The sequence below is a fragment of the Meleagris gallopavo genome, chromosome 26 (assembly GCF_905368555.1).
Source record: "Meleagris gallopavo chromosome 26, MGAL_WU_HG_1.1, whole genome shotgun sequence".
Taxonomy (NCBI): Eukaryota; Metazoa; Chordata; class Aves; order Galliformes; family Phasianidae; genus Meleagris; species Meleagris gallopavo.
In genome coordinates, this window is record NC_139429.1 from 4,720,341 (window position 1) to 4,997,325 (window position 276,985).

The 276,985-nt window shown below is 46.2% G+C and overlaps 1 protein-coding gene and 1 long non-coding RNA gene across 7 annotated transcripts; one reads left to right on the forward strand and one right to left on the reverse strand.

Annotated features, from left to right (window-relative positions):
• Nucleotides 1-999: 999 nt before the first annotated feature.
• On the reverse strand, nucleotides 1,000-159,014 carry CADM1 (cell adhesion molecule 1). 6 transcript variants are annotated; one of them, XM_085209095.1, is made up of 13 exons: nucleotides 158,804-159,014; nucleotides 52,890-53,036; nucleotides 51,427-51,579; nucleotides 48,484-48,621; nucleotides 46,549-46,704; nucleotides 35,325-35,424; nucleotides 31,907-32,079; nucleotides 28,377-28,448; nucleotides 18,515-18,547; nucleotides 12,799-12,852; nucleotides 10,848-10,928; nucleotides 4,015-4,146; nucleotides 1,000-3,450 (listed from the first exon to the last, which is right to left on the reverse strand). In XM_085209095.1, the coding sequence occupies exons 1-13, from the start codon at nucleotides 158,910-158,912 to the stop codon at nucleotides 3,332-3,334; spliced, it is 1,467 nt and encodes a 488-aa protein (XP_085065221.1). In that variant the 5' UTR covers nucleotides 158,913-159,014; the 3' UTR covers nucleotides 1,000-3,331. The 6 variants fall into 6 exon arrangements, with proteins under 6 accessions (XP_085065221.1, XP_085065222.1, XP_085065223.1 ...); XM_085209096.1 differs by lacking the exon at nucleotides 12,799-12,852 and having other exon boundaries at nucleotides 158,804-159,012; XM_085209097.1 differs by lacking the exon at nucleotides 10,848-10,928 and having other exon boundaries at nucleotides 158,804-159,010.
• Nucleotides 159,015-212,853: 53,839 nt separating this feature from the next.
• LOC104914360 (uncharacterized) lies at nucleotides 212,854-218,458 on the forward strand. The gene is made up of 3 exons (XR_795984.3): nucleotides 212,854-212,979; nucleotides 215,545-215,761; nucleotides 217,058-218,458. It is a non-coding gene; the product is annotated as an uncharacterized LOC104914360 (long non-coding RNA).
• The last annotated feature ends 58,527 nt before the right edge of the window (nucleotides 218,459-276,985 follow it).

Genomic DNA, 276,985 nt, shown 5'->3' on the forward strand with positions numbered 1-276,985 from the left:
CCCAAGACCCATCTCAACACCGTATCATGGAACGCTCCTCTAGGCTTTCAGGAATAAAACTTTGAGAACAGCTAGAAATCTCCCAAGGCAACAAAACCTTTTGTGTTTGCATTGGCTGTCCCAACAGACGTTGCCATGTCCCTCCCACCACTGAAATGCTCTGCAATGCCAGCGGGTGCTGCACTGCTGAGCACAGGTGTGTGCACAACGTGCCAAGTGCTTCTCACCAGGGACCGTCCTCCCCCACCCAGGAGCTGAACAAAGCAAAGCAACCTTATTACAGTGCTCGCCAACCAGCACATTATGCTGAAACTCTAATTAAATACTCAAGATAGCCATCTTTCTTTAAAAACAAAACAAAGCTAAACAAAGCAATGCAACAAACCAACCAACGATCTTTTAAATATCAGATATCAGCTTCATACAGCAACTGGAAGTGCTCAGTCCAAGCACTTCCAGCAGCTTTTTCCTCCTTCTCGTTTGGCCCTTTAGGAAGTACTGCTCAAACTCTACTATGGACTAACGTGTGCCAATGTTCCCTTGCAGAATTGGGTGAGTTTGTGACAAAATGGTGCTGGGAGAAGGCAAAGCACTGCACTGACCTCTATGGCTCTCCAGCCAGGAATGTTGGTCCCCTCCCAGAGGGGAGCTGAGCTGCAGCACTGCTCTTGTGGATTCAGCAGCCTGAGAAAATGCATCAGAGATTTCCCAACGGAGCCAACCTAGAGAACAAGGCTCCCTTCTCAGACTGGCAGGAGATACTGGAAGGCAGCATCAACAAAGGCACGCAGGAGCCCCAAATCCTAAAAACAGGTGATACAGAATCATAGACTATCCCAACCAGGAAGGGACACATAAGGTTCAGAGAGTCCTGGCTCTGTGCAAGACCACCCAAAAATCAGACCTAATTTACCAGCACCAACCTTCCCTTCCCACTGCAATGCAGAGCTCTGTCTGCTACCTGCTGAGCAGCAAAGAGTGCAGGATGAGAGGCAAAGGTAGTTTTGTAACATTAATTTTTTTTTTATTAAGAAGACAGATATTTTATAGTACTTTTTTTTCTTTGTAAAAATGGTATACATGAACCGATACAAAATGTGAATGGGAACAGATGGATATGTATTTTTCTTACATTGTAACATCTTCCATGGACACCTTAAAACAGAACTGGCCTAAGGGGAAAAAATAAAAAGGCTGGGTGAATAAAGAACAAGGCTGTTTAGCATCAGTCACGCTTCCTTCATTTGTAATTCTCCTTTAAACGTGTTTGTTCTTTCTTCACACTTAAAAATCCTAATGACCTAAAGCTGTACAAAGTAATACTCAACAATACATTTCAAACAGTGCACTGTATACTGAAGAAAAAATACATAAACCAATATACAACTAAAATTCGTAATTTCCTGTTTTTTTATTATTATTATTATTATCATTCTGTTTTTTCTTTTTCCAATGTGTGGGGCCGAAATTGTTGCAATCTACCTGAGACGGAAAACACCAATCAAAACACATGAACCTGAGACATGTCAACATTTTAAGTCAAAGTTACATCGGTAACACTGCACTACTGTACACTTCCAAAACAAAGATGGGCTGTCCAAAAACAGGATGCCAATTCTGTGACCGACGAGTAAAAAAGCCCCCCCCCCCGAACTCTACATGCTGAATGCTTCTCACCATGGTGTGGTTTGGCAATGGTGCTGAAGGCTCAGAAAAGAGCTGCGCTCGACAAAGTTTGCTCAGGAGGAAAAAAAAAAAAAAAAGCTATTCCTGTGAGTTTCTTCTTCTTGTATTAAGGGAAAAGACCGACTACTACGGAACGGACTTGTTTGTTTTCATGCCATCCCATTCCCAACAGATCCTGCGTTACAATGGTTCTGCCAAAAACAATTAAAAACAAACAAACAAACAACAACAAAAAAAACACACAGAAAGATGACCCCCCCCGGCCCCCTAAAAAAAAAAACACCTGATGCTAAGATTAATGTTACCCTTAAATAAATCAGCATACACGTTCCACATAAACACAGTAAAAAAAAAAAAAGTACCTCTCTACATCCAAGGTAATTCACCAAATTCAGGTAGGATTCCCATAGCGCCTTCTCGTTGCGATTTGCTATCTGTCACCAATCTATAATCTACCTAAATTCTCCTTTTTACCTATGGCTTTAATAAGTCAGTTAGCACTGTAATTTTTTTCACGCAAATTTCCACTTTTTATCCATCAGAATCAAAATAAAATAAAATAAAAGGCAGTTGTACCTGTCCAGCCGCCCCGGGGCTCGGACCTGACATGGTGTGGGACGCAGTGATGGCTTTGGGGTTAGAGACACATGGGCCATCCTAGTGGGATGAGCATCCAACCCCACACCCACCCTGATGCCTTCCAAGCACCACACCAATGGAGGGGGACAGAACCACAGAGCTGCACACTCGCAGCCTTTGGCACTCTGGGAGGGCTTTTCCTGTGCTAGCAAATCGGGGAGAAGTCAGGACAGAGAGCAGTTTGCAACATTATCCGAGCAGAAATCCTGCCCTAAACCCTTTGTGGGGCAGATCCTGCACTCCAGAGCCGCTGGGGGCTGCAGGGCACCTGGCTGGGAGCAGAGCCTGGGTGCGGATGGATGCACCGCGGACGGGCAGCACCTTTTCTGAGTTGCGGGCTATTTTCTAGTCTCCATCAATCTAAAGCATTTGGAACACGGGCAGCCACAAACAGGTTCTCGTTTGTTTGTTTATCCAAGCCTTTACGACAATAGAGAAAATGGAATATGGGTACAGCGAATTGCAAACTATGAAATCTAAAATGTGCTGGTTCTCCTCCGATGAAACCGAGTTTCCAACAGAAAACAGTGAAGATAAAAAGAAGGAAAAAACACCTTGAAAGAAACCAACCTATTCCAAGGGGTCCCAGCAGGCAACTCCAGAAACAGAGGACCAAAGGGGAAACAAAGAGCCACAGAAACCCGAAGGGAACTAACGCACAGAAGCCCCTCTTCTTCCCAGCCTCCTCCCAAACCCAAACAAACAGAAATAAAACAAGGCACAGAATCTTCTGCAAATGACTTCACTAAACTAAACCCAAGCCGGACTTGGCCAAAAAAACAAAACCCAAACGAACTGAGGTGTCGAACAGCAGAGTGTACTTTACGAAGAATATTTTTACACAGCAAATCCCAGACCCTCCCAGTCTCACAGCTCTCCACCCATTTGCGTTTCTCTTTAAAAAAGACACAAGCTGGTTGCAACTTCCAATATCACTGTCTCTTTAGCGTTTAAATAGGGCCAGTAACCGTCCACGGTTGGACACCTCATTGAAACCAAGGCTGTTCTAGATGAAGTACTCTTTCTTTTCTTCGGAGTTGTTTTGTCCTCCTTCTGCATTGATGATAGCTGTGTCTGCGTCGGCTGCATCGTCAGCTCCTTTGGCTTCATGAGTGAAATATGTACCTGCAAAGGAAGCGGTACGCTGTGTGACACGGCAAGAGTTAGCAACAAAGCCACGAGCAGGATGGGCAATCAACACCACCAGAAAGGAAGAGCCCGAGAGCAAGTCCCAGAGCACCAGTAACCCCAGCACACGGAGCAGAGGTTTCCACAGTCCTGCCTGAGACACCCCAGTGCGCAACTTCTTTTTGCTTCCAACACTTGGAAGCTTTTCCAAATGCTCTCAGTGAAGCTGGTAAACATAAATCGTTCGGTGCGAACACAGGGGCTGGAGTGGTCACAGCACCGCACGTGGGCTCGGCCTCACAGACCCATCACATTACAAAAAAACCACCTGGCACATAGGCACCACCTCAGGTCAATGAGGTTTTGTAGCCAGACCTCCAAATTTCAGCTCTAACTTGTGTACCGAGCACACTCAGCACAGCACACTGGTCGCCTGCCACAACTTTCCTCGTTTAAAAGAGAAGAGATGCTCTTCTAAAGCACCCAGAGAGCCAAAACACCACGCGGGAGCTGAAGCACGTGCCAAGTCCGTTCATTTTCCAGTTGCAGTCTTTGTCTTACCTTTATGTCTTGCAAAATATCGCCCTAAAATGATGAGCAGGCAAAGCATGGCAAATACAACCACGGCCACGACACCACCGACGACTGCATGGTCCACGCTCCTTATTGCCCCTTCCTCACCTGCACGAGAATCTGTTGAGATTAGAAGAGCAGTAAGAATTGGGGACTTACTACGACACAACGTGAAGGTTTTGGTTGCAGCCGCCCTCCGGTTTGGAAAAGCCACCTTTCTGCTTTCCAAAGGAGAAGGGATAAAGCGTGGAGCTATCCAGACAGATGAGTTCAGGGTGAACTGATCTGGCCGATACCTCGCCAGGTGCCTCCCGCTACAAGCAGCAGCACTACCACTACTGGTGGACAGCTGGGACAGGGAAAGGAAGAGAAGAGATGTGGAATCATTGGTGGGCACGAGTTTTTGGAGGTTCCCCTAGGATACTCCCCAAATTCCAATCTTCCTTAGGGGCAGAGGGCACAGCAAGTAGCAGTACAATATGGCAGTATGAATCGTTAGCTCTGGAAAGACATCATTAACAAGTGCCCCGGTGAAAACACTTAAACATCAGCCCAAAAAGAAACAATCAACCGAGCTCTGTAAATGCATCTACAGCCATCATCTCCCCCAACAAGAACTCAAAATTACATAATTAAGCATGACCTTTTCTGTTCATTACAGCTCATGACGTCCGGAGACACAAAACTCTTAATCCCGACTATAAAAACCTCTTCAAAAGCAGATAGTGAGCAATAATTGTGCATCGCCTCCAACTGCTTTATTTTATTTATTTAACTCCTCACCATGCAATTAGTTTTCTTTTATAAGCATCTCTCCCTTAGGATGCCATCACCGGGAGAGGAATGACTTATTTGGCGGAGGAACAACTCCAAAATGAACCCGGAATGAGCTATGGCCGTGTAAAATGAATGTATAGCAGTGTAAACAATTTTAATTTAAGAACGCGGCTACATCAACCCTCGCTGCAATTCTAATGGCAACTGAGATTTATAACGTAGTAAAAAACAATTATTCTCCCGTTGATTAATACATTAACATTTTGGAATAGAAGCTAAACCATTGTCTCTCTTTTTTTTTTTTATTGAGTCAAGCGCGACACCTCCATTAAAATGATTTACTGGCCATACCTTACAATTTAAGCACAGCAGCAACAGAAACGGTAAAAATCTTTTAACTTTACATGATTTGTGAAGTCATATGTGAAGGATTTACCATTTAGATCTTTCACTACAAGAAGCACATGGCCTATAAATCTGCCCTGCGTGCAGCTGCCCAGGCACCTAAGAGAAATGCATTTTACCAGGAAGACTGAGAGTGCAAATTCAAGTCAATTTTTAAGAAAGATTTATCCCGGTCTCTCTCCAAAGAACAGAGCAAATCTCTGAAGCCTCCACCTCTAATAATATTTGAAGTTTATCGATCAAGCGTACAGATCCGTGACAGCTAAAGGTAATGGTGCTCTTTTGAGCTGAAACCTGATACAATGCTCTCAAGCAGGAGCCCAGGATTTACGCTTTCTATCGATATTTCCAATTCTGTTCTAAGATGAAGCACTAAGGGATGCAAGTAAATAACTCGTGACTGGGAGCGCTGTATAGCACGCTTTAATTAAAACAATTTAAGAAAAAACCCTGGAGTATTTCTTCAACTTTTCGAAGCAGCAGCTTTGGCACACGCAATGGTTTGATGCTGCCAAGCTCTGGTGCCCGTTGGGGGATAAAACAAAGAACGGCCCACGAGCATCACAAAGGGAGAACCCCTTCCAGTGACTCGCCTAATGAGCTCAACTCAACGGGACAAAAAAGACACCGCTGTAAACCATAAGGCTTTTGCTTCCACATAACCCAAACCGGGTCACTGAGCAGTGGGAGGAGCAAGCCAGGATGCATGTTAAAGCCTGGGGTTCAGCAAAGGGAACATGTACCACGGGCAAGTTATTGCACAGGCATTCGCCATCAGAATAAAAATGAGACCCAAAGAACCCAAACACAAAAATTCTCTCTTACACTGTAACACCAAAGTGCACTCAAAGGATAAAACTTAATTGTGAAACAACCCAGAATAGACTTTTTTTGGTGGAAAAGCCCTGTGCACAGCTCTGTGAGAATTAACACATCTTGAACTGTCAGCAGCTCCGTGTCCAAGGGGAAGTGCTGCCTTTGAGGTCAATGTTTCCCAGCTTTCTGGTGAAGACAAATAACAATAAGCATTTAAAAACATGGTGCACATCCTGGAGCCACGATGGAAGGATTTCTACTTGCTGTGGCAAGCTGCCAGAACAAACTGCCTCTAAAAAAGGACATTTTTTCTTCCTTTTAAAAAAAAAAAAAAAAAAAAAATCATCTTCAGTAGGAACAAACTGTGTCGTGAACACTTCCCAGCATTTGCTGCTTTGGCAAGAAGCAGGCTATCCCTGCTCGCTGATGGGAATGATGCCTGGGGTGGTGCAGCACCATGGCAAGCAGACCACCCCACTTGGGCAGGGATGCTGCTGCAACAGCAACCAGGGAAAACCAGAGCCTGGGGTGTTCTGGGGCCACTGCAGCTTCAGACAAGAATCATTCTGTTAGGTACATGGCTAAATACCTTCTTCATCAAGCTTAGGTCTGAAGGATGTACCCAACCCCACAGTGGCTGCAAACCATGTGATACCCAACCGTGCAGCCGCTGATGGTGCACTTCTGACTTTAAAGATATATTTATATTTTCATATTAATTACCCAAGGAATAGCTCTTCTAATTGCGAATGTGCTGGACAAAACAGGCAGGAGCTCTGTTTAAAAATAAACACTCCGCATTTAGAAGCACTACAACCCCTGCACTTACTGGAATTAACTCCTCTTCCTGTCCTTCCTACGATGCATCGATTTGCTCTCTGAAGGAACCACTTGCAAATTAAAATAGCACAAAAATCAGATTTTTCAAAGCGGAAGCCCTCTCGCCAAATTGTTTCTCCTTTTTAAACAGGAAAGAAGGAACAAGGCAGTAGAAATTCATCAGTCTGCATCCTCTGGGGCTCACAGGGGTTCCCACTGCCTTTACTTCGGGGTGCTGCCCAGCAGAAATAATCCCAGGTTGCGGATTATTTCATATTGAATGAGCATCGCTGATGGATGCCACTCATTATTTCCTTGGTAATAAAGTGTTGAGACTTCGGAGCGGGGAATCATTCCCCAAATTTGTGCCAAGAAAGACAAACTTGACCTTAAAAACCGGAATCTGCTTTAAAATGCTGTCTCCAATTCACAAAAGCTATTCCTGCTTCATATCTATGATTAAAAAAAGAAATCACAACTTTATTACTGAAGAGGGAACAGACGAGATGGCAGGAACTGACAAAATGCCACATTATTTGCTAATCCTAATATGTTATTCTTCCTTAAGATTTGCTTTTCTCAGCACCAATTCAATTATAGATGCTACAAATCCTTCTGACATTTAATTCCCTCTTGTCAGAGAGTAGTAAATGTATACATGCAGAGCTTTCCCATTAAGATGTTAATATATATTGGAGCACGCTGGCCTTTAAATCCAATAGTCAGAACGTTTCTACGATGGCTTGTTTTCTGTTTTGCTTGTGTTTTCTTAGGGTGGAAGGGGGGAGGGATGCAGGGAGGGATGGAAGGAGCCAGCACAGAGACACTGCTGCATGTTGGGGACAACATGCACAACTATTCTGCTACTCCACAGCTACGTTGCACCTCAGCTGGACCCCATTTCAGAGGGTGGTGCTTTGATGTGATCCTAATAGGGCGAATAATATCAAAGCACCTTAAAGGAAAACTGCAGTGATAATGGCACCGTCTGCTTACAGTAAGTCAATATATGCAGGAAAAAAAATCAATTTTTTTTTGTTTTAAACTACTGTGTTGAGAAGAGGACGACTGTCCCCTGCATTAAGGGTATGACATATTTTTACCTAACGCAGCACTGAACTTCTCAGCATGAGATGCAGCACAGCATACAGCAGCAGAGAGCACTGTAGTCCTATTTAAAATTGCGGCCGATAAACTTTGGGAGCTTTTAAATGAGATTCTGTTCATTATTTTAACCAAGTTAATTGACAACAATAAATGACAGTGCTCCCAACGAGCATCCTGAAGTTTTCCTTTAAACAGAAAGTGTAAATTGTTCAAACACTACACAAAGAAAGACGTTTTGTGACCGGTTCCTACTCCACTCCATACTAACTCCCTTAGCATTAAATATACAGAGCCTAAGCAAGCATCCAGCACTTGGCAGCACACCCAAGGTGCTCTGCTCACTTTCCTCCTGGCCTGAGGACAAACCCATGCAGGTGGCAAAACTGACACTCGTCAGCCCCAATATCTGAGCATGGAAAGTGACTCAGGGAAGTGGTAACGAGGAACCCATAGGAGACGTTGACGTTGATTATTTCTCACATGAATATTCTCAGCTGAGATCCCTATTTTAAGCCTGACGAATCTTCGTTCTGTGACTTACGGTTGGTGGGTTTTTTTTTTTATTATTTTTTTTAAATAAGTGTTAATAATAATCTCAAATTCTCTTAACGTTTTTGCATAGTAATTGTTTAAAAATAGATCACTTACTGCAGCCTCGGGAGCATGGAAAAAAAAAAAAAGCTGGCAGATTTTAATAGTAATATCCTCATAATGTGGGTCAAGCTCTTACAGCAAGGTTTAGCTTATGGAAAGCTTTTCTCCTCCCAGCTACTCAATAAATAGGCTGCAATCAATTCTGGTTTTAATGAGGCTTTGAGATATACATATTTATATATACACACATATACGCATATATGTATGTACACACCAGCTCTTCTTTTTAAGTGATAGCATCTCAAGATTAAAAGAAAGGACCAGATTGGACCTGACTGACTTTACTAGCTGTTTTTTAATTACATATCAATCACATCTGAGTTAAAAGCTTCAGAGCTATTAGGAACAAATCATTTTATTTAGCTGAAAAACTCCAGAGCGACTTAAGGCCAGTCCTCACTTTCTGGTATTGCTGTTACCCTGAGCAGCATAGCTCACTGTTTTACCCACATGCTCCAGCACTGCTTCTGATTAAGCCTCCATTTCTTTAAATACCAAGCATGAAATAACCAAAGCTTTAGGAGATATAACCCATCATGGAATCACAAAGGCTGGAAAAGACTTCTAAGGTCATCCGGTCCAACCATCCACCGCTGCCCACTACACCATGTCCCCCAGTACTGCACCTACCCCTTCCTTAAACACCTCCAGGGACAGACACTCCATCACTTCCTTATCCCGTTCTGGCTGAGTTCTGATCTACAGATTCACTTTGTGACATGTGAACAGCTCTGAACTTTTTTCTGCAGCCATTTGTGCTATTAAAGCAGAAAACGGATGGAGCTCTTTTCACAAGCACGTAGCACAGATAGGAATTCTGGCATACTTAGGCTTACTCCTGCACTCACACAAAAATTTCTCTTTCATTTCTTGGTGAAAATTAATTTCAAGGACACTAGAGAACATGGGTTTAATTTGTGTGCACACAAGTATGCATACACACAGCAGCTCCACTGACAGCTACCCTGCTTCCCAGATGCAACAAATGCATCATGATAGGGAAGAGAAAACCTAAATCCACTTCTTTCAAGAGTTCCCAACTCATCAATCTTTTTTTCCTCTCGTTAAAGTTTTGCCTATTATGCAGTTAGAACACCAAAATGATGCAAGTTTCCACACTTCCCTCATGGTCACGAGTGTGAGGTGCAATGACCTTACATTGCTGGATGAACCAACTATTCCCCTTTCCTAAGAGGTAAGAAGCCAGGTTGGTGCTGACATTTTCCCACTGGCTGCTCTTTTGACAAATGGCTGGTGAATCCTTTCAGAGAACCACGTTTTTGGCATCAAGGAACATCACTAAAACGTGGGGCAGCGTTGGTGGGCAGAGCAGGGAGAACAGGGTGTCTTCAGTTCAGAACCACTGGAAAATAATCATCAGTGCTCATCTACCAGCTGAGAGACAGTAATCACTGCCTGCACAGCAGGATGAGCAATAATATTATTCATTGCTATAGTCCAGCATTAAGTGTGCTGCTCCTACCCCTACTCTAATTTATTGATGGACTGTTAAAGAGTAGTGTCAACCTGTTCGTCGTATCGTAATTGAATTTGGTCTAATTTAAGCTGGAGAAATTCAAGGAGTTCATCCTTCTTCAATCAATAAGCTCCTCTTCAGTGACCCATTTTAAGCTCGCTTCATAAAAAAGAATGCATTTTGTTTTAATAAATTTAATCACTATGACAGCTGCTCAATGTTTATTGGTTGTTTCTTCAGACTTCCCTCCGCTAGAAAATGGAGCGACACTTACAATCAATAGTAATTGATTAATCAGCAACCCCTTGAACAAAGGTGCTAATCAGGTTTTGATTAGTTAATCAAACCAGATGTAAAGGCTACACGGGTCTTTCTTGATTGTTCAGTGTTTTACAAGACGTGTATCAACACTGCTGAGACAAACAAGAAGACCATAATGCACCTGAGGGGCTCGAAAATACAGATGTACGGAATTAGATTAACTGGATTATTGCAATTATCACACGCAGCAGCATATATATTTATGTGCGTGCGTATGTATATACACACACCAACACAAAGCAGTTTGGACTCGTCACTCACAGCACTGCAGGAATTGTCTCTGTAACACTACGGGGCTGGAAAAACGCTGCAGTAGAATCAGAAGTCAATCTGTGCTGCGGAAGTGTGAGACAAAAGCCTCTGTCCCGTACATCCTACGTTAGGAGCACAGCTCTGAGAGGCACAGACACACACAGAAGTGAACGCGGCACTGGGAACTAGCTACCTGGATGCAAGGCAATAGATGCATTACTTATTTGTACAGTTGGCAGAGCCTCCGTTGAAGCATTTAGCAGGACGCCAGTACCTGAAACGAACAGCACACTGAGCAAACACCGCAGCGGGAGCAGCACATTCAGTTTATACCACATTTCAACAGCCCGGCGGGCTGAGCACGCACCTCTGCGGGATGGGCTTCGGCTCAGCACTCACCTGTGCTGCCCTCTGAGCTGCAGCCACCAATCCAAAACAGGATCCTATGTCAGTTTCTTGGGAATCTGGGCATGAGTTATGTGATGGAGGGCAGAGGCTTGGTCAGAGCAGCAAGCAGTGCAGGGCTGCTGCTCTGTTTTCCAGAAATATTGGTATGTTTGACTTGGGAGAGCCATCCTTTGGTTGTACACAGATAACTTAAGATTGCAACAAGCGAAAAAAACCCAAAATTCTTGGGGGAAAAAACCATCAGCAGTCAAAACTGATGCTCCAAAATGGGTGTCTGTTAGCGCACAAAGGTGCTCGCTCACCTGCTTTGCTGCTCGCGCTGCGTTGTGGGAAGCCCGTGGGAAATATGGACTTAAATTTCAAATTGACAAAAAGAACAAAAATATGAAGTGTATCAGCAGTCAACACATCCACAGCTCTCTGAGAAAAGTGGATGTGTCACTCAAAGCGAGCGCACGAGTGAATGAGGGCACAGTGAGGGTACGGCGGAGCCAGGCAGCGCGGACCCAACTTGTGCTGCTGCCAAGGGGAGGCAGTGCTCCTAGCAGACACCCATTCTGAGCAATTCCTTTGTGGAATTAATTCCCATCCTTCTGTTCGTTCACCAAAATACGTGTTTTCTTTAAAGAAAAAAAAAAAAGAAGAAAAAAAAAAAGAAAAAAAAAAGGAGTATCAGAGCAAAACAGTTATTTTCCACCCACACAGTGATATTTAACAGACACCTAGTGCTTCTTACCTATGAGATCTGGCCCAGGCCTGCAATAATAATTATTAGTATTGCTCAGGTGTTAGAATACATATCGAGTTAATCAATCATTTCTAACCTCTTGGCCAAAGCATCCTTATAGTGGCTTACAGGAAGAGAAGCTGTTAGTTTCATTCAAGAAAAGCATTTTATGGAAAAAGACTGAGGTCTCAGGGTTTTGGTACCCAGCGTTAGGTTTTTAAACTGCAGAACAACACAGTGGTGGACCAAAGCCCACCGGTGCACCTCATGGTAGAGACCTGCTGGGATGGGGACCAGGCACCGGTGCTTTCCGTGCTCCACTGCTTCCCAGAGGAGAGCCTGCCAAACCGTGGAGATCAGAGGTTCAGACTGTGCTATGGTGCTCATTTTGTATACACCCACTGCCCCAGGTCACCCACTGAGAATGCTTTTGCTTATTCGTTAAGAATTTGCAAGGATCAACTATAAAGATGCATCCACGCAGCTTTCAGTTGCCTGTGGGTTAAAAAGAAAAGGTTTGAATTGTTGGCTTCGTCTTTGCCGATAAAATGAGGACCTCCTTTTGATTCCCAAGCTGACACTCCCCTTCCAAGAAATGAGCGGGCAGCCTCCATTTAGCGCAGGCTGCACTTTGCAAAGACAGCTTCACACATTACGGCAGAGTTGAGTGTTTTCCAAACATTAAATTCCAACTCAACAGGCCTCCAAATTAGCATTCAAAAAGCTCCTGCATGCCACAGAGGGCAGCGCGCCTGGCAGCCAGCCCGAAAGGTGACCCCGTGTTCCTCCCATCCCCTTTTCACTCCTTGCACAAAATGGTGCCAATGCCAAAAAACAGGGAGGGAAAACCCAACAGGCAACAGCGTGCTTCTGATCTGTGGGACTCCGTGTGCCATTAATTGCTACACCACAGCGACTATACAATGCAAAATGGCCAAGACGCAGAAATCAACGTGGAACCGGTATCTAGCGTAGAACAGCAGTGCTTTACCTAGGTGCTAGCCCTTACCTGAGAGATCCCCATAGTCCAGCTCCTCTGCGGAATTTGGCAACTGAGTAAAGCCTTACAAGCAAAAACAAACTCATTTTTCTTTGTATTCCTCAAGTGACAATAAACAACACACTTAAGAACTGAGGGTGAATTTCTTGGGGGGGGGAAACAAATGAGTCAATCACTTGCCATCTTCTGCTGGTCTGAGCAGAGTAAGTAACTTGTATTTCGGGATTCCAATAATTTACTTTATTACTGACAGACTGGCAGAAACATTCCTCAGTCTACACTGTTAACACATGGAACATGGAGGTGAACCAAAGTCACTCATTCATAACAGCATGCAGAAACCCCCAGACTCAGCCTTTGACTCATCAAATAGGGGCAGTTTCCCAATTAATTCTGGTTTGATTTGAGTTACGTAAACGTTTTGATGTCAATTTTTCTTCCAATTTTCCACTGAAATTCAGTGGGTTTGGGCAATGTTGACAAGCACGGAAATTTATAAATTCAAGAATATCGTGGAGCACATTTCAATACTGAAAGGCATCGTAGATGCAGACTGCAGGCTGTACCTTCTGTTAAAAAAAAAAAAAAAAAAAAAGGACAAAAATATTTTAGTCTCCCAGTTTTAATGCATTTCTGGGGGGAAAAAAAGCATCTATCCCCAAAGCTGATCAAGACAAACTCTTGTGACCACAAACTATCAGCACCGGAACAATTCCAGCATGAGCTTGAAGGCTGACCAAACCCTGATGTGTTTGGTGAGACTGAACACAGCAGAAGGTGGGTGAGCTCTCAACAACCACTGGGTGCCTTGACATGTGCTCCGTGCTCATCCATGTTCTGCAAAATGGGTCCAGTGAACGCTAATGGGTGCTGCTTTGAGTTCTGGTTTTATTTGTGGTATGGGGTAAACCTTGTTCAAGAGCAAGGCAAACACCTCGTGGAGCCTTAATATACTCCTGGAAAATGCTGGAGGTGTTTCCAAGGGCTTTGGAGCCTGGAGGAACAGCAATCCCCCATCCCCATCTCTTTCTTACACGTGGGGGAGGAGAGAGCAACAGTGGCTCAAGATGGATTTTTGCAGGGCAAAGGCTTCTTTGTAAAATAACAAAGGTGTTGATATTGTACACTCAATGTGCACGCTTGTGCCCTGTAGGAAAGCTACAAGCAATACGTATAGTTCATTAAAAAAGACATCCTTCTTTAGCAATAGAGTTTAAAGTATGTCATCTTGAAGCTATAGGCTGAATGATCTTCTAAAGAGGGAAGCCGCTCAGATTAATGGCAAGAAACTCGGTTTTGCAACGCTGCTGAATTCCAGGGAGCCACCTGCTTTTACTGTAATCTATAAAAATAATCAGAGTGGAGCACAGCAGCACTGGACACGCAAACCTGTGTTCTGAGCAAGAGCCATTTGGCTCTCCTCCCTTCAGAACTGCTCCTGTATTCTTCCCTCTCGCTTACAGGGAACTACGTTTCCTCTGTAATGAAAAAACAAGGGCAATGTTCCATTTTTAATGAAGCAAAAGAAGACGTAAACATTTGGCAGTTCGGTTTCTACCTGCACCTGAAACTGCCACCAAACGGCATTAAAATGCTCCATGAGGGATTTCAGACCTGTGGTAAATCACTTCTTGATTTTCCTCCTTAAAACTTTCACATCCACGATTAAAGTCCTTTATTTCCTCTTCTGATCAGGACGCACTTGGCATCCGCTGCAGCTTCTTTTAGACAGACTTTCCTGATGAAGAACACGTCTGAAAAAGGTGCAACCTGAGAGCTGGGCTGTACCTCCTGCAGCCTGGTGCAGGCGTCAGGCCAATTAAATGGACATTTTTTGGCAGGCTTATTGAGAACGCAATGCTTTGTCCTTCTTCACAGGGTACCTCTGATTTTTAAGCAAAATCTAAGTTCTCCTTTGTATCAAACTGTAAATAACCAATTCCAGATTCTGTTTCATGTGGAGAATTCTACGAGACTGAAGAGGAATCTTAACATGCGCGTGGATCTTTGTGATGTTTTATTCAATTGCCCCAAGGATTAGGTCTGTATTTAGAAACCTATTTACTCTCAGTTGCACTTTTAAGTAGGGCATTTTTAAAAAGGAAGGCAAAAAAAGGGGGTTGGACAGCCAGAGCTGCTCGATAACGCTCACGCAGAAAGCACTGGGGCCTTATTTTTTCCTTGTACGCTGTTTAATTTGGCAAGATGTGCAAACTGAGGAGAGCTCTGGCATGGCTGAGCTTTTGGCTGCAGCTTCAGACAAGCCAAACTCATTTCAGAGACTGAGCATAAGTGGAAAAAGCAACAGGAGCTTAACACAGCATTGTTAAATATTCCTATTCAAAATCTTGCTAAAACCAAAAATTCATACGGGCCTTCAGGGAAGTATTTTCATCTCAGAAAATAACTTATCTGCTCTATTTTGGACAATGTGTTTTCTTGCCACACCTCACTCACATCTGGGATCTTTCCACAATGCTACTCTACACTCCAGACTTCGTGCTCTGCCTGCTTCAGGAGAGACTTTTTTTCACCCTATCTCCTCATTAATTAGTTTCTGCAGACGTTCAGCGTGTGCTCTGGGTGCAGCACACACAGGTGCCCCAGTACCTGCCATGCACACAGGGAGCACAGCACTGCAATGGGCACTGGCTGCATTCTTCAAAAATCACAAAGAAGTTCATTAAAGCTCTTTGCCTATAATAGGACGGGGTCAAAACTCGAGGGGAAAAAATGCAACGTGTGTTACTTTTGCTGTAGCAAAAGAACATGGTGTACGAGGTCATGGCTGTTTGTAGGCACTCTACTGGTACAGGAGGCAAAAAGAGAGCTGGGGAATCTCGCACAAAAGAGGGCAGCAACCTCAGAGGGCTGAGCTCCACAGCCTGCAAAGGAGGAATCACATCTGGGAAGCAGCAAATTTGCATTAGGACCTTTGGAGGGGAGCGGGACAGGAAGGAAGAAAGGGAACGTGAAAAAAAAAAAACCAAACAAGCAAGAACTGATTTTCCAAATTCAGGGCTGGCAGACTTCCAGAGCTACTGCCACACCAATGCCTGCCCTCGATTTGCCTGCATGTAGGCTGGGAGCTGCGAATTCGTGGTGCGCCGGTGCGTCAGCCCACTGGCACCCTGACACGTGAAGTGCAAAAGAGAAGGGAAGGAGGGTTTACGCTCAGTAACCCCGTGTAGTGCAGTGCAGCAGAAGCACAAGCCTTCCTGCCGGCCATGACCATGCTGTTATTGGAGTTCTGGCAATGAACAGTGCAGAGAAAGGAGAAAGTGCATCAGAAAATTTACAGTTAAGCTCTCATTTTCAAACAGAAAAAGAGTTAACAATGTTCGTGCTTTTAAGTCACTCATGCATTGCTGCTGTTAACTCCATTCCATCAGAGAACAGGAATGGCAGGGGTTTTGCTACCGCTTTCACATGCATACACATACAGGACTCCTTTTCCCCCCAGTCCTCTAGGATACACTCCAAAAAATGAAACGACTCAAAATTCCTTTCCCAGATTGAAGTATTGTGCTGGTTCCATACTAGCCTTACGTTTCATTTTCTTTGCTATCAATCTTTCTGGGTTTGGTTGTTGGACTTTTTGTTGTTGTTGCTGATTATTTTTTTCTTCCCCCAATTCATTTGAAATAGTTTTTGGAGAAAATCCATTTGGCTTTAGTTCATGCCCATGCATTTCTAGTCATTCACATACATGCTCACTCCGATTGGACATTGGTAAGAACAAATGGCCAACGTACATAAACACCTGGTATACCCATACACACTCCAGCAACACAAGCTTGGAAAGAAATCCCAGAGTCTTCGCAGGAAAAGAACCCAAGAGGGCAAAGGCAGTGAAGTTTAGTACAAAACAGGTTAGATTTTTAAGGCAGAAAAGTTTGCCAGAGCTAACTTGCTTCGGGTTGCTTGTCATTTCAGTTGTCAGTCTTATACAGAAGCAGTCCTCCCTCGTAGAGGTTGTAACACTCAGAGCCCTTCCTCGAACAAAAAGCATTATTTGTATGGCTATGACAAATAAGAGATGAAAGCCACCAGGATTTGTGCTTAAGAACCAGGTGGTCACTCTGGTGGGGAGCACCCTGCTCTGACAGCCCCTGCCCCACGCTGGGTCTGTGCTCACTGCATAGTGATGGCCAAAAGCTGATGGCAAAACCCACTGCACAGCCCCAAGGGCAGAAGAGTCAATGAAGTAACATTTATTGAGTGCTTACGTACATCAGCCACCATTAATTTCTATTGTTGTGGAAAAGAGTCCCACCTACATGAAAAGTGGCAAATGGTTAATCTGTGTTTTCCTGCAATTTTATTCGTATTTTATCATCAATTACCAAGAACTACCAAGTTCTTTTTTTAAGCTGTTACTTAATTAAACCATATTCATTGTCTTTTTCAATGCCTCCAAAAGCCTTGAAGGCTTTTCCCCAAGGGTAATGATGGGGTGATTAACGTTTTGCCTTCATCTGACTTTCATGGGCCTTAGGGTAGCACGTGATGAGATGTCACTTGGGACTCCTATTACCTTGCTATGACTTCCACGGCTGTAGCTACAAACTCATGATGTTGAATCCCAACATTAAACACAACTGGGAGATCAGCAACGTACAGAAAACAGAAGTAAGCCTGAATGCTTTTGATTTTTATATAAGGTGGAAAAATGCATCCATGTAGGCAAGCTATTTGGAACAAAAACTGCTTTTCCCTCAATTTGATATGGAGCATCACTACGATCACTACTTAAACTCAGCTCTACTCAATCCTCCATCCACACAACAGTGCCCAAGATGTGCCTTGTTGGGAGGAGGCAAGAAGATAAAGTTGTTCAGCACCACAGACTTTTGGCTTCCACCATTTCACGTCAGCAACAGGAACAGTCGATTTACGAACGTTAAGAAAACAGCAAACACAAATATGGTTCAGTCAATTAAAATCGTCAGAGGTTTTGATTCTTCAGCTGAAAAGCGAGTTTGTGCCAAAAAACTGTATGCTCAACTTTCAGTCTGAAGTGACTGTTTAGGCTTACTTTGAAAATGTAGGAAGCTAAGGAAGCTGTCAAGCTGTTAGCTAGACTTCCCTGAGCAGATGAGAAGGGTTAGTTTGCTAGACTGCTATGCTGATAAGAAAGTGTTGCTATTTGTTTGTAAAATCTCCTTCTGCAGTGTAATAACGAAAACTTCCCTCCTGATCTCTGAGGTGAGGGGCTCAGCTGCCGAGCACCCGCAGAACACCAAGCACGGTGCTCGGCTTGGGTGCAGCTCCTGGAGGCCGTTTCTTATGGACTTGAAATAGAAGAAAAACGCTGAAAATTTCACGCGTGGCTTAAAAAAATAATTTCAGTTCCTATTTTCTCAAGCCAGGTTTCATTTTAAAGTTCAAAACGATGACCTCAGTAATCAAGAGTACTGAAAAAAGGTCACTTGCTCCCTCTGTGCTCCTCTTCCACGTGTGTCATTTCTACTGCGTTTGGGAGCCAGTGCTGGCCCGGAACCGGGACAACTGGTTATGAAACTCACAACTGAAATGACAAGACTAGACAGACTTTCAAGCCTTAAAAACGATGTGATATTTATGAGATCAGTTCACTCGAAATGTGGTTTTCCCTTGAAGACTGCATTTTCCTTTTCTTTTTTTTTTTTTCCTTCCCCTTCCCAGGCTTGTCTTGCCACTCAGCAGTGCTGAGAAATAAGATAAACAGGAATGTGATACCAACCGTGAACTGCTGGTTCTGTCGTCGCCGTTGTGTCTACACACGGGAACAGAGGATTGGAGGAAGGGAAGAAACAGGAGGAACAGCATGCAAAAAAAGGGAAAATGGAAAAAATGGAACAGATAATATATGAGCAAGCTTTCAAAGAACATTGCGTGACAAGCAATAATAAAATGAAAGGCAAAAAGCATTTGAAGTGAGTTGCACTGTTTAGAAGACATGCCTCGAGTTCAAAAGCTATGAGCCTGAGGAAAACAGTAAATTTGTCTTATTTTTTTTTTTCCAGGACCTTGCCAGAACAATTACTGGTGGTTGCAAAGTCAGGGGAACATGAGATGGGGAGAACACCAACACCAACTCTTCTGTTGGTAAGTACCAAAACAGAAGCTCAGGAGCAGCACACAGAGTTAAAACTTGGAATGCAGATTATATGCATTCAAACGTTGCCTGCCCCAAAATCCCCCCTCCAGCCTCCAAGTCTGGGCACCCACCACCTGGTCGGGGCAGGGAATGTTTCAGTTTCTTCTCCTCCTCCACCCGATGCAGGGCACTTCCAAGCATCCTAAAACCCCTGAGTCCAGGCCATATTTACAGCTGGCAAACAAAAAGAATCTCATAGCACACTACACGGGTACATGGCCTTTTTGCATTGGCTACACTGATCAGATGCAGCATCCTTTCAGTGCAAAGCATGCTGTCCCGGAATGGGCGAGTGCAGGTAGATAGCATCCACTCCTGCACTGTGAAACACATCCTGATGTCTGGAGTTGACTTTTACTGGGTCACAACCTGCAATGATCATTTTTACTGTGGTTAACAGATTATTATGCTATAATATATTTAAGCTTTTTGGTGTCTGTTAGTCTGAAGCTTACTTTACTCCACTGACACTGCAAGTCATGGGAAATGTCTTGGAAGTGCTACCTTGCCAACTGGGTTTCATCCCTTCATAGGTGTTTGAAATGTGCAATTTTAGAGACTGACCCAAATTCAGAGGTTTTTCTAGAGAACTCCATCCTGACAGTGCCCTTATTTCAGATACCACTGGGTCTAAATCACATTTCAGTCACGTTATCTGGAGTCCTGGCTTACTTAGTTACCTTGTAGCTCAATTTTCATCTAGTCCTACAAATTCTCCTCTTCTTTGATGGAACGTACACAGACAGACCTGATGGCTGCTTGCTTTAAAGGGATGATTCTTCAGAACTTTGCAAATACCTACCAAGCCAACAGTAAAACCCAGATGTGGTCATCCACAGCAAAGATGGGGCTTCACAGGACTCCACTTGGTTTGATGCAGGCAACGTTTAAATGAATAAAATCACGTAGAGAAGCACTCTACCACTTGTGTTTCTGTGAACTAGCCTGGAAGTTCAGTTTTGCACCAACAGTGGACAATTCACATCGGCATTTCCCCTAATTAACATGCTGTCTGGAGAACCCTGGGAAGGGCAGCCTTCCTGCACATTCAGAAGCAGCAGTGGAAAAATGAGGACTCATTCCTTTTTTAATTTAGCTGAGGACAGCCCTAGTCTGGTTTTCTGAAGCACCAATGAGGACAAGAATCATACAAGGTATACACAATGCTCATAGATACAAGGTCTACATGCTTTAATTATCAAAGCAAAACAAATAAACCCTGCACAATTTAACAAACTACACCAAGATTTGCATAACAGATTATCAAGCTGTCATTAGCCTGTTTCCACTGCCAACATAGACTGTTCTCATCTTGGCAATCAAATCTAACACACACTTAAATATGCTAGCACTTGTTCTCCTGCTGGGAACTCTGGTGGAGGCTGCAAGGGAAGCCTTCCAAAGCACAGATGAGAACAAGAGTGGGATTCTTCCTTGTTTTCGAGTTGCAATCCCCAAATAATGCCTCATTTTAACCAAGCAAATGGTGAAGGGGAAAATGGTGGTGAAGGTGAAGGGGGAAGTTGCGTTTAGAAAGGATTATAAAACTGAGTATTAATTCCTGAGATAGCATCTTGGCATCTATAAATAGTCTCAATTTACTGTCTTCCTGAAACAAAAAGGTTACGTCAGTTTTTACACTTAATAGAAAATCTGCTGAAAGCAAACTTGTGTTCACGTGCTGGAAGAGATATTAGTCAAGAAAGAGTGCAAGGTGGACAGTGCATCTCGCTTCCCCATCTGGGGACAGAGACCAACAGGTTACAAAAAATAAAGTTCTCAAGCAGTTGTAAGTGCGAACAAATATCCAAGTCAAACAAGATGTTGGCTGCAGCTGGAATGACAAAGTTATGATTAGCAAATGGTTTGGATGATTGCAATAGGGAACACAGACCAGATAAAGTTTAGCATGAGTTGTCTGAAGTCCATTTCAATCCCAGAGTCTTCTTTAAGAAGGACTGCACATACACAGTGCTCCAAAGGAATAATCTCACGTTAAAACAAAGCAAATACCCCCCAACACACACACACCACTACAGGGGTTGCATTGCAAAGGAGAGAAAAATTGTCATTGTTGCTTTGGTATGAAATTAATGAATACACACAAATCTGTGCGTGCGCCAAGCTCCACCGCTGCTCTGCCTTATGTGAGAAGGAACATTCCAGACCCTGCAGTGCTGCTTCTAAGACAGCCCTGAATTTTAAGACAGATAGGCTAACCTGAGACCAACTTTGTCAAATTCAAGTTATGTGCCATTTGCTGTTACTCCATTTTCAAGAATAGCCATCTTTATGTGCCAGACCAGACATACAGACCTCTGCAGATCAGACTTCTGCCCCACACCGTGGATAAAAAACCATCTCCCCTCTCCTCCTCCGACATGGAGTGACAACAACGGATGCGGTGCGATTCTGACTTTGCTGAGGTTTAGCAAAGCCAGCCCCGAGTGACAGGTGTGAACTGCACAAAGGTGATGCTTATCATTTCAAATGAGCTGGTGCTGCACGAGGGCTGCTTTAGAAGACGTGGCAAAGCAAAGCGGAGAGGATGAAGAAAAGCAGAGAGACAAAGAGGCTCCATCCATTTAGGCACTTTTCACCTTAAGGTAAAGATGGACAAGGCTTCCTTTCCTGATTTCTACCAGGAAGACTCAACAAAATTTGCTATATGAGGAGTAAAAACATCGGAACGGTCCTTTAAAGTCTGCCTGTACAGAAATTCATTAGAGGACTGATTCATAATTAGACAGGGAACCCAAGAAAGGAACTGTGGGCCTCCGCAAAGCTCTGCGTTTCTCTTCTTAACGACCTCTTTTTAGTATTGGCACTAAGAACAGATTCCACCACGACCAGACCCTGAGTGAATGAAGACAGTAACATACATTGTGCTGTGATACGGATGGCGTCATCTGCCAAATAAGAACACTCAAGCATAGCCCAACTTTTAGGCACTCACCACTTTGTTAAGGGCTGTGCAGCCGCACACACACACATAGAGATGCACACGTTCATAAAATCACTGCATGAAGGCATCTGGGCAACATTTAGTTGAGTTATGAGCTCCACTGTTATGCCTTCTCATTTTTTCAAATGGATTCTCTCCAACTTACAACTGTTCACTGAGTGTGACAGACTGGGCCCTTTCAACCAGCCCATAATTAGTCCACAGCCTCCAACACAATGAGGGAAATTAAAATCCTGGTAGCAAAATTGAATTCACAATACTTGAAGGCTTATTTGCTTTCTTCTGTGCAAACCATAGTGCTACAGCCTCACACTGGAGCTTAAAAGCACGCTGCTATTGCAAAGAGCATCCCAGCAGCACCTACCCAAAATAATGGCAGAATGCATCTTTCATACAGAACTCTCATTAAAAAACTTCAAGAGGCATTAATAATTACAGGGACCCACTCAGTGCAGTGCTTTTTAAATTGATTCCTTAACCAAATGCAGTCTGAGCACCCACTTGCAGAGCGCTCATCCTCTATGCTGTTTCACACTGAGTGTCCAGGACAAGCACGGATTTTTCCACGTTCCCGTTTTCACAGCAGTATCACAAGATTCCTGCTTCGTTTCAGAGCTTTAAGGCAAGTAAAAACAAACCAACCTATGCAAACCTTCTGAATGATATCCAACCCCTGTTAAATGCTAACAGCCACACTGTAGTTCAGTTACACGGTGGGATGGTGAGGGGCAAAAGGAGCCCCAGATCATCCCCCATGTGCAAACCCACTGCGATCCTTCCCATCTCCAGCACTCCTCTGAAGGATGGATGAAAACCTACTTTGTGTTACGATCCTATATGAAGAGTCTCTGTAAAGCAATTTCAGCTCGTGCTGAAAGCATTTGTGCACGGGCATGTTGCAATGCACCCCAGAGACAGTTTGATTTGCAGACCAGATGTTTCACAAAAATAATCACAATCTGTATGGAAGCTGTGTGTGACAAGAACAAAAATACTCCTAAATTAGTGCTGCAGCTCAGACTACGCCTTTGCACGCCTTCCACCAAGACCTACAAGGGTTTGGTTCTTATTTCCATCCCTCAATGCAGCGTAAGGGAAAACCACACCCAGACACCACTGTGGGGGAAGGCCAGCACCGGTTCTTTGGGAACTGCAAGTGCCTGTGTGCAGATTGCTGCTGCAGCCACACAGAGGCTGTGCAAACACCTCCACCAAGAACCAAGACAAGCAACCATACCTGATGAGGTACCAAGCCTGAGAAGTGCGTGGGTACTTCGGGAATCCCCACGTTGCCTCTTCACCTTCCCCCACTGCAAGGTAATTGGTGCAAAGAGTGACTTCTTGCATCCTTCCCACCCACCCTCTTTTCGGATTGCTGTTGGAATAAATCCTACCCAGCAGCAGTTTTTCCACGCAGCCAACGATAACCAGAAAGAACAAAAAAAACAACTTCTGCTGAGGATTAAATCGGCCTGTTCCACATTTTAGGGAGGTTTTGTGCATGTGACCGCATGGTGTGAAAACGCATCGTGTCGTTTCCCTCTTAATATTTTGAGATATCTACATATTATTATTTCTTAGGTCACTGAAATGGGACAAAACCACCTGTTTTGCATGGACCATACAGAGCTGGCATCTCCGCAGTTCTTGCCCAGCAGGGACAAAGCAACCTCTGCCCCCATTCACAGCCATGGGGCAATGCACGGCCCCTCAGGGAGAAGGGGGAACTCAGCCAGCACCTTCCTGTTCATTCTAAGGGATTTTGCTTTAACACAGTGTTTTACACTGCACTATGGACAGGTAATAATTGTGAAACCTGCCAGCTTGGCACTGTTGCAAGGTGGACAGCCGGGGTTTTGCAGCATCAGCAGCACCCAGTGCAAGGCTTGAAACAGCGGTGCCGTGCGTGTGTTGCACCCCCAGGTCTCCAGTGAAACAGTTGCCAAGACACCTGCAAGATCTACGTGCAGACAAAGTGTGGTAAAAGCAAATTTGTATGTACAGGTAATTCTGTAGATCCTGGGCTATGGAGGTGCGTGTGCTAAGCAAGTCCAGAAGGCAGCAAAACAATGCTGGAAATAGCAAGCTGAAGCATCCATTCTACGTACTGCCCAAAGATGAGGGCTTTGCTATTATTAAGAACCTTTATCTCCCAGGAAACAACAGCTGTCCAATACCAGCATTTCAAGTAACGATGTAGGGGTAATTCAAATTATGCAGTTTGCTCTGCAGTATCATATTGTACATCTTAATGAACAAAGCCACAAGGACAATTTGAACTGATAAAAAAAAAGGGCCTGCCAGCGATAACAGCTGAAACACCAAAGGATGGTCAGAATATCAATGCAGTTGGAGGATATACTAAAAAGATCAAACTGTCACACAAGAAATCTTTTCAAGCACCTACACTGAAGCAAAGCAACAGTGGCAGAGGAAAAGCTTTAAAGGTCGTGCTGTTTTGGAAACTTCACCACTGTTCTGCTTTCCTTTCTCCTGGAAAAAAGAAGTATGTTAGCTTTGCAAAGTTTAGCTGTGATCTTCCCCCCAAACCTCCATGCTGTAAAACCACTTTATCAGCTCAGCATGCCTTTGCAGGTCAAGTCTACAGCAGTGCTGAGATGGGATTTTGATTTGTCCAGCAGGAGCAGCTGCTAAATGGACCCCGTGCTCTACACAGGGACCTCAGGGGGCTGGGGAGGGATTCTGGGCACAGCAGGGAGCTGAACTGAACCCCAGGGCTGGGGAATAACGACCACATTACACCACATACCTACACTCTGCAATACCTGTCCTCTCCTGTTTGCTGTATCTGCTGCTCCGGCTCGTATTTGCTGAGCAGTGTCTATCATCACTCAAAGATAAACTCTTTGAGGCAGAATTGCATTTCCCTGTCATGTCTGAACACAGCTCGACTAGAAATACTGTATGTAAGCAAGTACAAAAGATGCCTGTCGTTGGAAGCTGCTCAAAATGAGTAACTTACCATGCATGCGGAGTAGCAAATGCAGCCCTTTGAGATTGTTCTGTTAGATAGCTTCAGCAGGGAAAAATGAACCCAGAACAGGTTATCTCCAATAACTCAAAAAGAATAACTCCATGAAAACGTTCTATGGGCAGCTCGCCTACAAACACGAGCTTTGGATGCAGAAAGGCCTCTCTTCTTCCACCCCCTGCCTCCCTCTTTTCTGTTTTGATTAGACCAAAAAACTCTTTGTACTCTGTGGTTTCAGGGGACACAGGCTAGGCCAGAAATATACCAGAAATAAGGGGAAAATGGTGAAAAAGAACAGATTGGAAATCTTCCTCGCCCTAAGGAAATGCTTGCAGCTTGGCTGGAAGACTGCTTGCACCTACTGCCTGCAGGTGGAAACCAGACACACTCCTTCCTGCTAACAAAGCCACTGTGCCACAGCAGACGAATCTTTCGACATTTTGGTGACGATGGGAATTAAGTTATCAGTTGTCTCTTGAGGCTTTAAAAAGTGTTTCAACACTGCTATGCTATGTAATTCTAAAGATTATGTTAATTTGACCTGATTTATTATTATTTTTTTTCCCCCCCAAAATCACTGTTCAAGTGCAAAAAGTTCATTTCCATGGTTTCCTACTACCTGGTTCTGGACTCATGAAGAGGCAGAAGTCTATCCAGGATCACCTACTTTCCTGGGGTGCACACATAGACATGCCACTTGGTTAACACACATACAGAAAACATACATATGCACGTTTATGCACAAAGAAGTGAGGCCAAACCTTAGCTCTTCTTTGTGAGAAAAGCAACCCACGTGGGCAGAACACGTGAAGATCCACGTCAGGAAGGTTCTATGTCAGAAATAATATAGAAATCTCATCAGTTTCTTCAAGAAACGTGTAGATGTGGTACTAAGGGATATGGCTTGTGGGAAATACTGGTGGTAGGTGGATGGTTGGGCTGGATGCTCTTGGGGGTCCTTTCCAAGTTTGGTGATTCTATGATTCTTGTTAGGAAGAACTGTTGGTATCAGTGAGCTATATTGCACTTTCATTACATTTCTAGCATTCTCAGCATAGAATCGTAGAATCTTTTGAGTTGGAAGGGACTTAAAAGGTCATCTACTCCAACTCTGCTGCAAAGGACAGGGACATGGACAGTATGTACAGTCACTAGTACAGAAATGCATCAAAGAGGCAATGGAAACCTGTCTGGCTTTTGTAAGTGGGAGGACAGCAAACTCTTACATTCTCTACCATTGAAAATAAGGATGTGAGCAAAGCATAGGGCAGTCGTGTTCCTGACACCACAGCATTTCCACAATTCTGCTTGTGAAGGAAACAAAGCACTGGCAGCCAATGAGCCCTAGCACACACCGCAGCACTGCTCCATTGAGTCACACTTCCTTACAGCAGAACAACCTCATAAGGGGTAGTGCTGAGTGGGTTTGGGGAAATTGTTCTGATGGAAAGTTACTCAGGAGGAACAGCTGGGAAATGTCATATCCGAAGGCCCTCCCTTCCTGAAAGACCATGGTTAACATGGAGCCAATTCTTTTTGGGAACCAGAACCCACGCTGCTAAGCTCGACAGGGTCAGAGAGGCTTCAGCCTCCACGGAGGCACGTGTCCAGGTTGTCTGATGGCTGGGAGATGTGAGGCGGTGACAACTCACCCCATAGCACAGGGAGCATCGTGCTGGCAGCTCCTCAAGGGCTGAGAAAATCCCGCGATCCTCACATGTCTGAAGAAGGACCGCGAGCTCAGTTTATGTTAGGAGGGCTAAGGTTTGAATGCTGGATGAGAAACATTAGATGGGGAAGGAGGCTAGAGAAGAAAGAGGGAGAATTATTCAAAGAGAAAATGGAATTTCCTCACATTTTAAGGCAGTGATTACAGCAGAAGAGCGAGCAGCAACACTGCTGTTTATTATTAACAACCACTGCTACAGAGTTTGAAATTGCAGGTGAGGTTGGCATGCACTGTTACAGTCCTCAGGTGATCCCTGAAATGACAGGCTGATTGTAATTCAGTTCCAGGGAAAAGGACAATGGTTAATGTTAGCAGGCACTGACATAAACATAATGGGGTCAATCAAGCATCAGGACAGATTCTTCCTTTTAGCCTTCTATAATTCACAAATTACTGCAAAACAAAAGAAAACTGAACGCGTGTTGGTTTGCACTGAGACACACTGGACCAAGTTTTCTCTGCAAAGGGCTTTTAGGGAGACTTTGAAATAGTAAAGTTTGAAGCCTATTCTGAAACGAAAATCGGTTAAGAGATTAAAAACAGAGAACTGAAATAAAGTGACTACAACATAAAATGGGAAAGCGTCCTCAAGCATCCGAACCTTGGGTGCTGGAGTTTGGGATTATTAATAACCACCTGGAAAGAGGAAGACAGAAAATGGCAAAGTCCAGACAACACAATGATATATGAAAGACAGCGCACAGAAAGTGCGTATTAAGGCACATTGGAAGACTTGCTTGTCCATGCTAGTGGAGCCTGATTTGGTTGTAAAAACCTCAGGAAGGAAAAAAAAAAAAAGCCACAAGATGCCCTGAACAGCACTGTTAGAGTCAAAGTCATCAAAGCAGATAAATGCAAAGGTATTTACAAAGGGGAGGGTTTACAGCAACAATTAAAGTTATGCCATTCGCTACTCAACGGCCCATTCTCACCTTCTGCTTGTCACTTCTACCTCAAGAAACAAATAAATAAAAAAGCAAAAGCAAAAGCAGCAGTTGAAATAGAAAGCATCAGGGAAAACAAAAATGGAGATGCAAATCAATACAGCAAAATAAGAAAGGGCTTTGGTTATGGGTGGAGAGAGTCAGGTTTAGTGAGGAAGTATGACAGATGTGTGTAAAATAGAGGGGTTTGGTGATCAGCTGGTTGGTTTTGTTCATCTTTTCTTACCAGACAGGCAAAAAAGTCAACGTTCTTAAAGCCAGCTCCTCAAAAAGGCTCCGACAGAGACTTTTTGACTCAATAAAAAATGCCTGGTGGGATTCATTTTTGGGGGGAGAGCGAGGAACGCAGCTTAATACAGAAATAGACGAAACACCGATGCATGACAGAAAGCATCTCCAGTCACATTAGGTGAATTAAATCACTCAAGACCATACTTTACGCTTCCACGTAATTAAGTGCTCAGAAATTGGTACTGATGGGGTTGAGGGTAAAACGATTCCAAGTACAAACCTAGTTCTAAGGCTGTTTACATCCTGCATTTGGAAGTACCCAGTATGAGCCACCAGTAACTGAATCAAAAGCTCTTTCTGACATGGCGATTTCCATGCTTCAGAAACTCCTGCAGTAGAGATGCCCCAACTTCTTGAACTGCCAGATTAGGACTCACACAGTGGGTGCATTTGAGAAAAAAAATAAAATAAAATGAAAATCAAGTGATTGGTTTGTTGTTTTTCCCCAGGCTTCAAGCTCTGCTTACATACATAAAAGACAATAAACATTCAGGACATTTCCAATGGTTATGAAGGTACCATACCTGTGATGGTGGTAGGGATGGTGGTGGTAGTGGTGGTGGTTGTTGTGGGAGGAGGGATAGTTGTGGGGGGATCTGGATAAAATATAAAAAGGAAAATAATAAAAAAGCAAATTAAGAAAAAACAAGCAGAACACAACAGCGATCAATAATGATCAGAGAAAAAACAAGGACGCTAAGAAGCAGCGTGGCTCTTGGGTGCCCTTCCTCCTCTAAAACCAGGTGGGGAACTTCCAACTGGCTTTAAAGACCAAGGGCCAGGTCCTCAGCAGCTGGACGTCACCCCTAGCTCGATCCCCATCGAGGGAGCTACGTGTGGACAGTCCAGATGGAGAACCTGGCCCAGAAACTCTCCCCCTCTTCGCCTCTTACAACGCTCAACAAAATAAAAGGAAACAAATAAAACCCAGCATAAATTAGTCAATGAGAGAGAGAGAAAAATGGAATGGGAAAGCTGTAAGAAAAATAAACTGCACACTTTCCACAACAAAAAAGAACAGTTTACATGTACAAAGAAAGACACAGTGGTGCTTTGTTGTTTGTCTACATATACATCTGAAATCCAGGTGGGAGGTTTGTGTGAGGGGCCCTGCTGTGCTTAACAGACTAAATATCAACAGCACACGAATATATCTCACTTTTTTTTCCAGGGCTGTTAACTTCACTATTCTTCCTCTATGAATACACGTCAGCAGGATGTTAAAAACTACTTCAAAGATAGTAATAAATACAAAGAAATGAAAACATCATTACTGAATATCCATTTCACCGAGATCTTTTCATAAAAATGTCAGTATTTCTCTGACAATTTTATTTTAACACTCTTGTTTTGGCTCGTAGCGCACTGTTAATGAGAAACACAGATACGGAGATGCTTCTCTTTGTAACTAATAACCACTTCTCACAGACACTTGACCTGCTCAGAATCAAATGCTGCCGCTCTTCCCAGTATTTATCTTACGTACGTGGGCACATCCTCATCAAAACTATTGGGCAGGAGGAGGAAGATATGAGAAGATGTGAAAGAAAAAAATATGTATCAATGCCCAGATGATCAAACTGAATGTGCTAAGTAGTTGGGAAGACTTTGAACTACGGATTCATTCTGCAATAATAGAGCATGAAACATTTCATAGGCTTTTGATTTTAGGTTTTCTCTATAGCACGTCAGCTTTCCATCACTAACACATCTGCTACTCTTTTATCTCCAAGAAAGCTCTCAGATTCCCTAATTAATACATCTGAACTTTAATTATGTGCTGCACCTTTATTGTATTCTGCACAACTTCCTGAAAGTTAAGAGACATTACCTTGGAGTTCGCTCCACTGTGGAGACAGCTAAAAGAAATTGGTCATATATGCTGAGAACCATTTTGTCCTGCTCCTGTATTCCAAGTAACCCAGTCCCTCTGCTTATGGAGAACCTTCTCACTCTTCTGCCCAAGGCCCAAGATGCTCTCATGTCTCCATAGGATTGAGGGAAGAATGACCCTGCCCTTCCAGCAAGCCAGCAGCGGTGGGTGAACCCAGCTCATCTCCCAACCTGCACTGGGGACGATGCTGTGCAGCAGGCTCTCCCTCAATAACTGCAAAAAATGACTGTGTGCTAATTGTGCCAGAAGCTTCTAGAAAATGCAGCTACCCATAGGGAGGAAAAGCGTGAAAGGAATGTGTGTCCATGCAATTAAGATATCCTTACACCACGTGTGCAACAGAGGAAGGTGTGCAAAGCAGGGATCAGCAGCAGCTCTTTTGCAAGCCCTGGCTGCTGGCAATCATTTGCACTTAATACCATTGAAATGTAGGTGTGTTCGTTTGGTGTGGAGACTAAATCAGCCCTACCTGTCCTGGAGTGCATCCCTCACAAAGGGGATGGGAGCTGGGGGCTGAGTCCCAGGGGGCAAGCAGTGAGCACATCTTCCTGCTGGCTTTCACACTGCTCCTACAGAGGCATACAGACTCCATAGCCTATATATTATTCACTGTCTTCCAGGGGTGCCACATGCAGCAAAGTCTGGAGAAATGCATGCTTTCCACTGACACGTGGAGGGAGACCAGCAGCTCCTCTCCAGGCTCACCACAGCAATACTGGATTCCTTCAGGTTTCCTTAAGGTTCTGTTCTAGGGGGATTCAGATGATGATCACAGCCCAATCACTTCCATTTACAACAGCAGCTCTGGATTTCTCCCATCTAAACTCAGGGCTGAAGGAGTTCTTTATGTTATCCGGAGTGCTGAGTCGTAGCGGGGCACAGCCAAACATGCAGCAGCAGGATGTGGTGGGATGAGAAACAATTACTTGGCTGTGAGTTCCTGACAAACCATGAGAAGCCTTCCTACGTGCTACAGCATCTGATGGATAGCTGAACTCTGCAGTCCACAAGTTAATGCCCCCTGGGAATGGCACCATCTTTACTGTTATTGGGAACTTAACTCTCAGAGAGGGGAAGCACTGCACACTGGAGTCTTTCAGAGCTACAGACACCAGAAAACTACCTGCATGCTGGAGTACAGGAGTTCAATTTCAGCACAGACCTATTAGGTTTGACAGAGGCTTCATTCTCTGGGCAAGTTTCTAAAACTGGGCCTAAAACTGGTCCCATGCCAGTGGTGATGTTGGGTTCCCCACTAACTATTGGCATCAGAGAGAATACAAGAGAATTTGGGCTGCAGAGCTTCCAGAAGCTGTTGCACAGAATGAACTTCAAACCAAAGCATATTACTGCCCCATCCGAGTATCAGGCAATACCCACCACAAGCTCAGCTCCATCATTCAGTAAGCACTCTAAGCTAAGGTTCACATATGCAGCCCGGGGGAATTCTTTGTAATTAAAGTAGGGGATCACTCTTCAAGTGCCTTCTGAATCTCCATTATATGCAACACCTCGTGACAGGAGTACAACAAGGTTTAGAGCAATGGCAAAATAACGTAGAGGAACTGAGGAATTAAAGTAGGTACTTAATAGCACTTTAAAGAGAGGCTGAGACATGTTTTAGTGTCTGCTCAGCAGCCACGGATAGGCTTAGGACATCTCATTCCTCCCGTTTATTTACTGGTTTGCAATTACTGGGGGATGCTGGCTGACTCTTCAGTCATTTAACTCGCTAATAAAAGACTGGGGGAAAAAACCAACCCTGAAGACACTGAAAAAAGGTATTACAAAAAGGAAAAAGGAATCATCAGAGAAGTCCTGCCAGGCTAGAGGACTTCCCAGTTCTCCCCGTGCCTCTGTTCCAGCTTTGTTTCAGGCTTCATCTGACAGCACGTGCCTTGGTGAGCCCCCAACAACAGCTCCAGGGAAAGGAAGCGAATGGCTCTGCACCTGATGCACAACACCGAGAGTCACAGAAGCAAAAGAAAGGCTTTTCCAGCCCCTAGCCCACCCCGGTATCTGGTAGGTGTGTTTGGGAGCTATCTGTAAAATCCTTCCAGGAAGCAAAAAAAAAGTTAACTTCTTTCAAAGCTTTCCGAGAGCAGCATGTTGCAATTACGTGTAAATGAGTCTAGAAGAACGGTGGTTGTTCTCACGTACCGTATACAAACAGCATGTAATCCGCATGTGATTTCCCCACCGCGTTTGAAGCCTCACAGCGGTATGTACCATTATCTGTTTTGTTTAGGTTACTAATGAGAAGGTTTGAACCAGACACTACAACGTGTTGAGGCATCTCATCATCTACTCTTAACCACCTCATGTCCGTAGGCCTACAGAGGAGGGAGAAAAAGAAATAAGCACATTACTATTTTCCTATGGTAAAGATGGCATCTTCAATAGTTCATCCACAGACAGAAAGCCCAAAACCAAGAAAAACTGTAAAGAAATAACACATGCTTTTTTGCACTACTCAAGCCCAGATGCTGCCGGGCTTCCTCAATTTAAATTTATATTAACCCCACAGGAAACTGTATCCAGACCTTAAATTTTCTGAAGACACTAATGCAAGCAGGAAGAAAGTTCATTAGTGGTTAATCATTCGCTTAATCAGTACATCTGAAATCTTTGAGGCCTATGGACTACATGTGCATCCATAGGGTGCTGAGTGCAGATCTGGACATGTGACAGAACAAGTACATTTGCATCAAGTTTGAACCATTTCACAAAGAGACGTGATAGACTTATTTGCTTCAATTTTGGCTCTGCTGCTCAGTGATAGCATTTTAGCTGCTAGCAAACAGGAGCACCTTTCTTCTCTCCCCAGTTCTGCTTCTCCCATTGGCAGCCTGCTTCCTGCATCCTTTTACTTAATGAAACCAAAATGAGCATCACGTTTGGATAATTTAGGGAATGAAATTAGCATGTTTTGTTAGAGCTGGTAAAGCCAGTAAGGAAAACAAATGCTGCAGGGCTTGGGGAGTTGTTATTATTATTATTATTACTATGAAAATCTTTGAACAGCATAAGGACAGATCAGCTACTCCTCTGAGACAGCCCATACCAGCAAGAAAAATATAGAGAAGCTTTCAGAATGACTAAACACTGAGCTCTGAATAAGGGGAGGTTTAAACAATAACACATTCTTCAGATTGCCTATTTCCAAATGCAAAGTCTGCAGGCTGTATTTTGCTGGGAGCTAGTGCTGTTGAAGGTACCAAAAGAGCTCGAGCTTATGGCAGACTGCTGCAGCGAAGTCAAAGCTCCTCAACTCCCAGCATCCCAGCCACTCGACTGGAATGGCTGCAAAATTCAATAAAAGCCTTCAGTTCTCAGTTGCCTCATACAAAATTGACATCTGATTTCAGACAAAGGCTTGGCGAGCTCTTCCTTGCTTTGCTCCATCCCTGGAGGCACTCAAGGCCAGGGTGGATGGGGCTCTGGGCAGCCTGATTCAGTGGGTAGCAAGCCTGCCCATGGCTGGGACTTAGAACAAAAATGATCTTTAAGTTCCCCTCCAACCTAAGCCCTTCTATGCTTCTACAATTCCCACACATGGCAGGATGGGCACTTACTGCAGAGCACACCACTGATACTCCCATAACCGTGCAACAGCAGCTCTCATGAGAGCTGTAGCTGCAGTTCTACCTCAGCGTTAGGGGAAGGGTTTCTGATGCTCCTAGCTACTGTTTTCCAAGAGCTATTAGCAATTTTGGAGCCCCAAGGCCTCACATGCTGTATGTGCTACACAGCAGCCTGTTTCTCTAAGAACTGAATATCCTGAAAGTGACAGTTTCACCATCTTCCTACTTTTGTTATTGAGTTTTCTTGTGTTTTTTCCTTCTGACTGTCTAATCTTGGGCAATAACAAAAGAGAAATTTCTACTTTCTGGCTTTGTTTTTCCCTGAGCTTCCCCCCTAGCCTAATGTTCATGATGCAAAATATTGCAGAGAAATGCTTTTGTTTAACTGAAGAAACATCTCTGTTCATCCTAAACTGCTGCAAAGAGCTAAACACAGTATTTTTTTACTGTATATTTTCTTATGCTTTGAGAGACACGGGTGAAATGACTACATAAGTAAATTCCTAGCACATTACTAGCATCACCATAACATTAAGTGGCATAGCGCCTGGGAGAGGTGTCTGTCTTAGTTAATGTGTGTATGCCTTATTCATAGCCTGGAAAAAAAAAAAAAAGTAAGGAAGCCTATTCATCAAATTCCCAGATGATAGCAAATGGGAGGAACTGCTGTTACCCGTGAGAGGAGAAATGCAAAGGGGCTCTGACAGATTCTGAACGGGGAGTAGGGGATGTGCCAGCCTCTAATGTACAGGGAAGGAGGAATAAACAAAATCACCTAGGTGAGGTAGGAGACTACCGTGGAGGATGACAGTATCACAAGCCTTCTTGCTTCTGAGCTGCATAGACCCTTCCTGTCCCTGCCCACAGAAGCAGAACTGTCAAACTGGATGACTTCAAGTTAGACTACACCTGCAGTACTCTTCAGTTCTGGGCACGCTACCAAGGAGACGCTGACAGATTTCAGGGATGTTTGCAGAAATCTCATGGACATGATGAAAATAAAAAAGGATAGTAAATACTTGACAGCCATAAATCCAAGTGGAAGAGGAAGTCTTAAAAACAACAACCAAAAAAAGTCAACGAAATTGAAATTAGAACAACAATGGAAGTGTGGAAAAAAATGTACCCTCCCTCGTCAGGAATTTCCTGATGCATAAATCTCTTAAACAATATAAGAAAGCCTCAAGGGCATGGCAGAAGGAGAAAGGATAAAACTTGCATTTCATAGAAACAACACAGGTCACCAAAAATCGAGAATTATCATACAGTCAATACAAACAGAAAGACAGATTGCCTTACCTTACAGATCCATTCCACTTTTACAAGTGCTCAATTCTTTGGGCCATTCATACTTCTGCATACTTGCACCTTATTAGGATTCAACACACAGGCCACTGACCTTGCTTTTGCAGATTAATTGCAACCAATTGCCACCTACGCCATTCCCTGGGGAAGAGATGTACGGCTGCACAGTACCTGTGCTACTGCCTGTCCTTTCTGCACCAGAGGGCTTGCTCCTCTCCTGGGAGCTCTAACAGCAAGAATTCCTCAGTCTCCTTTTTTTTATATATATATATATATATACATAGGAATAAATGCAAATCAAAATAGATGTCTTAATTTAAATTAATTTAGATCTGTGGGAGAAGTTGTCCAGAGAGGCGGTGGTGCCCCGTCCCTGCAGACAGCCCAGGTCAGGCTGTTGGGGCTGTGAGCACTGCTGGAGCTGTGGGTGTCCCTGTGCACTGCAGGGAGCGGCACCAGGCGGCCTTTCAGCTCCCTTCCAGCCCAAACCATTCTGGTTTTATGACTGGGCAGCACGAACTCTGGTGCAGAAAGGATCTCTCCACTCTTCCATCCTATCGTATCGTCTTCGCAGCAGAGAATGGCGCATTCAGTTTCTGCAATAGCAAAGGAGGCTGAAAGCGCCCAGCACGTTTCTGGGGCACAGCTCCATTACGGCCTGGTCCATCCTTGGGCAGTTCCCAACTTACTGTGGTTTTCCAAAAGCTGCGCACGTCAGTTCGAGCGGCTCCCCTTCTCTCGTGAGGCCTTGCACTGGGTAATTCTGAGAAACCCGCACTTGAGGCTTATCTGCATGACAAAAACATCATTTCATAAATTTCCTTGTCAGACAGAATCCCATTTCTACGCACCCAACACCAAAAGACAGCCATCACCACCGCTCCTTTTGGCCCCCTCTAAGCCATTCATCTAATCAGCACGTGAGCTTGCTATTTGCTTCAAGACGGAGTGATTAGCGATGGGAAACGTGAGCAGATAGGAGATCTGCACTGACTTGAGCACCACTGTTCCCCAGGAAAGGCATTCTGCTGCACTAGAGTTTATCTCTGGACTCACTCAAGCTAAAAGGAACTCATTTGCCTTCATGCTAAGGTGAAACTGGTGATATCTGCGGTGCTCGGAATTGATATGTTTTATCGTGTATCATATATTACTGTATGACAACACCTTGTGTCCACGCATATTAATACGTCGGGGCTTTACAAGAGATGCTTGTTAGAAACACAAAAAGGCATCGCAGCCACCGCTGCTTTTGTTTGAACAACCCAAGATTTTCGTTAGTCGAAATGAAGCTCTTCTAAATCCTAAAATAAACACAGAGAATTAAAGCATTCATAGTGAGGCAGCCGGCTCAAACACGCTGTAGCAAAACCCTGCAGGAAAAATAAAACCCACAAAAACAGCCACAACACACTGGAGTCCGTGATTAAAAAATTCATTGCCTCCTATAACTGAAAAGCAGATTAAGAACGCAATCTGAGCTGTAGCTAAACTGCTATCAATGTTATCAATGCTACGGATGCCATTAGGCTGTGTGTATCTTTCAGGAATTTACTCAACTGTAAGAAATGAAGAAAAGCAAAAAAATAAATCAGTATGCATAAAGGTTGAAACAATTCAAATATTTCTCTTTCCTTTGAGAGTTCACTGCTACCAAAAATATCAGCTTGCTGCACTTTATTAATTGTGTTTAACTCATTAACGTGCTTCCTATGGAATAATAGAGATTAGGAAAAAAAAATGCATGTCAGGATTTGACCAATTTAAACTCTTCTAATTTTCAGTAATGGAATAAGCTACACCAGTAAATCCTCTCCTGAGACGATGTACCACAAACATTTTATGAACGAATCCCATTCCAGATGCTTTCTGTGGCCATGAAACCAAGCAGTATCTGCACAGGGGTTATGGTGTCATGGATGTGTGTTCCACGTGAGCTGCAAAGTCCCACCTCCAGTGGAAACACGACACTGAAGGATGCCTTAAACACAAGCTGACCCCCAAGGGGTGATGCTAAGGTAACTAAGGGCTAATGCCAGAACAAGCCTGGTTGGATGAGATGGTCTTAGTGGTCTTTCCCAACCATCATGATCCTATGAAAGAGGAGAAAAGCTTCTGAGCCCTGTTTACAGGGGAAAATGGAGGCCTTCTTGCATGGCCTCTTCTGCTGCTCCAATGAGACAAATTTCCCTATTTCTAATGAGATGCTTAACAGCTGTCAATTACTTATGGCAATCAAGAGGAATACACTGAAGGCTTGTTGTACAGAGAATGAACTGCAAACTAAGTAGGCTCTCCCAAAACTACAAGATCCGAGCCCTTCCATTCCAGCCTCTAGCCCCACAGTCTCCATTACTCAAACGAAAGAAGCAAAGTGAATCTATACCACTTGGATTTGCACACTGCAGGGATGGGGAGGAGAGAACTAGACTGGAGATGAGGCAGAAGGTTTGGCACTGAGGGCGGTGAGGCACTGGCACCGGTTGCCCAGAGAGGTGATGGATGCCTCATCTCTGCAGACAGCCCAGGTCAGGCTGTTGGGGCTGTGAGCACTGCTGGAGCTGTGGGTGTCCCTGTGCACTGCACGGAGTGGCACCTTTGAGCTCCCTTCCAACCCAAACCATCCTGTGATTCTATCTCACACACAATATAAATCCGGACTTCGTTAACACACAGTTGCACTTGTGAAGACAACAACATTCCCAATGGAGTTATCACAGTGAATGTCTTTTCTAAGCAGGACTCGTCAACAAGCAAGTAATTACAGAAGGCACTTATGGAAATGGGAAGTGCTTCAAAATGCTGAAAGGTGGCCGGTCACTCCAGAGAACTGACATTTTAATTAGGCATGTAGTATACAGGGAAAATTCCACCTGCTTTGACCAAGAATGTGGGGCAGACTGTGTGTCTTTTTTTTTTTTTTTTTTTTTAAGGACATAAATAATCTTTAATTTTGTTGCAGTTGAAGTCGGTACCTTTTCTCTTCAGATTATGGACTCTTAAGTAAAGCTGTGCAAAATGCCAGGTCCTGAGCTCAGATCCTACCTGGAACTGTGGCATTCAGCAACCAACACCAGTCTGATGTTTTTCAAGGTCTGTACCAATGGTTTGCCACCTATTAACCACTTCATTAAAAAGGCCACGTTCCAGTAGTGACACCTGTGGTAGAACAATGTGGGGCAATGACCATCTCAGATGGCAGTCCAGGGCATAAGCAACAGCAGAAGAACTTTTACTACCAAGTGCATTCCAACTGCCTGAAATCCTCAACTTGGAACTTCATAATATCACGTTGCCTGATTACTGCATAAAAATAAATGCTTGCATCTATGCTTCTGAGCCTCAATACACTCCAGTGGCACCCAATTAGATGAAACAACCTCAAGCTATTTCCTAGTATGCCTATTTCTAGTGGCTTAAAAAAAAAAAAAAGAAACCCTAGTAATTTAATAAGGCACCTTTATTAAGCTAAATTCATTCAAAACCTACGAGTGATATACAAGGTTAAATACCAGTAGTCTAAAGGTTACACTGTAGCAGCAACCAATTTGAAAAACTTATTACAAAACCATTCTGCATTTGATGAGATTTCTTTTACAACACACGCATTGTGTGCCTCAAAGACAACTGAAAAGCAGCCTTCAGAGAGGCGACAGCAAGCCCTGCTCCTTGCCTGGCCTGTCAATTATGGCATGCATGAGGCCAAACCTCTCAGCCTCCCACACTCCTGAAGGCAACCAGGAAAGGAAAAATAATACAATCATAGAATCATTAAGGATGGAAAAGACCTCTAAGGTCATCAAATCTACCCATCCACCAATACTGCCCATTAAATCATGTCCCTGTGTACTACATCTGCCCTTTCCTTGATTCCACCACCTCCCCGCACAGCCTGTGCCAGTGCTCAACTGCTGTTTGAGAGAAGAAGTTCTTCCTAATATGCAACCTGTACTCAGCACTCTTCCCCCATAGCTATTGTGCTATCAGTCCCTCAGGGTAGAGTTGGACTAAGGCTGCGTGCGCAGTATTGTCCATGGCTGTCAAGTTCCTCCACAATTGATCCAAACTTCCAGCAGGATTTCTATAAAGTCTACACATGAAGATGTGTGCAAGACTCCAGGACTGGACTCATTAGCACAGTAGAGAAAAACCATCACCTCAGCTCCAGCTCCTTGCCTCACGCACACAGGGAAGCGCTGGTTTCTCTACTGAAAGCTTCTGCTGCAGCATTCCAACCATTCCATTTCCCAAGATGTAGTTCCACTTCTGTGAGGAAGGGATACAGGCTGCACCCACTTTACAGAGTTTTAAAATGCTGAGATTCAGAAATTATCCAAACACTCAAGTCATTCTGCATATGCCTTGACTCTTCTTCTTATTAACTGTTAGGCAGTTTTGTGCCATCAGCAAAGATTATTAACAGTGATTTTTTTGATTATTATTTTTTTTTAAAGAACTTCTAAATGAGTCATGGGAGCACTGAAGAGCATCAGGCTAAGCACCCAGGCCAGTGCATTTACTCTAAAAATACCATCACTTGCTGATTACTCCCTAATGACTATTCTTTGAGATCTGCCAGTTAGTGATTTCTTAATCCATTTAAATGTGCGCTCCATCGATTATGCTTAGATCTCATTAATCAGTCAGGATATCATGTTATACAGAGTTCAGTGTCTTACAAAAACCTAAGCCCATTATTTCTACCCATTTACTTTCATCAGGCAGACCTATGATCTCAAAGACAGGCGAGCTCGTCGTCTCAGGAAGTGACACCGGACTGATTGGGACAGCTTGATCCCAGCACAGCCCAATGCTAGCTCTGCTGTGTGGCTCTGGGACATCAGGGCTGGCCACAGCCTTTGTGCCATCCCCTCAGGGCTCCTCTGGTCAGCAGGTACCTCCATTTCAAGAAACATGGAGATACAGCACTGAGAGACATGGTTAGTGGGTAAGATTGGTGGTAGGTGGAAGGTGAGCTGATCTTAGAGGTCCTTTCCAACCTCAATGACTCTTTGATTCTATTACCGCCTTCAGCGTAACGTACCAACTGGAGGAAGGCAGCCAAGTTTTGCTGAGAACATTTATCTCATTTGTAAGAGGACTAAACCCAACGGCAGCACGACAGGAGGCAGCACATCTCTCTGCAGGCAGGAAGTGCTGCATGGTCACAGCATGGGTTTCTCCAACTGCCAAGCCCGTGGTTGAATTCCCACACACTGCAGCCCACAAGGATGCTAATGCATATTAGATGTGACTCCTACATGGAAATATGACCTGAAATAAAAGGATGGTTTACTTGGGAAATGCAAGGAGGCAGGTGAATGATAGTTATGCTCTTGCCCTCATGTTCTCCCCCATGAAACACATTCAGAATACTCTTAACGAGGAAAACGTGCGCAGTAAATTTAAGTGTGTGGCTGCACCCAGTAATTCCACTGCTACAAGCTGCAAAACATAAACGACATCACACTTGAGGTGGATGTTCTTTGGGGCCGTGCCAGTCATCTCCGAGTTGAATCATCACACTCCAGCAGCTCCTGGTCCTCCAGCAATCTCAGAGTGATACGGCTCCTACGACGCAGCAATCTGTCCACTCTAAGCACAAAAAACTGCACTGGAACAGTCATTAATACCACAGTTAAAACATTCTGGAAAGCATTTCTTCAGCAGGAGAGATGTTTCTCTGAACTCAGCCGACTCCTAATGCTCATCAACCACCAAGAGTGACAAAGCAGCCAACCCTCCCTGGCCCACACCATCACCAAATTGCAGCTGAACACGTACATCATTAAGAAATGATGTGACAGTACATGGTCAGCTCCTCCGTGGCAGACAAGGATGGGTTTCGTACCACCAGACTGTTTGCCAACTGAGAAAATTACAAAATGGATTCTTTCAATGATTCAGCTGAAAATTCTCTTGCCTGCACTGTAAAATTAGGCAGCGAATCCAAGTTTTAAAATCCATTTGGTGATTACTGAATTAATTCTCCAAGTGTGCCTCTTTGCAGAAATGATGACAGATGGTGTTCTCAAGAGATGGATCCTGCAGGTCAAGCAGAGTTTTTGCCCACTTTAGGTAATTCTGGCTTCAAAATCACCCAGAATACACTCTAGTGCCCATCTGAAGAAAGATGGTTATTTTTCAGAGATCCTCAGCTCTGCTTTGTTCTGTGTCTCAAACCAACAAGCTGCACTGTCTATAGAAATAGCAGAATAAACCATTCTCAAAATCTGTCTCCTGGCAGTTTCTGTATCTCACAGCGCTCACACGCGAGGGGAAGTTCAGCAGGAATACATCTTTCAATATTAAAACAAGTCAGAGATGCTGACATCCATACACAGGTAGAGATGAACTGTCGCCTTAATCCCAACATCAAGCAGATTTGCTTATCAAGAATGAAGTTAGAGAGAGCACGGACCTGACAAACCAGGGCTTTCACCTCACTTTGGTAGGGGCAGAGTCACCTCTAGCATCAATGGCCAGGACTTGGCTCTTAGGGACTGCACCCCAACTGAATTCCATGCTCAGGAATACCCAGGGGAAGAGGAGGGTGTGTTGTACCTAACACATCCCTATTCTCAATATTTAGCTGCACGCTCCTGCTGAATACTTCCAAAGCACAACGTCCAGGCTGTGCTGCGTGCTTTTCATTCCCAACAACACTCCTCTGAGAAAACCTTATTAATGAGCTTGCAAACGAGCACCCAACTGGGAAATGTCACAAACAAGAGTGGCTAATGCCCCAGAAAATCAAATAACTGAACACTTGGCTGATTGTGGTGCTTTTCATATTTATAAAAAGGAGAGGAAAAAAAAAAAAAATAGAAAGCTTTAAATCAAAGTTTCTGAAGAGGTCAACACCTCACTGAACAAAACAACTCATTTATTCATTTTAAGAAACCTCCAGATGATAAATTACATTGATGTTAATCACTTCACTGCATACTATGCAATTAATATTTGCACTCGATAGAAATATAAGGATTACTGAAGATGTGACAGCATACATATATGGTTGATTTTTAACATAATTGGGTGCAAAGCATTCTCCCATCGTAACAGCAGAGGCCGTAACAGATTCCTTTGGTGCGTATTTTAGATGTACACTTATAGCTACTAAAAAAAAAGCGGAATACACAATTCATTATAACTTCAGAAAGAGAGGAAGAGAAGAGAAGAGAAGAGAAGAGAAGAGAAGAGAAGAGAAGAGAAGAGAAGAGAAGAGAAGAGAAGAGAAGAGAAGAGAAGAGAAGAGAAGAGAAGAGAAGAGAAGAGAAGAGAAGAGAAGAGAAGAGAAGAGAAGAGAAGAGAAGAGAAGAGAAGAGAAGAGGAGTCAAATCAGGACTTCCACACTTTCACTTCCAGTATCACATAATGACTTTTCTTTGAAAAGTACCACAAAAGCTGAACCTAAATGTTTCAGAGTATCTGGTTCCATTTAATTCCTTAATGATATTTTAATGCATTTTGGTGCTTCATTTCCTTTCTAAAATTATGCTCAACACCCTGGTCTTCCACCCCTCATTGAATGATCTGAATCAAAAAAGGAAAGCAACTTGAGCCCAACTCAACATACATTTCCAAGCCAGCACCACACAACATATTGCAGCCATCCACTGCACAGGGCTGTGTGCTCACTGGCTATTAATCAAGCATGAAAGTGTTGTTGTTACTGTGAGTACACGGCGCTATCTGTCAAACTCTGTTTGCTTTTAAAAAGCATTACCAGGAGATTTTCATAAATATTACAGAATGCTTGTTTGCAGAGATTTCTTTTTAATAACACACTCTGCGTTCATAGGGAAGCATTTATCTCAAAGCTTCACAAAGGGCCAGGCTGTGCCACATTACATATGCAATAAATAGCTTACTCCCTGAGTAGGACAAGTTAATACTCAGCATGAATACATCTTAGTCATCACTCTGCTGACTACAGCAAAACATCCCTCCCCACACCCCACTACATGCACTGCCCGGATTCGGGTGAAGCTGCTATTCATTTTTTTCAACTTTAGCTTATGGTACAGTAATGAATTACCAGAATGTACTATGGACCCTTATCAGATCATGCAACAGTTCAATTATTTTGCCAGAGGAGGAGCAAAACAGCCATTCCCATCTCTCAGGTTACAAAGAAAACAACTGTGCCCATCCTTAAAGGTTCTACATGCTCAGCACCGGAGGAGACACTTAGAAATAACCAAGCAGAGAAGAGGACAACAAGAAGACAAATCACCGTGGATAGAGAACAACTGCCTTGTTAAATGATGGCTACGGTGACACCAGGTTTAGTGCTGCACATGCACAGGGTGCTCCGAGGTGCAACGTTATCACAAACCCCACACATTAACTCTGCAGAGTCTGAAATCAACGTGCCTGTCTCCCTTCGTGGGCACTACCTGCTTCTCTGTGGCTCAGGACAACTGGAGCAACTGCAGCCCGGTGCCAAGGCCAAGGGCCAGCCTGAAATACGCTCCTGAAGTTGGCAATTTCCTTTGAACTACAATGCAGGCGAAAATGTTGAAATGAATTGCTTTTAGAACACAGTGAAGGAGGTCACTTCACAGACTTCCATTTTTGCACCTGTTCTGGATTTTTTTTCCCCCTTTCTTCGCCAAGAAGAGCATTTCAATTAAACAGATGCTTATTTCAGGCAACGCCTCCAAATGCACCAAAACAAGAACGAACATCCCCGATTTTCAGTGACACCTCAAGGTCCCTGAACCATATTTGGCATGCTTCTCCTTAAGAAAACTACTTGAGAAAGAGAAAATGTAATGTTTTGGATGTAGAATAAAAACACTGGTGGGAGAAAGGACTGCAACCTTCCCACTGGGCTGCAAAGGAGCCGGACCCGCACCCAGCTCCCATCTCTGCTCTACTTCCTCCATCTGGGAGCATCACAAAGGCACTGCTTCCACAAGGAGCACATGAGGAACAGCAGAAATAACCTCCTCTTGCAAAATGGCTGAGCTGTGTGGGAGTGTGACCTCTGAAAATACCTTTTTTTTTTTCTCTCATTTCAACATTATACAACCAGCACCGAGTTCACTGCCTGTTCCCTTTTGCAGGATGCGCTCTGAGGAGTTTCCATGAGGACAAACACCCCCCACCACAAAACGTGTTATTTCTGTTGCTTTCAGTGGTTTGGTTTTGTTTTTAAACTTTTGAATCATCTCTTCAAGAAAAATCTCTCCGTGCTTTGAAATTGAGTCAGACAACAATACCTCGTTATCCAAGAAGGCTCCATCCATCATCCTCCTATCCTTCCCCAACGTGCTCAGGTTGGAAACATTAAGTGCAGAGAAATACAACATCTGCTGAGAAAATACTTTACTACGTTCTGCTGGTGTGCCAAAAAGGGGGATCCGTTGTGCCCTTGGTATGGACAGGCAAGACTTAGAGGAGAGAAAGGAACAGCAGACACTCAACCAACGCCACGCAGCTGACTGATCTGGAGTTATGCCTCTGTGGCTGCAAGAGAAGCAGCAAAAACCAAATGCATTGGCCCGATGGGTGACTGCTAATCACTGCTTCTTAGGAGGTATGGCATTTCGTGTGCCTGAAAAGTAAAAATGGTCAGTAGAAGTGCCTCAACAGTCATCGGAAGGGATCCGGTGCGCTGATTGCAAGTCCTATATCTAAAAAGCAATTGAGAAAGTATCAATTAGGCCTGATTGTCAAAGTTCCCCAAGAGGCTGAGTTCGTGCCAACAGAAGCACTGATTGAGATGCTGGTCGGTGAAGACAAGATTTTCCTCCTGCTCACTGTCTCCCTCAGAACTGAGCTGCAGTCATCAGATTAAAGCAAGAAAAGCTGAGAGGTAAAGGTGTGCTCTCTGAACTCCTTTTCTACCCTAGGTTCAGGTCCAGCAGGAAGAACCAATTGCTCATGCCTGGATGTCCTCCAGCACATGAAGTCCCGGAGCCACTAATTGCTGGGAGCTGCAAGGTTATGACGTTATGTGTTTTTTTCTTCTGGTTCTCTTCTCTCAAGCCATCTGCTCCTGCCCACTAAAAAACTAACTAGACTAACACGGGTCAATTCCCCGTAAATATACCCATAGCTTCTGTTAGCAAGCTCTGAGTTTAATTCCGACCAGAGCACTCAAAAGACCTTTTCATACCCACCCCCTCACCTCACAAGGAGGTGCTGTGTTAGTTCTACTCCAACAAGCACATGTTCAGCTCCAGGAACAACCATAGGGAACACTAAAATCAGTGATAAGGGTAAAATCTTTGCAGCAGAAGCCTCCAACACATTATCAGAAGATCACATGCGTCCCAAAGGACATCCAAGTAACTGTATTTTACATGTGCTTTGCCTTCAGTGTATGTGCAACCCTGTAAAGACTGCAAATGAAAGCACTCCAAATGGGATTCACTTGATAGAGAGGAAAAACAGAACAGATTTTGCTGCTTTTTTTTCCTCCCCACAAACACTGGTCCTCTCCCATCCATCAAAGCATCAGGGATTTCAGTGGAATTTCTAAAAGGAAGCCTAAAGGAAATCTGATGCCCTTTCAAACAAGGGGAAGAAACTCTGGAAGATTTCAATATCAACATAATAGGGGAGATAGGATTTTTTTTTTTTTTCCCTGTTAAGTATTTGATCAAGCCTCACAAAGGTGCCGATGTATTATTAAAGCTAATGGAGCTCCACAAGAAATGTTAATGGACATTAAGTTTGCATAAATGAATTACACATTAGCGCAGTCACAAGAAATCTAGTATCTGCCAATTTAGGAAGTATCTGATCGTTTCTGTTTTCCTCATTACAGGAACATAACTTCACGCTAGTTTCAGAGATATGAGAATTGTAACCAAGACGTTCATAATGAAACTACATGACGAAGCAAATGAAACAAAATTAATACAACCTCCTCTTTCCCTTTCAGCGTAATGTTGCAGTCGATGTCAACCTGCAAAAATAAGCACTGGGAATCATCTGCGCAGCCCTGATTTTCTGAGGCACCAAAGCTGTGCGTGAGGACAGTCTCACTTGGGTTCTGGAGCTCTTTCTGAGCAGCAGCACATGCATAGAGCAGCTGGACGTCAGGCACGTCTGCATTTGGGACCCCAGGTATTTCCAGATAACTGCTCAGAGACCTTGTTAACGTCACATACAGTAGAACAGCTCCTAAACAAAGTGCAATGCATTATTAACACCCAACATGATGGGGACAGAAGAATGAAAGAGGCCAGGCCTTTGTCAGGGATGCTTCTAGAGATTCCATGCACTTCATCCTGCCCTAATTTAGAAAAACAGCTGCAGCTGTACGTTCACAATGCACAAAACCAGTGCTTCTTTTGCACAGTGGCAATTTTTTTTTTCTTTTTCTTTTTTTTTTTTTTTCCAGCAAACTCACAATGGTGGCCAGTTACTTTTATGTGGCATCAGAGAAAAGCATTTCAAAGAGATTTTTGCTAAAAAACATCCTCCAGCCCCCTGAGATTTAGTCTGTTCTGATGATCATAACGCTCAGCCAGGAACTTTTTATGGCGCAAATCTGAAGTAAACGAAAGGGCTGGGAAAAGTCAAAACTTAACCAATTAAATGGTAAACAACATTTCAGTTTCAGATTTGAAAACGGGCCGTAAGTTCCATCAACACCCTCCACGGCTTCACCTAAACATACAGCAAACAGTTCCTGAACTCTTCAGTGAGTAATTTTATATTTTTTCAGCCAGGGGGTGGAGATGCACTGGAACAGGTTGCCCAAGGAGGCTGTGGATGCCCCATCCCTGCAGGCATTCAAGGCCAGGCTGGATGTGGCTCTGGGCAGCCTGGGCTGCTGGTGGTGACCTGCACACAGCAGGGGGTTGGAACTGGATGAGCACTGTGCTCCTTTGCAACCCAGGCCATTCTATGATTCTATATGTTAAAACCATCAGAAGTTCTGCTACTCACACATGACTTCTAGGTAGCGTTGTGTCTGCAAGTCTTTGACAGCGGGGTGATCCACCAAGCAGATGACAGGGACCCCATCGTCCTCCCGTCCCACTTTCAGCAAAAGCTGGCTGGTCACTGTGTACATATCAGACCACTGCTCCACTTCTGACTTGCCTGGGAAAGAAATGGAAAAGAAGAGCAGAAAGCGATCACAAATGTATCTATGGGTACGTTCACATTCCTAATTGCTGTGCCCAGGTGACATGCTGCCTTCATACACTTGTTTCCTTTCTTTAGACACAAGGCTTTATGGCAGGGAGGTATGTGGGAATGGAGCAACACACCTCCCCGTGAAGTTGTTTCTGATTAAAATCTACCATACACTATCACAATGATTAACAATCCCTTTACACCATCCCCAAATCCCCAAACTCTTCAATCAATGGAGTTACAAATCCCCTCCCACTTTGGAATCAACAATTAGCTAGACAAGTGATTAAACAGATTAACTTAATTAAAAGTCATATTGATAGGCTGAAATATTTCAGCTGTACTCCAGAGAGAGTAACCATGAGAGTAACCGCAGGATTTACTACCTGAAAGGTGATGTGACAGACAACACAGAACCAAGAAAGAAGAGACAGGAGAGAGGATTTTGCCATGCCCTCTGAAATCACTTGCTGACAGTGTGCCTCCACTGTGCCTCTAAATACTCTTATCTGTGGCTTTTTATTTAAGAACTCAGATTCCATGGTCAAAACGTTAGGAGTAACTTGCAACAGAGGTCTTTCAAACACAAAAATATTTCAGGATAAATATATTTAAGTAAAACACGAGGAGAGCTGCAGAAAGTGACATCTCTTTATACCTAGAGGAAAGGCTTCAATCTATTCTCAACCCAGTATTTCAGTTTCCTGACTTCTGTTTAAAAAACATCCAAAGACTCCACAGGGTGAACTGGTATTTCAAGAAGCTACAACTCAGCCCAGCAGTTTTCAAAGCTAAAGCAGAGCTGGGATTCAATTGCCAACGCAAGAAAACTCAATCAAGAAGCTGGACAGGTCAAGCATGAAGGGTCAAAAACTATTGCACTGCTGCCTGCCAGAATAGGAAAGAAAACCAAGAAAGAGATCATTTGAAGATCTGTGTAACGTTTAGATGACAACAGGTGCTGGAAATCAGTGGGGCACCACTTCAAGCAGCAGCAGGTTTGCATTCCACCTTTATCAGCATACGCTCAGCATGTGTCATACTCAGATGCTTGTAGGTGTTGTACTTAAATAGAGGATTTTATCTTGCCCTTGTAGGGGGGTTGCATTTGAAGTAATGAGTCTGGACTTCTGTAGAGAGCCCTTCACTGTCTCAGCACAAAGGTGTTGTCAACCAAGCTCACATCTACATGCAGACTTAAAACTAACAGCATGACACATGCAATCAGTGTCAGCGACTCGACTGTGCCAATACCAGGGGCAACCAGGCTGAGGGGAGTAGGAGAAACACTTCTTATATGAATATGCAACTGAACACAGGAAAAATACTCCATAAACTTCATAAACATGAAGATGAACTGAAAGTCAAAGCACAGCTCAAAGCACAGACGATCTTACTCATACCTAAAACAGGGCAGAAAAATACAAACAGCCAGAGAAATAAATTCTCCGCACAGCTTTAGGGCTCCTCGAGGTCACCTGCAGTTACAGAAAGGCTCCGGATCCCTACACTTAAGTCTGGCAGGTAGGCAGAGGACAACAAGAAGTTCAGCCCTTCTGTGTTAAAGAATAATTTATGTCTGCCCACATACTCCTTTGTTCCTGAGCTGGCGTTTAAAACAGCTTGCTTTTTTCTTTCTTTTTTTAAGGAGGCAACAGAGAGCCAGCAGACAACGTTACATAAATCATTTCAGCACGTGAAAAGGAAAGAAAGAAAAAAAGTTGACTGGGAGGTTACACGTACCAGTCAGCTCCTTGTTTCCTTTGAACCATCTGATGGTGGTTGCTGGTCTGCTGGCCATGGCAGTGCAGTTCAGCTCAATCTCTTCTCCCTCAACAGCGATTTCTTTCTGGATATCAATGACCAAATTGCGTGGTGGGACTAAAACAAAAGATAAATAAAAGAAAAAACCAAAATCACAACACATACTCGATGAAAAGGCAAGTAAGACATTTTCTGATCGCTAGCGCAAGATAAGAAAGACTCCTGAAAAACCCATAAAGCCTACTGGAGCAAACTAGCCACGAGCACTTCCTTGATCTTTTAATCGATCAAATGCTTTGATAGATGGTTTTGCAGTAATCAGAGTAAGCGCCTTCACTCTCCACCTAATAATCAGAGTGGTTTCACAAATTATCACTTATCAAATCCTTAACTTTCAGTTCTGCCTCCTACCAAGGCACCGCTCTGCAGAAGAGTCTGAATCTTCCACGGCATTCAGTTGTGTACGTTGCTATTTAAAAATACAGTTTGACTTCATGCACATTTCTCGACTTGTGCTGACAGGGAGAGGAAACACCAAAGCTGACATTTGGGAGTGCATTACTTACCGCAGTTCTAACCTCGGAAGGCAATTTTTCTCTCCTGCTGTTCAGTTTCAAGTCTCAGCCTTAAGGAGTGGAAGCAGGCCAGCGACCATCAAGCTCATTGAAAATGCTCAAAAGGCAACGGGCACAGGAGCACATGGGACTGCAGTCACCAAACTAAACCCAAAACCACCCCAGGAAGAGGAGACAGTCAACTGGGCATCCAACACAGATGCACAGAGTGACCAACTCTTGCACCGCACGGCAGTCTCCTTAGGATGCTAATTGCCCATTCTCCCCACTTTCCTCTACAGATAAAGTGTCTTGCATGAAACATAAGGCAGTAATATTCAGAAACAGGCCAGAGCTTCAGCCTGCAGCCTAACACAGAGACGTGACAAACAAGCTTAACAGTGATGACACAGAAGCAAGGAGTCTCTCCCCATGGAAGCACCAGTAGCTGGAGAGTGAGAAAAAATGAACATCAAGAGTTCATGTGGCGTGGAGTTGCACTCACAGGGAAAAAAAAAAATGAGAACTTCCAAAGGAAACTCAACTTTGCTCTGATCAATATGATTAAGCAACTGTATAGTTCAAATGTGACTAACGCGTTTTTTTTTGGCTAATGAAGAACAAATATGTATAAATATCATCCAGATGATCAAATGGACTAATTAGTCACTTGTGGCTTTTCTGTAAGAAGAACAGAACAGACTACATATTGGAGATTTTCACATGTTCCAATTAAGCATGAATAAATCTACATATAGTCTCACTGAAGGCATTAAAGTCGTGGGGAAGAGGAGGGAAGAAGATTACTGAAGGAAAAGAAAGTGTGAAGCTCTCTTCTAACATTGACTACAAAGAAGGATGCCTCAAAACTTTGCTCTGCTCACCAAAGAGTACCATTAGAAGCAGATCAGCAAAATTACTCTTTGATAGGACTTAAAATATATAGGAGACTGAGTAATGACTAAGAGATCTTTGGTGGAGAATGAATCCCCAGGAGAACCGACGGTGTACTGACATGGATAACTACTCCCCAGCCCTGTCCCATTTTTTCTCCTAATCGGGGAGTCAATAATATGGAAGAAAAGACAGACATGTTATCCTTGGCTTTGCACATCCTGTCTCAAAGTACAAATGTTAGCTAAGATAAACACTCCCCTCCTCAGCCTTCTAATAATAAACATCTATCTTTATTGCCTGCCCTGTGAACTATGGCTTTGCCTGAGCATGTGATGAAGGCGAACAGGAAAGGCTCAGTGCTTTATGAATGCCAGGGAGAGGCAGGCACACACTGGTCATACTGAACATCTTTCTAAAAAAGAACTGAAGCAGAAGACCTACAAAAGAAAATAAATCAGACTTCTCCTTGGATTCTAAAGCCTAACGTGTGTTAAAAAGAGAACCACCAAAACCCAACTGCATTACATCTCCCACTTGGGAGACATGCAGTCCCAGCTTATAGATGAATCAAGTAAACAGTATTATTTCAAGTTAAGTAGGGAAATTAAATACAACACAGTATCTTTGTTTAGGTGTGATTACCGAGAAAAGCTGGAATAGAGCTCCTCATCCACATGGAAACTGAAAACTGCATTAGAAGTTAAAAGCTGTTGATAAACATAACAACTGTAGTAGAACCGCTTATAAACGTTATTTAAGCAACATATAAAAACGTAAGAACCAAATCTCATTAAATAAAAGGAGAAAGATTTAAACTAATCAGCAAGTGAGATCTCACATCATATCATCCTCTGTGATTCAGGTTCTCCTATTAATAGAATCTTAAAAGCCACAGCTAATCTGTAGAAGGAGCGCTAATAGCGTGAGCTGCTATTATTGGTAACCACAGCCTTACAGCTGCATATCCACCACAGCCCTGCAAAGCATCAAGAGAAGGCAAGAGCTCAGTGTGACCGGCTGTCAACGTATTTTGGCTGGTGGGAACGGGAGGGATGAGACAGAATTAACTTCAACTCTTCAAACGGCAGTTCCTAAAGCAATGAGCAACTTTAGGATGTGGAGTGAAAGACTTTCCATTAAGTGTGGAAAAAAATTGCTACAATTAATAGGAAACTATTGCTTCCCATTAGCTGACTTCACATTTCGCTGGATAAATCAACAGAGAAACATGCAAAACTTATCCATCTTCATATAGTAGGAGGCTCCTGAGCTATGCTGTTTGTAATAATTGCCCTTAAGGAATAACACGGATGGGCAAAGATGCTGTCTGTCTTCATTATAATATCATCCTTCACATCCTCGAGTTTGGGAAGAAAATATTTAGTGTACGATCAGATTAGTCTGACCAGTGAAAGCACAAAATTCATCAGCAATTAGAGAGGTTCACCACGAGCACCCGTCGGGTCCTTACCAAGCACTGTGATGGTGGTGTAAATTTCCTGCGGGGGATCTGTGTAGAGCTGGCAGAAGTACCGTCCTTCATCAGAAATAGAGACGTTTGTCAGCGACACTCGGAGCTCACTGTTGGAGAAATTCACCAGCTGAAACCTGCTGTCCTTCAGTGCTGTGGAGCAAAGGGATCGTCAGCAGTGACAGATGCAGAAGTCCCTCTTCCCAACACAAAGTCAAAAGTCTGCAGAGATCTGAGCAGCACCTAAACCAGCTCCTGCCTGTAGCTGGAATCCTGCTCTTGAGTTACAGCTGGGATCTATAGAATGCTTCTGTTCTCAAATCGTTACCAAGAATCCACAGAAGCAAATCAGCCAGGAACAGCATCAAGGCTTTCCACGTGGTGTTTAGCTTCAGAGGTGCCAATGGAGGGTAAAGCTAGGTGCTAGGGAAAACTTACTCTCCAAAAAAGTCATTGGGCACTGGGATGGGCTGCACAGGGAGGTGGGGGAGTTGTCACCATCCCTGGATGGATTCTAGAACCATGGGGATGTGGCACTGGGGAACAAGGTCAGTGGGCATGGTGGGATGGGAATCTGAGAGGTCTTCTCCAACCTCAATGATTCTATGACTCAGACAGCTTAATGATGCAGAGGTAAACTGCTTATTGTGAAAATCCACTCCTCTATGTATGCATTTCAGACTGCAGCGAGTAAACCAGGGACAGCATGAAAAACAAAAGAAGTAGGGAAAGGATAATTTAACATTTGTTTCCATGACCAATAGTGGCTATTTAGAAATTTGGAAACTGAATGTTTCAAATCTTACCAGGAAACACAGAGGTCACAAATGTTAGCACAAGTGAAACAAACCAGGCTCCACAGCCTGCCTGTACCTGTAGACAGGTCAAAGGTGTTTCAGAAGAGAACGTGCTCTGCCAGACGTTCCTATAACACCCAATGTCCCAGTGTCTCTGGTCCCCGTTGTGACACTACGAACCATTTCAAACATCTCATTCCAGCTATTATGAGGTGGTATGGTCACAACAGGAAACAAAGCCAGGTTTGCTCAGCAGTCCCCACGGCGATGGGAGATTTTTGCTTTGGCTATAATGAGGCAGAGATCGTCTTGAAAATTTCAGCTTTCCCACCAAACAGATTACCTCTGAGAACATTACACTGTTTCTGCTTTGCCCTGTTCAATTTGTTTGTGTCAGCTAAATATTTGGCACTCGATTGCAATTCACCCTGAATTACTACAATCAATTCCTATTGCAAAGAAGATGGTCTGACTTTTAAAGGGGTCCATCAAGGTTTCCATTAAGGAGAAAGATTATGATTGCCTGTCTGGTCTGCCCTCTAAAGAATTGACTAAACTTTAAGTGTCCGACATAAAATTAAAAGATCTCAGCATATCCTTTATCCTAACTGCGAGCAAAGTGCAGGAAAAGTTGTTACCAAATAATAAAAAAAAAATTGAACTTACGTCTGAAATCTCTGAAATAAATCGTCTGTCTGTTGGGATTGAGGAGCTGAATCACAGAGTCGTCGCTGTTTTTGACTCGACAGCTGATGGTGGCAACGTCCCCCTCCACTACCGTCACATCTTCTGTTACCAGGTTCTGGCCATCACCTTAGGAAGGAAAGGAAGAGGAAATATGAAAATCATAAACGACGTCTGAAAGTTTCATTTGGAATACTCAAACGAGCAACACCAGGAAATTTGAGGATGGAGTTCCTCCTCTTGACCATCCTGGAAACAACTGAATGAAAGAGGAGTAATTGGAAGAGTGGTCCATGATGGGAATAGTGGGAAAATGACTGCTGTACAGCTAATTGCTTGCCAAATGACCACCGTACGGCCTCAGTACAGAGCAAACAAGTCACTTCATTCCCTCTATTTTAAAAAATGACCAAAAACGATGAGCGGGGAAAAATCTCCCTGGACTTATCCACCTCTCCATGCCTTAATCCTCATACCAGCCCTGGGAGCAGATGTTCCATGCCACATGCATGCGAACAGCAGAAATTTTCTTCCTCCCTTAAAAAGATGAATATTGTTAAATTACCTTAAAAGAAAAATCTGCTTTAAGAAGTATCTGTCCTTTGACTTCAGCAGATATGCTTTTGTGAACTGGTTTTCGCTTACTACATCTCATCAGTGGGTGCTATTAACGTCCAGAGGTGGGAAAGAAGAACTCGATGCAATTATGCCGTGGGAGTCTTGTAATCATTTACAGGTCACCACCTCCAAACTCTTTTTCTAATGAATTGAATCATTACATCAGATGCACACGGAGAAATCTGGTTCCCGTTATAAAGAATGCAGAGGACCTTGATTTGGAAAAAAAAAAAGCATTTTGCATTTCATGTTTTCCACACCTTCCACGTCAGGTTACAGCAAAGCAGAGCACCGTTGGAGAGGGGAGGAGGAAGCAAAGCCCCTCCTGTGGGCAGCTCACAGCTTGTCTGCCTTCTGCATGGACATGGGCAGAACTGCAATGCAGCTTCACTTGTAGATGGCCCAAGGAAGGGGGAGAAACTTTGAGACTCGAAACACCCAGGGATGGTTGTTATGCTCTGGTTTGTCTTTTTTCTTGCCTTCTCTCCACCTTTTTTTAGTGAGCTGCTACTATACTGACCACGGTCAAACCTCTCGAGTCAGAAGATGAACACCCAGCCACACAAGTGTGCTACCAACAGTCCCACCATGGTTTTCTTCAACACTTCCAATCATGGCAGCACAAATGTTTGTCACATACAGCCTACCTAAGCAAAGCTAGGGGATGCAATAGCATCACACATTTAGGAACTCACAGCACTGTGATACAAGACTTTACACCCAGCCAAGTTGGTCTGACACTGATCACAGACAGCTGTGGGTAGGACACCAATGACCAGAAGCGATCCTCAGCCCCCACCTGCCCACAGCCAGGCTCCAGCAGAGGCTACGCTGCAATATTCCAGCAGCAGTGCAAGCCAAAATCAGGGCACCCTAATGGAGATGTGGTCTCCCTATTCACTTCACTGCAGGGGAGTCAGACTTGATGGCCTTCAGATGTCCCTTCTAACTCTAAGGATTCTATCATTCTGTGATTCCACTCTATGAAAACGTGAACCACCACTAACTGCTCCCAGAGAACGATTTTATCAAACCCATTCAAAACAAGGTTCTTGCACAAGGATCAGCTTGATATGTTCTCATAAATGCAATATTCGCTACAAATCATTAACAAAGCTATTAAGACTTGATTTCCATCTAAGCAATTACTGCAAGCATATTTTTTTACATTTACTTTAAAAGACTCAATCCTATTTTCAATTCATTAAACTGTTCCTTGCATTTACTGAGTTTTACATCAGCTTGGAAGCCTATTTGAATTAATAAAAATTACAGTAGAAGTAATTTAGAAATAAATTATTTGAAGTTTAAGCCACTGAAGCTTTTCATGCTGGAATGCTGCTACGTTAAGCCTGCTGACTGATTGCTTTGGAAGGCCAGCATCGAGGTCCAGGCTGGCGTCAGGATCTGTCTCAAGGAATATTTGCACTCCCGCAGGCTTTGGGGTTAATGAGAGGCACAGGGCACACGAGGACAACACCCCACAGTCTGACACAGCCATCAGCTCAACCGTAGTGGATGTCTGTGTATTTATTCTGAACCAGAGGGCATCCCATCCGGCTGTTGTTTGCACAGATTCCTTTGCTCTGCTGACCTAAATTTGTTTGCTTAACTAACAGCACCAGGCAGTACGAGTTAATGCTTTTGGTTATCTGCATTCACATCTGCTCCCAGTTACCAAGAACAGCTTCAATTACAAACTTCAAATTAAATAAACATGCAATGTGAAGCGAGAACTCTCTAGACCCATTTTCACTTAAACATTTCAGGAAGTTATTTGCTAATATTTACCAGCGCTATGCAAGCATTCCGGGGAGTATTACTTTCACCAAAATACAGACATTTAAAGCATCACCACGTCTTTTAATGGCATAAAGATTTGGGTGGAGAGAGGGAGAATCATAGAATGGCTCAGGTTGGAGGGGAGCTCAAAGCCCATCCAGTGCCACCCCCGGCCATGGGCAGGGCTGCCCCCCACCAGCTCAGGCTGCCCAGGGCCCCATCCCACCTGGCCTCGAGTGCCTGCAGGGATGGGGCACCACAGCTTCTCAGCATCTACAGCTTCTCAATTTTTGAACTGTACAGACATCAAATGGAATCACAGAAAGAGAATTAAAAAAAAAAAGAAAAAAAAAGAAAGGCTACTATTGATAAAGAACTCTTCTCAGTGCTCTACAACATAAGGGACAGACTCAAAGATCAGACTTCGTATTTCAAACCTAGGTAGGATTGATTGATTAAATCTCAACTTTGCCCACGTAATTCGCTTCCCTTTGGGCTCTGTTTAAAAAGCTACGAAGAGAATCGAGTCTCTATTTCCAACAAGGTGTTTGAATCCCTTAGCATGCACACAAGGAGATCAAGCCTAGCACGAAAAAAGTGGAAGTGAAAAAATTGCAACCATTTTCTGAAGTCATTGAGGCCCTAGAAAAAGAGAACAAAAAATTGCAAATGAAAATCAGTTTTTTTAAGCCCTACCCACACTCAGCAGGCAATCTTTTTGCCTGCACACACATAACCTGTGCTCACAGGTAGGCAGTTCTTCAAAACATGCTTTCCTGGACTGAGCTTCTCATCGCTGCCTACACACACTGGATGACTTGCACTTGACGTAAGATGCAAGAATATTCTTGAGCCGAGTGTAGTACATTGCTTTTGAGAGAGGAAAACAGTGAGATGAGCTGGCTTCTGAGATGGGCTTCAGGGGGGACTGAACCGATGTGGAACTGCCCCATCCCTGCAGGCATTCAAAGCCAAGCTGGATGTGGATCTGGGCAGCCTGGGCTGCTGGTTGGTGACCCTGCACACAGCAGGAGGTTGGAACTGGATGAGCATTGTGGGCCTTTTCAACCCAGGCCATTCTATGATATAAACGCATCATACATGTATAAAATTAATGAGCACGTGAAATAACCAAAACAGATATCTGCAATATAAGGGAAAGAAAAAAATGCTCTGTGTGTCTCCTTTACTATATAAAGCAATTCTTTGGCTGTGCAATGTAGAAAACCTACAGGAAGGAAGGACAAGATGGAGGGAAGCACTCAGGGAAAGATTTTGTCTAGAAACTAAACAATTAATTTTTACACTTGTATTTCTGCATTGAACCACTGCAGTATTTGTTTCTAAGGCTGCAAAGTAAGAAGACTTTGAACAGCAAATTGTGTTAGAATAAGTTTCTCTTAGGTGGCCACAGTGCAGGGACCTTGGCTCATATGCAGTGGTCACATTGAAAATTAATTCTTTTTTCCACTTGCAGCACATCAGGATGGAGTGAAGAAAGGAGGAGATGGAAAGATGAGAAATACGTGCTTGTGAACATGCCTCTTCAATTCCCAACACAACACCAGCCACAGGTACCTCATCATGGCCAATAGTACTGCTGATTCCATACACAGAAAACAGAAAGGCTTTTCAAAAAAGAGTAATTTTCATGAAACCTCAACTATGTAAACTCACAAAATTCCTCTTAATAAATTGAGTCAAGGGGAAAAAAAAAAACCCACCAACTAAAAACCTACATTGAAACATACGAAGTATTTGTTTGTGTCTTGGAGGAAAAATATGACATGATGATCAATCCACAGAATTAATGTAATTTTGATGTCAAAACTTACCAATTTCAGCTATCTAAGAATGAAACGATTAAATAACCAACAAAAGGTTGAAAGAAGCACTGTAGAAGGGTTATAAACACCTTGAAATTCCTACACCAAAGGCTTTGTTTCCTCATCACTGCTATTCCACCGAGCAGCTCCTGTGCTCTTCCCACCCATCACAAAGATCAGCATCCCCATGAAGCATCACAATCTGCCTCTTCAGAAAGACCTCAGGCATTCTGCAGCCATCAGCTGCTACGGAGCAGCAAGGAGGAGGAAAACAAATCACCATTTACAGTCCTGGCTTTAAGGAGATGGGACAGAAATGACGATGGCGTGCTGAAAGCAAGTTGCTGAAGCTCAGTGCATCTGGCCCTGCAGGCTGTTCTAACACAGAGCATCGTCACACTCGAACTTCTGAGAAGAATGGACAATCCACACTAATTGTGTCGGCAACAAAAGGCAATTGCTTCCTACAGAGTTAATTTCATGGCATCTTTTCATGCACAAGAGAATGGTAGCAATTTTAGATCGGGCTGTCTACAAAATTGTACGTGCACGTAAGGGCATGAGACACAGCTTATGGCACGTAGGAAAGATGTGCTCAAGGAATGAGTCCTAAATCACTGCCTTTGCACTGCTTTGCTAACGGAGCTGATGTGCACAAAGATGCACCATTCTGCCTCCATGAGCAGCACAACTCCAATCTCAGACACTGACTGCACCAGCTTCAAGGGCACCTGTTAGTATTGACAGGCTGAGGGAGTGTAATTGCACTATTATTAGTCTCTTCGCATCTCCCAGTCCATTTTGTCTGCCGAAGAGAGATGCTGAAAGCCTTGCAAGTTAAAAGCTGCGAGTGACACAGCAGCAGGGCTGAGTGCTGGTGTGCAGCAGGCATCGCCTTGGAGCACGTATCCATGGCACTAAGCTGGAGCATGCGACCTTGGCCATCAGAGACACCACGTTGGAGCACATGTCCATTGCCAACAGACACCACGTTGGAGCACATATCCACAGCCATCAGACCCCATAGTGGAGCATGTTTATAGCCACCAGACACAACACTGGAGCACGCGTCCATGACCACCAGATTCCATGCTGGAGCACATGTCCACAGCCATCTGACTCCACACTGGAGCACACATCCACAGCCACCGCAGCCACCACTTCAGAGCACGGTTAGCACTCACAGCCATCACAAGCACCACGAAGCAGCATGTGCCTGCACCCACCACCATCACACAGAGCGGGGAGGTGGGAGATGGGCACAGGAGGTGCCCAGAGCTCACATTTATACCCCAGGAGAGCCCCCAGGGAGTGGGAGGAACACATTTTGCTCAAGGTACAGCTGTGAACAGATGACGATGATAACACTGAATAATACCACATTGTGAAAATTACTCATATTTTTGCTGAAGAAGCCAAGGGCTTTTGGTCTATAATGTGAAAGAGCAATTTCTTAGCATAAAATTGGGTTTCTCAGCCCCACCAGCCCGTTGTGAGGGTCTGCTCACTTCAACTGGCTGCCAGTTACTGATACCTTTCTGCCCTGAAGTCCTCCTTCTATGCCCAGCCCAGGTAAAAATAATAATGGAAACCCCCCAAAGCCACAGAATCTGAAGCTGCACATGGACGTTTATGAATAATTATTCTTTCAATTTCATTCCCAACCTGGAAGGAAAAATTTATTTTCAATCAAGATTTACATCTAACATTTTGAAATAGCAACTTTCTTTTCTAATAAGATCTAATTACCACTTTCGTGACCTTCAGTCAAGTATCTCTGAGATTTTCCTGCATTCAAGTAGCTCTCACTGTCTCTTCAAAACCTCCTCTATGGCGAGCAACTGTCTTAGCATGGCCAAAATGCAACTGTACCTCCTCTGGGAAAGAGCTCTTCAAAAAAAAAAAAAGTACTGCTGGCAAACAAACAGAACTCTAGAAAATCTCATTTTCAAGTTTGTTTTGCTGTCATCTCCAATAAGCTGATGTGAAGTTGTGCTCTGTGTAAAATCCCCACATATTGTGAGTGACAGCTACTTCAGAACACAGCATCCACTGCAGCCTCAGAACCCAACGGAGCAGACGGCGCTCAAAGGAAACGGAGGAAATGGGATATAAGCATCTCCACTTCTGCGTCTGAAGTTCTCACTACAGCAAATTGATATGGTAATGCTCACGTTGCATTCATGCTTGCTTTCAAATTTTCATGCGTGTTATTCTTCCTCTACCAAAAAAAAATAAATAAGCATGAGTTAAAAAGGATGGCTATGATGAAGGGCGCTGATTTCCACGTCTGTTCTGTCGCTGTGAGTTTTGGTAGCACCTGATGTGTTCACTGTGGAAGAGCACAAGCTAAAAAAGTTCTTCTGTGGTGGAAAAAAGGAGGTGGGGGATTAATATTCACAGAAACTATTCCCCAACTTTCAGTATCTGTAATAACAAATCTGTAATAACACCGCTACTGCCTGTCACTAATGAAGCACATCAATTAAGGAACTACTTGACATTAAGTACAATGCTTCTGTTTTTCCACCTAGAGAACAATTATTTGGTAAGGTTCATCACTTCTCAGAAGGTGATCTGAAAAAGATAGAGACCAGATGAAAGCTCCATGCTAACTTACGAGAAGAGCCGGGATCAGCCCTAAATGCAGCAATGTTGGGAGATGCCTTCTCTTCACCCACCTTCCATTGCGTCCCATTCACTCTGCTTGGTTTTCTAAGAGCTGCTTTGGTATCAGGAAGAATTTCTTCTCAGAAAGAGTGGTTGGGCACCAGCACAGGCTGCCCAGGGAGGTGGGGAAGTCATCATCCCTGGAGGTGTTCAAGGAAAGGGAAGGAGGAATACACAGGGCTACGGTCAGCGGGCAGTGATGGTGGGCAGTTGGACTGGATGATCCCAGAGGTTTTCTCCAATCTTTATGACTCTGTGATGCCCTTCTCTGATAGACTCCATCACCCGATCCGCACACATTAATTTCGGATGACCAATAATCCAACTGGACTACTGCAAGCCACACCACCACAGGGCCTGGCCCCACAAGTCTTCCCATTCTCTTATTTACTGTGAATTTCAGCAAGTTTATCTGACATTTTCTGCAGGGACAAAAACACTTCCACCATTCAGCAAGCTATTTAATTTTCTTGTCATACGCTTTACTCAACCTCTGTAATTGCAGGAACCTATTTCCCTCTCTTCTCGATACATATTTTAACAAGTGTACACACGTGTGAATGCTTTCAGCACCTTTCATCACTGATTCACCCAGCGAGGCACAGCACCCCTCTGCCCAGCTCTCACTGAGCCGCAGCCAACATTCCTCCACTGAAGTGCTCTCCTGGCTTCAGAGAGAATACGCAAGATGGTGCTAAAAATTTTGCTTATTATGGGAACCGTGTTTGTGTTATGAATTATACACTTCAGAAAAATATACTGCAAATTTGAGCAAGTTGTGCAGAGCTATTAAATTTCTGGAGGAAAGGAAAAAAAAAAAAACAACGCTATAGTCACCTTTACTGCTTTTCTTGTTTAAAGAGTAAGAATAAAAGATGACAATAGCTCCAAACTGACACTGAGGGTTTTATTTACTTTAAACATTTGTGAATTTCTGCATGATGAAATTGCATCGGGGAATTCTTTCTGCTGGCGTGCAACTGGAATGGTATAAAGATGGAAAACTGATTTGAAATACTGCTAAAGCAACATAGCAGGCTAAGTATTGTTAGTCCGAAGGCGAGCGGTCCCTTTGCTGAATCACTCTCCACCTGAATTATTAAATTTCTCAGCATTCTTTACTCCCGAAGCTGCTGGAAGTGCCCTGTTTCTAACTGGCTGCCCCAGCCCCCAGCCCCAGGAGTTTTGGGAGCCCTATTTGCAAAGGGAGCGTGGAGCTGTGCACTGTGGGATGGATCCAGGAGTGGGGTAGCAAACACAAGGGCCAGCCCAGCATCACCCCTGCAGAATATCTGCTTCGAGGTTAATGCACGTGGGGAGCAGCAGTCTTTCATTCTGCACCACTTGCTAGGAACCACCAAGCAGCCCATAGCTCATGCAAATGACTGGGATCTTATATACTGCATTTGGGAATAAAACTCCTTTACCTATAATGAGAATCTACACACGTTTGGCCGAAACATCTCTCAGCCCAAAGCATTTCCTGACTTGCCCACGTCCGTCACCGCCCCGCCAGCCTTCCCTCTCGCTGCCTCCCATTTCCAGTAACCACACCAGCTCAGATTTATCATCTGTCACCTGTGTTGGGATTAGATGTCATGCTTGTCTTTCTATTACTCAGATATTGATAGATAAAATTCCGCGGCCATACACTGCCTGTCCCCTCAAAGGTTACCATCAGAGGATGCTCAGAATCAATACAGATCTTATCTGCCACTGCCTTCCGTGGGGCTCTGCAAACAAGGCTCACGGGAACGCAGCACACAGGAATCCGTCATGGCTCTCAGGATTAATGCAGCTTGTTGCAACACAGCCTGCTGTTCCACAAATCTGTTTCTTCTCATTCCACGTTTCTAACCAGATCAAGTCTCATAAGAGAACAAAATTTACAGCAATCGCCAGAAATTCAGCCTTTCTGAATATGACCAGGCAGAGCAAGAACCCCACCAGTCACACTCACCACAATGATGGCTAAAAGCACAATTTGTATGTTTTGCTGCCATGGCTAAGTTGGAAAGCTGCTGGCTGTATTTTTCCTCTTTCAGAACTCATTTCTTACCTCATCTGGCAGCTCACGTATATAAATGGTGTTGGTACTGCAGCCTTTTATTTATCTATATTTATAGGTAGGGATGCTTTGCCCTGTTTAACCACAAGAGCAGCTTTCAGGAACAGGCCAATCTTTTCCCTCTATTCTGGAAATAGACAGTACACTGCAAAACAATAAAAGGTCACTTATTAAACCATTGCTTTGCACTGCTAAGGTCAGGGGTTTATCACAGCATTTCAGAGCCAAAGGACATCTGTTCAGCAGCAGTCCTCAGCTGCAGCACATCACACACAGAGCCTCCAACCTCAGCCATCCTACAGCTCTATGATTTACAGGATGTTGCTGCAAGTTGCTTGTGATGGAGCAGCTGCGGCCAGGGTAGGGTCACAAAAATACTTAGGAAAAAATATAATAAAAGATGCAAAAAAAAACCAAAAAACAACGAAGCATCCTTCCAGGGGAAGAAAGTAAACCACTGTGGACAGAATGGGAGCAGAGGGAAGAGCTCAGAGCAGAGAGCAAGCCAAGGTGCTGCAGAGAATTGGCTTCCTATTTTAGGTTAGCATTTCCTGTACATGGGCATTATGAGGAAGAAGGCACTCTGAAGGAGCCTTACCAATAAGTCAGGATGGAGAAACATAGGTCTGGTCTGCAGGCAGCTGTGCTTTGGCTCTAGAGGCTGAAGGACTGTTGAGCACTGAGCCACACTGCAGCACAGCCACATTGCTCTGCTTTGTGCAAGGAGACAAACACCCAATTAAAAATCGCTCATCACTCACTGAGTAGGAAAAAGGAAATTAGGGAATGTTTTCGTTTTTACCAAAGAGGAAAAAGCTCTATGAAACAACACGATCTCAAACAGCAATGTGGGTCATTCAGTTCTGCGTGCCCAAGTCCTGGCTCCAAGATGCTTTCAATCACGAACACAGCAATTTAGAAACAGCGAGGGCTTCAGATGACAGGAGATGCTCGATTCACACTGCCACCACTCATCATGCCTCAAAGACGCGCGCTGTGGAAAAGAATCAGAAAGTGGAGGTACTGGTGAGGCAGGACGTGGAAGTCACCTGCTGCTTGAGCAGGAGCAGCTGGTCACCCCTGAGCCGTGCCTGCTGGCCCCTAAATGGGGCTGTCATGTGGAAAAGGGAGAAGTGAAGAGAGTGGGTGTGAAAGCAAAAACGAAAGCGAAGGGCAAAGCTGTGCAGTGCCTCCAAAGAAATGCACTGCGTGCACCTGTCACAAGTTCTGTGCACGCATTCCTCCAGCTCTGCTGTCACCATTGCAAGACATCATCCGTCAAGGGCACCGCCTGAGAAGCAGCAATCCACTCGTGCTACCAAAGAGAGACGTTCAGAGGCAGCATTGGCAAGGGAGATGTAGTTTGACAACATAAGACGGTCCCAGCAGACTGCTGCCTCCATTCAGTATGTTTAAATAATGCTCAATTAGGATCAACATTCATTTATTATTAATGCTGTTCTAATACAGAATTTCTTATCTGCTTTTTATCTTCCAGCTACACCGCTACCAAGGACACACAGAGCCTAGATCTAAGGAAGGAGACCTTGATTAATCCAGAGTTTAAAATACACAGATATTCCTGTACCTGCTCTGACTTGTGCTATGAGGAATGGGAGTCTGACTGCGTACAGCAGGTTGCTGCAGGTGGGAAAAGGAAGCATTAATAAAATATTCTGTTTTCAGAGACAATGAGTGCATTCAGTGCATTTGTGTTATCAGAACAACGTCGCTGAGCAGCACACACTGCCTTGTATTCAGTTCTGCTTCTGGCACAGAGCTGTAAAATCCATGCTGAAATCCCAAGTACAGGAGGAAGCAACATGCCTGCAGGTGTGCCAGCTGCATCTTCACCTCCATTTGTGCACCGTGCAGGTTGGCAGCAGCCCCATGGCCGTGCCAAGGCCACTGAACCTATGCTCCCAACAGCACACATCACCTGCAGGGCACAGCAAGGTCTGTTTCAGTGCCACGTCTTCCCCAGGCAGCCAACGATGCCTGTATGGGTGCAGGACAAGCAGAGGTTAAACTTCCACTTGTGAGGTTGTCTTTGTGATTTTCAGGTGTTCTCTTGTCACTCTCAGAATCCATTTCTCAACGCACTCAATTATTAGATGCTACACGACCTACACCCACCCCCCAACAAAAAGCCAACACAGAACGATGGGATTTGCCAATAACGAGGAAAACTGTTTTAAGACAGATGATGGGAACCATTTTATTCTAACGAGCAGATAATTCTTCTATTCATACCTATAACCCACTTCTCGCAGATTCTTAATATCCATAATATTTTACTGTCAGTAGCATCTGTCACAATGTGCAGCTTAATAATCTCTTCTAAATCCAAGAAATCTTTATTTCCATGAAGTATCTGAGATGAATTTTGATCAACAGCTTGATCTCTTTCATAAGAAAGGATCTCCCTTAACTGTCTGCGCATGTAATCTGAAGCTGTTCTCGAATCTTTAGTTCTGTCACTGCAAAAGGCGAGAATTAAATGACAAAATTAGTAACAAATGTGCAAGCCTGCAGAAAATGTCCTGAGGCACAATGGGATAATAGATGATAAATTGGAACACAGTGCTTTCCGTGAGGTATTTTGGCCAATTCCCATCCTTTAAGATAGTCTTAAACCACACCGCTTTATCAGCTGTGCTGTACACAGGAGTTATTTTGTAAGACTTGAAGCAAACACCCCCAGAACTTTTATCCACGAAAAGAGAGTTTTAGAGAGAGCTAAAACATCCACCAACCTGAGCAACTGTAAGCTTACGCATCTAAACCGCACTTCTATGTACAAACACATCAAACATCGAATGCAAAAGGATGAGTTCTTCCAGGGATTAAATTAAGTTTGTATTTCACCCTTTGAAGTTAATACACAGCTTGAAATCATGGGAGAAGAGCTGATCTCAATTCGCACCGCAATAGCAAAGCAACTCAAGAAGTTGATAACGTGCCTTATCTGCCTACTCTTCATGTTCTCTTTGGACAAACAAGAGTAAGCACACCAATGTCATGGCTTTGCATTACAGTCCCATCACGTCTGCAGGCAGGGAGCAGCTCTCAGTGCACTGAGCAGGGCTGCAGCTCAGCACTGCCTGCATCTGCTGCCCCACAGCCATCCATCGGGCTGCCAGCACTGACACCATCACTGACCTCTGCAGAAGGCGTCCAACAAATCCAGGATGGGCAGCGTGGAAGTGAACGCTTGTCCCTGAGGATGCTGAACGTTTACCTTCCAAGGAGGTGGATGGATGGGCCCAGAGAGTGGTGGTGAATGGAGTGCTCCATGCCTGCAGGCACTCCAGGCCAGGTGGGATGGAACTCTGGGCAGCCTGAGCTGGTGGGGGGCAGCCCTGCCCATGGCCGGGGGTGGCACTGGTTGGGCTTTACACTTCTAATTAGTCATTTGTCATTTCTATAAGCAGCATTGCTTGCATTGCCTTCACTTAATAACCGCTTATAAAAAGAGCTGAGAAACTTCCTGCTTCATCTCTTTGCTGAAGTTCTGCTGCTGCTTTTCAGTGCTTGGGAAATCCAGTCCTAAGAGCCCTGGGTCACTTCAATATCTGCACATCACAGTTTGATGGGGGTATTGTGCTTAGGCGATTTTTGCCTTTATTTTTTTTCCTCATTTTCCCCTGAAGGAAGAGATTAGAGACAACATCTTTCATGACACAGAAAGAATGACAGACACTATCAGCCACACAACCGCCAACCCTCCCCCCCCCCCCAAAAAAAAAAGGTCAGGGAGAAAGAAGTCTCAGCATTACAATCAAAGCAAGAACACCTTTCTGCATCTACTCCAAAAAAAAAGAATAAAAAGTTATATAATAACAAAAGGCTTTAGTCTGGATTCCAGATCAGACACAATGATGAATGCTAGCCTAAAGGGCAACATATTTGTAAGTTTTAAGTCTCTTGCTACACCAACTGTCCTGATTCCTCCCTGTGATAAAGGCAGTTCTGAGAGCTATTTTACCATATTTATTATTTCACAGGAGAGGGAGAACACATGTGGAAGCAGCCCTCAGTCTGCCACCCATCAGGTTTATAAATGGCAGTAAAAGACCAATGCCAGTGTCTTTAAGCATTAATCTACTTGCTATGGAATCTGCAGGTCCCTCTCTCAGCCCACACCCAGCGCTTCTCTCAGGTGAAGGGGAAAAACAAACTATAAAAAAATACACATAGGAAAGGACAACGCATGCTTTTTTTTCTCCCCCCTCTATCTATGGGATTTGCTTTCAGTACACCCCCATGACTGAACCAAAAAGGGGAGATGCTCAGAGGGTGGTGATGCACTGGAACAGGTTGCCCAAGGAGGCTGTGGATGCCCCATCCCTGCAGGCATTCAAGGCCAGGCTGGATGTGGCTCTGGGCAGCCTGGGCTGCTGGTTGGTGACCCTGCACACAGCAGGGGGTTGGAACTGGATGAGCACTGTGGTCCTTTGCAACCCAGGCCATTCTAGGATTCTATGCTCCTGAGCACAGCTCAGATGTTGTACTGCGGGATGTGGTTTAGTGGGGAAACATTGATGGGTAGGTGGGTGGTTGGACCAGATGATCTCAGATCTCTCTTCCAACCCCAGTGACTGTGATTCTGTCACTCTATAACTACACCAGCCCTTTCCCATCCACTGCCTCTGGACTTACAGCAATGATACAGCACTTACAGAAACAATACAGAAATGAGGAGAAAGGGAACATTTTTGCTTGCTTGGCACCTCCGTGCAGCAGTGAACAGTTCCACTCTTGGTTTGCAGCACCAGTGCCAACCACAGGAGCCCATCCGGCTGGAATTCACAAGCACTCGTATCAAACACGTGGTAATTTCTATCACATATTAAAAGTTGTGGTTGCCTTTTAAAAATAGATTGTATTTAGTTTTTAATTAAGTCTTCGTCTTTCTTTAAAAAACAACACAGGCCTTGAGGTTTGGATTGTCGTTTTAAACAAAAGTAAAGTGGTAAATGCCTTTTACATGCAACACCATTAGATATAATTAAGCAGTGGGTAAAGCATACATCGTGCTATAAATGTCATTTAGTTTTACAGTTAAACTCATCAACATTTATCAAAACACTGCCTCGAGAAAGAACGAGACAGCTACAGCTAGTGACTTCAATTCACTGCTTCTTTGAAGCAGCACGCTGCGAGGCAAAACCACAGCAAAAAAAAAATAAAAAAAAAAATCAGCCTTCACATTTCATATTTTCATCTTTTTGACTGTAATGTTAATTTTCTGCTACGTTCCCATGCGGAGTGGGATGGTTTATCCATCGCCTGCTGCAGTCAGAGTGCAATTGCAGCTGCAAAAGGAGTGAGAGTTGTGGGGTTGAAGGCAGTGCTGGGGATGGGGGAGAGCAAGAAAAGGGGTCAGGGTTATGCCTTTATTGAACTGTTTGCAACGGAAGCACTGCCAGCTGCCACGTCTGCTGCTGTTCTCACAAGCCACTGTGAAAAAAGGAGCAACTCCTTACCGGGCTTTGCAGGCGCTCAGCAGTGCTGTGGAACGTGGCAGTACCTCAGTACCACCCTGCTTTGCTCCAGCATCTCCTGCTCTGATTCTTCCAGGTTACACCTCTCCAGCTGCCAATGCTGAATGCAATGTGAAACCAAAACAAAGAGCCAAAGGCCTATGAGCTGGTGGTAGCTCAGGAATCCTGCTCGCAGAACATGAAATGTAGAGCAGAAACAGATGCACAGTGCCACCAATGTGTCCCCTGACCACACGGACAACGTGACCATCACCTCTACAGTGACCATCTCAGCTGCCATCAGCTGAGATAAATGCCATTTGTGTGTGTGTTTGTGTGGCTGCTTTCTGGGGATGAACCATCAAAGGAAGAAAAATACAAGCAGAGTGCATTACAAGATGCTGGCGCACCTGTTGCATGTTAAAAGCTTAAAGAACTTCTAAAATTTGTTTTAAATTTTCTCTTCTCCCTCGAGAAGTACAGCAACATTCAAATGGAGACCACTACAAGTAATTTTCAATTTGTAGATGACATGCACATGGCAAACAGCAGCGGGTACCAGGACAGCAGGCACAGAGCTGACTGCAAACTGCATCAAGCTCTGACTTCCGACATTAAGGCAAACCCAGATTTGAAATGGATGCGTTCCAAGATCAGCCATCATTAAAAAAATTACACTGTTGTCCTATCTTAAAAGTAGCAAGGAATATTGTCAGGCTGCCCAGATTGCTGTGGGTGCCCCATCCCTGCAGGCACTCGAGGCCAGGTGGGATGGGGCCCTGGGCAGCCTGAGCTGATGGGGGGCAGCCCTGCCCATGGCTGGGGGTGGCACTGGGTGGGCTTTGAGCTCCCCTCCAATCTGAGCCATTCTACAGTCCTACACTGATTGCTGGAAATGTGCATTAATTCCCCACTTTCCCAGTCTGTAAACGCGTGATTTGAGATCATGGAGATTCTCTCCCTTTCCCCTCCGCCCTCCCGTGCTGCTGGGCTGGCTCCCTGCTGCTGCCTGCTTCCCACCCATAAGCGATGCACGGTGTTGGCAAGGCAACAGACTGCAGACTTCTAGGAAGTTACAGCGTGTGCACAGAGGGGAGGGAAGGACACAACCAGTTGGGAAACCACTGCCTTCATGGTGCTCCCCAATGCCCATTGGAGGCACCGGTGCTGTGCTGGCTCCCACGGTGCACGTGGATGGGACACTGGGTACCGAGCACCCCACCAGGATGCAGATGAAGCCAACTTCAGCCCCAGCTTTCTTTCAGCAGAGATCTCTGAAATGGATAGCACATCCTTGCACCGGTTCTTTGGGTCACCTCGTTTGAGGATTGTGTGCTAATAAAGAGAGACCACTCCACTGAAAATCTATCTTCTTAACTGCTTGAAACTGAATTTAAAATGCACGTATGCACTGCTCCTATCTGCTCACTATGCTGAGTTCCTCCTTTGGCCTTATGATAAAAGAACGCAAGAAATTATAACCAACTTTCCCCCAGCCCGGAAAAGAGAATTAATTACTGTGAGCATAAAGTCAGCACTACTCCAATAAACCAATGCAATCCATTCGAGCACCAAATAGCAAGAAAAAAAATACCTTAGAGGTTTGATACCTTGCTACAGCCATTCACACGGTGTGGATATTACACAACAGCTGTGCCTCAGACTATCACAAAGCCAACATGATCTCTACTGTTATTAGAATTAAATAAAGATTCACTTTCCACACATACGCTTAGCACTGCTGCACAGTCATAGTGAGGCTTTGCATTGGTAAGCAGTGTTTTTCTTAAAGGACAAATGATCATTTTTCTTACACTCTTGGAAAAACAGCCATTTTTCAAAGCTTGAAGAGCGTGCAGGTAGGTTCAAAGCTGGGCATATTCCCAGGAACCCAACTAGATGGCACTGCTTTTGTACTCCAGTCAAAACGAGCCAAACAGACCACCTGCATCAATAAAATTTTACTTAAGAAACCCTCTATGTCCCAAATAAGGTTGGTAAAAACACTTTTTTTCTTCTTTTAAATCCAGAAAGGCCAACTTTCCAATAACGTCAACAAACTGCATGATACATCACATTTCTGGAGCTGCAAGCTAAGTGCAATCCATCCTAGGTATTTTTCCAGTAAGTCACCAAAATTACAGCCTGGATCAATATTTTAAGAGCAGTTGATAAACTTTAAGATGTTTTTTGCTGCAATGCCAGTACGGGAGGTTCTGCACTAAAGGCACTTCTGTTTTTTTTTTAAAAACCAACCTACACTGAGAATAACTACACGACACTTAAGAGTAGACGGCAAACCATCGTAACAACGACCCCAGCCATGCAGGTTAGCTGTTACCTGGAGCAGCTCCACCAGCACCATCATCAGTCACCCCATCCTTGCGAGGCATTCCATGAGTTCCACCTCTGTAGCCACGTCAGTGACTCGCCCAGATTGGAGCACCAACACCACCAACATCCCTCCTGCACCAGTACAGCTCACCTCAACAGCCAGCTCACTCGGCTGCTGCTTGAAACTCATTACCACGGAATAAAGATTCTGTGAATGGAATTTATTAAGCTCAGTTGATGAGATAAAACACTCAGGTTTTGTAGAAAAACACTCTGACACAGACGCCATATGCTTAACATCGAAAATGAGCTAGGTTACTTCAACCAGGAAAATTTCGTTTTTCTACTGCATATATTTAATTCGGTAGCAGCTCATCCTCCTGTCACAACCCTGAATAAGGGAATCTAAACAGCACGCCTGGAAATGGATCAACGAACATGTGCTTTTCTCTGGTTTGGGATGAATTATCCCTTGCGTGCTACCCAGAGACAGCCATGAGCAGCCCTTACAGTTTGATGAATGGCTTTTTAGTTTAGGTTGCATTATGAGAACAAAACAAACGCTCATGAATCATAAGATTTTATGGGGATGCTGTTTCTTATAATTTCTTAAAAGAAAAAAAAAAAAAAAGGAATTACATTCTGCTCATTAACAAACCTTCCTGTAAAAAGCTAAGGATTTTGAGATTGTACAACAAGCCGATTACATGGCAGTAACGTGGGGGACAATAGATAATGACTTAAGTCAAATTCTATTTTAATATGCCCAAAGAAACAATGGTGTAACCTAACAGGGGTAGGGAATTGGAAAAGAAGGAAATTTAGCTGCCACTCTCCTCATTTCAATCTGAAAGGCCACATAATTAATTAAGCTCGTCACTTTCTCTTGCAACTGCCAGGCGGTGCTTCACAGCACCTCCAAACCTCATCCTCAGCACCGCACCGGTGCCCATCATCACAGGAGCTCCTGGGCCTCTTCTGAACCAACACCCACAACACTGATGCTCATACAGTAGCCCAAAGCAGACAGGAACTCAGTCCCACTGCTTCAGCTCTATGCACAGCCAACACCGTGACCCTACGGCTCTCTTTGGGTTCTCCATGCACTGCATGCCAGCGTGGTCATAACCCTGGGCTTCTCTTCACTGCCCTATATCTGATTCAGTCATTATCTCAAATGCAAGTTGGGATTTTTCAGCTTGAGAAAATTATTGGGGTATCCTTTGGTCTGAGAAATGCCCAACAGTGCCTCAACATCGCTGCCAAAAAAACCCCACAAAACTATTAAAAGCAAAAATCCCACAAAATCAGCTTCTCCATTGCTTCTCCCTTTGCTAACGCCTCCCTCCCCTACTGCTGACACACAACCAGAGCTGAAGGGAACACGTCAGATGGTGATCCCAATTAACAGGCACACATCTATTCAAGTGAAAAGGTTTCACAGCTTTCATTGAAAGTTTTGTGCCTGCCTTCCCGCCATCCCAAAGCAAGGGCTCATTACTGATGTAGAACAGTTTTGTAATTGGTTGGGAATATGGTTCTTAACACAATACCCTGGAGAGGAGGCTTTATTAGGTTCCCTAATACTACTAAAGAATGCAATAAAAAACCCAAACCCAGATGTCTGGCTCCAAACCAGGGAACTTGGCTGGTCCAATGAGATTTCCATTATGCTGATACTGCGCTGCCCAAAGTATTGTACTTATGCAAAGGTGGCATTCACAAATGAATACTAAAAGAAAGAGTATCACTGCTTGATGTGAGCTTTCCTTGCAGGAAACAGAACGCTTGGCTTTCCATAATGCTGTTTTAGCAGCACAGAGCTGAAATGTCCTGGAAGTGAGACTACCGTGCCTTAGCACAGAAGGGAGTTTATTCTTCATAAGAAACAGTGCTGTTAATATATAGATCCATACTCCACAATGTCACTTTGACATATCAGAACTCAACGCACCGTTTAGTTAAAAATAATGCTCAGAGATGCTGAACACATCATCCAAATACACTTCTGCACTTTTCAGGCTTTTTTGCACGTTTCTCTGCTGTTCTGTAACCCATGTAGCATCTAAAAGAAATTCAGCATCTTTAAAGAGTTTCATAGGTAAAAACTCAAAGCCAGCCAGAATGAGAAATGAGAGCATCTTAAATTAAGAGAGGATCGGTGAACTAATTGCTGAGAAGCTGACAGCCTACGGATAGAAGGCAGAGGAAACCCAAACTGTCACAGCTTTGCCAGCACAGTGCACCCACCCCTGCTCTGTGCCAGAACCAGTGAAGATGACCCAAAAAGCGGCTGCTGAGAGCTCAACAGAGGGCATCAGTCGCCTTGCAGAGGGAATCGGGACCATGGGATCCCAGCACCGTGCAGGGAGCTAACAGCAAATTTGGTAAGCAGAAGCAGGTCAGAAAACAGGTCTCAGAACTGAGGTGGGCGCATTACTTGAGCATCATTGTCCTCACCAGGAAATGCAAACAGAACTGTGCTGCTGTGGGACTCCTCCCATTAATGGCTCTAACATGACTGAGAGCGCAGTCCTGCTAGAACCCAAAGCTTCAGTTCCTGCTTGAAGTGGAAGACAAGGAGTGAGAAAGGTCAATGGAAGGAGACATCACCGGGAAAGCATTTACTGCTCAGGAGCACATCTTCCCCCTTTACGGATCCCAGTCCCACCTAATTGCCCAGGACAGCAGGAGATTGCCCGTCCGACAGCGCTGGCAGAACGCACGGCACAGGAGAGCCCTGTTACAGGGATTTAAATACTAAGGGTGCCTACAGTCGCATCACTTCACTTGCCAAAAGCACTCTAGGAACATAAAATAAACATAGTGAAAGCCTCTTAGTGCGACTGCCAAGCTGGAACAGCAGCCCTCCATTTAATTAAGAGAGGCGGGAGGGGCTGGGGAGCTGCCCCTGTGCATCCTGCCGAGGCAGCACCACACCTGGAGAAAATGGAACTTCTCTATTGCTGTTGCATTGTTGGAGTTGGAAGGGAGCTGAAAGGCCGCCTGGTGCCGCTCCGTGCAGTGCACAGGGACACCCACAGCTCCAGCAGTGCTCACAGCCCCAACAGAATGACCTGGGCTGTCTGCAGAGATGAGGCATCCATCACCTCTCTGTTCCCAGGATTCTTCTTCCTGCAGTCCATCTCCTGGCCTTATTTTGGCCATTGGAGCTTCCCCTTCCCAACATCCCTGCTCACAGGAACTGCGGATCTGGCAGGACCCAAAGAACACCACAAAGACAGAGGGACCTGACAGCCTCTCATTTAGAACACAGGAAATTTGCCTTTTTACCCATTTAAACCTGAATTTTCCTTTTGTATGTCAGATAAGATGCGCTCATCAAACCTCTTTCCCTGGAGGGCTTTATAGAAATGTTTTGCAGAAGTAATACCTGCAGAGTGTGAGAGATAGCCTTTCTACGAGGAAGAAATTTCGGATTGGGTTGCTAAAAGCATCAGCCTGCTTATCAATCTATGAGCAGCATCTTTAAAGGTCACAAGTGGAAAAAAAAAAAAAAAAAAAAAAAAGCCCATCAGATACTCATTCTAATTCCTAGCAAACAGGAGCTCATTTTTCACAAATCCACCCTGCAGTGCTCAGTAACATGACCTTTCACTTACAAAGAGAATAGCGGATTTCTGTCTCGTGTTAACCTCCCTTCTTTTCCATAAATTAAGCACAGTTTCGATACCATCTTAACATGCTCTTCTAACAGCGCCCTTAAAGTTTCCACAAACCACACGGTGCAGGGGTCATTTAATGCCCTTTGAGCCCACGCAGCCATGGGCAAACCAAGCAGGGTTGCCACCCACCAGATCAGGATGCCCAGAGCCCCACGCAAACTGTATACAAAGACATTCCAAAGCAGGCAAACTTGAGGTGAGAATAAGACCTTTCCTCTCAGAAGTTATCAGCTCCTTAAGATCTTCAAAGAAACTGAGTGAAGGTGCAAAAACACTTGGAAGCAGAGCTAAGAACTGCACAGCCTGGGGGATAGAACTATTTGCAGAGCACTCAAGAGAGACCACAACACAGCTCACAGAGCTGTTTGAGGAAGGGACCCTTGCAGATCCTGTAGTCCAACTCCTCTGCAACCATCAGGGATGCTTACAGCCCCCTCAGGCTGCTCTTCTTCCAACTTCCAATCCAGAACTTAAAACACACCAAGAAAACCCAAACCAGTACCACCCCCATAAAACACAGTCACTATTGACGTGGGAGCTCTAATCTGTGTTCCAATACGAGGGAGCAAAGGAGTTATCACCACCCACAACACAGTACACCCACCAATAGCATGATCTGCCTGGAAATCCGCGTATTTAACAAACGTTACGTTTTGGCAGCTAAGAAAGTTGGCAATAAAGGGTTAGGTTGATCTTCTGCTTCTGTGCTTACTCATAATGCTCTTCACTGGTTGCATGATCTTTGCCTGCTTGTTTGCACTACTTCATCTCTTTAACAGAAGCAGAACACATGACATTTACCACTGCTGTTTTGCAATTATCTCTTATTTTAGCTAGAGGTATCTAAAATGTCACCATGGGATTCTACCCACACACCCACCGCCGTCCAACTTCACTTTGACCACAGATGCTCACACACTTCCACCTGCCTTGCAGCTCCTGGTGCTGCCCTAATAGCACCATACAGCATCCCAGCACCCAGCTGCCTCAGTGCTGCAAGGCCACGCTCCCCAGGCCAACTTTTCCACGCAGGTTAGCTGGGACTGGGCTGGAGCCCAGCAGGTGTGAAGCTTCAGCTGGTAACCTCCCACACCTACCGAGGGAAAAATGACTGCCACGTGTTGTCTAAGCAATCCTAGGCCTGTTCTGAATGTTATGCGCGCTTCTTTGTGAAATGTACTGTCATCATGTGAGTAATACCAGGATGATTTGCCAGCATCTGAGGCGTATGTGTAGCACTGTGTAGGACTACGGATTTCTGATGACTGCCGCCAAGCGTGACAGCAGGATCCAACTATGAGCCATGAGGTCAACTGGCTTACTGGGAGCTGAGTCAGATCCCTTCTACCACGTAAATGCACAAAGGAGTCCCTCAGCTTACATCTTTTAGAATCACAGACTCATAGAACGGCTTAGCTTAGAGTGCACCTTAAGGATCACCCAGTGCCCCCCACCAGCTCAGGCTGCCCAGGGCCCCATCCCACCTGGCCTCGAGTGCCTGCAGGGATGGGGCACCACAGCTCTCTGGGCAGCAGTGCCAGCGCCTCACCGCCCTCACATCTAACATCTCCCCTCTTGTCACTTAAAGCCATTCCCCCCTTGTCCTGTCACTATCAGACCCTGTAAGAAGTTGGTCCCCCTCCCACAGATAGACTGTGCAAAGGGACATGAGCATGCGGGGCTCATTCTCTTCCAGTTCTGCCAACAAATAGATTAAAAATATTCTGTACTCCTTCTTATTACCAAAAACAGGAAACGAGTAGCAGCCTTCACTCAATTACCCTCTCAGAGGGAAGAGTGGGCTCCACAGAGCTATCAGGACCAACACCATTTGAGTGTTTATGAGCGGTGAGATTAAAGCTCAAGGCAGTGTGTAGGGTGGCTGTGGGAGGGAAATAGCAGGCATTTGCATCCAATTTTGCTCGTTCTTGAAAGAGATCTGGCAGATGAACGTCTCCTCTCCACCTCCAGCCGTTGGGGTGAGTCAAAGATGCGTCATGGGCTTTGGTCAAAGGTGAGCGTAAGCACACGGACTGTGCTCACCAGAGATGGACCAGCAAGAATCTCTTCCCAGAGTCAATAAGCGACCTCATCTCGAGAGCAAATTCAGTTCCGTACGTTCATGAATTATTGATCGCCACCGCTGTATCAATAGTAAGCAGCCAAAACAGCTCACAAGCAATTCACACTTCACAAAAAGCAGAGAGCAGCACCAGAAAACTCAATACAAGAAGAAGAAACATCCCATTGTATCAATTTTGGTTCAGTTATGTATTTGCAGCAACTCCCTCCATCCTTATCTTTATCTTCATTTATTTTATATTAGCTCGGCGCTTTTAATTCTAACTTTGTCTGGAAAATATTTCTCAGAACGTTCTTTGTTCACCACCCACCACTGCAGGGCTGTTGCCAGCTCTCATAGCGGTATCACAGACAGCATGTGCCAGCTGAAGAGAATGGCATGTACCTGTCAGTCTTTGTAAGAGCAGCTATTTCTGGATGTGATTTACATGAGCATTCTCCTGCATTTTGCTCAAAATCTCCATTTTACAGAGAAATCTGATGTCACCTGGATGCTGTCAGGTCAGGAGGTATCAATGCATTAACAGCACCAGGGCCGTGTTTCAGAGGGATAACTGTAGAGCTTGGCTCACGGCTCATTTCTTCACAGAAATAATTAACTCCAAAGGCTTTCTTCTTCACACTTGCAAAAGAAAAGTATTTTCCATCTTAAACTAAGGATAATAGAGGCACAGAACTAAAGCTCCCATCGATTTAGAGACACTGTGATGCTTAAGGAGACGCTAAATAGAAGTGCTGCTTTGTGCTCGGATGTTTCGATCCTTTTCTCCTCTTGGGAGCTGAGCACACGGCCTCTCCCAGGGCAGCACGTGGAGCAGACTGGGAGCTATGCTGAATCAACACCACAGAAACATTCGAGACCAGGCTGGATGTGGATCTGGGCAGCCTGGGCTGGTGGTTGGCAACCCTGCACATGGCGGGAGGGGTTGAAACTAGATGAGCATTGTGGTCCTTTTCAACCCAGCCATTCTATGATTCTATGAAACACACTGATGTTTCCATGAAGGTCGAAACAGAGTTCTGTCTGGAATTGCTAATGCTTTAGCAAAGGCAAGAGAAAAAGTTCCTAAGCAGCGTGCAGAAGGAATCCAACTAGGCAAAATAAAAATCAAACACTCTAACGTTAGCTTGGTTCTAATTCCTTTTGTGATAGAAAAGCATGATTTCAGAATAGCTACTGTGAATGGGTGGTGGGCACAAATATAACTTTATCTGTTCTAAATCAGGCTATGAAAAGGGAAACATCTCAATTGTCCTAAGGAGATAAGGATCACTTTGGTATCAAGCAAAACTTTCTCAAAATAAGTTATTGCAGAAATCACAGGATCATATCATAGAATGGCTCAGGTTGGAGGAGACCTCAAAGCCCACCCAGTGCCACCCCCGGCCATGGGCAGGGCTGCCCCCCACCAGCTCAGGCTGCCCAGAGCTCCATCCCACCTGGCCTTGAGTGCCTGCAGGGATGGGGACCACAGCTCCCCATTCTGGGCCAGCTGCTGTGGGAGGGCTGTGCTCAGCACGGGCAGAACCCACCAGAGACCTCTGCTTCCCAAGCATGTTGGAAAGATGGAAACACCTGATGTTATTCCACATTTAGGTATCACTTGAAGCCTTTGTGACACTCAGTAAAACAGTCCTCAGCCCCCAGAGCACATGTTAGAAGCAAGGATAGCAACAGCCAGGACAACACAAGCTCAGTATCTGGTACCTCACTGCTCTCCAGCTCTGTTCTCTCCAGCCCAGGACCACAGCAAACAGCAGCAGCACAGCCAGGATAGGGCCACTATCTGTCATCTTCTCCACCCCCTCCACGCATACGGAGATTTTGCTGGGAGATGAGCAGTACAGATGCAAGCACCTGAAGAAGGAGCTGCAAGGGAGGCTGCTCCAGTTCCTAACTGCTGCTATACTCTGAGCGTGAAGGCTGTTTTGCAACAGAAAGCTGCAATGCCAGCTTTCTCAAGCATTGGAGAAGCTGAGCTGAAAGAGAAACACAATGCAGATGGCAGAAATCAAAGCTCCTCGCCCTTGCTAACCTCTCAGAGCCACCAAAACCAGCAATTCAGAGAGCTGGGAGCAGAGGGGGTGGGTGTCTGCAGATGGGATCCTCTCTGCAGGTTTCCTCTTGAGGAAATGATGCAGCACAAAGTGCAGGGCAGGAAGAGTCAGGATCTGAATGCATCTCCCATCCACAGAATGCCATGTTATCCCTTAACAGTGGAAAAACTGAACTGTTTTTTTTTTCCCCATACTATACCTCCACTTGGAGATGGTAAGAACATAATTATGAAACAGCCAAAATGCCCACATTACAAAACCAGGAAAACAGTTCTGAAAGATTCCTACTTGGCAGAGCTATCTTAACTCTGTCTCTTATAAAGCTGAGTCACGTGGCTCAGCCATGACCCTGCAGGGCACAGTGTCAGCTCTCATTCTGAGAAGGGCTCCTGCAGACACTCACACACACACAGCATTCAGAAGCCTATTCCCATCTGTAGAGCATCCCTGCCTGTGATTTTCTAACACATCCATGGAGCCAGACAGCTCTGGGACAGCACAGCTGAGCACGATGCATTGCCTCCTCCTTGGCACGTCCAGCTGGCAACAGTGGGCACAGAGCTTAGCAGACCTCAAAGCAATACTCTGGGTTGCTTCAATTGGGGTGGGTTCATTCCAAAAGTTACCAGCCTAGGAAAGGCAACGAACTCTGGTTGTCTTAGTGCAGTAATAATTCACTACTTCATTTCTACAAGAGATGCTTCTCTCTAGTAATGGCTGTAAGCTTTGATCTGTAGTAGAATTCTCTAGTTCGCCAGCACTGTGGGATGGAAGGCACAAGGGAGGAAGCCTTTCCTAAGTGAAATGGTGACACCAGCCTGAAAACAGCATCATGTTAACCTCACCCATCAGCAAAAAGCCTCCAAATGAAATTACCTCATGTTCTAATCCAGCTATTTCATAGAACCACTGGATCACAGAATGGCTTAGGTTAGAGGGAACCTTAAAGATCACCCATTCCCAACGCCATGCCACGGGCAGGGCTGCTGCCCACCAGCTCAGGCTGCCCAGGGCCCCATCCCACCTGGCCTTGAGCGCCTGCAGGGATGGGGCACTTTTGACACCTTCAGTAAGACTGAGTAGCAATAGAAAAATCTTTCAAATGAAGGAAAAAAAAAAAAAAAAAACAAAAAATCCAAGCTCAGCTTCTGGATGATTTTCAGTGCCTTACATTCAGATCGGACATTGCAAACAAGGGCTGGCACATTCCTAAACTGATTGGAAGACCTTTTTGTGTCTTTTAAAAAAGGCAAAGATGGTGCAGTCATCAAAACAAGGGTCAGTGCTGAACAGAGAGCAATTTGCTTTATGCACAGGGAGGTGAGTGCAGGAATGTCTGCCATAGAATCCTAGAATGGCCTGGGTTGCAAAGGAGCACAGTGCTCATCCAGTCCCAACCCCCTGCTGTGTGCAGGTCACCAACCAGCAGCCCAGGCTGCCCAGAGCCACATCCAGCCTGGCCTTGAATGCCTCCAGGGATGGGGCATCCACAGCCTCCTTGGGCAACCTGTTCCAGTGCCTCACCACCCTCTGAGTGAAAAATTTCTCCTAATATCCAACCTAAATCTCCCTTGTCTCAGTTTAAGAGACTGCCCTCCAGCCAGCAGAAAACCCCCAGCTCTGCTGGCCAAGGCACAGACCGCAGACACCCATCTAGAGAAGAGCTTCAGGCCAACGTTTACAAACCTCATCTGTATGTATGCAGCAGCAGCGGATCTGGGGCAGAGCAGCATCAGGCAGCTGTTTGCTCGTACCCAGATGACGCACAGCTCCCAGAGCAGTTAATCCTGGGAATGTCAGCAGCACACACGGGAGCGCGTTACGCTTTCTTCTCTTCCACTCCTTCATCCTTCTGCACTGCAAAACGATCCCTGCAAACACCGAGCGGTTCTAAACCGGGAGCCAGCAAGCGGGGAAAAAGAAGAAAGAAACACCCCTAAAATGACAACTCTGTGTTGCCGGGGCACGAGAGGATGCTGAACAACTGCAAAGCAGCCACGTGGTGAACGCAGAGGTTGCTGATGACTTCTTGCACGGCCGGCATTACCCCGCGCTGAGCCGCAGGAGCGCGGCTAGGAGGGATGAAAGGGTGCTTTCTATAGGATCCCGACCCAACCCACAGGGATGTTCCCTTCAAATTGTCTGCTCAGAATCACAAATAGCGGGTTGGCTGCGTCGTGTCAGACATGCACAACACAGTCATTTGTGATCCAAGCCTCGGATTTAAAAGAGGAAGAAAGGATCCTTGCCTGCCTGGAGATAAACTTAAGTAAATAATGTTTGCCATCAACTCTAAATGAAGAATGACAGTTAAATTTTATAATCATCTTCACAGCTTCAGGACTTACTTTATATTTTCTCAGGCTCATGACCCAGGGGTTGTCATAGCAACTAGGAAATCCTACCTTATCAGCCTCTTACATTTACATTCCTTACGGCTGCTTCCCTTTATGAATTAAATCCATCATGGTCTTCTATTCTCAAAATAAGAAGTTCTTAGGATTATCTCACAGAAACAAGGATCAAATGCTTTGATTGAAACACTATGCAAAAGCTAATTCGCTGGTGGTTTTCTTGAAGGGAAGATTGACTGTGCTACAAATAAATGGCTCCCATCCAAGTTCGCAGCTGGCAGTTTTTCCACACACACACACACACACACACACACACACACACACACAAAAGTTAGGAGAGCAAACATGGATTTTACAGTATGTTTCCATGAGTCGAAAACCAGCTTTACATCGGGGCTGCAAGCACAGCCTCTGCTTGGCTGGAGTCTGCAGAGCTTCCAAGGCAAAGCTGAGGTCACCATCAGCACGTGTTCCAGCCACAGCACACACTGCAGTTATACCCATGGAAAGCCCTCCTGTGCTGCAGCCGCCCGGCTCAAGGAACTCAAGCTTTGAGCTCTGAAGAAGGCAGCCTCAATAAGCACCATACGTGGAGCAGGATGCGTGGCAGACATTTACCAGAGCCCATGCATTCGAGCAGCGCTCATTAAGAAATACAAATTTCACTGCACGCATATGTTAGAGCTTACAGATCCTGAGACAATCTGTTGGGATATCTGTTTGGTTGCACTCAATACACAACCATGTACGGAGCTTTCGTTAGAGGTCTCCTCCAACCTCAGCGATTCTAAGGTCATCCAGTCCTTCACCCACCTACCACCAATACAGCCCACGTCCCTCAGTGCCACATCTCCAGGGAAGACCCCCAGGGATGGTGACCCCACCACCCCCATGCAGTCTATTCCAACAACCGTTCCATCCATGGGCCCAGTCAGCCAGGACAGCAGCGACAACGCACATCTCCATCCTGAACAGTACAGAATGAAGATTAACTTCTAAACCCCAGAACACTGTCTGCGGGAGTCTTTTGATTAACACAACTCCTATAAATGGTAATGAATTTCATACAGGCAGCTCAACGTTCGCAGACCTGAAGGCATCAAAAGTTTAATTTGGTTAACGCACTTTTTATTCATTACCGGTCCTCCACAAGAAGCTGATCACCAACTTGTAGAGTGCATTGCTTAATTATCCATGCCGCACTTCTTAGAATGAGAAGCATTTAAGTTGTCTGTCAATACTGCACGCAGGGCAGCAGCTGTGATCGATCTCTGCAGTGACAGCAATGCAGCTGGAATGTCAAAGAACGACAGCAGCACCAGGCTGCTCCACAAAAGGACCCAAGGAGTCCACAAAGAAAACCACCAGAAACTCATTCCAAAGACTTCAAATCCCCTCTATTTCCAGCGATATCATCTCCTGTATTTGCAGCCTCCAAAACTCTTCTTGCATGCATCGTGTATCTTAGTTTCACCACAACATCTTGCTTGAGCAGCTCTAAGCCAGAACCACGTATGTTTTTCGCTTTTATCTCTTTCTTCCATATTGCTCATAGTGAGGACAATAAAAACGTGCATTCCAGTCACCTGCCAGCTCCCTCCATCCCCCAGGAAACGCCCGCTGAAATCAGAGCCGTTCTCTCAAGAGCTCTGTTTACCCACACATACTTAATGAAGTTTAGACTTAGAATAGCACACGTTTATGCCAGGACCCCTCAAACTCAGCAACTCTATAAACACAAATGATGCACCCACAGACACAGGTGAAGACAGATGAAAGACACATTTAAAAGAAGAAAACAATTTAGAAAGCTCTGCAATGCTACTCTAGTGAGGTCACTCCCCTCTCTAGACTGAAATCCTCATGACTTTACCAGCAGCAGAATTTGGCCATCCTGTTTTTCCCTTCAATAACAGATGCTGCATAACAGTTATCATGCTACGTACTATTTTAAGTGGCACTCATCCCCTTCCACACTGTGCAGACCAGTCTGGGTACAGAACTGAAGCAGACTAGCAGACAAGTGTCTGCAACAGGAGTGCAGCTCTAAGTGCGGGGATAAAAGGCTGCAGCTCCAGGAAGGACAAGCCTGAACGTGGCAGCTGTAAAACAGACCTGCTCAGCTTGCACAGAAACCTATTCCAACGGGCAGAGCACTGCCTGTGAACATCAGAAGCAATGAACACATCCCTGCTCCCATGTTCTGAAGCTTTCCAATCCGTGTTGGGATGGAAGCTATTTACAGGCAGGAGTTAAACCAGCAGCCCTTCGCAAAGGGATGCTAATTCAATATTAAGTTACATAAGTCAATATTCTTGTTTCCCCTTTTATCCTTTCAGCCAGTATAAACTAATACAAATGATAATGACATGTCACCCATGACCTCTTAAGTACGCTCCTTATGTTAGCACTCTAATATTTATTCTCTCCTTGAAGCAGATGAGTGAAAATTTACTTTAGGTAAAGGAATTCCTAAACTGCATTAAAGCAGTCTTCCTAACATGTCAAAAACAGCACAGGCACTTTTAACGCTCTGTCTTAAGCTGGTGGGGTGGGATTTCAGTACAGTGTTCTGCTTCAACAGTCTAGATTATAACACTGTGTTTACCTACAGCGTTTTTCATCAGAAGTTTCCAGTTCTTAGCAAAAGACTCAGTCCAAGCATCAACTTTCTATCAGTGTATCACAGGATGCTCCCTCCCGTACACATCCTTCTTATGGTGGTCACGAAGGACTCTACAAAAAGGATGGAGTCAAATAAAATGAATAACACAAGATATGTATCTAAATAGAAAACGTATCCAACCTTCACAAAAACCCAACTGGCAAAACAAGCGACAAGTGGGAGATGCATTTAAAAGGGAAAAAATCAAGTGTGCCACCTTCTGTGAACCCCACCAACTATCGTGAGCTCTTTTGCAATGCCCACAGCCACAGTGGCTGCTTGTTCTTAGCATAAAAGGCCACAACAGCACACAAGAATCCCTGCTGATACTTGAAAGGCAGAGATCCAAGGTCAGCCAGGCTCCGAGCCAAGACTTTAGCTATAAGCCATAAGATCTGCTCTGAAGTAGGGAAAGTAAAAGGTCTTTTAATTGCAGAGCTCTACAAGGGCCTCATGCTAATGCTCACCTTGAAACCATTGGCTTTATGCAAAACTGAGGACAGAGGAGACCACCTTCAGAAAGCTTTCTACCCACGCCAGAGACTGAAAAAGATCCTGATGTCAGAAGGAGCCAGACCTACTCTTGGAGGCACCCATCACTTGGCCACATTGAGTTTTGCACCACAACCAGTGCAGTGCGGCCAAACCTCGCCATCCTACAGCACATCCATGGATGGCATGGGAAGAACTTCCCTCCCCAAGCAGGACTTCTTAGGGCAGCTCATTGACACCGACATGCTTGGATCTTGGCTCAGCTTGGTGGTCAGGACCAGAGTGGCTTTGGTCACTGTCAAGCCCAGGCTGCTCTACGTTGGGAACGAGTCTGGAGCTCCACACATACTACAAAAACAGCTGCTGTGGGAGAGGCTGCGTTCGTAAATTGAGTGAGAAAGTTCATTAAACGATAAAAATTCCAACCGTGCCACCGGGATGTAAATTGCATTCACATCCAGAGCTGACATGTTAAACAGTTTAATTTAGGTACAGCTCTTAGCAGCATTGGGTGTCTGCAACAGAAACAGATGCCTTGAATCATTTCAAAGTATGCTCCTGTCAGAAATGTCCTTTGTGACACCAAAATCAATTTCTTTCTCCTTTACTAACTACTTTTCCCAAAATAGAACAGAAAAAGTTGCTTTAATTTTATCTGTTATAAGTGGTACAAAAAACGTGCTTTTAAGCTGCTTAAGAGTGTGGTAGCATGTAACATGTGCAACTGCAGTAATTAGTACTATTTTGATAGAGTAACTGGCAATGAGAATGAACCTGATCCATCTTCATTATGGGGATCTATAAAACCTTTGACAAGCCTGGCATAAACGAAGACAGGCTGCTTCCTCGTATTTACTTTCTTGCTGCCACAAGACAGCACTAACCAGGAAGGATCCAAAAACAGCAGACAGGCTCAGAGCCTTCCTCACACACTGCACGGTGCTGGAAATTGCCTGAAGAAATGGGATGTCCAGAGCTCGGGGTATTTCATACTGATGGTCAAAGGAACAACTCTGCAGTTCCAATGCCATGCATGTTGAAGTAGATGCTGTAAATTGTGCATTTTCACTGCGTTTGCTGATCCAACGAAAGTGAAACACGCTGCTATATGGTAACAGAGTCAGTAAATTAAAAAAGATAATAATTCTAAGTGCTTAGTGACTTTAAATATTAACATTCAGAGGCCACGTAGTTCTCCCATCGATCTCACCAATCTCTAAAACACACCAACACCATCAGCTTCTTTCTCTCCAGTAGGACTGTAGAAGCCTCCTCCTGTCTGGATGATGGAAGAGTAAAAGGAATCAGGAAAAGCAGTGTTTTCTCTCCTGGGTTGTAGCTGAACACAAAATAGCTCCACGCAGTTGGTTTTTCACTTGTCCCTCAGCCCTTACCACTGAACAATCTCCTTTTCAGCTGAGCCTTCAAAAAGATTTTGCTTTTCAGTTCATCTTCAATCCGGCCCATTCCCACATCTCCTCCAGGTTCGCTGCCCTTTGATTCCACCAGCAGAAGGCAATGGCTGTGACCTCCTGGGGGAAGTACTTAGCAGCTGCCTGACAAGAAGCATCACCCCAAGAATTCAGTTTTTGTCACTGCTAGCCTAACTCTAGCACTGAGATGCCAGAGGTGTGATTGGGTACCGGGAGCTTTTGGGAAAGCCACACATTTTAGAAGAAATGAGCCCAACTCCCCATTCTAGCCTTCCCCTGACACTGCAAAAATCTATTTGTGAGCATCAGAAGGAGGCAAGAGGAGTAAGTAAGGTATTGGGTCATACAGAAAACATGGGAAGCTTCTAAAAATTGCTTGCCTAATAATGCCAGCATTGCCATCATTACTGTGTTTGCTTCAGTGAGCCCTTAGTGATCCCGAGGCTATGGGCAACGCATCCATCTCTGCCTGCCTCATTCCAGAGCCTCAGAATGCTGGCTTTGCTTTAACTCTTATAGCAGAACATGCACAAAAATGACAGGAGTTCTTACCTACAAACAGACAACGTCAGATTTCACAGCCAAGAGATGTGTATACATGCACTCAAGTACAAATACGTCAACAGTTTCTAACTTACTTCTTTTTTAACCTGTGCAATGGGATAACCCACCGTGTTCTAAAAGGAAAACAAGTGGGAAAGAAAGCTCAAAAACAAGTAAAGCTTCAAAAATATAACCCAAGTAAGCTCATGTTCCTGAAAAAATGGATTCAGAGGTTCCCAAATGAACAATGAATCAACTAGCTAAGGGCATCTGCATATCAAATTAACACGGTTGGGATAAAAAAAAGGAGGCTTTAAAAGCCATAAGCAATAGCGCTCACCATCATATTTTAAGTTTATTTTTCCTTGTCTGACCAGCTCCCATAGGGCAGAAGGCTAATGATTGCACTTCATCACGAGCAGCACCGGGTATTTACATCCATCCTGCAACTGTGACAGCTGTGTCACTGATTCCCCAACCATTTCCACCACATGAACCAATCATCTGGTATGGAGCTGCAAGATGGAGTGCCCTGCAGTCATTATTCACCAAGCACTTTCATTAACAAACTGCCCTTAATTACAGTGGTAATTGCAAAATTATTTCATAGCGGCAATTATTCTTCTCAGCCCAATCCAAGCTATTTAAGTGGGACATTGTCTCTGAAAATGGCACAAAGCCAACTAATCTGCAACCAAGAATTTCCTTTAATTGTGTTGCACGGTTTCTAAAGAGTGCACTCGAAACGGCAGCTTTGCAGAGGGCACTTCTTGGGGGAGAGCCCACGCCAGGCAGAGCGCTGCCATTAACCTGGCACACTCCTGCTCTGCAGGAATATCGTCAGTGCAAACGAGCTGCCTTGAGTTACCTGCCAAATGCTGTGTGGTTTGAATGGGACCGGAGCACCTTGGCAGTTTGAACTTTGGACGCTCAGGGATGCTCCTCGGAAGCACCAGATTGAGACGAATGGTTGATTTTCTCTAAAGGAACTACAGCTGTATTAAAAACTTCGCACAGATCATCTTTATAACAACTCCGCAGCCAGTAAGTGAATCTATTTCATTTTGATCGTTGCAAATAACCCATTAATGAGAAAAATCTAGGCATATTAGTCAGCGACCTAAAATACTGCACGAGCACAAGCTCAGTGCCAGGCTGCAAGCAATTCACATCTCTGACAGCGTTAGGGGGCAGCAGAAAAAAAACAAGGGGAAAGTTATTACACAAGTTATTGCGCACCACAGGAGTCACTGCAACTCAAGTTAACCGTCTGGCGTGCTCCTTTAAGAGCCACAGATTGGTGAGCTTTGCTCAATTAATTCCATGCTCTTCCTTGCTTCTGCTGCTTTTTAACATCCTCTGGAGTAAATAGGGAAGATGCAAGAGCGCAGCACACCAATCGAAAAACATTTGCAAAGCTCTCTTGTAGTTAGAAAAAACAAACAGCAGATCAACCTGCCATGAATTCAGCTCTTCTTGGCTCCCCAAGTCTGAGTACCTACACATAAATCATATTACAATGCATCTTTAATGCTTGGCCCCGTTTACACAAACCAATGCTGCAGTAACACCATCTCTGGAGCTCTGGGAGCTCCCAGTCCACAAGGACAGAAGCTGGCTGCAAAACACCCAAGTTACAGGTTTGGATTTCCTGGTCATTGAGCTTCCCGGCCTCTCCTCACTGTGCTGATCACAAAATGCTCTTGACAAGCTTGCAATTTGTACAGGAAGATGCACCTCAATCCACTGGATTTTAGGAATTCAAAGGCAATTTGCTGATCCCATTTATTTTTTTTAATAAGAACTCCTCCAACAAACACCTGGGTTAAATGGAATCGAAAAAAAATTTCCAGCAACTTCCAAAGTCCCAGTTCTGAGTTCTGTAAGTTAACTCTGTTAAATGAAGTCCCTCCACACCGCACGATCAACAGCCCTCATTCCACAAAACACTGCTATTTCTGTCTGAAGTTCACAATTATTATTATTATTTTTTTTTTTAACAGTTGCAAAAAGCTGCCCCAAACTGATGGGACCTCTGAGTGCCGGAGGAAAAAGGGAATCGATATCTTGTCGAGTAACAACAAGAACGGATCAGAAGCAGGGCTGTGAGCACTCCTCTATATAGAGCAACTCAGGCAAAGCCTCCCCTAATGATCCTTTGCCAAACACTCGCAGCACCTCCAGGCAGCATGCAGCTGCAGCACTGCTTTATAAAATGCTGCAGAAAGTGAAGAGGTGCAGAGACTTGGTTGGTAACGCAGCCGATGACAGACAGCTCCATCAGACACATGTTCACAAACAGCTCAAATTTCTCCAATGACAATACGCTCGTGCGTGCGGCGTTACTGCACTTCTCAGTCAAACCAGAGACATTCAATAATCACCCAGAAAAGCACCATCTGTTATGCCTTATTGCTTAATTAAACTAAAATACAGAACTCCTTAATTCTCACAGCTCATAAAGATAAAGGTCATCACACAGCTTTACTGTCAGGTATTCTGTATATAAAACACAGAGGCTGGAGTTTCTTTCGGCCGGGCATCACTCAGACATGGCTCCATGCCCCTGCACAGATTGCTGTGGTGCCCCATCCCTGCAGGCACGCAAGGCCAGGTGGGATGGGGCCCTGGGCATCCTGAGCTGGTGGGGGGCAGCCATGCCCATGGCCGGGGGTGGCACTGGGTGGGCTTTGAGCTTCCCTCCAACCTGAGCCGTGCTGTGGTTCTATTGCCAGGCACTTAAGCTCACAAAGCCCTCCAAGGGGTTTAAGGTCTTCTTGCAGGGACGTCTCAATTAGACGTTGGTTACTGCTGACAAAACGTATGTCCAGATTCACACTGAAATAACCTGAATTTCTACAGCAGTGACTTCTCAAATGTAGCAGTCAGTAAAAACCGAGCCCTGCTGACGGCAATGACAGGAATGAAACAGGAACCAACAGATTCCCATACTTTCTGTATAAAAGTCATAGAGGAATTGTCTATGCTTTCTGTCTTTTCCTTCTGCTTATTCATACAGAGAAAAGGGAAACAGAACTGTAAGTATGGAACACGACTAAAATAGCAGCACTTAACCCCAAACAAGCCCAAACTGGCCACAGGCTGCTTTTGCTGTCACATTCCAAAGAATGGAAACAAAGAATGGTGACAGACAGCTCCTGGGCAGCTGCAAGAGGCAGCAGAGGGGTGGGCAGCACTTGAGCAGCAGCACTGGGAGCCCGACAGACTGCAGGGAACAGAGATGCTGCTACAGCAAGGCAACCTCACAGGCACTGCTAAGAGTTGCGCAGGCACGAGGAATGTGGGGTTTCTGGGGTCACTGGTGGGGGCCAGCAGCACCCAGACAGCATCACCTTCTTCTGCTGGGCACTGGCACAGGCTGCCCAGTGGGGTGGTGGGGTCACTGTCCCTGGAGGTGTTCAAGGAACATGGTAATGTGGCACTGAGGGACGTGGTCAGTGGGTAACGTTGATGGTAGGTGGATGGATGGATTGGATTCCCTTGGAGGTCTTTTCCAACCTTTATGGTTCTACGAGTCCAACTTCAGCTTCTCAGCGCTGGGTCCAGGATGGGCAGTAAAGGCCCCACATTTCCCTTCTGCAGCCAGTTCTATGTGAAAAGGGATTTCTAGCACATCCCCTTCTCTCAAGTTCCTGCCCAACCTGTCTGGCACAACAGCTGTGAATAATTGACCCTGGTCCTTTTTTCTCACCCAGAGACAAAGATTGAGACAGTTGCTGTGCTGCCTGCCTGCAGCCTAATCCAGCTGGACAACACTCAATGCTCCACTTTCCCAAAGCTGCTGTCTTCAAAACCTTCCAGCATTATTATTGCTCTCCTCGGAAATACCTGCTTTGTCTTTCAGCCACGAGCCCCAGTGGAAGCCTCACTAACGCCAACCAAAATTCAATTACTAGCTTGTCAGCTCTTGCACCTTCTCGTTTTCGAGATTTGGGTTATGAGAAAATGGGAATTAAAACCTGTCTGATGGGCAAGAAGTCTTCAGATCGCCATGGCACCTTCCAGTACCATGCCTGAGAGCTTTGCACAGCACTCGAGACTGATGGGATGCATTACTGAGCTCCTCTGAAAGACAAGGGCTAGCAGAAGGAAGCGTGATCTTTTATTTTTATTTTTTGCTTTCTGCTTCCTGTAGGTGGAGGCAAACTCCTTGCTGAGAAGAGGAGGACGTGCAGAAAGTGGAGCTGAATGTACCTCTGGCCTGGCAGTACCACTAGCAGTACCCCACAGCACATCATATATTCCATCTCACCACCATTTGCCACAAAAAAAAAATAAATCTGTAACAGTCTGCTATCGTTTCTGACTGCGAGGTAACTGTGGAAAAGCCCTGCAGAATTCAGGGCAAAGCAAGCCCTGGGTTGGCTGGGGACCCAGGGGAGTTGCAGGGCTCTGGTGGCAGCCCCCCAACCTCATGCATGGCACCTTGCTGCCACGCACACATCCACAGAGCTACCAGGTGTTGATGAGCACAACCACAGCACCGCAAGGAGACACAGAAATCGCAGAATCACAGAATTGTAGGGGTTGGAAGGGACCTCTAGAGATCATCGAGGCCAACCCCCTGCCAAAGCAGGTTCCCAACACCAGGTCGCACAGGTAGGCGTCCAGGAGAGACCTGAATATCTGCAGAGGAGGAGACCCCACAACCTCCCTGGGCAGCCTGTTCCAGTGCTCCGTTACCTCACCATAAAAATTCACCCCTCTCCCCAACCCAGGCGTTAAAATTTCAAGCTCCAGCTAACTGAACATGAACAGATGAGCAAGAACATCACGCTGCTCTCAGTGTACGTGCAGTGCTTTATATCTTCATTAATATTTCACCTTTCTCCTATCTCTTCCTCCTCCCGTAACGGCCCTCACTTCATTTCTGTCTGCAGGAGATACCATTCTTTCCCACTTCTGAGCTCTCGTTTGTTTAAACAAACACCCTACCATGAGACTGCACACTTCCAAGGAAATCAGCCATTCCCCTCCACCCGTGCTAAACTGCTCTAATTGCTTCCTAAGCCATTAAGAAGCATCGCAGAGTAGCAGAAAACCTCGGCTTGCCTGCATGCTCACCCACCACCCCCAGGACACACAGCAAGGTGCAGGAGAGCAGATTCACTCCCTCAGCACGTGGTATCCCAGTTATTCACACTGAAGTGATAAAGTTCTGTGCAAGCAGGCTGAGCTGCTGGACTACTTGGACTGCAATCTTTGGTCACTTGGTTTTCTGACTTGATGATGAAGAAAATTAAATTTTACAACTATTTCACTACAAATCTTTTGAAGCTTATTAATATTAATATCAATTTCGTCTCTTATGTGCCTGGCATTCAAAAATCCATTTTAAAATCTCAAACTAATTTAAGATTTACATCTAGAATACCAATTAGCAAGTAAGATTTCCTGCTCTCTGTTTTGCCTGGCACCCATATCTGCCCAGTTTGTCTTAGATGTCACTTGGTAGCACTTAAAGAAGATGAATATTAAAAGCATGCTTTTGCCTACAAATGTTTTATATCTTTCTGACCACTGAATTTGTTTAAAGCTGCAATTATACTGAACAAACAGTCCCTAGAAGACCAAAGGATTCTATTCATTTCCACAACACCATATAAGTAGCACACTGATACGGTTCCAAATTAATGTTTGGAATGCTATACTGAATAAAATCAACGTTGTATTCCGTGCATATCCACGTCATAGGATGGTTTGGGTTGGAAGGGAGCTCAAAGGCCGCCTGGTGCCGCTCCCTGCAGTGCACAGGGACACCCACAGCTCCAGCAGTGCTCACAGCCCCAACAGCCTGACCTGGGCTGTCTGCAGGGACGGGGCACCACCGCCTCTCTGGGCAACCTGTCTATGCATTGGCACGTGTCTGCTTTCCTGTATGTGTCGTCTCAGACAGAATCTTTCAGGGATTCATTCAGTAAGAGCAGCACACTACCTGGTTTCCATGCTACAGCCTTTGCTTTTCTTTCCCTCCTTCTTATCTGCCACAGATTTACATGCATTTATTTTGTTTATTCTAAGAGCCATTTTCCCTTCAACCACCTTGAGACAGATGTTTCTGACGGGAGCTATCCTGAAACGTACAGAACAAAATGGAAAAAAGAATCCTCTTTTCTCAGCCAACTATCCAACAAATGAAAGATGAACACTAAGTTAATATCATTTAAAAACCGGTATATCAAAAATTACAAACGGAAGAGCTGCCTGTCCTGTCCATTTGCCTTTCTGTAGAGCTGTTTGCTCTAATGTGCACCGAGGTGCTCTGCCCAGTCTACTCCAGAAATGACAAGTCATTAAGCTTCCATCGTTCCTCTTGGGAGACTATTCCAGTCTAATAAATCTCATCACTTCACATTGCTCAGCTTATGTTTCACCCTGCTATTTTCAATTCTTTTCCTGGACAGAGGTCCGAGCAGCACAGGCTGATTTCTTCAGGCACCAACTCCATGCTCCCTCCCTGCACCGCAGTGTCTGAGCCCTGCAGACCCCGGGGGCTGCACCAGTTATCAGCACCTGAAATGCTCTTTTCAGTGCAATACAATGCCAGCAGTGCTGTAAGCATCTCACCTCCCAGTCTGAACAAGCACAGCAGCTCAGCACTGCTTTATTGGAGCTCTGTCACCACCTGCCAGCTCCCACGGCCCTTCCCCCCTTCCTCCCACAGGTCAATATTCCCTATGTGGATTCATTAAACGCTTCCAGGTAATTTACCTTCCTCTCTCATTTTTAAGTAATTCTAGAACACTCTGTCATCCCTCTGCTCTCCTGCATCTGCAGCACCTCCCCAGCAACTCATACAGGATTAATAAATTACTCCCCTCCCCCTCCCCCCCCCCATTTTTCTACTTAAGCAATCTTTATTAACAAGCTCGTTTAACAACAATCTGCAGCATCTCACGGGCTCCTCCTCCAGATCTAATGAATTCTGATTTAATAATTATATAATACTACACTACTACCTAAAGGAGAGCTACAAGAAAGAAGAGAAGCCAACTCTAGAGCAGCGTTGGTGCTGATGGAACAAGAGAAATGCGTTCAAACTAAAAGAAGAGAGATTGAGAGTGGAGATGAGGCAGAAGGTTTGGCACTGAGGGCGGTGAGGCACTGGCACAGGTTGCCCAGAGAGGCGGTGGTGCCCCGTCCCTGCAGACAGCCCAGGTCAGGCTGTTGGGGCTGTGAGCACTGCTGGAGCTGTGGGTGTCCCTGTGCACTGCAGGGAGCGGCACCAGGCGGCCTTTGAGGCTCCCTTCCAACCCAAATGGTTTTATGATTACTTCAGTCTGTTTTCCAGCCTCTGTAATAACATCCAGATCTGAGCCTGACTGCCCACAGCTTTCCACCTGGTGCCATCCCACAGCAGGGCAGCAGTTCCAACAGCAGACATATCTGCAGCCTAAAGCAGACAGAATCACACAACGGATTACCTTGGAGGGCACCTCCAACCTCCATGGAAAGAGGAAAAGGAAACGGGTCTGTACTGGATTGGAGATGAAGCTTAGGAGGCATTCAGCAGTCCCCAGCAGGTACTGCAGCCCCACTCGTTGAGAAAGAAATGGGAACAGAATGGGCACCGCAGCTGGCAGGGGCAGGGCGGCAGTGCCTGCAAAACGAGGCGAGCTGCTCCTCAGCCCTGCTGCCATTCCCTGGCTCAGCTCCTTGCTCTGCTATTTGGGAAAGCCACACGCAGCTCAAGTGCTCGCGCTTCTCTCCTTTTATCTCAGATGACTCATGAGCTCAAATCAAAATATTTTCTTCATAGCTGGCAAAACCGAAGCCAAAGTTTCTCTTCCTTTTATAAATGAAAGTATAAGCAGTGCAGACGCAGTCATGGAGCCACAAGTGTCAGTTCTGCATTTCAGCTGTGTTACTCCTTTCTCACCCATCGTGCAAACCAAAACCATCACATGATGCATTTTGAAGGGCAGTACCCAATTAACATCATGCTAAATATAACTTCATTTCACGGAGGAAAAAAAAAGAAGCATGCATCAGCAAACCTCACTCTGGTTACCTCAAGAACTCAAAAAGTGATCCCAAGAGGAATCGTGCCCCTTGGCTCCACGCTAATCACATCCCCCAGCACTGTGGCAGACAAATAACCCAACGTGGGGGTCACTGCCCCACATTCCAGCCCACCTTGAGGTCCCTGTGCTCCTCCAATGCCACATGCAGACCACGCACGCTTAAGATCCCACAGCTTCTTTCATTGCTTTTTACAATGCATGGAAAGCCAAGGTGCACACCTACTTTAAAGTAACGCCTGGCAATCCTTATCTCTTGGATTATTGTTCTTCCTGTATCTAAACCACAGAGCAACAGAAAGTTGCCAACATAAATTTCATCAAGCGGGTCTCACTTTATTATAACAACAAGATCAGAAAACAATTCTCTATTTTCTTGTCAACTTAAACGTTTCAATACCTAATTCAATGTTCCCAATCTAAAAATGCATGCACTGGGTGAGAAGCCTGTGTAATATCTTCTCTTTATATCCATCTCCTAAGGAAAGAAATTACACCAGCCATTTGTCACGACCGTCACTGCAAAGATAAGTAACAACTGAAATAACTTTAACTTACCTTAAGAACTACAGCAACCATAAAAAATAGCTGTACGTGCACGTTATACCACCCTATAGCAGAGATTAATTTAATTCCTTGGGAACAAAGTTAATAGAGGACCTAAAAAACAGTGATAATTTATCATACTGAAGAGCCAGGGATATATTTTGCATAAGAACGTTACCAGCATAATAGCTAAAGAACATATCAATTTCAAAAGAATCTACAGAAGCCATAATTTTCTTATAAATAGTAATATAAGGAAATGAGATTAGGGCTGGGAAAACCCAAGTTCCGATCCTAAATCGCAATACTACATACATCATTTTTGTTTCCAAAGCAGAGAACGCAGGTAGTTTTTCAGGAAGCAAAATGCTTAATGGCATAGGCAAAATGCTTTTACTTAAAGAGAAAATTTCCAGTACATCTTTCTGCTGTGGCACCTTCAGTGCTTTAGCCAAGCACTATGGAGCAGCACAACGCTGTGCCACAGATGACAGAGGAACTCGTGCCCCACAGCTCAATAAAAGCAGCACGCAGCTCCTTGCAGCATTCTCCCATTTATCCTAACAGCTGCTAGAAATGCTGTTTCCTCCTCCCAAGAACTCACATCCAGCACCGTCCTCATCCATGGCACGATGGCTGCGCGCCAAAGCGATGGCAGTTCAAGATTTGCCTCCCCTTTGCTTTGTGTTGTATAAAATTACAAGATTTACGCAGGTGCATTTTGTTCCAGGAAGGACACATGCAAGCTTAAGTGGCTACAGAAGGAGATAACATTACAGCAAGTCTCATTTTTCAGCTGCGTGCCTAAGACTAATAATAGAAATGCACGCTTGCCATCTAAGTAGCATTTTAGCACTCCAGAGAACTTAATTTCACAAGTGATGGGGGTTATTTAATCCTTAGATATCACCAAATTCTCCTTGTTAAAAATGCAAATCAACTGGTGCTAAATGAAAGGCTGGAAAACAATGCAACAATCAAGATGCAGCAATACAGAGGGAGGGCAGATGAGCTGCTGGCTGTTCAGGACTGGACAAAATTCATCGGTCAGCTGTGGGAAACAATTCATCAGCATTCTTGGGAAAAGATGAGGCAGCTGTGAATAACATCTCTCACAATATTCCCCGCGATAGAATGGATGACCCAACTCACACGTACAGTCTCAAGATATTTGAGTTTTCCATTTTAGCAATGAGAAGGGGAGTCTTGGTATCTCCCCTTACAGACCTCGCATGTTTATCTGCCAGTTCCAGGTGCAGCTGAAGCAGCTGTAATCTCACCACCTCTATTTGGAGCAGAGCTTGTGACTATCAAGGACCAACTCTGCTTGTCCGAATGCAAAAACAAGAACTCAAACAACACCGTGAAGCACAATCACCTCAAAAAGTTCCTTCTGCAGAGGGTTCAGGTTTGAATAGCTATCCTAACACAGCAGAATAACTCATCTTTGCTCTAAACTGGAGAGATATGGACTTGAAGGCTGGACTACTCAGCGCTGCACTTGTGTTCAGGCAGCGCCAGACATGAGGCCAGACTGGAGAAGAACTGGTTGAGAGCAGCCCTGTGGAGAAGGACTTGGGGCCCTGATGGACAGAAGCGGGACGTGAGGCAGCAGTGTGCGCCTGCAGCCCGGAAGGCCGACAGTCCTGGGCTGCAGCAACAGAGGGGTGGCAGCAGGGAGAGGAGAGGGAGGGCGTTGTGCCCCTCTGCTCTGCCCCTGGAAGGCCCCACCTGCAGTGCTGTGCCCAGGCCTGGGGCCCCCAGGACAGGAGGGATGCAGAGCTGCTGGAGCGGGTCCAGAGGAGGGCACGAGGATGCTCAGAGGGCTGGGGCACCTCTGATTGAAGACAGGCTGAGGGAGTTCAGCTTGGAGAAGAGAAAACTGCAGGGAGACCTCATTGTGGCCTCCCAATACCTGGAAGGAGCTTACAAGCAGGAGGGGAAGCGGCTTTTTACGCAGTCTGATAGTAATAAAAGCAAATGGAAAGCACCAAGCCTGCAGGCCCAGCTGCTGCAGGTTGCACTGCTGGTGGCCATGGGTGGTAGCAGCACGTTGTGCCCCTTCCAATACAAAACACACTGCTCGTCAGCTCTGCCTTAGAAAACTTCACATCTGAGGCAGAAACCAAGGGCAAAACTAATCAAAAGAATGCAGACGCTGTGCCTGCAACGGGGAGCGCGGGGAAGCGGGGGGAGGAAGAATAGGGGACTTCTCTCATGGCTAAATTTAGTATGATTTTCATCTGCCTTGAAAATGTCAGCACTCAGCAAGGAATAAAACAAGGTTAAAGAATGTGAAGTTGAAAGCGGATGTCTTGGTGTTTATCTACAAAAGCAGCACAACTTTTAACGGCATCATCCCAAGCGAGAGCGACGCAACTCCACGCTGAGCATTTGCATCACGCATCCCCACGCAGAGCAAAGCACCGCCCTGGGCCTGGTGGCTGCAGCCCCGCTCCATTTGTCAGCATCTCTGCCATCGACAGCTTGGCTTTTTGTGCCAAACACTACCAGCAAGCATTGCTGTAGCTGAAATGCTCCTGATGCAGGGTGACAGCACTGTCATTATTACCAATGCTTTCGGCTCGAGCGTAAATTCACCCTGAAGGCCTTCAGGAAAAATGTTTGTTCCGCAGGCTCTCCTCGAAGCACTCAGCTGCTGTTTGCTCCGTGTTCTCCGACGCTGCCACGTCAAGCACAGCCATCGTGAGGAGAATGCTGCTGCACAGCCATGCCACCTCAAGCATCTATTTCCAAAATTACGTTATCCCGCAGCAAAACTGCAGCATCATGTATGTAAGCACAGCTAGGAATGATCAGATGATACCCGGTGCGATCAGCAGCCCATCCCTTTGGTGGGGATCAGCCTTTCCTCCAGGGTAACAGTGATAGGATGAGAGGGAACGGCCTCGAGCTGCACCAGGGGAAAGTCAGGAAAAACTTCTCCGAAAGGGTGATGCACTGACATTCATTGCACAGGGAGGTGGTGAGGTCAGCATCCCTGGAGGTGTTTGGGAACTGTGGAGATGTGGCACTGCAGGTCACAATCAGTGGGCAGTACTACTGGTAGGTGGATGGCTGGATTACATGACATTAGAACTCTATCCCAAGCCTAAGGACTCTATGATTCTATCATCTCAGACACAGGTGGTTTCCCTGGACAGGCACAGCCCCTGAGATCAGAACATCCCACACAGGTACACAGCATATGGCTATTACTTTCTCCACTGCACGTTTCATTCCACCGCCTGATAAAAACCCCAAAATCCCACATACAATCTGTGGGCAGGATTTAAGTCATGGTTAATCACCCGTATCACCTCAAAAAGAAATCTTGGGGCATTTGGCAAAGGAATCACAGAAAGGCCGGAAGACAAACCAGTGACTCATTATGGCACAGAACTAGAGAAAGGCACTGCATGAAAATGAAAGTGAAGATCTGAAAATCAGCGCTATTTTTTGCTCTGAAAAATGATGGCAGCTGCAATATAGTTGCACAAATAAAGAGGCTTATAGTGTTATTGGTGAGTTTCACAAGTTTGTTAATAAAGGATGCAAATATCAAGCTGCAACCTGTCATTTACTAATCAAACGTAATACTCATTTTCTTCCCAAGATGAGACCCAAGATGAGTTGTCAATTTCTGCACACCATGGTTAGCTCAGCAGCAGTCTCCAGATCCACCAGAGATTAGACCTCCACTGCCTTGAGTTAACAGCACCCAACCTGGGCAGCTCCAGCCAAACCTTTGGGCAAGCATGGAAGGTCAAACTGGAGATCATGACACCCAGGAAGCAACATTCACTTAAATGATGGTTTTATCTCTCCGAGCAGCTGATAAGGTGCTGCTTACTCATGGGCATTTCTGAGACTGGAGAGGGAAAAGAAAGGAAAGCATTATTCAGATGTTCCTATGTATATGTAGGAAGGAAGATCACCTTAAGCAAGGCAATGTTCTAAGAAAGTCATCAGATGATCAGGGTTGGGGGAGCATGAAGTACAGGCTCAGCACTGGTGTTTGTTTTCACTGGAAACGTATTAGATTAAAAGGGCCATGCTAATGTGACATTTTACTATCACAAAGAAAATCCAATACTAAAATTAGAACATAAATCAGGCACAAATATTCTTCCAGACACGCAATCAACTTTGCTTTCCACTTATCCTCCTTTATGCATCAAGGGGTTATATTAAATTCTATTATGTATCTGTTAACTGTAAGCATTGCTTCTTTATAACTTCAAGAGAGGTGCTGAAACAGTTAGAGCACTGCAAAATACATTAGGTTCACTGCAGATAAAGCAAGGTGATTAGAGCGCTTTGAAATATTCTTCTGAAATCAAGATGGAAAGATAAATCCTTCGGAGCCTGGGATATTTATCATGGCACATTCCAACTGCAAGGTACCATGGGGAATAAAGTAAAAAGAAGTGGGACTTGAAATGCAGCATCAGCTCATAAAAGCAATAGTGTTTGCACTGAAAATAACATTACAGCCAAGCAGCTATTTGGTAACCAGCAAACAGCTTTAAGTGTAGATTGCATGTATGCAAACTTAATTAACGCAGTCAACTTGAGCCAAACTCTATACAATATGTCCAGAGCAGCACATCCAAGTGGATCCCCACCTTCTGCTACAGACTCTATTGCCTAATTTAGCAAACCAATGTCACACCAAAAGTTGGTTTACGGCATCCACAGAACCAGAAATAGCCACATCCTTCCAAAGTCAGGGATCATTCACCTCATTTGCTTCCTATCTGGAAACCAGAAGGAAGTGCCCACGAGCTCAAGCTGGGATTTGAAGCCTATCATGGAAAGATACTGAACCTAGCACAAAGCTTGAATCGGGATGCAATGAAATATAAACAGGCCACAATAGGCTTCGCAAATTAAACACTACATTTTACAGCATATCAGAGCTTAGTGCATTAATAATTAGCATTTTCTTTGTCCCAGCTCCAATGAATTTATATCATCCTTCAACACTGTTTAGCCAAAGCAAATAAAAAACAAGAAAATCACATTGCTTTTTCCAATCCGTACAAAATGATCTGGATATTCATGTTCAAATTTGCTATCATGGATTAGCTGAAGGCAATTACTTGACTTGCTGAATTCTTTTACAATAATTTAAAAAGAGAATTCAAGTCCTTTCTAATAAGAAAAATGAAATCCCATTAGTTGCATCTCCAATGTATATTAACATTTCTTTTGTTTAGAAAGGTTAATATCCCCCAAATAAAGGAGCACAGATTGCCTGTTAAAATAATTACATCATGACATTTTGGAAAGGTTGGTGGATAGACATGGTTTCAAGCAAAGAAATAAACAAAATAAGGAGGCATTAAAGAAAAAAGAAACTATCCATGACTTAAATATAAAATGCATTGGCAACTCCCATCACGGTAACAGCTTTCATGGAGGTTTTCTCCTATGGTTTTTCTTGCCCTGTAGAAAACACTTTCAGATGCCAGCATTCAGCAATGGGCAGGGTAAATCCAAAATCAGCATCCATTCTGACTGCTAGCACAAGGTACAGGGCTGCCTTGGCCTCAAGTCCCATCTCCAGGGGAATAGCAAAGCAACTGAAAGGCACAAAGGGATGAACGAGGAGAACAAATGCAGCAAACATTCACGTTTCAGTAAAAACTTACTAATTACGGTTCTGACAGCATGGACCAGCACGAGAAATGGTGAAGTGCCACGAGCAGCAAATTCAAAGCCCACTTAAGCCTTAGGAGTCTTGCTTTGGCAGCAGTTAGGCTTCAAAGCTTGCTTTCCTTACTAACTAGAGAAGCTAATTCTGGTCCCCCTCCACATCCACAAACTTCAAGCAGCACCAACTGCTTGCTTACTTTACTAATGTAAGGAGCAATTTCATTTTAAGAAATTAGGGCTTAAATACTGAAGCTGGTACAGGTTTCAGCTCCCCAGTGCGTTGCTGGAAGCCAACCTTAGCTGCTGTGTCACCACGAAGCAGCCAGCCCACATCGAAAAGCATCATCACAGATCACTGTTTGTAACCCAACAGATCTCCTGTTCATCCTCCTTCTTCCTTCACAGATTCCTACAGAGAAGAATAAACAGATGCTCCACGTGTTTTTTGTTGTTTTTTTTTCGTCTGGGTTGACGTACATTTAAACCAAAAGTTACAGGTAGATTCCCTGTCCTCCTCCCATCTTCTGAAGAAATACAGTGGATTCAGTGTGTTCCTCTGCTGAAATCATGTTTTGCTTTTAACACCATTCGTGGGTTCCTGATTAAAAAAAATACTCGGTTCTCTTCATTGTATGAAATATTTGCATATTTTAAAGCGTTTCAAAAGCAACAAATGTTAGATTCCAAATGAGTTTGGAACATGCACATATAATTAGCCCCGTCTAACAAATCTGCTCATGACTGCAGCAGTAGTAAACAAGTGAATTTAAGCCAAACCTGTTTCAGAGGCATCAAATGTCAAGGTCTAACTCCTAACACCTCATTCAAAGCCTGGCAGGTGATATTTCCTTGGAGTCTATTTACTTTGACTAGGCAGCACTGAAGGATAAGATGCACTTTAATTCAGCAAGTTCTCACATGCAGTGAGATGCGCTGTTTTGTAGTCTATCCTGGTTATTCTGCCTCAGCTTGTGATGGTTCAAAGACCACACCAGGATTACAGTAACTCTGCAAAGCCTTCTCAAAGAGCTGTTACAAGCCTCAGGGTCTGTTTCTCTCTGTGGATGTCTGCAGGAGGGCAGGAAGCAAGTGATTAATACACTGCTGTAAGTTAACTTATGCTGTCCAATTTTAAAAGCAACTTAAAACAAATCTGCTTGCGATTATACTAGTTAGCAACTGATTTTAAACCAAACCTGTTTTTCAGGTCCCAAGTCAAGGTCCAACTCCTACTCAGTAACATCTCAAGCTGCAAGCCGTTTCCAATACAAACCTCCACCCACTCCAAAGCATTTTATGACAGCAGGGCACCAGCACGACACACAGCTCCCAGCCCTGTGCTGCACGAGGACATGGAGCCAAAGAGCTGCAGCTCCTGAGCCAAGTGCCGACTTCAGCAAATGATGTCACTGCAGCCTGGAGAAGCACAAATCTCGATGCTGAAGACACCCAAACAGTGAATAAAAGATGCATCTCATCATTCATAAAAAGCCAATAACACTGAACAGCTTTCTCACGAGTTACGTTGAAAGAAGAAACTCTCCATAGCAAGGCATCCATAAAGTAGACAGATAACTGAGTCCTCATGGAGAATCTCAGATTCCTTTGAGCTGGAAGGGAGCTCAAAGGCCGCCTGGTGCCGCTCCCTGCAGTGCACAGGGACACCCACAGCTCCAGCAGTGCTCACAGCCCCAACAGCCTGACCTGGGCTGTCTGCAGGGACGGGGCACCACCGCCTCTCTGGGCAACCTGTGCCAGTGCCTCACCGCCCTCAGTGCCAAACCTTCTGCCTCATCTCCACTCTCAATCTCCCCTCTTTTAAGTAGAAACTAATGTTCTCAAAATGGACACGATGAGCTGATCAGGAGCTCTGCTCTGAGGATTGGGTGCAAACCAGAAGCCCATGAGAAGCCAACTCCAGCAATGCTGGCATGCTAACTACCAACCAAAGACTACAACCTTAACTGGACTGTACAAGCTAAGATGTGGAAAGAGAACAAGAAAAATTATCTTTGATCAAGTGGACGAGTATTCCTGATAAAAACCAGTGCCACTGAGCCCCACTGCTTTCACACATACTTAGAAATGAAGGACGACACAAAGCATCTTGCTTTAAGTAGAGTTCATTACAGAGAATGACGCACGGCGTGACAACAGTAGTGTAGCAGTCATCTTCCCCTTCAATTCTGAAATTAGCAGAGAGAAAATGAGATTTTTACAGAAGTCTGTTCAAGATGACTTCCACAACAACATTATGCTGAAATACTAAATTGTAAGAATGTTTAATACTGATGATAACGATCCATCTTTTCTTATTGCCTCTTCCATGAGATTGGAATGAAGGCTGCCTCCATCCTAAAAAGGTCATGTTTGCATTTCTGGTAAACACAATGCATTGTTTTTTCCTCTCCACCCAATATGCTCAAGTGAGTCACATCTGGCTGACTTGTCAAAAGATAGTGAAAGTTTGAGGAAATGGTGTTCCACAGATGTTGCTGACTAAAAATAGCCTTTTCACAAATGATAACAATTTTCCAGCTCAGTGGCAAAATATACAGCTCAAAGACACGTACTGCCAGTAGAGATTCATTGCAGATGGTAAGTTAAGCAACTTATTTCTTGTACTATTCTAACTTCTCCCTGCTACCAGATTTTAAGTGTAACCAAATAAAAACATCCCAGAGTTTCACAAACTCTACTTTTGAAGGCCCATTGCAGAACATCAGCTTCATGTGATCTAACAATCTACCTCAACATCCTTCCCAACAGCAAGCCCTTCCCTACAGAAGGAATGGTCTCCCTGCTAATAAAGCGGCTCTTCACTGGGTAGAACGAGGCCAGGGGTTGCAGAACCTCCAGATCAATTCTTCATCTCGGTCAACTGCCATCCAGTATTGCAGGCCAGTAAAATAGCACTGCTAGGTTTATTAAAAAACACTGATCTGGGAAAAATGCTTACGCTGACAGAATTGTTGCTTGAGAAGAATAGCTTAAGATTCCCCCGTGTTCCCAAAAGATAAAGGATCAGAGGGAGCCATGCACAAAAGAACCATCCCAGACAAGGAATTTTGACCATTGCCTGCCTTCTCTGCCAGTTCAAATCCGCAGGAGTAGCTCAAAACATTCTAAAAAGGTGCTGTGAAACTGACATCTGCAGGAGATGGAATGACATGCATCCCTCTCAAACTCATACCTAACATCTACCTTTGGAAGCAGAGAACTCCAGCAACTGTATCACCCATTCCCACATGAGCTCTGAAGTTTTATTTTCAATGCTGAGGTTGCACAGGCTCCTCCTCATCCCCGTACCCCAAATTTGCTATTGGATTCCCATGAGTCTGCTGACAGTGTTGCAGTAAAGGTCAGCAGCCCCTGAGGATGGTCACATCCCATCTTGCACCAGCACGGATCACAGCCACACTGTGGGCTCCTCTCACATCTTCCCATGCATCCTTCAAGAGCGAGAAGGAAAGTGCATCCCTTCCCTGTCATGCACCAGGAAAATAAAACGATGCAATGGCTCGGCTTCCTGCTGAACAAGGGAATGAGCAGCACTCCAGAAACCTAGGCAACACTTACAGGGAATTTAGCAGCGATGAAGACAGAGTACTGCAAGCTTGGCTTTGCAGTGAGGTGGTTCTCACTCACCCTGAAACAAACCTTATCAATCACACGCATTACCTCAAAGGAAACAGTACTGCTTCAGCACATCTGAGATCTATCTCCTTAAGTATTAAAAATAGATAAATACATAAACAAACTACAAATCCTTAACATTCAGCTTCCAAAGGATTCATTTTCAGATCAGCTACCTGTAATGAAAACAGTTGTTCTCGTGCAAATTAATCAGCAGAAGGAAACTGCCGATTTTGCACCTTGGGATAGAAGCTTTCGAAGCTGTATCTTAACAGGGACACAGAGAAATAATAATGTTTTAGTGCCAACCAATAAATAATAGAGGAATAAAACACAGACAAAGCAATTTCTGCAAACTCTGCTAGGAATGCTTCTACAGTTATTGATAGCAGAAAAACTGAATATGAACAACATCAGAGCGGCAAAAATAGGAAAAATATCTTCTGGAAAACATTCTTTAACATGAATACTGATATCCCATTGGCATCTAACTTAGAGCTCTGCAGAGGAGAAAAATACTTCAAAACCTGATGCATTTACTGTTGAAAACTCTTTACATTCCATGACTAAATCATAACCGCTACAGTGGTATTTCAATCTGCGATTCTGCTGATGTTCACAAACTGAGCTGTACTTGTGTGGTTTATGCTGTCAGCAGAACCCCTTGACTGAACACCATGTCATTCATAAGATAAAGTGTCCAAGAGGCAATTCACCGGGTCTTAAAAAGGAAAGAGTGATGACCTCAATCCCCTTAGGAAGGCTGTCTCCCTAAAACGTCTTCAAAAAGTGAGAAAAATGGATTCTGCAGGAATCTATCATCTCTTACTTAAGTGGCCAGGCTTAATGCCTGGCGTGCTGCACTTTTCCCTTAAATTATTCAGCATTTACATTGATCTCCGTCCTTCATAACGGCTGCTCATGTAGAGACACACAGCATACGGACATTCCGACCCAGGATGCAAAGCTTCGTGCTTCTTTGCAGCCCCTGTGCTTTGTATAAGCAGCTCTCTGCTCCCTACCCCACCACTCACATTTATTCCTTGCGATGCCAACCGCAGTGCGTGCTGCGTAGCAAAAGCTGGAGCCCTTCTTTACAATTTGTATGCCTTCGCTTCTTGCAGCAGGGTTGTTCTGCTTCTTAAAGCAAAGAGCCCAGGTTTATAGTTATTTACAGACTAAAAAAGCAGCATGCGGATTTTGTTCCCTTACCTATCCCTTACTCACCTCTTGCAAGTTTGATTCAGAAATACAAAGTCCCTCTTTTCTGGGGAGGGAAGGGGTGGCAAACAACTGACAGAGCTGAATTGCACCACAGCCACCAAAATGACCAAAACCTGAATGGGGAGCTATTCTGCTCAACACAGCCCTTTGTGTTTTTTTTCTTGGGTTACTGCTTGAATTCACAAACCTGATAAATGATTGGAAAGGAAGCATTTGTTAAATCTTTTGCAAGCATCAATTTAACTGATGGAAACAAGCGGATATTTTTTCCTCACTGCTGCAGTAAGAAAACACAAAAGAATAAAAAAAAAATAAGAATCCCACAGCAGTTCTTTCCCTCCAGGGAAGATGGGTATTTGATATTCTAAGTATTTCTACAGCAAAACTGCAGGAAGACAAAGAGAAGGCATTCTTGGGAGTTCTGAGCACGCTACGCTGAAGGAAAATGCCCTTCGCTCCTCCCTTCCCAGTTCATCTCCAGGGGTGAATGGGCACCATCTGCACCAGCTTGTCCCACCTCCTCTGCTCAGCTCAGGCATCAGAATAGCACCTGAGAGAGGTATTAAGGCACTGCTGGAGCAGAGGGAACTGCAGCTCTTCATTGCAGCCAACGATCACATCAGCACTGCCATCTTGCTGAGGTTTTCTGCTTCCTACCCGGGTGCCCGGCAGTTGTCCAGCACCAAAGGAATGAAATGTGGCAAAGCCACCCTATCAGATACCAGCAAAAATACTCCCTTTGCTGCCAGATAAGCACTTCTAATATGTGACAAAAATCCATAAGGATTTTGGGGAGGTTGTTTACAAGTCAACAGAATATAAGAGGAAAGGAAACATCATCCATTCCTGATTGCCCAGAAAGCATACAGCAAGCCACAGCATCACAAGTGCTTCAGTGCAGCAGCAGCCGAGCTGGTGGTCTCTTCTTTAAGAGCACAACAGCAGAGCAGCTATAAATAAACATCTCAAAGTGAAAGTTTTGTAACATCTACCATGCTTGTCACACACAAATGCTCTGCGTGGAGACAGATGGTGCAGGCTTCTATTAGCAATGAATAATGAGATGTGAAGTGAAAGGTGTGAGATGCTATTTAACCTTGCTTTCCCCCCAACATCATAAGTCCTGAACTGTACAACATTTGATATTTTTGTGGTTATAAAACACCAAGAGCAGCAGTAATCACAGGTTAGCTGTGCATCAGCTATTTCACCTTCTTTTAAACCAAATCTGTTCCCGTTCCTTCAGCCTTCTTCAACATTGGCAAGCCAAATGGTCTGCAACAAAGTGATGCAACAGCCAGCTGCAATTAAAAACAAGCCACCATCCTGATAAGCAAAGCAGTGCCATACCAGACACTTCTTCACACACACACAGGCATATATTGTCAAGAAGGCCTGAACAGCCATCCTGATGTTACTGGCAGGTCCAGAGATCAACTCAACCAGCAAGAAGTGGTGAAGTGAACAGACAGGGAAGTCTTGGAGTGAAAACTGACCTGGCAAGAGCTGCAAAAACCAGGTGTCTCCTCTCAGCTGGATCAGTGCACTGGCGTGGCTCACTGCTGTCCGAAATGACACAACCTGTGCAGAAATGCTAAGCAAAGTGAGCTTACTCATGCTGGAGAGGACACAGGGAAAGATAATGGTCTTCAAATTCCTCAGAGGTGTCGTCAAGGAAGATGTATCATTCTGCATATGCATTACAGATCTGGCAAGCTGCAACAGGTTGAAACCACAGCACAGTAGGTTTATTCAAGTATAAAAACCACTGAAATGGATTGCTTAAGGCAGTCACAGCTGTCTTAAAAACACACTGACAATGACTGCCAGTTAGGAATGGGTTTGGTAAACTCGATCCTCGCCAAGGCCACACAGGCAGGGGCCAGATGGCTTTGGAAGACCAGAAAGTCATCTTCCAGCTCAGGACACGCTGTCTTAAATCAACAGAACTTCAGTAGCTCCTCCATCACGAGACCCACCAAAATGAAATCACAGAATCATTAAGGTTGGAAAAGACCTCTGAGGTCATCCAGTCCAGCTGTGCACCTACCACCAATGCACATCCCTATGTACCCTATCTTCCCTTTCCTTAAACACCTCCAGGGACAGTGATCCCACCACCTCCCTGGGCAGCATGTCACAGCACCTGACAGCTCCTTCTGAGAAGAAATTCATCCTAATATCCAACCTGACCCTCCCCTGGTACAACTGGAGGCCGTTTCCTCTTGTCCTATTGCTAATCTTTGCTTTTCATATTACATGGCACAAGCCCATCTCTGCAGCCACTGCTTTGTGCTAACTAAATACAGTTGTCAAGACATACAACTCAATTTCAAGAAGACATTCATTACAAAGACAAGCATTCTGCAATGCAATCAGTTCCTGAAGCTGTGCCTGATGCACACAGCCATCTTCCAATGGTGGTCAAGTTCTGGGTGTTTTTTTTTTTTTGCCATCTTTGTACCAGTTCTTTCAACTGTTTACCTAATATTCACTCTCAGCCTTTTTGCATATCAGCACTTCGATGCACCAGAAAGCCCACTACTGAACATTCTTACAATTTAGCTCTCTCTACTGCAGGAGACCAACATTATGCAGAACTGCAATGTCAGTGCAAGCTGAGATTCCTCCCAAGCCCATCTATCATACATAGGAACAAGTATCAGCACATCTGCTCATCTGCTACTTGTTACATCAGAGCAACTAAGCTTTTAGAAATAAATCATCTCCAACTATTTAAAACGTTCTCTTCAGATTAATGGGCTATTTTACACAAAAGCACAGTCCCCAGAGTCATGTGCATTTGCAAACATGCTTGCATAAATAGTTTTAGCAATTTGTAGACAAAAATTTGGCAACATGATACATTTGCCCAGGGAATACACATTACGTTTTACTTAGATAAATACACATAATCACTATTCCCCATCTACTTTCAGCAGCTCCATTACTAGTTGGCTAATTGACTAAATAACCACAAAGGTTCACTACCTTCATACTGGAGAAGGTCAAACCTGCTACCCAGGAAATGATGTTTCCTTTTTCTAGGTGTACAGAGGATTTAAAGAGTGTTTCTGGCATGACAAAGCACACATATAAGGCTGTATATCCAAGCTGCCTTCAAAACCCACTGCTATTAATGTAGTCCATGGCTTCCTCTCTGCCCTTTCCCTCTGATTTTCGATGACAGTAATCCACAGGATCTGCTTTGCTTTGTCTTGTCTTTATTTAGTAGTGATTTACAGGAGCAACAGACATTTGTGTGGGAATCCTCACGTTTCCAAGGATTGCATTCGAACTCAAGGACTTGTGAATAGTAAAAAACAAAAAACCACAGTGAATGACATTGAATAAAAAAAAACACAGTAAACAGCACTCTGCATCCTTTTAATGTCCTTCACCTGAGATTTTTTTTTTCTACTCAAAAATGATAAAATGGAAAATTAAAGTGAATGTAGAAAGGAGGGACTACTCCATTTTAACCACTCCGTTAGCAGCATGTTGTTTTGTTTCCTCCCCAAATTAGGGATCCTTCCCAAATCAATCCCGTGATGATCACACGACAATGAAAGACCAGCTAGAAACCGAAGCTTCCAAGAAAAGCTGGAATTAGGAATGCCTCTGTAAGGTGGCATAACAACAGGCAGGGGGCTCATATCCATCCCACTCCATTACCTTTGGAGGACGTGAAGGTGCTATTCGCACTGCTTAAATCTCCATTAACAGCACAAAAAGGAAAGAAGCACGTGATTTTGTCTTGAGCAATCTTGTGAAAGGCCTAGAACCTCAAAAATATCCATTAAGTAGAAGTAGAGCCTACTTACCAAGACAAATCCATGCCACACTCAGCTCCTAAGAGCAAGATGTAATGGCAGGCTGTTGTCATTGCCCTTGGCTCCTTACGAACTGAAGTCAATGGTGAGAATGCAAATGACATTCTGCAGGAGATACAGAGACTACCCCTCATTAACAACAAGAAATATACTAACACAAATGGAAAACCATTAAAGGTTAGTGAAAAATCACTGAAGGGAACAACAGCATCCCAGCCTTGCCACCAAACCACCATCCTAAGGAAGGTAACTCCTCCTGTTCCAGTACCCCAATCTCCAACTCTGACCAACTGGAGCAACAAGAAGGGAAACGCTCGCATACGTTGGAGCCTTCCACCATTAACATTTGCTTATATGGACTGAGCAACAAGTATAGCAAATCCCTTCCTCGGGGCAAATAAAGCACTCTTGCAGAAGCGAGATTTTAAAATCCAATTTGTCACAACAAATAGAAAGGCATGAAATACACTGCTACCTTTATTCAGACATTTGCATTCCTTATTGCTAATTTAAAATGGGAAATAACATTTCCTTCTGGCAGATGAAATACAGGTCTCATGATCTTAAAATACGTTAGAAGTAAGTCTTCTGCATGAAATATATTTCCTAAATACTGCAGTCAGTATTAATAGGTTGTTAAGTCTCACAGGACTGGAAGGAAAAATTTATCCACTTTAACCAAGTATGAGGCAACAGGACGCCAATGAGATGCTATGAACTCTTAAAAGTTCACCTGAAGAAAATAATTGAAAACACCTCCTACCTGTTTCATACCGGAGACAGAGAATACCAAACAAAATGCTTTTTCCAACAACACTTTTGCTTCTGTAAAAAATTCCATTTCCAAACAGCCTGATATTCAATGCTGATGTTAAGATCTGATTTATCCTTTTCAAAGCAATCTCCTCACTAATGCATCTCTCCCCACCAGCCTTCACTGTGGCTGATCCCTTTCCTACAAAGTTGCTCATGATTCAAACAGATAATTTCTGTTTTTAATCTAGATTCCAGAGGAAACCAAATTAACTTCTCAGCACCACAAATGGAAAGCACTGCGTCAGAGGAGTCACGCTGGAGGAGTTAAGGCTGTCAGACTCACCAATATATTACAATATAGAAGGTATTTATGGAAGCATCTCAGCGTTCCCAGACAAGCTGCCTGCTAGATGCACGAAAACAAACGTACCATCCTCGCATCCTGCCTCTCCTTCCTACACAAATCCCAGCTCCCAGCAGCCGGAGATGCCAGGAATTAAGAGTGGCCTGACAGCAGCCAGCGGTTTGTGCCTTGCAGCTGGGAAAACATATGGAAACCCGACTGCAATTCAGCAGCAGTGCAGCTCATCAAGCAGATGTAGCCTTGACCTCCCACCCTCTGCCATATTTCTGCTTCCAGGAGCCTTCCTGCCATGCCCAGAACACGTTCTTCAATGCGACATACCCAACTCAAAGCCACAACTTGCAGTCACACTTCAGGTCTGATTGCTACAGAAGCCAAAACTCCAGCACAAGAAGTAGGTGGAGAACACACAGATACAGAACTGTCCAATTTAGGCATCGGGAAATGGGGAAGGAAACAAATGTCTCAATGCCAACATCTTCTGTTGACATCACGAGGATTCTCCCATTCCTGCCAACAGAAAAGAAACCCCCAAACCATGGGGTTAAAGGCTCCTATTTGCCACGCTCCTATTTTGACAAAAAGCTTTTTTTTTTTTTAATGAGACATTTGTCATTAACAAACTTCAGACAAGGTTAATGAAAGTTCTGTCACTTTAATGTCTAGCCTGCTTTAAATTACAGATGTCATCTGCCATGACTAAAGAAAGGGCACTGTGCAGTAATACCATAAACCATCATCTCCAGGGACACACAGGTAATTGCATAGCTCATTAAAGAACTGTTTTAATTATTAATTGACCGTGTCAGAGTTGTCCTTTGAAGTTGAGTTTGATATTTTTTTTTTTCCCTTGCAAGCATGCTGATTCCAAGCTGACCTACAGAACTTTCTCTGCCACCCCCAGAACCAGAAGGCAAAGCTTGGGACACAGCTCGTAGGATGGGACCATGGCCGTGGGCCACTGCAGCTGTGTGACAGCACGTAAGAAATGGAGCTCTTCAGTGGATGAGGAAATCAACCAAGAGCTCAGACAGGTTCCTCCCTCTCCCAATATCGTGTGCCTAAGGCACTGAATACCAACATCACCTCTCAGCCACCAGTCACAGCAGCTTCCCAGCTGCTGACATAACTTTGCTTTAAGAAGAGAATACCCAAACACAAGACAAACGTGCTTGTTTTTGTTCCTGCAACCAAAACCAGGCACTGAATGTATTTACCTGCACTCCAGCCTATTTGGTGTTGCACTTCAAACCCATCAGCACAGCAAACACTGGAGGATCTCCAACACGCTTCCACACTCTACCACCCTGCAACCCAAAGTCTGTGCTTCCCCAGCAGAAACAACACATATTGTGATCCAAAAGCCAGTGACATCGACCATTCCCAACATAATAGGGCAAAAAAAAAAAAAAGTATCACAGAACCTAAAAACTCTACATAATTTCACATGAGTATTAATTAGGTGTGGAACTTGCATAAAACACTGCATACGTATCAATGCATCTGAAGTGCCATAAAAACACTGGGCAAAGAAACTAAGAGGTGTATCTTTATAAAATGCACCAAACAGGCAGCTTGTGGGGTGAAGTATGAATGGGAATGTAAATGAAAATAAGGTTTTTACCTTAAAACGACATAAATCTAAAGCTGCATTCCACTATCCTATGACCTTCGTTCTCACCCAGTTCCTGCTCACACTATTTGCTAACGTAATTGAATCCTTCAAGCGTCTTTACATTTCATTCTGGTTTGGGGGACAATGCTGCTGAAACACGTTTGCCATCCATCTTTCTTAACACGCTTAATCTAAATAGAAGACTCAAATCCAAGATTGCGCCTTTGATGGATAGCTCACCTTTTTGTAACAGCATACCTCAAATGCATCCCATTATTGCTCTCAGACACCTTACAGCAAACCTGTATTCAGAGTGATTTTAGCTTCTCCCACCAAGCTGGCTATCATATATACTTACTGCAGTATAGCATGATTAAAAATAGATAAGGTTAAAGAAGTCGCCATGTATAAGACAGGGATATGTGAACGAGCTCAGCAGACCCACACAGTGTCATACAAGGCTTACAAGAATTTCACTTGGCAGAACTAAACCATCGCTCCCTCAGGTCACCCAGGGGTTTTCATTACAGTGAGGAACCTTCAGCAGCACGCCAGCATCGAGGGAGGCTGGGCTGGCTGAGCCGATTTTAAAAAAATAAGACAATTATCATAAATAATAATTAAAAAGCATTCTGTTTTTATTATTCTGCAAATGGAAACCTACATAGCACACCTGTCCTTTTTGCAAAATAGAGCACGCACCCCATTAAGTCCCCAGTGAAACCTTTAAGTATGAACTTATTAAAGGCAATAATATCATTTTATATATTTAGGTGAATGCTTCAGATAGGAAATAAAATGCACTGCATTTGTACGACAACAACAACAAAAATAATTATTAATGCCACACAGTGCCAAGAAATCTGTTTTACATGGCTTAAATGGTTTCATATTAGGAAAGTAACTTGGATAGTCTTGATAAAAAGCAAATATTTTCCTAGATCAAAGGGGCTCTAAGTACCACAGCAGCATAGCACGTATTGCTAAGAAAATGGGATCCTTCATTTCTCAGTTTGTTGTGTGATACAGATCCACACGCATCCAACTTTCAAGGAAGCGTACGTTATTTTGCATGCAAATAAAGCAAAGAAAAACGCCTGCTATTCAGATAACAATGATGTACTCTTCTGTAATGAACAGCTGGTGATACTTCATATAGCAGGATTTACTGCAGAATCGCTGGTTTACATCACTGGTTGATACAGAGACGCCACACACTTCCAAACCTTGGTTTTTCCACCTCCAAACATCTCCATCTGCCTATTTGTACCAAAGCTACGCAGCCCTGTGGAGCTGGGGGTAAGTGTAGCAGTGGTTGTTTCTGTGGGCTCTCACCAACCACTTATTACACGCTGCTTTCACAAGATATGAATACGATGCGTTTCCCAGCATTTCACCAGGAACGGGCAGCTGTGCCAAGTAAGTGTCTACCCATCATACTTAACATATTTGGCAGCGGAGCAGCTGTCGAATCCCAGCCTAACAACGGGTGCAGGACATCTGCTCGCATCCCAGAGACTTGAACAGAGCACCTCGTCTTATTTGAGCCTTGCTGGACTCTTCCTGGAGAAGCTGATTCTGTCACGCAAGCAGCACACGTGTTTTGTTAAGCAAATATCCAAACCAGAGGCGGTGCTGCATTGCTTTGTTTCTTTTCTGTAAGAAAAGCCAACGACGACTATAAGGAGAGCACAGACAAGTCAGACTTCAACAGAATCATGCAATCACTGAGGTTGGAAAAAACCCTTAAGATCATCCATTCCAACCATCCACCTACCACCAACACTGCCCCATTACCTGCATCCCTCAGTGCCACATCTCCTCGGTTCCTGACCACCACTACCACAGGTAGCAGTGCTGTGGGACTGCAGAGCTCTGCAGAGCACAAGGCTGGGCAATATTTGGGTGAGGGCAGGGGGCTGTGAGCGAAAACAAACCACAGCAAAAGCAGGGCTGTGACGAGTTGCACCTCCCCACTGCCCAACCTCCTCCGTCCGCATCAGTTGTCCAAAAAAGCAAGTTCAGTGCCACGTCATTGCTGTGGCAGCATACAGACACAGACCAGGGGGTGTATATTAGTGAGGCATCTTCCAAGTGTACTGCACCAGAACGCTGTAATGGCAGAGCATTTCATTCCTATCACACGGGGTAAACAGAGGGCACACAACCCATGCTGGGACAAGCCTGCTTCTGCCAGAAGCTTAAGAAATTAAACATGACTTTTTGCACGGCACTCACTACACAGGCACACATCAAAGCCTCAGACTGTTTGTCATCGGAGCAGCTCCGTGCCCTTCCTATGAAAGAAATGAAACCCATCTTCCCCCCTTCCCTCTGAGCCATAATTAAAACTGCATGCTGTATCGTCAGAGCACGGCAAGGTCCCCCAAGGAGCCCGAGCCTCTGGCACATCCAAAGGCACCTCTTTACAAGGGTGAGCGATACCAGAGAAGCTGCAAGGATCATTGCACTGCCAACTATCAGAAACCGCCAGATAACCTTTGTGAGGGAAAGGAGAAATAAAGCAGAAGAGATCTGCAAGAATGAAGACCTTTTGTTATTTCTGGAAGCAAATTAGATGTACCCGTCTCCTCTTTTATCCCTGTTTAAGCTTTCCCTGGCTTCCACAGGTCGGGGAAGAAGAAAAATCTATGAGGTCAATGCCTTACGTCAAATTTCCAGCTTCTCCTCAGTCAATGAAGTAGTTAATTATAGTTTTTCTGCTGGTTTAATTCAGATAGAAAAGTCAACCACTTCATTTAATAATTTAGTTGAAACACGTCCACGTAAGTACACTCTAATTTCTCATTCCGTTTCCAAATTGGATCAATTTAAAGGCTGCCAATAATACAGCAGCAGAATTGCAAAAAAATAAAATAAAATAAAAAGCAGCCCCAACAATTGACAGTAAACCAAAGTTAGTCACTCTTTATACATTGACTATCGTCTCAAAGCCTGTGAATGGAATCAATGTACATCAACGTCTAGAAACTATTAACCTACCTACAACAGGCTGTAATAATTGAGCACAATTAGACATGCAATTTGGAGAATTCATCAAAATGAACAAAACTGCAGTAATTTGCCATCTAATTCTTGTTCCCTTTTGAAAGCATGCACTGCATCTCCCCAACAACTGCTGAACCTCTGCACCTCTGAGACTTTGGGAAATATCCCAGGGCAGCTCTTCAGATGTCTTCAAATAGAGCCTCGTTACTTCGGAGCAATCCTCCTTTTAAGTACAAGTCAGTTAACGTGGGAAGCAATCTTCCCGTGAAACCCACTGAAATTATTTTAGGCTAAGTACTCCATTACAAACCTCAGAGCTTTTCTACCCCTTTTGTCAAGAAATATTTTTACCTACAATTCAATTGTTCTGGAAGTCAAATTGCATTGAGTTCAGACGTCATCTCCAGTCCCCTTCAACCAAACAACCCCGGTGCCAATTTAATTTTGCCCTGCCTCACTGCTCCACAGCTCTTTGCATTTGCAGGAGCCCAGGGATTAGCATGCTGGCATGAGCGTTGAATTGAAAAGCGAGGCAGAGAAGATGATTTGAAGATAATTTGTTGATAGGCGCTCAACCCACAGTTGCTGCTGCAGAGACACTGAAGTCGCCGCTCTCACCCATCATCTCCCATCACTCACCTTCAGCTCCTGGTTGCAGCACCTTACCCATCCATCTACTGCACGTTTCAGAGGTCACAACCATGGCTTTCACTAACTTTGAATTACATCCCCCAAAGGCAGTTATTGCATCGTTTTTAAAGCACCAGCTTTTTTTTTTTTTTTTTTTTGCACACAAGCAAGAAAAGAATCAAGCTAAAAGCCAAAAATCATTGCTTCGCGGTTCATACATTGCAAATTTTCCCCCTCTACCTACAATAGGAAAAGCTCAAGAAAAGATTAAAAAAGAGGCACAGCACAGAAAGGAATACGCCTCAGTGTTTCAATGGAACCGAAACCCCACATCCTCAGGTTATCTCCCAGGAGGTGGAAACCAGAGTGAAATTTACAGTTTCAAATGCTCATCTCTAGAGCACCAATAACGCACCCGGATCACAGCTACACGGGTTAGGGGCAAATGAACTAAAAGAGCAAAGATAACAGGTACTTGTGATGCCAGTGCTCCTCTTCCCATAAATCTGCTTCCCTTTATATTAAAGGAAGTCATTGATAGCAAATGGATTTTTCAATATATCACCCAAATATAGAATTTCAGTGCCTTGGTCATAAATTACCCAGGAGGCGCAGGGCTGGCAGGGAGGAGGGGGTTGGGGGGACAAGGCAACAGCTACAAAACAGCAGCAGCTCTGCAACAGACAAGGAGCGAGGATGCCCTACTTACAAAGGATATTTTTCTGCTAACTTTGTCATTTCCCACTTCTAAACTGCACCTATGAAGGATACTCAAGGGGATGCACGCTCCGATCCAAGTGGAAGTTTTCAAACTCCCCCTGGCAGCCAGAGGGACGTGTCATGGATGGAAGAAACATCAAAATCTATTGCAGGAAACGTTACAGCTCTCTGATTTTACAAAACTGTCTTGTAAAGCCATCGTAGGCTGTAGACTAAAACAAAGTTAGGCAGCACACGTTGCAAATGGAACAAAGGAAAAGGTACAAAAAAAAAAAATCAAGCAGACCAAATGCTATCTGCTTTTGAAGTCAAAGATTTCTTAAGGCTAAGAGCAAAACAAGATACTCTGATAGTGTTTCCTTATAGCCTTTTTTCCTTTTTTTTTTTTTTAATATCTGCAGGGAAAATCTTGTTTGTTAAAACCAAAAAAGCACGTGAAGAGCACCAACAAAGCAAATAAAAAAGAGAAAGTTTAAGTTGCAGGCAGAACACAGAAATCTGTACTCGCACAATTCTTGCAGCATTACCAACTGAAGAGGAAAATGATGCTTAAGCTCTATAGAAGTGAGAGAAACTGCTTGTAAGAGGAAAGGAATACTGAAGCACACACTACAAATCAGCTGCCTGCAAAGCCTAGCGTTCACCTATCCGTTACTATTTGGAGTGGCCAGTAGCAGCCATTGATGTTCAAGCTGCACAAAGATCTATTAGCACTATGAAGGACTGTATTAAAAATACCTGATGTATGCAGACAATCACACTTTCTCTACGTGGCTTCACTGCTTTAAGCACCTGGAAATGAAGATAACGTTTGAGCAGCTGTGTCTTTCTGTACGCAGCTCTCTATTTTTATCATCTTGGCTTGCTACTTGCTTGATATTTAGGAAATGGTCGAGCTGAAAAGCAGTTGATACAAGCCCCTGCTCTGAGCCCAGGCATACAGATCAGTCAGCACACCCCAGAGGCTCCATCATGCTCCAGCACGCAGCCTCCTCCATGAGAAGGGAAACCTCCCTTTGGAGATCTCTGCCTTGAATCACAGAATCATAAGGGTTGGAAAGGGCCTCTAAGATCATCCAGCCCAACCAACCACCTGCTGCTAATGCTGCCCATTCACCACATCTGTCAGTGCCACGTCCACCCTTTTCTTGAACACCTCCAGGGACAGTGACTCCACAGAACCCTACCTGTGCCAACATGGTGGCATCCCATGGTGACACGAGCAGGCACAACAGGGTGGTGCCCCATCAGGATGTGTGTATGCACCAACATGGTGATGTGATGCACACACAGCACGGTGGTGCCCCATGGTGATGGGTGTGCACCAACACGGTGATGCCCCTTACTGCTGGGAGCCACACTGCCTTGATGAACATCAGTTAAGGCGTTATGTGGGTGAGTCCGACAGCTCTGAGGAGGATCACACAAAATCTGCCAAGCTCTTACGACTGCTTCTGTGCTCCTGACACCAATGGGTGCACTTGCTCCAGGAAAGCCACTGGAGGGATGCACCATAGCCCAGCAGCAGCCAGCACCAAGTTGAATGAAACTCGGAGTTCACCCTTGCTGTGATGCAGCCTCGGATGCTCAACGCTGCCACGAACCCAAAGGGATAAACAGAGCTACAGCACTGACATGTCTTCACAGGAAAGTTTCTGCAAAGTAAGATTAGGAGACAAAATAAACGTGGCCGTACACACATACATATGGAAGCTTCTAGCTAAGTGCACGACAACCCCATTTCCCTTTTCTTGTTTTGTTCCATCTACTAAAGCTTGATGTTGCCTTTTTTTTTTTTTAAATCATCATTTTTAATACTACCTCTCAACCTACATTTTCCTCCTCTGCCGCCCTGTTGTGAGGTCATGATACATTGGTGACAAAGTTCCCATGGAAACAGACTGACGACATAAACAGAAGATTAGGATTTCTCTGCAAAGCAGGAGGAGAAGATGGCTTGTGAGGGAGCAGGCTGTTACTCAAACAAATCTCTTCAGTAATAGCTGTGGGAATAGAGAACATTACTGGCAAAGTAAATTGCGTTTTATAAAAATGTTCTTTTTTTTTTTTTTTTTTTTTGAAGTTTGCCCCCATGTGAAAGTCTCTAAGTCAGAACCTTAACATTATTTTAATGTGCTATTCTGTATTTAATAATCTTCTGCTTCAGACACTAGTCTGTTACCATGGGAATGACAGCCGCACAAATACAGGATTAAGGCTATCAAGCAGAAGGAGAAAAGAAATTGTGAATAAGCTAGTTATGTTCAATAATTAGCAACTGTACGAAAAAACCAAAATCATGAATTTAGATTGATGCATTTATCTCAGTGTTTGAATACAACGACGAGGGTGTTATTGCTCAAAAATGGGATTCTAACACATTACCCAAGTATATTCTCTTGGTTTCTTTTTTTTCCTAAGTGTGCCCTGCTTGGAACAATAATTTCGTTTGCTCTCATTCCCATTTTCCCCTTCTCATTAAGGGACTCTCCACACGTCTGGTCGCACACACAAAAGACAGGTGCCTACAGCTGCACAGGTAGAGAGGGATGCTCATCCAGACCTTCACTTTATCACACACACGTCCCCCCAGAAAACCACCTGTCGGAGCCACGGTTTGCATTACTTTAATGTGGAGCCCTGCATGATGGGACTCGACTGCCCAGCTCTGAGCAACTCACCACAAGAAATTAAAGCTTTTCATGTTTCCTACTTTAAAAAAACCAAATGCCTTCTGCTTTAATTGGAATTAGCTGCAGTACAATGAAAAATGAGTGACCCCGAATGGCACCAGCTCCTCAGCTGCCGTAGCTCTCAGCTCTGCCTCCTCCAATTTAATGACAGCACATCTACCAGCACCCCGGGTTTTTCTGCTAGCCCTGCCCCCAGCACACAGCTCCCAAAATACCTCCAGAAATCAGACAGAATTCTGTATTATATAACTGGGTTCTTAGACAAGAAGGTAGTGAGAGCAGCTAACACCCACTACGAGATGCTCGTATTCTGCTGTGATGTGCCCAGGCATCAGTAACAGAAGGAAACAGCCCTGACTTCATGCCATGACTGCACCTCCATTAAGAGGCAACATCTCTCTGATAACTAAACTCAACTGAAATTATCACTCACAGGACAGTCAAGTTTAAATTTCTTCCTGTATCAAGACAACTTTGAATTAACAGTCAGGTACTTCAAAGTAGGGTTGTAAAACAAATTCATTTACATAACCAAGGCCTCTACAATTAGAACTGAGTATCCTACAGACAAAGTAGCAGTTGGTATACCTCTATTTCTAGTTGGAGGCTCCCACATCAACAGGGAAGGGCTTCAGATTCTCACCAAAATCTCAAGAGAGCTGGTAACATTTCTCTACCTTAAGCAAGGAAGGCCAGGCTTTAGGTTTGTACCACAAAAAAGTTGCATTTTTCAAGCAGGGAAAAGATCCATCATTTGCCAGCCTGTATTCTTTGCTCACTTGAGATACTTTCCTCTTTGCATATCTGTTGCTATTAAAAATTCCCCTTCCAGCATATAATTCCCTCTACTGGCTTCTCCTACTTATTAGATAAGACAAAAAAGTATTCGGAGAATCTGATCAGAGAGATCTTATTTTCTCCAGGCACTCCTCTGAATTTAATTCTAGATTAAGCATTACTTAAAAATAATAATAAAATAAATAAATAAATAAAAATCCCTTCCTGCCTTTACCTCACGCTCCCTTTCAACACTAAGCTGAAGAACACTCCCAAGCCAAGGAATCAAACTGCATTTATGAATGAAGAACAAGTAACAATTGTAAATATACTACAGAGAAAAAAGAAGAATCAGGAAAAATAAAAAATAAAAAAAAAAAATCAGTGCATGGCAAAGGCTAAATGCATTTCCACAACAGGAATAGGCAAGGAAGAGCTCAAATTCTCTACTCCTCACTCCACTGAGATAATACCAGAAAAAGACAAAAACCTGTAACCCAGGAGTGGCGTCTCCACCCAACATGTGCTGACCCCACTCTGTGCTGTAGGGACACCACATCTCTGCTGGTCCATCGCTTCTGGACTCACTACTGCACGGAGCATCTCCCAGCTGACACGTGGCTTACGGTTTCCAGTGTCCAGACTCAGCAGTTCTCCAATGCAGAACATTAACACTCAAATCGCGTCCACTTACCTAAAGAAAACGGGAAGAAAAAGATCAGTTTAGTACAAATGTAGCAAGTTAGATACAGAAATCTAGAGAAGGAAAAGTGTCATTTGGTGCTTTTATTCTCTAGTATCAAAATGCAATGAAGACAAACCCTAGTTTCAAGTAACAGCGCAGAAAAATGAAAGGTGCTAAACGTTATCTGTGACTTAATGCCTCCCAGCAGCAGGTCTGCCCCGAGCTCTCATGCTCCCCTTCCAATGGCTGCACGGGTACCACTTCAGCTGGAGCTCAGCCCAGAGCCAGCTGCTGCTCAGGGTGTGCTGCTGTCAAAGAAACAAGAGCAACTCTACCCACAGCCTCTGGAAGTTCTTTGTTTATGTCCAGATGCATGACAGCAAACATAAATTAGCAGACAGAAGCGTTCAGGACGACACCACTTAGAAACACAGAACCATAGAATCATTAAGGTTGGAAAAGACCTCCAAGATCACCAAGTCCAACCCCAACCCATCCTCACCATGTCCACCAACCACAGCCTCAAGTGCCACATCTCCACATTCCTCCCATTTAACAAGAGGAGGGCAGAGCATGCAACAACAGCCACGAAACTTCTCATAGCAGGTGTTAACATCTTTTTTTTTTTTTTCCCCTCCTGGAAGATGCTTTAGAATGTTGGGAAACAGCATCCACACAGCTAGCTAAAAGCCTTGGCCAAGCTTTAGCAGCCAAGTTAGGCCCCTGAAGAAGAGGAGAGGTTAATAAATACTGAAACAACCTTTGAGGCCTTTTTATTTATACCTACATACATATTAGCTCAGGGATTTGACAAATAATACTTCTCAAATCACTCCTACGATGTTAACACTCTTGAGTATTAACTTCACTGCGCCTGAAGGAAATGGGTCAATTTTAATTCTTCAAACAATTCTTGCCGGCACAATAACTCGTTTCTCCAAGCTAAGGCAGCAAGCAGTGTTTCTGTGCTAGGAATCCCAGCACAGCTCGTGCTCTGGGACGCAAAGCAGCAGGAAAGCAACAAACAGGGGCTGCCCTTCCTCTCTAAGAGAAGCTCTTGCTGCACAGCAGCTGATTGAAAAACCCAACTCCGAAGCAAAAATAAAGGAAGTCAAGTGTCCCTGTAGCTGTAATAAGGATGCCATGAAAAAAGCAGAGCCATTGAAATACACACCCTTGCCAACGCATCTTTAATTACACCCAGACCTCTCCCAAAGTGCATTTCTACAGTTGCTGACATCGAATCCCTCCTCCCACAAGAGGGGCTCCGACAAACAGAAACAAACCCTTTGCAATCCTCCCAAGGCAAGAAATGGATATCCCCAGTATTTGGAAGTGTCTTAATACTTCATCATAGAATCGTCTGAGCTGGAAGGGACCCTTGAAGGCCATCTGGTCCAACTCCCCTGCAACAAACAGGGACATCCATAGCTCAATCACATGCTCCTGGTCCAGCTTGACCTTGAATCCACTGGAAAAGCTCTTCTGGCCTTTTTCCAAGAGGAGAATTCCAGCAAGCACCTTGACGTCACCAATTCTCCTCTTTTTTTTCATTTTTATTTCTGTGTTCTTTCTGCCAGCACCAATTGAAAACGCAGCAAAGTGTCACACAGAGGAAAAAATCCCATCATTTAGAACTCATAAGCCACACGCACAAGTGGATTAACAGAAATTAAACCAGACATAATAAGGTGCCTAGAAAAAAAGTTTCCAGAGATGTAAAACTTCAAAGGGCACACGTGTTCCAGTAGGCAAGAGAAGGAATGCAAATAGCCTCTGAGCATCATGCAGATGGACAGCACAGCAAGGCCAAGGGAGGGCACGAAAGGAACAACCTGGAGGGAGTTTGCACTCTTCCAGCACTAAGACAACTGAATGCACACCTCCACGTGGAGCTTCCAGGCATTAAAGCAAAGCGTTTAATTTATTAATGCATTTGGGAAGGTAGCCGCTGGGATGCTTCTTCCTATCAATTTCAATAGAACAAATCCTGGAGGTCGATTTTAACTCTGCCTACGTTTCCCCAGTGCGTGTCCTGCGCATCCTCAACACAGACAGCACACAGAGGAGCAACACTTCACTGCAGAGAGCTCACCAAGGAAAAATAACTCGTTTGAGGACAGAAAAGCTGCAGTAACTCCAATTGCAGCAGCCCTGAGTTAACGTCGCATAATGGATCTATCTGCTTTCTGTGGCAGCTCTGCTAGAAGTCACACAGCAAGGACAGACCCCTGTGCATGCACAGCAGGAGCACACGCGCAGCTGCAGGCCACAAAGCAACACCACACCAGGACACAGCCATCCTCCCACAGGAGCACTGCATGTCCCCAGCTCTGTGCTCACACAGGACAGCACCTGGATACATCAGCTAGTTCCCATCACCTCAAACCTTCTTCCCTCTCCTATCTGAGATTCCTCCAGCCATTAGCTTGAGTCCTCACTGCAATGCAGATATGAGGTGTGTTTTAACTGTGCCCGATCTGTATTCTTCCTCAGTTACTTTTTCAGTACAGATAAAACTGAAGTTAAGCAGGTTCTTCCGTCCCTCATTGGTATTCTCCCAGCAGAAGAAGTATTACTGTTTTATCTGCTTCGTGGTAGCCCTCTTCAAGATGTACCCCCCAGGCGTTCTTGTTGCCTGGCCTACACTTCAATGGAAAGGAGCTAAAGCAAAATCATCCTCAGAGCATCAGACAAAAATACCAAAAGGAAAACAGACCTCATCTCCAGATATACATAACCAACCAGCTGTCCTAGAGCCAGGTAAAAGGAGCACTCTGCACCTCCTCAGGATGTGGCTGAAGAGTTGCCCTTAAGTCACTCTCTCTAGCAAAGCCCCAATTCACAGCAGGTGTCTAAGTGGCAGAGAAGGGTTCAGCGTGAGCTCTGGTGGACCTCCAGCAGTGCCACAGCCTGAGCACGGAGCTTCTCCTCATGTCCACAGGAGGGAAAGAATCACAGAAATGTTCAGGTTGGAGGGGAGCTCAGAGCCCACCCCCAGCCATGGGCAGGGCTGCCCCCCACCAGCTCAGGCTGCCCAGGACCCCATCCCACCTGGCCTCAAGTGCCTGCAGGGCTGGGGCACCACAGCTCTCTGGGCAGCAGTGCCAGCGCCTCACCGGCCTCTGACAAAAGGATTTCCTCCTAATGACTAACCAACATCTCCAATTTTTTTTAGTTTAAAGCCATTCCCCCTTGTCCTGTTAACCTATAACGGACCATACATGACAGCAGAGAGCACCTTTTGAGGACAGAGCATCTCATCCATATATATCCACACATCCGAATTGCAGCAGAATCAGTGAACTACAGCACCAGTCTGAAGCTAAAAATTCAATCCCCTACTGGGCACCAAGTCCTTCCACCAGGAGTAGATGTATCCCTGGGGATACAACAGACATTAAACAGAGCATACTTGAGGATCATCAAGTCCCCAAGGCAATGCATCCTTGAGCACTGGTAGCTGGAAAAGAGATGGAAGGGTCCTCACTCCTAAAAATCCAACATGCAGCAGTAGAGACTTTGGGGGAGCTGTGCATGGTGCAGCAGTGTCCCCCCGCTACCCTGCTATGCCCTGAGCTCCTGCAGAGGGCATGGGTTAATCCCACACATCCCCAGCCAGAATGGCTCCTTCTGCTCGAGGATGCTCCTCTGCCAAGAAGATTTGTTAGGATAAATGTGCAGAACATCAGAGCTGTTATCTCCCGTGGGCAACACCCTGCCTGTAAGCCAGCGTGGTGCGTGCGCTATTACAACACTTTCTTCAAGCTGTAATTACACATCGTAATTTCATATTTAATTGTTACACATTAATAACACCTCAGCCTGTAATTACAGCGTATTCGTGCAAACCTAATCAAGGAAAACCAGCGCATTTGCATAAAAGTTGTAATGAAAAGTATAATGATTTCACTAACAAGATGCGGATAAGAACGCGTATCTGTGACAAACACTTTGTGTCAAGAAGAATAGAAAACGATTTTCTTTCCCGAAGATTATTTCAGGCCCATTTAACACAATCTGTACCACTCCATTGATGTGCAGTATCTTACACACATCAAGTCATATCTGGATAACGTTCCTGACTTCAAATAAAATTTCATTACTATATTTAGTTATAGAATGCTTGGAAACGGTTGCATTGTTAAACTTAATAAAAATTGGAATTTGTGAAGTATCAGGCAAACCCCAGCACCAGCTTTTCCTCCTTGATGTTCTGACACTGCAAGCATTCTATCTGCGACTCCTCACACTGCAGTTTGTGTTACAGCCTAATTTTCACCCATAAAACAAGCAATTAAGAATAAGTACAACTGCTCTGGAGTTCCTGAGGCCAAAGATAAAAATAAATTGCCTTTTATAAATTCACATTTTGCAGTGGTGAAACAAAAAAAAAAAAACACGATGGTAATTATCAATAATTTGTCACCTCTAATTTAAGCAGACACACTGATGGGGATGCATCTGGATTCTTCCGAGCCCTGAGTCGGAAGGCAGGTGTATGAGTGTAAAACCATCCTCAGGAAACTGCAGAGATGTATCTGAACGTGAAGCAGCTTGACTGGCCATTGCTCAGAGATGCAGGCAGCCCGTACTCCATCCTCAGATTTGTGTTTGTAATGGCTTCACGCAAAGCTTAAGGTCCTGGAGTTACTTCATGCCCTGTATTTCAGCTTCAGTGGTAGGAAAAAAAAGTGATCTGACCACGATAAAGGCAGCATGCCAGAATCCAGCCCTGGGGTTAGCCTGGGACCAGGCGCTGCTGCAGCATTAACCACTTTCACCTCGTCAGCTCTTCACTTAAAACCAGTAAGGACTGCTCAAGTCCTGGAATTACCAAAGGTAATATTATGGAAATCGTTCGGATCCATTCATGCAAGTAAAGCCAGAAATAAACATTCCTAGAAGAGCCGTGGGTCCCTTCCCAGAGCCCTGCAGACACACGCACAGCAGGAACACGCACCCGGCACCGCTGTGCACAGGCACGAGCTCAAAGCAAAATGGGCTCACAGCACAGCACGTGCTCACATTTATGGCAGTGGAAAGCAGTGCAAAGTGCTCACAAACCACCACGTCTGAATCTGGATCCTCTCAGCTGCAAGTAAACAAATAATACGTACAAAAACAAATAAAAGTAGGAAATGAATGCTGGACACTAAGTCTAATTTCCTAGTTAATTATTTAAAGGCCACAAATCTAGTTCACTGCTACAGGTGATTTGCAGAACATTTTGTGCCCAAAAAAAAGCAGTCAGGCAGTCCTCGCATTTAAAAGGTTGATTACCTATTATTCCATATGGAAAGCATCTTCAATTTCCCACTTCTTAAATGTTATTTCCTGTCCAATTACAACCTCTGCACATCTTGTCTCTTCTCGCGCACTCATTATCCAACGCGGCTACTTAGAAACCTGCACTGCCGACGTAAACGGAGAATTCCCTGGGAGCACAGAGAAAGGCAGGAAGAAGTTTGCTTTTTGTGCTCGAGTATGTCATTTTGAAGTCTATATTGTTCAGGCAACAGCTGTACACAACATCTGGAGAACTTGAGCATCTCAAACCGCTCACTTCTACAACCAAGAGGAGACGTGCCTGTCTCTTCAGTACAGTTTCTACCATCTCAGTGGGCTTTATTTGTCTCCTTGACAACACACAGCATGACTCAGTTATCAGCTTTTTTCAGTAATTAATAATTTCATTTTCAGTGAGAGGTCAAGGAAAGAGGAGAAGGTGGAACTGCTGTCACCAGAAGGGTGCCTTGGCAGACGCCCATAGAGCCAGGCCAGGCTGCACTTCCCCAGCACCGCTCCCCAGGCTCAGTCACTGGCTCTGCTTTACTTAGCTAAAGAGATGAGTAAAGCCACAGCTGAATTTCAGACAATCTGTAGGAGTACATCTCTTGCAACGACTTTCAGTTTAATGTTATCTATTGCTCCACCTGCCATTCTGTTTAAATACTGTAGCTCAGTCGTCTTATAAAAACCAAGTCAAACAATTAACATCCATCGTTTCCACAGAGTGACACAGCTTCGGAGCTCTCTCAGTTATTGAAAAGCTGTAAGTAATATCATACAGGGGAAAAAAAACCCTTTCAAAATTCTGCATCTTTGGTCAATTCTCTGCCAACTTCCTCATTAATCCTCAAGGAACAAAGAAGCGTGAAACAATGGAAAGCCTTCGCTTGTCAAAATAATTAAACCTTGCTATGAGAAACGGGCTGTGAATGTGGAACGAATACCATCACGTAACAACATCAAGCAACAACGACGTCAGCAGACAGCAGAATCCCAAGCAGACCACAAGTATGAGCAGAGGTGACCCAAAGGAAATTTTGGCTACAGCAGCATCACCACAATATCCCCCTTTGGGCACACCAACACTGAGCAGCAACCCCTGGATGAGGATGATATGTGCCCTGAGGTAGAGCAGCTCTTCATTCTGCATTCAGCACAGGACTGGACAAAGTGACCCTGCATTCCCTTCCTACTTTCCATCCCTAGCTGCAATTATCTCTCAGTCTTCTGCAGAAGAAGCACTTTACACATCTGCGCTCATCTTTTGTATTTTTATTTTGCCTATTACAAAACCGTGCATATAATGTAACCATTAGTTCATCAAGAGAGAATGTAAACATGACATACTAGTAATTAAACTACAGGAGAACCTGGCTAATTCACATTAATGATTAAGAGCCACTGCAGACTAGCAAATTTTACAAGCGACTGAACATGCAATAAAAATCTTGCTCATTTATTTTGACAAGTGACACTTCTTATTAAAGGTACACTTCACCATGGGCTTGTGTCGGCAAGCATAACTACCTTCCCAAAACGGCACCTCATTAAGTCCTAGACTCAGCAAAACATTTAGCCACGAACTTTAACCACATCAGCCTGGACACTGCTGCTGTTTCGTACTAGAAAGACCACAGTTTTGCAGAATATGATCTATTTTTAAAAAATGTAATTTTTCAGCTGATATATCCTTGCTGCTCTTCTTCTCTTGTCCATCTTATTCAGGTCAAAAACGGCCTCTTTGCTACCTGAAGACTCCTTCAGCCCGAGTTACCATTCCCTGGGAAAGGAACCTCAAGACTGAAACAAGAATTTCACTGCATCTGCCCAGTTCTTCTTGACTTATGAAATACATCTGGGGCATTCTACTTTTCTTATATTTCTTAACTCTGAATTACTTACAGTGAAGTGGTTCATCCTGACGAACATTGCTGCCTGCTTGCTAATGTTACATTATAGAATGGCTTGGGATGGAAGAGACCTCAAAGCTCATCTAGTTCCAACCACCCTGTCATGGGCAGGGCTGCCAACAATTAAATCAGGCACCAGATGACATTGCTTAGGGGATCTGACAACTTCTGATCATCTGTCCCAGCCAAGAATCCTTTGTCTTTAAAGTCATTTCCAGTGCATAGAAAACACACATTCTGCAATGCACAGAAGGTCTGCAAAGCCACCTGCAAGGAACGCATGGATCTTGGATCTCTTGGGTTGTCCATGATATTTAAAAATGGACAAGACTTACGTACACATACACACACACACATATATACACACACACACACACACACACACACACACACATTATCGCATCAAAGTCTTCAGAGCTCTTCCCACTGTCAATGAAGTTCCCTTCATTTGGATTCTGAGGACAACTTCAGAGAGCCTGTGTAGGAAGTGATAATCTAACTAGTTCAATCATTGATGACTCAGCTGCAGTCTGGTATGATTTTGTGTGTCAGGATGCTCCTACTCAGTCAAAACAACTCTGGAACCAGTAGCCAAAAAAAATTCATCCATCACGATGACAACACATGGTGGGGAGGAGGGGGCAGACGAATTGTGAAAATGGAGATACAAACATCTCAAAAAAAACAAGGCTCACACCCCTGTAGTTTTTATTTCGTATTTTAGGACTAACTCTCCAGGTTCAAGATACAGATTACACCTGAAAACACAGACTGCACTGTGTATTTTCACAGCATTTGGGAAAACTAACCAAGAAGCAGCTGTGCTTGCACTTCTGCTAGCGTTTGCACATCAAACCTCCTCCTAAACATTAAGGACAGAGTTTCAAAAAGCCAATTCCATTTCCACTGAAAAAAAACCATTCTACGCCACCGCCTGAACAAACTGTGCAGCTTTCCATCGAGCACTTTTGTACAAATGCACTTGACAACTTCAGAGATTTTTTAAAAAGAAATATGTTACAGGAGCTCTGCCAACCACAAAAAGGTTCCGTGCCTCAAAAAGATCAAATCTGATACAAAAGTATTTAAACACTCTTACACAAAACATCTGAAGTCAGAAGTTCAAAATTCAGTATTTTTACATATATCTGCTCATAGGCAGATGCCCTGAGGTTATTCTCTCAACCCCTCTATCTACAGCTATCTTCTTGTAACACTTCATTTTCCTTGCGCTATATATTGAGGCAATTAACGGCAGAATTTTGCTACAGGCATTAGGTGCTTTGAAGCTAAACACAAATGTTTTCAGAAACAGACATGACTAAACTAGGTAAGGATAACAGAAGTTCACAAACACGCTTCAAGGTAAATAACTTTTCTGCACTACAAATTATATGCCTCAATGCCTTGGGGCCAACACACACACTAGAAAACAACCAGCCCTGAGCTGCATATTATCTTACTTACTATGCATGCAACTTCTTACCCGGTCTGTTTTCATTTAAGTACAGAATAACATGGTTATGTCAGATGTATTAAATATGTATGACCTTGTATTTAAACTTTGGAAACATCTAGGATTAGGTGCAGAGAACGCAGAAAATGCAAAGGTACACAAGCCCCAAGCTCTGCTGAGGAAATAGTTTGTTATTCCAGCAGCAACAACTGCAGATGGATGCTTTTCAGACACCACCACTGCGCTCAAAGAGAAGAAAACAGGGGAAAAAAAAAACACTCAACAAGCCACAGGAAACTCTGTATTCACCAAGAGACCCCCAAAGCAAATTTCTGGAAGAGTTATTCCAATGCTGCAGTGACTTTTTAAGGCAGAGTCAGGAAGCACTCGCTGTGAAGTGACTTCAGCAGCTGGTAAGCACAGCTGACAGCATTACTGGTGGGTTCTGACCAACAGCACCAGCCGTAAATGGGGACGCCCAGAGACACCCAAAGCCACTGGTGGGCTTTTACAATAGATTCCTTTACATTTTACACCTGTCGATTCATCTGCCATAAAACACGCTACAAAAGGTTTAATACTGCTATAACTTTTATACTCAGAGCTCACCATTTGCTGCACAACCAAAGTGAAACGAGGATTAACCCTAACGGTTAACAAGAGCAGGCCAGCTAATAAGTTCCCAATGTCTGTATTTCAAGTTGACAGCTTTGCAAAGATTAAGCTCGCCGGCATCAACTCCCATAGCTCTGGCTTAGTGGTTTCCACCTACTTTAATTTGTTCTTATTCACCCTGGCAGAAAATAATATCTTTTGCTGTTACCTCCCGTCTCATACATTAAGCTGAGGCACCCTAAGTCCTGTTGGCCCTCTCCTTCCAGGTTTGTAGACTTCTCAATTGCAGTGGGAAATCCAGCACAAAGAGCATTTGGCCCAGGGGAATGTCATGGTTTTACGGCCATAAAGCACTGATAGAGAAAGTGAGAGAAGGTTGCAACCAGAAAGGATAAGGCTGGAAATCTGGCACATCCATCATATATGAGGCTGCCTACTAAGCTTAATCTATTGGTCATACTTCAGAGCTAATGATACCTTGCGTATCACCAACTCAAGGCTGTCTAATTTCGCACCTGATGCAGCTGTAGGTGTCCCTGTTCCTTACAGGGGAGTTGGACCAGATGGCCATCAAGAGTCCCTTCCAACTCAATGGATTCTATGGTTATATGGTTTTCAGTCTTCAACCCAATACTTCTTTCATTGTATTTTTGCTATCTGACCACAGAAAAGCAGTATTACCAACAGTAAGTCTGCAGCTAGGAGACACAGCAAATACTCATATTTAAAACACTTCCCATAAGCCTTTCTTTTGTGTAAAGTAATTGAAAACACAGAAGGCACACATATTTTAAGAAGGGTTAACTGTGCATGTTACTTTTATATGATTTCTTCTGCCAAGCGTGAAAAGCAAGCAAGGGAAGAAGGTCGCCAGGTGCTGGTGGTACCCGCTGCACAGCAGTGACAGCCAGGGCTTAAAAGTTTTGTCTCGCTCCAGGCTTTCTATGAATTGCAAATCTTCAGGTTGCCACAGAAACTCTCCGCACTGACACACAGCCATCAGGAAGCATCACGGTCATCTTTTCCATCTTGTTTGCTTTGCATCAGAGCACTTTAAACTCCCTGTGGCATTGGCGCTCCACAGAACGATTCCCTCTCCGCAGTTATTCTTGTGCAGTGTCCAAGCCGCAGTGATTAATCATTCCTGCTTCCTCCACTGACATATCGAGGTGGGGAAACGACATCCTAAATGAGCAGAGCTGATTACCTGGGAAAGCAATTCTTCAAGATAGCACAGCTAACTAATAGCTCCATCTGCTACGAAAACGCATTCCTAAGCCCCAGAAGTAGTGTCAGGATACAGCTAACAATTTTGTTACATCTGCCAAATTTTAAATTGTTTGTCACAAGTTGCCACAAATACGTGGGGAGAACTTTACTGTTTCTCTCAATGTTGCCTTGGAAAGCAATAGAGCTCAATCAGAAGGTCCGCAAAGACCTGTGATGGTGAAGTTGAAGGCTAGTTTTGGATTGAAAAAAAAACAATCCCAACGTTATACACTACAAAGCAATCCTTTTCCATATTGTGTTGTGCGTCCCTGTTTCCAAGCAGATTTAACAAACATGGGTCCCCACTGAGACCCACAGGACGACTCTGGTCATGGGACAAAGGAGGGAAGTTTACAAGGTAGCAGCATACACAACACAAATACCATCCACACATTCTTAACAAATTAAAATAGAGCCCCAAGTACCCCAGACCTAATTCAGACACCTGCAGAACTCCAGCGAGATGCAGAATCACCACTTAGAAAGAGAGACAGCCCAGCAGAGGCAATGAGCTCCTGTATCACCACCAACTCAACCCATCTGGTGTAGGAATCCACTCACGGCTCCTGTTGGTCAAGATGATGTAGTGACTACAGGAAATTTGCTTTTATCAGCACCATTAGTGGTACAGACTTCATTTCTTCTGGTGCTTGGGCACCGTGGGCTGAATGTAATCACTTGTGAATGGCAGAAGCATTTTCCATTTGCGTTATATTGCCTCGCAGATCATTCATGAGGTGACAAAACAACACAGCTTCAAGAATGATTAGAGAAGCCGCTGATTTGTTTTGCAAAACATATGCATCGCTACAAAGAGATGAATTACAGCTCAGAATAAGAACTAAAGACATCACCGTGACAGAAGATGCTTCACACAACACAACAGGAGTATGCCATGCAGAGGAAGCCTCATGGGACTTCACCCATGTAATGAACCTTAGAGCTTATTCTAAGTTCAAAAAAAAAAAAAAAAAGGCCTGAACTTATTAAACTGATTGCCAACTGATTTTGACTCTTGACAAACACTGAGCTCAGAGCATGAAAGAGATTTTAACAAAAGCTCCAACAGCCCTCTCAGTAATATTTTCTGTGTCTAGATTTCTTCCCCGTTACAGGGTCTTGGAAAAAAAAGACTATTACCATTTAATTAAGGTATGACTGAAGGTTTGATCATCAAAGTAGGCATACACCTCATTTGGATGTGGTGCTAAGGGACGTGATCTAGCAGAGGATTGTTAGTTAGGGTAGTATGGTTAGGTCGCGGTTGGACTCAATGATCTTTAAGGTCTTTTCCAACCTGAGAAATTCTACGATACACCAGTTTTCCCAAAGAGATACAATTATCTCCATTTTAACAACGAGTTGGCAAGGTTTTGTTGAGAGACCATTGAGGAATGTCATGGTCAGCACCAGATCTTACAGCAACAGTGTGGTATTTAAAATACAAGTTTAGAGGATTCATTTGGATAATACGCTCCTACCAAGAGATACGCCTTGGGTTAAAACCAGCAAGTTTTCCTTAACATTAGTGCTCCAGTAAAACTGTTTATACTAGCACACTGTCTCACCAACTCACATCATTGCCAACAAACCTATCAAAACATTACGTTGTTTTAACACTTCGAACTGCCTCTCTTTCCTGTGCTACTACATCCTCAAACTCCCTTCAGCACGCGCTGAGTTTCCTGATAACCATGCAGTGCTTCCATCACGTGCAGCAAGAAGCATTAAATTAGGATTGTTCAAGTGATTTGCTGGTTTTCTTTCATTCATTGCATTCGTAAAATGAGTAAATTACCATGGTACCCAGTTGAATGATCGAAGTTCAATCACTTAAGAAATTAGCCCATTAAATGGAGAACCACAAGACCACAATCTTGTATTTGCCTGGAAGTGCGCTTCCAACCTGATTTAATAACCCCTTCCTGCAAGTCACTCACTTTCACATAGGAAGAATTCTACACTTGTGTAATTAATACAAGAAAACTGCATGCACAACAGCATCTTCCCAAAATTACTTTACTTCTATCTAAACAAATCTTCTGTGTTTCTCTCTATCCTGGAACGAGGGAGAAAAATGCCTCGGGACTAAAGATTTGATAATTTCATTCTAAAGTCACCATTCATGTGCAGCGCTGTTGACAGCTAATTAAGTTCTCCCAAGGTAAAATAAACGTAATGTTTTAAAGTTGCTTCCTTGTTTTCAAAATCCCGACTTATGTTTCACTTGGATATTTTTCATCCAGGGAAAACAATTAAATACAGCATTTGAATTTGCTTCAGCTAGAATCCCAGACCCTTCTGCATCTTGTAAGTAGGTCACTAATAAGGCTTCGGTTTAATTTTGCTCAATTCTATTTCCTGGCACTGACAACTATCACCCTGGACGCGAGTACTTACTCTGCAACTTCAGTGATTAGACAATGAACTCCTGTTTGCCTTGCAAGGATAAAAGAGTGGAAATTTAGCAAACAAGACAAATGTTGAGACACAAAATAGCTTTCCTATCTTTACCTGTGGGTTTTTCCGCTCTGTGCCGTTTACCTTGAGGCCAGAACTAACTTACTGCCTTTCACACAAAGCCCCCCTCACTCACACACTTAAAGGATTTTTTATGAACCGTATCTAAAATGGATTTGAGAAAAAGCCAAAGGATTTGCGCTGTTATGGCAAATAATTGCAAAACCTTCCTCAAAGTCATCACACACAAAGAGTATTTCCTCACACGAATATGCTGGCTGCATGACACATTTAGAGCTGTTTTGCAGCATACACTGCAAAACCATGACCAAAGAAAATCTCCTCCTTTAAGTTCAACCAAATCAACTTATCAATACAAAGCAATTCAGAGACATTCATTTATTCCTTCATATTCCTATGACCAACGCTATTTCATGCTTAATCCAGGGTGCAGCCACTAAAACAGCTGGCAAGTATTGCTAGATCCAAGCAGATTAAACTAAATAATGGTTCAAATAAACATTTCAAGTTGAAATTACTGGACAGCAGAAAGCAGCCTTCAAAGCACCATTTATCAGAAGCTCTCTGCTTGACTGTTTTAAAAACATACACAGCAAGGAGAAAATATATTGAGCCACATCTCAATATAAAAATGCCAAAGCATTATCACAATAGCATGGCCGCAACAGTTATTGCAGCAAAGTGCCTTTTCTTCATCTTCTGAAAACCTGTGTAGATAATATTTCAACAATAACCACACATTTCTCCCTGTGGTATAGAGACATACAAAATGCATTAGGAGCAATGCCAATAACTGAAATGCTTTTCTCAGTAGCTCTATTCAGGCGAGTGTCTTGCAGGTGCTGCAGCGCTTTCCCAATTCAGCTCCAATGGGAGCTCCAAATCAATAAGGCTCCTCAGCCATCACCCAGCGTAACTAAATCTCTCCAAGGGCAAGCCCTGCTGAATTATGTGACCATTTCTTTTGCCGCTTTACCGAAAACGGCATGCCATAAACCAACTCAATTCAAGGTAACGCAAGCTGATGGGAGAAACAGCGCACACACACAAAGCTAGATGGGCACACATTGTAGATTACACTCCGCAGCAAAAACAGTGGACTGAACAATACCGCACCTTATGATCACAAAATACAAACAACAGGAATCACCTCTGCAGCCCATCGTTTGGCAAATGATGCTGTCTTTCGAGCTCATTGGGAAGACACACAGGTCAGCTGCTTTGGCCACTACTGCAACATGCATGAGCTTCAGCAGTGAGCCAATATGTTAAGGATTATAGATTTGTTCACTTTCTCAAATAAGGATAACTTCAAGTCTCGTTTGTGGCAAGTTATCCAAAGATGGTTTTCACACAAGTCTGCCAAAGAGAATTTGAGATCTGTGGGTTGCGCGGATTTTTCGATTGGATGCTGGCAGTGATTGGGTTGAGAGGTGTTTTTGAAGTACTCTGATTTGCACAGATTTCCCCTAAAGTGACCTGCAAAAATAAAGGGGAGAGGGAAGAGCTTGTGCTTATTTTCTCTAGTTTACTGCTGTCAAAGATACCTTAAAGGCTTTCAGAGATATTTTTCCTATCGTTTCTCTCTTTCTCCATGTCGTAAATTCAGGTCATGCCTGCATTTGAAGATTATCAAAAGGCAAACTGGAGAAACTGTCACCTCTGAAAAAGCAACAGGAGCTACGCTTTGATGTCCTGTAGGCTTCGACAGCAGCATCACCACAAAGAGCTTCCATTGTCCTGGCTCCCCTGAAACAACCGATCGCAGGGCTCCACTACAACCCAAAGAGCTGATCTGACTTGTAAATGACAAAAAGCACACAGGCAGAGGGATTGCTAGCACCTACCTATGCCTAAAACTTCCCATAAGGATCAGAAGGAAAAAAGAAATTTGCTATGGGGTCAGTAGCCTCTTACTTGAATTTAGCACACAACACATCTGGCAGTTTCATGGGCTGGCCCCTCTATGAGGTCACATGAGGTTAGCATTCCTGGCATTCCAAATACAAATCCCAGAGGATAACAGAAAGTCTTCCATCATAACCAAGATACACTTAGCCACGGAGCAAGGCCAAAAACCACTCACATCACCCTCAGAAAAAGAGGCACAGTGTTCAATTACAGACACTCTAAGCCTGTCCTGTGTCACAAACTTTGTCTCTCCAAAGTCCTGGCAGACAGGCATTGCACAGCGCATGCGGGGGTCGGCTCAATGATGTGCAGAGGACACTCCAGGCTGCCTTTCATGTTTTCTCTTGTGTGCTGCGGACAGCAGGAAGAGGGAAAATACTCAATTATTTTAATAGGATTACATTTTGAGATTGACGGTGTTTAGAACAGTCCCATGAATTTATTAGCCTGCCAGCACTCCAGATAAGTAATTTGAATGCAAAGATCTCTTAAGTTTAAGTAAGTAACTGGCAAAGAGTCAATTCCCACCCTCCATAGTTTCTCAGCATAACGTGGTGTTTTGAAAATGAGGTCTTGAACTGAGCACTTCAGCCTTATATAAGAATTACATAGGAGACAGTGCTGAAAAAGGTTTTTTTGGCTGTTACTGCAGACATACACAAATGCAAGTGTTTAAAAAACACTTAACCCTGCCCCTTTCAACATGCCACTTAAGAGTAAAGGCAAGGCATCCATTAATGCCACACTGAGGGCTGTCTCCCCTGCCCATCCCACGCAGTGCCCACGGGCGGCCTGCACACCTGCAGGCTGCCTTCAGGCCTACCACTACACAGCATGGGTTGTAGAGAGCATGTGGGGGTATTAATAAAAAAAAGTCTCCTCTGGTATTTACATAACGCTTGATATATTCCAAGCCCCGTGTCAACATTAATCCTTCACAGCTCTCAGAGGTAGGCTGGCGTGATCCTCTCCCCACATCAAAGACATGGCTGACAAATATGCTGGCAGAGGCCTTCTTCTGCTCTGCCTCACCCCACCAGCCCCTGCCAGAGCATCTCAGCTTCCCAGTGCTCTTCAACCACCCTCATTCCAAAGAGTCATGATGTTTGGAGAAGACCATTAGGACCATCCAGTCCAGCCATCAAAGCCCAACTCCTTTCCCAACAGCCCCCACTTGAGGGATTTCCATCTCCACAGCTGAGGGCATGTGCGCTTCATGGTTTGTTTGTTTGTTTTCCTGAAGATGAGCCAGAAGGGAGCACAGAGGCTGCTCACCCATCTCCGGATTCAGGAGGCAGACAAATCAAAGGTTACACAAGCTGGGAGATACCAAAAAAGTGAACCAAGCAGGAAATGAGATAGCCTGGGGTAAAAGCAAAGAAAATCTATAAGCAGAGTGTTGCCAGAGCTCCCAAAGCAAGACCAGAACACTGCAATCCTCTACTGCTGTCAACAAATATCTATAAAACCCATTCACCAGTGCACATTTCATCCCTCTTCTGTCGACTGGTTCACACAGAAAATAACAGCTTACTGCAATGTTTCTGCATTAGCTCAGGAGACAGAGGTCTCTTAACAGGAATCTGAAGGTTGATGATCCACACTGGAATAAACACACTTCAGGTGTCAGACTACACATTTTCAAGTTCTCAGATTGGAAGATTGCATCCAAAAAAATTACGCAGACATCAGCAGTCCTTTCTTCTTCCAGTTCATGCCACCGGTAATGAAGTGCCTTTCCCATCCATCCTCTAGCATGCAAACTTCCTGAACAAAGCAAGCAGCCTAAAGACTGCCAATTACTGCTGAAGCCTATTCTTAGCCTTTTCCCTTGAAATTCAACTTCCCGTCACCCTAGGTTTCAAGATACAACCAAGATATGGAATAAGTACGCTACTCCTTCCAACGGCTTCGACACTTCTGAAAAGGCAATTTAATGCTCGCTTTGTGTTCCAGCTGGGGGAACCAAACAGAGGAAAAGAAACATGTAGAGGCATTATCACACTGGCCAGCAACCAAAAAGGTAATTAAAAACCTCCCCCGAACAGGTGGTCAACAAAAACCACTATTAATGCCTTTGATTGCCAAGCAAATGTCTCTGAGCACACTGGCTGTCACAGCAAGTCCCTGGGATTTGAAAGCATATTTCTGTGCTTTGACATCTGGCCCATAACAGAATTGCTATTGATCTGCTGCAAGCCTCAAGCAGCCGTGCACTGGTCAGGGCACGGGGAGCTCTGACCGTCCCTATGCAGGAGGTGGCACTGAGCCGGGGCAAAGCACAGCTCAGCCTTCCAGCAAACATTACCTCTACTTTTTGGTAGGACAGAGGAAGGAGGAGGTTGCAGGAGGAATCAGGAATGAGGGCTTTAGATGCATTACTGTGGAAGGCAGCAGAGGATCAATACTGCTGCTCTATCTCCTGTGCTCCGTGGCAGCGCTGCACCACAACTCTAAGGCTTAGCTTACTGCTGAATCCATAAACTGACACCTTAAGAATCATTTCCTACAGATGATGTACTATTCCAAAAGAAAATAAGGAAACAAATCAGATAACAGCATCAGAACTATTCACCAGGATAAAAGAAATGCCAGCCCTGATTCAGACTTCATGGTTACAGAGGAATAAGTGCTCTGATTTACGACAAAGCAAGTTCCATTAACAGGCTGCCCAGAGAGCTCTGGTGCCCCATCCCTGCAGGCACTCGAGGCCAGGTGGGATGGGGCCCCGGGCAGCCTGAGCTGGTGGGGGGCAGCCCTGCCCATGGCCAGGGGTGGCACTGGGTGGGCTTTGAGCTCCCCTCCAACCTGAGCCATCCTATGAGCCTATGATTCATTAAAACATTTCAGCTTTTAAGGAAAAGCTTTATTAAAACATCGATTTTATTGCAAAAATTAACTAGAGATGCCTTTTTCCCTTGTTGATGGTGGCAAACTGTCCACATAACTTCAGACCTCTGTAGTAAACCCTCTAAAATATATATAACTTTTCAGCAAATCGCATTATCTTGAACCATGTTTGCTGAATTCTTTTTACTTCTTTGGCTAAGGTCAATGAAAGGAAAATACTCCATATCCAGAGCACCTGTGCTCCAGCCCTCAGCAATTTGCTGCACATGTGTTTAAATCCCATTGAGCAATTTTACAGCACAACCTCCTTGGCAAGCAAGATTTAAACCTAATAGTTAGAAAACTTCAAAATACAGGAACTACCAAGATAGCTAAGCATGTGTAAATGCTGCCAAGGAACGTTACAGAACACTGTAACTAGAGGATTTTCAAAACTAAATTAGAAATCATCTAATACATCTGATCCTATCTCAGAAATAAAGATAATCTCTTTCAGCTCCCTTTCTATTATCTAGGGTGCTTATACCTGTACTTTCTATCACTGAGCTTTTTGAGAAGAACGGGATTTCTTCAGATGGATTTTTTTTTCAAAAGCAGAAGCGTGCTTTATTAAAAAAAATGCCATATTTCAAGCTTGACCAGTTTTAGAAGCCATTTCTTAAGCAATATTAACTTTGCAAGTGCTTCCACCATCGCCTCTGTTGCTCTTCAAAGGGTTAAATCTTTCCACAGAATAGGAGCTCTGTGGTCTCCGGAAAGAATGCCATTGGCAGCTACACTATAAGGAACACCTGTGAACACATGCCTTCCTTGTGCTCTGGAACATCCTCACCTTCAAGTATGGTATCAATGCACATTTTTAACAGTAGTGACTAATAAGCACAAAGTAAAATTCAATACGCTGAAATAAATCTCTACCTTGCTTTTACTGAAAGGCATGTATGCTTCCCAAAGCAAGCCTCTACTGAAATTAGTTTAACCAAGGACAACGTCTTCCATTCACTGTGTTCTCAGTCCAAGAACTCTGCTGACTCTGTGTACTCATTAACTTCATTATCTTCCAGCCTTCAGCACTGACTTCCCCCAGACAAGCAGAACCATGCACCGGCCTGCACAAGAACCACATTGTCCCTCCCAAAGTTGTCTATGTGCTCTCATCACTCATTTAAGTACAAGAAAATTTAGAGAAGCAAAGCTAAGGACACATTCACCATCAAAGCTTGGAGATTCCCATTAGTCAAAAAGTGACACCTTAAGACACACAACTATTTTAGGTCAATAAAACTCATATAATTAACACTATTATTATACCTGGCCACTTCAATACACTAACTTTACTAGACAACAGATAAACCTGCAGTTCTTTAAAGAATCAGGCTTTATTTTCCAGTGAAACTTCACCAGCTTCATTCTGGATATAATTATCCCAAACCCAGAACTGCAGAGATAACAGCAGGACTACAAAACATGCATATACTCTACTGCAAGGATTTTAGATAGTGCAGCCTGCAATTAGGTGTACTCTCATGCCAGTCCCACCATACAGAGAAATAACTTTCAAAAAGGACACCAACTGCTTTCTTCATGCGTAACTTTAACAAACAGGTTGACAACTGCAATTGAAGCTTAACACCTAAGTGACGTCAGGAGCACTGGGGACACCCAAGGGGGTTGAAGGACACAAAGTTTTGAGGAGAGAGCATCTACTTTAGAAAGCAAGGCTTGGGCTCCACTAGTGCAAAATCTGAAGCATTTTCTGAGACTTGAGCAGAAGCAATCCAGGCAGGGCGAAGCTGTGACAGTGACAGATAGTGACTCTGCCCAGTAAAGGCAACCTCGCTTTTCTCCTTCTGACCTGTGCACGAGCAAGGCTAATCCAGTTCACTGGCCTGGGCTGATGCAAACAAAGGGACACATTCAATTTATAACAGAGTTCGCATGCTAAGAATATTCACTCTGCTTTAAAGAAGATAACAAGTTTGTCAGAAAATCCCCCCTGGGAAAAAAATTCAGCACATGCTAATCTCAGTATTTCCAGGGAAGGCAGAGCACTAACCAACTGCAGCCACTGCATCGTGTCAATGGCAGCAACCAAAAGACCACGTGTCCAACAAGCCTAGTGTGGATCCAGAACTGCAGCTGCTAAGAAGCTTTAGTTTTTATATAGGTTGATATGCACATACATATATTAATCTGCTAAAGAAACAGATACACTCGTGCGTATTTCCTGTGACTTAGTAAGCTCATTAAATACATTAGCAGCTGAAAAGGGGCACACAATCGAAGGCCTGTTCTGTCACTCAGAATAAAATACCTGTGCTCCCTTCCTAAAATGGCCGATGAAAAACAAAGGCAGACATCGACAGTACAAGCTACTCACAAATCACACCCTGTTCTGGTAATAATAGGCAGTTTCATAAGAAAGCTGACTACACCAATGTGAGGACAGATTCCCTGGTAAAACAAGATCAAAAACTCACACAGCGGTCTGAAGTGAATGTGAAGCCCACACCAAGAATGGATTCTTACAGCTTCCAATGAAATCCAGTTTCTCCCAAGCTACCTTTAAAAAATGCTGAATCACCTGTAACACACCATAAAACTTCAACTTGAAAGTAAACTAGCAGGCTGGAAATCCTGCATCAGATGATATGGGACTTCTGTCCCCCATAACAAAGGAGGTAAGAACCTTCATAATGTGCCTAGCAGCACTGAAAATTTATTTGAATATTATAGCATCTGAAAACCATGATCTTTATTGCTTTCTATAGAAAATATTAAGAGCAACTGGCAAAGCTTGATAATGTTTAAGCCTCTATACGGTACATTATTGCTTCAAATAAAACTAAGGTTCTGCCAGCCTTTAAATTACAAGTAAGTTGCAGAAACCACTGCAGTGTCAAGAAGTGAAAAGCACAGACCAGTTTATCTACCTCTAATCCGATAAGTAAAAAAAAAAAAAATAGCAGAGCAGTGCAATGTCACTTCCTTAAACATTTATAGTTCTGGGAAGAGAGTTTGCCTTATTTGAGGCTAGAAATATCTCAGATTAAAGTATTAAACATATCTACTAGCAATTTACCTACAAACTCTGGGAACAATAGCACAGAACCATCATTTGCTCCACATGTAAAAGCCTAGCTCAAGATTTACTTGACACTTGCATCTTACATAAATTAAGTCGACAAGCGAAGTGTTAAACAGTCCTCTTGCAGAAGCCTTATGAAAAATATCCACATAGAAATACATATATTAAAGCTACAGACCACTGGGCAGCTGCCAAAAATGATGGAATACAGTAGAGTTTACTTATTTCTTTTTAATGGCTCCAACATTCCACCTGAAAAATTGGTCCCAGAGCTACATAATTGGGGATAAAAATTAAGTGACAGTTACCATTTGTCACTCTGGGAGCTGATCACACATACTTCTCATAATACCACACAGAGCACAGCTGACCTTTGAGTCCCCCTGTCCTAAATGAGAGTGAGGCAGCACTGTACAATAAGCATGTTAATTATAACACGGCATAAAAGTATTTTATTATACACAAGTACAAGTGTGTTTATTAAACGAAGTATAATGGACATTTGTGCTTTGCATTCCACTCAACATCACTACAGCATTTCAGGTACCGTGAACCACAAAATACAAAGCATCTGACATTGTGTTCCCTCTAAGAAGTACACAGATCACACATTCACAGAATACTGTAATTCCCCACACATTCTCCAGGCTATAGTTCAGGGAACCAGGACAGCTTATTCCAAGATACTGTACAACACATACCACCAAAATAATCTACTGCTTGGCTGGACACACAAGCTTTGCTCATTTTCTCTTTTCAGTCACTTTCGGGTGATGTTTCTAAACCATTTTTCAGCCAAAACAACAACATACAAAAAGCATTTCCTAAATCTACGTAAGAGTTTGAAATATTAGCCATTTTGCACTGAACATCAAGCCTATAATCCTTCTTCTTGCAGTCATCAGAAGGAACTCTGTTTAAGTCAACTTAATTCCTCCGGACTCAACTGTAAGAGACCTCCAGTCTGACCAGTAGAGAAAAAAAAAAAAAGAAACCACCAGGGTCTGCTCTTGTTTCCTAGGAGCTCTACCTTCTATGAAGAAGGTTTAGATTGAGATAAGGAAGAAGGTTTGGCACTGAGGGCGGTGAGGCACTGGCACAGGTTGCCCAGAGAGGCGGTGGTGCCCCGTCCCTGCAGACAGCCCAGGTCAGGCTGTTGGGGCTGTGAGCACTGCTGGAGCTGTGGGTGTCCCTGTGCACTGCAAGGAGCGGCACCAGGCAGCCTTTCAGCTCCCTTCCAACCCAAACCATTCTGTGATACTATGAAGAAAGACCCTAGGTCGTGCTTCAGCAGCAGTCATCTGTATTCAGTAGGCCATGGTCAACCAGTGGGACCTCAAACATGAATATGGCCACACAGACTTGTTGCCCAGCTTCAGGCTACAGAGCCGTGAGACAAAGAGCTCAGTGACAATAAGGGACTGCTGGAAGAAGAGGCCTGAGCGGACTGCTCTCAGCAGGCTCCTCTGTGCACATGGAGGCCCCAAGGCGCATGGTGCCTAGTGATCACAAGCAGCTCACTGTGGGGCACCGACCTGTGGGCCTCATGCCCCAAATCAGGCCTTGTTGGCTGTGTCCCTCAATTAACGGCCGATTTTGGCTTGTACCATAGCCCAAAGCAGCCACTGGGCAACCAAAGGACAACAACAAACCCACAGCAAGCTCTGGTGCCCATAGCAAGAGTATTTTACTGAAATCAGGCTCCAGTTTGAGTATGCTCATCTGCTGACACAGGTGGCAATTGCTGCCAAACACTTTGCACCAGCAACGTTAGTTTGTGTGCAGTTCTGACCATGGGGCTATTTTATTTTTGTGTACAGAGGTTTACTACCACCTTATAAAAGAAGGATTTCCAGAAGGCAAATGGACCGATGTCTCAAAATAGAGTGTTTACATTAACACTTGGCAAGCAAAGCCCGGCAAACATAGATGAATAGAGATAAGCTATAAAAACACCATGGACATTTACTTGCTGGAATAGTAGCTTGTAATCCAATTTCAAGTCTTCCTGCCAAGTGTTACACACAGCATCTTTGTGTATGACGACTTCAGCCCTCATCCCCCACCAGCCCCTCAGCAAAGATTAGCCAACAAGAAGCAGCAGCAATTCAGGAAAAAAAAAAAAAAAGCTCCATTTAAAAAGCCATTTAAGTGGGAAGTTATGATCTGGGTATATCAGAATTCACTGTCCTTCCATTTGGGGAAGCATTAAAAGATCAGGAAAAGACAATAACTAATGTATGAACAGTAAACAGGGAAAAACAAACCTTTCTGCACTTTTCTGTTCTTAATGGAGAACAAATAGGCTCTCCCAATGTCTGAAGGGCTCACAAGAGCCTTGCTGATGGAATTACTGCTTTGCTGTTAAAAATGTCTGCTTGTTTCACACGGTACACAAAGAGCAAAGTTGCATATAGCAGATCATTGGAGCTAGCTTACCCAAAATGAAATGAAGAAGGCACCTTGCACAGTACAGAAGCAAACGCCACACGTTAACCCAGAGCAGCACATGCATCAAAGCCAAACAGATGTGAGCTCAGCTGATGGATTCGCAGTGCAAACAAACTGATAGAACCACGCTTTTAAAATCTTGATAGAGTTTTATGCAGGATGGGAAGACAAAAATCGTTTCACAAAGCAGCATGTCAACCAACCATACCTGAGATGGAAGTCTCTGAAAAGATGTATGATGGACTGGCCTGCAACTGGAGGGAAGTAGAACACAGAACTCTCTGCCCATTACAGTTCAGGCCACTAAGTTTAATGTACATGTTTAGTTTAAAAACAAAACCAAACCTCATGCAGTGCTGACTTTTTCATTTCCCTCTAAAAAGAAAAAGAAATTTGCAATACCTGTCATGGACGTTATAAATACAAAGCTGTGCTGACACAAAATTCCAGCCTTCCAGCCATGTTCCCTGCTGCCTGGCCAGCAGTTTTCTTTAACAGAAAAAATAAAAATAGTTCTTTGCCAATTGTTAGAGGAACAGTAATTGTGAGACCCTTTAAAACAAAACCACTGCCCTTCAGTGGCTGTGCTTGGCGTACTGAAGCTTCACCCACAACACACCCCTACAAAAGTCAGTTCCATAAAATGCATCCAAACCACAAGTTCAACTTTTTCATCCTTTAAACTGATGAAACTGATGTTCTAGCTTTATCTTGCCTTTTTTTTTTTTTCTTTCAAAAAGAGCTTGCCACACTTCCCAAGTTGCAATGCTCTGAGTTACTTTGGTTCTAGGTGGAGTTTTTAAACGTAGGAAGTCATACTTTTTAAGTTTCTATTTATCTGATGCATGATAAGAATTATTCTTCCATTCGATTTCAGTTTGACACAACATAGGAAAGATCCATAATTCAGTTAATCACTTATCATGTAAACAAAGAAACCTCTTGAGAACCAGAGAGCAACACGTACGTGTATTTGCAATGCATAAGAGGATGTTTTTTTTAAAAACAGTAACAATGCAATCTATTCAGCGTAAAGAGTATGCGAAGCCAATTAAGTACTTTGGGTTCCATAATTATAATTGCAGTAATGAATGGTAAGGAGCATTACAGCTTGCACAATGCAGTTTTTATTCAATTCAATGATTTGGTTCTTGTCTGCTTTCAACCAACCTTTTGTGTCTCTTCACATCAGATCTCGCAGACTATTTTCAGAATATAATAAAAATACCACCCAATATCCCAGGTAACGTAACGCATTAAGCATCCTTTGATTCTGCCTACACACAATCTACCAAAGAGATTATCCACTAAATGGATAACGCTTGTATTTGTTAGTTTTAGACACTGATGAAAACTCAGAGCAGCTCAAGCCCCGATCGAAGAGCCTGGCATGTCCATAATGACAGAGAAAAGCTGATTTCCTGGTTTTGAGAGTTCTCCTCCCTTCTAAAAAAAAAAAAAACAAACAAACAAAAAAAAAAAAAAAAACCACAACACTCTTCAAGATTTCTTTGTTGCATGGGAAAGTATTTTTAGTGAAGGATTCCTATGCCTCATTTATTTTTTCCTGGCAGCTTTCATTCACAATTTGTCCATGGAGATCAACATTGGGAAATGGAAGAGTTATTCCCATCAAGTTAGTCCTGAACTGCTCAGTCTTAACTTAGAGACATCAAAAGAATCTTTCAGCCTTGGTAAATACTCCCAATCATCTCTCATAGCCAAGAAGTACCACTGGGCATACAACAGCATTTGTTCACCTGCTGACATCACATCATCCTTTATTCCTCTAAGGCTGGCCCATAGGAATTAGATGGGAATCTAGCAGCAAGTAAGTACCAAGAAAAGGAACTTCATTCCCTCCTATTTTATGCTATTACTCTATTCTTGGTCTTGGTAGGGAAAGCTTTCCTCTAACATTAGCAACGATGTTGTTAATTTGGAATAGGGCAGCAACCAGAAGGCATAACAAACACGAATGCTGCACTGTGTAACACATGGCATGAGAGCCATCGCCATAAATAACTATCTGGGAAACAAGACGGCAGTAGGCAAACAGAAGCATCGACTGTCAGCATTTGGTACTGCCAATACAACAGAGGTCTGGAGAGCAAGTGGCATCTCTGCCCACGTGACCGTAGCTGTGACATCGCACACACTGCCTCCCCTGTCTCCAAGATTTAAAGACTGCTAGCAAAGACTCCAGGCAATCTTCTCCTCTGCACTCAACCTGTTAGTAAAGCCAAATATTTCAGCCATTAGTCTTATTTCAGGGAACAGCACGTTCCCTAAGCAAGCCAGATGGCTGCAGCTAGAGAGACAAAGCGGAAGAGAAGCCCAACAATTCTATAAGAGAAATCTAAGTTTCTCCATTTTTGTTTAAAAATATATTCATCAAGCCACTGTTTACTGAAAAAGATCACTTCCTCACTCTCCCCAACAACCGTGAATCTCTTTAGAGACAATATCACATTACACCCATAATAGGTTTATACAACGCAGTGCGTATATGGCTTGTTAGTCGTGTCTCCAAAGCATTTGTTTCTTCATTCCCTAAGCTTCAGAGAAACTCGTTTTCCCTGAAAAGAAGGGTTAATGCTGTGCCAGAACTGCACGCACATTGATTTCCCCATTTGTCTTTTGAGGAAACATACCAGAGGTTTAGCCAAATCCACTGTTACTAGTGCAAAACCTCAGGCACTATTTGCAAGGCAGCAAAGCAGCATCCTTCTGTACGACCTGAAGCTGATGGTGTCCAGAGAGCCAGGAATGCTTGCAAGCATAACCTTCTACAACACATGCCAATGAGAAGTTCTGAGGAAAAACCACCAGGCTCACACTTACACAACGTCCATCTGGACAGCACGGACCAGGGCAAGAACTGGTGAGTGCTGGAGGGAGCCTCCCCCACCACCGCTGCGCTGACGGATCTGCTATAGGCAAACTAAAGTAGCACAGCCAAGTACTACCCAGGTCTGTAAAGACAGAGAAGTGATTCAATTGTCAGAAGACTCACAAAAGGTGGATCCTAATCTGGGTGTCTCCCCCATTATAACAAAAGAGGGCTGGAGCACTGTGACACTGCCGTGATTTATTAAAAACCTGAAGAGACAGCAAAATCCACCCCCTTACTTAGGATTAAAAGCAAGGTGCTTTTGGATTGGAACTCATCTGCTCCTCAGAATCCAGGCTGAAGACCCGATCACCTTTGCCAACAAAAACCCTGTGCATCATAGCAAAATACACATCAAAGCGGGTCCTCTTAGAGGAATTCTGCCTTCTTATTATTCAGCTTTCACACTTACCACCTTCTGATGAGCTGAATTATAGAATTTGTCATCCGGGATTTAACAAGACTTATCAATATCCACATGCAGCGGTCATATTTGCCTGTAATGAATGCAGACCTGTAAAATCTCCACTACAACCACAGTCTGGTCTGAGAGTAGGCACGGACATATTAGTTGACATTTCCTGTTGACTGAATTAGAGCATCTTTTAATGAGGCTCGCTTCAAAATCATTTTAAATCCATTTGCTCATGTCAACATCAATGTACTCAGCATTATCTACCAATTAGTAAACCAGAAAGTATTCTTTAGATAATCTAAAATCTCACTAAAATATTCAGCATGTCATTCATTTGCTACAAACTGCCCTATAAAAACAAATTACTGGAACCAGCTGTCACAAAGCAACAAGTACCTAAGGACAGAGTGCTTTTTAAACCAGTGGCTTTTCAGAAAGCCTCTAGGTCATTCATGTTCACACCACAGTCATGTCATCCTCTCATGCACATCATAAAGGTTGGGAAAGACCTCTAAGATCATCCAGCCCAACTACCTACTACATTATTGCCCACTAAACCACATCCCTACGTACTACATCTGCCCTTTCCTTGAACACCTCCGGGAACAGAAGGAAGCACCATCTGTGCCTAAAAAAGGTGGGTGAAGCAACAATGAGGGTTTATACCACTAGGTGAGCACACAGAGCTCTGTCCTGGGGTACAGGACGACTTCAAGCAGTCACACAAAAAACCGAGAGGGCTTTGCCCTTCTCTTCCCTTCCATTCTGAGGGATCTGACCTTCCAACAGCATCCCAGTAACGCTGTGTGAGGGATGGGCTCATCCCTCCTCCCCCAAACAGCCGCCTGCTACCAAAACCCTGCCTCCCTTCCCAGGTTTACTGCACTGCCAGATTAGTGGATAGGAAGGAGTCTTCCAGTAGATCAGCTTGGCAGGGATGTTGAACAGCTCTCGGCATTCAAGCCAATTACAGCAGAACCATTCCAGGAGCGCAGCTCTGGCGGGGCTCTCTGCCAGGCTGTCCCCAGCCAAGTCGCCAACTGCTCCAGAAGGATTTCTGAACCAACAAAGCTCACCCAGCAAAGCAGCCAGGCTGCCCAGCCCCAAGCTGCAGCCCTATATGTGTGGTTCGACCCACAGCACCAGGACCGCTGCTGCAACCCAACAGCATCTCCCCCATCACCTCCATGCTGCCAGCTTAGAGCATCAGGAAAAGGAGGGATCTGAATGTCTTGGCAGAAAGATGGCAAGCCTTTTTTCTTCCCCTCCACCCCCCTCCGCTCTCAAGAAAACAAATCTCCTGTTTCTCCCTGAAGTTTTGTGAAGGTGGGAAGGGAGGTCTGAAGGTTTTTTATTTTTTAATCTCTGGAGTGTGGCAGACCTGTAAATCTTGCATTACTCTCCAAAGAGTGTCAGGTTTGGGCTTCATTTTGGTCTCAGATTAGAGTCCTGAAGCAATGAATCTTCCATCAAGGAGGCCATTACCAGCACAGTTTTCCTTCATTTTGGACTGCTTTATCCCTGATTGTATTACCAAACTCATCTTCAGCCCTTCCCCAGCTGTAAGGGGCTCAGCAGGCCTCTGGGCTCTTCAAATATTCATCAAGCAGGGAAGCCAGAAGCTGAAAGAGCATGAGCCGCTCCAGCACTGCAAGCTGCCCTACAGTACCCAAGATATGGATACTGCAGCACAGTACTGTGCTTTTTAAGTGTGCTACTTACCACTATTACTTGTCCCTTTGAAAATCAATTTGACAAAATCCTCCAATTTAAATAAAGCAGTATTTTGATAGCCTTCTGCTTAAGATCCTTCCAGCTCTTTTCGTTTAACGTCGCAATTGCAAACAAGCAATCTGCAGCAGCCTCTCCTGGGGGAAGATTGATGCCTTCATACTACAGAAGCAGAAGGCAAAAGCCTGCCCTGAGCATCACCTCCATGTGCACACAATGAGCTCGGTGCATCTTCAGCCCCTGCAAGCACACCTTGGGCACGCTTGCATGGAGCAAGTCCCAGGACAAGGGTCACACCTCAAGCACACTTAAGTGCTTGCCTTCGATTCATGCTGATTAAACCACCACAGCAATCTGCCGCAGCAAATTAATGATACAACAGCCAAATAATTACAGAGCATCCAGAGGAAGAGTATTTACACAGGCTTGAAAGGCGTTTCTATAGATGGAGAGAAAACCAACCTTTCAGATCATATTAAAATCATGCGATCCATTAGAATCTCAAATTACTGTATGCAAATTTTGATAATTTAAAGGCATTTATAACATTCAAATAAAATAGTCCATGAATATTGAAAAACGCTTAAGTGCTAAGTTAAATGACAATTTCCAAAACACACTAAGGAAATCTGATCGTAACAAACCAGTCCCATGAAATACCATATCTATCATCAACTTTTTAATTACCAATTGATCAACACGGAGACAGTGTAATAGCTTTCAGCTTTTAATTACTGAACTATCAAAATTCCAACCAAAAAAAGGAACCTCCAGAGATGAAACTGTAATGCTTGATTATTCATCGCTACATAATGAATGATTTGTTTTTAAACAAGATGTCAAGTTCCTCATGTAATCCATCTGGATCTGTGACTCTGCAAAGCTTACACTGCCCATACTAAGTACTCAAGATTCCTTCTTCTCCCCTTTTTCCTGACCCCACAAGTGGTGATCCTGGAAGGAATGCTATTAAGCAACGGTGCTTCAGGCAGAGCGTACTCGTCAGCTAAAAAGGAACTACCAGCAAATAAAGCATTTGATCACAGAATGGCTTGGGTTGGAAGGAACCTCAAGGATCATGAAGCTCCAACCCCCTGCCGCATGCAGGGCCACCAACCTTCGCATTTAATACCAGCCCAGGCTGCCCAGGACCCCATCCAACCTGGCCTCAAACATCTCCAGGGATGGACGGGGCACCCACAGCCTCTCTGGGCAGCTGTTCCAGCACCTCCCCACTCTCTTGGTAAAGAACTTCCCCCAGATATCCAACCTAAATCTTCCAACCTTCAACCCCAGTGACAACAACGAACACCACTCACACCAAGCCCTCAATGTACAGCGTTACAGATGTTTTCTATGCATATCCTCCCCAAATAGTTCTCCCACATAATGGCATCTGTTCCCACAAAAAAAAAAAAAAAAAAAAGATCACCTTGTATTTCTTCTTTATTACAGCCAGACAATACCTCCCCAGTAGCTCAGCACAACACAGCCACACCTAGGAGTTCCTACATGACAACCACAGCTCATTTCATGCTCTTCCCTTGGGATGCTGCTCGCATGCACGGAGCTGCACGGGAGAAATGCAGTAATGAGGCCGGGAGCTGTAAGCGCTTCTGACAACAATATCTATCAACACTTACCGTATTTACAACTAAATCATGTAAATACGAGTCAGCCCTCTTCTGCATGCTGATTGTCCAAGCAAATGGATGGCAGAAAGAGAGAAGAGCGAGCATGGCAGTGGTACAGAAAGGTGCCACTGCTGAAGTCAGTGCAGAGGAGAAACCAGCAGCTGCCCCGAGAACAGCCAGGAATACTTCTGCCAGGCGGCAGTGATTTACGTGCAGCCCTTCTCAGAGCTCAGCTCCCATTCCACACCATCCATATATTCCCCCCAAAAAATAGGATCGTGTTGCTCCAACACCTACACAAAGCTGTTCATTCTCCATCTGCCTTTGAATTCCTTACAAATCCTAGGAACCAATTTAAAATGAAAAGATACCAATTTCAGAGGTCCATTTTCTTTTTTTTTCCACGAGGATTTACCGTTTTATTACGCTTATTAAACTGACAAGAATTGCTCAGCAGCCAGTTCACTCAAACAACTTTTACAGAGGTTTAGGCAAAATACTTCGAGGCATTTATAAATCAGCTGAGCCAGGAAAGGTTATTCTTTAAGTAATTTGATTTCTCTCTTTTCTTTTTTGGCACAACAAAAGCACCGAGCTATTAAAACTTTAATATTGTTTTGGATTGCCCCAGCACAAAACTCCTCCCATAGCTATTAATGCAGACAGCCAGCTCTGTAGGTCGGGCTGCTCAGCTCTCCCCAAACAGAGCAGCAGATGACCAAGCTTAAAATAGCCTCCTAATGCCTATTTATTTACTGCGGGGTGATTCAAGTCACTCCCTCTTTTGCAGAAGGATTTCTATGCAACAAAGAGGAGGATGGGACAACGTGACATGGATTTTTCAGCCTGTACCACTAGAGCAGATGCGTGTGCTCATCCCAATGCCCTTCAGGTGCATTACAAAGTCCTTGAGAAGAAACCAAGCCACGGTCATTTCACACTGAAACACAACGCGGAGTAGCAAAACCCCAAAGATCACACTCCATCTGAAGCTTGCTCCAGAAAGCAGGTTTAAGTCCTCACTGCTACTGCAAGAAATTATTCATTAAAAAAAAAAATAAGCTACCTCTTTGCCCATTGAGTCCATACAAGTACTGTTAGCTCTTAATTCCTTGGCGATCTGCATGGACCACAAGTTTCTTTGAGCTCTTCAAGACTTGTAGGCTTGTGCTCACGTACAGGGAATTGGTGTAATGGACAATTTTGGCTTATTTTGAATTTCTTTCGATATCTGCATCAGCAGCCAAACCTCCGCAAAGATCCTATGGCTCTTGCCTTAAATGCAAAAGGGGAAAGAAGAAAACAACCCTGAAAACATACTTAGACAATCCATACAAAACACAACAACGCTCCTTAACTCTACTTCTGGGGATGGAACCTGGTGACCATTGAGGTCCCTTCCTACCCAAAGACATTCTATGATTCTAAGATGTCTGAGATGCACAACACTGTCCCACCAATGCTTTCTTGTTGTGCTGAGGGTTAATTCCAGGAGTTCCTAACAACCTGGGACTCAAGATGGTAACTCATCCCAATCACCTTCGGCCACCGATTTCTGCTCTCTATCCCTGCTTTGGCCATGTTGCATATAAACCCGAAGAAGTCAGATTTTGGGGGTGTGGTATGGGTGCAGGACAGCTGGCATGGGAGAAGACAAGGTGAACTGCAAATGTCCACAAGCGTGTAGTCCACAAGACATCTTAATCTTGTAAGGTAAAAAAGCAATTCTACACTAAACACTTAAATTATATTTATGAGGAGATCTCACGGAAGACCTGTTCCACAATCACAACCAGGAGTGAGATCAATAGACCATCCCACCCACTGTAGGGCACCTGCTTTAGCAGGGACGTTGGGCTCAATGATCTTTTGAGGTCCCTTCCATCCCCTACAATTTCTGTGATCCAACTTCAACACGAAGCTGAAAAATGAAAATCTGCCCCCCCGAAAAAGACAAAATGACAGTGATATCTAACACACCACACACACCTTTGCCTCTGCATTCTACACACACCGCCTTGTGTTAACGTACTTGAAAAGTGAGGACCCAATTTATAAAAAAGAGCCTCAATGGTGGAGTCACAAACACATACTCAAAATTCTCCCAGAGAGATTTAAAGACCTACATCATTGGGTTTGCTATAAACCCTCTGTTTACACAGCTCTATATACTGCTATATAGCAAGAAATGATTTGCCTCCAAGTATTTTCTTTATTTCTTGTCTACAATTTTCTCCATCTTCCCCTGAAGATGTCCGAAGGGAACAGCGTTAATCTCCTATCTATCTCACTTTAATCCTTGCTTTTACCAAAAAGAAAAGATGAAACTACACTTCACACGCCGAAGCAGCAGCCAGTGGCAGGTATGGATTCGGGAAGAGTTGACTCAATGCGTACATTCTACTAAAGATTATATGGCACGATTAAGAGTGAAAGACCTTTAAATCGAACAGAAGGCCATTAAAGTGGACAGAGCCCCCATAGCCTCGGGGTGGAGGCATCTCCAGCAGTTCTGCCTACAAGGTTAATGAATAATGGCTCTTTCGGAGCAGAAGCTGAGCAAGGAGGAGGAGGAAAGGTGCTTAACTGCAGTGTGGCAGCAACAGCCATGTGCATAAGGTCATGGTTACATGCTCTCCTAAGTGACACAGAGGAAATCTTAATTTGAACAGTAGATAACTGTTGGAAAATGAAGTTCAGAAGTGCAAATTTCAAGTGACAGAGGAGAAGTTATGCTCGGCATTTTCACACACCCATAAGAATCTTCCCATGCACCCATGCTTCAGCCATAACCACAACGCTGGGACAAGCTCAATGACTTTCTGCCCTCTTCCCACCATGGGAGCTGCTCCTTGTAAGAACCAGCAGCAACGTGGGAGCACGCAGTAATATGGGCACTGACACATGGATGCAGAGCTGTGCCAAATCCACTGTCCTGCTGCCCTGCACCCAGCACCGTCCTCAGGTCCTGCATCCAGGAGGAGCCCAGCACCTCCCGCACACAGCCTTTTGGTTTGCAGAAGAGCTAAGGAAACACCAGGAGCTCAGCAGGATGCCCCATCACAACCCAGCTACACCCACTGCTCAACTGCAAATCAAAACGTTTCAGTACATCACTTTAATCTGACCCCCCGTTGGTTAATATGTGCTAAGGAACTGGGCGTAGTTTCTATGGACTCCACACAGCATGGTAAGAAACTAGGGTGGTAAAAAAAAAAAAAAAACTAATCTGCCTAGAGAGCTGGAGTTGCTGTTAAGCTGACCTAGATTCCCACTGTCACCACAGAAGCACTTCACATGACACAGGCACATTCCCAGCCACTTTCCAGAGCTCTCCTCAACACCAACGGTCACTGCTGCCCACCTGGGAATGGCTTTGGTGCTCATGAGCTGCCTCCCACCCTGCTCCAAGAGGCAGGTATCAGGGAATGATGGTGAGAATGGCATCATGCAGTGCCCCAGCAGTGGAACGAAGTTACCCTTAGCAATGAACAAACAGCACGTAGGCACAAATTCAGCTAACGAGCATCACCTACCAGCCAGGGAAGCAGGAGGGGCCATTCGCACAGCTCCTCTGCTCCTACTCACGTTTTCTAACTTCACAACCCGAGTCCACAATAGCTCATGCAGACAAGGATTTCAAAGAGGCAAGGAACAGGTAGCTCAAGTCAGAGTCATAGAATCATATATACTGAACAACCTAGGAAGCAAATTTAAAATAATAAATAAGTACCTACCAAGTGACAGCTACTCATCTCAGTGAGAATATTTTAGGAATTCATTACAATAAAAGCTATCAGAATTGGACAACCAAACACATAACCCAGCAGCACCAAGCAATACAGAGTGTTTGTCTTGGTCCTGTGTGCTCATGCGACAGATGCTCCTTTATATCAGTGCATCAGTTCTGTTTACACATAATACTCAAAATGCATGCAGAAAGTTTTTCTCCCAGCCTAATTTCTGTTGAGCCTTCCTGAGCCGTAACCCCAGCTCTCAAGATGAACGTCACTACTATTTCAGGTGTTCTTAGAGGGAAGCTGCCAGGCAGCCTTGTCTGTAAACAGAAAAGCAGCAACAAGCAGTTTCTCGTGCTTGATCCGATTACTCTGATCTCCCTTTTGATGCTGCAGACTCAGAGTCGTATTTCTGTCACTGAATGGGGGGTGGACAGGGGAGGAGGGGAGAGTCACTTTGCTGCCTGACATTTCTTTCCTCCTTGTCATGCTCCCAGGGAGGCACACACTGCAGGCAGCGGGAGCAGGACGTGGCACTCGGGGATGTGGGTTGGTTGGGATGGGTTGGTGGTTGGATTTAGTGGTCCTAGAGGCCTTTTCCAAACGTAATGATTCTGTGATTCTCTATGCCCACTCCCTGCAGCACTGCAGTGACGGCACTCCAACCACACACTTAAGAGCTGTGGCCCCATAAGGAGATCCCATCTACCTCCAGCACCGTGCCTCTGCACCAGGTTTTGACATATCCAAGGTCCAAGCTGTCACGTTTTGGATTAGTGCTGAAGTACATCTTGTATTAGGAAGAAAGCCACTCGAGTCCACCTGGGAGGAGATGAGCTTGTGGCACTGGCTGATAGCTCAGGGAACACAACAACGCTCCCATTCTGCAGGCAGACCTTTGAAGAGATTATAAATCAGATCCAGCAGCTTGCAAACACTGCTGAAAAGGGACACAGCCAGATTAAAGGGGTTCCTTCCCAGCCATAACCTGAGCCCAGCACTCTGTATACCCAGGAGCTGTAACTGGAGGAGCATCCCAACTCCCTGCACATCCCCAGCCCCACTCCCTGTCTGTGCACTCCAGCAGCTCCACCCCGCACCACAGCTCAATGCAATGAGCAAATGCATTTTTCAGACTGCCCTCATTTTCAGGGTGCAGTGTGTACTCCAGAGAGGGATGCTCACTGTCACGTAAGGCAATCAGCACCCAAACCTCTTCAGAGGAAGCTATTTGAGCAAAGCGTTTAACGTCATTTCTTGCTATCAAGCATCCATCGCTTAGCCAGGAGACTGGAAAATGCAGCACCAGTTTTGGATTTCTGCTGTTTTAGTGGAGAATCGGGCAGTGACACCCACCATTTAGGACAACCACCTCCCCTGGTCCTGGCAGAGAGCAAATTCCAAACACCATTACTTCCAAACACACATTTGAAAGAAGCACAACTAAAGAGACATTTCAGTTAAGCTACAGCCCTCAGAGGTTTAATATTTCGGAGCAGAGATGTGCTTAAATATCATTGTTATCCTATATACCGCCATCTTAATGGGGTCTCAATTGTTCTCAGAGCTCCACCTTGAGAATTCAGTAGGGTCAGGTGTTACCACTCGAGTTTTTAAACTACAGAAGAGCATAATCAATTCCAACCTGAATCTGTCGTTAGAAATACGCTAATTAATCTGCAGTTAGAAGCTCTGAGCACAGCCCAGTCAGGTGTTTGAAGCAGAACAGAGAAGCCTCTGAGTGCACACGGCAGGAACACACTGAAAGAACATCACCTACCAGAATCACTGCCATGAAGGTGCTGGTATCACTGGTGGTAATAGACATGGAATGGTGAATGAGGGCAAACCCGAAGTCACATTTCCAGGAATCCCACACAGCACAATACAGCACGGCTCCCCTATCTAACTTCATCAACCTAAAAAGACGTAGGACAGCCTGATGCACAACTTAACAGGAAAAGCAACACGTTCAACACGTAACAAATACGCAAGGAAGGAGGAAAAAAAAAAATTATTCAAAAAAAAAAATTGAGAGAAAGTAGGTAGATGCTGCTCGCATGCAAACATGGATGAGAAGAGCCAGACTACAAAGAATCACAGAACGGTTTGGGTTGGAAGGGACCTCAAAGGCCGCCTGGTGCTACTCTCTGCAGTGCACAGGGACACCCACAGCTCAGCAGTGCTCACAGCCCCAGCAGCCTGACCTTGGCTGTCTGCAGCGATGCAGCATCCATCACCTCTCTGGGCATCTCCATAGCTTGCACTCGGAGCTCCTGCACTTGCAAACCAGGCATGGAGCACTCAGATACCAGGGATGACCATGGAGCCCAGCCGGGAGTATCGTGCCCTGCGGTAAAACACCCCTATTTCCATCACTGCATTTTTGATGGAAGCCTTGTGGTATTTTTCTTCAGCACTGCCTGCCACACATGCAGAAATAGCCTCCTGCGCTGCCTGGAAGCTGAGTACACCAAAGCCTCCACGTTGGACAGCTTCAAAGAGTTCGGCGGTGGAGCTCCCATTACCCACAACAGCAGCTGCTAGCTGCAGCATGCAATTACATCGCCAGCAAAGTGATTGATGAAACTTAAACAAGTACATACCACTCCTAATTACAGCATTCCAGCGAGGGTCTCTCCTTCATTACAGGTTTCCAAACAGAGTCTCTTTATTTAATGCTCGTGGTTGCACACACCACTAGAGAGGAGCAGACAGTATTCCCCAGAGAAACCAACACAACTCTCTGCACACATCCCATTTCTCAGCAAAGACACAGATTACAGGTCCAGCTCTGCAACTCCTATGCAGAAGTATTTACCTCCTGGCTGGGCTCCAGCTGCAGCGGGCTGCAGACTTACAGCTTGTGTTACTTGTAAAGCTTCTGAAGGCTGCTAAAAATCCCTGAACCTTGCACAGCAAATGCACCTTTTGGATATGCAGAGCTCCTGCATTCAAGAAAAGAGTACTGATTAAAAAAATAACAATACAAATTGTTAAACTCTTCTCTAAAACTATGATGATAACCTCTAGCCAAGCTAGCACTAAACAGCCACAAAAAATGTGCCCAAAGGTAATATCGGAAAGGTATTTTGTAAAGTATGTTTTTAAGCAAACCCCTCATTAGGAGCATGTAAAGCCCAGAGCAAACCCTTGGCCCCGACGTGGGGTTACAGAGCAGACACACTTTCAGAGCCTTCATTCCACACCCAGCAGAGACAGCACGGAACGCAAACAAAGCGATCAGCAAAGCAACATCAACAAACAGCACCTGATGAAGGTGGGTGTCTGCAGGAGGAACGCGGCTCCTTCTGACCTCAGGTGTAACCCAGCACATTGCAACGACCAGCAGAGCCCAACCCAGACGTTGCCATTGAGCTGAAGGAGCAGAGAGCTGCCCCGGCTCGGAGCAGAGCTGCCTCTCCTCCTCCCATCGCTGGGAACCACAGGAGCTCCTTGGCAGGGGCTCCCAGCCAGATTGTCGCGCTTATCAACCTGTGCCCAACTGCCTACATGCAAGACAAATGAGCCCAAGCTGCAATCCAGATGGATTACTTTATTTACCAGCCTCTTCCTTGCCATATTCCCCAAGTGTTTGCATTCCATGCAGAACACAACCAGAACGTCGGTGTGTTTTCCAAGGCAGAGCCCAGCCAAGTCTCAGCGAAACCGCTGCAGATCGGAAGGCTCGTCCTGCTCACTCACACATCCACTCTGTATTTCCAAAGGAATTCAGCTCAGCACAACCTCACGGGATCCCCCACTGCATCCGAGGTCTTTCCCTGAGCTACTGCACATGGTTCTGGCAGATACTCCAGCATACAGCTGGGACACTCCTTGTCCTCGGACACGTCCGTGAATCCATCCAGCACCACGGCTGGTTCAGCATGATGCCAGCACCCCGCTCCTCTCAATGCTTCCCGCAGCTCCTCCTGGGAAGTTCTCTTCCTCAGCTGCTGTGTGGTGTCATCATGCACCACTGCATTCCACCCTAGCACTGTTCCATCCCAGCATCAGCCGAAATCACTCTTCAGCTCTCTTCCCACTTCACAGGGGCGTTATGAAGTTTAATTAACTGTAAAGCATCGAGATAAGACACGCACAAAAAAAAAAAAAAAAAAAAAAAAAGAAGTGCCACAGAAACGCAGAGATTCATCTCGTTCCTAGCTTAATCAGAGCCGAGCATTGCTTACCACCATCCCCATCAGCCCCACTTACAGCTGGGCTTACTGACTGCTGCAAGGCAGACCCTGCGGGGCCAGGACCAACATCGCAATCACTGCCCGGCACTCACTGCCACCGAGGGTAACCACAGATAGGGGGAATGGAAGGAAAGAAGAAAAAAAAAAAAAAAAAAAAACCACAACAGAGAAGCCTTCAGTGTTAAGGAAGTTTTGTTTAAAATACATTAAAGTGAGGCTTGTAGGATTTGAGCACTCAAATCACAAGGGATTTGTGTTGTACCCACAGCACCGCCATCTCAGTTCACACCGGGTGATGTTTCTTGCTATCAGACAACACCAAGTGTACAGGTCAGGCACCAGCACCGTAACTGCAGCATCACACCCTGCATTTGTTCCTTTCCAGCTGTTGGCACCACTTCAAAAATCTCACCAGGATTATTACGGCCGTTAGCAGAGCTGCAGATAACGGGAGGATGCTACCAGAGCTTCACCCGAGCCTTTAGTTAAAAAGCAAACCTTCAAAATGAATTGGAACACAAGGGAAGGAACGGGGAGCCAGAGAGCAAAACAAAGAACGAGCACAGCCCGCCTGCAACGGGGCTGTGTTGTAATTCAGGCTGCGGGAAGCTCCCCGGGTCGCAGATGCGCTCCGCACTGAGCTGGAAGGAACGTGAATGGGGAAGAAACCACCTGAACACAAAACGCCTTAAGAGCCGCTCAGACAGCACCGGGATGTGCTGAGACCGTATGAGTGTCCCCCACCTCCCAACAGAAGCACTGACAGCGATGTCAGCTCCGTGCCGCCGCTCCCAACCGCCCTCAGCGGGGTTCGCAGACCCCATCAGCTCCCGAAAGCGAAAGGAAGAGAGCATTAAGGAAGAAAAGTGATGACTGCTGTTGGCTGTCCCCGTTCTGAGCACACCGACGGCAGTGCGGGGACGCACCGAATGGGACAGCCTCGAATCGCACCCGGACAGACACTGGGGAGGACGGGGTGAAGCGTGCACGACACACGCATGAATAAAGCTCTTTGTTCGCCAGAGCTGCCCGCTCCTTTCTTCCCCCCCTTTCGGTATCAGCGAAATTCAACAGATTGCTCAATGGCCCTCTTGTTCCTCCCAAACTTGCAGGGCCAACAACGCGAGCTCCTCTCGTCGCACGAGCCGCTAAAGGAAGCCTTGTGCGTCTCCAGTGACACACTGCAAATATAAAGTGGCATTAACGAGGGATATTCTATCAAAGCCATCAGACGCGGCTGGCGGTCCCTCCTGCGGCTGTTCGGCTCAGTGCAGGGCGATGCAACAATAGCGGGCGGCACGGAGCGCACCGCCGGGCTCCCACCCGCCAGCAACCACCCCTGAACCCCCCCTCCATCCCTCCGCATCCGTTCCATCCCGTTCCGTTCCCTCCCCCTCGCAACACCACGCGCTTCTTCCATGAGAAGCCATGGAAGCTTCCATAGAAGCGCTCGGAAGTTGCACTCAGCTGCCAACAGGTCCGGCGGCGGCGGGGCACCGCTCGTCTCGAAGCCACGCCGACACACGGACACACGGACAGACAGACACACGAGCGGCCGCTGCCATGGAAACCGCGACCCGGCACGCACCGCTCCGCCGACCCCGCGGCACAACCCGCTCCCACCCCGAAAGCCGCGAGGCGCCCCCTACGGGCGGGGCCGGGCAGCGCCGTACCTCTAGGGATGATGGCGGCGGCGGAGAGGAGCAGGAGGAGCAGCGGGAGGAGAGCCGGAGCGCCGCCGCCGTTCGCCGCGGGGCCGCTGTGCTGGGCGCGAGCCGCCATCTCCGGCACCTGCTTCGCTCTGCCCGCCGCGCCGGCACCTAGCGACCGCGCGCCGCGATAATGAGATGCGCGACGTCACGGCGTCGGGGGGCGGGGCTTGAGCGAAACCACGCCCACTTACTCCGAGCCCCGCCCCGCGCTCGGCGCCGCGCGGGATGCGGCGGGACGGGCCGGGGGAAGATGGCTGGGAGAGGGGCCGCCGCCGCCGGGATGGCTTTTAATGGAGGGCGGCTCTAAGCGCAGCACCGCCCCGCACCGCGCTCCGGCCGCCCGCCCCCCCTCGCAGAACGCGGCCGCTGGGGGCGGTGCGGAGCCGGGCGGCGGCCGCCAGCAGCGGAGCGGGGCTGCGGAGGGATTTGGAGCAGTTCTATTTACGTCGAGTCAACGAACGGCCCTTCTCGCTTCTTTTTAAACCGCACCGAGCCAGGAGAATTGTTCTCTCCGCCTTAATAAATGGGGAGCGGCGCTTGGAACCCGTGAGCAGCGCTTAGCTGGGAGCTCACCCCAACCAGCAGCATCCCGGCCCCGCACGGACGTCAGTACCTCTGACATTATTAATTAGGTTATCCCACGTGAGCCTGAGGCAGGTGAGGCATCAGCTTAACCTCATCATCCCATCCTCCTCCGAGCCCCAGATTGGAAGCGCTCAGGGCCAACGTTGAGTCACAACACAGGTGGGAGAGCTCTCCCACTTCCCCGTGGCTCCCAGCCCAGTTTCACACCTGGGGAAATAGCACACACCTCTCCGTGCCCCATATGCTGCAGCCCCATCCATCCCTGGAACATTTCACCTTATAGGCACAGCAAAGGGCTCCTTCCTTCCTGCCCCAGCAGTGGCACAGATGCACACTTCCAGCCCACCGCACTCATCACGATTATGTAACTAAGCCAAATTTATCCCTGGTTTATCTTGGGCCACGATGCTAAATTCCCTCCTCTCCAAAGGACTTTAGTGCTGGTAAACAACTTGGGCTTGAGAGACTGCGGAGCGGCTGCCTTTGCCTCTGTGTCATTAGGCACCAGATTATCCCGTTTGTCTATTTTTAATTACACGTTTCCGACCGTTTTGTACAGTATTGTGAGCTGTGACCTACTGCTGCTCAAACACCAAATGGGAAGACAACCCATATTAAGTAAAAAGGTTTATAGTAATTTAAGTATTCACAGGGCGCGGAACAATCAGCAGTAAGAAACACAATTTGCATAATAAATATCAATATCACAACAGCTAAAACAAACCCTGACAGATTATCTGCTGCTAAATGACCAGGAGATTGCAGAATGCCAATTGCAAGTCCTGAACTCTAGGAAATGACTCTTGTATCCTGTGCAGACTGAATGGGACTTTGGGAGGTTCTAAGCCTGGCTGTGTTCCTGCTGGAAACATCTTATTGCATTCCATTATGCATCAACTTTAATTTCAAGAGGAAAGTGATTTCCTCTGTCCGGGAAGCTTAGCCTCAGATTATTTGTCACAGTGTGTTTAGCAGTTATGATATTGAAGCGTGAGCCCCATTGGCAGTGATTGAAAGCTGTATTAAATCAGCGATGGCTCAAGTTATAGGCAGGCTGAGACAGCGGCTGGCTCAGAGGGGAGCGGTGGCAGGAGCAGGGGAAGGGGAGGGGAGAGAGAGGTCTGATGAAGGCTGACCTGACCCACAACTGTAGCTGATATAATTGTTGGCATTACATGACAAGGTTGCTCCCAAAGTGACACATCCCACTGACAAGCAGCCACTCATTGCTGAGACTCGCGGTGACCCGGCTCTCATGGGAAGCAGCCAGGAGGCACAGAGTGATGGAAAAACCACTCTGCTCCTGCTCTGGGAGCGGGGCTGTGCTCAGGCTGTGCCCTTGATGGCCCTCAGAGTCCTCATCAATGCTTGGCAGTGGGGAAAAGCACCCAGCACCCATCCCCACAGCCCCCGAGCAATGGGAGGCAGGCCCCAAACTGAAGATGTAGAGACACACATGGGAGATGGCATTTCCCAACCTTAGATCTGCTCCACAGGGGCTACAAACAGCAGGAATTTCATGCAGGAACCTTTTGCGGGCCACTTGTGGTAATCCTTCAGACTCATTGCTCTGCACATCTCAAAGACCAGATGGTGTTTTTGCATGTTAAAACTGATAATCAATTGTTTGTTAATTCAGTTTTCAAGTCAAGAACAGAAATAAAAATGGCAGTTGCAATCTGTGGCATGTAATCCTAGAGAAAGAGTCTGCAACAGTCAGAAAGATCAACATGGTGGAAGAGCAATGCAGGAGCAAAATGGCAAAGGGGCTGTTGCAAATGGAATGGTGTTACAAAGGAAAAGTGCTCACCTGGCTCTGAAGATCTAGGCTCACAGAAAGGACTCCACAAGGGTGGGATCTCCAACCAAAGATCCTTCCCCAGTTGCAGTCAGCCCTTAAATGAAGTCTAAGAGAGGTGCAGCCAGGCTCCATCCCTTCCAGTCATGAATTGCTTTCACCTGTGCTCTCAGGGCTGACCCAGTCCTTTCCCCAGGTCTCAATCAGTGGTTCAGGCCGAGACTCAGCTGTTTCCATACAGAGCCGAAACCAAAACCCAACCAAATGGGAATGGAGAGAACCAGAAACTTCAGCTGTATGTTACCTGTTTGTTACCTACTTATGAGAAAAGCTTTGGGCCCAACACTGGGCAATGTGTTTTGAGGGACTGAGGTGACAGTCGATGGCAAGAGCTGCTGGGTGACTGCTGGATGACAGAAGTTGCTGCCAGACATCAGGCTGGAGATGGAACCAGTTCCTATGCAAGTCACTGCCAACCCTCTGTGGCTGCTGCTGGGAATTGGGACAGAGGGTGCAACTTCACCTGATTTCCAGCCCAAGAACCTGGTGTTAATTACGCCCATCTCAGATGAGATGACACCACCACGATCAGTTACTTGGTTTGGCACAGGCTGAGGAACCAAGATCTCTGTCTAGCCAAAATGGCTCTCCATCTCGTCCTCTCGCTTTCACAATCACTTACTGTATGAGTCTAAGAAGGGAAAAGATAACCTAAAAAAGCCCAAGTTTTCTGCTCTAGAAAACAGAGATAATGCACAATGTGTTTAACTTCTGCAGGTACTGTGGGGCTTTCCATTCTTACACAGCTCTTTGAGTCTCAGATTAAAGGTGCTATAGAGACTGAGAGACCAAAAAGATTTCTCTACAAATGGCAGTGTTTGTTCACTCCATATATTCTGTCAAGAGAAATAAAACAGTTGTCGATCTTGTGAAAAGCGCCGGCGCTGAAATGTTCAAAGAACTGCATGGAATTTTAGCGACACAATTCACATTAAAGCCGGCATGGGGCTAAATCCTGTGTACCTCTTTGAGAATTTAGGAGTTTGTCAAAAGGAAACCAGGGAAGGAATAATCAAGTTATAGCATTTCGGATTTAGCGGCTCCTCGGAAGGAAGTGCCGCGTGCTTCCTTGGCTGAGCTCCCTGCTGGGGCCTCCCCACATCTCCCTTCACCTGTCCCGTCCGAGGAACTGAGTTCTATGCTTGAGGAGAGGAAGAAATGCAAAGCTTAATTTCTGCTCTTCCATACACTGTGACAAAGTTATCCTTTGCTCTGCACTCTCCGTATATAAACTCAGCGCTTTTGTTACGGTACAAACATCTCCTGCTATATTTGATTTATCTGGTGTCCGTTATGAGGAACGACAGACTGGTTCAGGATTTTTGGGGGTGCAAAAACTAAAAGACAAAGCTGGACCACTGCTTGCCATCACCACTGGGGAAACACAAACAGAGCAACACCAGAAGGCTGTGCTGGCATTCAGCAAAGCCTGGAAAGGCTGGAGAGGAACATGGGGAGGTTCAACGATGGCAAGTGTAGAGTCCTGCATGTGGGGAGGAATAACCGCATGGGTCAGTATAGGTTGGGGGCTGACCTGCTGGACAAGAGCTCTGCAGGAGAAGGACCTGGGTGTCCCGGTGGCCAACAGGTTGGCCATGAGCAGCAGTGTGCCCTGGAGGCCAAGAAGGACAATGGTACCCCAGAGTGCATTAAAAAGAGTGTGGCCAGCATGGCGAGGAAGATGATCCTCCCCTCTGCTCTGCCCCTTTGAGGCCACATCTGGAGCACTGTGTCCAGTTCTGGGCTCCCCAGTTCCCCAAGTTGCTGGGGCTGGGCTTTTTTTGCTGGTGTGCAGCAACAGGACACGAGGCAACAGGCAGAAACTGGAACACAGGGAGTTCCATATGAACACAAAGAAGAGCTTCTTTACTGTGAGAGTGATGGAGCACAGGAACGGAGAGATGGGGAAACTTCCTTCTCTGGAGATACTCAAGACCTATGTGATCTTTTGTAGGGAACTGCTTTAGCAGGGGTTGGACTCAATGGTCTCCAGGGGTCCCCTCCAGCCCCTACAATTCCATGATTCTGCCATCCCAGCACTTACAGCATCTCAGCAGCAGCCAACGTGGCCCCATGCACTGCTTGTGGATGGGCTGAGAGCCTTGCCTTATTGCAGGGAAGGGAACAGCAGCACCACTTCTGCTAACATGTAGTCATTGCAGTAGCATGCACGCCCTGCATGTTTCTGGGCTGCCTACATATGTCTCTATATTGAAAAGATGGCACATTTCAACATGGTTCAGAAACCACCAGTGCCAACCCAATCAAGGAAAGCATCATTTATACAGCCGTATCGTGTGCTGACTTTAATTCCCTGGTGACAAACACTGCGGGCACACAAAGACCTCTCACACTCGCTGGGAGCAACAATACAGGCATTGTGAAGCCTGTTCGCTCGGCCCCCACTGTAAATAAGATATTTTCATTTATAATGGACAACTTTTTCTTCGACACCTACTGCATATTTGCATTTGCTTTGTCTCTATCCTGTGCGTGGGGGGCCTGTTTTTAAATTTTCATTTTCATTTCCAGGCCTGGAAGATGAAATTTAATTATTTTTTTAAGCCACAAGTGTGACAATAAAACAAAACAAAAAAAAAAAAGGGGGAAAAAAAAAGCCAAAAAAGGCTTTTGATTTTGGAGAAATCCTATTGAGGATCTGAAGGACTGTCATCAGTGCAGCATCAGTCTTCATTATCTGATTCTTTTTTCAATTGGCAGAGCTTTACAGAGAACACCGCTCTTTCAACAAAATGATAAAGGGGTATTTGAAATAAACAGAGAGAGTCCCCAGCCAGCGAATACCTTAGATTGCTACAGACCGTGACTTAATGCTGCCTCCTATGAACTCCTCCTTTTCATCTTTTAATAAAAAAGCCAGACCGATGGGATTTTTTTGCTTGGCTAAAACCTTTGTGAAAAAAGAAAACAACACCAAACTCCCCCCATCCCCCCCAAAAAAAAACACCCAAAACCCTGAGGAGCAACAGCTACTGAAAGTGGGAAAGTTCTCTCCGAGCAAAGTCTCTTGCATCTGTTTACATCAGGCTGTCCAAAAGCTGCATGTTATGCCACCAGTGGATGATGAGCAGCTATTCTGCTGTCAGCTCCATTGCTCTGCTGCTGTCCTGTGCTTGGAGTAACACGAATGGCTCCTGCAGCGTGCCATCGCCCTGCCCTGCACGCAGCTGTTGCTGCCCTGAGGGGCCGCCATCAAAGAAGGGGTTAGTGAGGGCAGGCTGCTCTATTTTCATGAATTTACAATTGCTTTGGCACCCCAGTGAGAGGCTGGAAGGGTGCACCGTGGCTTTCGTTGCAGGGATCTGCTGTCCGCCGCAGATCGCCCTGTCGCTCATGGATGCGGGCAGGAAATGAAGCGGCAGCCCAGGGCAGCTGTTGCACACCGTAGGAAAACTGAGTGCAGATCAGAGGAAGGATGGCAAAATAGGAGAGCCGATCCCAAGTGCCCTGCAGCTCTCCGAGTGCCAGGTTCACATCCAGCTGGGATCTGCACCGCATCCCCACCAAGCTCTGCTGAAACGTACACGTTTTCCAACAGACATCATCTGCAACAAAAACTCCTCAGTCAGAGCTCAGCACGCCCCGCTGTCACCGAAAACAAACACGATGGAGGCAGACAAAAAGAAAACCAACCCTTGATGCACAGCACCGAGCAAACCCAGCACCTGGATGCTCCTGCAGTGCGAACACAGAGCTCTGTGCCAACACCTGATTGCTGCCCACGTGGAGACGTGCCTGGCTCTGGCCAGCAGCACAGCAGCGAGCAGCCATGCATCATCCGATGTGACTGCATCACTGAGTGCCCAACCCGACGCGTGCACAAAGCACTGATCGGTTTTCTATCATCTCCAATAATTATAAGTGGGAAGGTTGAGCTCCCAAGCCTGCTGAAGCAAGATGAAATGTTTTGAGATGGTTTTAAGGAAGCCAGATGATTCCCCAGTGTAACGATGAAGCACAAAACATCCAGTCAGTCTGGCTCCCCCGCCGCTCTAACCTTTTTACAGTGGGATAATAGGGAATAAGCTATAATTTAGACATTTTTTATAAAAAAGCATGGATACAATAGAGATAGAGGGATAAATTGCTTTATAGTCTTGCGTCATCTTCTCTGCAGATGAGTCTAATGCACCCTCGCCATAAAACTCAGGAACTGTGCCCTCCACATGTTGTTGTGACAAATTTCAAATCAAGAGGGTGCTTGAATTGGATTTATTACAATTGGGAGACGAGAAATTGTAATCTTTATGAGCCAATGACACAGAGCCTTTTAATAAGAGAATGAAGTATCATTTGAAATGTAAAGCAAATTAGATTACCGGGGTCAAATCCTTCTACAGAGACATCATGTCTCTTGCGTTTGACATCCTCTTTTCAGGTTTCACATTAGCATCTAAGTGTTTTTTAAATACGTTTAATATGCTTATAGGAGGAAAGTGCCTGCAAAAGTCAAGACGTAGAGACTGTGGGGACGGGGACAAAAGGAAGCCATCAAAATAAGTGCTGGGGGGAGGCACGGGTCTGTCTGGCACTGCCAGGGCTGGGATTTTGTTACGTGCAGCTGCAAATAAAGCCCCTTTGATCACATCCAAAGCTGCATCTGCTCCGCGGTGAGATGCCTGCTGGGTGTTGGCTGCCCCATCCCAGTACCCCAAAACCTGGATGGGGTGACAGTGTTGGAGCACAGCCTGCTGGGCAATGCTGCCTGCGTTTGTTATGGCAACAAACGTGCAGAGGCAGAGCAGGAGCAGCACTTCCCTAAACTGATGTGCCATCAGAGTATCGTAGAGGCTGGAAACCAGCAAATCCAGTAAGATCATCCGCTCCAGCTACACTGTTGGCAGTTCTCTCCTCCTGTATCCTGCTTGCTCAACTGAGGTGTGTTGTTCCCTCCAGCATCTTGTTTGCTATGGACACCATAAGATGCAAGAGGCAGCAAGCCCAGAACCTCAAAGTCAGCCTGAAATGATTAAAATGATGTGGGTAAACACCTGAGCACACAATGCAAAGCTTTGACTGTTCCTCTGATTTGAGAGGCTTCACGTCTTAATCATCTGTCAACACCACATGTAACCAACCATGGCACTGAGGAAAGGGCTCCCAGAAGGGACACAGACATCACACATGAAAGGAAAAGTCTTTCTTAGCCTAGAGGGAATTTCAAATTAGGTACAACATTACTTCAGCTTTCACTGTCAAGAATGGTTAGACTTTCATTGGCTTATTTTGCAACAGTAGGGTTTTCCTTTGAAGAATCCACAAGCATCTTCACCTTCAACTCACATTTACTGCTCTTGCTCCGTTTTTGTGCTGCGAGAGTCTTAAAAGTTACAGTCAGGGCCAGGATCCCAACAGCAGCAGATGATGTACCACAGAGAGCTCCCAATCACTACATGGATAGGATGACCAGCCCAGAGCTGCTCCTCTCTCTATGTTCTTCCCTCTGCCTGCACCTCCCAGAGCACTCAGTGCAACGGGGAACGCAACAGGTGCTGAGAAGCAGCACAAGTGTCCAGCTGATTGGAGCCCAAAGCAAATGTTTATCGTCAGCATTTGTGCAGACTGCAAGCATTAGGATGACTTGGAAGAGAGAGAGCGTTTGCTTATGGACAGTGGCAAGCAGGAAAAAATCCTGGTGTGCAGCTTTGTTGAGGTGAAGTACAAACAACATAAGAGTGTGCTGGCACTTAAAATTATCAAAAGGAGCATAAATCTATCTTCTTAAGAAAAATGCTCTGTCTGGCCAGGGAAGAAGCTGTCTGGTGAGAGCTCTGTGAAGGGAAATTGCAGCAGGTTGGTCTTCAAAAGGATTGTGGACTTTGAAAAAAGTGATTGCTGTGCTCCCAAACCACCAGCTGGTTTATCACGTGCTGCAAATATCATGGTTGCAGGGGCAGCCTCTGTCCCTAAGTGAATGCCATTTTCTGAGCATCAGCTGGGTGGATGAGATCTGGAGATCTCCAAGCCTGGACACCTGGAGATGTGTATATCCAGACACCCACAAAGAATCGTACAATCACCAAGGTTGGAAAAGACCTCCAAGACCATCCAGTCCAACCATCCCCCAGTATTCCCCTGCTAAACCACATCCCTCAGTACAACCCCTAAATGTTTCCTGAACACCTCCAGAGGCAGTGACTCCACCACCTCCCTGGGCAGCCCATTCCAGCACCTGACCACTCTTTCAGAAGTATTTTCCTAATATCCAAGATATATGTATGCACAATCTCACACACACACACACAGTGCTCCAACCATGCATCTTAGCCCAATAATTGTGAGTTTTTTGCAAGCTTGTCCCAACTTGCCGACAGCTACAGAGCAAAACATAATTCGTTTCCTCTGCTCAGATATTGAAGAACAAAGCTGGAACTCCCATACAATTATGTTTTATCTCAGAGCAAGGTGAAATCATTAGATATTAGTGAGGTGCAGTGGCATAAAAATGATGTGTTAGCGGGGGTTCATTACATTGTATTTTCGGAGCCAGGAAGATCAATGCGTTCATGCATCATGAATTAGTCGCATGCCTTACTCTTCCCTGCTCTCCGGAAACCCAACATGATCTATCGCCAGCCATACATCATTGTTTCAGCATTGCACATTAATGACAAAGCTACAGTTTCCACTTGTCAAGCTGACCAGCTGCATTTTTTATTTTTTTTTTTTTTCTGCAGAAGATGAAAAAATTCAAAGGAGGAGAAAGAGGGTCATTTCTGGGCCAGACTTTGCAGTAAATTTCAACCCTTCGAAACTCTTCTTTTTCTTTAGATCCATCACTTTTATAATCCGTGCCTTAACTTGCCCTCATTGCTTATATCCAAAGCTTGGAGGTGATTATGCTGAATCCCTTTCTGCCAATGCAGAATGTTGCCATTCCAAATACATCCCACTGCCCTTTTGAGTCCGTGCCCAAAGCAGAAAGTTCCCACCACTGACTGGCAAAGCTCCTGTTGGTCTCTCTCCTGCTGCACCAATAAGAAAATCCCCCTTCCCCAAATACCTATCAGTGTGAGCTCCCTAAAAGCATCCCCTCTGCACTCTGTTGACTGTCCTTCCAATCACTCAGGTGTTGTCCCCTCCCTCCTGTCTTCCCCTTGCATCCTTTCTGCACTTCTGAGCAGTGCCAAATTCATTTTTTCCCTCCTTACTGCAGAAATCTATCTACAAGTTTAAGTCTTTCCCTTTCCCCTCTCAACCACTGAAATGTCTGCCACTGCGTGTTGCAATTAATTATGAGAGGTGAATGAGGTAGCAGTTGCTAGGCTTCTCCCATCTACTGCACTCAAACTGTTCCCAAGATGGTAGCATTAGAGCATCCTGTGTCTCTCATATGCATTTACCACCCACAGAGCATCTCTGAGATGCTATTATCCCTATTTTGCAGACAGGGCACTGAGCTGGAGATTAATTTATCCAGTCCCACACGAAGTTAAGACGATACAACAAACTGAATCCGGGTCTCCGTCACTGAAACTTTCCTTTCCCATGTCCACAAGATGAGAAGGAATGGCCTTAATTTGCACCAGGGGACTTTCAGGTTGGATATTAGAGCAAAAGAGCAGTCATTGGCACAGCTGCCCAGGGGGGTGGTAGGATCACCATCCCTGGAGGTCTTCAGGTGTCACAAGGATGTGGCACTGAGGGATATGGTCAGTGGGCAGTATTGGTGGTAGGTGGACAATTGGACTGGATGATCCTAGAGGTCTTTCCCAACCTTAATGATTCTATGATCCATCACTACTCCCCTCAGCGTGTCCCTTTGTTCTCTGTGCAGGGACCATGGATCTGATAAAAAACAATTTATTCAATGCAGCTTTGCCCACCCGTTTGAACACCATGATGCTCAAAGGGAAAGGACATCTCCTCACCTACACCCCGAAAAAAGAGATCCTTCCTGGGATGTAACCAAGTTGCATATAACAAACCAACCCTCCCACATGGCAGTAGCTACAAATTTGCAGTATGGTCCTCTGCTATGCTTCTAAAAATTGCAGTTACACATGTTCTGCATGCACCAAAGGCTCAGGTTGAGGACCACGGTCCCTGCCATCCTTGCAGGCATGGGGCAGCTGTCTCTGCCCTCTGCAAGGCTCCAGCTATACAGCACTGGGTGTGTTTGGGGGTGATTATTTTTCTACAAGACATTGATTAGCAGTGTTTGAAACATGACAACATGCCAATACTTCCCTTGTTATATGACAGATAACTGCATGGATGCAGGGCTAACGCTGCTCTTTCTCCTTATTATTCACTAATGCTCACAAAACATCTGACACTTGGCTGAGCTCTTCGGGGCACATCGTTTCTTCCCTGGCCCTGGCTGCTTTCAAGGTAACGACCCATTTGTGGTGGTGGAGTGAGGCCCATTTCAGGCTACATTGCAGTGCGTAGGAACTCAACTTGCATCTCCTCCACTATCGACAGCAAACCCTGCAAGTTGTGCTCAGCTGGACGTGCACATCCTCGCACCTTCAGTGGGACAATGCATGCCTCTCCTTAGCAGGAGGGTTGCAACTGGATGATCTTTATGTCCTCTTCCAATCTGAGCCACTTACAAGTGCATGAAACCGGAGCACCCTGGGAGCAATTCACTGCTCGTGGGTTCACTGCACCGCATCTCAAGGACGCACAGCATTCATCAGGCTCATGGAATTTCACCCTGCCAGCGCCTACCTCCCTTTTGGATTGCTGTCATGCAACGGGGATTCAGACAGCGATGTCTGTGCCAGGGGGTGGCTGTGTGCCCCCACCAGCAGGAGGGAGCTGCAGATCCCCAGATCCCTACACACTGCTGCACGGAGCAGCCTGGCTGCCCACTTGGCCTCGGCTATTGGCAGCACGCAGAGCCCTTCAGTGCCTCTTTGTTGGTTTTAAACAATGGCCGTGGCCGGTTCTATTTTCACTTCCTCTCCCCCGCTTTCCCCTTCTGTACAGGGCTGGGGCTTTTTTTTTTTTTTTTTTTTTTTTTTTTTTTTAAATCAATGGGCTCAGATAGCATCGTACTCAAAGTGACCTTTCAAATACCAGCCAGAGACAGGTCACCACAAATTGTGCTCTCCACCCCCGCAGAACATGAAAGCCTTTTCATTTCTGTCTGAAGGGCTGGGGAAGAGCGCGGCTGTGCTTCGAGGACATCCACTTGGAGCCTCGTCCTGGCATTAGCAATAAATGGTGGCTTCCTGCCCTGAGAGGCAGAGCTGCCCTGATGTGACTGTCAGTGTGATCTGCTGCATCCGGATTTTTGGCCACCCTATTTTTGTCCTTTGAACAGCAGCCACAAGACAAAGCTGAAATACTGACGTCTGAAAGCCAGCAGGGCTGCCTGCAAAAAGCCAGCTTAGCCTGGATGGGGGTCTGCATGGGGCAGGCATGCATCCCACCAAACCTGCCAATAGGGGACAACGACTCTGGAATGGAGCAGCCCAGCAGCAGGCAGGTATGCTGTGCACAGCACAAACCAGCAGCTCTGCTCCTTTTCCACCAGTAACACAGCACTGCACCATTGTTCCCCAAAACAGCAGCATTTAGTGCTGCACGCCTTCTGTTTCCAAGTTGGAAAACAAGGAGAAGCCACTCTCCCAGACCTGACAGCACTTAAAGCAGAAGCAATTTTAATGGCACTCCCCGGGTATGACCAGGCCAAGAGTTCTGCTATAGGTCAAAGAGCAGGAGCTGCTCTGCTGGAAGAGCCAGCGTGCTTGGCGTGATGTGCAGTGGTGGTGGGTGAACAGCAACAGCAGACGCAGGGGTTCTGAGCAAGGCAGGGCCCTGGGGACTGCTTTTCATAATAGAAATGAAGATCTGGTTGTGTACAAAGGCAGAACCAAGTAAGAGCCAATTTCCTCTGGCAGAACCAGACGAAGGGCAGGCACGGGGTCAGGGCACGGGGTGGGGGTTGCTCTGTGGGTTGCAGGCTTTGTTTGTGCAGCTGGATGAGCAGTGCAGAGCAGGGCCAGCAGCCAGGGGCTCCTCCCAGGGCAGGGAGCTGCTGGCAGCACGGGGCAGGGCAGCACTGGCCCTGTCCAAATGCACAGAGGCCGTCAGCACAGCACCAAGGTGCTTTACAGCATCTCCCACTGCAGCACCACGGGCAGCTGGTATTAAACAAACCCAGCCACAAACGTGTTCTTTAACAAATGTTCAAATACTGCTTTCCTAGGACGTTTTCATTAGAAAGAAATATTTCAGAGAGTGCCGTTTGCCATTAGTGTTGTGCTGACTTTTGCTTTCTGTGCTGTGGAAAGCACGAGGGGCGGGCACGTGCCATGAAGCTGTACGTGTCCCCATCCACTGCAGGGGGTTGGACTAGGTGATCTCCAAGGGTCCCTTACAAATCCAACCATTCTGTGACCGTATGAAAGGGGCTGGGGTCTCCATGGCGACGCTTGGTGCATCCATGGGGTCTTTGGTCACCACAAACCTCTGAAATGAACACCGTTTCCAAACAGAATCAGTAATATTTACATTGCTGCCTAGTTAGTTCCCACTTCCAGCAAACACACAAAAGGATAGAACACTGCTCCCACCAATACCTCAGTCCTTCTGTAGGGTCTCCATGCAGTATCAAGCCAGCTCGTAATGAGCGCTCCTAAATTAATCCACTGCCCAGCAAAGAGCTGTAAACTGCCCAGTGGAAAAAGTATAGGGCTGTATTGATGCCGTGTGGAAAAAGCTGCTTGCGCTCTGCAGTCAGCATCCTGCTCTTATCCTGGAGAAAGAAATCTATTTTCAACTCTGCCTGGGGTGACTTTTTTCTGTTTTCCCCAAAAGAAACATGCTCAGTTTAGCAGTTTTACTGGAAGTTAAGGATTTTCTTGCATTCTTGTATGCAAAGCTTAAATGAGTAGCTTACTAATTATTTATTTGATCATTTATGCTTATAATATTTGGAAGCAGGTCTCAATTTTGTCTGATTTTCTCATTATTGGGAATTATTCAACAAGTCACCATGTCCCTACCCAGAAATCAATGGCTTTGATCACACGCCTTTGCAACTGTTCAATGTTTACTATTTAAGCTGTATTAAATTACAATTGGCTTCAAAGGTCAGGGTCTTATCTTGGCTTATTTGCCGGGAGAATTGAGGAATCACACATTTAAACCCAAGACTTGTCTGACTTGTTACCAGCTAGCTACTGATAAAGAAAGCAAACACTTGAAAGATAGCGGAGGGGAAGGGAAGTCTGGGCTTGGCAGGACCTTCACCTCACACCTTATCTGCTGGGCCAGCAGGACTCCTCTCCCAAGGCAACACACCTCATTGGCACACAGCGTTGAGCATGAAATACTCTGTTTTGGGATCCAGCCACAGCTGAGATGGATTCGTGCCTCGGCGCTCCCACCCTGGGGCCACTCTGCCCATAAATCAAAAGGGAGGTGAAAATCCCCAAGGTCAGCTCTGAAGCAGCAGCGCAGCGAGCCAGCAGAGCTCCGGACATTTCTTCCTATTCCAAAGCCTCAGGGCTGTGTACAAAGTGCTACAGCACACGAAAAGCATTTAAAAGAACAAAAAAGCAGTCTTGATTCTGGCTCTCATTGCAACCCAACTCCGTCCTCTCCTGTTGCTGGGCTGGAATCCTGGCCACCCTGCACATTTCCAATGGATGCGCATGGCCCGTGTGCTCCCTCGCAGGGCAGTGAATCACTGCGGGCCACTGAGCAGGACTGAACTTCTACCTTTGTTTTCCCACACACTTCAACTTTTGTTTGATTTCGCTCCCAGTGCTGCATGCGATGCTTTTGTGGGCAGAAGCGCGTTTGCTTTCCATGAGAGATCCTTCACAGCAATGATTTCGACTGAATGTTGGAGGAAACAAATTCCTTTCTTTTGGGCATTGTGTTAAAAATACCTTCACCTCTGCAAGGAGAAACTGCCTATCCCTTGCTGGTGTCTCTCTTTTAGACCCTTAGTGGTGGTAGTTAAAAGGAACAAAAGTGCGAGTACGAATTGAAGGGACACTGCTGCAAGCGAGCTAAATATAAGTGCCCCAAGAGCAGCATTTCCCAGTGCAGGAGTTGTTTGCTGCTCGCTTTCTCCTCCCCCTCTAACAAAAGACCTCTTTCAAAAGCCTCTTTAAAAGTTCCAATGAGCACTTGGTCAAAGGGGACAAGATGAGGACTGTGACATACAATTTCTTTTCTCCTCCGCGGCTAAAAAAAGACACATTCCACTGACCACATTTACCAACGCTGCTACACCATCTTAATGAGGCTTAATATAGGACGGACAGCCCCAAAATCACATTGAGCCAACAAATGAGAGACATGATTAGCAAACTCCATAAACTTGAGCGATTTTAAGCACTTCTGACCGGGCATTTTATTCCAGCACAAGATGTATCCGGGAGTTCTATTATGCTTGTCAGCCAAAGCCAGGGCTGCAGAGGAAGAGTTAAGTGATGCCCAGTGACACTTGCTGTAATCAGATTTTCACATTGTTTGAATAGATACAGTTCCTGAGCTCTCCAGCTGTCCTGCCTCGTAAGCAAACACATCTCCCTAATGCAGGAGAATGCAGCTTTGGCTCTGCACCCAACATGTGCACCAACCCAGCAGTACCCCAAGGACAGGGAAAGCTGCTCCCCCTCCAGCTCTGCTCCATCATCCACTATCAATTTCAGCAGGGATAGTGCAAAAAAGCAGCAGTTCAAAGCCAGGAGATGTTCTTCCTAATGCAGCCAAGAGCTCTTGCTACCAGACAGAAAAAAGATGCATGGGTTGGTAAGTGGTGAGGGCGTAGCCTTCCCTGAGTGCCGGTCTCAGAGGGATCTGCTTTCCAGCCACTCGTCTGAAGGCAACCATTTGCAAAAAGGCTCTGTCTAAAATCTATAAGCCTTCAGTTAGTGATTTCTCCTTCCTCTCTCCTAGACAAAGAGTTTACTGGAAAAGAGTATTTACCAATCACGCACCTTTGTTCCTCAACACACAGTGGCACACAGCAAACCTGGGACGATTTGGGGAAAAATTCATGCATGGAGTGTGGGAGCAAAGAGTATCCCAAGAAAAAAAGAAGCTCTGGTCATAGAAACGGGACGGAGCGGCAGACACAGCGCGGCGGGGAAGGAGGAGGTGATGTTTTCCAACAGCTCAGCGGGAAGCTGAGAACCAGCACTGCGATCGAAGCCATCGCTGAGTCACCAGGCAGGCACCTTTGTCTCATTGAAGCAGCTCAAAGGGAACAATGAGCAGCGCTCGGTGCCCGCTGGGATGCGCGGCGTTGCCAAGGGCCCCGGTGAGAGCTCTGCACAGGCGCAACCGGCGGGTGGATGTCAGGATGGGGGCACGCATGAGGATCCACGAGGAGCCAGCAATGCATCCCTGCTGTTGATGCAATAAAGTACATAAGCCCTTATTTTTCTTAATTATTCCTGATATTTCACCTGTCATGTTGTCAGCTTCCTCTGAGAGCAACGATAAATAGTGCTTCTCATCTCACATCCTTAGGGAAAGCTTGCTATTTATTCCTGTGATGGGCAAGACATCATGACTAATTAGGAAAAATGGTCACCCCTTTGCACCCAAGCAGGAGCGTGTCATCTGTCTCCTTTCTCAGGGAGACAGGCAGTTTTTCTCCACGGACATCCAACAGCTGCTCCAAAGACATTTGTTAGCAGCACCCTGGGAGTGGGAAAGGATGGGGAAGGGATTCCTCTTCCCCTGGGAAATCAACATTCCAAGGCTTGAATTTGGGAGACCATGATCCCAACAGATAACTTAATTTTTTCTATGAGATCGGTGGTGAGGCACTGGCACAGGTTGCCCAGAGAGGCGGTGGTGCCCCGTCCCTGCAGACAGCCCAGGTCAGGCTACTGGGGCTGTGAGCACTGCTGGAGCTGTGGGTGTCCCTGTGCACTGCAGGGAGCGGCACCAGGCGCTTTGAGCTCCCTTCCAACTCAACCATTCTCTGATTCAATGATGTTTAAAAGCTGCATTAAATAGGAGCACTCCTCCCATTTCCAAGCCCAGGATGCCCTCACCTCCCCTGCAGAGCCCACAGTAAGCAGGGGTACGATTCTCTCCTCCCCCTCCCTTGCCACCATGCACACTTTGATTATAACAGAGTAATCAAGATCAATGCTGGAGAGGACAACTCATTTGGGATCTGCAAATACTTCAGATTAAAAGTAAGCAAAATTAATTTAGAAGTTGCTATGACCACAGAAGAGAACAACACTCGCTGCAACTCTTAGATCTACGCTCAACAGCAGAAGGCAGACAACCATCCTGCCTTTCCTGCTCCCTCCCATCCAGAACCAAACGTGGATTCCAATTCCTGCAGATGATTCGTGCACAGCGGGGCCAAATCCTCCTGCAGATGTGGGGCTCATCTGCACAGCATCCACGTGGCCGTGGGTGCACATCCCTGAGACAGCAACACCGTGCTGCAAAGCAGTGGGGCGTTGTTGGAGTCTGCTCCCACTGACATGCAATCAGGGCTGGGCAGAGCAGGAAGTCTTTCTGTTGGGAAAACTAATGAGGACAAAACTCCTATTGTCACTGTCATGTCAGAGAGCATCGCCTCAGATTTTTGCAATCTATCGCATGCTGTCATGTTGGGTGAAAGTTATTTGTTTGCAAATTCTACCTCTGGGCACCAGCCCGTTCTAAATAAGCTGTCAGACTTAACCAAGGCAGCTAACGAAATAAAAGAGGTGCAAGGAGGGGGATGGATGGGGAGAGTGGGGTGGGGGAGAAGGGGAGGGGAACCTCCTAATAAATGGATGCGAAAAAAAAAAAAAAAAGAGAGAAAAAAAAATCTCAGTTGGTGATCTTAAAACTTGGAGGATAGAACCACACACAAAGTATGCAACGCAGCCACCCGAGCTCGTCACTGGCAGATGAGCAAGCGTGGAGTAGCACTCCAACCCCGCACACGAACTGGTGCACAAGCAACACTTGATTAACTGGGAGAGTGCCAGGCACCGTTACGGGGGCGAAACGGGGCGTAGCGAGCCGCCTGCGTCACTGACTCATTTATCCAGGATTTATCTTGGATAACGTGCCAAGGCTGCCAGCTCTGCCTCTATTCCCACCCATTCTGCTCTGGGCTCGTGGCCACGGAGCGCTCCGCTGCTGAACAGAGCAGGGATGAGCAGCTTCTGCCCGCTCCAGGAGCAGAAAGCAGAGAAAAGCGGTGCTGCAACTGCACGTCACCGCTGTCGCTTTCGCCTTTCCAAAAGCAAGTGGAGCTGTGCTGCTCCAGCTCCTGTTTGCTCTGCATGGGAACCTGCCATTGCGTAATGGGCACACGGGGTCCCCCGCTCAGATGCCTGGCAGTCCAGCAGCTCTGTTACATGGCAACAGCCGTCAGCTTCGGTCCAAAGGACCTCTCCTTGCAGACAGCTCTGCAAGCCCCGGGCACCCATCCAGGCCAAACCTCCTGCCTTCCAACCTCCATCGGATGCCATCGCACGTCCTCCTCCTTATTCTCACCAGGATTTCAGGCGCAGCACTGCTTCCCATATGCCACCAGCATTCCCCATTCATAAAACCCCGCTCCAGAGTCACAGCTCCATAGACACAAAGTTGATAGGAAGAGTCGGGCACCAAGCTCTGCCTGCCAAGTACCGGAATCCACAAACCCTGCAGTACCAGGAAGAAAATACCAAAACAGCCTCTCCTGGGCAGAAGGGTGTCCCCTCTGGATCTGTCAGACTTAAGAGCAAGCTGGGCCAACAGGTGCATGGTCCTTACTGTAGGTTCACACCCCTACCTTCATTTCTCAGGATCCAAATGGCAGTTTGTCACGTTCAGCACTGTATGTCTGACCAACGCTCAGAACAAAGCTCCCAGAGGCAGCAGAAGCTGTTTCTTCCTTAGGGAAAAAATAAAAAGCAATACAAGGGACCTGAGCATCCTGCATCCACACACACTTCTCAGCTCAGAGGCTGAAACAATTCCTGCCTGCAGATACAGTTTCTTACAGGAGCCAGGTAAATTAAATTAAAGCTATTTACTCTGTATTTACAGGCTTACAAATAAATCTCAGGAAGCATTTTGCTGCAAGAGGCAAGGAGAGGAGGAGAGGAAAAAAAGCATTTTCTGGGCCAAATATAGTAAACAAGGCCACAAACCTCCTCATGATTACTTATTAGCTAAGGGAAAAGGGAGCTGGGAGCTGGTATGGTTGGAATAATGCTACATGGAGCAGAGGAGCACAGCATTTCTTTCTCATTTGCAGGTAACAAGAAAGAAAAAAGTAAAATGTTCTTTTTATGTAAGGAAAGAGCTCTCTTGAGCCTGCATCTTCCACCCATATTCGCACTGCTGCCTTCATTTTAACTGAGTGCTATGGGTCAATGGGAGCCCTTTCAAGCTCTAACTGCATGATCTGCCTGGCCTGTAATGGGAAGGCAGTGGGTTTTGTTTGATTTGCTTTGTTGTTTTGTTGTGTTTTTTGTTGTTGCTTTTTTGTTGTTGTTGTTTTGTTTTGTTTTGTTTTTTTGTTTTGTTTAAGTGGCTGATTGAGTTCTTTGTGCTTTGTTTGGTGCGTGTTGCACAACGCAGCAAAGTGCATCAGTAAAGAAAATCGATAGCGGCTTCCAATGTGAAGGTTGCAGGGCAGCCCGAACATTGAGCTGAGAGGTGGGGGTCTGGAAGGAGGTCACCATGGGGTGGGTGGGGCAGCCTTGGGGACAGCAGGGATGGACCCCATTGCGCCCTGATCCATGCATGAGCAGATGGTGCATCTCTGGTGCATGGCTTTGGCACATGGATGCGTTTTGCATCATTCCGGGTCTGATATCTGCACTTTTGGCATCCCCTGCAGCCCCCAAGAGCCCCGCTTTGAGGTTTGTACTCGTTTCCCCTCCATTAACGCATGCAGAAAATAAAGGAGAGAAGCTTTAAGAATCAGATATCATGCACAGGTTCACAGTGAGATGGCTTTTCTTTCCAGACCCACGCTGACACTGACGTTCAGCAGACACGAGGCAGCCAGCCCATGCAAACACCAGACTGAGATCTGTGCTGCACTGCCAGTCTCTTTGGTACAGAGGCACAAAGACCAACACAGCTACATCTACAGCCAGGACATTAAAGCACATACCCAGGGCATGAAGTAATGAGATTTAAGCCGTGCAGACAAACCCAAAGCTTGTAAATGATTAGCCCTCCTCTAACGAAGCCCTGATTCGCTGGTGATGCATTAACCAGCCGCCAACAGACTCCAGCCAGCTCCTGGCTCTTGCATTACTACGTTTCCCAGGAAATCAGAGATTAAAAGTTGTTTTAAAGCCACTGCTCACAGCCTTCACCTAAAGGACAGGACAGCAGGTGACCCCATGGTGACCCAATGAGCTGTTATCTGAGACATGCCTATGAACACAGCGTGTTCCTCTCTTCCAGATATATTGTCCAGCATCAGAGCTGGACTGGCCGTGCTGAAGGCTCAAGAGCTCACCCTGCTGTAATTCAGACCTGGCAACCTCTCCTCCCCCATTGCACACAGATAACAGCACCCTGTGCCACACCTCCCCCCAGCGCCTGAGTGCAGCACATAGGCAAAGTGCATCTGGACCCAACAGCTGCTCCGTGCAGAAAAAAAATCAAGCAAGAAATTCCCCAAAAGCTCAGCCCTTTCTCTGCTTTGTTTTTGTCAATAGAGTGAAGTCAGCTAAACGAGTCGACTGCACTCATTCTGTACCGGGCTGCTCACCGTGCCCTCCTTCCCTTTGAACATTTTTCCCTTCTGAAAAAGGAGCGGGGCTCATTTATAAAGACATTTTGAGTGCTCTGTGCTGCAGCCCCGGATTTCTACTTTTGCCTTGTCCCATGACACAGGTATCTGAGAACAGTCCGCATTCGATAGCAGCATCAGATGCAGCAGGTGCCCACCTCAGCTTTGCTGCAGTGTACCAAGCTTTCCTCCAGCTGGGGCAGAAAGGAGAGGCAGAGGGAGCAGACAGGCAGCTCCTCATCCCATAGCATGAAGCCCGTCGGTACAACACACTTGGCACCCGCCGCTCGCCCGGATGAGCTCAGCACATTCAGTCGCACTGAAGAGCTTGTTAAGCAATCCCCAGCTTTTCTGCTGACTTCCCCTACAGCTCTGCTAGACGGAGGCAGTGCTGGCACCCATCCCAAAACTCCGGCGTCACTCTTGGCTCCAAGTCCATCACCCAGCGTTTTGCTCATCAGCGCATCGCGGCCGTCGGGTAAGGCAGGCATGGCCGAGTGGATCCTGCTGCCCTGAGAGCACCTGCCAGCATTCAGATCCCCTCCCTCTGCTATAGGGAAAGGCAGCAGCCCGGAGCATGCAGTGGGAGGATTAAACCCACGCACCACCTCAAAGGGATTTCCAGCAGGAATATGCAGAAAGGAGAAATTCGTGTTGGTACAGGAGGGGCAGTGGGGCTGAAGCTGTCCCTGCATCACTGCCTCTGGTGTAATGCAGTGTGCCAGACCCTGCTGCATGAGGTGCTGCACAGAAGGGGCTGATGAAGAGGTTGTAATCCAAGCTTAAGGACAAACAGCTGCTGATTCAACAACAGATGGGAAGGAGGGAGAAGGGGACAGATTTCTTTCCCTTCCCCCTCTATTCTTTCCCCCCCCCCCCCCTTTTTTTTTTCTTTTTTTCTTTTTTTTAATATATTCCCATTCCCAATGCAGAAGAAAGGCAACCCTCACTCTCCCCTGAACAAACACTTGAAAGCAGAGAAAGGTTTTAATTTGCACAGATGTTAGGGAATGGAGCGTTTCCAACAAAACGTTATGGACTATTGGGAAAATATTTACTTAAAACTCTTCCTACCTCTTCCCCAAATATCTGAGAAAGGTCAGAGATCCCCAAATCTGCGACAATTCTCCCAGGCAGAGGTAAGAATCTGTTCTCACAAACACATTCTGCCCCAAGGAGCCCAGCTCCTCCAGCCCTCAGCCCTCATCTTTCAGGAGATTTTAGCTTCCCAAAGAGCACAGGAGGCTTTCCTCCTTCTCAGATCTGCTCATCTGTAGTAAACATCAGCACTGCAGCATGAGAAAGGGCTCCAGCTCTGCGAGAGGTGAGGATCCTTGGGATGGAAGTCAGGTAGCACTCCTCTCCCCAACCCCCTGCTTGGTGGGAAGGAGAGAGGCTTTTCCCTTTTTGCTTTAACAAGAAAGGAGGAGAGTAAAGTCAGCAGTAATTTTAGTTTTGTTTTTCCCCCCCATTCTTTCTTTCTTTCTTTTTTTTTTTTTTTGTAACAAGAGACCTCCTGTGCAAATGAACGCTGTGATGAAGTATGCAAGACAGGCTTCCCTTTGGAAATGGGAGATTAAAGTACAGGGATCACTGGAACACATGCAGAAAGCAAGGCTGCTGCTTCTTCCCCAATTATTGTGCACTCTCTGCTCTATTTTGTTGACCTCGCACATTTCAATCAGGTTTCAGCACACTCTGCCTTCACCTGCTATGAATCAAAACCTGGAGGGCTCAGATCTCACTGCAAAGGAACCCTTTGATAAGCTTGTTACGGATGCTAGGCAGCTCTGGGTTGGTAGGGTGCTTTTGCAGAACACCATTGCAAATTTATGTCGCCACCCAGAAAAAAAAAAAGTTGCAGGATTACTGGGCACCATTCAAGTACGGGAGCTGAAGCTCAGCTTCATTTGCTCCAGCAACAAAGGAGTAGGGACAGGAGGACTTCCCAGCAGCAGCCGGACCGTTGTGAATAGCTGCTTGAGACTGATCTAGGAATCAAAACATGGAGAAACTGGGGCACCCCGAGGAAGGTTAAAGCCAGAAACATATGGGATTTCCACCACATTTGGGTTGTCAAGCAGCCAAGGATCTCTTTTGCTGCTGCTTGCTTTTAAAGGCTTTAAAGAAACATTCATCCATACGTAGGGCATTTAGGAAGGCAGCACGGAGCGTGCCTGGAATGGTGGGTGAGGAGGAGCAGTTTGGCACCCACACCCTGAGCACAGGCAGCCCTGCCCTAAAGGCCACGATGGCACAGGGGCTGCCATCCTGCACACAGCACACTGAGATCCTCCTGCCCTCCCAGACCTGACAGATTCTGCACTTAGCAATTGCAAGCATAAAGCCAGGAGGGGTTATAAATAGCCAGAGTGCAGCCTAATTATAGCCACGGGTTGTAGGGCATTTAGACAAGCAGCATCCCCAGGTTGGGCTGTTCTGCTTGGGCACTTGGACAGACTGTCCCACCTCTGACACATGTCATGGGTGAAGTCCTTTCATTTCTCACAAGCATGACAGAACGTATCCTCCAGCTCGGACATTATTGCTGCTGTACCAAAGCACGATGCCAACACGAGGCTGAAGAAGTGCAAGCACAAGCATGGAAGGTAGAGAAAGAACAATTTGAAAAATTACGCTTGTCATGAGAGATCTTGTGGAAGACAGAAAAAACGCTCTTTATGTGGGGAGAGGCTGGAGATGCTGAAGGCAGCAGATCTGGGCTCTGCCCATGTTTGGTGCAGGCAGGGGGCTGGGATGCAGGATGCTGCTGAGTGCTTGGCAAGGGCTGCCCTCCTTCCTGTCACCCGTCCTTCTAGCTGGGAGATTTTTGCAGAGCCTTTCCTGCTCTGCATCACAGGCAGGCAGCAGGGCTGGAAGGATCCACACTGCTCCTTCTCCACCTCCAAGAGCAGGGGCACAGCTTTGCACCCAGTGCTCGCCCAGCACAATCCCTGCCTTCTTTTGTCAAGTGTTCTGGGACGCACTCATGTTAAGCACCAAGTAGGAGGCACTTCACTGATAACACAGGAGCTTTTGACCCAGCATCCTCCAACAAGAGATGTGCTATGTTCCCATATCTACGCTATATTCAGCCAGCTTCCTGATCCGCAGCAATTAAAGGCAGACCATCCTGAGTCCTGCTGCAGCACAGCTCCGTAACCAGCAGCCACCTTCTCTGCTGCATTCCATCTCTGCACAAAAACCTCCTTGACTTTTCAGGCTGCCTCACCTCAGGATCTCTGCACACCTCCATGCTCAGCAGCAGTACACAGAAGCAATGCAACACACACTGCCATGTGCAGCTTGCTGCTCCTCCCTCCACCCTGCAAAACAGGGTGCCTCGCTCCCCCCCCCCCCACCTTCACAACCCCTCTCTATGGCACAGACTTTATTTTTCTGATGAAACACAAAGCTGGATCTTACATTTTTACACGAATGTAGATGTTGACTGACGGACTTGATCCATAGCACTGAGGAAATTCAGACCCTCTGGCATTTGGTGAAATAACATAGCACATGCAAACTCTGCTCCATAATTGGAACCATTTGTTAGTGCAGCTCTGTGCAGAGGCACACGGGCACCAGGAATGTTTTCCTTCTCCCCAGGTTTGTTTCATAGAGCTCCAGCATCGGAGTCTGGAAGAATTTAGCCGAGTTCACGACCCCCAAAGCCAAGCAAACCTGGTGATTCAGGAATGTGTGTGCACTGCACCAATCCATCCCTGGCAAGATCCGCACCTTTCAACCCTTTGTTCAAAGAACAGCTGAATTCTTTATTTAGCTGCATTGCATTCCCTGCTCAGAGCGAGCTATCCCTGGGCTGGCTTGGAGCAGTTCACTGCTAACAAACCTCGGTGCTAGGTGCAGAATGGCGTTCTATGGGTCAAGCTTACAGCCAACATTGTGTGCATGGAAACAGAAAGAGATTGGCAGCACCCTCCCAGCAGAGCTCCCAGTTGCTCCGTGCCCGTGGCAGCTCCTTGGGGTCCAACACTAGCAGGTGTCCCCTCATCTCCTGCAGCCCCCAGCACTCTCAGCAATCCAATCCCACGGGCAGCACGGGGCTATTTTCTGCTACACGAGGCATCACAAGCCTGGCAGGCATCCCCGGATCGTATGGTCTGACCTGCTGGAGTAGGAAGGCTACAAGCATCGCACTTGCTCTCCGCAATATGGAGCCCACACATACAAACACAAATATTTAGATGAACGGTGGCTGTATTCCAAGCACAGAATTCCCTCTCCAGCCACACCACCACTCCGAGTGCGGGGCCACCACCCCCTCCTATGGCATTTTTGGGAGCGGGGTGCAGCCCAATGGAGGCTGAGCAGGCAGCTCCCTGCAACACCCCCCGGTGCTGGGAGTGAAAACACAAACAAAGCAAAAGGTTGTTCAGCTTCTCAGCCTCCGAGACCATATGGAGCTGAGACATGATTGCATTATTTCTACTGTACTGCAGCAGAACGGAACAGAAAGCTGTAATAAACTACTCGCAGCGTGTCCCTTAGCACAGTGCACAGAGCAAAAAATAACCAGCTAAACAGAAGCGTGCTGAAGGAAGCCGTGTTCCTGGAGGTGAGCTGCAAAGCAAAGGCTCAGGGGCTCTGAGTCACACAGATTTCACAAGGTTAGATGATGAAATTTCTGCACGCTTTCTTCTCCTCACTCCCTCCCCTTTTGGGATAATTAGATTTGTGCCCAGCCAGTTATGGAGTAGGATGGTTTTTCAGTATGGGCAGGCATGGTAAAGCTATTTGTAAGAGAGCACAAAGCAAATTTGTATGGGATTGGTGTAAGGAGGGGGTGCTGGCAGGTCCAGGTGGAGCTAATGGGTGCTGCTGGCATGGGCCAGAGCTAGCACAATTTCTCTTTGTGCCTTGTGTATTTAAGCAGCTGAAGAAGCAAGAGCAGAACCATGCAACCACTGTGACTTCCTGCTGCCTACTGCTCTAACGTGGAGAACCCACATCAAATGGATAATTCCTTCAACCCTTCAGCTTTTGCCCCTGCTGAGTGGGCAGTATCACACTACAGAAGCAGTGACAATCTTGAGACATACAGAGACAATTCTTCCCAGCTTCAATACAACTTTCCTTCAGCCACAAATGCTGATGCCAAAGTGCCAGAATGAATCTCAAGCTTGCAGATTCTCTCACGTGATACAGCTTTACACTCATCTTTCTCCATTCTCTCCATTCCAAGGCATTCAGATTGGGAAAAATAGCATTGCCAATGCCAGTCAGAGGAAGGGATGCCTCAGTAAATGGTTTGCAGGAGCCAGCTGACAATTCCAAGTCCTCCTCCTAGAAAGCAAGCTGCTTGCAAACAGATTTGCAAGGAGTGAGGGGGGAGAAAAAAATCTGTTAAATTACTCATTCTGGAGACATTTAAAACAGACAAGTAAAGGATTCCTCAACACTCTGCAACACAATGCAAAGATCCTCCAATATTTCTTCTGAAACTGAATGTAGCAGAACTGCCAGGACAACATTGCTGATCTCAGCCCCATTGCAGGGCTCACCCAACCCAACCACCCAAGGCTGGGATCAGCTGCAGCAAAAGGAAATGGCCACATGTCCACCTTGTCCTCTATCGTGCACTTGAAGACCCAGCAAACCATGGAAGTTTGGTGCAGGCCTCTAGGATATTGGGAAATATCCTCTTCAAAGAATCATAGAATGGCCTGGGTTGAAAAGGCCCACAATGCTCATCCAGTTCCAACCCCCTGCTATGTGCAGGTCACGAACCACCAGACCAGGCTGCCCTGAGCCACATCCAGCCTGGCCTTGAATGCCTGCAGGGATGGGGCATCCACAGCCTCCTTGGGCAACCTGTTCCAGTGCCTCACCACCTCTGTGTGAAAAACTTCCTAAACCTCCCCTGTCTCAGTTTAAAACCATTCCCCCTTGTCCTATCACTGTCCACTCTCATAAACAGTCATTCCCCCTCCTGTTTACACGCTCCCTCTTGGAAAGAGTGGTCGGGCACTGGCACAGGCTGCCCAGGGAAGTGGTGGAGTCACCATCATGGAGATGTGGCACTTGGGTACATAGTGGGCATGGGAGGGACGGATTGGCGTTGGCCATGATGAACTTCATGGTCTTTTCCAACCTTACTGAGTCTGTGGGCAATACCACGAGGGATGGAGGAACCACCCCTGTCCTCACTCCCCAGCTGCTGTTAGCAGCTCTGTGCCCAGGGAGCAGGCGCAGGGCTGCAGCAGTGCTCTGAGTCCTTGGCCAACCTTCGCAGTGCCCCAGCCAAGCAATTGCAGCCGGCGCCTCCCGTCCCCAGCATGGGAGTTTATGAGGCTGTGGCCCACATCAGAGTTATTGTGCTGTGTTAAATTTATTGGTGCTATCTCACCTCATTAAATACTTAAATAGACCTGACAAGACAGAAAAATGGGACTTTAGGAAAAAAAAAAAAAAAAACGAACAGGAAGCTGGTGTTCAGATGGCTTGAGTCACCTTTAGCTCAATGAGTTGCACGTTGGGAAAGGACAGGGCACAGGAGTGAGCTGGGGGAGGTTTTACAGCATGGTGCTCAGCACCCAGAAAGCCCCATCCCTACAGGAAAGGCTGCAGCATCCGGTACTTGAAGCCCTTTTCCAGAGAAGCACTCACTTCCACTGAAATATTTGCAGGAGGAAGGAGAGGATGAAAGACAAGCAGGACCATGTCACCAGTAGCATTGGCCTTGTGCATGCTGAGCTTTCCCCTCCACACAGCACTCAGCCCCTGTTCTCTGCAGCCCTGCCAGGCGGCTCCTGGAGAATTTCGGGGCAGATTATTTAAAGACTCCATTTGTTCTGTGCTCTTAACCTTCAGTGCAATTACCTGCCTGCTTTACTCCAGAGCCGTTTCCCTGCTTCGCTGGCCAGAGCTGGGGGGCTGGGAGCACCCTGCAGTGTGCTGGGAACCTGCAGTCCTTCCCTCTGTGCTCCCAGCAGACACCACACTTAATTTTGATTTAGTGGGACAGCAACGGTATAACGGCTGCAGGAGACCATTACCCTGTGACAATGTTCTGTTCCACTGTTATTGCTTCATTAATTAAGTACCAATTGACTATTAATTGCAGGAGGTATTTGTTATGGGAGAGAATCAGTTACCAAGTAGTTAAAGGTCAATAAGAGGTCCAGCCCATCGGCAGGTATTTATCCAGAGAGATGCCCTCCAAACCATCTGCACTACAGGGACACTGTGCTCACATTCAAACCCTGGTGCTTTCTGAGCGCTCAGCCCTTCTGCAATCACACCTTTACAGAAATACAGACCTCTGGATGAAAGGGGCCACGCATTGACCTGCCATTATTTTGCAGCTTTGGGATTATTATACACACGAAAGGAAACACCACCACCGACAGAAGTGACGGATCTCCCCCTCCTCCTCCTCCATTTCTCTCCCGTCGGCACACCTGAATTTAGCCAACAAGGATTTCTGACCCATCAACATCGAGCGGCAGATGAAGAGTTCTGCCCAGAAGGCTGCAACTGAAGGGAGCAACAAGCCCAGAGTTGTGTTTCCCCAGGCGGTGCTCAGCCCACCGGAGTCTCTTAAGGAAAAGATGCGCCTGAAATCTTAGAAGTGAATTGTCACAGAAGTATTTTTATTTGCCTTCAGAGAGCCATCCCTCACTTGGGCAGACTCGCTCAGCATCCTTCCCACTGCCTGTGTGGGAAATGAAACACCAACGTTCCACAACTCGTCTCCAATGAGCACAGACGTTGTCACAAAGAAAACATGTCTGAATTTAAGTGACAAGCCATGCAAACTTCAGCTAATTGATATGAGGTCACGTTTCCCTCTTTAGGTTGCTCTCTCAGCCTTTCAAATGGGCTTTAAAGTGACTCCAGGCTAATGTGCTTCAGACCTGAAAGGAGGTTTAGGGAGGAATAAGCTGCATTTCTCACTAAAGAGCTCCACTCTTACAATGACAGAGATTATCTGAAGAGACCTTCACTCTCATTTAACAAATTAAATGAGTAGATTTTCAGGAGTTCAGCATCTGAAGTACTGCGCTGTTTTTGAGAAGCCTGGCTGTAAATGTCATCGTGTGCAGCCCTTTAGAAAAATCTAACTGCAGTAATGGGTGGGAACTTCCAAAACCCAAATCCTCAGAGCTGTGGAAGCACTGACCCTAACCCAATCCTATTCTGAACCAGACACCCATCATCGGATGGGAAATTTACTCCCTACCTTCACTTCTATTTCACATGAAAGCATTATAAAAGGAGGAAGATGATCAGAGGGCTGAGCATCACTTTCCTCTTCATTTCCCACCCATAGCACTGCCCACGCCGTGCCCCTCCAGCCCCCAGCACCAGCACCCCATCATTCCCTGCCCCAGCCACAGGGATGCTCCTCCACCCCAGAGCAGCTCACATGAGGCGAACTGAAAAAGCAGAGGGCCTTTCTTTTAGCAGAGCCAAAGCTTCCCTAAGAACGAGCCAAGCCATCTCCATACCATTTTTTCCCCGTTCAGAAGGAATGTGGAGGTAGGTCTGTAGGGGAAACACAACATGTTGATTTAGCTCCTCTCTGACTGCACACACACCCAGGGAGCCCTGTGCTCTGCCAGCTGACAGGAACAAGTCATTAGGGCCATCAGCAGCACAGCCACAGAGGGGAGAACGGCGGCGTTCTTGCATTGCATGGGATGTACGATCACACAGCATCGCGAGGACTGTGATCCTCAACACTACACCAGCTCAGCCCGATCCAGGAACGAGCACTGCTGGCAGCGAAGAGGCCACAGGCAAAATAAATAAATAAAATCATAGGATAAAAGCAGAAGAGATCACGGCTCGCATGCACCACTGTGCTTCAAGCCCTGCATGTGCTGGGAAAGCTCCGAGAGCTGCGGAGCAGGGACAAGCTGCTAACTGGCAGAGCACGATGCCCAGGCTGCTGCCTTGCCCCTATGCCTGCCCCAGGCAGGGGCTGAGGGCTGTGTGTTGACTCCAGAAGAGAATGCACAGCAAAGCACAGCCCCGAAACCCCAACCTGCCCTCGGTGCTGAGCAGCTTTCCTTCTTTGTTTCGCTGACAGCTGCCGCGCTTCCCCTTGAAGCGGCTCAAGTTTCGCTTTGCTCACTTCTGCCTTCTCAGATTTTACTATTATTATCCCTTGATTTTGCAAACTTCTCACATGCCTTCAGGCCAGACCCAGGAAACAGCTGAACAAGGCAGCTGATGAGACAGGGTACAAAAGGAAAGCAGTTGTTTGGGAGAGCGGAGGCCCTACATCTGTTCCTGCCTGTGCCGGCGACCTGATGCATCATCTCCAGCAGAGCACCTCCCTCCTCGGTGCTTTGCTCACACTTCTGCCTCAGAGTGGCCTTTGGAGATGCGCTTAGTGAGCACGGGGTTGGTGATCTTGGAAGTCTTTTCCAACCTTAATGATTCCATGCAGCGCTGCAGCACTCTGCTGCTATCAATGGGGAGGAGGTACCACCAGGAGTCCCCTGCAAGCATTCTGCTCATTGCCATTTGCACCCTTCCCTGCCTGTGCTCTCAACCCCACGAGACTGAGTGCACCACTGCACCCAAATGCACAAAGCCAGGTTGAAAGCGATCCATTTAACATGCAGAGAATGAATTCTTTAAAAAGTGCCCTAAAAAGCAGCTACACACTGCAGGAAAAAGGGGAGTTTCATGTATTGAACAATAATAGCAAGATATTATCAATGTAGGGCTCTGATTGTGCCATATAAAAAATAAAATACACACTGGTTAATCAAAGAACTACAGACACTTTTAAGTAATCCCAACTCTGGCTTTGCATAGCTCCATATACTGCCAGCAGCACTCCTGTCAACCACAAGAGACCATCATATACATCAAAAATTCTCCTTTAAATTTATTTTCTGTAAAGATTGGTCTTTTGAACTGCAGTGGTGGAAGCTTAAGGGTACAAAAATCTGTCTTTTTTGTCTCTCCCTCTTGTGGAGGATGCTGATCTGTGGGGAAAGTGCTGCCACAAGCTTCTGTGTCTTGTCAAGATACCCGTCCTTTTCATGGATCACTTCTCTTATCAGCCCCTTGATTAAGACATTAAAAGAAAGGAGGTGAAAGAAGGTTGTGCAGCTGGAAAGAGGCAGCAAAAGGCATCCAGGGCTGCGTACAACCTCCAGCTTTGCTGCACGGCCTGGCCAGTTCTCATGCCAATTCCTGGCCTTGAAGAAGCAGGACTGCAGCTAAATTAGCAGCTACGGTAATAAAACGATTTATTATTGAGTCAAAGAGGGGGAATTACGCTTTTATTGCCTAAAAACATCAAGAACAGTTGACCTTACGGCAACAAGGTGTATGGCTGGGAGCCCTGGGGTTGGCTGGGAGCCCAGTGTTTTGAGGGACTGGGGCTCAGATGTGAGCTCCTATCAGAGATAAAAGTGGAACGTTGCTGCCTCGACTTCCCCGAAACTGCTTAATATTCAGAGCTCCCTCCATTGCCAAAGAACTTCATAAAAGTTAAATTAAATACGTACACTTCCCCCGTGAGACATCAAAGCGTTATCGTCCGAGTGGGGAAACAAAAACCGACACAAAGCCAAGACCAGGATTTGGAGGTGTGTTTCAGAACATGCACCAACACATACGCACTGTAAACACCTACTGCAGATGAGGCTCTAAAGGGATGCACAAAGCCTTAAGCACATTAAATGTCTTCTCAATCCCAGGGCGTGTTACCAAAAGGCATTCTTAAAAAGTTTCGACTTCTTTGTACAGAACGTGGTTAGTCTGGATAGACAAAGAGATGAAGCAATTTTCTTGTACAATAACTCGAAAGTAAAGGGAAGACTGCTGAACCATCAGGCCTCCTGCTGCTGCTCAGCACCAGAAAGGCAAACAAGGCAGCGGGAAGGCAGGAATGCCCAGGAGAAGCCCAGAAATATTAACGTCCAGAGCCAAGGTGAGTTTCTCAGGTCAAAGAGCAGGGCTGCTATTAGGTGATATCCCACAGCAACACCCAGAGCAAACTACCACAGCCCAGAGATAACGTCTGCAATGCTCCCATTTTCCAGCTCCCAGTGGAAGGTGCGGGAGAAGATTAAGAAGTTGGTTCAGTTTATTAAAATCCAAGATCAAATTCCCAGTAGATGCTCCAGACTCCCCAGTGTAACGAGTGCATTAAGGGAGAGAAAGCACATCCTGACAAATGTATTTACAGCCTTTAATAATTCATGCCCGCATATGCAGCCCCCGATAGAGTGCAGTCCCTTGGAAATCACAAGCTTTTTTGGATTGCACAGATTCAGCTAATGTCTTCATAAAAGGTTCCCAACCAAACCTGCTCTCAATATCAACTGCAGCAAAGAAAAACTAATAGCTCCAGCTGGTACTCATTGAAAAGTCACTTAATATTTCACCATGCAAGGAGCTATGTTTAATGGGACACATTGTTTTTCCCTAAGCATTTGGAAAACCCCTTGACATCATATTAATAATGTCAAGTTTTATTGGCTCTCTGATTTGAAATGATATTAAACTTTTCAGACTGTCTCGGCTGAAGTAGGAAGCTGTTAAGATGTGGACAGCTTGGATAACAGGAAAAATAATAGGTCTTGTCAGACATTGCTTCAAGACCGCAGAGGAATGATGTAAAAATCAAGGAATGAGGCATTTATCCTTTATGCTAGCTCGAGAGGAAATGTGTTTTGTGAGTAGAAGCAGTGGCTCCTTGTGGAAGATGCTTGACCTCTGGCCATCAGCATAGGAGGACTTGGGATGAAAGGGACCTTGAAGATCATCCATTTCCACTCACTGCCATGGGCTGGTTGCGTTGAAGGTCCTTTTATACATCTCATGCATGCAATTTATTTATGCAGTCTCATTCCCTAACATGCAGTTAAGCTGAATTACTTTCTGCGTAAGTTGCTCTATGTGAAAAAAGTCAATTAAATTCACACAAAACTAGCAACTCGTGTATTATTTTCATATATGTGTTTTCAGCTCATCTGCTGTCAAACAACTCCTCATTACCAGGTTATTCTGGACCACTGATTTAAAAGAAATCCAAGTTTGACAACCCAATACTGTTCAGCGCACCTCGAGGATGGTAGTTTAAATAGCACCTTTTGTTTTGCATGACATCAGATGGTCATATTGTGACTTGATTTATCCAGAGGTTGCAGCAGTCCCTCCCCAGGTTCAGTCTATAGCTCCAGAGCTGATGGAATTTACTTTGCTCCATTAAGACGTGTTACTGCTGCTGCATGCCAAACAGCAGGAACAGACAAACGGGGTATGAATCCTTCTGAGACCATACAGGTCTCTATGCTCTTCCAAAAACAGCATTCCCAAACCTCTTCACCAAGGCTCAGGTTACTATCAGAACCTGCTAATAAGTCACATCTGCTTAGACTGCCTCTAGAGGAGCCCCTTTTGCCAGTTGGATATTCAGCCATACACACCAGCACAGAACGCACAGCTGTGCCATGCACCTGAGGTGCCTTTGTTTGCCCACCCAGCTACTTGGGGATGCTCTGTCATCAGCTGTTTGAGACACAGCCCCTGCCTTTGATTCTTCCCCACATAGAACAGCCAAGAAAAAAAGCTAACTCTGTCTGGGTAATGTACAGGACGGGCATAGCTTCCCTCATGCAGATTAAGTCCTTCACTTCATCAGAATGTAGCAATTAGCAGCATAATGGACATCTCTTTAAAAGCTCTTTAGACTGAGAGAGACCACTGATGTGAAGATCTGAGCACACTGGGTAGCATACCTGCAGCTCCTACTATTCAGACCAGCAGCAACCTAAGATCTCTGATTTCCTATGCCACAATACATGGCATGCCCCGTCATGCATCATCCCTTTGATGTGAATGCACCATGGACTGCAGCATCCTCAGCTTTATATATAGTCACAGGCTATTGTTAGCAAATTTATACAGCCACATTTGCGAGCGCTGTGCTGCTCCAGAAAATTAAACAAACTCCAGCTCAGTGGGAGAGTTATAAATAAGTGACTCGCCCACTCATGAAGTTGATCCTGTTCCTCTTTTTGGCAACAAACATATGGAACTCCTCGAGCTTTTCCCATGCAGGATTTTAATGGGAAGATTACGCAGTACATCGCTCAGCTCCTTCCATGGGCAGCGTTGGGGGCAATCATGGATTTCCATAAGTGGCTCATGAGGTTCAAAGCCCAGTGGACAGTGCTCCCAACACCGTTGTTGGTAGGCAGTGAGCACACAGCCTCCAAAGGTCAGGCTCACAGAGTCTGTTCACAGAGCTCCAAATTCAGCCTTAACATCACCCATCTGTGAAATCTTGACCTATAGTGCTAACTGAAACATTCAGCCCCACCTCTAGGTCTCCAATTATTGGCACATTCCAAACTACCCACGTGTTCCATTAAACCAAACAAACATTTCTAGTTACATAGATGCAGTTTTATGTTTATGAGTAACCGCAGGTACTGAGCTATGCATGCAAAGCGGTGAAGCTGATTTATGAAAGCATCATCCGAAATTAAACTACGTGCGAATGAAAAGAATTTTGCAAATGCTCCTCTAAGTGCATGAAAATGTAATAGGGCCTAGGGCTGTTTGGCTTCAGAACTTAATAAAATGCTTGACTTGCTGAATTTGGTTGTATGTGTGCAAGGGGGGGGATAAAAACACACCTCGAGGAAATTCCTACTGGGGCTGTTTACTTTTTACCCCACAGCAATACTGGAAAGTGTTGCTAATTATCATTATCCTAAACACCAGCATCTATGCTGGGGAACTCTTTGCTGCAGGCAATGCGTTTTAGAGACAAGATGGACCACTTGCACATCCTATCAGAGCCAATGTAGCGTGGGCAAAAAAGCACTGCCATTCCCAGAGGGCACGCAGCAAGGAGGGAGCGTGCAACCCATAGCTGCTCTTCCAACACCATTAACATTCCTCCATCCCTCCTGACAGCCCTGCAACCCTGCCAGTGCCCCCAGCCGTAGGGCAGGGCTCTCTCTGCATCCTTCCCACCTCCATCACATCTCTGTTCACTGCAGTTGAGTTGGTCCAGATGACATTTCAGGACCCTTCCAACTCCATGGCTCCATGATTTCTCCATGATTTCATGGTTCCATGATCTCTCCCTGCCCTGCACATCCCAACGTGGCCACACACAATTGAGGAGTGGCGTCGGTTTCAAGAGCCCCCGACCTTTAATAATCATTTCTTCTGTTATCTGAACACTTCCTAATTCATCCCCTTCTGTCCCTGAAAATCTAAATCCTATTTAAGTTAATGCCCTTCATTTTCATTTATAAAGACAGATACAAAATAATTATTTCCTATCTCTGCTGTTTCCTTATCTTCTGTCCTAATAATTCCTCACTGTCTCTCTTTCATCATCTGTCTTCAGAACAAGAAACTTTTCTGTTAGTTAAAATATTCCGTGTGTTCATTTTCTCCCTCTTTCATATCTCACTGCTCCCCTCTCCCCACCTGCCCTCGCTCCCCCCTTTCCCAACGCTTTTCATGCTCACCCTTCACACTGATCTTCACATCTTTCTGGTGTTTGTATTTCAGTTTGCAATTTTATATGCAAATTCCGGCAGGCCACCTCTCCAGTCACTGCCTTTGATATCCAAGTAGCCCTGCCTGGCTGAAGTGCTTTACATAAACAGTGGTGGGCTCAAAAGGACCGCTCTGTCCTCACCTTGATGAAAGCAGCAAGGCAAGCGGTAACAGATGTGCTTCATGGGGACAACTTGATTAAAAGAAAATAGAGATGTTTTGTGCCCAGCCCTGGGAGCCCCGTCCTCCTGCAGGCAAGGGCACAGCCCAGCACACAGCTCCTTACCCTGCTGAGGATCACACGGACATGGGGAAAAACTTATTCACCAAAAATGTGATCATTGGCACAGCTGCCCAGGGGGGTGGTGGGGTCACCATTCCTGGATATGTTCAAGAAACAGAGATGTGGCACTGAGCGACATGGCCAGTAGGCAACACTGGTTGTAGGTGGATGGTTGGACTGGGTGATCTTAGAGATCGTTTCCAACCTGAATGATTTTATGATTCTATGGCATTATCCTCATCAGCCCATAGCACACTGAGCCCTGTGTTTGATGTACAGACCGTAAACACAGCCCTCACCTCAACACCACTGCCAACATACTGAAGTGAGCGCATTCACTGTGATCCCAACTATCAGCTGAAGGCAAATCACAGATGGCCAAGGGCTCGAATCCTTTCAAGAGTAGAACTCAGAAGTAATTCAGCACTAACTTTTGTTATACATCTTACGAACCACCTTCCCATGTTGTTTATATTGTTACACACCATCTGATGTTGACACAAATAAAAGCTTACTGGGCGTGTGCACGTCTATATGCATTTATTAAATCAGTTCTCATGCACATATTGCCAGCCCTTTGTGTAGTCTGTTTGTTCTTTTCCCCACATAGCAGCTTACTTCTACATTAGCCGAACAGCGTTTGCATATTTGCAATCAAAAGAAAGAGGGTTGTAAGCATTCAAAAATTGACAGCAGAGCTCTGAGCAGCTGAGATTCCCAAAATGCATTTCTAACAGCACTGCTTGTGAACAACTTAAGCACTGCTTATTTCTTCAGACCGCTCTCAGTGCCACACGCACCCATCTCCAGAGCTCTTCCTGGAAGATGTTCAAACCAACTCCAAGTCATTTAACACAGGCACAACTTCAGCACCCTCATTGCTTGCAGTAACTGTGCCACTCCGGGAAGAAAGGAGCTCAGTTTTGCACCGTCTCCTACAGAACCATCACATCTGATAAATAACTGAGTAGTGACTCACCGGCGGCGTATGCAGGAAGTATATATTTAAACCTGTTCTGCTTAAACAATTGTTTAAGATGTCAGTTTATCATGCAGACAGTTTTTATTGAAAGAAAGAAAAATATCATTTTTTAAATTAATGAGAGCAGACCTTATCTCAGTCGCTTTTACTACACTGTATTTTGGAAAATACTCTCTCATTGTTCACTGTTGCTTCGCTTTGTTGGATCCACACGGCAACAGCCACATTTCAAAAGACTCTTATAAACATTAACCAACAAAACCTCAATGCTGGGAGCTGCAGAAGGAACAAATGCGGAAAGATTAATTCACTCCCCCAAAGTTATATTAAATCAAGGCAAACTTGCAAACAGAACCCAGCCCTCAGCTCCCCGGCTTTAAGGCACAGCTGCCCACCTCCCTGCTGGGAGCTCACCAGGGCGAATAGGGCAGCCCCATAACTCGAGACCCTGAGCATTCATGGTGTCCCCTTACAGCCTTTGATGTGCTTTGTTATCCCAGGAAGAGGAGAGAATCACAGCAGCACATGGCCAGGACAGCTGCTACACTTTGCCAGGCTGAGGGAACACCAAAGAGCTTTGGAGATTAGAAGGAACTCAGGTGAGGTGGCAGCAAGCTGCCAGCTGAGGGCTGCTGTCCATGCACAGAGTGAGCTGGGGGGACAGTCAACTCTTCCACCATATGGGATTTTAAATTAATCCTGTCAGCTCAGCTCGAGGGCCTGTCAGCCCTGCTGACAGCTTGCTGACAGTACTGCTCAGCAGCAATGGGCAGCAGAGCTCCAGGATGCTGCTGGAATCCCACCTGCAGGATCAGAGGAATTGGGGGTGCTGGGAGGAGAGGGGTGGAAAATTCCAAAGCAAGGAGAGACTTTAAAACATTGAGACTCCGCCTTTGGAGTAAAACTGATAAGGGGAGAAAACAAAATAAAATGGATGATCAAGAAAAGGAAGATTGGAACTTCAGTGTCTCCTTTCAGCATCTAAATGCGGGCTGTAAGAAGGAAGGGGACAGACTCCTTAGTGGGTCTGTGTGATGTCTGAATGGCTTCAGACTACAAGAGAAGAGATCGAGACTGAAGATGAGGCAGAAGGTTTGGCACTGAGGGCGGTGAGGCACTGGCACAGGTTGCCCAGAGAGGCGGTGGTGCCCCGTCCCTGCAGACAGCCCAGGTCAGGCTGTTGGGGCTGTGAGCACTGCTGGAGCTGTGGGTGTCCCTGTGCACTGCAGGGAGCGGCACCAGGTGGCCTTTGAGGCTCCCTTCCAACTCAAACCATTCTCTGACTCTGTAATGCATGGAAACTGAGGCTTACAGGGAGGGAGAGAAGGGAGCAACAAGTCTCTGGTCTCCCTCCACCATCCACCATATGCAGGAAGATTCGGCTCCTACCCCTTTCCTCCTCCTCCCACCCTGAACACTGCGGCTCCATTGAGCCCTGATGGCCCAGCATGGAGCCACTGCTGATGGAAATCCACAGAGCAGCCAGCATTCAGGGGGATGAGAGAACTCTTCAGCCTGGGCCCTGCTGTGCTCTTTTCAGGAGAGGTCCTTTTAACCTGATGCTATTCCCAGCCCGTCACCCTGATCTAAATGTTAACATGCTCTTCAGAATGCGCCTCCTGTGCACCGGGAGTGATGCTGACAGCAGTTGGGAGCTGCTGGGAGGGAACTGGGGCATGGAGCTGAAGCTGGGTAGAGAAAGTGCTGCTCAGAAGCCCACATTGATGCCAGTCCGCAGTGCTACTTGAAAACGTTCTACCAAGCACTGACTGCAAAGAGCAGCACCCGTGCAAAACAAACACAGCCGAGGGAAAAAGCTGGTCTAGGAATGCAGCCAGGAAAAAGTTTGGGGAACATCCCCATGGGCAAGGCTTAAGCTTTGCCAGACCTACAAATCCCTGCTCTTAGTTTCTCTGCCCTTCACAAACCCTGATACAGTTTGCTCAGCTGTAGTGCTGGGGTCTCACTGCTCAGCTCCAGCTGAAATGATAACGATGCTGTGGCAGATTACCCAGGGTTCACATCCTTGGCAGCAATCACACAGCACTATCAGCTTGCCATATATTTTCTGTAGCAATAAAGGTACAAAGAAAAGCCTCAGTATAATATAATCAAGACTGTAAACTGTGCTTATAGTAACAGAAGTAGGTTTGAAATTGGATATGAAAGGGCAGATCCCAAAGGCAGAAGCAGCAGGAGGACATCAGAGGCAGCACATCCATCCTGGAGCCTGGAACAAGCTCCTGAAACACCTCAGCACCAGAAGCAGCTGCTTGGAGGTGAGCACAGCGAGATGCGTCCCCCAGCAGAGCCCAACCCTGGGAGCACCCTGTGTACTGCTCACAGACCAAAGCCACCTCGTCCCCATCTCTCTTGGGCTGCTGCAGAGCAGCGCACTGCTCCCAGCTCAGGGGCAGCCTGGCACCCACTGTCAGCATAGCAGTCAGCTGCTTCAGCTCTGCCTGGATGATAAGGCGCTTTCTGGGCAGGTAGAGAAATAACAAGGGATGTAACTATCTGGAGCTCTGCAGCTTCCTTTCAATGCAAGATTTCCCCGTCTCTTCCCTGCTGGTGTCTGCAGCAGCATGGAAAGCTCTGAACAAGGTGCCCTATAATCCGTCAGAGGTGCCATTGCCCATTCATGCTCCACAGGAGCTCTGTCTCTCCACTAAATCCCTCAAGCCATCTCCAAATCACCTAATCTCCATCTCCACCACCTCCCTCTTTTCAGTGACCTTTCCCCTGACATACGGTATCTGCAGGCTTCCAGATAACACCCTCACATCCTTATCTGAAAGAGTATTTTCGCTCCTGTCCTGGCATTATGCTCAAGCAGCAGTGAAGACACGCAAAGAAAGCACCAGAAGTGCTCAGGAGGAGATGGAGAGGAAGGCAGCTTTTGGCTGCTCATCTGAAACCTCTCCAGCACCTTTGGTTTTGCCACCACATCAAAAGCCCATCTACCAGGCACAGCAGGCAGCTGGCAGAGCCTCACCAACCACTCACACCAGCTGCATAGATCTGGGTGTTTGAAACAGGTTTTGCTCATCACCCCAGTGCAGCCCTTTACTTGCGCTACATTGCTTCTTCTTGCTTCCCTCTGCTCCCAGGTCGCACAGCAATCCTGTCACCTCTCCCTTCCAGTAACGAGCAGAAAGCTCCCAGCCCCCAGCTCTGCCCTCCTTCACACCCCTTGCATGGCAGTTCCCCCTTCTTCTATCAGGCAGGGAACAGAGCAAGAAGAAATTCAGTGATGAGCACTGCAGCGAAGAAAGCATCAAAGTCTGCTGAGGAACAGCCCCATCCCTCACGTACAGCTGCACATGCTGGTGGTCTGATAGCAGCTTGGACAGCAGAGCACTGATACAGTGCATCTCAACTTGTGGACCCTGTGTGATTTCTGTTCAAATCAGAACAAAGAGGCTCCCCAAGAGCCCCAGCCCTGCATCCAAAAGGCTCTATCCTGCTCTCCCATCTCACCAGGCTGTGTAGGCAGTGGTCATTCAGGTGCCCATACAGTCCACAGAGGCTGCAAACCACTTATCTGCTACAGGCAAAAGTTCTGTCATTTCTAAATAATAGGAATTCATGGAATTCCCAGGTCTCTTATAACCTGCCTTTTACTCCAACAATAAAGAGCTTCCCCTAGAAGTTTCCCAATGTAAACAGACACCATAAAGGAGACAGATGTTGATTCTGCTGCACTAATGAGGAACGCCAGTATTACACAGGGTGGCTGGGGCACGGAGGTGAGGACTTACTACTCTGCTGAGTGGAGCCGTAGGGGTGCAGAGGCTCAGTGCTCAGCAGCGAGGTTATGCAGGGGTTGCACACAACCTCTGCTCGGTGCTTCAGCCTCGCCTCTCTGCAGCTAATGAGTGTTACAAGAGGAGAGGGAGGCGGCGGAAGCTGGAGGGAAATGGAGCAGAAATGCAGGGCTGCCAGCTCGGATATCATCCACCTCTCTCCAGACAGGCAGGCACAGGGGGAACCTCTCCCCAGAGCCATACAGGGGAGCTGCCATGGGAATGGCAGCGCTGGAGCACAAGGGGTTGGAGGATGGGGAAAGTATGCAAAGCTGCATGCTCTGAATGAAGCTGCAGGTGGACTGGTTTTTCCAAGCGGGGCCAAACTGGGCATCGATAAGGAACAAGTCCAGAGTGAAAGCAGTGCACACACGCACCTCCAGCTGCAGAGGGAATGGCATTGAGCACAGAGCCACACCTGTCACTGAGAACCAGCAGGCGACAGCAGCTCTGCTGAACCTGCCACTCCACTGATCCAAAGGAGAAACAAACAGCTCCTGCCCTGTTCCAACAGCCACTGCCCTCCCAACGCTGCCCGCAGCAGCTCCTGCTCTCACACCATCGCACTCAGTGCTGTGCATCCCTGCCCTGAGCAGTTCACAGCTCGGAAGCCAATTCCTGCAGCTGAGGACTGAGGGAGACCGAGCAAGCAGCTGAGGACTGCAAAGGGGGGGGGGTCAGGATTCATCCTCCCCCCTCAGCTGTGTGCTTTGTCCCCACATCCCCTTCTGCTCTCCCTGCAGCCACACTCCCAGCACTGCAGCAGCTCTGTGCTCCGGGCATGGCTTCCCGACAAGCAATCACATCTCAGAGGCTCTGGCATTTTCTCAGAACACCTCAAATTGCTTTTTTTACACCTCGCTGCTCAGTGCCAACCCCAATTCATGTTATTTGTGCATTTGCTTAGAGAACATTATCTGATCAGTCACCCTGTAAGAGGTTGGGGAAGAGTCTTCAGCTTCTCCTTGTCACCGAAGCAGGTCAGGCACAAAGGAATCGGCGCAAATATTTTGTAAAACAAACTGCCTCCCAGCACCACTGCTGTTTGCATGGGGTCCTGCATGCAGGCTGATGTGGCCCAAGAGGTAACACCCAGCACCTGCCTGCTCCGCAGCTACTCCGTGTGCCTTAAATCGAAACGAACAGAGGAGAAAACGAGGATTTGGCACATTTGCATACATTCCCTCTGCTGGCAGAAGCTAGAAAAGGCAACACCCCAAACTCAAGAAGATGCTGGAGTTGCAAAACGCTCTTCACAAGCAGATATATTCGGGTACATCTCAGACAGTGCTGCGTGTCACTATGCATCATGGCTCTGCCAGCCCCACCAATGGGGCAGGTTCCCTTCTCTGCAGGGCAGGCAGGAGGGGCTGAGCCATGCAGCCTCGCAAACTGCAGCCATGAAGGACTTGTAAATAACAAATCCGGTGTCACAACATCAAAAAAGCCCACCTGACACCCAGCCCTTCCCAAAGCCCTGTGGGAACAGGAGCCCAGAGCACTTGTTTAGGAAAAAAAAAAGGTGCAAAAAATCGCTACAATTAATAATTTTATATTAGCCCATCCCTCCAAGCTGTTCTTGCCTCACCATCTGCATGTCCTGAAATGTGAAGTTTTAGTCATAAATGCCAGGCCTCATTTTGGAAAATTTATAAGCTGGTTTGCTTCCATTACCTGAACAGCTTCCAGATCCTATAGGCAGGCATTGTAACCGCCTGAGCTCCACCATGAAACAACACGAGAAACTTTCCAATGAGTCTCTTCTGCTTGACAGCTGCTATGCGTTCCATTGCTCCAAAGAATTTCCCCCCTTCCTTTGACAGAAGCCAGGTATCCCCCAAGTCAAAACCAGGAGCCCATCTGCTTAAGCCCGTGGGGTCAGAGACACTTCAGCAGTAACATACCAGGAGCTGTACTCAAGAAAGGCGACATATTTCAACTCCCATATTGCAGCCACAACCCCTGATGCACCATCAATTAAGAGCAGCAATAATTACAAATGGAAAACTGCAGACCTTAGAGCAGATAATGTGTTTCCATTAGATTAAGTAGTCATAGAAATCAAAAATAAAACCTATACTTCGGCTAATTAAGCCCACTCACCATCTGATTAAGATGTGTAGTGATACTATGGAAAAGTACCAAAGAGCTATTGTAAGTAAACCGACACAACTGGGTATTAATATTATATTCCTTGTCAGAAGGGATAATTGATCTGCCTAGAGGTTAACCAAGATAATTACTGCAGGTTGACAATATTGTCAGTGTTAAACCTCTCGCTCCCCACGGCAGCACGAGGGATAAGAGAGGCTAAAAGCTGCCCCCAGACAGCCCTGTTCCTGACTTGTAACACGGTGTTATTGAAACAACCTCCACACTTCCCTCTGTGTCTGACTCGAAGTACAACCACAGCGTGCTTGCTGAAGTCCTTCCCTATCCCCAAACCTCTTCCTCCTCTCCCTCAACATTCTGTGGAAGAGAAGTTGATGTGGGGGTCTCTAAAAGCGAAATCCCTACAATTCTTTCTTATTTAGGGCAACGGAGAGTGGAACAAACCCTACTTTCTCTCCTGGCTGCAGCTGATACCTACAAGGCCAGGTGCTGGGATTGTCCCCTTTGCTTTGGGAGGCGTGGGGCCAGATTTTCACACAAATTTTCAGTGCCTACAAGCAGGTCAGCTCCAAGTGACCAAGCCAAATCCAAATTCTTCATCTCGATGCTGCATGTGCAATAGCATGCCCTGACTTACGCATGGAGAGGCGAAATAGGGACAGAACACAGCACAGTTTCTTGTCTCCCACTCCAAAGACACAGGTCTTGCTGCCCTCTTTTTTCCTCTGTGGGGCATTTAAGTGGGGAGGAAGCCCTTTGGCTTCAGCACTTTGGAAAACTCTGATGCTCTACTTTGTTCCACACAGCTTCAAGGAATATTCCTGGTGAACCAAGCTAATGGCACAGGACTGTGATTAGAAAGCCTAACGAGACCAGACACGTTGCCAACAGTCCCACAGTGCTCTCGGTGTGAGCCATCCCATCTAGGTCAGCCCTTTGCAAGGCACACAGCTCCCATTTCGCTGTGCCCCAGAGCTGACTGCTGCTCTGCCATAACAGCACTACTTCAGGAGCAATGAGTTCTCATAGGTGCAAAAACACATCACTCAAACTGCTACCAGAGAATGCATTTATACCAAGGGATAAATTACTGTATGCAAAGAGTACTTACCTATGGTCTGCTGTCAAAACAGAAGGATGTATGTGCCAGGGATATGCTGGGGGCCAACATCTAGCACTAGTTGGTGTTTTCATTCCTGACCTAAATGATGGAATAGAAAGAATTATTAGACTTGCAGATGACCCCGCACCAGGGCTGGCAGTACACTGGAGGATAAGCTGAGGATCAATAGCGATTCTGATAAACTGGAAGCGTGATCAAAAAGTCCAGGGAATCTAATTAACTCATAAGGTATTGCTGGCAAGCCAGGACTGCAGAAAGTTCGGGGCTGCTGCAGGTCACAAATTGAACACAAGCCAACAGCCACGTGGTGTTGTACACAGACACCACGGGATGCAGTCACAGACGTGCACTTTGCAGGATGTGGAGGAGTTGCTCTGCCCAAGAGCAATTTTGCCAGCAAACCAGAGGCTGCAGGGTTGGCTCTGCACCCACCCCAGTGTCCCACCTGAAGGATGTCCCTCCCCTACTGGTTTCTTTGCTGATCATGTTTCCATATAATCTGTTTACAGGAGATTCACAGAAAATAAAGATAAAAGGGGCATTTAATTAAATATTCTAAGACGCTATTTGGCATTATTTACTCAAACACAACTCCAAGCTTTGGGTTTCGGTTTTGGTTGTTACTGTGGAAACCAGCTTAATGTGAATATATATTAAGCAAGGACTAATCAATTAAATAATTTAAAGAGTGAAATAAAACTAGAGGAAAGAAAACATGACAAGTTCTTCTGTATTTAAGGATTCCTAGTCCCAGTGTTTGGAACCAAGAGGCAGAAGACATGTCTAGGATGCTGGGCTTGCCTGGGAGCTAATTGTTCAGACACTTCTGTCCTCCAGGACACCTGAAAGCAGCTCCTAATTGCTGCTTGCAGGACAAATACCAAGGAACCTGCATCCCAAAAAACCCAAGCAGTGGCACAGGCTGTTATGGGACCATCAGGAGAGGACCACAGGAAACCCATCGTGCAGCTGCATGCACGCCCCAGTGCGGACCCCTGTGCGTGTCCTTGTGCACACCCAGCTGCCTCTGCTCAGCTTTCTCTGTGTATATCTGCTAAGCAAGAACACTAATCCTCACCTGCCTTCTTCATATCTATTTGCAAAGGGCTTGGAAACCTTCTGGTGCAAAGAGGTATAGAAATGGTAAAAAGCATTATTCAACATCCCCCACTCCCCTCTGCTTGCAAGGGGAATTGTGAACTAAACTGCTGCTCGGCATACAGTATCTGAGGAAATTTAGATGGAATTTGAGGTCAGAGCAGTATTTAGCATTCAGCACAGCTGGGATATTGCTGGTTGGAGGGATGAAGACAAAACAGCAAGCAGAAGGCACCAATGATGAGAGAAAGACCACTATGCCCACCGCACACCACTGGGGACACCTGGCCTGCTCAAAGCAGCATAACCCCATTGTTCTGCAGGGCGAGCACAGCAGGAACGGGGTGATGGAACAGCTGCCACTGCAACGCCCACCCCTGCAACACGAGCCCAGGGCTCAGCAGTGCCCAGAGTTGCACTGCTCTGGGCTATTCTCAGTGGCAGCACCAGCTCTGGAATTCCCATGTCCTTCAGGTTCTGCCATCTCCTGGGCAGGGATGAGGCAACAGGCATGGATGGAGAGGTCATTTGTTTCACCTCCCAGAGGGAGCTCCATCAGCACTGCGCCCATAGAAGCTAAGGACATGTTTGACAGCATCCATAAGGTTTTCTGTCACAGTATCTAAAGGATATTTCTTTGCTGTCTAGACAACACAATCATTATTTAACCAGAGCCAGAAGATGGATTCCCACGTTGCTTCCCCCACTATGCTCACTGTCCTCACTCATCACTGCCAGCCTCTCACTGTGCCAGGGTGCAGATCCCAGCCCCACCGTGAGCTCTGGAATCAGAGCAGTCCCCCAAACCCACATCCTACACCTTGTTGTGCTATTAAGGCCAAGAGCTGCAGGGACAGAAAGCTGGTGGCTGAGAGCAGTGGGCGCCCTGGCTCTGTGGTCTTTGCTGAGCTCAGGGGAGGATCCTAGATAGGAGCAGTGCTGCAGATTGAGTCCCACCTGGACAGGGCAGGAGCTCTGCTTTGGATGCCATGTGCAGGGAGAGCATATTATAAATGCTGAGCTAGGGATGAAAGGGATAGTGAAGTGATACAGAGCCCTCAAACCTTCCAATCCAGCTTGCTCCCTGGAAGCATGACAGCCTGGACAGACTTCTCAGGGGAACGTGAAAGAGGGGAATGAAGGGCTTTTCATGCTCCTGTGTAGGAGAGTCATGCTTTAGATAAGCTTGCAAATGTGTAAGTCCCCTTGAGCAAGAGAAGTCTAAGCGAGTTATTTATACTTTCGCACTGCTGCTGCCCCAAGTGCAGCTGTGTTTTGAAGCATGAGCAAGCTGGCAGATCCTCCTTTACACTGGAAACTTGCAGCCCTGTATCTGCTTGGCTCCAAAAATCTCTCTCACCAACCTCTTCCCTGCTCTGGGATCAACCATCTGATGGTCAGCCTGAGAAGTGCAGACCAGACAGTGAAGTATTTCCCCACTACAAGAAGAAATGAACTTGTTATAAGACAGTTTCCAATGGAGTGATGAACGCAGCAGCATCATGCACTGAAATTGAAGATGCACTTTAATGGCTTTGTTATTGATCCAAAGATGGCGATTTTGCCTTTGACATAGGAGCACACAATGGGGAAAGGAAAAAGGCAGCTTGCAGCCTGTTCCTGAGGGGTAGACTGTGCTTATCACCTACATGGAAATTGCTATAGCACAACAGACCTAACTCTGCCATGCCAAGCACCACACAGAACTAAAACCTGCTCAAGATATCAGACCACATAAGGGTCCCCAAAATTAAATCTCCCAAGGAGCAATCCAAACATTGCACCCAAATGCCTCAGAAAGTGCTCAGGAAGTCTCCCAGCAGAATGATACCCGAGTAGCATGAAAGATTTGAAAAGCAGAAGCATCTTCACCCAACAGGTGAAAGAAAACATGAATTCACAAAGCTGGAACACAGCCCTGTACTCAGCATCATCACTAAACTTCATGACACTCCAACTCTAATGGAAAGGATTTAATAATCTCACACCTTCCCCCAAATACAGCCATAATCTTCAGTTTCAAAATAATTTTTCAGTTTCTCCAGCTTCCCTGAAGAGAACAGGTGCACCAAACGGACTACCAGCATATCAGGGAATCTTGATGCATTTAAACAAGAAAGCAATTAAACACATTCATAAGGGGAGGAGGGGGGGAAGGAACTGTTAAAGCGATTTCAGGATGACCTTAAAATCTCCTGCAATTGTAGCAGAGAACATAAATATTTAGCAGGGCTGTCTGGCTTGAGCTCAGCACCATTATCCATCCTCACCTTCTGGGGCCACTGACATCCTCATACAGCTGCAGAAGGACAGCCTCTGTAACAAAGCTTCATGCATAACCTTCCCCAAGCCAAGTCGTAGAATGACTCAGGTTGGAGAGGACCTTAAAGACCACCCAGTTCCAACCCCCTGCCATGGGCAGGGCTGCCACCTCCAGCTCAGGCTGCCCAGGTCACCCCCACCTTATTCCACCTGACTATTTATAAGGGCTATTTTTCCCAGCTGTTTGGCAAATGAAAAAAAACAAGCCAGCACCCACTGAATTCCTCACCTGGGCCAAGCAGCATCAGCTGCCAGCATCAGTGCCACTGGAGGCCTGGTGCTCAGCCCACCATCGATATCCCAGAGCTCGGCTGCTGCCTGATAGCCACCCACCTCACGTCACCACAATAACACACGACTTGCACTTCCACGGTACTTTTAACAAGAGGACTTCAAAGCCCTTGTAGATACAGGAAGGCCCTGCGATGCCCTTAACAAGTACATTTTTAGTCTCAGTTTTATGGATGAGGAAATTGAGAGGCTAGTAAGGTAGAATAATTTGCCGACAGGACAGAGGAAAGGAAGGAGAGCAGCTAAGAAGGAAAATGCAAGAGGTGTGACTACCCCTGCAACATAAGCCTCCCCCCAGGGCCAGGAGAAATACAGAGCAGCTATCCCCATGCAGACTTTGTACCAGCACAGAGCCCTGACCTGCAAATGGGAGAGAGAGCAGGATTTGTACAGAGCAGCTGGGGGACAACAAGCCAGAGCACAGGATGCCCACGAGCACCTCCATCCCCAGAGCACAGAGCTGAGGCTGCAGTGGGGCAGAGCTGCCCCAGCCCCATCCCAACAGCCTCATTGGCGCGCCTTGTCATCTTTCCTCAAGACTAATTTTTTTAAATTGCAAAATCTTACAGAGCTATTAACCTCAAAAGAGTTTAACATATGGCAGCGCAAGTCTCCCTCTTACCCTAATTATAAGGCTTGCAGTAATGGGGCTGTCTTTTAAGTTACAGCTGCTATGCTTTTGGCTTTTCGCTAACATTACATCCTATTAAGGAGCTACACTTAATGCATGCAAATTGCCAGAACACAGAGTGCTTCGGACCAGAGAGGGGATGCATTTAAGCAACAGCAGCAATATCCCAGGGTCAGGCTCACCCTGCTGAGAACTCCGTATGATCCATCAATCAGACTCCAGTCATTAATTAACTAATTCATTAAATATCTTTATATATGAAGGCTCATCAAGGCAGAACATCACGCTGACAGCGACGTCCTGTCAGCACTTAGCATTACAAGTGCCCCCTCCCTGCTGCACCCCACACTCACTACAGCTCCCAGTCAGCCCCCACCCCATTATATCAGCCACCCACCCACCCTACAGTCCCCATACCCAGATGCAGCCCCAGGGGTGGCTGCAGCCCTTGTACCACCCCCACGAGCAGAGCACATCTTGTCAGCAGGAACTGCGAAGTTTGCAAATAATACCAAGTTTTTAAATGATAATGAGGTGGAACATGGGGAGGGGGGTCAGAGAAAACCCCACAGCAGCCCCAAAGCAGGTTCCACAGACTAGCAGCAAAATGCACAGCCATGATGCTCCTTCCTGCCAGACACTGCCACGAACCCTGTGGGTGTTGCTCACAGTGACAGCAGCTCCCAGCTGGGCCAGCTACTGCCCAGAAATGCTGTTACAGGGGATTTTTGGGAAAGCCCACATTAGTGGAACAGTAGACTGCATTATCCTATCACATAAATAAACCTCAGCTCGGGGATGCAAACAGGACTGCACCCACCAGTGGCCAAACCCACCCGCAGCCCCAACTTCTGCATGCATACCATGGGACCAGTCTGGCTTTCACCCCAAGCCCAGCACCCCAAAGCATCCCTGCAGTCTGCCCCTAAATTAGCTGTATTTCTGCAGAACACAAGAGTACCAGGGACCTGGCTGCAGCCCAAGGACTAATTTACTTCCCTAAGCCTTGAGTTCAACTAGGCATATTAAAATGGCCCAGGAAATGCTGCCAGCCCTGCTCTGTCTAGACAGGGTGAAACAACAGGGGGATTTGCCCTCCAGTTTCCCGCAGCATCCAGGTATCACCCTCTGGTCCCATGAAATCTGGTGGCTACAGCCTCCCCTTTCCTGTGCTTAATACCTCCCACCCCACCCTAACAGGGGCCATGCTGTGGTAGCGTGCAGTAATGGTCACCTCTGAATCAATTCTTGCTCCCTGAAGAAAATCCTCCTGGCTTCAGTGCCACAAGCTGTAATACTGAAAATGGCTGTAAATTTGAGAAATTGGCACATTGTAGTCCAACAAGACAATTTTTGAATTGCTCCATGCAGCTGTACAGTTCTCAATGCTATGCTGCTTGCATCCTAAACTGGGAGATGGAACAAGTTTCTGGGTGGAAAAAAAAAGAAAACCCAACAAAAACCAGTTATGTTATTTTTCCTTTCTGCCTGTCCAAAACCTGCATGCTGTATTGTGGATATCCACAGCAATAAGGTGCAGGAACCCCACTGTAGCAGGGCTAAGAGACGTGGTTTGGTGGGCATGGTGGTGGTGGGTCAACAGTTGGGCTTACTGATCTTTTCCAACCTTAATAAGTCTGCAATTCTACGAACCTCAAAGCCTCTTTGCAGGAGAATGGAGGCAAATGCAGTGTTGGGAGGGAAAAAAATGCCTTCCTCGGGGGAACTGCCACCCCACATCTTCAGGCCTGCCCAGCAGCTGGCTATGGTGTTTGTCACAACTGCAAGGTTGGGGGCTGTAATGCTATAATGTGATGGAAAACATGACAATGATAGTGGAATAGCAAAGTCATAGGCTGCAGCAAGTGAGGAGATGCCCAAATACAGCAACCACAGACAGAGAAACAAAGTAAAAATATCTGCTTACCCTTAGAAAGCCTCAGGCAGGCAAGGATCTCCAGCAAATCACCCTTGCTCCCACTGCCAACCCTTAAATGAGGTCTGAGAAGACCTCGTTGCATGCACCTGATCTCCCCTAGCTTGGCCCTGCCTTCCCACCAGGTGCTCAATCACCGTTTCAAGCCCTTTCTTAGCATATCTGCTACAGGGGCAAAAGTGGCTTAGATTTAGGAGCTGGTTTTGTGCTTTAAGAAACCCCAAACTGTGCAACAACCCCATTTTCACATCAGCATGAGCTTTCTGGAGGACAGTAAGAAGAGTTAGGGGGCACAAGGGAGAGGGGCAGCTGAGCCCCTTAGCAGGGACGATGGTTACCCCAGGCACAGCTCACTGCAGATGGAGACAGGCTGCTTAAACCCATTTAACACCCCAATTAGTCAAAGATGTTCTGCACTTATGCCAGGCGCTGTGAAGGCTTTCAGTTTCTGTGCTCTAAAGCAGAAGACAGAATTCTGCAATAAATAACTTGGGGAAGATGAGCAAGTGACAGAAACAATCAGTATCTGGCCCGCGGGAGGAGGGAGCAGCCCCTCATCTAACCAGACATAATGAACTACTTCACACACCATTCCTCCTGGTGAACAAAGACCGAGGAGGGTTTGTGCTGATATCTGAAAGTCAGAGCCCTTTCACAAGCAACACATTTACTGTAATACAGTTCTTCCGGGAAGCCAATGAGACTGGCTCATTAAATTTTAGTATTATCTCCATAGCCTTCTGCATTGTTTGATTAAGGTTTAATAGCTTGCTCGGTGGCGTTTGCTGCCTGTTGTCAAGCCATGTCCCCAACTATTTCATAGAGTCATTGGGTCACAGCATGGCTCAGGTTGGAGGGGAGTTCAAAGCCCACCCAGTGCCACCCCCAGCCATGGGCAGGGCTGCCCCCCACCAGCTCAGGCTGCCCTGGACCCCATCCCACCTGGCCCTCAGTGCCTGCAGGGAAGCATTCTGCTCCTTATCTTGCCCAAATAACAGCACCATTTCAGGCCTTTGTTCCCTCTGAAGCTGTGTGCTCTTCCCTGTGCTGGAGAGTGGCTGTGCAGCCTGTCCAGAAGAACCTGTGACTCATTCCTGTAACATCAGCAAGGACTTAAGGTATTTTTCCAGAACAGTCCAAAGTTACTCCTTGTCTTAGTGGAGTCCAAATGGAGAGACCCTCAAGTAACTACATTCCCACAAAATTCTCCATCTCTCATCTTGCAAAACTCTGTCTCAGTTGAAAAACTTCAAAGTGGATGAACCCATGATAATGGATCCAGTGTAAGTGGACCCATGCCTTTGTATGAGGAGAATCCTTTGAAGCCAATAAAAATTTAGGTGGTGAGGCACTGGCACAGACTGCCCAGAGAGGTGATGGAGACAACCAAGGTCAGGCTGCTGGGGCTGTGAGCACTGCTGGAGCTGTGGGTGTCCCTGTGCACTGCAGGGAGTGGCACCAGGCAGCCTTTGAGGGTCCCCTCCAACTCAAACCATTCTGTGGGATTTGATTTTTGGGAAATCTTAGCCTACAAATTGCAAGAGGTCTGTTGGCCATGCCTGCAAAGCTGTTTCCGTTACTGATGCCCACTGAAGACCCATTCCTGCCTGTACACTGGGCTGTGGGACTGCAGAGTCCTTCCTTTCCAGGTACATGCATGAGCCTTCGCACTACAAAACAACTGCAGGCACCACCACGCATGCAAAATGGAGCGCCCAATCATATGAAAATGCTTCATGTGAATTTAAACGGTAAGTCTGAATGAGCAGAATTTTACTGAGATGTTTGTATGCATATTGAAATGCAGGATGGCCCGAAGCTGTTTGTCTTAAGAGTTTAATGAAAATGCTTGGTTTATTGTGGCACATTGTACGTATGAATTATAGGTGTGCACAGTGCCTAACAAATGGAGCGTGCTGCTGCACCGCTGCCTGGGGACTCCTGCACACACAGCCTGGGAGCAGCATCAGGTTGGGATCCAAGCAAACACAGCCTGAACTGCTGAGTCAGTGCTTGTGATCTTCAGGAGCACAACTTTCTTGTTGTGGAATCATAGAATGAATCACAGAAAGGCCTGGGTTGCAAAGGAGCACAGTGCTCAGCCAGTTCCAACCCCCTGCTGTGTGCAGGTCACCAACCAGCAGCCCAGGCTGCCCAGAGCCACATCCAGCCTGGCCTTGAATGCCTGCAGGGATGGGGCATCCACAGCCTCCTTGGGCAACCTGTTCCAGTGCCTCACCACCTCTGGGTGAAAAATTTCCTCCTAATATCCAACCTAAACCTCTCCTGTCTCAGTTTAAAACCATTCCCCCTTGTCCTCTTACTACCCAACCTCACAAACAGCCGTACCCCCTCCTGTTTATGTGCTCCCTTCAAGTACTGGAAGGCCACAATGAGGTCTCCCCACAGCCTTCTCGGTGGAAACTTGGTTTATAGGGTTTGAAGTGTTTGAGGGCTTAAATTAATGGGAGTTTGTAATTGAGAGGGTGAGTGCCAGCACCAACAGTAGGGGAGGGGTGGCACAGCTCTGCTGACCCTCCCTCACTGGATACTTGCAGCACATGGAACACCTTCCCTCCCCTTTCCCTGCTTTTTTAACAGAAACATGCAGCCATTTTCATTACTACAGCTCTTGTTGCATAAAGCAGGGGGATTTTCTTCAGGGAGTGAAGAATTGATTCTGAGGTTTGCATTAACTCGTGTTAGCACAGCACGGCCACTTTCAAGGGCCTGATGTTGACAACAAGCATACTGCAAAAGAAAGAAGGTGCTGTCAGTGCCCAAATTCGGTGGAGCTAAGCCAGACCAGCTCCATTCAGGGGGTGCAGGAGGTCGGTGGGATCCAAATGGCACCGCACAGGATTTGCTGGGGGGGTTCTCATTGAAACACCAGCTTTGGAGTGGATCTGAAAGCACAGTCATTCCTGGTACCACGACGTGCTCGTGCTACGGCATCATTTTGCTTTGTGTTCCCATGGCTCAGGGAGCAGGAGCTCACATGGAGCTGTATGACTGATACTGCGATTATGTGGTTGCACCTTGGCTCCGCGGTAATTGTGCTAGACAGAGCTGTTTAAATACCACCAGACAGAGTATTACTCACATGAAAATGGGGCCTTAAATGTCATTATTTGTGTCATTATTAATAGCCCCTAATTGTGTTCTCTAATCATCGTGAAATTATGTTAGTATTAATATTCACATCAAAACTGCCTAGGGAACGAGAAGAACTACTTAAAAAAATAATCCCACCATATGTCAATCCCCATTAACGTGAAACACTTGCCTTTTGCATCTATGAGATAGAGAGCAGTGAGGAGGATTTCTCTGCACCTCCAGCTCCTGGAAAATGCTCTGCACCACGATGTCCCAAGGATCTGCAAACACTGCAGAGATGTGCACTGCCTGAAACTCTGTTGCTGCTTCTCAAGGAGTTTTATTTTGTTGGACAGGGCTCCTATCAGTCCGTCAGAGGGAGCAAAGGGCTGGGTGAGATGTTGTGGGTGCCCCATCCCTGCAGGCACTCGAGGCCAGGTGGGATGGGGCCCTGGGCAGCCTGAACTGGTGGGGGGCAGCCCTGCCCATGGCCGGGGGTGGCACTGGGTGGGCTTTGAGCTCCCCTCCAACCTGAGCCATTCTATGATTTTATGATCACTACTCAGCCACAATATGTACAGGAGCGTGGGAGAGTGAACTCATCATGGAGCAAGGCAATGGGAAGCTGAATTCTCTGTTAACCATGCATAAATCTGAAAGATGCAGGAATATTGCAACAGTTTGTAATGCTATGAGTTATTTTATTTTCCCTTTATTAAGTTCACTCTTCACTCTTTTTAGTGTCTAAAGAGGAGCTATAAGAAAGAAGGGGACAGAATTTCTAACGGGATCTGTTGTGATAGGAGAATGGGAAATGGCTTCAGACGACAAGAGAAGAGATTGAGAGTGGAGATGAGGCAGAAGGTTTGGCACTGAGGGCGGTGAGGCACTGGCACAGGTTGCCCAGAGAGGCGGTGGTGCCCCGTCCCTGCAGACAGCCCAGGTCAGGCTGTTGGGGCTGTGAGCACTGCTGGAGCTGTGGGTGTCCCTGTGCACTGCAGGGAGCGGCACCAGGCGGCCTTTCAGCTCCCTTCCAACCCAAACCATTCCATGATGTACATTGTGTTTTTACCAGCATGAACATCCACCTGTTAGAATGATAACAGCACAAGCCCACTGCCGAGGTATTTGGAAAAAGCTTCCCAAAGGGATCAGTTTTAGTGGATGTCACTGAAGAACTGAAATCTGGGGATGTTAAGGACATTTGGCACCCTGTGCAATCGTTATAATTACTGTGTCCGTTCCACTGAGGCAGCATCTTTAGAAGCCCCATTCCAGCAGGTGACGTGGCCACACATGACAGATAGCAGCAGGCTGTGCCTGCAGAGTCTCAGCCTGGTAGATGGGATGTGCTGGATGGATGGAGTAATGGCCAGGTGGCAGAGAATTATTTTTCTGGACAAATATATATATATATATATACACACACACACATATGTGCATACATACATATATATATACATAATATATATATACATACATACATTTATATATATATATATATATATATAAATCACTTTCTCCACAATTTTCTGCAGCTCCCTTTTCCAACTAGGTCTACTTACAAGTACCCAAATGCCTTACTTAATAAAACAGGGAGGTTTCTAAGTGCCAAACTATTACGGCTCGAGTTAAATATAACTCAAAGCATTAAAAATAACTTCAGAGCGCAGACACAGGCAGCCGACAGGAGGTGGGTTTGGAGAGCAGCTCCGACGCTCACGTTCTCTCTGGGATTTGGGACCCAGCGTTGCTCTGTGCCCGGTACCCGGGGTGCGGGGAAGGAAGTTGAGCAGGTATCTGACACTTTGATGTGAACGATTTCTCCATAAAATATTAATGACGTATATATAATCTAATTGCTTCCTTAGGGCAATAACCTCTGACAAAATGGCCCTGATTAGAAGATAATTGAGTGTGTTGAATTGCGTCCTAAGAGAGCTTAATGTTGACAAGGTCCATTATCTTGTGATAATGACCCCCTTTTGTCAGGTGTTAGTGCCATTTAGGAGACGCTCCGGTCGGAATAAATCCTTCCCTTTACCTCTTTTGTCTAATTACGCGGATTATTTTACAAATCAAAGCAAACTTTTGCCTCCTGGGCAGGCCCTGGGCTGGGGGGAGCGACAGGGCGAGTGGGCAGAGCTCCTGAGAGCTCCGCATTTACTGTCGCTGCTGGAGATGCGCATCCCAAAGATCGGGACATAAAGCAGGGAGAGACCCCAGCTGTGCTCTTCCCCTCGGCGGCTTCTTCCAGGAGGGTTCGGAACTTGCTGCCTGGAAATAAGCTCTCCTTGCAACGGGGTTTAGCCAGACACACACGCTGATGGCAGGGAGGCATCAGGCGAGGATGCTCACTTCTCGCCTCGTGTGCGAGATAAAGACGTCTGCGGTCATTTGCAGGGAAAGGATGCCGTTCAGTTTCAGGAGCGTGCCTTCCCTCCCTGCTCAGGCATGTATTGTAACTATTGTTGTACAACGGGGTGCTTCTGCCTTTGTCGTTCTGAGTGTGAGAGGGTATCTAAATGCAAATTCCCCCTCCCCCCCCCCCCCCCCCGTCACTTCCTAACTCGGTAATTCTGGATGTAAGGGCTGTTTCCCAGCGCATGGCTCTGAACGTAGCTGGGGAGGGTCCTGTGCACAGAAAGATGCCCAGAAATCTGCCCTCAAAGCCCAGAGCTCCTTTCAGTCTGGGTAAAGTCTCCCCATCCCAGCTCATTGCACACAGCACACCAGCTGAGCCGGCATTTCTCTTCCAACTTGAGAGAATTTTGGATTGTGCGTTCTCTGCAAAGGTCTGGGGGGATGCGGGGAATGGGTAGGAAACCCAAGAGCTGACCCTGGGTGAGGTGCATGAGCACAAAGCAGAGGAGCTGCTGTTTTCCCCTGAAAACAAATGCCTCCCGTGCTCTCTCTCAGACATGCACGTATATGGACCTTCAAGAAAGCATTAATGTAAAACACCATTGATTTCAATTTATATTAATACACTGTGCAGTGAACTGAGATGGCTGATTCACAGTCCTCATCAGATTTCACTGTGCTGGGTAAATCAGATCCCTTGGTTCACTGTAGTTTAATTATAAGCAAATTGTAAGTGAATTAAGATAAATCGAATTAGACCCACTCTAATACTGAATAAAAACACCCACAAAGGAGTTTGCTAGGGTTTAGCTAATCCGCTTTGAGAGCTAATGGGGATTCATTGGCCTGGGTGTCCCTGCATGGAGAAGTGCTGATGCCAGGGCTGGGTCCTCTCAGTACCTAAAGGGACTGAGAAGGAAGGGGACAGACTTTTTAGCTGGGTCTGTGCGATAGGAGAAGGGGAAATGGCTTCAGACGACAAGAGAAGAGATTGAGAGTGGAGATGAGGCAGAAGGTTTGGCACTGAGGGCGGTGAGGCACTGGCACAGGTTGCCCAGAGAGGCGGTGGTGCCCCGTCCCTGCAGACAGCCCAGGTCAGGCTGTTGGGGCTGTGAGCACTGCTGGAGCTGTGGGTGTCCCTGTGCACTGCAGGGAGCGGCACCAGGCGGCCTTTGAGCTCCCTTCCAACCCAAACCATTCCATGATGTACATTGTGTTTTTACCAGCATGAACATCCACCTGTTAGAATGATAACAGCACAAGCCCACTGACGAGGTATTTGGAAAAAGCTTCCCAAAGGGATCAGTTTTAGTGGATGTCACTGAAGAACTGAAATCTGGGGATGTTAAGGACATTTGGCACCCTGTGCAATCGTTACAATTACTATGTCCGTTCCACTGAGGCAGCATCTTTAGAAGCCCCATTCCAGCAGGTGACGTGGCCACACATGACAGATAGCAGCAGGCTGTGCCTGCAGAGTCTCAGCCTGGTAGATGGGATGTGCTGGATGGATGGATTAATGGCCAGGTGGCAGAGAATTATTTTTCTGGACAAAAATATATATATATATATAAATATGTATGTGTATATACATATATACACCAGGTGGCCTTTGAGGTCCCTTCCAGCTCAAATCATTCTGTGATTCCATGGCCATGGCCTCAATGGAGTACAGAATTTATCACTGACCAAATAAACCACAAGCAGCCAGATAAACTATTATTGGGCAGATAAACCACTGTTGGCCAAATAAACCGCTGTTGGAGGAGTAAACCATCAGTCAGATATCCCCACTTGTCCCCATCCTCACCAGGGAGGGGCTGTTCTGTTTTAACAGTGGCAGCCACTGGGGAGATAGAGAACAGACCCTGAGTATCACAAATTAGGTTGAAAGTCAGGAGAAGAGGAGCTGGAACCGACTGATGAGGCACAAATTGGAAGCTGGGGTGGGTCTTTCTTCTTCTTTTTTTTTTTCTCCTTTTTTTTTTTCCTCCCAGGGAAGTGTCATTTGTACAAATTGCCAGTTCGTGCCAGCTTGGGAGAGACCTCACAAGGGAAACCTGGAGCCTTCCCTGCTTTTCATGTGAGCGGATGCCCCTTTTATTTCTGAGCAAGGAGTAAGTGGAGAAGAAAGGAGCCCCTGTCAGCCGCACGGAGACAAATTGCTTCCTGCAGCAGAGGTGGCTCAGCGCTAACAACCACCCACTGCCAGAGGTGAGCCGAGGTGCCCCCAGCAGCCCCTCCTCCTGCATGCCCACCCCCCCTAACCGCGGGCTTTTCAATGCAGCCCAGCTCAGTAACCAACCGTCCCTTTCATTTTTATCTGGCCAGAATGATTTACTGGGCCGACGTGTGAAAGTGCATGGGACTCTGCTGCTCGGGTGGCAGAAAATACCTTCCTGCCTAAATGAAATGACCCTCCCAACGTGCAGGGTTAAAGATAGATGTGGTGCTCTTGTTCCCTGCCTCTTCTACATCAGATGGGCTCTTATCTCCCCACGTGCTCTCCTCTTCGGGAGGAGGTGGGCAGATCAGCCGCCAGAGGACTGCGAGCCCTAAAGTTATTAAAACAGTACAGGCAACAAAGCAGTGTGGATTCCCTGCAGCTCTGACATTTCCAGAGGGTGAAAGGTAAAAATGCAGGGAGGCTATGTAGAAAACATTGGGCAGTGCTTTTTTGGTTCCTGCCTGAGCTCTGAAAGCAGCTAATTAAACGGGAGGGAGAGATCCACAAAGCAAGTTCCAAGCCAGCCAATAAAAGCAGTGCCCAATGGAGAATGGCTGTCTGGGCTGTGTGTGGATGAAGGCTTCTCCCACTGGGGAATGGCTTGGGGAATGGTTGGGAGTGTGTCTTGCACACAACCAAATGGCTCCATTCACAGCTCCTTGTCATTCACCCTAACTCAGACCCCAAGGCTGGGAGCCAAATGGCACAGAAAGGTTCAACAGATCACAGAAAAGCACCAGGAAATGGCACACTCCTGGATGACCATCCATATTACACATTCATCCACAGAGCTCTACAGTTCCTGCCCCATCTCACCAATGCTCTGGGCTCCCTGCTCTCGTCCTGCAGCAGCGCATAGGGATGTGGTGGATGCAGCTGGCACAGTGCTGTGTCCCCAGCCACCGAGGGACATGGTGGCATTGGGCACTGCAATGCTTTGGATCTGTGCTCCCAGCAGACAGAACTGATCCCCTGATCTGATTGATCTCGTGTCGACTGTGTGTCTGCCCACGCCCCATCGCTAATGGCCTCATTAGTTAGGGAAAAGGGGTTGCTGAAGTCAATTTATAATATGTAATAGTGAAAAACAGCCGAATCAATATCTCTGCAGAGTTAGGGGGAGATCAGGGGAGGGACAGGGCCCAGGGGCGAGTTCTGATAACTGATGAGCTTAAAGACTCTGCTCACAGCATCTGTACTCATGTTAAATACATAATCGGGAGCGCTCCATCCTGATTAGACAGCAAGACAGTCGGCACTTACCGCTGTCTCTCCTCTCCCAGGGCTGTGAGCGAGTGGAGCTCCTCGTCCTTCCACGGGATCAGGCTGGCATGTCACTGTCACCGCATGCCACTGCCACTGCGTGCCACCACTCCTCCGCGCCCCGCAGCTCCATCGGTGCGGATGAGACGGCAGCTCAGCGGCTCTACCTGCGCCCATGCTGGGGAGAGAAAAACCTGATTTAAGTGGCTCACAAATGTGTGGGTTAAAGGCACACTGCTGCAAAGGCAACATGTTGAGAGCTGGAGCCAGATGGATGTGGATGAGCAGCGCAGTGAAAATTATCAACCGCAGGAACAGCGGGGGATTCCCTGCTCCGGGGAGACGTGAAATCAGGGACAGATTTGCTCTCTTGCAGCATGCCCTGGGTCGCACAGGAGTTAATCCAGAGCAGTTGCGATTACGGATTGTGCACTGAGGGATCCTAAACGCTCCCTCTGATCCATGATCCAAAACCACAGCCCCCAGCCACACAGCCCTCTGTGAAGCCTCTTGCCAAAGACCTCCATTTAGCGGTAATTCCCTTTATAGCTTATTTTTGCCATGCGGCTGCACACCCCATTGTTTACCCGAGCACACAAGTCCCTGGCTCTTCTCCGTTCCATTCTCTCTCAGCTGGCTGCCATCGAGCTGATTTCCCCCTCCTCCTGTGCTCTGCCACAGAGCCTAAATCGACACATCTGTTTTTAAAGAGAGGAGCAGTCCCATCATCCTCACTTTCAGCGCTGCACATCCAACTCCTGCAGCCTCCATGGGGCTGCCCTCGCCGTGTTTGTATAGGGCCTACAGAAAAGGGGAGTGGGAAAACAAGAGTGGAACATTACATGTTTGGTGGTTTTTTTTTTTTTTTTTTTTTTTTTTTGAGCATCGGGTTTCCTTCATTGCAGCAGCAATAAGATGTTTCCAGCTTCTTTCTGTCTTCTGATTGCGCTGAGAGCATCCTGCAGAGCAGAGCATTCGCTCACAGCCACAACCAGCACTGAAGGGCTCAGAGCCAGCAGTGAGCTGGCTGCTCAAGTGCAGAGCAGACTTGGCTAAGGAGGGAATGGACTGATATGCCCCCAAATGTCAGCCCTGGCTCCTCACCAGCAAACCATCCTTCAGCTTGCGTGTGTTTTGCACTTAGGGCAAACCAACGTTTAGATGGGAAGTGGGTCAGCATGAAAGCTTTGCAAAGGGAAAATGAAGACCTGGAGGGGTTTCATCCATCCTACTTCCAGCAGAGCTCCTGGCCAGGTCCGTCCTGCTTGAGGACATCTTTCCCTGCCCATGAGCTACGTTAATGAATCTGCATCCCCAGCACCCTGCTGGTTCATGCCCCTTGTTGCCATCTCCTCTTTCTCTTGCCGTTCTTTTTCCCCATTAGAAATTTTGCATTTCTAGCCTGCTTGTCATATTTCCTACCGGATTGGGTGTTTAATTAAAATCATAATTAAAATTGATCTCCTCATTAGCATGCACCTGCTCTACTGCTCGCGTCCTGGCATTTAATTATACGCTGAAGATGTCAAGTCTGACAGGCGAGAACGAGACCCGGCCAGCAACCCCTGACAAGACTTCTTGGTGACAACATCTGGGCAGCAGGGACCCATCTGCTGGCACAGCCGGGCAGCAGGACATGGCGCTGGGATGCTGGCAGGGCTGCCATTGGTTTTGCTGGGGTTACCTTTTTATTTTAATAGCAGAATAGTCACCAGCACTTCCTGCTGGAAGCTTCCTAAGCCAAGAACAGGGTGGTGGGGATGGGGATTAAGCGGGCACTGAGCCCCCCGTGTCCATGCTGGTCAGGATATGGTGCCTACAGAGTTGTGCCATCCCTTCTGCCATCAACACACGACCCTCAAGGTTTCCACCATGGACATGCACAGCTTTCCCTGCAGGCAGACGCCTTCTCCTGCTCACCAAACTCTATCAAAAGCCAAAGAGGGGATCCCTGCACCCCTCCAGAAAGGTCCAGTAGCATGTGGTGCTTCCACTGTCCTGGTGGAAATAGGGCCACCCCTTTGGGTAATTATCAAAGAGATTATCAGAATGGTTTCTGTGCACAGCAGAAGCTTAAATCGCATCTGCTCTTTTTCCTGTACATGCCAGGCAATAAAGCTGCCAAAAGGCATTTTTGGGGCCATTATAAATGAGGAGTTTTATTCCCCTGCACTTTCAGAGTCTCTAACTGATGGATGAAGTTTCAGTGGGACTCATGAAACGATGACAGCTGACGCCAAGCAGACCCACGAGCTCCAGCATCCTTGGGAGGGCTCAGTGGGAGCTGCAGGTATTCGGGGCTCCTTCTCCCTTTCCTTTTCCCCTTCCCAAGCACCAAGACCCACAGCCTGCAGCTGTTGAGACTCCAGCCCCAGTGCTCTGCAGTATGTAATTGACGGCACTCATCAAAATAGCTTCTAATAAAGAGTGAGGGTGGGAAGACCTTTAAATCTCCCCTCAGTCACTCTCACTGTAAGTGATGCTCATCGTTTATCCCCAGCCAGGACCGGCTGATAATGCTCAGCAACGTGCTCGCATGTATCAGGGAGAGATGATGTGGAAACAATACCTTAAGGTGCAGTTGCCCTTCCATTTTTATGGCTCCTTATGAGGCTGGGGCCATCAAATGCCAGACACAGAGACCTTCGTGCAGCAAGAAGCAGAGCCGGCTGGAGCTGAGGCTGCAGCTTTATGGCATCCCAGCACCAAAGCGGTTGAGGATATTTTGTTTGAGCAGGGAGCACTGGGGATGTGGGAGGCACACGGGGCCCTTTGCTGGAACAAGTTGTTTGCGTGAAGTGTCACATGTGGCCAGAGCCTGGAAAACAGATGTTCCCATTTTTCTTTAAGGAGACGCTGTTAGCAGTAGAGGGCTTTAACAGTAACAAACACTTCAATTAAAAAATATATATTAAAAGCAACAATCCAACCAGTAATAACCATTTGACTACTCCTTAGAAAGACAGCGAGTCCCATTAATCATAAATAAGGCAGTTGAACATTATGAAGAAAAATATACAACCATTAATAGCCAGACACCAATACAGCATCCCATTGGGGAACATTATTTACGAGGCTATATTGTTATCAATCCTGCTGGGAAAAATTCTGTTGCACGAAATGAGATACAGGAAGACTGCAGTTTATGTGGGATGGAGTAGGGGTTCGTCAGTCAGAGCCAGCAGCGAACGTCGATGGTGATGTACGTTGGCTGAGGATGAGGCTCTAATACTCACTCTGCGAGGCAACGGAGTAGGGTTGTTCTGCCAGATCCTGGGGTGCTTCATTTGTGCAAATTCTCAATGATTTTAATGAGATTTTGCATGAGTAATAATTCATCAGCCTTGAGTAGAGGCCAGGGAGGAATTAAGTGTGGGCATTTGCAAGGTTGCTGGGCAGGAGAGGGGGTGATATTGTGAAAGGCCATGTGCTCAAGAGCACAGAAGAGCAGAACCAGCCTGGAGCAGTGGAACAGGGAGGACTGGAGGCAAGAGTGAAAAATGGAGCCTAAATAAACATTTGTCATTTGATTTCTAATTACACAATTACGTAAATGTATGATATTAGTAGTCAAGAGCCTGGAGTTTTCCATAAAGAGTCCCTAAAGTAAATAAACGTTTTTGAGCAATTACATCCATGGGATGAGATTTTTAAAAAGAAAATGTTAAGATGAGTGCAGAAGGCAAGAAGGAAACCTGGGGGAGGCCACCAGAGAGATGAGATGGGTGCCAGGGCATGGTCCTGATGGCAGGGAGCTCAATATCTGTGGAGTAATTAGCGCAGATCAGTGGTATGAAAGGACACTGCCATCTAATTACAAGAGAGATTAGCTTGAAGATGCCACGCAAGGGCGTCAGTTGCAATGGAAGCACGGAATATAAAGAAATAAATGTATGTGTAAAAACAAGAAAAACAACAGTCAAGAACAAAACCCAGGCCTCGCATTAACATTTGATAATTAAATATTTATCAGAGCTGAGGAAGTAAAATCCATTTACTGTTTTGGGCGAGTGGCAATCTTTCTTTTAAAAACCCTTTTGCCATTAGTTCCTTCCTTCCTCAGAGATGGGGCCACTGAAATAGTCTTCAAGTCTGTCTCGAACAAATTGCAGAACATTTTCCTGTCTGATTGGTATGTGCGTGCACAAGTGTTTCAAAGAACTTTCTTTCTTTAGCTCAGATCTTCACGCTGAGTGTCCTTAATGACTGGTTGCTATGGGTTCTGCAGGCTGGAGGAATCACTTCGTTAATGCTTACCATTAACCCAGGGATTATCATAAGGATGATTCCTGGCTTGTATCAGAAATAGTGTTGCCAGCAGGAGCAGGGAAGTGATCATCCCTCTGCACTCAGCTCTAGTGATGCTGCACCTCGGTGCTGTGCTCGGTGTTGGGCCCCTCACTCCAATGCAGACGTGGAGGCCCTGGAGGTGTGCAGAGAAGGGAACGGAGCTGTGAGGGGTCTGGAGCACAACGGGGTGTGATGGGGAGTGGCTGAGGAGCTGGGATTGTTCAGTGTGGAGAAGAGGAGCTCAGGGGAAGCCTCGCTGCTCTCTACAGCTCCCTGAAAGGAGGTTGTGAAGGGCTGGGGGTCAGCCTCTTCTCCTGTGTAACTAGCGATAGGGTAAAAGGGAATGGCCTCATGTTGCACCAGGGGAGGTTCAGGTTGGACGTTAGTCAAGATTTCTTCTCCAAAAGAATGGTTGGGCACTGGAACAGACTGCCCGGGGAGGTGGTGGAGTCACTGACCCTGGAGGTGTTCAAGAAACGTTTAGATGTGGTACTGAGGGACATGATTTAGTGGGGAAATATTATTGAAAGGTGGACTTGGATCTTGGAGGTCTTTTCCAACCTCAGTGATTCTATGATGGCTTCCTATACTGTCTTTATCCTTGGTAAAGGATACAAATTGCTGCGCCTAAGCAAGACAAATTCACCTAAGTTCCTTCTGTTCAGTTTTGGGGTGAGCTCTGCTTTGATCACTCCCATTTGATTTCTGAGATCTGTAGTCAGGACACAGCTCTGCTGACATCCATCACGTTGGGCACCGTACAGGAGCAGAGGCACGGAGGGTGGGATGAGGGCTGCCCAGGGGTCTGCACCTCTGCAGCACTGTGGGACAAGGACGTGGGATGGCAGTGTGAGGCAATGCCTGGCAAAAGGCACAGCGGTGCTGGGAGAGCCACTGCTTCCTCACCATTCTCTAAAAGCCAGGACATGGAGCGTTGTTATGAAATTTCACATCTGAGATAATTGCATTAAGGTAATTGCCACTACAGCATTATTTTCTGTTCCTGGGAGAGAATGAGAGGAGGGCTGAGAGTATTGTGTCTGCGTTAGCAGATTAATAATTACAGCCCTTTGGAACATTGCTAGTTTGTATAGATTCACAGCTGCTGGCTCATTACGAGACAAAGTTGAAGATACCCTATAGGAACAATATATGGCTTTCTGCACAGTTTGTCTCTGCTGCTGCTTGGTTGTTTTCTCTATACTTCCATCAGCTTCCCAGCTTGTTAGAAACAGGAGACATTTACTACCTGAAGAAACCAAAAGTTGGAACAATGCAGAATGGCAAAACACCATCAAGGTTTACCTGGCCAACCTGCATGGAAGGAAATATTCAGTCTGACACTATATCAGAGCAAACCCATCCTTCAGAGGAGCTGCTTCTCGTGCACAAGGCAACTAAACCTCCAATACCTCCCGTGAAGGATGAGATGTATGAACACATTCCTGTGCTGCTGAAATGCAGCCACACCATAGCCACTGTTGATTTGCTGCAAAGAAATGGAGGAGAGGAAGCAGAAGACTCCCATAGCCCATAGGAGGAGATGAATAATTTAGGATGTAACCAGAGTGGGTAAACTCATAATTGCAACAAAGATAACACGAGGACTCTGATCATCACACAGCACAAGGGAATGTCAGTTTTATATCCCATCTAATAGAGCGCATCCCCAGCCACAGATAGGAGCAGCCTAGTGTGAATTCAAGGCAAACCTGGAAAAGGACAATGACTGTGTGCAGAAGCTGCTGCTCTCTTTAGCTCAGCCGCCTGATTAGAGTGAATTGAAAAATAAAAGCATAAATTGTGAAAAGAAAATTAGATTGATAAATTGATTTCAATTTTCACAATCTGGGATGTAACACAGCAAAGAATTCATCTGAAAGCTAAGAACTCTGTCTTCCCTAATGGCGTCTCTTTCACATATTGATTAATGTCTATATAAAGCATACCATCTAATTTAGGACACAGTAAAACAATATTCTATTTTTTCTGCGCAGCATCTTAAGGGATTTAACTTAGAATGTTAGCGTACAGCAAGAATCTGTCATTGCTCTGTATGGCAGAGCACGGAGAAGTGATGTAGGGAGGTCAGCAACAAGTGGGGAGCACAGACCTGAATATGGGTCTGCACACACACCCATCACTGCTTTTCCCTTTGGGGAAGAACACGGGGCTGGTTGGAGCATCTCCAAGGCTGGTGAGTCCCACCAGCATTGCAGAGGGACGTGGGATCAGCTCTGAGCTCACTAAGCCCGTGTCAGAGCCACAATGTGCCCACACGGCCCCGCAGTTTGACCTCCATGCATCAGAAATTACATTCCAGTCTCTGTACAACACCCAGCGGAGTACCAGCACTGAACACCTACAACCACTCAGCGGAGGAAATAGGATGACAGCTACATCTGTAATACCCAGCAGAGGAGAGGAGGCCACTTTCTCTCTCTCTCTTTTCTTTCTTTTTCTTTTTACATATGCAATTATAGTGCTGAGCATTATTTGGATTTGCCTCTACAGCTGCTGCTGTCCTGCAGCGTGCTCCAGCCAAATTACTTTTCAGAAATGACATTTCTACTCACAGCAGCACAGCCTGGCTTCGCTCAGAACGGGAGGGAAGGGGACGTAATGACTTCAGCATTCCTTTTTCCAGCAAGGCAACCAACTTACAGGCAAAGGGCTGCGTGCACTGCCTTGCAGCTCTATAGCAGAGCGAGCTGAGGCAGATCCATCGCAGCTGGAGGGCTGGGTCGGGAGTCACTACTTAAATAGTAGTAGTTAATCTGGCTGTTTAATCTATTAATTCCCATTTAGACTTCACTATCTCATTACCTATCCATCAAGACTAATTATACCATGCTCATTATCCTAGCATCTGATGCCCTCCAACCATTTTTATACTGTCACAAGAATGCTCACAAACTTTTTATTGGTGTGGCACGCATTCCTCTCCGAGCAGCACACGCAGCAGCAGCATTTCATAGGACTGCAGAATCATGGAATGGTTTGGGTTGGAAGGGAGCTCAGAGGCCGCCTGGTGCCTCTCCCTGCAGTGCACAGGGACACCCACAGCTCCAGCAGTGCTCACAGCCCCAACAGCCTGACCTGGGCTGTCTGCAGGGACGGGGCACCATCGCCTCTCTGGGCAACCTGTGCCAGTGCCTCACCGCCCTCATTTCCCACAGCCCAACTCTTGTCTGGCTTTTACTTAAGCAAAGAGCTCCCTGAAGGATCGCTGGGGTGCAATGTGTTGTCAAAGATGATTTTATACATTATTGTCTTTAGAAGAGCTGTGAGGTATCAAGACGTGTGTAGTGAGGTCTTTGCCAAGCTTACCATTAAATTACCCTTTCCTGCAGCCGTGCTAATTGCAAACCCTTGGCAGGAAGAAGGCTGCTATCGTTTTTTCAGTCATGTATACAAGAGAAGCTCCAAACAAATCCTGAATCCTGTCCTGTGTTCCCAGTACTTTATTTTACTTTTCCACTGCTGTTCCCTCAAGATTTATGCTTCACAGTAGGGAGGAACCTGCAGCATTCATTTATACCTGTTTCTCATCTGTTTAAGTGGTGAGGGTCTGTCAATGCAAGGAAGCTTCACTGATTTATTGTAAGATTGGCAAACACACTGCTGGTGTAGCGTCACTGGCTGTGTTCTTATCCTTAATAAGGAGCAGAAAGCAGACTCAAACTGGAGCATCCAAGTGAAAGGAAGGGGTAGAGGAGAGGCAGGATGTAGAACTCGAGTGAAGGAGTGTGGGGTCAAACTCTGCCCAAACCAACACCTTCTCCTCACTCTGCTGCCCCTGGTAGAGCACTGGGGCTTATCCTGCCCCATAACCACATTTGGTTCCCAGCAGAAGTCAGGATGCAGAGACCAACTGCAGTGCTGCAGAGCAGGAGGACTTGGGGATAAGTATGTGTTTGTTTATTTTTACAGCTCATTTCAATCTTCAGGTGCACTGGCACCATTAAAAGAAGAAAGGAGCAGCATGTAAATTGCTTGCTGTATTGTAGCGTAATGAAGTATTATGTTTCCCTTGTTGCTGCATTTCATTGTAAAGAATCAAGGAAGAGAATTGGCCTGACACAAGCTCCCACTCCACTCCTGATACTGGGGAAATGAGGGCAGAACCTCATACCTCGTTCTTTTCCAGGCTAAAGAAAGTGGTGGCTTTGTGCTGGGAGGCACCTGGACAGGCAAAGCCCCAGGCAGAGGAGGAAGGCTGGTGCAGGATGAGTGGGGATGGAGCACATGGGGAAGCAAAGTGGAGGCTCCTTGCTGTTCCCCATTTGCACACACCGCCCTAGCCCTCCCCATAGGATGCCTCACACAGCCCCCAGCTGCACTGGGGCTGGCTATAATCTGCCTTAGAAATGCTGCTCACTGCATGGTGAGCAAGAGCCCTGTTGCCAAGAGGACTGTAGCCGGTTTTTCCATGCCGATCAGGCTGTCACAGCCTGCTCCTTTGTTCTCTGCCTGGTAGCACGAGCAAAATAGTTAAAAAGACACGAAGAATAAAGCCTCTAATTTAGCTTTCCTTTCAACTTGCAGGAAGACTCGTGGTAAAATCATCCCCCGCTGCAATCCCTCTGCACGTTCACCCCAGGGCTGCATTCACCTCCTGCCCCATTTCCAGCACTGAGCTCATCCTGCACAGCTCTGCCACCAAGGGCACGAGCACCTCTGTCCCACATGGAAAGCTGGCCCTAACCCATGCAGATCTCTGCAGAACAGAGCATGCATGTAGCAGCACAACTGCTTCAAGCTCGGGGAGAAAAGCATGAGATTCCTCCAGAACCGGGGGTCCCAGTGCTGCTCCCATCCCTGCAGCAGCCACAGAAATGAATCAGAGAAATAAGAGCAGATCACTTCCCTCAGATTTCTGAGGGCCTGAAACGGGGGAAGAAGAGTAATCAGAGGTTCTCTCCAGCAAGAATTTAAGTGGCAGCTTGATCCTCTTTCTGTCAAACTTACTGAGAAGACTCCTCTTTGGTTCGACAGGAGATAGATAAAACGTATTATTGTTATCATTACATATGAACACCAGCCAATCTGGCAAAATTCATCTGCGTTCAGCCTCATCTGTGCGTATGGAATGAATCAGGTTGGCAGCCACAGCCCTGGGCTTCCAGCAATCCCCACTTTGATAATATAAACAGAAAATTGGAAAGGAAATGTCATCGCGGTGAGTTCATTCCTGAATCACGTTTGATGAAATACTCTTTATAAAACCCTTAAACAGCCTAAAGCTGTGAAGAAAAGAAGAAGAAAAAACACACATGTAACTTTGCTCCTAGGAAAAAAACAATTAGTGATACAATTAGTTCTCTAAAAGGCAGCAAGAAATAATTGAACTATTTCTTTCCCGGGAAGGGACGGTGATGACAGCTCTCAATTCTGGTATCGACAGCAGAGGAAGCAGCCCATGAAAGTGGTCATTCGCTGGGAAATTTGGTCTCTTGGCTGTGAGAAAGTCTTCGGGTTCCAAAGCCTATGGGCCCACGCATGTGTGATGCTCCTGCATGCAGACACCAAGCCAAACGCTGGGCATGGGACTGCCCAGCTCAGAGCCCACGGGCTGTGGATTGAGGCTGCCTCCAGCACTGCCTTGTTGCAGGGGTGTGCTCACAGCCTCCAAGGAAAGCTATTAGAAATTGTGCTGGCTGAGGTTTTTCCAGAGAAGGGAAGCTATAGATTTGTCTCTGCCATTGAGAAATGAACTGGTACTAGCAACACAATTTTAACTTATGAATTTCTGATCAATAACCTGTTTTCATTGATTCCCTTACTTGCTGTAATGAACTGATTAAGAGAAACACAGCTGCAAAACCAAGTGCAAATCGGCCCGGCTCTATCCAGAGGGCAGAAAGGAAGCTTGGATCCCTTGGGGAGTGGTGCAAAGCCACGAGAGTGCTGGAGTAGTGTTGGCTCCCAAGGAGCCCCATGGCCATGGAGCAGGTTTCCTATGGCTTTCAAGGGGATTCTTGCATCTCCCCACCACCAAGCATGCAGTTCTTCTTGGCAGGAGGTTCCTATCCCATGGCCAAACACAAGCTGGTGTTTTCAGACTTTACAAAGAAATTCAACTGATGAAAGAGAAAAGCAAATGTTTTCAAAACCCATTAAGACACCGCATTTGCACTGGCAGCTTGGGACTTTCTCATTCTGTTTGAGCCAGTCCATTTGTATCTGCTCTTTCAACTTACTATTTCCTCTTGTTTTTTTCTTACCTTAGCTTCCATTGTTCTCTACCATTTCCAAAATGCAAGAGTGAAAGAAAAAAATACATATTTTCCTCCCTTAACTACTTTCATCTGAAATTAGAGCTCACATTGGCTGACCCTGCTGAGGCTGAATCTCAGCATTTTCTGTATTGAGCCCTTCCTGTAAAATTTATTAGATGGTGCAGTGCAACCCTCATAAAAATACAATAAATGGCCCTGTTTGCATTATGTGCCATAATGACTCTAACCCAGTGGCATTCTTAGAAAGACCTCTTTAGAAATAAAGGGGCAGGAAAAAAAGTCTAACAGAAATCTTTTGGGTAATTAGATTGCCGGAGTGCAGAAACCTTTAAAATCATTTTAAATCAGAGGAAACCCAGACTTTAAATCAGAGGTTAACAGCACTTGGTATAGTTGCAAAACTCAACAGTCTTGCAACCTTGCAAGTTCTTCCTTGTGCTGTGTGCACTTAAAATCACTACTGGATGACCTTTATGCCTTTTCCTTGGTATCTCCATTTCCTGCAGAAATACAGCCCCTGAGAAGACCCTCTCCTCACCCCATCACTGTGCCCTGGGGTGTGAAAAGGGATGAATCGTTTGAGTTGGAAGGGACCCTTAAAGGTCATCTAGTCCAACTGGCATGGCACATGCTTAGAATGGAGGGATGCTCTACAGGTGGGAGCAAGGTGCACAAATACAACAGCAAACAGGGTTCCATCATACAGTGCCAAGGCGCCAGGCATGGGGCTGGGCACACGGGTGGGTGCTGCTTATGGGACTGCCCCACAGAGGAAGGGCAGTGCTGGTGCCAGGTTGTCCACTTGTTCTGGGGGAGGTGTGTGCAGTTATTCAGCAGCTGCTGGATTTATCCGCCTCATTTCTCATGGCTGAGCTGGAGTTCACCCGACGCCTTCTGAAATTTAGCTACAAGAAAGGACAGTATATTTCCTCATGCCTGTATTACGTATGCTATAAAATGCTTGTCACGCTGATTTAAAAAGAGATGTTGCATTACTTAGAAAATATTTAGCCCTATATGAAACCAGTCATTTGAAATCAATGATGTACTTCAATATATTCTGTTGGATACAGCCCGGCTCCCAATCAATTCAATCCTATCTCAGCGCAGATTCTGACGTTCTGTTCATTTGTGCACCCTTAACATCACAAACTGCATTTCAGACCTTGCATTGCAGATGCACTGCAGGCACGAGGGTCTGCAACACAGACAGAGCTGGAGGGGGCTGGCAGGCTGCTGGTGAGGAGTGGCACAACGAGGGAGGGAAAAGGGAAAGGAGAAAACCTCCTTGATCACGGGGGAATTAATTACTGCACGACGACCAGGAAAGCCCTCTAAAAATTCAGAGCTTTCCCATCCCTCAGGCCCCATGCCTTCCTTCCCCCTGTGCTTTCCAGCGGTGCTGCCACGACCTCAGCAGCACAGTTGGAGGGCTGTAAGCTACGAACGCAACCGCAGCGCACATTCCTGCAGCTGGTGATTATTACCAGCGAGTTTTTCAAAGCGTGGTGTTTCAGAACACAAAGCCAGTTTTCAGACATGGCTTTCCCCATCCTTAATCCCTGAGGAAGCCCAGCCCTGTGGGTAAACACGCTCGGGCTCCAAGGCTCTGCATTGGGGTGCTGCGCTGAGACAAATTAATTTCATAGCTCCGCTAAAGCAGTGTGAAGGTTTTGCCTATGGGTTATGTGCTCCAGGTGAGTTATTAATAAGGATACCTACTCCCCAGGGAGGAGGTTAAGTAGGATAAACACCAAGGCAAGGTGATGAGCAGGGAATGAGCAGATGTGCCACCCATGGGGGCATTGCAGCAGCCAAGTCCTGTGCCTATTTACCAGCACTCATCACTGCCTCACCCCCTATACATCACCACCCCTACACCCCACAGCCTTCACATCCCCGCTCCCCCCATTCACCAATGGCTTTCTGGTGACAGCCTGAGTAATGCAATAATGCTCAGGAGCACATCTTCCACGCACAATAAAGGGCTTTCAGCTTTGCTAAACACTTTGCTTTTGCTCCAGTGTTTACCTGACCTGGCAGCCATTTATTGCTCTTTCAACTGCTCGCTTCTAAACATTATGGCTTAATTATATTTTAGGGAAGCAGCACTTCAGAAATATGGAGCTTGCTGTTTCGCTCAGGATGTGCATTTACTCGGCCCTCATTTCTTTACTGGATAAAGCAATTTTATCTGTACTTGACTTCATGGAGTTAAGTTATAAAGCGGAGACATAAAGCAAAGGAGAAGTAGAGCAAGACTGGAATAAAGAAGAGAAGAAGGCCCTGTCCTGGAGCTGCCTGTAGTGCCTGGCTGTAGTGCCCACCTTCCAAGCATGGTGCAGCTCCCAGCCCCGCAGGCCACCAAGGAGAGGAGAACAGGGTGACACTGTAGGAAGTTTCTTCATTCTCTCTGCTTTTTCTGCTTGTGCACCAAATATGACATGGGTTTGGACAAACCCAGACCCTGCAAGCCAACGACTGCCTGAGAACAGCCAAATCCAAATATAGTTGGGTAACTCGATTTCTCCCCTCGTTCCCCAGGGCAGGGCTTCTGTCCTGTAATTTACTCGGATGGTATGTGGAAATGAAAACAAAGAGAGCATGAAAACAAAAGCTCACTGCTCCACACAGCCAGTAATCGAAAACTCCTGACACTAAACAGAAATGAAAATGTTAATGGCAAACACCCAAAGCAAATGTATTCCATATGCAAAGGATAGCCATAGGCTGACAAATACAAATGTTGCCTTAGCTACAGAGGGAGGAAATAAAGAAATGCTACAACAGAGAAGAAAGTAGATTTGCTTCCCGCTGAGTGCAGCACAGCTCCCTGCAACCTGTGGCTCCCTTTGGCCTGCAAGTGAGATCCCTGCAGTGCTGGGATGCGGGGCTGTGCTATGTGCGCTGGGGAACCTGTCCCTCCTGGCTGTCCCAAAAGCACGCAGCAGCCATGGGCATGAGGGACGTGCATGTCTCCCTAACCAGCATCTCACGAATGTCTGCCAGAATGCACGAGAGAAAACACAGATGGAAGCAACACCCATTGGGCAGCCAGCACTGCCAGGAGTTGCTGCATTGCTGGGGAAGGCATGCCATACATTTCTCCCACAGACGTTCTTGAGACAGAATATCAGGCTGCTATTAATGGCTTAAAAATAATACACAGAGGTATAGCAAGAATACAGAATGTCTCATCTGCAAGCCCCAGGGAAATTAGGCTAATGCCTGGCAAATGTTGGACAGAAAGGGGATCGCTCTGTTCCCAAAGCCCCAGTGGCTGCCGCTGGGATGCTTTATAGCACTTTGTCTTTTACGGCTGGAGATCTTTATGGCTCTGGTGTTTTTAATAGCAATAGCGATTCCTCCTTGCATACAGCCTTGCTGTCATGTACAAGGAGACTTGGTGATCAGGGTTCTAACCTGAAGCCTCAGAAACCGGCCTTGGTTCTAGCCTTTCTCCTCCATAGCTCCCCTATAAGATCACATCCGTGTCTCTTGGCTGGGCACCAGTTCACTGAGGAGCAGCAGCACTGCCAGCAGTCCCATCTGACCTCTGCTCTCACCCCAATCCTGAGATACAAGTGATGCTCAACCAAACTCCTGAAGGTTTTCCCCCATCTTTTTACAGACCTGCCGTGTGCCTCCAAAAGCGGGCAAATTTCACACTTCCCGGGTTTCACCGCAAGCGTTTATTACAGCTCCATCTGCGAGTCTTAATTAGTGGATTTACCGACAGAAACTTCATTAATGCAGCAGTGGGGGCTTGCTGGCAGCATCCCATGCCCTCCTAGTGCTATTGAAGGGTCGCAGACAGCATTCCTGGGGTGAGACAGCTCCTGCCCATGGCAGCCGGGAGCAGATGACAGCAGCTGCTCCCACTCCTGTCCCAGTGGAAGCTACAGGGCTCGGTGAGCACTTGCCCATCCAGGGCATTTTGGGGAGCTGGGATATCAGACCCACAGCTCACCACATCCCATTCCAAACAGCATTTCCTAAAATCAGACACCCATCCGCACACCACCAAAGACAGAGCCTCTCTCCAGCAAGACAGGTCCCCAAAGAGCACACAGTAAAAGCTCAAAGCAGGGTTACCACTGGATCTTTTTCTTTCCTCCCATTTCCTTCTTTCTTTCTTTCTTTCTTTTTTTTTTTTTTAAACCAGAAATAAAAGTTAAATGTGAAGTCGAAACAATAAGGCACGGGAAATAGCAGAAATAACTTAATTAAGTTTTTAAAGATTTCCATGCTTGAATAAATTAGCCTTCCTGCAAATGTCACAACAGTCAGAAAAAATGTGTAATCAATGGAGCACAGTGTTACTTTGCTCTTTGTTTAAATGAAAGCTCCAGTGGCGTGTTGCTTCTGCCACTTTTCCGCATCTCTCTCTTCCTCCCCACTCCCACCTTCTCTCTGCCCGCATGCTGAGCTGCTCCAGGGGAAAAGCACCAGAAAGTTAAACATCAGCTTTTCTCCAATTGCCAACGATCGGGAGAGGTTTCATTTGCTTTCCTACCCACGACTTCACGTTCCCCTCCAGCTTGCGAGGCAAGCAGCTTTGCAGGGAAAGCGCGATAAACCATTGCTGTGTGCTGTTGACACGAACAAAAAGGAGGGGCCACTGCTGCTTTTTCTGTCAATTAGGCAAAAAAAATAGAAAGGCGCAGTCAGCGTGAGTGCTGCACAGTGCTGTCAGGGCTCAGGGTACGTGGAAACTTCCTTGCCCTGCTCCAGCTCATGGGGTGGCTGAAGGAGAGCAGAAAAGCGAGGAAAGGCCGTGGATTAGCGCTGCCTGGGTGAGAGCAGCAGCTCAGCAACCATGTCCACCACCAGCCCTGCCATCCCAGCTTTGGAAGGAGAGCATTAAGGGATTGGTGCTGCCTGCGTGCACAGGAGAGCTTCCTGCAAGGCACACGAAGCCGTGCTTCTGTTCAAGCTCAGCTACAAACACTGTGTCCAATTTCAGGCTTCACACGTCAGGGGAGGTGCGAGCCAGCTGGAGAAGGTTCAGGGAAAAGCAGCAAGAGCAATCAGAGATTTTAAAACACTGATACATGATGAAAGGTGAGAAAAATTTGGTTTGCTTATTCTGTAGAAGATGAGGGGAGACATGAAAACTTCAAACATTTAAAGGAAAGCTCTGAAAAGGAAGAGGATAAACAGTTTTTCATGTTTGCTACGAGGATGACAAGATAAACATAAACTGCAGCAAGGAGCATTCATGTTAGACATCAGAAACACACTTCTAATGGCACAGCTAGTAAAAGCTTTGAAAAGAGCGAGCACTCAGTGCACGCCTCCAATGGCACGGTTAGTTAAGTCTTGGGATGGATGGCCCAAGGACAGCGTGGAAAATTCCCTTTTTGGGGAACAGATTGGAGGAGCATCTGTCAGGAGGAGTTTAGGTGGAGCTGGTCATGCCCTGCAGCCTGGGGGGCAGATCAGATGACCCCTTGGGATGAGCATCCAACCCTGTGTTTTTCTGATGTCATTTTGGTTGCAGCTCCATCCTGAATGCAGCCAGCGTGCAGTGATGGAGATGCATTAGCCTGGGGCACTCGGGAATGGGTTGAAAAGTTGTGTTAAACTGAGTGATTCCAGTCTTGTTTTCTCTAGAATTGCTGAGAGGAGACACATCTTCTTGATTACAATTACTCTCATATGAGAAATAGACTCAGGGCATCCGAATATTTTGCACAGGACACCATATGGGCATTAAATAATAGATGCCCTCTGTTTCTTCAGCTGGGCCACATCTGAACTCTGATGCTGCAGAGCGACAGATGCAGCACCTTCTCCCTCATTTACTCCCTCAGGCACCAGAACAATGGCTGGTGCATGGAACATGCCTGGTTTGGCACATCCTGCATCCCTCCTAACTTCACATCCTTCTTCGGGGTCTGATTTCCCAGAAGCCGAAGGAGGAGGACTTCCTCCAGCCCCAACTGGGCAGAGCTCAGGCTGGCTGCAGCAATGCATGTTGTCCATCTGCTTGCAATTCACCCCAATAACTCTAATGCTGAGTTACAGAGCGCTTCTTCGCTCCTCTGGGATGTGATTCCCACTGTCTGCAAGCTGTAGTATGACACATGCTTTCTAATAAACTGAATCAGACACAGAAGGCATTGTAAATTCATCTTTCTTCTAAGTCCGTTATGATGGTCCTTGAGGAATCAGTGGCCAATGCTGAAATCTCGAGAGGACAAAAGCGACTGCTAGATTAAAGTGAAGAGGAAGGATTTTTCTTCTTTGAATCAGCAGCCAATTAAATTTTCAACACAATAAAAGCAAAAGGCAAACTGTTCGACTAATGGACGTTGCTGGCTGATCCCATTACACTGACACCATGCTCCACTGCCGTGTGGTTGCTGGGGCTCCAACGGGTGAGCACGGGGAAACCCAAGACAACGAAAGAGCATCAGAGAGACCTGTCAAAGTCAGGGGAATTGAGCTCAAAGTCAGCCCCAGAGCACACGTGCTTGGTTATTAATATGCACTCATTGAGCCCTGAATCCTCCTTTAAGTGGAGCCTGAACTTACTGCCTTTGTGTGCTTATCAGCCACAGATTTCTTTAAAGTTGCTAATTCAGCATGGTTTACAGACAGTAAGCTTGTAATTCTAGCAGAGAATGGGAGGAATCTGCCAGTGGGAGAGCAGCTCAGAAAAGCACAAATCCTGTACTGCAACATCCCAAGGGTGCAGGGCTCAGTCTGCTTAATTCTGACAAGCTACAGCCAAGAAGAAAGGATGAACCTGTTGGGCTATACCCATGGTTGCCTGAATAATTAGGGGTAGTTGACACGCTGGGGGAAAACCTCAATCAAAGTTCTGCCTTTTTTTTTTTTTTTTTGCCAAAACCTCAAATAGTGTTTAATTTGAATGGAAACATTCGTGAGCTTGGGCTGTAGAAATCTTTGTTCAACTTGCAGCAAGTCACCCTCGTTGGACACGTTCCCATTTGCCAGTTCCTGATCAACAAACTCATTTCAAGTCGAAAGAAATATTCTGCCTTTGGCTGATGGCACTCAATGGGACCAGGGACACCTCGCTCCTCGCAGGGACCCCAAGGAGCTGTGGATCATGAGATCGAAGAGCGATAGCACAGCTTGGCTCCATGGGATGTGGTTACATGAACCCAAAGACCTGATGTGGGTATAAATGAGCATCCCTGATCAATGCAGTTCACAAGCAGTCCTATGGACCAAGGAGGTTTTAATTGATGGCTCTTTGTTCTTTGCTGAGCTTAAAGCTTTGCAGTGGCAGAACATTTCTTTCTGACTCTGCCCTTCGCCCCCTTCAAGGCTACTGAAATATATATAACAGTAAAAGATGCATCTTCAGACTGCTCACATATTGTTTACCAGAAAGACAAAAGCCTGGAAAGTTACATGTGTTAATTGAAGATAAATCTTTCCTCTCCTTGCAAAATTTGGGACAATTGTTACTAATGACCTCTTTGGATCTGTGCCCAGGATGCAGAGATATCATCTCTCCATCCCAGTAATGAGGTTGCAACTGATCCTGAACAAATGGCAAAGTTATTTAATAATTATTTTGTAAGGTCTGTTCTTGACCTTTCAGCTCGTCAGGATAAGTACTGCCAATTCATCACCAGCGCCATGTGAAGGGGGTTGATTATTTGAGATGTTTTTCCTGGCAGGAATTTGTTTTTTCCCATTTTCCAAGTGTTTCAAGGGATTTACCTTCTGTGACTACAAATACAATCGCTGCCCACATGTGATGGACTCGTGCCTGCGGATGAGGGTATTTTTCTAGCCTGTCCAGACAACAGAGCAATCTCAGCAACCACCCAGTTGCCACTGCAGGATGCGTGCACTGAGCCAGCATCCCAGATTGGAACTGAATGGTCTTTAAGGCCTCTTCCAACTCAAGCCGTTCTATAGTTCTATGATCACCCCCAGCTCTCCTTCCTGTTTCCCATCCTACCATAAGCCCTGTCCCAGCACCAACCTGGAACTCCTGCCCACACCTCCTCCAAGCAAGCCAAGCCTCCAGCTTCCCCTTTCCCAGCAAAAGCAACCCAAAGCCTCTTACAAAACTGACTTCTAAGCGCCCCTCAGCTGTCCTGTTTGTATAACCATTCACAGACAGCCTTGCCTTTCATTTCCTTAATCTTAAATTGCATCAAAAAGGCAGAGATTAGAGGTAAAACCTCAATAAAAGACTGAACAAAAGCCTTTGCCCACATTGGATTCTCATACCTAGCTTTGCCTTATTTTTTTTCCTCCTCTTGTCTGACAGGCTGAGTATCTGAACCTTAAAAAACTAAAAAAAAAAAAAAAAAAAAAAAAAAAATCACCCTGAGATTAAAACACTATTTAGAAAAGGCCGTTCCAGTTTGAAATCACCTGTGGTTCATACATTAAACATCAAATGTACATTAACTCTGAATTATGGTCATGAAAAGCAAATCCTTTAATACCATTTTCTGTGTTCCACAGGCTGAAGCTTAGCATTAATAGTCCTGGGTTTTTTTGCAACCCAGTCAATGGAGTACGACTTCCCTGCCTTTCATTATTCCTCTGCATTCGGGGATGTTCAAACGTTCCCGCTCTGGGAGGAAATACACACATGCAGAAAACACAAACAGCAATGTTGGCTGGGCACCTGTTTGCCACTGCCAGAGCTCCCAAACACTTCCAAATGGCGGTGGCAGCTGTCAGTGTTTTGCTGGTTGTTTGAGTGCATCTCCCGTTGCCAATGGTGCTGCCTCCTTCCCTATGAGCAATTAGAAGGGCTCCAGGAAGGAGGAGAGGGGAGAGCCATCAGAGGAGCCCCGCATTCCACGGGTACCAACCAGCTGGAAATCCCCATGCTGGGGTTTGCCCACCATACTCTTGGTGTAGCCTTCAGCATCTAATAAAATAAACCCTCTCCATTGCTGATGGGGTCCCACAAGGCTTTGACTCAGCCCTTCTACAGAGCATGGTACACAGGGCATCATTGCCATCCCCACGGTGCTCCGACAGATGGCTCCCAATGGACCCAATCTGATTCATTAGACACAGCCCAGGATATCAAAAAACATTCAACCCTTGTACCAATGCAAGAGCATAAATCCCAGCGGATTCCCAGGGCATGCTGCAGAATTAAGTCCCTTCTCTGTCCCTGGGAGGAAGAGCAGAGTGAGGCAATGTCTCCAATTTTATGGGGCAAGGACTGGGGAGCAATTCAATTTTGACAGCATAGCAGCTCAATATTACGTTTGCAACATATCTCCTCAACATAGAATTGGGTTTACGCTTAACAGCTTGAGAGAATTGCCTGATAGGCAACACAGCAATAAATAATAAATCCCCCAACTGCACTTCTGTCCTAAAATAACACAACAATTAAAGAAAAGAGTAGCGGTAGTGACAACAAACAGAAGTAAATCAAAGCATCGACACAGGTTGCTCTGCCAGACATCCTCCTGGGTGACATTGCTTTCAAGAAAGAAAATGGTGTCTCGAAAAGTACCTGGGAAGGAGAGGATGAACCCCGACACGAGTGGACAGAATTACCTCCAGACACCGAGGAGCTGCCTCCTGCTTTTATTTCAGACCGTTATTGGAAGTTGCCAGAACTTGTCCCGCTTTTCTCTTCTTATTATTCTTATTATTATTAATGTGTAAATAAAGTGCCCCAGGAGTGTTACCAGCACACAGAGTCTAATCCTGGGAGATTAATTTAGGAGCGCGGAATAGGGTGAACCGAACTGGCGGCTGCTGTGAATTGCTGTTGGTTACAGGCAGGCGCTCTCGCTGCAGCAAAACAAACAGGGCTGCAAGCACTCGCTCCCAGGCAGGGGGACGGGGAGATAATAAACACCGAGTTCTGCATTTATGTTCAGCTTTTCTTCCCAAAGGATCCGTGAGCGTTTTGCAAGCAAGACGCCAGTTCTGCTTATCCCCCAAAGAGGCACAGCCAGTGTGGTGTTCCTAGCGCTTTCCTAGTGTAGAATGATGGAGTATCTCGAGTTGGAAGGGATGCACAAGGATCACAGAGCCCAAATCCTGGCTCCACACATGACTGCACATGGAGAAAAGGGGGTAGGAAAGGCACCCCTATTATTTTTCTCTAGCATAAACAACCATCAGGAAGATTATAGCACATTTGTTTCAAATCTGGTGTAAAGAAGCACCACAAAGACTTCTGCCAGCCACATTCAAGCAGCTGGGAAGGGTGAGGTTGTCTCAGTCCTTGGATCTGAACTCTGGCTCCTCATGGGGAGGAAGCACGTGGGAAGCAAGGATGGCTCCGTGGGGCGAAAGAGCTCAGAAGGAATTGAGGCATCACTTCAGGATTCTGCACAGGAATGTGGCTGTGGATATTGGGCTTAAAATTTTGGGGAAGGGAAGAATGGAGAAGAACCAGTTCATGAAAGCAATGGAGAAATGGGCTCTCAGGTCTCTCCTCCTCCACGTGCCAAAGGTTCCCCTGTACCCCCATCCTCCCCAGCACTGCTCCACAGCTCACTTCCTCCACTACCACAGTGGGACCTTAACCTGATTTATTTTTTATCTTCTGAACATTTACTTTCTCGTATATAAATATTGAGTTGTGCGGAGGCTGAAGCAAATGCTCCGTACCGAGGAGCAATGACAGCAGCAGCACGCTGACAGGGTTATTTTTAAATACAAGCTTTAAAAATTACAGGGCTCCCAAGATCTTTTATTTCTCAGTCTAATTCCTTTTTTCATTTGTAAAAGACATAACAAACATGTTGCTTCTGACTTTGTTGATTATTTTCCCGGCTCTGCCTGTGGTTCAGTGAAGGAAAGGAATTATTGCTTATAAATAGGAGAAATCTTTAGACAATCCATTAAGAAAGCAACCCCTCAGCTACCAGAATTCATGGTAAAGTATTACTTAATAACACGCTCTGGGAGACCAGCGTGGCACTAGTAACAGCTGCTTTTGGGATGACCACTTTAAAAATGGTGGCAGCCTTGATCATCAATATTGCATTCCAAACAATAACTCCTTGACTTTCCAGAACTACTGCTGTCATTATTTTAAGGCACTCTCTCCCTTTCCTTTCAAAGTGAGCAGCATCAGGGTCACGTTTCAGGTGGAAAAGCCCTGGGGCACTGTTATGCCTGAGGGCAGAGCAGCCACCACTGAGGGCCAGGCAAGCGATGGGAAGAGCTTCCCTCTAGCTCACTCCCAAGAAAACACTGCAAGATGCTCAGGGCTGCCTTGGAAAGAAGTGTGATGTCCCAAGCAGAGTAGTGACAGCCCACAGCCCCATGTCACAACTGCAGGGCCAGGAGGACGCACAGAGGTTGTATATCAGGAAAAATCTCTTCTCCAGATGAGTGGTCAGGCACTGGCACAGGCTGCCCAGGGAGGTGGTGGGGTCACCATCCCTGGAGGGGCTCAAGAAACATGGAGATGTGGCATTAGGGGACACGGTTAGCGGGCACGGTGGGGTTGGACTTGGGGATCTGAGAGATCTTTTCCAACCTTAATGGTTCTATTCTATGATTCAGGGTCTGCACCCTAACGATGCCCGACATCTATTACCAACCACATTTGCTCCTCAGAGCGCTGCACTCAGGAGAGTTTCTTTCGAGCCTGTTGCTTACCAGGATACCAAATGCTTTGTAATTGCTGTTCATAAAGGCAGCGGACAGTATTGCCAAGGAAAATAACTCCTAGCTGTAAATCTTAATAATAAAAATCAGCGGACCTTTGCTTTTCTATTTGGACGCAATGCCCTAGAGAAAGCCACGTACTGTATGCCTTCCCCAGCGCTCCGTCCTTTTCTTCCCTCTCTGCTCCAAAAATCAAATGCAGTTTTAGAGAGAAGAACATTGCAAGGATACCACAGGGACACTGGGGTCCCACTGCTGTCAGGGATTTATGGACCTGTGTGTTGCAGCGGCATACAGAGAATAGACATAACAAACCCAGAGCAATGGGGCACCTTCCCCTCTGCTGTCCCTCCCTCCTGCACATTTTGAGGATGAAATGCAGCAGGAAGATGTTTTTCTTCTTCTTCTCATCTCCAAGGGAGTGGTGGATCAATCCTTTCTGAAAATTACTGCCTCTGAAGCACTCCCATTTGGTCATCCAGAACCAGAGACTCCCAAAATCACTGTTTTCTTTACAAATTACAGGACGGCAGCTTTTACTGCCATCTCACGAGTTTGCATCTCTCCTAAGGCAGCAGTGACCAGCCACGTTAAACACCAGACGCACGCGCCTCTATGAAATGGAGAGGAATTCTCCATAAAAACAGCTACTCACACGTTACCAGCAGAGTGTACTTTCTTATTTTTATCATTTCTACTTTTTTTTTTTTTTTAAACCCAAATATCTGCTCATTAGGATTTAGGAAAAAAAATTAAAAAAAAACCATAAATATATATATGGATAGATAGATAGATAGATACACACACCCTTTCCAAAATACTCTTTCCAAACCAAGATTTTTCTCACTTTTTATGAGTGGAAAGATGAGTTTCCTGATCAATACCACGGGCTGCTTTGGGGGGCACAGAGGCCCTTTGTAGGGGAGCACAAATCCAAACCACCTCACACAGAACTTGTATGTATCACTCATTGGAAAAGTGTTTGCTTTTTCTTTTTTAATCCAAATGCATTCCATTCCCGTTCCCATGACACACTTTTCAAGCAACCAAAAAAAAAAAAAAAAACAAAAAAAAAAAACACAAACTTCTGCGCCTTGGCAAGTTTGGAAAGACAGAAAGCTGTCTAACACGAGCTGACAAAAGGGAAAGCAAACGTCCCTGCTCAAACAAGTTCTCTTGTCTGCAGTGACAGCTTGCCAAGCATGCGAGATAGCTCTTTTGATAATATTTAATATGGCTTCGATATAATGATGTCACATTATTTGCAATGACACTGGATCACTTCTGGAAAAAAAAAAAAAAAAACCCACATGCTGTGCCTATCACTGGGAGCTGGAATGAATTACAGCAGCTGACAATGGCCATCTCGCCTCCCCGCCTGCGCTCTGCCTGGAGTTCCCCATAAGATTACCAGGGTATGAGGCTGTAATGGTACGAGCAGTCAATAATTCAAGGGTTATTGATTGAAACCAGCCCTATTCTTTTTTAATTTATATGTTATCCATTTTTAGTTTTTTCTCTCCACCTGTTTTATTTTTTTTTTTCTCTCCTTCTTCATCTGAGGGCTCCAGGGCTTTCTGTCTCGACAAAAGCACCTGCTGGACAGGACTGCCTCATATTCAGCTTATTACTTTTTCCCAATCTTGAAATTACTAAAGTAATTCACAGGGTGCGTGTGGAGCAAGGCACCAACGGTGCCCTGGTGGGACACAACTGGGGACAGCCTGGCCTCAGCCCTGTAGCAGCACTGGGGGACCACTGTGCCCCATTCCTTCCGCTCTCCACTGGAATTCAATTACCTCTTCCCCATCCATTTCACCTTGAAGGAAACGAGCGAGCTCCCTGTAACAAGCAGTTTAGGCTCTCAATGGCCACAACAAGGCGATATTAACCTTCATTCCGCAAATCGCTCCTCATACGTTACATTTCATAAGATCTAAATGACCCATGGTTCTTCCCTTTATATTTTACTGTCTCCCGGATGCAGCTCCCGTGTTCTTAACCCACTGTTTTGAATTCCGAGGCACGGGACTGTGCACCTCTCCAGCTCTGTGCTGCTGAATTTTTGTTTTGTCACACTGCTCTCTTCCTAATGAGCTGTTAATGATATGACCATTACCTATGCAAATTAGAAGAACAGATTCAGAGGGTGTTTTTTACCTGGAGAGAGAGAGAGATGCTGCTCCCTTAGCAAAGGGGATGATAAATCACGCCGGTGTTTTTATTAAACTGCAGCCCTTATGGGACCCAACACACCGCACATCTCCTGCAGCGGCACAATCAACACCTCCTGCAAAATGGCACTGGACATCCAGGCAGGGCAGAGCCACTTCTGCCTCTGTTTTAATTAGGGGAACAAATACAACCTGATATCTAAATACTCTCAGCCCCGAGCTCTGCTCGGTGCCCCTTCCCATGCAAAGTGTGCCGAGGCTTCGGCAAAGGCTGGAGGAGCTCTCCAGAGCACTTATCCTTCCTTGTCTTTTTGTGGTGTTTAATTAAATATCTCTTTGTTTGAAGGCAGCCGCTGGTAGCTATGAGCTCTCCTCTGCTTTATCAGCGAGCACAATGAGATTACTGTCCAGAATCTTGCCTGACCTTTCCTCAGCTCACAAAAAAAATAGTATTCAGAGGTTTCATTCTTCTATTCTTTCACATTATCTCTCGCTTTTCTACTCTGTGCTGCGCGCTAAGGTTTCTGATAGTGACTTATGAGTTGCTATCAAAAATATTAAGAAAGGAACCTAAAATATCCCTGGCAGTTTCACAGCCTTGAAAACAGAATGGGCTGTCTCTCGCCGGCCATCGCGAGCAGTTGCCAAGAGCATGGAAGGTCAGACTTTAATGAACTGGCGAGAATTAAACAGAAGAAATGAAACCAAAAGGCACCCCAGTGACTTGAACCGACTTTAAAGCAACTGACCTTCGGAAAGAAAGAAACAATTTCAGTTCTTGAATGTGTGAGGGTTGTTTTTTGTTTCCTTCTCGGCAGCGGGGGGCTTCACAGAGAGGTGGCTGTGCTCCCAGAGCGCAGTGCTGGGGGCTGGGACTCACCCCCATGGCACTGTCTGCAGATCTGAGAGGTCTGCTCTGCTCTGAGCTGGGAGCTGGGGCAGGAGGCAGAGGGGGGGACTTGTACATTAAGTCTTAGAATTTCTAGGCATTATCTGGAGTTGTACCTGGGACAAAAGGGTCACACGGGAATAGCCAGGCTCTTGCATACAGAGGCATCCCGGGGCTTTTCTTTTTCCATAAACTTCTTACAGGCTAAACAAATAAATGAAGAGGTAAAAAATGATAAGGCTGGGTTCTTGCCGGATAATTGTTTCAGGCAGTTATTTATTAAAGAGGTGAAGCAACATGTCAACAGACAGCAGGTCTATCTGTAGAACTCATGTTAGCGAAGGTGCAGGTTACAGCGAGCTGCTGTCAGTCTGCATTTGCTTAACTCTGTGATTGCCCATTAATTACCACTGGGTGGGCAGCAGGGCCGGGGCCAGCTCCGTGCTTCTGTTGCCCACGTTCCATGCAGGGTGCTGGGCAGGGCTCTGGCACTCAAACATGTGTGACCATAGCACAGAAACACAGGAAGGAAGTTTCCTTGGCACTTCCTAAACAGATCCAGGATGCAAACACATAGAAACGTAATGGAAAGCCAAAAAGACGGTGCTGAGATAAGTGAGAGATGAACAGTGTCCTATTTACTGCTGCTTTCTGTACCAAGCTCTGTTTCTTTTCACTCCACAGTGAAACTTGGGAACCTTAAGTTATCACACACATGTGGATGACCAGTGGATGACCCATGCAACATACGCTTGGGTATGGATGTGGGCAGGAAGCAGAACAGTTGGGTTTGGTTTGGCTCCCACCTGGCTGCAAAGCAACCACTCTGAACCCACATTTCCAGCTCCCATGCCCACGCCTCCTGTTCCTGCAGCCACCTCCATGCTCTAGGAAGCTGCAGCCATGGCCCTGCTGTTGTATGATGGTTTCCCCACTTCCTGCCATCATTCAGTGATGATAAGGGCAGGCAAGCAAAGTTGGTAAAATATAAACTTTCATTGAAAATATTCCTCAGCATGACGCGTATCAGCAGCAGCACAGTGAATAAATCCATTTTAATGGAATTATCCATTTCAGTTCCCAACTTAATTGAGCTTTGCCCTGCAACTTAGCACAAGGGTGCCTCTCTTAATTAACCCCATGCAGGCTGCAGAGTGTTTTACCATCACTTACACACGTACCCAAAGGTTAGTTTGAGAGCTGATATCTTACAACGTGATTTATCATGGTTTGAGAGCTCTGTTGTCACGGGGAGAAATGTCCCCATTTTTAGTCAGCAGGGCTGGATATGAAATTGTGCCATTGCAGAGTGAGGAGGGGCTGCAGAACCCATCAGTTTTTGTTTATTGGATGTAGCTGTAAAGCTGAGGGAACAACGAGGTGGGCAGTGAGAGAGCCACAGAGTGGGACCCCAGGCTCACAGTGCACAACAGTATCTGCACATGAGTTTGTTCAAAGCCCAGCCAGCAAAGGGATGTTGGCAGAACTCTAAGGGCAGCCAAGCTTTGGTCAGCGCATAGCTCTGTCCTGTCGTTCCAAAACCCAGAAGTGCTGGGATGTAACAATACAGAAGACAGAGCCTTGCAAGGAGATAGCTCAGGAGCACAGCATGCCATAGGACAGAAAAGAATTTGTCCAGGACAACAGCACCTCTAGAGCCACAAAGGCCACGCACAAACTGGGCATGAGACACAAAAGTTGCTCAAACTGCTAAGCTTTCTCCTCAAAGATAGCATCTCACACTTCGGGGACACACTAAGCCTGTCCAGCTACTTATAAGTCATTGAGGATGCACAGTTTAATTAACTTACCCAAAATTCCTCTTTTCTCTTTCCCTTTTTTGCTATTAATATTTTTCTCTATCTGATAATGCAGCATAGTTAATTCTTTCTGGCTTTATAATGAACGATGCCGTGATGAAAAAAGGTTAGCAGTGCTTCAGGCAGATTTTAATTATCCAGCTGAGCAGGTAAAAGCACTTTATTCCTTGCCTTTCCCCCCCTGCACGCAACACCTTTGCTTGGCAATTAACCAGGGAGCACAGTGCCACGTTCTGCACCTTTTTGTTTTTCAGCAAGCAATGCTTGTGGCTGCCTCCTGCTGCATTCCTGTGCAGAGGAAGAGGAGGGACGGGTGCTACTGAAGTCTGCTGAAGACGGGATGGGTGTAGGACCCTATTGGGCTGCTCAGAGCCTTTTTCTACAGCACAGAGGATGAAGAGGGCCACTAAGATGATCAGAGGGCTGGACCACCTTTCCTATGAAGAAAGGTTGAGGGAACTGGGCTTGTTCAGCTTGGAGAAGAGAAGGCTGTGGGGCGACCTCATTGTGGCCTTCCAGTACTTGAAGGGTGTGTATAAACAGGAGGGGGAATGGCTGTTTAAATGCACCCTTTTTTTGTTTACGACGGTGGGTAGTGAGAGGACAAGGGGGAATGGTTTTAAACTGAGACAGGAGAGGTTTAGGTTGGATATTAGGAGGAAGTTTTTCACCCAGAGGGTGGTGAGGCACTGGAACAGGTTGCCCAAGGAGGCTGTGGATGCCCCATCCCTGCAGGCATTCAAGGCCAGGCTGGATGTGGCTCTGGGCAGCCTGGGCTGCTGGTTGGCGACCTGCACACAGCAGGGGGTTGGGACTGGATGAGCGCTGTGGTCCTTTTCAACCCAGGCCATTCTATGATTCTGAGATAACAGGAGCTTCCAGACCCCATCACAGCCAAGAGCCACTCGCTGCATCAGAAAACACTCCAAGGCCGGAGCTCACGGGCTCCAGAGCAGCCCTGCAAGCTTTGCCGATAAATTGAATATTTACAAGGCCATATACACACAACAGCACCTCTGTAAATCAGGAACAACTCCTAGCACAACTTTTTTTTTTTTTTTTGGTATAAATCAATCACTATTTTTACAAAATAAATTAGGTGCCCGGAACGCTCATCGATCACGGGTGGGTAAATCAGCACGGCCAGGAGCTGGGGAGCGCTCCCAGGAAGCTGGCAGGAGACGGATGAAGAATCAAAGCAAGCAGAAAGGATTTGTTTCTAATTTAGTTCCTCTGGTTTTAAAAATGCACATACTGGCTGTGACATTTGCTGCACAGAGGGCCGGCCGGGAAGTTCACAAAGCGCGTCCCCAGGCTGCTGCAGTCCCCAGAACAGAGCCACGATGGGTCGAAGTGGAACCCATAATCTCCTGCAATGACCCATGAAAATGGCTGCGTCACACAGCTTCCCATTGAGCACTTCTTTCTCTTGGCTGCAGCAGAGCTATTGCTTTTCATCAGGAGCGCGACCCAAGGGAGCTGTGCTGCCCACCCGACTGCAGCACAAGTGGGGAAACCAAAGCACAGCTGCAGGATCCGCTGAGCTCCACACCACCAGCACAGCTCCAACCAGCACCCAGCAGCCCCACGGCCCTGTTTGTTTCCCCCTGCCTTGAACCTTGAATGGAAATGTCACGAGGACAATCACCATGGTGACATTTCAGCAGCTCCGTATAGAGCTATGCGGGAAATGAATTTTAAAAATCCCTATTAAAAATGAAATGACAAAAACAATTTTTCTGGTTGAAATTTGTTCTGAGAGGCTTTTTTTTTTTTTTTTTTTTCTTTTTTTGTTCCCAGCAAAGAAAGTTTGAAGCGTTCTGTTTTTTAAGAATTTTTGTTTGTTTGTTTTAATGGAAGCACAGTCTTTACTGGAGAAGTGACTTTTTGTGCACCCATCGCTTGCAGAAATTCAACTCTGTTGGAACTCCGTTTGCCAAATTTTCCCATGAGAATCATTGCATGTTTGGCTGCAATCTGAGGTCATTGGATGCTACAGAAATGCTTCTGGCATAAAAGAATAAACGTTGGTATATTTTCAGATCATCAAGCCCTAAGACAACAGGGAAAAGCATGAATGCACCGTACCACCAAGACAGTTAATTTGCAGCTTTGTATCAAATCCACCAACATTAGAAAGCGTTGATTAGTGCCAAGAGACTCCAATGATGGGCAGAACTCCATCAGCACAAACAGCATTATTTATTTCAGAGGTTGCATACGTGGAAAGATAAACTATTTTGGGCAAACTGGAGCAGAGCAGCACGCAAACAATTGGAATCAGTTTGGTGGTGTCACACTGTCCCTCCTTACAGACATCACTTAGTGCAGGGCTGTGCACAGGGCTCCAAGAGGTGTGATGCTGTCCAGTTTTGCTCCCGGCTTTTAAAGCTGCTTTGAATGAGAGGCTTTCATTAAAAACAGCCTGTTCGGACTCATGCATTTTTTGGCCACTTTTGTGTGTGTAAAAATATTAGAGCAGTCTTTGTTTTCTGCTTTTAAACTGAGGAGCTTCCAGGAGGGCAGTAAATAACAGCTCCTGCCCCACTACAGCAGTGATCATTTAGAAGCTATTCCTTATCTGCCAGAAAGAAAACAAAAATCTCAAGGAAGAACAAGTGGGTTTGTTTCACCACACCTTCTCAGGCACCTGGAGAAGTAATGAGAGCAGCTCATTGTGCATCCATTCTTTTTTTCCAGGGAGGTGCTCCTGCCCCTCTGCTGTGCGCTGTGACACCTCACCTGGAGCACTGCGTCCACAGGTGGAGTCCTCAGGGCAGGAGAGACGTGGAGCTGTTGGAGCGCTGTGTCCAGAGGAGGGACACAGAAACGGTGGCAGGGATGGAAGCCCTCCCTGCAAGCACAAGCTGAGAGCTGGGGCTGAGCAGCGTGGAGAAGAGAGGTGACAGCCAAGGCTGCTGGGGCTGTGAGCACTGCTGGAGCTGCGGGTGTCCCTGTGCACTGCAGGGACTGGCACCAGGCAGCCTTTGAGCCCCTTTCCACCTCAAAGCATTCTGTGATTCCACAGCAGCAGTACAGCTGGTGTGAAGCAAAGCATTGGTTCTCCACTCCTGTTCCCATTCTCAGCTGTTGTGCCCACATCTCAGCTGTCCTCTTTCACTGGGCTGGGCATAGCCGTTGCTGCAAGGATTATTTCAGCTGAGGGTTTCTTCCCCAAGTCAGCACAGAGCCCGGCAAGGCCAAGAGATGGGAATGATGATTGGAGTCCCTTGCTTCTCTGACTGGCTTGCATATCACAAAAGAATGCTAATGTTCATGTCTTTATGAAAGCACTCGAGTTCATCAGCTTTGCAAAGAAGGGAAATTAAATCAAGATTTAATTGGGATATGCATGTTTTATTCATGGTACTATCCACAGGAGAAGCCAGACAGTTGAAGGTAAAGAAGAGGGGAAAAAAAGAAAAAAAAAAAATCTTTTGAGAAGTTGTTTCTCTCTGATTAAATAGAAATAGTTTCCCACTTCAAAGGAAGTGCTCCTTTAATGTATTTTAAATGCTCAAATGTGCTGTTCCAATGGCTCTGCACCAGGCCACTGTGCTGCACTTCAGCCAGAGAGGGGCTCCTGCAGCAGCCTTTGTGGACACAAATCCAATGATGTGAGCAGGCAGACTCCTTTCCTCCTCCAGTCTGTCCCACGACTCCAGTGCTGCATGGCACCAATGCCTTCCTGCATCGCTGCATCCTTTCAGCACTGCCACAGATGGTGCAGGGATCTCAGCGCAGGCCACACTGCACAAAGAACGGGGATGATCAGCGGGCTCAAGGCTCTGAAGGACATACATAGAAGAAAAACCCAGCTTGATTTTTCAGATCCAGCTTCATCCATTCAGCAGCCAGGAAACAAAGCACTTCTTCCTTTTCTGTGGCTGTACCACAAAGCAGGGAGAATGAACTGCATTCTTACTACTTCACTTCTGAGTGAGAGCCTTCTGTTATTTTGTAATCTGCATATTTTTGTGACTATTTTCAGGGCTCCAGCAGGCTCCAGTTCCAAGCAACAGTTGCCAATGCACAGTGCAATGCAGCTCTCAGAGGGGTTTTTCCAGCTGCTTTCTCAGCCAAGCCAGGGAAGTTTTGCAATCAGGGAAGCAGCTCATCGTGCTGCTCCTCTGGCAAAGGACACCATGCTCTGCAACGCTGCAGATGCCTGCATGGAGTTAGAGCCAGTGGAGAAGGTGAGGTGAGACTTAAAGCACATCTCATCTGCCATGGAAGCGAGGATGGTTAAGCAGGTGCTCAAACAGAGCCTGGCAGTGGATGATCTTAAGCATGAATAGAAGTGCTTTCCCCACAACCACCTCTCCCAGCATGGTGCTAGGTTACTGTGCTTGCAGTATGTCAATGGGCTCTCAACACAGCGAGGGAAAGTGATGGAGTGGCTGCTAACAGCCACCCTTCTGCCTGCCACAGGGTTTTTCTGGTCACAAAGACCTCTTTCAGGGTCTTCACTGAGACCAGAGAGAAAAGCATCCTTTCCCTGGGATGATGCTGTGAGGGGATGCAGGAGTGAAGCATCCAGCAGAGCTGGGGGGGGGCAGAAAAGGGTGCAAGAACTGTGCAGCTGGGATGTGCTAAAGAAGAGATGAGGAAGTGCAACACTGAAAAGCCAAAAAAGAAAGGCTTCCAGGACACAAGAAAGCTCCTCTTTGCTTTTTTTTGATTGAAATGTAAACGTGAGGCACTGCGAGATAGCAGTTTGTAAGGGAGAAGGGGGATCTGCACAGCAACATTTGCATCGCTCCTGGTGGGAATTTCTCTGTAAAGGAGCAATTGTTTGGTGACTGCGCCTGACAAAAGTACAATTGGAGAAGTGTAGGAGAAAAGAAAATCTTCTCTGTAACTTGTGCCCTTCAGAAGCAGCCCCTGTCGCATTCTGTGCCTGGCGGAGCCACCGCTGCCTGGGGAGTCTCAGGTCTTTGTTAAGAAAAGGACACGGAGAGAAACACGAGTTCTCCCGAAGGCTCATTATTCAAACTGCTCCAGACCCGACGCACAAGTGCCGGTGACTTTGGAAGATGAACAATCTTATCTCTTGGGTGAAAAGGACCATTTGTTGTTTACTGTCCAGGAGAGAAAAATCACAATAGACACGAGAGGAAACTTGGAGAATAACGGAGCAAAAACTTGCCAAGCGAGCTGCGACGCGGGAGGGCGAGAAGCAATGCTGCTGAGCAGGGCAGGGCTGGGACCCAGGCTCAGCACAAGAGGGGATGCTTCCCCAGCAAACACAGAGTGGGCATCCCATCTGAGCGCCCAGCAAGGAGGAAGCAGAAGATCCTGCAGTAAGCATCTCTCGAAGAAAAGCCACCCTAAAGATGCCTAATAAGAGCTGAATGGTGAGATTTAAGTTCAAGTATCTGTCTGCTTTCTCACCAGTTCCGGTCAGCCTGAACATAGGCACCATTGCATGCTGCAGGATGATGGATGCTTCTCCCCTAGTGCCCACACTGCTGTTAGTGAGAGGTCCCCAGCCCTCAGCACAGCCTGGCAGAGGCATGTGGGTTAATCTGGAAATCAGCTCCTGCCTTCTTCCCTGCCCGTCCCCAAATTGCAGGCTCTGCTGCAGCCACTTCCTGGGGTGAGCCAGGCCTCCTGAGCTTTGCTCTGCTCCAAGCCTTTGTGCTTGGATCAAGTCAAAGCAAGAATGCTCTGTTATTCTTGTTCCATCAGAAATTGTACATACACATATAAATGTGCACGTGTAGCGAAAATATAGTGCAAGCAGAGTGAAACGTATAATTTATTCTGGCAACTCTATAAACAGTCCCTCCAAACAAATGGCTTCTTTTACTGAATAATGCACTCTGGACCCTCAGAAAGAACTTGTGGGCTCAGCAGGAGGTGGGAGAGGAAGGTGTGCATGGGAGGGGTGGGAAGAGAAGGAACAGCTCTACAGGCAGAGCACTGTGCAGGGAAAGCCAAAGGGACAGCAGCTGTCCCGGGGTGCTGGCAGATCTGCAGGGCAGCTTCTCCCTTCAACATTTGGTTATTTTGGAGCTGCTACACCAACTCCCTGCTCAGCCAGGGCATGGGGTGGATCATCTCTGGAGGACAGCAATGTGGGTCTGCAGAGAGCTGGGCAGCACTGTGACTCATCTCAGGCACACACAGAATCATCTCCCCCAGACTCCTGAATGGCATCTCTTAATGATAAAAGTCCCCGTAGTTTATAATTACCAGTTTGACAAGTTCACGAGTTCCCTGTTAATTATTATAATTAGCTTTCACTCGGCGAGAATGCAGGAGTTTAACAACAATATTAACAATGGGAGGACTATTATCAAGAATTAACTACAAAGAGCCGATGAGGAGGAGTTCCTCCTGCCTGCCAGCGAGACCTATTAGCGCCGAGCCCTGCTTCTATCCTCAGCCTTGCTTAACTCAGCACTGCCTCCGAACTTGCTCGGAGAGTTAACAGCAACGCTTTTGTCCGTGGTATTGGTAATAGAAGGGAAACAAGCTCCCCCTGTGCTGCTCAGAATAGGATCAAGATTCAAGCCAGCAGATACAAGGAAATTACAAGCTAAGGCTGCCAGGGACCGCAGGCGTGTTCCAGAAGCAGCCTGATGCTCCACTGGTCCCACCATGTTTCACACGTGGCAGTGCAGAGCCAGGAAGGGGGAGGGGGTCCCTGGGTAGCCCCCAGCTCAGTGGGTTGTGAGCCCTTGCAGTATCCATAGGAGCAGGGGGATGCTCAGCACGTAGTGAGGTGTAGGCAGTGCTCCTGCAAGCAGGCATCACTCAGGTGTGCTCAGCACAGCATCCCCTGTGAGAATCCCTTTGCTGGAGGGTATGGAGGCATTAAGCCCCCAAGGCCTAATGGGAACAGCTCCAAACAACCATCCAGCAGACTTCAAGATGCTTCTGACCACGATCAATACAAAAACTAAGCAATAGCTGGGACGGTGACGGACACTGATTCACCAGCATTGTCCTCACCTCCCCTGCTTTGAGCAGTGTGAGGATTGGGCCCCGTAAGCATTTGCAGTACATGCACTGCATCGTGTGCTCCAGAGCCACCAAGCCAAGCACATCTAAAAGGCAGTGGAAGCCTCTCCTCTGCCAAGTTTGCAGCAACAGGCAATGGGCTGAACAAGTAGCAGACAAACATCAGTTTTTGGCACCTCCACTTTGCTAGAGACGACAGCACTGACTTCTCAAACACAGCCAGACCCAGAACAGACCAACACAATATGACTCTTTTTTTCCTCCTTTCCAAGTTCAAACACATGCAAAGTGCTTATCCAAAGCACGGGAGAGCTCAAGAAGCAAGCTGTGCAAATAATTAGTTATCTTGAGCTCTTTCACACCTGAAACAGAAGGTTGGAGGCATTTTGTTCCACAGTTTTTTTAATCATACCTTCATGGGGCAGCAGCAATGACCGAGGGGATCGGTGTTGCCCCAAGGGCCCCTGCTCTGCTCCAGCTTCCCAGTCATTTATTCCTGACACTCCCCCCAGGAATGAATTCTTACAAATATTTCAAAACTACAGGCAGCAGAAACACAACCACCCCATACAAGTCAGCCCATATCTCCTTTTATACTGGAAAAATGAACGTGCAGAAGAACAGAACAGACAACATGTTCGTGCATGGAAAGGATCCATTCTCTTCTCAGGGAATTATTAAACGTTCAGCACAAGGTAACAAATATTTCTTAAGTGTAGGAATTCCTATTGCTCTCCCCTTGCAAACAAATCACTGGTTAGCAGGAGATACTGGGTTAGTGCTCTCCCTGAGCCTTCTGGGAAGCTCCTTTGAACACTTACAACATCAGAGCATAGGACCTGATTTGTCAGACAAGCCTGACTTTATTATTTTTTTAAAAGGGGGATATTATCTCTTGCCTCCAAAGGAACTAGGAAGAGGAAAAAGCCACTGATACAGAAGGGGGTAGAGATGGATACAGAACCTCATTATTAAACAAAATAAATAAAATATACCAGTGGAAAATGTGTCTTGGCTTTATTACTATATTCTGTCCTCTAAATATTTCATTCCCAACTAATGCACAAGCCAAATGGAAAAATTCAAGCAAAACTGCACTACTTAGAATACACTTAATTATTGATTCGGCCAAGAGGGGAAAAAAACAGAAAGAAAGGAGAGGGGAAGAAAAGGCACAGAGCTGTTGCTGAGCTCTGTCCTGGAGCTGCTGTTGTGAACTCGAGCAGCTCTCAGGGGAAGGCAGAGCACACACACATACAGATACAGGCACATATTCTTGCAGAAGTTTTAGCTTAGGATTTTTGAGGGCCTTTTTCTTTACAGGAGGAAAACCAGCTCAACAGGTGGCACCCCTCACTAAAGGCCAGAGACCATCACCTGCACAGGGAGCATCGTTCTGCAAAGAGAGCTGCTTTCCCCTTCTCTCCATAGCCCCCTCAGCAGCCAGAAGCCAGATAACACACTTCAGTAAGAACCTCAGCTCCCACCAGCATCCTTCCCCAGGATCCCCACCTCAGACAGCCCTTGCTGACCACCTCAACTCTCTGACACACAAGATATGAGATTAAAAATGACTCACCCAAGCTGTACCCATCCTTGCCAGCATTCCCATCTCCATTGCAGCCCCCCACCTGCAGCAGGACCAAGCAGCACAGCTGCCAGGTAACATCATTTATACCATTCCCACGGTGATAAGGAGCAAAAGGAGCACACCTGTGTTGGGGGCACCGGTAGGGAAACAGCTTTGGACAGCAGAGGAACAGAAAATAGGAAATCGATGGTGAGTTAAGGCCAGGGAAAGCAATTAGGCTTGGAAGCAGTGCCACTCTCTGTGGAAGGAGTGAGTTTTTAAGTGTGTATGAACCAGATTGGTGTGCTTATATGTGGCTGAAAGCCTGCCAGACAAGGCAGCTGAGCAACGTTGCCATTCATGGGGAGAAAAACTTAAGTTGTGGTGCATCTGTGAGCAGATTGGAGGAACCTGGTTTTCCTTTCCTGCTGTGATAAATCCAAAGCAGCAGTTTCAAAGTTGTGGGAATTACACAGAAGGAGAACGAAAGGAAAGGATGGCAGCAGCCAGCAATGAGCACAGAGAGGAGCAAATAAAACCAAAAATAGGCTGAAATCCCACCTCTAAAGCAAACTTACGTGCTTGCTGTCCCTTCCAGTGGGTGTTTTTTTGAAGAAGAACTCATTTTGGTCATTGCTTTTTATCTTTGTATTTGGACACAAGTAAAAACACATTCTTGAAAGCGCTGCTAAAACCTCGTTTCTTGTTCCCAACAAAACATCTCCCCACAAACATCAGAACCCAATTTCCTACAAGGCTCTCACTGCTATTACCTGCATTTCCCAGTATGGAAAACTGCTCATCTTCCCGTATTCAAACCCTTTCCATTAAGCTAATTTCTCCTGACTGACATGGTTCTGAGCAGAAGTGCAATTTCATCAGGGGACAGGGTGATGAGGTGGGATGTGCCAGATGGGACAACCATTTCCCAGTCCCACCTGACTGGGAGCTGAGGTCTGTGTCTCCCACACATCATTATAAGTGCTTCTTTTAATTGCTTCCAGCTGCCATCCCCTGCCTGTCCGTGCATCTAGGTGTCCAGCTTTCAACCTATGCTTTCCTCCCTCACTCCTATAGGCACTGACCTGTCTCTGTGCCCGCTGCCAAACACAAAGCAGTGAGTCTATAAAGGGAAAATAAAAGCCGGTGCAGAAGGCTTGCATTTGAAGGCTTTCACAGAAGAAAGGCAGCAGCAGAGGCAGCTCTGTGTTTTCCCCTACCCAGATCTAAATATTTATAAGTGACTTTGGAGAAGGTCTGACCTTCCCAACCCCTCCTGATGAGCTGCTGGCCCTGGGGGCTGGGGCCAGATGGGGAGAGGGAGCCCACCCCAGGCGTGCTGAGCAGGGACAGCACGCCTGCAATGCCAACCACGGCTTCAATTAGAAATTTCACTGAAATTTCAAATTACGGCTGTTTTTCTAAGCGATAGAATTATGCCGTGTTAGAGAGAAAGTGACAGGTAATTTGGGACACTGAGGATTTCTTGGACTCGATAGTTAATAGGGAGTTTAGCACCAATTCCTCTGTAATTTGCACTTCTGAGAAACCGTGTTATTATAAAGTCAGAAATCTCAAGCACTTTCAACTCCGGATCCGCCAGACTGAGGATGACCAGGAATTGAGACGGCCCGAGCCCACAGGTCACCCATTTCAATATCTGAAGCGGGGTGGCTTCCCAAAACGGCCGCTCCAATCGAGGAGCTGAAAATTGGAGGTGACATTCAGAAGTCTCTGAAAATTATCACCCTGACTTCCTCCTTGAAAAGCTTATCTGAATCCTAGCTTATCCTTTGATGAGGTTACAGAAAAAGCATTCTGCTCTGAGTACTTGAAAGATAACAGGCAATATATGTGAGCCAGTACGCTTCTCCCTGGGGGGAAAACACTATCGAACATGCCGAGCATGGGACACTAATTAAATGGTCTGAATTATGCTGGACATTAAGGTCCTGGGTGGCTTGATTTAACACCTTCCTACCCTCGAACCCGTGGAGCACTCCTGCATCCCCATGAGGAGCGGTGGGCAGCCCCAAGGAACCCCCAAGATTTTCATTAACGAAATAAATTGCCTCTAAAGATCAAACCCACTCTAGTTCTGAGGAGACACCAAGCTGAGGCCCTGGCTGATCCTGCCTGTTGGTAAAGACACGGTAGTGCTCAAATTTTTGCTCAAATTCAAGCTAATGCTTGGATTTCTCGTACTGATGCTAAACCAATAGCTATGAGCAAGTGTCTTCATGACCTTTAGGAAGGAAAGAAAAGAGAGTGGAGGAAGAAGTGCTGCTGTATCAGAGAAAAAAGGCGGATTCAGTAATGCCTACTGGGCTTGTAAAAGGGTTGTGGAAATGGATGCAACGAAGGAAAACAGTGAAACAAGCACAGCTGGGAGAGGGCAGGGGGAAGGAAAACCAATGCACTGAAACAATGGTGAGAGCAGCACCAATCATGAGAGCCCAAATGCCCTGGGTGGGCACCAAATAACAGCAAACCACACAGCACAGATCCAGGCAGTAACCTGGGGAGGGATGGTGCACAGGAATGTTATCCCAGCAGTTCAACTTTTTAATAACATTAAATTATGCTCTACGTGAAGCCTACTCGTAAGCTCCCAAGTGCATTCAAGATGCAGTGTATCACCGCTTTCGTCACAAGCTCTGCAGCACGGGGCCACATTTAATGCACATTTGTGTCACACGTCTTCCTCGAGCAAAAGCCCCAAACCTTTGCATTTGTGGCAGCCAGAATTACAGTATTACTTGGCTTTACTTTCAACTTTAAATAACTTATGACATTTCAATACCAAATGTAAGATGGAAACAAGGTTTGAAATGCGTAAATTATCGGTTCCTAAATGGAAAGCAACTTGAGATGGAAGTTTTCATTACAAGCTGCTGAATGGGTCAATCTCTGTGCAAACATTCGGTATGATTAGTAGACAAGTGCAGTCCTGGAGTGCAGAGGGCTTGTTTCCAAATAAAGGAAACTTTGCCCCCAAAGCTCTCAACTATACTAAGGCTTTGTGCACCAGAATGGTCATTTCACGGGCATTTTTGAGAAGGCAGAATTGGAAGGCTCTAAAACCACAAAGGAAAACACAAAGGGAAAATTGCACAAAATCAGAAACTTTTAAAGCATATTTTCATTTTCTACCAATCAAACAGTGATGGGGGTGTGAAAAGGAGCTCTGCAGGATCCTGAGCTCAGGGCTGCAGGGATGCTGGCATCTCACATCACAACAGGCTCAGATGGGCTCCAACGTGGGCTGGGGACCACTGTGCTGCGGTCGGCCATGGAGGAGCAGTTTACATTACATCAAATTGAAGGATACTGGAGAACCATGAGCAGCTGTGTCCCACCCCTGTTAGGCGTACTTCTCTCCAGTGTGGGACAGCTCACCTGGAGGGAGGCAGGGATGTGCCAGCTAACCTCTTTTCTGATGAGTTTGTCACTGAAAAAGCAGACAAAAGGAAGAAAAATATTTTAATGGCTTAATTCCTGTTAAAATTAGCTCTTTCTTAATGCTGCCCCTCCCTTTAAAATGCTGATAATTGTTTTCTGATTCCCTGCCATATTCCAAACCATCGCCGTTAGCACTTCAGGCACCGCTGCGGAAGATTAACCGGGAAGCATTCTGAGTGCCTTACATCAAAGGGACTGAAAAACTGTAAATTTAACAGAATGCATTATGCAGGTGGGGGGAAAAAATGGAAATTCTGTTAAAAAGGAGAGCTCATTTCACCTCGTTCTGGGGCAGGGCTTAAGGCAGCTAAAGCGTCTCTGAGGAAGAGCTCCAGTCTGCCACAACTCAAACAGCTGCGAGCCTGGGAAGTGGGAGCAGCAACAGGTGGAGAGGTCCCCAGGTTCAGTGTGGATGGGGAAACCCACCAGCAGGGAGTGTGGAACCTCAGGTAAAGTCAGGAGAAGAGGAGCTCAGGGGAGACTTTATCAGTGCCTACAATTCCCTGAAAGGAGGTTGTGGCGAGGTGGGAGTCAGCCTCTTCTCCCAGGTAACAGTGGGAGGATGAGAAGTGATGGCCTCAACTTGCACCAGGGGTGGTTCAGGTTGGATATTAGGAAAAAATTCTTCTCCGAAAGAGCGGTCATTGACACAGGTTGCTCATGGAGGTGGTGGAGTCCCTGGAGGTGTTCAAGAGCTGTGGGGATGTGGCACTGATGAACACGGTTTGTGGGCATGCAGGGGATGAGTTGACGGTTGGATTAGATGATCTTTGTGGTCTTTTCCAGCCTTTATGGTTCCATAGCTCTATAGGTTGGAGGGAGGCTCCTGTAGCAAGCTCAGCCCTTCACGCCTCTACAGGAGACCTGTGCTCAGCTCTTGGTGCAACAGCGATGTCTGAGGGCAGCTCCAAGCGAACACCCAAGGGAGTCCCCTGCACTGCCATAGACCAACACCTGCACAGCAAGATGGGGGGAAGCAGAGGAGGGATGCAGGTGAAAAACAAAGAGGAAAGATGAATGCAGTAGGATGAATGGTTAGGAAATCTTTCGGTTAATTGCCCGGGACAAGTTGCCAGCTTCAATAAACATCTCCCTGCCCACCCCAGCCCTGGCCACTGTACTGCATGGGCTCGGTGCAGTCCCTGGCTGCAGGCTGGGAGGGCTGCAGTGGCCAAAGCAGCAAAGCTGAACAGCCCTGGGAGGAAATGCTTCAAAGGGCCCTCGCCTCAAAAATGTTGAACATTATTTCCATGGGTCCTTAAACAGAATAATTCATTAGTCAGCTAACAGCAATCAATAGCACACTCCGACAATTTATACACTGACTCTGTTTACCCGGTAGACCCTCTTTGATAATATTATTTATGATTCCAAATAACTCCATCGGTGTTCAATAGAGCTGGGAGGCACCTAAGGGACCGGGGCACAATCAAATTATGAAGACATATGGTTTACTCAGCACTGGAAATGTTCAACTGCATTTCATTGCTGTTAGTCCTGCTGCAGTACCTTTCCCAATCACTTCTACAGCCTTCCTAATATCGTTTGCTGTAAGGGAACACTTCTTCAGGGAGAGGGCTCTCACAGCTGACTGAGGGATGTGGCTGTAAAGGGAATTTTATTGTGGCTATTTCTGCATTCCTGGTGCTGAAGGACAGGACAGCAATCTAAGCTTGCCCCACACACACTGCACTGCATAGTGCATGTAGCAGCCCCACGTTAATAAAGCGCTTCTGATGGACCCCCAGAACAGCCAAGTGCTGAGTCATTATTATCGACAGAACATCGCGTAAGTACTCCACTGAACGTCCTCTGGGCTTTGAGGGTGTATAAAGCTAACACTGGTGCTATATTGCTCTATAAACTCTAGCCCTCCCTGCAGAGAGGCAATAATTAATCAGACGATGCATGATACGTAACAAATTAAAAAGATAAAACTTCCCAACAAAAATTATGGGACTGGAGAGACGGCGGGCGATGCACTGCAGCGAGCTGTCTCTGGCATCCCATTTCCATCCCTCTGTCCCTGTGTCACTTATAAGGGCCAAATCCTGCAGGCGTGATGAAGCACCAACCCTGCAGCCTGCATGCTCTGCTGCAGCACTGCGCCCCAGCACCTTTATGCCATGCACGGGAGCTGCTGACATCAGCACACCCACGGGCTTTGCAGGACCCTGAGGGGCAGATGAAAGCCAACATCTCTGCTTCTGAACACAGGAACTCCTCTTGACAATGATCCTGCTCGTTCACAGCTAACAAATAGCCCGGGCTATAAAATAAAGTGAAAGCAGTTACCACTGTGGAAATATAATCTCTGAGAAAATCCCACTAGAGTAATAATTAAAACAGATACTGAAGACTCTGACAACCCTGGATTTATTTTTGGTTTTAAGCTATTTCTGCAATGCAATTTCCTTTTGAAAAATCAGCATCTCCTTCCCATAGCAGATGCAGATATTTCAGTCTGGGTTTCCCCCCCCCCCATGGAGTACAATGGAAAACTAAACAGTGACATTTCCCATGGAATGGAATGGGAAGACATTTGCGACTTGGAAATGTCAGGTTTCTTCACCTCCACTTTCCCATGCAGACTTGCACTTTTGATGATACCCCTTTCTATAGTGAGAAAACGTTTAGGTGGAAGATTTCCAGCCAGCCCCTGTAATTACACAGGATGTATGGCACGCAGCAACCCTCTCCCTACTGCTTCTAAAACGGTAACAACGGGAACATCGCTTTGTATTTGCCAGCTGAGGATGATTAAGAAAGAAGCCAGTAGGGGGCCAATATTTTTTTTTTTCTTATTTAAAACATTTGGAAATAACCTAAAATCCCATGTTCAGGCTCACAGCTTGGCTCTTCTGCTGCTTCCCATCACAGCTCCTGTTCCCAGAAGCTGCAGTCACTTCTGGAAACCTGCTCTAACCCCCATCCTGCAGGGAGATGCCTTGCTAACAGCCATCAGTCACAGCTGCAGACTCCTCTTTGGGGAGTGGGAAGGTGAGATCCATGGGAAGCTTTCAGGCCACGTCCAGCACCCTGCATTTGTAGCCTTAAAAGTGATGTTATGCTCTTTCTATTTAGTTATCCTCATTTCTTTTCCTTCTTGACAATTAAGAATTTTGGATGTTTTTCCTCTTTGGGTCTCTGAAGGGCATTTTGGAAGTCTGTATCATAGCACATAGGAATGTTGTAGCCCTTGAAATCACACCCAGAACACCCCACCATGAGATCTCCTTCGTGCTGCGTCCTCACGTCCTGTCCCATCCTAGGGATTCGGCTTCAGCTTCTGTCAGACCACTGCTGCATGCCCAATCGCATGACATGCCACGATGCTGTGCTTTGGGGTGCATGGGGCCGCTGCCCCTGCAGCTGCCAGAGGGAGGAAAACATGGAGATGACTACAAATGGTGGCAGAAAAAAAATGAGATTCCAAGGGATCAGAAGGATGCTCTTAAAGTAGGTGGGAACTTACACATGAAACATCAGTGACTGTCTTGATCTGAAAGCCAATTTGGCAGTGGGGTTGTGCAGGGGCATTGCCAGAGGCAGACAAACCTTGCTGTAGAATCAGTGGGAGAGGGGCCACGGGGCATAGCAACAGCACGGATGACACTGGTCCCTGCTCACCTCCTCCCATTGCTCACACTGGTCCCACCCTGCTCTCCTTCCAGAGGTCCAGCTTAGCTGCATGCCAAGTGAGACCCTTCTCATTCCTCCCACTTAATACCCCCAACTCCTTAAATGGCAGTGAGTCTAACTGAGTGGTGGATAAACATTAGTTTCACAGCTCACAAAGCAGAACCGCCAGCTACTGCCAGTCTAGATGTAATGAGTTCCTCCCAGGGCCCCTGGGAGCATTTAGAGTGGGCTCTTCTTTACCCAAGCTGCCAGTCAAGCCGGTACCAGGGGGGGAAGGAACGCCATTAATCTCTTTCCCACCATCTCATCCATAGCTGAAATCCCTTCGAGCATGTAACAGTTTTATTTTAATGTGCCATCCTGGTGACGTGGGCAGCAGCAGCGTGGGCAGGATGCGTGGCTGCCCGCATGTCTCCACACAGCCCCAGCCATGGGCTCTGCTTGGGGAGAGCCACCAGCACGGAGCCACGATGAGGAGAAGCGTTCCTGTGTTGTACTCTGCATACAGGCTGCCGTTGTCACCTCTGTGGATATTCTTTAATTAACAGCAGATTGCTGCTCTGTGGAGAGGGACTAATTTACACCCAAAGAGAAGCAAAGAAAGTTTGCTGGCAGCACATTGCCAGTGGCCAGAGACATCTCCGACCACACTGTGCTTTCACTGGGACCCTGAATCACTTGTCAGGAGCTTTTCCCAAGTGGCCACAGTGAATCAGCTAATGAAGATGATGTCATGAATCTTGCAGGCACTTCAATTGCCCATCCACAGCTGCTGCCATGTCCCTAACCCCTCCTGTCCTCCTCTGGAAGATGACACCGTACCATAGCATATATTTTCATGGAATGGCTCAGGATGGAGGGGCCTTAAAGGCCCCCGGCCATGGGCAGGACTGCCCCCCACCAGCTCAGGCTGCCCAGGGCCCCATCCCACCTGGCCTCGAGTGCCTGCAGGGATGGGGCACCACAGCTCTCTGGGCAGCAGTGCCAGCGCCTCACCGCCCTCTGACAACAGGATTGCTTCCTCACAGCTAACCCACATCTCCCCTCCTTTAGCTTAAAGCCATTCTCCCTCGTCCTGTCACTATCAGACCACGTATACAGTCACTCTCCCTCCTGCTTGTAAGCTTCAAGTACTGGAAGGCCACAGTGCACTCTCTGCAGCCTTCTCCAAACAAAATAAGCCCAACTTCATCAGCCTGTCTTCACAGGAGAGGTGCTCCAGCCTTCTGATCATCTCTGTGGCCCACATCTGCTCTCCTGCTCCCACTACAGGAGCAACCTGCAGTGACCTGAGATCACATTGGAGAGGCAATGCCATCAGCAGTCACCACTTAATGCTACGAGGACGTGTGTAGGAGGAGCAGGATTTACAGGTATGTTACCTTAAGGCGAGGTCACCTGGGACAGATCCTGAGCCATAGAGGTGCTGCATTAGCAGCAAAATCTTGCACAACACCAGCACCTCACTGACAGGACACGCAGCCATCGGTGCCAGCATATCACAGCACACACTGATAGCGTGAGCAGGGTGCTTACATCCCAGACAAGGCACACCAGCTGAGAGGTGAAAGGAGCCACATGTAGGAGTTATCTGTTGTCTCTCTCCTCAACTCATCTCAGAGCCGACTCAGCGTACAAGATGGAGAATGATAGAGACACTGCAAGGCCCTTTCCAGAAGTCTGATGGACGGGCTGCCAAGCTCTGAATGTATCCAGGCTCTGTGTGTCAGCCCAGGGTTGCTGCTCCCACCTCCTCACTCACAGAGCAGAAGCGATGCTCTAATCCGCAGAGATGGGCAGGGTGCCAGAGTGGACTTTTCCATCCCTAATCTCCAAGATGATGGACACCTGTGTCTCTCTCTTCTCTGCCTGGCCGTATTTAGCAGCTGTAATTATATCCTTTCAATCTCTGTATAAATAACTGGAATTCCGGGTAAAGTGTTGGTTTGCTTGATTTACTTCCCCAGTAAGTCAATAAGGTTGCAACAAGGATAAATCAAGGCAGAACTGCATACTCAGAAGATCTGAGAGGAAGAGCGAGAAACTTCTGCTCCCCTCTCTCTCCCATTACTCATGCTTGTTTATAAAGTGGCTGGGATAGTTTTGGCATTAAATAAACATTAAGTGATTGCTAGAATATTTCATCATTGTCCTAAGTGCCCACAGAGGGTTGCGGGAAGGAGGCACTTGTTTTTCCGGACTACTTCAGCTTTCAGGGCTGTGAAGGAGGCTGAGACTGTTGGCTGAGTGCCCCCTCCTCATTTTCACCCTCTTTGGTAGGGTGGGTTCTCTGCAAGAGCAGGGGGAGATGGGGAGCCCCGATTCCTGAGATCCCCAACCCTGCTCCTTAAAGCCCAACCAAGAATTCCTCCTTGGTGTGACCTTGCTTTTTCTTTGCAAAGCAGCTGCTTGTGACAAGGCAGGGTGCTTTGCAAAGCCCAGAACACTGCTGTTGCTTCCTCTCCTCCTTCCTCTTCCTCGACCCAACCACTGCTCCCTGGGGGTAGGTGCATGCCTTCCTGCCCCCTCCTGCTCACAGCCCAGGCACCATTAGCAAACATGCTCACCTCAGACCCCCGGTGCACATCCATCAATACTCATCACTCGGTATTTCAGCTCTTGGGTGGGAGGAAATGTAAAAACCAAGCCCCACTCACCACAGCACTGTTTATCTCACACTGGACCATAACCTTCAGCATACAGAGAGCAGCAACTGAGGCTTCACACTGGTCTATCCGATGGAGGAGCTGGCCAACCCAGGTAGGGGCAGAGAAAGCCATGGCATTAACTGCAGCGTCTGCATCATTGGACAGCAGGCTGCGTGGCAGGGTGTGCGATGCTAGATGGACGAGTCTGTCCTGGATGTTTTTCAAGTGGAGATTAACCACTGAGTAGGTTCTTTTTATTTAAGATGCCATATGTCTCTTCCCTCTAAATATCTCTTCCATCAGACACTGCTGTGATTCCCAGTCTGCCTTCCAACCCTGCCTTTCAGACACGATTCCAAGCACTTCATAAAATCATGTTAAATCAGAGTCAGAAAATACTTTCAGGCCTCCTTCTGTCCATTCTCCTGCTCTATGCCGTGCCCACACATACGCTCAGCTGCTTTGTCTGCTCTGGCTCTCCACAAATACATTTTTCAGGATTCCATGTGTGAGATTTCCCCCTTAAAGCTGCCAGAGCTGCACTGTGAACCCTTTGGTTTTGGGGTGGGCTCCTCCTTGGTGACTTATCTGATTACACTGCGAATTCTTCTCTCCATCTGTGAAAGGGGGATGGCAATGCTAGCCCTTTCCCCCCCCGCTGTGAGTTTCAATATATCAAGGACTTTGAGGCACTTAATACTATGTAAATGGGAGACATATCAGCTGTGCCTCAGACAAATGAATTTCACTTAGATTGATGGGTGTGAAGCACTTCCAAAATTAGCCTATTCTTCTTAAATCAAACAGTTTCTCCAAGCCAGTTCAGCTCCATTGATGTAGAGGAAGTCATCAAGTTGCGATTCATCATTGGGTTCGATAAAACATCCTCAATAGGCTGACCCACCACATGCTGCTCTTCTTTAAGATGAGTTAAAGTTTGGTTAAACGCATGATGAATACCACTATATCTCTTGGCATCACAGGGCTGAAAACCCTGGGCATGCTCCTGACTGAACTCAAAGCACAAAAAACATCTCATATGGATCTGGGAGCAACACCTGGATATTCAGCATCATGTTCAGTGGTTGCAAATCAATGGATTTGCTGATAATCCTTGTTCCTCGTAGCTGAATTGGAAAAATTTAAGTCAACCTTTGGTAACTCAGAGTGCCCACTTCACCACCATGGGTCTCTGCCACTCTCCTGCAACCTTAGGAAGGAGGCTGGCACCACTGCTGGTCACTGGGGCTGAAAAGCAGCACTCTGTGATTGGAGTGCCTGCTCTGATGCTGAGCTGTTTATGACATTAAGTGGTCCATAACACTATAGATAATGTCATAAACCTCATTTCATTCAGTTAACAAACAGTAAATCCATTTTGCACATAGGAACATCATCACACTTGTAGACAGCCAAGTAATGTCATGGTAAACCATACTGAGCTGTTAACTACAGCTTTATGTTCACATATATGGTCGGACTGTAATTCCTCTCTAAGAGGCAGCGCTCAGCCTTAATGCTGGGGTAAAGTCTCTCCATCCCATGAATACACACTACAGCCCAGGGAGGGGAGCACATGCTGAATCCCACACTGTGGGGCCCACACAAAGCCCATCTCCCCAGGGCTGCAGCTTCTCTCTTCCAAAAACCAAGCATTCATCCAACTGAAGGCTCCCGTATGTTGTTTATACGTAGAGCAGCTCAGCTCTCTCCAACTTTTTTTTTTTTCCTCTAACTGCAGATAATCAGCAAAGCTGGGCAAATAATTCAACACGTATAATTTATTCTATGAATTTTGATTCTTTGCCCACAAGCTGCTTGTGCTTCTCACAAAGGTCCTGTGAAATTATTCAGAGAAAGCGCTGCCCTGGCCTACAGCTTTCTTTGACCTCCCCCAGCACTGCAGTGCTGGCTGTTGGCTTATGCCAGAGAGATGCCTCCATCACCTGCCATCCCTGCTTATGGTCCAGGACAAAACCAACCTCAGAGGGCACCAAAGCATTAATAGAAGCCATACCTGGATGCCCAGAACAGCATTTCCAGGCATCATGCTGTACTAGGTGCAGCAACCAGCTAGCTGAGTAATCATGGAAATGTGGTCACATCATCCATATGTTTGTACCCAAATGCCCCACACTGTCATTAAATGAGACTAAACACACACAGGAGCAGCAGTAAGCACAGCTGTGCTGTTTTTACCCATTGGCAGCGCAAGGAGATGATGCTGCAGCCTCGCACGTAGCTGCAGTGCCAGTTAGCAAGCTTTCCTGAACTTATGTTGAAGCTGTGAATTAAGTGGCATCTGTTGGAGCTGGTTTCCTACACAGGTCTCCTTGTGCCACCACACCGTGCCTCTCCCCCATGCATCCAAACACAGCTGCTGGCAGGGACTGAGCCCAGCAGTGCCAAAGCTACAACTGCACAGAAAAGGCTAAAGAGCATCCAGCAACACAAAGAAGTGCATAATCCCCAGCTTTGGAAAGAGCCAGTTTCAAAGTTTGCTAAAAATGACTTGCTATGAGGGCAGACCAGCATGTTCCTGCCCAACTAGCACATTAATCACATTACAGTTTTGCAGCCATCATTACACAGTGTTGCCTTCATGTGTGACAGGCAGCAGAATAGCTGCTACAACTTCCCATTAACGACCCATCCAAGGTGGGAGGTGTTATGTTTGTAAGAACTGCCACATCAGTGCCTGGTTACAGACCATACCAGAGCCTTCTTATAGCTCTGATGCCTTGATGGTCACCAGTCCCAGCTGATGGCATTCCAACTGCACTCACCCCATGGATACCCTCCGTCCCTTCGCTTTTACATCTAAGCATTGTCAGCTTGTCTGCAGGAAGAACTACGACTCTGGAAGTTAAATGTGCCTGCCAAGACAAATGTTGATTTCCTTTCCCTACCAGCATTCAGATACCTGGTTAATTCAATGCAAGGAATTAAGCTTTGTTTCAGTGTTCAGCTTGAAAATAAATTAAAAAACATTGAGGTAGAAAAAAACACTGTGGCTGGTAAAGCTGTTTAGTGACCAAGACAGCCTCAAAATGTGTTTTAGGCTGACTTGCACACTGGCTTTTAAAAGCTAAGTAGACAAGTGAACTAATCCCAGGTCTTAACAACTAATGTTCAAATCCAACTTTCATTTCCAAACGCGCCCATACGTTTGAGAATGAGTCATAAGGTGTTTGCTGTGTGGTGGAGAAACAGACAAGCTGGGAAGGGTATTTTTATGTGTTTGTGAATCACTGTATGATATTTTCCTCCACTGTGCTTCTCTACCCTAACAGTTTTCTGCAATGAAATCCATTCAGCTGTACTGGAAATGTAGGCACTTTATAGAAAATCTTTAATAGTGCTCACACAAATGGATGGCTCTTATTTCCTCCCTGCAAAGTGGCGATTTGCAAAACCACTGCCAGCAAATATTTACCCCCCTCACCCCCCCCCCCACCCCAGGCCATTAAACAAGGCCTAATGGAAATGCCTTCTGGCAGATGCAGCTGGGACAGACATGCCTGTGGGCAGCAGTGCCACGAGCAAGGACACCCAGGGGGCACACAGCAGCCACAGTGGGCTCAGGAAGCAAGCATCATGCATCCCTATAGACAGATTCATAATCAAATAGAGACACAGAAGACATCAGATGATACGAGGCACTGGCACAGGTTGCCCAGAGAGGCGGTGGTGCCCCGTCCCTGCAGACAGCCCAGGTCAGGCTGTTGGGGCTGTGAGCACTGCTGGAGCTGTGGTGTCCCTGTGCACTGCAGGGAGCGGCACCAGGCGGCCTTTGAGCTCCCTTCCAACCCAAACCACCCTATGAGTCTACATGCACAACCCTGCAGAGATCAATATGGAGGCTCATATGCACACAAACACGTGAGTGCGTGGCCACACCAGTGCCAGCATCCCTATAAACAAGCACACAGAGGGACAGCAAAACGCATAGATCATTTCCAACACTTTCCATCCTGGCTGTGACGCCTGTTTATTTTCTGGTATGCTCATCTTGCTGGTATTTTTAACATTTAATTAGTTGAGCCAGCTTTCGCTTTACAAAGGGCTGCTTAGTTTTGCCTTGTTCTGAATGTGTTCCCTTTGTTAGCAGGATCAATGCACACTCTGGCCATGCTGCACAGCCCAGACCCCAGCACTGCTCTCTGCTGCATTAAGCTCCGGGTACAGGAAGCAGTGGTAGCTGCAGGCTTTGCATGACAGCAGCCAAGGCAGCCTGGACTCCAGCCTGGGCTTGGAGAACAAAGCACAGCACCACTATACATCTCCTCTTCATGCCTCTCCTCTGAATGGGAGCTGAGAGCGACCTTACGCTCTGCAGATTGTTGCCCCTTGGAAACGGGATGAAAACCAGAGGATGTGCTACATAGGAGAAAGATTTTTGCCTGGCCGCAGTGGGGCAGGGATCCTGTTCCCCTTGGCAAGGGGATTCTCAGCAGCTGGAGTATAATCGCTGCCTGTGTGGATGAAAGACATGGCTTTTTTTTTTTTTTTTTTTTTTTTTAAAATCAACAGAGCTCAAAAATCCCCCCTAGGAATGGGCCACAGGAGAGCTTTCTGTTTACACGTCCCCACCAGGCAGCTACAAAGGCTCTGTGAGCAGCCAGAGCGTGCTGGCTCATCCCTCCCCAGGCAGAGCATGGCAGCTGGGTGGGGGCATTGCCAGTCCCCCAGGTCCAGCCAGGATACCAACCCTGGGTTTTGGGTCCATAATTAATGATGGACACAGGGCAGCTGTGAGCATCCCGTATGCATTCATGGCTACAGTGCAGCCCCACAGAACACAACTACAGAGCTACATAGCCACGGTGGTTACTCATCAGCTATACACAATTCAGTGTGTTCTGTTCTGTCCCCAGTTCATCTCCCCACTTTTTCCCCTTATGCTCCTTGCAGAAGGGCTGAGGGCGAGCAGCGGTGGCATTGCCATGATCCCATCCCCTGGCAGCTCTGCCCTGCATTGCTGCTAATTCATTGCTGGCAGAGATTAGGAGAGAAGCACTGTCCCCATTAAGGTCGCTGAAAGAGAGTCCATTGATTTCAGGGGAGCTGGGATTTCAGCCTGATTATCTCTATCACTCATGAAAATACTTCTAAGGAGTTTGCCTTTGGAAAAGGGCAGATTGCCTCAAATGTCAGGCGTTAGCAAAGCACTGCTGCTTCCCCAGACAGACTTCCCTCCCCAGCTTCAAATGGCACAAAAGGACCCCTGTGCTATTCTATTCAGACCAGAAGAGATCTTGCACCTTTAAAGAAGAGAGGTTTACCTGAAAATGTACACATGAACTTCTATCTTCAATAGCTCTAATATTTTTTTTCCTCCAAGGAAATAAATTTTTAATTGTTCTTATTCTTCCATATCACCTTTGAATAGGATTTGCTTTTTCATTGGAAGTCCAAGATGGAACACTTAGAAGTCCTCAATTTTCAGGCCCATACAAACCTATCACTTGCGACACCAACAAACAAAGCCCAAACATGTTTAATGAAACAGTTTGGGGTTTAGAAATGAATGCTTTTGTTTTGCTCAAAAAGCCATTCGTAGCTCCAATCCCAACGACTTCTTCCCCCGAGCCCCTTTAATCCAGCTCTAAAAACCTTCTCTTTGAGAGAGGTGTAATAGACATGAGCTCGCCTGGCTGGATTTGCCTTCCTCCTCATTAGAGCTACCAGCACCGAGTCCTGTGCTTGGAGGGAAATGAATCTGCTCTGGCTGCTGCAGATAGCAGAGGGAGCGCACGCTTATCGCAGGTTAGCCCTCCGATAAAAGAACAAAAGTAGAGCTCAGCAAACGATATCTAGCAAACAATGTGCGCTTTCCCCGCTATTTTCCTTTTCTAGTTGTCAGTAAGCAAAACTTGATCGTTTTCCCTGGTGTCTTTGCCCCATTGGTGGCACAGCTGACCCAGGGTGGGGATTTCGGCACTGGACACCGCAGCACTCCTGGGCGCACCTCCAGCCGTGGGCAAAACCCTTCCCCTTTCTGAGCTTCAAACTCATTTCTAGCAGGTGCTGACATCAGAACTGCTGCCCATGTAGTCATTCTTGCCAACAAACTCATTAGCAGAAAAATTCATTGAGAGTGAGCACAAAGGAAGAATAAACTCAGGCTCTGCTGGCTGCTGCTCCCCAACCAGAGGGCAGCTAAGTGCACGCACTCCTGCTGCGCACCAACCCACGTGCACCTCCTCAGGCTCCTTGCACCCTTCCCAATGTACTTCTTTCACTTGGGGCACATCAAAGCTCTGCCACAAAGCTGTGATTTGACAGCACTGCAGCCCAGGCTGGAGAGCCTCTGGCTATAGGGGTCCAATAACACTGCTCACCTGGGGACAGCCTCCAGCACAAAGCTGCACCTAAAACACACCTGCACATGGACATGTGCTCCCATGGAGCCTGAGGAAGAGGAGCAATGCACAGAACCTGCACTGTACGTAGTGCCCAGCCTGGGCAGTGCTGATACCAGATCAGCACAGCTCTGCACCACCAAGCCACAAGCTTCTGAAGCAACCTGACCACATTGCCAGGCAGCTCAGTGCTTCCTAGCACATGCCAACACTCTGCAAAAAAGAAACCTTCCCCCCTTGTGCCCCCAGCCCTGCTCCCCTTCCCTACCTGGAGGCTCCACTTGCTCCTGGGGCACTCAGCACCTCAGCAACACCTGAAGCAAAGACAAGCCCAGGGGAAAAAGGGCCCCCGATCCCCTATTTATCTCCAGGACCACCTCTCTGTTCACACCTCACTCATCACCCTCAGCTGCTCCCGGTGTCTGAGTGCTGCCTGTGCTCCCACTTGTGTGCAGGGCTCTGCTCCTTGTCCAGCCTGACCCTGCAGCTCTTCCCTAAAGAGAAGAACAAAAGAGCATTAAAATCCAGTGGGAACACAGAGAAGAGGGTTTGGGAGGTCTGACTTATGAGGAGACATAAAGGGATATCATCTAGGTCTGTAAAAAAGTAAAGGGGCAAAGGGGAGATGTGAAGGATGTGAGAAAACTGTACAAATAATAGTAATAATGAAAATAATGTTTTTTATAAATTGCTCACTGAAGGGCGCGGAGGGGCCCGAGCAGACAATTAAAACACAATAATAATAAACAATAATAATTAAAATCTCATAAAGTGCATCATAGGAAAAAAAAAAAAAGCCAAATATTCTGAAGCTCATGAAATCCTGCAGAGGACATAAAATAAAGGCAAAGGGGAAAACTTATCTGAGGTTGACCAAAAATATATCACATGTAGTAATGGGTTTGTGCCAAAGAGAAAGAGGGGAGAGATGGGAGCTCTGGACAGGGCCAGATGTGTGTTTCCCAGCCCAGGACCAGGAGATCTGCAGGCACTGGTGTTCCCTCCCTAGATCCACTTTAAAAACTGATTTTCAGGGAGCTGTTCGTGGCTATTGCAAATCATTTGCTTTCAGATAGTGTCTAATCTGCTAGCTTTTCACCAAGTATTGGATTGCATTCCAGCAAACAGTGGGCATCAAATCTAAACTCAGCAGGATGCCTTTAAATGATGTTGTATGGGTGCGTTCTGTCATGTTGTCCCAAACTTCAGCTGGCAGGGGGATAACACATCCTGATTAGGAGCTGAAAGACAAGTGTGAGCTCTCACTCTCTTTCTCCATGCAGTTGTATGCGGACGTGTGCTCAGATCCTCACTGTATAGACAGAAGTCGGAGATCAGGGTAGTCTAAAATGCAGCATGACTGCAGCACACACGAGCAGAATGCCTCTGACAAGTTACACCAATTATACACCCGTTATTTGTCACATCTGTTCACTCATCAGTTTGCATTTCAGGCATGAGACTGCATCTAAAGATAAGACAGCAACAAGAAAGTGGGGCAGGCTGGCGGTGCAGAAGGGCGATGTTTGCAAGTCCTTGCCCAGCACTGCTCTGCCCACCCTGGGATGATGCACCATAAATATGCATGCAGCGTGGCAACGGGGTACCACTGCATTTTGACATGTATTATATGTTGGAATAACTCAGAGGGATTTCTGCACAGTATAATAATGAGCGCGCTCGGTAATAGCCAGCTCCAGGAGAGGAGACAAAGCTGGAGTTACTGCACCTGCAGTTTAATAGTTGGAGAATTGTGATCTTAGAAAAGCAGTTTGCCCTAACGACATGATCCGTACAGCGAAAGCCTCTCGTCTCGTTTAAGCTGGCTGTGGGGGATGTTTGCAGCCAGAAGACTCGCAGAAAGGATGCGTTTTCTGACAGCAAGAAGGTCACCCAGGCTGAGAGCAGTGCTGTGTGCTTCTGCTGCATTGAAATTTCTGCGCCCTCAATTCGCCGTCGTGATATCAGCCGAGCATTAGGGACAGGGAGGCCAGCCAAGAAAATGCTTTTCTGATGTGTTTGGGAACTGGGAGCCATGGGGGCACTGGGGCACCAGGCTGCCTCCCACAGTGGGGAAGGGACATCTGCCCACCAGTTTTGGATTGGTCTCAGAGCAGGAGGACATTCCCTTGGTTTCTGGCTTCCTTGCAGAGCTGGGGCTCTGGCAGTGTCACAACACCACCAAAGCCCCAGCTAAGGCAGGCTGGAACCCCACGCATACCTCACTGGGTCAGAGGCTGCGATTCATTGCCTTGCAGCTCTCCCAAGGTGGCTTTGAATCAAGGGTGGCTGGCATTAGGTTTAATTACATTATGGCATGGTGGGTGCATAGCTCTGTTTGGGGACATCTCACCACAGCAGCGTCCTGCCCTTCAGAGGGAGGTGACACCGCCTGCATCCATTGTCACTGCACAGCCTTGCATGGCAGGGGGACCCTTCCTGACCTGCACAACCATTAGCTGGTCACCTACGGTGTGAGGGCTGATTAGCCCTGACTTCCATGTGCGGTTACAAACGTTATTATCGATCATAACATTACGCATCTCCTCTAAATCCAGCTACATTTAACCCGGTGACCTCTGACGACCGTAATTCTGCAAGCTGCTGATGTGCCAGGTGAAGACACTGAGCTGAGAGGTGCAGTTGAAAGAACAGAAGGGAGGGACGTCATTCTCAGGGACCTGGGCAGGCTCAAAAAGTGGGCACGAGAGAACCTGATGATGTTTAAGAAGGCCAGGTGCAAGGTGATGCACTTGGGTTGGGGCAATCCCAGACATGAGCGCAGACAAGGAGAACTCCTTGAGCATTGGGCTTGTCCAGCTTGGAGAAGAGAAGGCTGTGGGGAGACCTCATTGTGGCCCGCCAGTATCTGAAGGGAGCTTACAAGCAGGAGGGGGAGCGGCGTTTTCTGATAGTAATAGGACTAGGGAGGATGGCTTTACACTACATGAGAGCAGATGTTGAACTAAACTAAAATAGTTTAGCTGTGAGGAAGCAATCCTGTTGTCAGAGGGCGGTGAGGCGCTGGCACTGCTGCCCAGAGAGCTGTGGTGCCCCATCCCTGCAGGCACTCGAGGCCAGGTGGAATGGGGCCCTGGGCAGCCTGAGCTGGTGGGGGGCAGCCCTGCCCATGGCCGGGGGTGGCACTGGGTGGGCTTTGAGCTCCCCTCCAACCTGAGCCATTGAATGGTTCTGTGACAGGGGCACTTCTCCATGCTCCACGCCTGCTGGACATCAGCCGCACGCTGCCCTTTGCTCTCCCTGCCTGGTGATGCTGGGAGCATTCACCCTTCATCCTCCTCCTCCTCCCCTCCACGAGCCCTCAGATGATGCCCTCAGTGCAGCAGTGCTCCTTGCTCGGCGAGCAGCAAGCACAGACACAGCCAAGGATGTTTCCAGATGAACCCGGCTCCCTCTCTGCTCTGCAGGTAAACAAACAGATTGTTGTCGAGGGTTTTTAATTTCCTCCGCCACGGAGCTGCCGCGCACCTTTTACACAGAGACAGAGCCTTTAAAGACTTTGGGAAGCAATTCCAACATTTTCTATAGGCGCGGGGAGATAATTGAATGCTTTCAAAGGCCGCTGTATGGCAGAAGGAAAGTTCAATTTTTGCAGCACGGCGCATCCCGCATTGACCGACTTCAGCTCTTTGGCAGCGCTCCCCTTCTTTTATTCCTTCCTCACAGCTGAATTACTCTCGCCGTTCTTCTGCGCCTTCTCTCTGATGAAGCACTTAGGATTGAGAAGCAAAAACCAACCGAAAGTAAACCGAGACCCTTGCCATGAGATAAATAAATAAATAGGCACAAGCAGAGACTTCTGCTCCTCTGAGAGGGAGGAGAGGCGTCTGCTCCACTCGCGGCACCGATAGGCAGAAAGTCTCTGCCGAGCTATTTTTAGTCCTAACATTGCAGAACAAGAAGCAGCTCCAGGCAATTTTCTTTTTTTCTCTCTCTCTCTTATTTTTTTTCTTGTTCCTCCTCTCTCTTTTCCTTTTTTTTTTTTTTTTTTTTTCTTCCAGATTTATTCATTCAGAGACAGAACGAACATGGTGCTGTGAGAGGAGGGGGGGGGTCTCAGTGTGTCCTCAGTGCTCCCCTGCAGTGCGGTTAGCAGGCTTGGAGCTGGCATCCAAGCACGGAGAGGGCTCAATCCATATCACCGCACTGATCTCTGTGCCACTCTTTGTTCCTTTGCCCATTGGTGGCCAACCCCTGTCTTGGCTACGCTGACACAGCTCTGTCACCCCGTGCCCACCATGCTCAGAACCCCCAAACGAAGCTGTTCCTCTCCTCCTGCAACCACAGCAAAGAGTGGTGGTGTATTTTTTGCACAGTAAAATAAACATGTCCTTGTTAATGCACATCCCTTTGGAGGAAGCAGCAGGTGGAAGTGTGCGGGTGAAGGTTACCAGCAGACTGGAATTTAAAAGCAGCCAATGCCAAAGCACAATCCCTCCCTCTCCATGCTCCCTGCAGCTTGCGAGGGGCAGTGGGGATGCAGCAGATTTGCAGGGGAATTCAGTTCTTATGTTCACTCCTGGCGCCAGTTCCATGCCAGCTAATTGCATCCCGCTTATCTCAGCTCCAAGGAAAAGACTGATTTAAGGCTTGCCTCTATTGGAAGTGGCATTGCTTATGCACAGCTGCACGCACACTTCACAGCTTTGTGCTGTCCTGTGAAATGTCAGACAGACTTCTGCATGGAATGAGCCTACAAAAAAAAAAAAACTGTATTGTATTTAAATATTCCTTAAGTCATTTTAATGTATTTAAGTCTTAATTCATCTTCTCAAAGTTCCTTTTCACTACATTAGTGTGACGTATTTGACAGAAAGATGAATGACATTATTAAGGAGTCTCTCTGGCACATTTTAGTAATAAAATCTTTCTTTCCCCTCTGCTTCTCTCTTTTTCTAGACGTACAGGCCTTTTGCTTCCTTAATCTTCCAAGGCTGTTCCTGTGTTTGCTGGGAGATGCTCAGAAGCAGCTCCAGAACTTTCCCAGTGCAGTGCCCCATTCCCATTAGGGATGGGCAGCCCCATGCACCCACAGCATGGCACTGTGCTGAGGGCCAGGCTGAGCCTTGTGCTCCCCGTAACAGCTCTGAGCGACACCCTCTGAATTTATGCACTGCTTCCCCATTCCTTTTTGATTTATCATTTCCAGCGTGCCAGAGAAGTCACGCACATTAATCATCCTGACTTCCAAACCATCTCCCCTAAATCATTTCTCATGCTGGGAGCCATTTGCTGGAGAGCCCCTCTCTGCTGAGCAGTGTCCCAAAGCCCCCTGCAAGGACACTGCTGTCCCATGTGCAGCAGCTGAGGGAGAGACGAAGCTGGGGGGATGCCCAAACAGTGTTATGAAGCTGGGGGGGATCAGTGTCCAAACAGTGGGATGGAACTGGGGGGATGCCCAAACACTGGGGCTGCTCCCACATCCCAAAACTCCCGGCTAAGGGCAGTGTGTGCCCAACCCTGTCTGAACCAAATGTGGCTTAAAAATAGAGAAATTGCTAAGAGAAACTCCAGGCTTCATGCGTGCTTCATATGAAATATTGAAGAGACGGCTCAGAGCAGAGTTGTCAGTGCTTGGGGAGATGGAGAAGGAGCAAGGGGATGGCTCTGCTGGACTGCCTGGAGGAGGATGGCACTGAGGGATGTTCTTGGGGTCACAGCTGGGTGAGGAGGAAGGGGAATCCATTTGTTGATGTACTCTCCTGGAGGGGAATCCCTCAGCTCCTTAGAACCCACAGGGGAGTGGAGAAGGTGTGGGGAAAGGGCAGGCTATGTTCGCTGTCCCAAATCACTGCAGGCGACTGCACTCAGCGTTTATCCATCCCTCTCCCATCTCTGCAGAGCTCAGCTTCGAGTATCTGCCTCTTAGCCCACCCCTTTTTTGACCAAAAAGGAGGCATCTGGGGGAGGCTTGGAATAGTGAAGAGCAGGTGGTGGAGGTTACAGCCCCAGAGTGCCTGAGAGGACCCCAGCACTGTGGATGTCCATGTCTCAGGGCAGTGTCTGTGCATTCTCCTGATGTTGGGAGCAGTGAGCACAGGAGGGCAGCTTGCTCTGCAGGAGCGTTTTGCTTGCAACAAAGGAGAGATCTGCTGCTCTCTGGCTGTTTAGACTCTCCAAAGCTTCAGTGATCTACCTAGATTAGGCCTCAACAAGTTGAATTTCTGCTCCAGGTATTGCAGCTGCTCCTTGCTGAATAAAACATGCCATTTGCTCTGCTGTGCCCAGACGATGAGCTCCACAAATTCTCTTATTTCTTTTTCCATTTGTACACACGCTTCTGGTTTGTTTTTTTTTTTTCCTTTTGGCAAACCTCTGCAAAGAGGGGCACTGCCTGTTGCTCCCCTTGGCTTCCTGCACTTAGGGAAGGGTTTTGCTGCTTTAATAAGCATCTCCTTGTTCGCCCAGCAGGTGCATCGGATGGATGCTGGTGCTGCACCCACACCTGAACTCCCCATGGGACAGGAGCACAGCAGGGGGGAGGACGTCCCTCTGCCCTCTTTGCACACTCGGATTGCTGCTTGAAGTGAGTGCACAGCAAAGCAAGGCCAGGCCCAGGGGCTGAATTTCTGCCTCGATTTATGCTTGAGCTGAGGTGAGGAAAACAACTTGACTGAGATATTTGTATGGCGCCAGCCACAGACAGCATTTAAAATGCTATTCATTTCCATGGCTGTTGTTCCCATTTAGAAATTATCTCCCTGATAGCTGGAGGAATTTTCTGCCTGTTACATTTGGTCCAAGCTGTCCACTCGGAGTCTCTCCAGTTGCTATTTTCATTTACTTACAGAGAACACAGGCGGAATGGATTGTTCCTGCTTTGCACTGAAGTTTTTAAGTAATAGAGAAAAAAAAAAAAGACAATTGAGTAATTAAGAGATCAGACAGTGAGCATTCTGCATTGAATAGGTAGTTTTGCATGAGTTCACATCAGCTACCTGTGGATCCTCATACCAATTTAGTAGTTCCTGGGTTCCTTTCATACTTTTGCATTTGCTCAGCAATTAATTAATAACCATGCCCACTGTGGAGTGGTGTGAGCAGGATCCCCCACAGCCCAGCACTGCAGCTGGGAAGAGCTCCATGCAAGTACATTTTCAGCTGTTTTTGCATGCATGCACATCCCTGGGCCAACATTATCCCTGTCCTCCCAGCTTGCCAACTAGCTCTGAGCCCCCTCTGCAGCAGTACAGCAAGTGAGAGTCTTTTTATAAACATTTAGAGATCTAAGTTTGGCATCTGCTCCCATAATGATATAGCAGATCATTACAATTTGTGACATTCCACTATAAACAGAAAGCTGTAAAACCCTGTAATTTAGGGAGCTGGATCAGGTACTCGTGTGTTTTTGCATAATCCAGAAGGATAGTGGGTTTCAGGCTGGGTTTTCCTTTTCCTTTTTTTTTTTTTTTTTTTTTTTTTTGCTTGCTTGCTTGCTTGCTTTTTTCTTCCCTCTGGTTGACATGGTTACAGCATCCTGAGGATGGGGTAATAGGACACGACACGTGCATTTGGGCAGACTCAAAAATCTACTGGAAAACTGAAAGCACACTGCTTAGACACAATCCAGCTGCTTTATCTTCCCGTATTCCTCTTCTTCCCTTCTTTCCAAAGAGGCATTTGCATGAAAGCATCCTTCTCCTTCCCGAAGCTCTTCACTCACCACTTCTCTTTCCTACCCAAGCCCTTCCTTCCCCACCTGCACCATCAGAGCTGCTGCTGCTCAGACCCAGTGCTGCACAGAGCAGACCCAGGCATCGGGTGGGGAAACAACCTGTGGCAGGAGCAAGTGCTGACACAAAATAGATAGATGGAGGCAAAAATTGTTCCTAAATTGAATGTTTTTCACAGTTCTTCCAAGCGGTGTCTGCAGTACTTTAAGATTATTCTCTCCCGGGGGGCCTCATAAAAGCTGTAAATACTCGGAATAGCTTTCAAGGCTGGCCTTACGACAGTGCCGTTCTCAGGAAAATATATGCTAATGTGCATCACCATCATTATCTGGGAGACCTCGGAGCCGCCGCTTTTGTGTCTACGAAGAAAAGATTTCTGATTGCCGGTGTTTTGCTAAAAGTTAAATACACACAGCCTTCCAAGCGCACGGGGAGAATTCTTAAGCAGAAATCTCCCGATGGCAGCTCCTGTGTGCCACAGCCCGGCTCCGGGATTTATTGCAAAGCTGTGGGTCACATTTTCTCTGCTCCTGGCACAGCAGCCCAGGGACACTGTGGGCACAGGTGGGCTTTAGAGTTCCT

Excerpts from the sequence above, each read along its gene's own strand:
- CADM1 (XM_085209095.1), bottom strand. The coding sequence starts at position 158,912 with ATGGCGGCTCGCGCCCAGCACAGCGGCCCCGCGGCGAACGGCGGCGGC. Across the intron at positions 28,449-31,906 it reads TTACATGCTGTTTGTATACG|ATCCCCCCACAACTATCCCT; the intron begins GTACGTGAGAAC and ends TATTTTATCCAG. Across the intron at positions 4,147-10,847 it reads ATCTATTGCCTTGCATCCAG|ATTCTCGTGCAGGTGAGGAA; the intron begins GTAGCTAGTTCC and ends TAATCTCAACAG.